Source organism: Mesoplodon densirostris, chromosome 6 (assembly GCF_025265405.1).
Source record: "Mesoplodon densirostris isolate mMesDen1 chromosome 6, mMesDen1 primary haplotype, whole genome shotgun sequence".
Lineage (NCBI taxonomy): Eukaryota > Metazoa > Chordata > Mammalia > Artiodactyla > Ziphiidae > Mesoplodon > Mesoplodon densirostris.
This window is the reverse complement of record NC_082666.1, coordinates 46,176,564-46,444,628: the sequence shown is the minus strand read 5'-3', so window position 1 is coordinate 46,444,628 and position 268,065 is coordinate 46,176,564. Positions and strand designations below refer to the sequence as shown.

The following is a 268,065-nucleotide window of genomic DNA, read 5'->3' as shown; positions in this document are numbered from 1 at the left end:
ATAGAGACACAGATGTAGAGAACAAATGTATGGACACCAATGGGGGGAAGGGGAGGGTGGGATGAATTGGGAGATTGGGATGGACACAGATACACTAATATGTATAAAACAGATAACTAATAAGAACCTGCTGTATAGCACAGGGAACTCCACTTCGCTGTACAGTAGAAACTAACACAACATTGTAAGACAACTATATCCCAATTAAAAAAATTATAAAAGGAACAGAAAAAAAAGCAATTCACTGCCATTTAAAAATGAAAGAATAAAAAAAGAGTTACATATTAAAAAAAGAAAGAGAGGGCTTCCCTGGTGGTGCAGTGGTTGAGAGTCTGCCTGCTGATGCAGGGGACATGGGTTCGTGCCCCAGTCCGGGAAGATCCCACGTGCCGCAGAGCGGCTAGGCCCGTGAGCCATGGCCGCTGAGCCTGCACATCTGGAGCCTGTGCTCCACAATGGGAGAGGCCACAACAGTGAGAGGCCTGCGTACCACAAAAAAAAAAAAAAAAAAGTATTTGCCCTGTTGGGCCATCACACAAACAAAAAAGATGATAGTAACATATAATGTTAATTTCTTTATTTTGATGATTGTGGTTATGTTGGAAATATGCACGTAAGATTTTGGGTAATGTGGCATCATGTCAGAAATTTACTCTCAAAGAGTCCAAAAAAGTATTTGTACTAAACTTGCAACTTTCCTGTAAGTTATCTTTTCCCATACAGATCCAACATACAATGGGAAGACAGAGACAAGAAAATCATAATAGAAACTCCCACTTAAAAAGGGGTAATAAGAGGCATATAGCGGTCCTTAGGTCTTTAGGAAATCTGAGATCCAATAGCGCAAATGTCACCAATTCCCCCTGCCCCAGGAGCAGGGAACGTGAAGAGCCCAGGCTCTTCACCCTCTGGGCTCTTGGCTCCATCCTCTGGGTCATTCCTCCTTTCCCTTGTTTGCAGCAGAGTAATTTGTTCAGGCTGCTTTGCTAAGTGCCCAGTGTCCTCATTTCATTTTGAACTGTCTTTGCCTATTTTAGCCCAAGCTAGTGGTACTTATGCTGGTACAATTCTCTTGGAGGGGAAGAAAATAAACAAACAAAAATATTGTGCATTTCCCATGAACCTTATTGAGTTTCACTCCATTAGACAAAAACTATATCCCCAAATCTTAAGATAAGTTCCTCCCTTCTTTAGGCTGTGAGTCGGGGTACTATGGGACAAATCCTTAAGATTCTTAGAAGCACTTCTGTCTAGCTGAGAGGTCTATAAGGCACTGCTTAAAATCTATGAGATTGTAAAGAGTCACAGTCACATTCTTGACTTTATCCAAACTTTACTGGGAGTGTCCTATAATTAATCTTTTCTCTAGGTTTTAGTTTACTTTGAGTAAGCTGTTTTTGCAGTCAAAAACCCTGATTGGGGTTTCTTAGAAAAACTAGGTGGTTTTCTGCTTCATATAGTGTTGGCTGGGGTAATAGAATGTCTGGAAGGTATAAATGGCCTCATTCACATGGCTAAAAGTTAGTGCTGGTTGCTGTCTGGGTGTTTAGCTGGAACCCTTAGCCAAAGATCTCAGTTTTCCTCCATGTGGGCCTCTCCACATGACTGCTTGGGCTTCCTAACAGCATGGCAGCTAGACTCTAAGAAGGCATATTCCAAATGCATAGGAGGGAGTGGAAGATCTGTTAAGGTCAAGTCTTGGAAGTTATTCAGTGACACATATGCCACATTCTATCGGGCAGAACAAGTCATAGAGCCAGCCCAGATTCAAGAGGAGGGGAAATAGACTTCACCTCTTTTTTTTTTTTTTTTTTTTTTTTTTTTGCGGTACGCGGGCCTCTCACCGCTGTGGCCTCTCCCATTGCGGAGCACAGGCTCCGGACGCGCAGGCTCAGCGGCCATGGCTTACGGGCCCAGCCACTCCGTGGCACGTGGGATCCTCCCGGACCGGGGCACAAACCTGTGTTCCCTGCATCGGCAGGCGGACTCTCAACCACTGTGCCACCAGGGAAGCCCAGACTTCACCTCTTGATGAGAGATGTGGTAAAGAATTTGTGGTCATCTTTAATCCATCACAACACAAACTGTTTCTCAGGATGGTACTCCCATCCACACTTTCTTTTGAGTGTCCAGCTGGACTTCTTACCATGACCTGAAGTGAGGTTGGCTTCCTCCTCTCACTCTTTACCCCAAACCCGCAAAGTGCCTCCAGCACTGGGTCTGTGCCCCACAAAGTGACCTTGGCCATCCATTCCCAGCAACATCTACACCCAGGTCAGGATATACCCACAATCTGTTGGGATGAGTTCCTTCCCTCAAGTGCTACTTCCTCAGATCCTAGAAAGGCCAGCAGAAGCCTGAGAACTGCCTTCAATACTGTATCTGAAAGTCTGTTGGAATATCCGATCTGTCTTATTGCCATAATGATGCTACATAGCAAATAACCACCAAATCTAAGTGCTATACAACAATAAAGCATTTATTTCTCTCTCATGTGTCCATGTGTTAGCTGGGGCAGCTCTGCTTAAGGCTGTAGGTCTGTAAGTTGGCTAGATGAGTCTACTCCATGTGTCTCTCTTCTGTGATACCTACCAAGGGCATGTTTTTCACATGGTAATGGCAAAAGCACAAGATGGGTGAGCAAAAAAATCCAATGCCTCTTAGAGATTATACTTGGAGTGGTCACTTCTACTCATGCTCCGTGAGCCAAAGCAAATCACTTGGCCAACCCAACATTAGCAGGACAAGAAAGTGTATTCTGTCTCTAGTGGGAGGGACTTCAAAGTCACATGGCAAAGGGATTGGGTACAGGGAGTAGTGAAGAATTCAGAATAATGCAATCTTCCATTCCTTTTTTTTTTTTTAATAACTCACAATCTGCAATTCCTCTGGTCGCCCCACCTCCAGTTTCCTGCCCTTCCCAACCTGTCCTATGGACTAGATCAGATTTAAGCATTGGAGAGAAGTTGGAAGGACACCAACTCTTCCTTTACCCACACACAGTAGGATCCCCCAACACAATATACTCTCTGAGAGTTCATCCAGTTTTGTGTGCACACCTCCAGCGACAGTGAACTCACTATATTATGAGGCAGCCTGCTCTGTTGTGGATATCACGGACCCAACAACTAAACCCTTCTCATATTAAGCTGAAACTCGCTAGTAGCAGTGATGCAAGCTATGTTCCATGGAGCCACAGAGAGTAAACTGAATCCTCTTTCACTTGATGGTCTTTATTTTTATTTTATTTTTTTCTGCATTGGGTCTTCGTTGCTGCATGCGGGCTTTCTCTTGTTGCGGGGAGCAGGGGCTAGTCTTCATTGTGGTGTGCGGGCTCTAGGCGCGTGGGCTTCAGTAGTTGTGGCATGTGGGCTCAGTAGTTGTGGCACACGGGCTTAGTTGCTCCGCGGCATGTGGGATCTTCCCGGACCAGGGATCGAACCTGTGTCCCCTGCACTGGCAGGCAGATTCCTACCCACTGTGCCACCAGAGAAGTCCCTTGATGGTCTTTAATGTATTTAAAAAGATCAGACATATGCCTTCTCCCAACCTAAAGACAATTCTTCTCTAGGCTGACTAATACCTATCATTTCTACTGTTCTTCATGCTTCATGGTTGAGTTCCTTCCCTGTCTTGATCATTCTTCTTTGACCAGGATCTAGCCTGTCACTTTCCTCCATAAAAGAGCAGTGCCCAGGACTGAATTCAACATTCCAGCTGGGGTCTCAGCAACAGAAGAGAACAGGACCATCACTAACCTCCATAGTCCCAAATACTGTACTTTCACCAATGCCTTCTAACACAACTTTCACTTTTTGATGTTCATGTTAAAGACAGAGCTGAAGACAAATCCTGGAACAGTGGAAACTTGAATCCTTTTAAAAACAGTCCTCGTACCAATCAAGGTTTTTGACTGCATAAACAGTTAATTACACCACTGCTCTGCCACAGCCACGACTGCCAGGGAACTCAACATCACCACTTCAGGACTGGTCAAGCTGCTGCTGCTGTTGCCATGAACACTTCCTACACTACATCTGCCCCTTAAATTCACCTCCTAAAAATTAAAAGTCCTTGGTGGGAGTGGCTGAGCCCAATTCACATGATTGAGCCCAGGCTGCAAGGAAGTGAAAAGGAAAATCTTCCCCTTTCTGCTTCTATGGTGGGAGCCAGGGCACTACAGGCCTCCAGTACTAAATTGTTGTTATTAGAAAATTCTTGCAAAATAAGATAGGGGTTTGCATGCTGAGTGGACAAATGTAATGACATAGGTTCACATAGGTTCACTCCAGTCATTTAGCAGGTTACTTTTCCTCTTAATCATCTAACCCATCTTAGTCATCTAACCCATATTTCCCATTTTATCCACACAAGGATATCATGGCAGAGATTGTTAAAAGCCTTACTGAAGACCCAGTTTACTAACAGACAGGCTATCAAATGCAGCTCTGTGATCTGTCAGTTCAGGGACCTGTCAAAAAAGAAATTTGATTGTCCTTGCCCTGAATTGTTCTGAGGAATCTCTCCTTCCTTTACTTTTTAAAAAAATTATTTATTTATTTATTTATTTATTGCTGCATTGTGTCTTCTTTGCTGCACGCGGGTTTTCTCTAGTTGCAGCGAGAAGGGGCTACTCTTCATTGCGGTGCACGGGCTTCTCATTGTGGTGGCTTTTCTTGTTGAGGAGCTTGTTGCTCTTGTTGCTCCAGGTGCACAGGCTTCAGTAGTTGTGGCACACGGGCTCAGTAGTTGTGGCTCAGGGGCTCTAGAGCGCATGCTCAGTAGTTGTGGCACACAGGCTTAGCTGCTCCCCGGCATGTGGGATCTTCCTGGACCAGGGATTGAACCTGTGTCCCCTGCACTGGCAGGCAGATTCTTACCCACTGCACCACCAGAGAAGTCCCTCTACTTCCTTTATATTTAAAAAAATCTATTATTGGATGAGAGCATAGTCTGCAGAATCAACTTTTTCGCCCTGTAATGGACAGGTGTTAATTTTGTCTTCCCTGTATTCACTCCTCATTCTGGTAAAAGATGTCCACTCTTCCCCATGTGGTTGGGATAGTCTAACCTCACCACGGTCCCCTTAATGGATGTGGGACTCATATCTGGCCAATGAGAGCAGTTTCCCTTCGGCCACAGTGATACGTTCAGGAAGCAAAGATCCCCTCCATCCCAAAATTTCTGTATGTGTTGAGAAAAAAGGCTCTTCCTTTCCTCTAGGGTGGCCAGCCTGGAGTTGCTGAGGGTATTGTATTAGTTTTCTAGGACTCCTGTAACAAACTGCCACGTGCTTGTTGGCTTAAAACAACAGAAATTTACTCTCTCACAGTTCTGAAAGCTAGAAGTCCAAACACAAGATGTCAACAGGGCCATACTCCTTCTGAAAGCTCTAAGGAAAAAATCCTTCCATGCCTCTTTTATCTTCAGTGGCTCCCAGCAGCCTTGGCATTCCTTGGCTTCTAGCTGCGTCACTCCAATCTGCCTCTGTCTTCATATGGCCTTCTCTGTGTGTATCTTTTTCTTCTGTTGATGCGTCCTCTTCTTATTAGGGCACAATCACTGTAAATAGGGCCCACCTTAATCCAGTATGACCTCATCTTGCCTTAAGTAATTACACCTGCAAAGACCCTCTTTCCAAATAAAATCTGAGGATTTGGGTAGACATGAATTTGGGGGATTCACTTTCAGCCCCCTACAGCTACCATGCAGAAAAAGCCTGCCTAAGAAGCCAAAAAGGAGGCAGGGGGGTGTGCCCTGCTATGGCCATATCAGACTCTCCCTGGACTGATCGGTTAAGTAAACTGGCAAATCCCCTTTCCCTTTTTCCCCTTAAATCTGTTTGAAGTAACAGAAAGAAACTATCACCCCTCCTTTTTCAAAACTGGAAGATCATTTGCACATGACCAATGTTCCAGACTTCTTCCTACTGCACTCATCCTCCAAAATCTCTGACAGGGATTGAGCAATCTCATTTGGAAGTTCTCTTAGTGCCTTGGATTGACTTCATTTGGCCAGGAAACAAATTTATTTTGAGCAGCTGGACAATCTCTTGCAATGTCTTCCAGCTTTATACAGACCACAAAGAGAAGTGGGCCCAGAAGTGAAGAGTGATTACTGCCCAAGTTCCCGAGGCTTCTTGCCTCATTTGTCCCTCCTGAGACCTAATAGCATTTCTGCCCATGGATTCTGTGCCTCAGGATCCATTCTCCTTCTATTGGAATCTTCCAGGTATTGCACGAGTGAATTTCAGATCTTTACAATCAAAGAGACTGACAAAAAGCCATGGTCATATAACAAGTGGGGACAAATCAGAGAGGGTGAAAGGTAAGGGCTGCTGAGCCTAGGAATGCAGGTCAACGTGGGTCACCGAGCAGGTGAGTAGAGGAGAGGCCATCCTGGCAGGAATGGAGTTTCAGGAACCAGAATAGAAACTTGCTCCCGGCAGGCAGAGTGAGCTGGGCCCTGCCCAGACTTCCTTGGAAGCCACCTGGCCTGCCTGCCAGTCCTCACCTGGGAATTTCCCAGTCTCCCTAGTTGTGTAAGACTGACCACACCAGAGGCACCTGTTCCCACTAGGTTCTGAGGGCTACAGTGTCCCTGCTTTGTTGCCACCTGATATTATAATCCTCCCCTCCTAAGTGTCTGGAAAGAGCTGCTTCTGCTCACCTTCCCAATCAGCATGTCACTCTGTCAGTCTCTAGCCTGGGAGTGTGAGGAGGAAGTTGGCCTGCAGGTTGGTCCCGAAGGCAATGATCCAAGCCCAGCCCTTTCGTTACAGGTAGGATGACTAACTTACCCGTTAGCCCACAGTGGCCCCAGTTTTAAAACTGAAAATCCACATCCCAGGACCCCTCTCAGTTGTGGGAAAACCAGGAAAGTTAATCAGCCTAATTATAGAGCCCCCAGGTCCTCAGTGGAAGCCTGCCTTAGCATTGTGCCTCAAAGGCACCACCCCAGGTCTGGGGACTCCAGCCTCCAAATCCTACTCTCCTAAGGATTCCCATACAACTGGCATTTCTGAAACCACCGCATCTCTCCATAGGCCTGCAGGCAGTATGGCAAGTTAAGTGCACAGATTCTGAGGCCTTCCATTCACTAACTGGGTGAGCTTAGGCAGCTATCTAACCTCTCAGTGCCCCACTGGAAAGTAGTACCAATAATAGTACAGCTAGCTCATCGTGTTGCTGTGAGAAAAGTGAGAATAGTCCCTGACTATGTAAATGTTGGCAACTATTCCCATGCCCTCACCCTGATCTAGTCAGTGCCTCTTCCCTCCAATGGGCACTCCCACCTCTCCGCTGGGCACATTTGGCACAGACCCTGGCACAGACAGTGGGAGGACCAGCCTGACTCTAGAGGCTTCACCTGGTCCTCCTCTCCCTGGGCTCTGAGATGGGGCCTCAGAGGAGGGCCTGATTTCTTTCATTTCTGGGCAGAATCCTTAAAGAGGAACGCTCATGGGGCCCGTTAGAAGGTCCTAGCAGAAAGGGATGCACAAAGGACCTCAATGGCTTGGCCAGCGCTCTGGTATGGATGGGGGGCCCCCATGTCTCTGGTCCCCTGCCATCGTGGTCAGCTGCGTCCCTCAACCTGTTTCTCAGCAGCTGTGCCCTCACACCTGTCAGCCAGAAGTAAGAGATTCCAGGCCAGGAGCATTGTCCCCTGAGAACTCTGCGAACAATCACAGCACGCCTTGAGGACTTTCTCTGTGTGCGTGGTGGGGTAGCGTATGGAGCCTCTGCAGACAGCTAATCCCCACGACCACTGACAACTGGAGGTGGGAGCTGACTACCCACAGAGGCACCCTGGCCTGTGTTCATTTCTTCCACTCTGTTCACCATGGGGAAGTGTATGCACCAACGCCGGCTTTGTATGTCACGATGAAAGCAAATCCCAAAGCCCTGGTGCTGGGTTTCAGGCCCTTAAGAAGAAAACCCCAGGAGTGCCTGGAGGTCTCCCCACCTCCCCTCAGGCCAGCCACACCAGGCCAGCTCTCAAAGGCCTCTTGTGTCTGTCTTTCCTCTCATCTTTCCCCACTCTGATAAATGTCTTGGGAATAGCCCTTCTGTGTTTATTGGATGAGCAATTTGTGTCTGTCTGAAAAGCTGCATCTGAATAATATTTGGCACGAGCTGAAGAAATGTGATCTGCCACGTTCCTCTCCAGGCAGCTCTCGAGCCAGCCCATCTCCTGCCAACAGTGCTATACAGCTCTGCAGCTGGCTCTGCACCCTAAACACATTTGTGGGGTGAGGAGCAGGGGAAGTGGGTAGGAGGGTGAGGGAGGTGGGCACCAGAAACCCAGGGTGACAGAGCAGCCTGAGTGAATCTGCCAATCATTCTGGAGCCCCTATAATAATCTGGGGACATCACAGATGCCCATGGTGGTCACCAGGGCACAGGCGCACCAGGGCCCCCACGCAGCTCAGGAGCCCGGGTGGTTACCTGGGCCCAGAGTCCCAGGTGTGAACAGCAGCAAAGGAGATTCAAGGGAGTCCAGGGGGTGGCATGAGGATCTCAGGCCTGGAATTGTAATCAGCGCGGGGCTCTTGAGGTCTGAGTGTTTGTGGGGGATGGGGAGTGGTAGGATGCACTGAGGCTGTTTAAATTTCTCCTGACGCTGGGACTTTCCTGGTGGTACAGTGGATAAGACTCCACGCTCCCAATGCAGAGGGCCCGGGTTCGATCCCTGGGCAGGGAACTAGATCCCACATGCATGTCATAACTGAGAGTTCACATGCCACAACTAAGGAGCCTACGTGTTGCAACTAAGAAGCCGGTGAACCATAACTAAGGAACCTGTGAGCCACAACTAAGGAGCCCACCTGCCGCAACTAACACCCAGCGCAACCAGATAAATAAATAAATAAATAAATGTTAAAAAAAACATTTTTTTTCCTGACTCCATCTATACGGGCCCTGAAACTTGGGAGCACAGAGCTTGCAGTGACAATCAGGCAACCCAGTCATGAGGTGCTGAGGAGCATAAAGAGGCAATTTGGTGGCTGTGGATGTATCAACAACCTCCACCCCCACCCCGCCCCAGAAGCCTCTGTTTTTCTCCCGCAGCACCCTCCCTACTCCTGTCTTAGGACACACATTTCTTCTCCTTGAATCCCACGACTCAGGTCTCCGTCTTTCCACCACCTCTGCCCGACTCTCCCCAAGTCAGTGATAGGATTAAAGGCAGGACCTCGTCCCTGGGCCCCTAACAGCGAGCACAGAACTGGCCACCAAGGAAGCATCACCGTGGTTTAGTGAGTAAAGGAATGAATTAGAGAAGCTGGGAGCTCAGACCTCATGGTCACAGACGCACAAGACGACAGCAGACGGCAGGTCAGACAGAAGCAGCAGTGCAGGAAGTTGGTTCAGGAGTGAGAACTTATCTGTAACAACACCATCTCCAGAGTCAGCCGAGGGCCATGGGGAAGGCCAGATCCTCAGGATGGGCCCCTTGCAGCCCTTTGTACGTCCATCTTTGTGCTCCACGTGGTTCCATCCATTCAGTTAATGTGCTTTGAATCTCTCCCTTGTACCATACTCCATAGGGTACCATCTGTCCCCTCAAATAGAAAAAAGGCAGATGTACCCATAAAAAGGTAGGAGAAACCAGTGCTCTTACAGTGGCACAGAGAGAAGGCTATAAAAGTTCAGAAGAGAAAGAAGTTAATTTCACTTGTAGGAGCAAGGAAGTCTTTATGGGGATGGGGAGATGCATAAGACCTGGACCTGGAACAAAGTGCACATGCGGGCTTCCCTGGTGGCGCAGTGGTTGAGAGTCCGCCTGCCGATGCAGGGGACACGGGTTCGTGCCCCGGTCCGGGAAGATCCCACATGCCACGGAGCGGCTGGGCCCATGAGCCATGGCTGCTCAGCCTGCGCGTCCGGAGCCTGTGCTCCGCAACGAGAGAGGCCACAACAGTGAGAGGCCCGTGTACTGCAAAGAATAAATAAATAAAGAAGTGCACATGCACCGCAAGTGTGCTGTTCATCACCACCCACTGCCTCCCACGCCCATCCCCAGCACACACCCAATTTGGTGGCCATGGTAGATTTTGCTGACGGATCCTTTACTCTTTCACTGAGCCCAAGTATGTCTACAGAATCCTTCTGAACACAGCAACACAGCCAGACGATCAGAGCAGGCACACGAAATGCGTTTGCCATCCCACACCTCGGAAGGTGTGTACAGCTGGGACATACAGGAATGGGAGACAGAGGGAACAGAGTGAGGACAGGCACCATGGTGGGAAAACACTGAATGCATCTGATGAAGGTGAGTGGCGCGGTTAGACTCGTGGGTAAGGTTTGTGAACGGGGAAGAGTGGACAACATGGCTGAGAAAGTAAGTTGAGGCAATATCTGGATTAGGGTTTTGCCAGGCTAAGGCATGTGGGCTCAGGCCTGCGGGGGGCAGAGGCGGTCGCACCTCTGTTCGGGGAGACATTCTGGCGGCAGTGGGCAGGGTGGGCCGGGGTGGGAAGAACCTCGAGGCGGGTAGATCAGCCAGACGACCATCCCAGGCAACCAGCGACAAGCGCCTCCTCTAAGCTCCTGCAGCACTTGGCGAGCACATCTGTTCAACACTCACCCCACTGTCTCTCTCAGAGCAGTCTTTTGATGGCCTGATGGCCCCCACAGCCTGCGGGTTCCTTGACAGCAGGAACTGCCTCTCTGGGGCCCCAGGCCTGACTTGGTTCTTGGAAGGTGCTCCTTATATATTTGCAAAGTTACTGAATAGGGCAGTGAAGAAAAGGACAAGGAGCGTACAGAGAAGGGCACAGATTTCCAGGATAACACCCTGTTTAGCAAGTGCAGTTCCTCGGGCCTGGGCACTGGCGCAGCTGTCTTTTGGTGTGTGTGGAGAAGTAGAGGCCTGCGCGGGCAGTGCAGGCGGGGAAGGAACTACAGCTCACTCCTAGGAGCTGGCAATTGCCATGACTCTGTGTGAGTGTGTATGTGTGTGCGTATATGTCTCAGGGAGGGCTTTTCAGAGAGAGGTGGACAGGAGCCCCATGATCTGTACTGTCCTAAGGTGCCTTAGGAAATGTATTAAAACTCTTTTGACTACAGTGACAGAAACTCAATGCAAGCAATCTTAGAGAAAATGGGACATTCATTGGCTCATACGGTGCCTTTGGAGACAGCCAAAACTAAGGGTTCCGGTAATGTCCAGACTCTTGCCATTTCTAATGTCAGCTTTTCTCCACTGGTCAGTCAGCCTCACTCTCAAAGCTGGGCTCCTTTCACAGGCTGGAAACATGGCTACCAGCCATGAGCCTGGGTCTCACCTAGGGGAGCTTCCCCACCAGAAAGGCACCAAAGGCTTCTTTTCTCATGTCCCAACTTCAGAGTTCCCAGGAAAGGACTCTGATCGGCTCTGCTTGTGTCAGGAGCCTGCCCCTGGCCTAAGACTAAATGCACTGGCTAATCCGGAAGCAGGGCCATGGAAGAAGGAAATGCTTCCACCAAGACCACCCTAGCTGAAGTGGTAAATGGGTATTTCCCAGAGGAAGAGCCAACAGTAATAATCCTGTCTGAGTGCTTTGCATAAATTAACTGTTCCTCACAACAACCCCAACAGGTGTTACTATGTTACTATTGTAATCATTGTTACCCTTGAGAATTATTACCTCGGGAAACCAAAGCACAGAGAGGTTGAGTAACTGCCATAGAACACACAGCTAGTAAATAGCAGAGATGGAGCTGAGATTTAAATCTACTCAATCTAGCTCCAGACCCTATATCTTCCTGTCCTTTTATATTCCCTATTCACTACAGAAGGCGAGAAAGCAAGGTGTAGGGCTATGAGGAAGAAACCTACACAATTTCTCCTGGGAAGATCCAAGGCCTGAGCTGAGGAGCTTGTGGAAAGTGATTGGTCCAATGTCATGGAAATCTGGAATAAGACACACCACCACCCATCTTAATCTCACTGGAGATATCTGAAAAGGAATGTTTCATTTTAACTTCTTTTTTCTTGCATCTTTATTTACTTAAAGTAAAGTTAGATGAAGCCAAGAAAAGCATGAAAGAACAATGAGGTCCCATTTTCACCTATTAAATATCTAAGCAGCCATGTAATAGTCATGCTGGCAGCGGTGGGGAGATGGTTTGCTTCTAAATGCTGGCAACAGGACAAAGCGGTCCAACCAGTGAAAAAATTATTTGGCCATGAGGGTCAAGAGCTTTAAAAGCTTTCTTTGACCTGATCACCTCACTCTTTAGAAATAGCTCATGGACTCATAAAATAAAACCTAACTAGTGCCATGTGTGAGAGACACATCTAAAATAGTGCTCCTCAGAAAGACTGAAAGTAAAAGAGAAGGAAAAAATAGAAAACAAAACAAATACCACATATGCAAATACAAGCAATGACAACAACAACAAAAAACCCCCAAGGGTTATAGTATTAACATCAGACATGGTTGAATTCACAGAAAATCAGAAAACAAGATACAGGAGAAAATGTTGTAATGATAAAGGCTGAGAGCCACGATGAAGATCTGTCATCAATATTTATGCACCAAAAATATAGTATCAGAACTTATAATGTTAAAACAATTAGGAAGTACATGGAGAAATGGACAGAAATACAGTAATAGAAAATTCTAACTCACCTCTTTTAGCCCATGACTGATCAATAAATCATACAATAAGTAAGGATACAGAGGACTTGATTTGTTAACTTAGTAAGGTAGATCAAATTAAAAGATATCAAGCTCTGTACCTTGAAAACCTAGAATATACTCTTTATGAGACCATTAACAAATGACCATATGAAAGGCCATAAAAAACAAACAAAATCTCAGTACATTTCAAAAAGTAGGATGAATACAGATAACATTCTCTAATCACAATGCAGTAAAACTAGAAAGTAATAGCAAAAACAGAAACTGAAGAGCAATAGAAAAGTTGAAAATTAAACAAAAAGAAACAAATAAAAAACTACACCTGAATGGAATATTATTCAGTCTTGAAAATGAAGGCAATTCTGACCTATGCTAAGACATGAATGGACCTTGAAGACATTATGCTAAGTGAAATAAGCCAGCCACAAAAAGACAAATACTGTATGATTCCACTTACTTGAGGTATCTGGAGCGGTCAAATTAACACACCACGTTGGAAACAACATGTAATGGTCGTTTCCAGGGGCTGGGACGAGTGGGGAATGGGGAGTTGTTTAATAGGTATAGACTTTCAGTTTTGCAAAATGAAAAATTCATCTTATATTTTGCACAGTAATGTGAATATACTAAACACTACTGAACTGTACATTTGAAAAGGGTTGAGATGGTAAATTTTATATTATATGTATTTTAAGAAACTTTCTTTTAGCTAATTCTCAAAGTGTAAAATATCTTTTGGAGAAAAAAAAGGATAATTCCCAAGGAAATAGTGCAAAAGACAAGTCAAAGGAATGAGCATTTCTGTGGTTATTGTCTAAGTTTCGCATAATCTCCAGGGGAGGATTTAGCGGGGTAAATTCTGAACAGCTCAAGCTCGGAGAATGACACGTTGACACTTCTCAAAAAAATGTTGGTTTTCTTCCTGCCCTTAGTCAACAAGCATGTGTGCCAGGCCCTGTATTAGGCCCTGGAGAGACCAAAAAGTATTGTCTGTCTCTCCTCAGTGAAGACAGCCTGGGGAAAGGCAGGCTTTGGGGAGATATGTACCTCATGAACCAGAGCCCGGCTGGACCCTGCCTGAAGGGCTACAGGAAGGGGAGGAGGAGGGGGAAGAGGCCCTACCAGGACCAGGACATTGGAGGTGGCCTCTAAGAGAAAGCTAAGATTTCACCAGAGGAGAAGTGCTGTGAAGGGCAGTGCAGGCAGAGGAAACCACTGAGCAAAGGCCCAGAGAATAAAACTGAAAATTCTGTTCAGCCCCACCAGATACTCCCAAGCAGAAAGAGAAGGAGAGGAAGAGGGAGTACAAACAGCCAAGGGTGGGTCCTTCTCCTCTCTGAAGTTAACCCCCTCCTTACCTGGGCTTCTGATTGTGGCCTCCTCGCGGTGACCACAGGTAAATCATCTCACCTCTCTGAGAGTCAGCTTCCTCATCGACAAAATGCAACTGATAACGCCACCCGGTTTCATGAAGATCAAATGAGATAAGGTGTGTTAAGAGTCTGGAGCCTCACACACACTCAGCACACAAGAACTGCTGGTGCACATATTTTATAGATGAGGGAGCATTCTCCAACTCAACTTTATTCCTTATTCGCTTTGAAGGTTTTGATGGCCTTGTTTCTTCCTTTCCTGAAGTTTCTTCCAGGATTCTCTCTACACACTTTATACACCAGGTTATCAGTTCCCTGAGGAAAGAGAAAAAAGTTGATTCTTCTTGCTCTCTCCAGGACCTGACACTTGTCAAAAAGAATGGACTCCTTAGCTTCAGGCAGCCTAATCAAAGTCACAGCCACCCCATGGTGCCAACCACGGTACCACAAACACCTGGGGCCCCAGCAAATACTACAGGGGCAGCAGCATCTTCTATCTTCTGGTGTTTTGGGTTTTGTCTCCTGTACGTGGCAGGTAGCATCCTTCATACCTGGTAAGTTAGTTTATTTGTTAACTAATTGACATATCAACAAACAATTGCAAAAGTTGCACTAGAGATCTGTGGAAAAGGCAGTGGGGACCGGGAGAAGGAGCACTTATGCTTCACAGAGGAGCAGCATGAGATGGGCTTTGAGTCAGGAAAGGACATGGGGGTTAAAGAAAGAAAATACAGTTAAGGAGTAGAGCTTGGGGTCCCTTGCAATAGTTGGCAAGGCTGAGCAACTGTTTCCCATGAGGCCATGCCCAGTGGCAGGGACGCAGCAACTATTAACCTCCTCTAGAGGGTACTTTGCAAATCCTTCTCTCACTGCCACAGCCCTCTCGGCCTTACATCATTGGCCAGAGCTCTTTCCCTAAGGAGAATGGAGCTCTGCCAGAGTCCCAGAGTGAGCAGTAATGGACTAGAGATTAGGATCTGACTGAGTTATAGTCCTAGCTTTTCTATTCTTAGCTCTTAGGCTTTTATGGAGCTCTGGGGGTTGAGCTGCCTTTGAAAAGCCCACACATGGAAAGCATGGTGGGTACAACTTGCTCACCATTAGGAAAAAAATTAAGTTAGAGCTCCAAGTCATGGCTGATGTTAGAATAAATTCCAGATGGCTGAAAGCTTTGAATGTAAAACATAAAATCATAAAAATAGTAAAAGAAGAAGATAGATGAATATTTATCATTTTGCAGGGGAAGGGGAGTACAGAAGTTTAACACCAAAGGCAGATAATAAAGAGAAGATTGACATTGGTTAAAAAAAAAATCAGGACTTCCCTCATGGCGCAGTGGTGGAGAATCCACCTGCCAATGCAGGGGACAAGGATTCGAGCCCTGGTCTGGGAAGATCTCACATGCCACGGAGCAACTAAGCCCGTGCACCACAACTACTGAGCCTGCGGTCTAGAGCCCACAAGCCACAACTATGGAGCCCACGTGCCACAACTACTGAAGCCCATGCACTCTAGGGCCCGTTTTCCTCCACAAGAGAAGCCACCGTAGTGAGAAGCCAGCACACTGCAACAAAGAGTAGCCCCTGCTCTCCACAACTGGAGAAAGCCCATACATAGCAATGAAAACCCAATGCAGCCAAAAAATAAATAATTTTTTTTTAAAAAATCATGCACAAGAAGCCTGGCACAAAAGTAGAAATATTAAGAAAGAACTTCAATTTCAGACTTTCAGATTTAATGGGCCCTGGGCCATTCCTTGGGATGGTTAATTTGGAAACTGAATTTGGAGTATCTAATGAAATTATCCCCTTCTCTTCACATTTGTACTAATCAGCCAGCTGCAGGGGGGATTCACCCCAGACCAAACCACTGAGCATAAGCTCTTGGACCAGAGGCAAGGTCTTGTCCCAAAAAACTAATGCCCAGGAAGGGAAGAGGATTGTCGTACCCAAAAGACAAGGCAGGTCCTCTTCTTCCTTACATACCCCATCGATACCCAACCAGCACGTTCCACTCCTCTCACCAAGTTGCTACATGCAGACTCAGTAAACAGAACAGACAAGTAAACAGTAAACAAACTCAGTAAACAAACAGAACAAGAATGCACAGTTAAAACATGGACAAATGTCTAGAAAACTACACATTTGAGTAAAGTCAAGACTATGAAAGAGGGCCATCAAAATCCACCATCAGAAAAACTAACATTAATAACTAACATTAATAACATTAATAACAATTAATAACTACTAAAGAACAAGCCTTCAGATTAAGTGTAATTAATAGGTTCACAAGAAATGTGAAAGGATATTTCACATATTAAAAAGAATCAAGTGGAGATTTTGGAAATTTAAGAACTCAGTTTTCCAAATAAAAATTCAATGGACTGATCACAAAATAGATATGGCTGAAGAGTGAAAAACAAAGTTGAAAGATCAAGTGGAGAAATTCTCCCAAAATGCAGTTCAAAAGACCAGAGGTGGGAAGTATAAAAGAAAATTTAGATAGGAATTCCTTGCTCGTCCAGTGGTTAGGACTTGGTGCTTTCACTGCTGGGGCCTGGGTTTGATGCCTGGTCTGGGAACTAAGATCCCGCAAGCCACATGGCATGGCCAAAAAAATAAAATTAAATTAAAAAAATAATAAAAATAATAATAACACTAAAAAGAAAAGAGGCAGCAGCCAGTTTGGCCCACTGGCTGTAGTTTGCCAACTTCTGCTTTATGGCTTTCAGTGCCCTCATTTGTAAGATAGAGACAATAATTATACCTACTTCATAGGGTTGTTCTGGGAATTAAATACGGTACTCTGTCAAGTACTTTGCTCATTGCCTTACACACACTAAGGTGCCAATAAATGTTAGCTATTGTTGTTGCTGATGTGCTTGTTGATGTAGGTGCTGAGAATGAAGAAGGAGGTCATGTTTAATTCAGCACTACTGTGCACACAGCAGGGCCAAGTCTTAAAGGGACTTAAGGGATTTCATTTAGTTATTTTTATTTCTTAATAAAAATACCTCATGTTGGCATAGAAAAAAAGTTGGGGGAGGGGGGAGAAGGAGGCATGGAGGATGGATCCAGAAGTTCTACTATCCTATTTTATAGGAATTCCACAATGAGAGAACAGAGGGAATGGAGGAGGGAAAAAAAGAAGTAAATTATGTCCTACTTCCTAGAGGTGAAGAAAGGAGTAAGTTTTCACAGTAAAATGGCACACTGAGCACCAAGAATAATTTTTTTTAAAAAAGACCTACACCTGGATTAATTATGATGAAATTTCAAAATACCGAGCATAAGGGAAATTCCAAGAAGTTCTGTTCCATCTCCTTACATTTGTAAGTGCATATTTCTAGGAAGGGGGCCCAGAACAAGTATCAAGTTCTCAAAAGAACAACCAAAAAGGAAGTTGAAAAACCAATGGCCTCTGTGAAGGCAACTTCTCCAAACAGGGGGGCTGGTGAAACGGGGCTTGACCCCTAAGTGACACCTTCCCCCAAAGGTTGTTCCACATCTGGATCTTTAATAAAAAAAAAAAAAAACAAAAAAAAAAACTCATGCTGCCATAGGGGAAAAAAAGAAAAAAAAAGGTCAGGAAGCATGGAGGATAGACCCAGAATGTCTGCCATCCTGTTTAATAGGAATTACGGAATAAGAGAAGAGAGGGTGTGGTCCCTTTCACTCCTTTTTCTTGCATACCTGCAGAAGGAAAATTTGACCAAGCTCAAAACCAGACTGCCCTTAACTCAGACAGCACATTATTATATTTTCTTCTCTCTGAGAGGAACAACTACAAAGGTTTTCCTCCAGGAATGTGCCTGCTTTTTAAAAAGTCTCTAAGACTCAAGATTGCTAGTGGCATTTGCTACTCTGAAAATCTAGCTGGGGAAATGGGGTGGAAGGCGGGTCCTGAGAGTCCACTGCTGCCTTGCAGGGTTGGAGATGTGGAGATGTGGGCCTGATCAGTGTTCAAGCTGCGTTGGGAGCCTGGAGACTTGGGTTGGAGACTCAGCTCCACTACTTCCAACTGTGTGATCAGTGTGATCCAGGCAGATCACCTTTACTTTCTGAGACTGTTTCCTGGTCAGTGAAATGGGAACACATTTGTTCTGCCTCTCAGGGTAGATCTCAGGCTAAGATGATAAAACAACGAAGATGTTCTGAGATAGCAAAATCTAAACTAAGGGTCACTTGTGCAGATGCCTTCAAGGGCCCCTCAGGTAATGCAAATTTGTGAAGTGGCCAGCTTAAGACACTAGAGAATGGTGGAGACCCTGACCTAATGAACACTCTTGGAAGCCAAATTTAGCCCTGGGTCACCAGCCTGTGACCGCTGCTCTAAACAAAAATAAGGGTAATTAGAACAAAGCAGCTCTCAAAATTTATGTAAAATAAAATTCTTTTTTTTTCCCCGTTATGGGTTCAATTGTGTCATCCCATCTCAAAAAAAAAAAAAAAAAGTAGAAGTCTTAATCCCAACAATATGAGCTTATTTGGAAATAGGGTCATTGCAGATGTAATTAGTTAAGATGAGGTCACATTGGAGTAGGACTGGCCCTTAATCTAATATGACTGGTGCCCTTAGAAGAAGACAGTCATGTGAAGACAGAAAGACACAGGGCCAAGGCCACATGAAAACGCAGGCAGAGATTGTAGTGATGCATCTACAAGCCAAGGAATGCCAGGATTGCTGGCTATCATGGGAAGCTAGGAGAGAGGCATGGAACAGATTCCTCCTCAGAACCTCAAATGGAACTAATCCTACCCTCATCTTGATTTCAGACTTCTAGCCTCCAGAGCCATGAGAAAATAAATTTCTTCGGTTTTAAGCCAGCTGGTTTGTGAAACGTTGTTATGGCAACCCGAGGAAATTAATACACTCCCCTAAATGGAACTTTATTTTACAACAGGCATGAATTTCTGATCTTCATCATGAGTCAGTGAATCTCCCAGCTTAACTGCTAGCAGGCCCAAGGACTAGGGTGAGGCACATAAGGTGCCAGGGCCCGCCATTTGTGGATGCAGTCACTCTCAAGTTCCTGCAAGGGCCGATCCTTGCAGGGGGTGCCTCCTTGAGAGCTGGCCACCTCTGGCTATGTCGGAGTGTGTGGCAGTAGTCCTGCTTGAACGCTTTATCTAAAATCTTTGAATGGTGCTTTGGTGCTAATTATAAAATGTAGTTTCCAGCCACCTTAACCCAGGGTAGAGCACACTTCTCACCATCTCAGAATACTTCCGTTTTGCTTAAGATGGAGGTTGAAGGGTAGCAGAATATGCCACCCCAAAATGTGACTGTAGGAGTTCAGGACATGCCACTCCAAAATATGCTGCTTTGATATATTGATTATTTTGGGCTGTAAGCACTTGAAAAACAACAAATGCAAGGAGGGGCTTTCTCTGAACTCCCCTTATCTGTCTGAAGACAGAACCTCCGAAATGAACTCCGTTGTCATCAATCTATTCCCCAGGGGTAGCATCAGCTAGTGAAGACTGACTCTTTATCAGAGGAGAGGAGGCCATAAATCATCCAGACACACTTTGTCACAAATTATCATACCTCCCATCTATTCTTCTAAGGGCCCATTCATCTTTCCTAAAAATCATTTCCTCTCCGCTGAGAGTCCTACATTTCCCCTCTTTTTTCTCTACTAAGCTGGTATATAATCCTGAATTCTAAGCCACCTCAGGGAGTCACTTATTTTCCCTTGGGGATCTCCCATATATGCATAAGGTATACATGTTTATAGACTTCTCTTTGCTTTTCTCTTGTTAATCTGTGTTTTTATTACAGAGGTCTCAGCAAAGAACTCAGAAAGTTAGAGAGGAAATTATTTTTCCTCCCTCTGAGGACTTACAAATTGGAGTTCTCTCTCTCCCACCTGCCTCATCCACTCCCATCAATCAATAAATCAGTAAATTCTCTATCCTAGGTGCTGGGGATTAAGAATTGAATAAGACACCAAAGGTGGTGGGGGAAACAGATTCATTTTTAAAAGATCAATTACCATACAGTGTTATAAGTGCTGTAAGAGAGACAATTTAAGGGCCTATGAGAACTCAGAGTGGTACATCACCCAGACCCCAACAGACTGAGGAGACAGGGTAAAAAGATGATATCTACACTGTCTCTTTAAGAATGAATAATTGTTAATTAGATGAGAAGAAGAAAGGAGGAAGCAAGAGGGGGTGGCAGATTGGATGGAAGAGGAAAAGAAGGAGTGAAGAACAACACCCAGGTCACTTGGGTGATGAGCAAATGTGATGCAGTCACTAAGACAGGAAAGGCCAAACAAGGAACAGATATAAAGGAAAACAGGTTGATTCGGACTTGGACACGCTGAGTCTCAGGTGCCTGCAGATATCCAGGGAAAAATAAAATAACCAATGCAGCATTTCCAAAGTGTGTTCTAGGAACCCCAAGTTCCAGGAGATGTTAATATTCCAGGAAAATGGTGTGTGGGGGGGGTCTGTTGCAGGTTGTACTAGCCCAGGTTCCCTAGAAAACAGAGCCTGAGGCAAAGATTATACGCTCAGGCTTTTTATGGAGGCACAAAACCAAAGCCTCAAGAATGATATAAAAGGGAAGAGAGGCATGGAGGGATGGAAATCAATGCGAGATGCAGGCAGCAGCAGCTGGCTGGCCACAGAACTACACCACTGGCTACAGTTAAACAGTTAAGGAAAAGCAAAAAGTCAGGAGTCCAGGTCTCAGGCAGAGCTGAGAGAATCTGAGGAAATGTATTGATTATGTTCAATACAGATGCCAAATAAGTTTAAGAAATATGAGGTATTACACACTCCCTCTTTTTTTAAGATTTATTTATTCATTTTATATTTTATTATTGCTGCGTTGGGTCTTTGTTGCTGCACACGGGCTTTCTCTAGTTGCAGTGAGCGGGGAATACTCTTTGTTGCAGTGTGTGGGCTTCACATCGCGGTGGCTCCTCTTGTTGCAGAGCACGGGCTCTAGGCACGCGGGCTTCAGTAGTTGTGGCGCGCAGGCTTCAGTAGTTGTGGCTCGTGGGCTCTAGAGCGCAGGCTCAGTAGTTGTGGCACATGGGCTTAGTTGCTTTGCGGCATGTGGGATCTTCCCGGACCAGGGCTTGAACCCGTGTCCCCTGCATTGACAGGCAGACTCTTAACCACTGCGCCACCAGGGAATTCCCACACTCCCTCTTAAACACTTGCAATGCATAATAGCACATTAACAGTTCTAGGAGCACCTCAGCAAAAAAGTCAATTTCATTCTATTTAACCCACCATTTTCCAAACTTATTTGACCATGGAAGCTTTCTTTCATGTCCTACTTGTCTGTAGAACTCAGTTCTTGTCAGCTGTGGATACTAGAATCTGGGGCTCAAGAGACAGTACAAATTGTAAATAAAGATTTGAGAAACATACAGATAGTGATTGAAGCCTGGAGAATGAAGGGGATCATGCAGGAAGAGTTTGTAGTTTGATCCTAATCCTGAGTCTTGGGATACACCAGTATTAAGGGACAAACACAGGAAGAACAGATTGGTTCAAGGTGGTGGAGTAGAAGGACATGCCCTCACTCCCTCTTGCAAGAGCACCGGAATCACAACTAACTGCTGAGCAATCATTGAGAGGAAGACACTGGAACTCACCAAAAAAGATACCCCACATCCAAAGACAAAGGAGAAGGCACAATGAGACTGTAGGAAGGGCACAATCACAATAAAATCAAATCCCATAACCACTGGGTGGGTGACTCACAAACTGGAGAACAATTATACCACAGAAGTCCACCCACTGCAGTAAAGGTTCTGAGCCCCACATCAGGCTTCCCAACCTGGGGGTCTGGTAGCAGGAGGAGGAATTCCCAGAGAATCAGACTTTGAAGGCTAGTGGGATTTGATTGCAGGACTTCGACAGGACTGGGGGAAATAGAGACTCCACTCTTGGAGGGCACACACAAAGTAGTGTGTGCATCAGGGGGAAGGATCAGTGACCCCATAGGAGACTGAGCCAGACCTAACTGCTAGTGTTGGAGGGTCTCCTGCAGAGGCAGGGGGCGGCTGTGGCTCACGGGACGAGGACACTGGCAGCAGAAGTTCTGGGAAGTACTCCTTGGCGTGAGCCCTCCCAGAGTCTGCCATTAGCCCCACCAAAGAGCCTATGGGCTCAGGTGCTGGATCACCTCAGGCTAAGCAACCAACAGGGAAGAAACTCAGCCCCACCCATCAGCAGACAAGTGGATTAAAATTTTACTGATCGCTGCCAAACAGAGCAACACCCACCTCTACCCACCACCAGTCCCTTCCATCAGGAAACTTGCACAAGCCTCTTAGATAGCCTCATCCACCAGAGGGCAGAGAGCAGAAGAAAGGAGAACTACAGTCCTGCAGCCTGTGGAGTAAAAATCACATTCACAGAAAGATAGACAAAATGAAAAGGCAGGGGACTATCTACCAGATGAAGGATGAGATAAACCCCAGAAAAAAAATTAAATGAAGTGGAGATAGGTAACCTTCCAGAGAAAGAATTCCAAATAATGATAGTGAAGATGATCCAGGACCTTGGACAAAGAATGGAGGCAAATATCTAGAAGATGCAAGAAATGTTTAACAAAGACCTAGAAGAATTAAAGAGCAAACACCTAGAAGAATTAAAGAACAAACAAACAGAGATGAACAATACAATGACTGAAATGAAAAATACACTAGAAGGAATCAATAGCAGAATAACTGAAGCAGAAGAACGCATAAGTGACCTGGAAGACAGAATGGTGGAATTCACTGCCACAGAACAGAATAAAGAGAAAAGAATGAAAAGAAATGAAGACAGCTTAAGAGACCTCTGGGACAACATTAAACGCACCTACATTATAGGGGTCCCAGAAGGAGAAGAGAGAGAGAAAGGACCCAAGAAAATATTTGAAGAGATTATAGTCGAAAACTCCCTAACATGGGAAAGGAAAGAGCCACCCAAGTCCAGGAAGCACAGACAGTCCCAGGCAGGATAAACCCAAGGAGAAACACACTGAGACACACAGTAATCAAACAGACGAAAATTAAAGACAAAGAAAAATTATTAAAAGCAACAAGGGAAAAATGACAACATACAAGGGAACTCCCATAAGGTTAACAGCTGATTTCTCAGCAGAAACTCTACAAGCCAGAAGGGAGTGGCACGTTATATTTAAAGTGATGAAAGGGAAGAACCTACAACCAACATTACTCTACCTGGCAAGGATCTCATTCAGATTCGATGCAGAAATCAAAAGCTTTACAGACAAGCAAAAGCTAACAGAATTCAGCACCACCAAACCAGCTCTACAGCAAATGCTAAAGGAACTTCTCTAAGTGGGAAACACAAGAGGAGAAAAGGACCTACAAAAACAAACCCAAAACAGTTAAGAAAATGGTAATAGGAACATACATATGGATAATTACCTTAAATGTGAATGGATTAAATGCTCCAACAAAAAGAGGCTCGCTGAATGGATACAAAAACAAGACCTATACATATGTTGTCTACAAGAGACCCACTTCAGACCTAGGGACACATACCGACTGAAAGTGAGGTAATGGAAAAATATATTCCATGCAAATGGAAATCAAAAGAAAGCTGGAGGGCTTCCCTAGTGGCACAGTGGTTAAAAATCTCCCTGCCAATGCAGGGGACACAGGTTCAAGCCCTGGTCTGGGAAGATCCCACATGCTGTGGAGCAGCTAAGCCTGTGAGCCACAACTACTGAGCCTGCGCTCTAGAGCCTGTGAGCCACAACTACTGAAGCCTGCACACCTAGAGCCCGTGCTCCACAACAAGAAGCCTGCGCACCGTAACAAAGAGTAGCCCCCACTCACTGCAACTAGAGAAAGCCCATGCCCCGCAACAAAGACCTAACTCTGCCAAATAAATAAATAAATATATTTTAAAAAAGAGAGCTGGAGTAGCAATACTCATATCAAATAAAATAGAATTTAAAATAATGTTACAAGAGACAAGGAAGGACACTACATAATGATCAAGGGATCAATCCAAGAAGAAGATATAACAACTGTAAATATATATGCACCCAACATAGGAGCACCTCAATACATAAGGCAAGTGCTAACAGCTATAAAAGAGGAAATCGGGGCTTCCCTGGTGGTGCAGTGGTTGAGAGTCCGCCTGTCGATGCAGGGGACATGGGTTCGTGCCCCGGTCTGGGAATATCCCACATGCCGCAGAGTGGCTGGGCCCGTGAGCCATGGCCGCTGAGCCTTCGCGCCTGGAGCCTGTGCTCCGCAACGGGAGAGGCCACAACAGTGAGAGGCCCGCGTACCACAAAAAAAAAAAAAAAAAAAAGAGGAAATCGGCAGTAACACAGTAATAGTGGGGGACTTTAACACCTCACTTACACCAATGGACAGATCATCCAGATAGAAAATTAATAAGGAAACGCAAGCTTTAAATGACACAATAGACCAGATAGATTTAATTGATATTTATAGGACATTCCATCTGAAAACAGCAGATTACACTTCCTTCTAAGTGCTCACGGAACATTCTCCAGGATAGATCACATCCTGGGTCACAGATCAAGACTCAGTAAAATTAAGAAAATTGAAATCATATCAAGCATCTTTTCCCACCATAACGTTATGAGATTAGATATAAACTACAAGGAAAAAAACATAAAAAACACAAATACATGGAGGCTAAACAATATATTACTAAGAAACCAAGAGATCACTGAAGAAATCAAAGAGGAAATCAAAAAATACCTAGAGACAAATGACAATGAAAACACAATGATCCAAAACCTATGGGATGCAGCAAAAGCAGTTCTAAGAGGGAAGTTTATAGCAATACAATCCTACCTCAAGAAACAAGAAAAATCTCAAATAAACAATCTAACCTTACACCTAAAGGAACTATAGAAAGAAGAACAATGAAAATCCAAAGTTAGTAGAAGAAAAGGAATCATAAAGATCAGAGCAGAAATAAATGAAATAGAAACAAAGAAAACAATAGCAAAAATCAATAAAACTGGGGCTTCCCTGGTGGCGCAGTGGTTGAGAATCTGCCTGCTAATGCAGGGGACACGGGTTCGAGCCCTGGGCTGGGAGGATCCCACATGCCGCGGAGCAACTAGGCCTGTGAGCCACAACTACTGAGCCTGCGCGTCTGGAGCCTGTGCTCCGCAACAAGAGAGGCCGCGATAGTGAGAGGCCCGCGCACTGCGATGAAGAGTGGCCCCCGCTTGCCACAGCTAGAGAAAGCCCTCGCACAGAAACGAAGACCCAACACAGCAAAAATAAATAAATAAAAACTCCTACCCCCAACATCTTCTTTAAAAAAAAAAAAAAAAAAAATCAATAAAACTAAAAGCTGGTTCTGTGAGAAGATAAACAAAATTGATAAACCTTTAGCCAGACTCATCAAGAAAAAGAGAGAGAGGAATCAAATCAATAAAATTAGGAATGAAAAAGGAGAAGTTACAATGGACACCGCAGAAATACAAAGCATCCTAAGAGAATACTACAAGCAGCTCTATGCCAATAAAATGGACAACCGGGAAAAAATGGACGAATTCTTAGAAAAGTATAACCTTCCAAGACTGAACCAGGAAGAAATAGAAAATATGAACCAATCAATCACAAGTAATGAAATTGAACCTGTGATTAAAAATCTTCCAACAAACAAAAGACCAGGACCAGATGGCTTCACAGGCGAATTCTATCAAACATTTAGAGAAGAGCTAACATCCACCATTCTCAAACTCTTCCAAACATTGCAGAGGAAGGGACACTCCCAAACTCATTCTAAGAGGCCACCATCATCCTGATACCAAAGCCAGACAAAGATACTACAAAAAAAGAAAATTACAGATTGATATCACTGATGAATATAGATGCAAAAATCCTCAACAAAATACTAGCAAACAGAATCCAACAACACATTAAAAGGATCATACACCATGATCAAGTGGGATTGATCCCAGGGATGCAAGGATTCTTCAATATACGCAAATCAATCAGTGTGATACACCATATTAACAAACTGAAGAATAAAAACCATACGATCATCTCAATAGATGCAGAAAAAGCTTTTGACAAAATTCAACACCATTTATGATAAAAACTCTCCGGAAAGTGGGCATAGAGGGAATCTACCTCAACATAATAAAGGTCATATATGACAAACCCACAACAAACATCATTCTCAATGGTGAAAATCTGAACGCATTTCCTCTAAGATCAGGAATAAGACAAGGATGTCCACTCTTGCCACTATTATTCAACATAGTTTTGGAAGTCCTAGCCACAGCAATCAGAGAAGAAAAGGAAATAAAAGGAATACAAATTGGAAAAGAAGAAGTAAAACTGTTACTGTTTGCAGATGACATGATACTATACATAGATAATCCTAAAGATGCCACCAGTAAACTACTAGAGCTAATCAATGAATTTGGTAAAGTAGCAGGATACAAAATTAACGCATAGAAATCTCTTGCATTCCTATACACTAACGATGAAAGATCAGAAAGAGAAATTAAGGAAACAATCCCATTCACCATTGCAACAAAAAGAATAAAATACCTAGGAATAAACCTACCTAAGGAGGTAAAAGACCTGTACTCAGAAAATTATAAGACACTGATGAAAGAAATCAAAGATGACAGAAACAGATGGAGAGATATACCATGTTCTTGGACTGGAAGAATCAATATTGCAAAAATGACTATACTGCCCAAAGCAATCTACAGATTCAATGCAATCCCTATCAAATTACCAATGGCATTTTTCGCAGAATTAGAACAAAAAATCTTAAAATTTGTGTGGAGACACAAAAGACCCCAAATACCAAAGCAATCTTGAGAGAAAAAAACAGAGCTGGAGGAATCAGACTTCCTGACTTCAGACTATACTACAAAGCTACAGTAATCAAGACAATATGGTACTGGCACAAAAACAGAAATATAGATCAATGGAACAGGATAGAAACCCCAGAGATAAACCCACGCACCTATGGTCAACTAATCTATGACAGAGGAGGCAAGGATATACAGTGGAGAAAAGACAGTCTCTTCAATAAGTGGTGCTGGGAAAAGCAGACAGCTACATGTAAAAGAATGAAATTCGAACACTCCCTAACACCATTCACAAAAATAAACTCAAAATGGATTAAAGACCTAAATGTAAGACTGGACACTATAAAACTCTTAGAGGAAAACATAGGAAGAACACTCTTTGACATAAATCACAGCAAGGTCTTTTTTGACCCACCTCCTAGAGTAATGAAATTAAAAACAAAAATAAACAAATAGGACCTAATGAAACTTAAAAGCTTTTGCACAGCAAAGGAAACTATAAACAAGATGAAAAGACAACCTTCAGAATGGGAGAAAATATTTGCAAATGAATCAATGGACAAAGGATTAATCTCCAAAATATATAAACAGCTCATGCAGCTCAATATTAAAAAAACAAACAACCCAATCAAAAAATGGGCAGAAGACCTAAATAGACATTTCTCCAAAGAAGACATATAGATGGCCAAGAGGCACATGAAAAGCTGCTCAACATCACTAATTATTAGAGAAATGCAAATCAAAACTACAATGAGGTATCACCTCACACCAGTTAGAATGGGCATCATCAGAAAATCTACAAACAACAAATGCTGGAGAGGGTGTGGAGAAAAGGGAACCCTCTTGCACTGTTGGTGGGAATGTAAATTGATACAGCCACTTGGAGAACAGTATGAAGGTTCCTTAAAAAACTAAAAATAGAGCTACCATATGACCCAGCAATCCCACTACTGGGCGTATACCCAGAGAAAACAATAATTCAAAAAGACACATGCACCCCAGTGATCATTACAGCACTGTTTACAATAGCCAGGTCATGGAAGCAACCTAAATGTCCGTCGACAGACGAATGGATAAAGACGATGTGGTACATATATACAATGGAATAGTACTCAACCATAAAGGAACGAAATCGGGTCATTTGTAGAGACGTGGATGGACATAGAGAGTATCATACAGAGTGAAGTAAGTCAGAAAAAGAAAAGCAAATATTGTATATTAATGCATATATGTGGAATCTAGAAAAATGGTGCAGATGAACCAGTTTGCAAGGCATAAATAGAGACACAGATGTAGAGAACAAATGTAGGAACACCAAGGGGGGAAAGAGGGGGCGGGTGGGGAGTGATGGTTGTGGGATGAATTGGGAGATTGGCATTGACATATATACACTAATATGTATAAAACAGATAACTAATAAGAACCTGCTGTATAAAAAATAAATAAAGAAAGATTTTTAAAAATACACAGGAAGAAGATCTCTTAAAAGAGACAAGGAAGAAACAGTCACAGAATTACGAGAATCAGAAACCATCATTAGGTAGTTAAAGCAGAAATGAATTTACAATCAGATGTAGGTAAGCAGAGGACACTTTAGGACTGAGCTACTAAAAATCCATCCTAGGTCCCTGGGGGTCCAGTGGTTAGGCCTCTGCACTTTCATTGCCGAGGACCCGGGTTCAATCCCTGGTCAGGGAACTAAAGATCTCACAAGCTGCGAGGTGCAGAAATAAAAAATTCATCCTAACCATCAGATATTACCCAGGAGCTTGTGAGACATGTAGAATCTGAGATCTCACTCCAGATCTACTGAATCAGAATCTACCCTTTAGCTGGATCCTCAGGCCAATATGAACATTAAAATTTGCCAAGGTTTGGCTCACAATATTGCTGGAAGGCCTGGAGGAGTAGACTTAAAATGAAGCTTCTAGAGATAACTGTAAGCCCTCAGGATCATCATGCCTCTGTCATCACGATCAGGAAAGAAGCCACGACCACTCTGCTACAGGAAGCTGCTAAACCAGGAAGGTAGTGACCAGAAAACAAGTCTGCCACAATCCACACCTGCAAAACTGATGCCTCACCTGCCCCTTCTCTCCACTTAACTCCAGGTTCAAGTCCTGTGCAAGTTCATTTAATTAGCAATTCCTAAATCACATTTGCAATGCCAGCTGCAAGGGAATCTAGGTAGTGTGTCTTCCCAGCTTAAACTAGAAGGAAGTAGAAAGGGGTATTGTGTGAATCACAGTATCCACCACTGGTGGTGTCACAGAAGCTCTGACAGGTGCTGATATCTGCCCCCCAATATCTATTCTCCCTTTCATCCATAGCAATAGATTACCCAGTATAAGGACATTTCCCAGCCTCTCTGCAGATAGATATGACCCATGAGATTAAGTTTGGGCCAATAATATAAAAGCGAAAGTGTCACATAGCAGCTCCTGGGAATCTTTAAGAGACAGCAGGAGCATGTCCTTTATATTCTTCTTTGTCCCTCCTTCCAACATGCTGCTTGGAGCACCATCTTGGACTATGAAGTTGAGGACTACACCCTGGTGTTGGCAGGGCAGAGCTAGAAAGAGTCACCCTTCCAGCTCTGATGACTGATTCTGTATACATGAAGAACAAATCAACCACGGTTATCTTGGATCACTACCAGCAGAACCTAATTCTAACCAATACAGATTTCAAGGGCACTGGTTCTTGACATTTTGGCAGATCACTGATCCCTTTTGAGAATCCAATGAATGCCCTGGACCATCCTCCCTAGAAAGATGCAGATTTGTACAACACTTGGTATAAAAATTTTTAAGACTGCATGTTGTTTCTTCCTTAAGACAATGTCTCATGGATCCCTAGTTAGGAAGCCCTAGAGTTGAGATTTTTCAAGAAGAAACAATTGTAATCAACAGGTAAATGAAAAATTTAAAGAAAAAGTAAGAACTGGGAAATGGCCCCTGGATTTGGCTTCAGATTGCTGATGCCATTAGTAGGAGCAGTTTCAGTGCAGTGGGGTGAGGTGGGACAGAAGCTACACTGTAGAGTGCCAGAAGAATGGGAATCAAGGAAGTGGAGGCAGCAAGATCATCAACTATTTAGAGTAGCATGGCCCTGAAGAGAGTGGTGGCCAGGAGACCGTGGAGGCCATGGGCTCCAGGGAACATTTTCCTGGCCTTCCTCTGCTTCTAGGACTAGACGAGCCAGAGTTAGGGTAATCTGGGATATCCAATACCACTCAGTGTTGCAGCCCCACCGGTGGCTTTGGCCTTCACTGCCCTGGAAATGCTGATGCTGCCTCAAAAATGAGCGTTGAGGGGGAGCCTGGGAGCAGGAAAGGTCCCTGCAGGAATGAAGGCTGGAGGATGCTTTGGGCTCAGTCAGAGTAGATGCTATTAATTAAGTCCTTCCCCTTCAGACACTACACACTAGGGTGCCCTGGACATCCTTCCAGGAGACGACTGCCCCTGCTGCCCTTCCATCCCCACTTCTGGTGTTGCTGCTGTGACTGGATCCGAGACCTGAAACCAGTGCATCCAGTAGTCTCCACACAACGGTGGAGCCAATGTCCAAGCAGACCACAGCCAGTCCTCAGGAGAGGAGAGGGAACCACACCACGTATCCTGATTTCTCTTCTCACCAGGAAGCTCTTTCATGCTCTTCTGCCATCAGGCCTTGCACTGGCACTCCTGGCATGTCTCCATGACTCTCTCCACCCACACCTCCTCAACCCTGCTCTGCGATCCCAGCCTCATCCCTTTCTTCTCACCCTGAGCCCTTCCTTTCATCAGCCCTGAACACATTAGTCACTGACATCCTCTCTTTTTCTAGCATCATCCTTTCTAATGATAAAACCACCTTCCCAATGAAAGATTTATTGTGCAGGGAACCCTCCCCAGCTGCCCATGGTGGTGAAATTAGACAAAGGCTAGTCACATGTGGGAAACTGGAGAAGGAAATGGCTCAGATTTACACCCGAGCCCTGGGGAACAGCACCATCAGTGGGAGCCTATGGCAGAGGCTCCACCCTGAGTGGCGGAACTTTTATGGGGACACAAACTGCCCATTTATCTCCTATCTTGGGAGGAAGCAAGGATCCTCACTGGGGCCTGGCACTTGCTGGTTTGCTGATTGCTGGGCCAAACTGTCAGGTTTTAGTAGTCTTTCAAGGGCATCCAGGGAGAAAGCGACGGTCCCGGGTCAGAGCTGGAGCAGGGTTTGCTCTCACCTCTGTGGCCTCCACTTCCCAGGACATACTCCTGCTGCTCTGGACCACGGCAACCTCCAGAAAGGAGACTGGGCTTACGAAATGGAAATTGTCCAGCAAAACTTATAAACATCCCACCGGTACCCGCCTTACTTCCCACTACCAGGGCCCCAGTGTTCAAAAAATACAGAGCTTAGCAGCCACAGAAAGCCTTTCAAATAAATTAGAGCTGAGCCAAACATTCAAGTACCAGGGGCCTGGTTCCCTAGGGTAGCCTCGTCCTCCTCCCCTGACCAGCATTTCCTGGGTGAGGAGGAAGAATTCAGCAAAAGGAGTAAACGTCCCCCTGGAATTTTAGCAAGGGGCCTGGAAAGAAACACAGGCTCTGGCCTCTGAAAAACCTGGGTGGCAATCCCATCCCTGCCACTGACCTGCTGTGTGACTTTGGTCATATCCCTTAACTTCTCCGAGCTTCCACTTGCTTTCTCAACTGTAGACTAAGAATTAGAATTCCCCTTATATACGGTTGTAAGAATTAAACAAAATAAGGTCTGCAGAGTTCCTGGCTTTTATTAAGTTACCAACCTGCTTGGAGATAGAGCCTCTAAAAGAAACTGTTTCCCATTTTCTGAAATGCTCTCCTCTCTGCCCTTAGCTTCCCTTTCTCCTCTCTCATCATTTCTTTCCCCAGCACGGGGAAAGATCTCCTAAGTCCCCACTATTCGAAGGTCCAGGGCGGCAAGAAGCCTCATCCAGGAGTTTGTGAGAAATGCAGAATCTGAGGCCTCACCTCAGACCCCCCGAGTCTGAACCTGCATTTTAGTAAGATCCTCAAGTATTTCTCTGTGCAAATTAAAGTTTGAGAAGCACTTGCACTGGGTTACCTACCCCTTGCTTCTTACAACATCAAATACAACTGAATTTCACACCATTTAATGGGAGTTTCCCTCTAGCAAATTGCTACACACTAAAATCTCCTTAATTGTGACACTTGAGCAACAACAATCATAATATTAATTAAAATAATAACACAATCTAATATGTGTTTAATGCTTTGGTATTTACAACACTCTTTTATACCCACATAATCTCATCTGATTCTAGAATATGGGATGGCTATCTTCAATCAGAGAGTGTTTGAGTGGGCGAATGAATAAATGATTGAATGGATGACTTGGGGACAATTTAGTGGAGAGAAACTGAATTACAAGAGGGCTTTTAGGATTACACCAATGAGGAATTTTGTCCAGTCGCTGGTAAGAGATTCAAAACAACAGTGACCTAAACAAGATAGGGACTTATTTTCCTCTCACATGATAAACCATCTGCAGGCAGGTCAGGCTGGTATGGGGATTCTACAAGGTCTCAGAAGCTGGAATCTGTCATCTGCTCTGCCATCCTCAGCACATGACATCCATCCTCAAGATCACCTCATGAGTGAAAGATGGCTATTGGAGCTCCACCCATCAAATTCATGTCCCAGGGACAAAGAAAGAAGAATAGGGGGAAAGGGAAAAGGGGTGCTTGCTGAGTTAACTCCTTTAAAGAGCTTTCTCCAAATCCCACCCAATCAGTTCCACTGACCTCTCATTAGCCACCCCCATTTGCAAGGAAGGTTGGGAAATGTGGTTTTATTAGCCAGATACACGGTGCCCCCAACATAGGAGTAAGTAAGGTGGGGATAATGGCTATTAGGATGAAAGTTAGCATTCTCTGACAAAAGGGGTATGAATGAAAGGGAAGAATGCACATACAGATCATGTTCAGTGTGTCAAGGCCTTCTTGGAAGTGTTTTGTGTTTCTCCCCATGGAACAGCTCAATATGGAACAGAACAGGGCTTCCCAGGTGGCGCAGTGGTTGAGAATCCACCTGCCAATGCAGAGGACACGGGTTCAAGCCCTGGTCCGGGAAGATCCCACATGCCGCAGAGCAACTAAGCCCCTGCGCCACAACTACTGAGCCTGCGCTCTAGGGCCCACGAGCCTCAACTACTGAGCCCGTGTGCCACAACTACTGAAGCTCACGCGCCTAGAGCCCGTGCTCCGCAACAAGAGAAGCCACTGCAATGAGAAGCCCGCGCACCACAACCAAGAGTAGCCCCCGCTTGCCGCAACTAGAGAAAGCCCGCGTGCAGCAACGAAGACTCAACGCAGCCAAAAATAAATAAATAAATTTAGAAAAACAAATAAATAAGGAATAGAACAGTCTGGACAGGAGAGAGTGGTCCCTGCTAGGCTGCTTCTGGGGAAAAGGAAAGAGTCTTCTTACCAATGTATTACCTGAGGGCTCAAAATGGGGGGAGGTGAAAAATCAGGCCCCTCAGCTGGTCCAGCTCAGCTAGAGTGTTGTTTTCTCTCCAGAGGATGCTGGTTCATGATGGAGTTGTCATCACTCGTGCTATTCTTCCTGCCTGGGATGCTCTCCCTCCTCGACATCCTAATTCCAATCTTCTTCCACCCAACCCCTGCCCCATCCTTCAGTTCTCAGCTTGTATGTTCTCACAACCCTGTGATATATTTTGTAGGGGAGCAAAATCTGCCACCCCAGAATATGTCTCTTTGGCATGAGGAAGAAACAAAAGACTCAGGAAGTTTTATTCTTTTTTTTTCCTTTCACCTCCCCCTAAAAGAATTCAGAGAGAGGGCCTTCTCCAGGAAAGAGAACTATCATCAGAGCTATCTATAGTATAATATGAACTAGGTGTGGTAGACAGGCAGGAAACTAGCAAAGTCTGTTTGTTAAAATTCCTCTCTCTGTCCCATTGTTTCTACACAGCCCAGCAAACATTTAACAAATACTTGCTCTTTTTTCATCTTCCTACAAATTGCCTTCCTTCCCTTTGAAGTCCCAGACACGTGCTCCCTTCTCCTTAGTCCAGAATGACATATATACCTCATGCTGCCTGTATTTGGAATCTCTCATGTTAATGTGGATTTCTTGTACATAAATAATTAAATTTGATTTTCTCCTGTTAGTCCGTCTCGTGTCAATTTAATTCTTAGACCAGCCAGAAGAGCCGAGAAAGGTTGAGGAAAATTTTTTTCCTTCTTGACAGTTCTCATAAACCTGGATTTTACCTGTACAGTACTTGTTCCAGGTCTGTCCTGCCCTAGCCTCCAAGTATAAGGTCCCTGGGGGTATATACCACGTCTATCCTATTCATCGTTAAATTTCCAGTACTTTGAGGGTTTTGGGGGCGTTTTTTGTTTTGTTTTTATAAATTTATTTATTTATTTATTTATTTATTTTTGGCTGCACTGGGTCTTCATTGATGCGTGTGGGCTTTCTCTAGTTGCGGCGAGCGGGGGCTACTCTTCGTTGTGTTGTACGGGCTTCTCATTGTGGTGGCTTCTCTTGCTTCAGATCACGGGCTCTAGACGTACGGGCTTCAGTAGTTGTGCCACGTGGGCTCAATAGTTGTGGTTTGTGGGCTCTAGAGTGCAGGCTCAGTAGCTGTGGCACACCGGCTTAGTTGCTCCACGGCATGTGGGATCTTTCCAGACCAGGGCCCAAACCTGTGCCCCTTGCATTGGCAGGTGGATTCTTAACCACTGCACCACCATGGAAGTCCCAAATTTCCAGTACTTTGCACAGTACCTGGAACATAGTAGATGCACCAGAAATATTTCTTGAATTAATAAATGTGTTTGATAAGGAAGTTCATACTATTCCTTAGTCTTTGGATCAATAACAACAACAACAACAAAATCTATCTAAACTAGCTTAAGCAAAAAGGGAAAACTTAACTTTAATGATATCACAGAGTCTAGATTACAGCCTAGGCTCAGGAATGGAGCAGAATCAGAAACTCAAACACCACTGGAAGCCTCCTCATCTTTCATTCTCTCTCATGAGACCAGCTTCCCCTGCTTGTTACTTTCACACAGTGAGAAAAATATGACTGTCAAGAGAACCTGAGTTATATGTTATTGGACCAATCAGCTGGAGAGAAGTTAAGATAGCTCTTTCTCTCTCCAAAATTCCCAAGCAGAAAAATTATTGTTCCAGTGTGGGTCAAATGCCTGACCCTGGACCAATCAAGTGACCAGGGGCCAGGGGCCTACTGTAGAAACATGACAGTTACCACTGCAACCCTGTAGTTTGGGTGTGGGAGAGTTGACTCCTGGAAGAGAGGTTTGGGGCAGACCAAACTGTGGACGACCACTGAAGTGAGCATGGGCTCCCCAACACACACCAGCCCAGCTCCTCAGCCACAGCTCCAGCATCTCCTTGGATTCATGCCAGGTTCTCTGGGGCCTCCACTGGGTCTCCAGGGCGCTTGCTGGAGTTCTCTGGTAGATACTAGTATCTGGATTTCACTCTTCATTAATTACTCAGAACCGTTCTTCCCCAACAATGCCAGTGTTCAGAGGGACCATGGGCACTTGAGGCTTTGCAGGAAAGGCCTCCTGCTGGGCCTTCCTGGCTGCAGAAGGTGGAAAGTGGAGTCAGGAGAGTCATTAGGCAAGGTCAGACCTCAGGAGGAGGCAGCTCTCTCCATGATTTCCCCCAACAAGCACTCTATCCTACCAATTACTTCTGGCCATCATGCAGCTCTGAGGGCTCCGCTTCCATAACCATGTAACAAATGAGGAAACTAAGGCCCTGAAAGGGGGCAGGCTACGAGGCGTAGTCATTCAGCAGATCAACAGCAAAGATAACACTTGGAGTGAAGACTGCTGCCATGTCCTGCCTGCCGCCTGCTGCACATGGTGGGTGTCGCTCCAGGACCTTGCTTCAGATATATAAGCTCCCCCATCCATTAAACCATTGATGTCTCTGTTGCTGACTCCAGGCTCTTCCTTCAGTCTTGAAGCAGGGCAAGCACAGGCCTTGTAGGCCTGTGGGGTGCAGCACAACATGTAGACATAAAGAGACCATCTTCCAGAGCCCATCTAGGAAGGATGAGAAACCCATAATATGAATAAGTGCAGAACCCAGCTCCCCCCACATGTTCCAGCTCATCTTGCCTGGCCTCCTCATCTGTCGGTGGGGCTCTGGCCTCCTCATTGGCCAGTGGGGCTCCCAGCCTCTGAAGCAGCAATGAAAACTCTCATGCAGCATCTCCAGAGACACTCTGGGCTTCAACCATTACCCCAGGCCTTCCAGCCGAAGCTGATTTTAAAAAATGTGAAAGGATTTTTCTAGAAATGACAAGACGCTGTACACGGAAAGTTGGATGTTACTTGGCTCCTGTGTTAGAAACAGCTTAGGTACCTTACTGTGAAAGTGAGTCCTACAGTATTTCAGTAAAAGGTATTCATAGCAAAAAAAAAAAAAGATGACACTTGAACTTAAGCCTCCTTTTTTTATGCTCTTAGTATAGGGCCTGGAAGAGCTTGACACTTCTGCAGAGACATGGCTGTGCTCACCAAACACAGACTACATTTCCCAGGCCCCCTCGCATCTAGGTATGGACCATGTGATTGAGTTCAGCCCATAGGAGAAGGGTAGAAGAAATGCAAGCCACCTCCACATTTGTCCATAAAATATTCCAAGTAATCTTCCACACCCTCTCCCTTTCATCTGTGAGGCTGGAAGCAAAAGGCTCTGAGGTGGCAGAGCTTCCTAATGGAAGAAGGCTGGATCTCTCATTTCACTGCTTGAAGGAGAGCTGCCCAGGAGAAAGCCACCCTACCAAGAAGATCTGCTGTGGACTTTACTGGAGCAAGAAATAAATCTTTATTGTATGTTAAGCCACTGAGATTTTTTTTTTTTTTTTCGGCCTTGCCGCACAGCTTGCAGGATCTTAGTTCCCCAACCAGGGATCAAACCCAGGCCCTCGGCAGTGAGAACGCGGAGTCCTAACCACTGGACCACTAGGGAATTCCAAGCCACTGAAATTTTGAGGCTATATGTTATCATCCATAGCCCAGCATACCTAGACTAGTACATCTCTGGTGAAGGCCCTCTTCTCTATGGAGAATTAGACCTGACCTCCTCTAGCACTCTCTCTGTCCTTTGACTCTGACAAAGACCCAAACTGCAAAGGGGCAGTGCAGCTTTGCAATTAGGAACAGAGGCCTTAAATCCAGTCACATCTGAGTCTGAACTCAAGACCCACCACAGACAGACCTAAGCAGCTTTCTTGATCTCTTTGAGCCTATTTCCACATGTGTAAAATAATGATACCCAGTCCAAATGTGCTTGTAAGGATTCAGTAAGATATGATGTGCCAGTGGTCTCTGCCCTGGGGAGAATGAGGGACAATGGATCTGGAGGGGCGAACAAAAGACAGCAGGGCACCATGTCAATCAAGGGAAGGCTGGATTCTGTTTTACTTGGAACTTTTCAGCAGGAGAGTCCACCACTGCAGAAAAGCATAATGCAATGGCAACAGTACTGGTGGTGTTTGAGTCATTAATATAACATATCTGTATCAGTGAGGGTTGCATTTGCAGTTGTTGCAGATTGGCGGGGAATAACTACTTCATTATATCTTCTAGTGAGGGTCTGCCCAAGCATTTCCCTGCTGAAAAAAACAAATGTATGTGTGTGTGTGTGTATATATACATATATATATATATATATATATATATATATATATATATATATATATAAAATCTTCTCTGTATGGTTCCAATTTTAGTATATGTGCTGCCCAAGTGAGCATGAACTATATGTTCTATTATTATAAATTATTTCTATTTCCCCCTTTACACTAATTGTGGCATTTTGTGGTTTAATATTATTGAACTGGGATGTAGGTTGGTTACATTATCTATAAATGCTGAAGTGGCACTGAAACGTATTATAAGAAAAGGGCACTGGGTTGCATAAAGTTGAGAACTACAAGGTGTAGGTGACTCGGCCAGCACACTAAGAAGTGCTCGGTAAACAGTACCTATTTTTAGGAAGTCTGTTATCACCCTTCATCGCCTCCAGGCACCGTTGGGTTGAGGACCCTGGAGACCAGTCCTGCTGTGAGTCACCAGCGCGGTCAGTCGCGGAGAAGAGGGCGCAGACTGGAAGCCACTTCCCCTGGGCGGGGTGGCGCTAAATGACGCAAGCGTGGGTCCCGAGCAACCGACACTGACACCACGGACCCCTCCCTCGTAAACAAGGTGTCTCCGGAGGAAGGGACTCTTTCTCTCGAGCCCTGAAAGCCTCGCGACGCCCTGTACCAAGTGCGCCTGCGCGCCTCCGTCGCCGCAGACCAGCGTCCTAGGCTTTCCCACAAAGCCGGGGGCGGGGGGGGGCGGGCCTGGCTCCAAAGCCGCCAACCAGGCGCGCCCAGCCCAGCTGACGTCAGCGAGTTGGACGGGTCGGGGAGGAGTGGAGTTGGCCTGGAAGCCGGGCCGTCTCACCCCCAGGGGAAGGGAGGAGGTGGGAGAATTGGGAGAAGAGGGAGAGAGGAAAAAGGCAGGCGGGGACGGGAAGTGAGCCCGCGGAAGTCTGACTCAGGCCAGTCTGGACAGCCGTGGGGAGAGGAAACGGGGTACCAAGTTACTTACCTGCTCGAAACTTGGCATTCAAGGCGCCTGCCTCCATCTCCGTCCTAATCTCCCTGCCATGCCCGGGACCCTCCCGCAGAACTACTTATAGACTCCTCCAAAGGCCAGGCTAATCCATGCCCATGTGCCTTTGGGTACACAGTACTCTGCCTGAATTGCTTTTCTCTGGCTTATCCAGCTTGAGGCTTCCTTAAAAGTCACCTTCGGGCTTCCCTGGTGGCGCAGTGGTTGAGAGTCCGCCTGCTGATGCAGGGGACACGGGTTCGTGCCCCGGTCCGGGAGGATCCCACATGCCGCGGAGCGGCTGGGCCCGTGAGCCATGGCCGCTGAGCCTGCGCGTCTGGAGCCTGTGCTCCGCAACGGGAGAGGTCACAACAGTGAGAGGCCCGTGTAACGCAAAAAAAAAAAAAAAGTCACCTTCTCCATGAAGTATTTCCCAGTCCAGACATAATTAGTCTTATCTCTGTGCTAAAATCCACAGATGTCTACGGTAGACGAGAATGGCCGTTTATCACTTTAGTACAGTGCTTGCAAACTTCAGTCTCCATCAGAATCACCCAGAAGGCTTGTTAAAGCACAGACTGCTGACTTCAGAGTTTCTGATTCTGTTCCGGTCTGGGCTGGTGTTGGAGGAAGAATCGAGAGGGCATGACCACTGATTGACCCACCAGCTGGACTCAGGCAGTCGCAGGCTCCTCCCACACCCTTTGTCTTTAGAATGTACGCTCAGCCTACTTTCCCACAGTGGGAGCTGTTTCAAGGACGTAGCCTTGAGAGAGAAAGGTGTTGTTGAGACTATCTGGACTGAATATATGACTGAATCCAGTTAAGGTCTCTTTAACTTGAAGGTTTTGGTGGGCAGGTACAGGGATCTACTTGTCTTGCAGGCACCAAAGACAAGCCTCGTAAGTAAGTACCCTTGCTTATTAAATCTGCCACCTACCAATCTGGAGTGGTCTGCCTCTTTCTTTGGTCTCTCCCTGCCCTCTGGGTATGGGACTAGTTTGTGAACGAACAGGTAGGGCCAAGAATTTTCACTCCGAACCAAGTTCCCAGGTGTTGTTGATGCTGCTAGTCCAAGGATCACAATTTGAGAACCACTGGTTTAGTACAAGAAATCATCATGCCTGGGTACGATCAGTGCTTATTTGTTAATTCACTCAATAAATGTCTACTTTGGGCCTGCTGTGTGCCAGCCGGGACCAGGTGTTGAGTATTCAGTGTAAGCAAAGCAGACATAGAACCTACCCCCATGGAGTATACAGTCAACTGGGGAGACGGAAATTAAGCAAATAAACATACTATTATATTAACAAATTGTGATAAACACTCTAAAGGAAAAGAAAAAGAATATCATGAAAAAGAATAGTAACAAGAATCTATTTTATATTTTTCCTATTTTTTTTTAAAGGGGAGAGCACAAACGCAGTCCCCCACGACCACAAATTATGCAACTGAGTTTCTTTCACACATTTGAGGAAATCGCAAGGGTCGGGACACTCGGAGTGCAACGGAGGAGTGTCGCCCTGGGAAATAACCACCTTCTTGATCGTGGTATTTCCCCTGCCAGGTAAGTATACAAGAACCTATTTTAGATTGAGTGGTCAGGAAGGCTTTTGGGGGAAAAGAGACATTCATAGAGGCGTATTTTAAACAAACTCCTATAGGGTGGACTTATTGCACAGTATTATGACCTATTTTTAAGTTGTCCAGCCTAACACTAGACTATGTTCTCCTTGAAAGCTAAACTCTTGTCTTATTAATATTTTTGCCGGGACTTCCTTGGTGGCGCAGTGGTTAAGAATCCGCCTACCAATGCAGAGGACATGGGTTTGAATCCTGGTCCGGGAAGATCCCTACATGCCACGGAGCAACAAAGCCCATGCCTCACAACTACTGAGCCTGCGCTCTAGAACCCGTGAGCCACAACTACTGAAGCTCACATGCCTAGAGCCCATGCTCCACAACAAGAGAAGCCACTGCAATGAGAAGCCCGCGCACTGCAATGAAGAGTAGCCCCTGCTCGCCTCAACTAGAGAAAGCACACGCGCAGCAACGAAGACCCAATGCAGCCAAAAATACATAAATAAATAAAGTTATTTTTAAAAAAGACAAAAAAAATTTTTGCCTTTAGCATGCTGCAGAGAGTAGGGCCTTGAAAGATAATGTAAGAATGGATGGAAAGATGGAGGGAGCATTGGAAGAATGAACAAATGAATGAATAAAATGTCAGATGATGTATGCATGTGTGCATGGGTGTATGGATGGATGGATGAAAGGATGGATGGTGGATGGATGGATAACTGTCTCTGGCATCAACACAGAGAACCAGGATTCTCTACCTACCAGTGAGGCCAGAATAGAAACTGATAGAAACTTAGCTGACTCCTTTACTGTATTTCAAAATCCTATTCATCATTTAAGGTGACCACAAATGGCCCCTTCTCCCCAGAGCTCCCTTGATTATCATTGCTCAGTCTCACTTCCCACACGAATGTGTTTTATCACCTCTCACACTCCCGCACATGCCACATTTACTTCAACACACGCAACTGCCCTATGCTTGCCACTTACCACCTGTGTGCAAGTTTCTTCTGTGTCAGACTCAGAAGGGAAAAGGACTGGGTGGGGGAGGAAGAGGAGAAAGTTTTTCTCCTGGCTCTGAGCTAAAGAAGACACAGAGCACAGAGGGTGGTGAGGAGGTTCTTACTCTGATAATTCCTCACATGACTTAAAAAAAAAAGCACTTTAAATGACACATTTCCTCTAAATATGTGTCTTAGGCTCCTAAGAGGGACATAGTTTATTCAGAGATTCAATTTGAGTTAAATAAGGAGAAGGAAATCACCCAGGGTCCCTCTGGGGTGTTTAAAAACGGAAAGTGAAAAGAAAATTATATAGAGACGAGTTCCTTCCGTTTGAAAACTCTCCAACCAGGGATGAAAGTTCAACTGGCTCTGCAGGCTTCAGACTTCCGTACACTTGTTTCCAGCCCCATGGCAGCTCTTAGCCACCCAAGCCTGTCCTCCTATGCCAAAGGAACTTGACTTCAGAAGGGAATTTCCAAAGGATTTACAGGTGGGAAAAGAGCCCCTCTCCAACCGAAAGAGGGCAGAACAGAGAATCTGGGACATGAAATTCCCCAGAGATTGAAATAAAATACTTCTCAACTATGAAGGACTTGAACAGAATACTCTCAAAAGAGGACAAGAGATAACAAGTGTGGGATGAACGTCCAACCCCAATATTAACTAAAGAAGTGTAAAGAAAGCAAGATTTCATATGTATGCGCACACACGCATGCACACATTTCAAACTGTAATACTCCAAGTCAGGATGTCCTGAAATGGCCTCTAGTGGGACTGTAATTGGTACATTTCTGAAGTCATTGGACAGTAATTAGGTCTCAAATGTCTATAAAATGTTCATGCTCTTCCCCCCAAAAAAGCGGAGGATGCGACTTGACATCAATTTATTTCCAAATCTGATCATCTATCCTAAAGGAATCACTTGAAATACAAAACAACAGCAAAAAGAACACTAAACACAAAGACATTCATCTCTGTGTTATATAAATTAATGAAAGACTGGAAACAGCCCCAAAGTCCAGCAACTAAAGAATGGTTGTTGGACTTCCCTGGTGGTACAGTGGTTAAGAATCCGCCTGCCAATGCAGGGGACACAGGTTCGAGCCCTGGTCCAGGAAGATCCCACATGCCACGGAGCAACTAAGCCTGTGCGCCTCAGCTACTGAGCCTGTGCTCTAGAGCCCATGAGCCACAACTACTGAGCCCGCACACCACAACTACTGAAGCCCGTGTGCCTAGAGCCTGTGCTCCACAACAAGAGAAGCCACCGCAATGAGAAGCCCACACACCACAATGAAGAGTAGCCCCTGCTCGCCACAACTAGAGAAAGCCCACACGCAGCAACAAAGACCCAATGCAGCCAAAAATAAAATATTAATTAATTAAAATAAACAAAACAGTGCTGGCTCAGTAGTAAATATGCTGTTTATTAAGGAAGGAAGGAAGGGAGGAAGGAAGGTTGGTTGTTGGTTGGACATTTATAGAATTAGATATATCCATGTCCAATTATGTGTTCTGCAGGGTTCTTCCTTGGGGAATGTGCTAGCAGCGATCTTGTGTAGGATGTAGGCTGCAGGTCCTTTAGGAGAACACCCTGACTGAGTCCCTCGAGTCCAAAACCTGGTTCTCAGCTCCTCAGGGTCAGAACCTTACTTCTTACTGCACCACATAAGAGCAAATTCTTGGTGACAGACTTTCACTAATAACACCCATGGCTGATAACATCAAAGACTGATTTATTAGATTATGGTGGATGATATCCCTTTTCAAACAGCAGAATATGTAGCCACTGCCCAAAATCTGTCCCTCATCTGGTTTTGTGTAGATGGGAGGAAACATCAGAAGGTTTCTTGGTGAGCTGCATGTTTGAATAAAAGAAAATGTGTAGTCTTGAGGAGTATTTTTTCAAACCATGGTGAAGCTTGATGAAATGTCCTTGATCTATAGGACAGACAATTTCTCTAATGACTAAGATGCTTGTTTCTCTCCCCTGGAGAGCCCGAAGTCTGCTTGGTGACCAGCTGGCTTTCTTGCATCTGCCTGTCCATGCTCACTGCTTCTCTTTTTATGAATGCAGTACCATTCTCAGCACAGGTGACTGACCAATCCAGGGGTGGCACCAGCTGGATCAGTCATCGTCACTCCTATGGGCATATGGAGTTGGGATTGTGCTAGTTCTCAATCTATTGCCTCTCAGCTCCAAATTCAATCTTCATTGTCTGCCCTGCAAAAATGTAGTGGATCATCTCAAAATTTTTCCTTTGCGAGCTGACAGATGTTAAGCTTTGTCAGTAGAGGGCACTGGAGAGACATTGTAGGAGATATTTTCCTTCCGGATTCCGGTGTGCTCTGCTCAGCAGGCCCCTGTGGCAGGCAGGACCTGGCTCCTACAGCCTGGACAGCTTCTCCAGTATCCAGCTCCTGCGATGCAAGTGACTTGTCCTGCATCAGCTTCCTGCAGGACAGATGGCTTCTTTAGCATCCAACTCCTACAGTGCACAGTGGCCAGCATCATCCAAACGCCCCAGCTTCCCCTCGCACTACTGCTACAGGTGGTTTTGTAGAAGAGGGACCCCAGTAAATACATCCCAAGCACTCTAGAGGGTGGATTTCCAGCATATTCTGCTCTGCCGGTGCAGCACCATAGTGACTTCTCTACCATCCCGTGAACCACAGCTACACCCTCTCCTACAAGGTCTGGGTCTTAGCTGTGAGGGTGGGATGGCAGTGTGGGCTGCCTCAGCCCTCGGGGGAGCAGCTGCTCCTTGGAGCTGCTGTTCCTATACTCCTGAAGTCCACTGGGCCTTGGGAGGCTCTCTAGTACCCTAATAATCCTGATAATTAATGTCCCCCTCTTTTTTTTTCAGTTTAATCTAGCTCTGGTGTGTTTTTGTAACTTATAAACAAAAGAGACTTAACTTGGGAATCCCTGGCAGTCCAGTGGTTAGGAGTCTGTGCTCTCACTGCCCAGGGCCCGGGATCAACCCCTATTCGGGGAACTCAGATCCCACAAGCTGAGCGGTGTGGCAAAAAAAAAAAAAAAAAAAAAAAATGAGAGAGAGAGACTTAACTAATACAATTGGACTCTGGGAGACCCTACACCTCTTCTCATTATATATTAACTTCAGTAGAAAATTTAGAGTTTGAGAGATGTCCCCATTTGAAAAAACATTATTTATAAAAGTGAAAATAAGAAGCAACTTGAAAGTCCAATAATAGATATGATTTGAAAAGTATTAATGTGCCTGTTTCTTTTGGTTTTTTCCTCTTCAGCACAAATCATGTGGGCTAGTTATTCTTCACTTGCCCCTTCAAATCCTTTGTCCACCGTTTTCCAGTCTCTCTGTATACTGGGAGGTTGACCTCTGCAGAATACTTGTTCCCCTGCCTTCTCATTCAGTTGGGCCAATGGGAGGCCCTGAAAAGAGATAGAGGTCAGGTGGAGGGAGATGTCAGAGTCATTACTCCCCTAGTTCCCTCTCAGCCAGACCCCGGGGGAGGCCAAGGCTGCATCCCTCCCCCTAAATTCCTCTGTGATGGTCTCCCTCGCACAGCTGCAGCTTTTGCTGTTGCTCCTAGGACTAGGGGTGGTAACGCCCTCACACATCTCTGGTCCTGAGTGCTTCGCCATTTCTTACGTGTTACCCTAGGCTTGCTGGCATCTTTGTAGGTAGTCCCATTATGGAACTCTTCAGTGTCTGCGTTGAGTAAGCCATCTGTTTTCTGCTGAGACCCTGGCCGATTCCGTATCCATGAAAAGGCAGGAGGAGCAGGGGTTAGAATTTGTTACAGAAGAGATGCAAAGAGGAAGACAGGTTTCTGACATGCAAAATGGGATCACATAGAAAGATAAAACCCTTAAAGGCAGGCTATTCAGATTATTTCTTCAGATTATTCTTTAGTTAGATCCACTGTTAATTTTCCCTATTAAGGAGGTAGGAAGTTGTGCAGGAGACTAGATCAGCTAGAGACGAAGAATATAGAAATCACAGTTTTCTGCACATTCCCAGTCGAAGTGTGATATAAATCTGTAATCACTACAGGGACATAGCTAACTAAATTATATACGGGTAGGATGGAATATTAACGATGATTACAGCAAATGAGTAAGAGCTTATAATGTACTGCCAAGTGAAAAAGGAAGGCATGAAACTCAGAGTCAGTATGATCTCAGCTAGGTTAAATATGTACACATATATACATAGGGAAAAAAAAACTTGGAAGGAATTCACCAAAATGTATAAAGAGGTTGCCTTTAGGTGGTGAGATTAAAGGTGATATCTATTTTTTCATTTATATTTTTCTTTATTTTCCAATTTTTCTACAATGAGCATGAATTACTTTTGCAGCCAGAATTTTATTTGGTTTTTTTAGAGCACACATACATCATCCGCTGCTCACGTTATCAGGAACAAACCAGACTGACCTTGGCAAGTCCCAGCCAAGGAATCCGCCCCCAGATATGCCTTGGCCTGGTTCGTGTCAGAAACCTCAGCAAACACCTCTCTAAGTTAACGCTTTCTTCAGAAAAGAGTAGGAGGTGGTGAGGCAGGTACCCTTCTGAGGAGGTTGCCTGCAGGAGAAGTGTTGCTACAATGGACCCAGGTGTGCTGAGCATCTACCGTGGAGCTATGGGGAGCTCTTAGTCTTACAGTCAGGGTTAGGTTGGGCCACCTGTAGTGGACTGCTGGGAAACAAAGTGAGTCACAAGTAGTCCCGTCCTTGGGGAACAAACAGGGACTCTACCAACAGTGACAGGCACAGGGTATGAATGGTGTCCTTGGAGAGTAGAAAACACAATAAGGTCAGCTTCATCAGAACTGGATGGAGATATGTAAGTTGATCCCTCTTCCCACCCAGGTGAGTGTGGTCTTGCCTTTGGGCCTTTCTGTGGGCCCTTCCCTCTGCTTCAAATGCCACCTCCCTATCCCATCTGTCTACTGCCGCCTGACTTACCTTTGGAGTATCTAGGCAGAAGAGCAAGAAGTCTTCATCCTGGTGTATTCAGGCACTGGGTGCTCACCTCATCTGTTCTGGCCCCTGGAGGGTGCAGAGAGGCACCCCCTGCTGGGAGATGCATCACACATAAGACCTCCTAAGGGCAGGGGCAGTGCTGGTGTTGGTATTTTGATGTTTTGTTTTGTTTTGCTGTTGTAGGGGAGAAAAAATAATGTTTTCTCTACCCTTCTGAGTTCTTAGCTGAGAACCCTGTAATAAAAGACAGATTAACAGGGCCTCCCTGGTGGCGCAGTGGTTAAGAGTCCACCTGCCGATGCAGGGGATACGGGTTCGTGCCCCGGTCTGGGAGGATCCCATATGCCGCGGAGCGGCTGGGCCCGTGAGCCATGGCCGCTGGGCCTGCGCGTCCAGAGCCTGTGCTCCGCAACAGGAGAGGCCACAACAGTGAGAGGCCCGCATACCGCAAAAAAAGAAAAAAAAAAAAAAAAAAAAGACAGATTAACAAGAGAAAAACAAACAGAAGTTGATTAACCTGTATACCTCATTGGAAATACCCAGGGGGAAATGCATAACGAATGCCCTGAGGTGGCTTAGAATTCAGGATTAAATACCATCTTAATAGAGAAGGTGGGGGGGGGGGTTGGGCAGGGAACGCAGGACTCTCAGGTGAGAGGAAATGATTTTAAGGATAGATGAATGGGCCCTTAGACTGAAGATATGGTGGTTCATGACAAAGTTTATCTTCTGGGTGTACTATCAACTTCTAGTCTCCTCTCCTGTGATGAGTCATGCTTCCCTAGTTGATGATACCACCGGGGAGGGACTCTAAGACAAATGAGTTCTTCTGGAAGATCTATCTTTAGGCAGATAAGGAGAGTTCAGAGAAAGTCTCTCCCTACATTTACTATTTTTCAAGTGCTTACAGCTCAAAATAATCAATTTATCAAAGCATTTATTTGGGGGTGGCATATTCTGCTCCCCTTCATTGTGGTTATTTATGTTGTGGTTTTTGGTTTCCTTCCCCTTAGTTACCCCCTCCCTGGGGATAGTCACCCTCCACCCATCACAGCCTAGTCTGTGGGAAAAGCCTTCCCCCGGGTCCTCACCAGGGCCCCTAGCAAAGGTCCAGCCTGCCCTCAGTCTCACTGTAGCCCACAGAGCTCGCCCCACCAGTGCCCAGGGCTACACCCAGACAAGCGCATGACCTGTGGAGGGAAAGAGATTGCAAAACTGGGCCACCTGCTCAGCGTTGAGGTGCGCTCACCCTGAACTTATTTCCTTCCCAGTGGGTCGGGCTGCCATGAACCCTCCCTGTACCTCCTCCCTCAACAAATGTTGAGGATCAAGAGGAAGAAGCTAAAAGTTCCTGAGCCCTGAGCCCTGGGCTCTGTGGCTCTGTGGCTGGCCATTTGTCCAGTCCAGAGCAGAGATGGTATCTCTGGGAGGGTAACAGGAAGTATCCCCTTCCCCTCCAAACCCTACTCTTTCCCTTCCTCCCAGTCAAACCCATTATGCCTACCCAGTCATGGAAGACATCTAGGCAGGAAGGACCACAGGTATGGCCTCATCACCTGTCCCTGCTACCGGATGACATGCCTGTAGCCTTATCTGCTGAATCAGTCATTGCTGGGTGAGGGTGAGGAGAGGAAAGAAGACACTCGTTGCCTCTGCCCATCTTCCCTTCCTATCCTGTCTGACTGGCCTGGCCTGGAGGCTGCTAGGTCAGCCTTTGGCCAAGACATCACACAGAACTGCATTTTGTTTCTGTTTGCTTTCTTGTCAGACAGTGTGCTCATTTTAAGGCAGTGCTTCTCAAATAGTAATGTACATAAAGATCCCTTGGAGACCTTGTTAAAGCATAGATTCTGACTTGGTAGTTCCAACGTGGAACCTGAGATTCTGCCTTTCTAACAAGCCCCTGACACTGCAAGGATTAAGGGGTTCGAGCCCTGGTCCGGGAAGATCCCACATGCCGCGGAGCAACTAAGCCCGTGCGCCACAACTACTGAGCCTGCGCTCTAGAGCCCATGACCAGAACTACTGAGCCTGCCCGCCTAGAGCACATGCTTGGCAACAAAGAGAAGCCACCTCAGTGAGAAGCCTGTGCACCGCAACGAAGAGTAGCCCCCTCTCGCTGCAACTAGAGAAAAGCCAACACGCAGCAACAAAGACCCAATGCAGCCAAAAATAAATAAATAAATTTATTAAAAATCAAAAGGTGGGGGGAGAGTCTAGCAAAAGGGTTCCAAGTGAATCCCAGAGTCTGTTTACCATAAAACAATGGTTCCCAACTGGAGGTGATTTGCCCCCTCATTGGACATTTGACAATGTCTGGAGACATTTTTGGTTGTCACAACCAGGGAGGAGGGATGCTACTGGCATCTAGTGGGTAGTAGCCAGGGACATCCTATAATGCACAGGACAGCCCCCTACAGCAAAGAATTATCAGGCCCAAAATGTCAATAGTGCCACTGTTGAGAAAACTTCTTGTTCTAAAACATCACCTGTAATTTAAAATTTAGAATGTTGCTTAAATTCAGCTGTTTTACCACAAAGAATCAGGAGAAATTTATTCAGTAGAAGGTAATCCACGATTATCAATTTGGAGGTTCAAATCTTAGTCAACAGGGACTTCCCTGGTGGCTCAGTGGTTAAGAATCTGCCTGCCAATGCAGGGGACACGGGTACGATCCTTGGTGCGGGAGGATCACAGGGCAACTAAGCCTGTGCGCCACAACTACTGAGCCTGTGCTCTAGAGCCCGCAAGCCACAACTACTGAGCTCATGCACCACAACAAGAGAAGCCACCACAATGAGAAGCCCGTGCACTGCAACGAAGAATAGCCCCCGCTCGCCACAACTAGAGAAAGCCCGCATGCAGCAACGAAGACCCAACACAGCCAAAAATAAAATAAATGAAAAAATAAATTATCAAAAAAAATCTTAGTCAACAATACTATTTTGTAAATTTAAATGACATCACAAAGAGCACTACACATTTTGCAGAGAGACATACAAATAAAACGACTCACAGCATACATTTCCTTTAATTTAAAAGTTTGGGATGTTGCCTGGATTCAGCTGTTCTAGCACAAAGAATTTTGGGGGAATTTATGAAGTAGAGGGGATAAAAATGTACAAATAAATAAATATTATAAGTGGAGCTGGGAAGGACCCCACTCCTGGCTATATCATTAGAAAGATTCTCACACAGGTGCATAAAGAACATGTAAGAGGATATTTTATCACAAAGTTATTTGTGGTGATTGGAGGGCTGGACACAATGAGGCATCCATCACTGGAATGTTCTGTCACAGTAAGGAGCAATGAGCTAGATAGACACACAACAGAGTAAATAAATCTTTAAAACATGGTGCTGAATGGGGCAGGGGGAGGGTAAGAAACACAAAGAGACCTCCAGCACAATACTACTGATTGAAATTTAAAATTCATGCTTACAGAACTGTGCCTCATGCTTTCAAGAACACTCACTAATAGAATGATTTACAAATCTTAGGCATTGCACACCACTTTACAGTTGGACTCTTAGAAATTAGTTTCCACTGCCACCTGGTGATAGCAATCCAAAATTGAGGCATAGGGACTTCCCTTGTGGCACAGTGGTTAAGCATCCGCCTGCCAATGCAGGGGACATGGGTTCACGCCCTGGTCCAGGAAGATCCCACATGCCACAGAACAACTATTCCTGTGCACCACAACTACTGAGCCTGTGCACCACAACTACTGAAGCCCACATGCCTAGAGCCCGTGCTCAGAAGCAAGAGAAGCCACCACAATGAGAAGGCCACACACCTCAACGAAGAGCGGCCTCCGCTCGAGGCAACTAGAGAGAAAAGCCCTCGCGCCGCAATGAAGACCCAACGCAGCCAAATAAATAAATAAATAAATAAATAAATAAATTGAGGCTTAATTCAGTTTTTTAAAGAGATATAATTTATATACTGTGAAATGTACAGATCTTAAATGTTTAAATTGATGAATTTAATCATTCAGTGTAATCACTCTAAATAATATATAGAGCATTGCCATCACCCCAGAAAATTCCCTTCTGCCCTTCCCAGGAAATCCTCTCCACACCTTTCCCTAAAAGCAACACTGATCCATTTCTCTCTGTTCCTATAAATAAGCTTTGCCTGTTGTAGAACTTCATATACATGGAATTATACAGTGTGTACTCTTTTATGTTTGCCTTCATTTGGGAAGTATCATGTTTTTGATTCATTCATGTTATAGCACATATAAAGAGTTAATTCTTTTTTTTTTTTTTTGCGGTACACAGGCCTCCCACCGCTGCAGCCTCTCCCGTTGCGGAGCACAGGCCCCAGACGTGCAGGCCCAGTGGCCATGGTCCTCGGGCCCAGCCGCTCTGCGGCACGTGGGATTCCCCTGGACCTGGGCACGAACCCCCATCCCCTGCATCGGCAGGCGGACTCTCAACTACTGCGCCACCAGGGAAGCCCAAGTTAATTCATTTTTATTGCTGAGTAGTATTCTATTGTATGGATGTTTCACAGTTCTTCTATTCACCAGATGAGGGACATTTGGGTTGTTTCTACTTTGGGGCTACTACAAACAAAGCTGCTATGAATATTCATGCATATGTCATTGTGTGGACATATGTTTTTATTTATCTTGGGTGGAATTGCTGGGTCATAAAGAAGATGTATGTGTAATTTTTTAAGAAACCCCTAAAATAATGCTCCAAAGCAGTTGTATCATTCTGCATATTCACCAGCAACTGTTTACAAAGATGAACTACACTAGTTTATTCTTTTTAATCACTGAGTACTATCCCATTGTAAGACTATAGCCTGGTCTCAGACTTACAGCCTCCAGAACTGTAAGAAAATTAATTCCTGGGGCTTCCCTGGTGGCACAGTGGTTAAGAATCCGCCTGCCAATGCAGGAGACACGGGTTCGAGCTCTGGTCCGGAGGATCCCACATGCCACGGAGCAGCTAAGCCCATGCGCCACAACTACTGAGCCTGCATGCCACAACTACTGAAGCCCATGCACCTAGAGCCCGTGTTCCCACAACAAGAGAAGCCACCGCAATGATAAGCCCACACACTGCAACAAAGAGTTGTCCCAGCTCGCCACAACTAGAGAAAAGCCCACGCACAGCAATGAAGACCCAACACAGCCAAAAATAAATAAATAAATTTATTTAAAAATAAATAAATTCCTGTTGTTTAAAAAAAATGTACAACCCAATTTATTTAAATGGGTAAAAGGCTTGAACAGACCCTTGAAGATGTGCAAATAGCCGAAAAGCACATGAAAAAGTGTCCAACATCATTAGTCTTTAGGGAAGTGCAAATTAAAACCACAATGAGATATCATTTTACATTCACTAAAATGAGGCTATGGAGAAATTGGAGGCTATTGGCTATCACACAGACAAGAGTGAATGACAACAACTCTCTAGGGCCACCAGCCCTACAAAATAAGTATTCAGCATGGGATTTGCACATTCCCACATGGACTATTTTTTTAAATAGATTTAATTAATTAACTTATTTATTTATTCATTTGCTGCATTGGGTCTTCTACTGCTGTGTGCTGGCTTTCTCTAGTTGTGGCGAAGAGTGGCTACTCTTCATTGTGGTGAGTCCTTCTCATTGCGGTGGCTTCTTTTTGTTGCGGAGCACAGGCTCTAGGTGCACAGGCTTCAGTAGTTGTGGCACACGGGCTTCAGTAGTTGTGGCTTGCGGGCTCTAGAGCGCAAGCTCAGTAGTTGTGGCGCATGGGCTTTGTTGCTCCGTGGTATGTGGGATCTTCTCGGACCAGGGCTCAAACCTGTGTCCCCTACATTGGCAGGTGGATTCTTAACCACTGCGCCACCAGGGAAGCCCCTCCCACATAGACTATTGTTGGTCAGAAGATAAAATTGATGTTTTCCATCAGTTGGATGGGGCCACTGAGGGTGCCAGAAACATATATTGGGGCAGGCCCTTGTAACTGTTCTTTCTCTTATGCTATAGACTGAATGTGTCCTGCCAAAATTTATTATGTTGAAACCTAATCCCTAATGTGGTGGTATTTGGAGGGGGCCTTTGGGAGGTGATCAGATCATAAGAGCTCCCTTGCTTCTTCTTACCATGTGAGGACACAGAGAAAAGATGAACTGTCATGGCACCTGTGGGTGTGTAGTTTGGCATATGCTGACCTATTACAATGAGCATGTATTAATGAGGCTCAAGGTCTACTACAAGTTGAATCTTCTGCCTTCTTGGGCCTAGTTTTTGTTATATCCTATTCTTCTTAATGTTTGTGTCATTCGTTTAATGGTTGTGCCCTGCCCCCTTCCCTCCTGTCTCATTGAGGCTGGGCAAGTACAGGGCTTGCAGGCCTGTGGGGTGCAGCCCAACACAGCCCCTGACTGGAAGTGAGCGCACTGCATCTAGAGGGTGTGCACCATCACCAGGGGGACATTGGACATGGAAGGGAGGGTCTCACAAAAGAAAGAATTTCCAGGACCCACAGTGAGGACTTCAGCCTTTTGGACTCAGCTCCTGTCTTTAGCCAGGCCAAAAGATGGATCGCTAATGGCTTTATCTTGCTCCTTTGGTAAGAGCAGGGTGCATGTGACCCTAGCCTGGCCAACCAAAGAAGCCCAATCCCCTGGCAACATTGATTGGCCCAGGAGATGAGCTCATGACTTATCCAGTCCTGTCAGTCTTCTCTTGGGTTTTTATACACTGAAGGAGGCTGTGGAGAGAGAAGCCCTCTCAGTTTTTTTAGGCCACAAAGTTGGGATGATGTAAGCACACAGCATTCTGACTTTGGAGAGTAAACCTGTCTATAGCAGGAGACTGTATGAATACATCCGAGATAATGTAACCTCAGGAGAGTGTGATTGCAGCCCCCAAAGAGAAACATGGGAATGGGAGATAGGGAACAAAGCTCTGGAGCTCCACAGCACACCGTAGGGTCCTGAAAACATGTCACATGGCTTGTGGAGGTTGCCACTGAGGATGCTGGCTACTTACCTGCCACCACTCCAATTCAGTTCACACTACAGCATCCATGGAGTATGACATGAATGGCAACCCCTGGAGATGACCACATTCCACACACCCACATGCAGTCACTCAGAAGTTAAATGACTTGCCCAAGGTTGCACAGGCAAGGTGTTCAGACTCCAGAGTCCAGGCCCTGATGGCACCAATACCTCCTGGTTCACCTGTAAGGCGTTGCACAGGCCAGAGGGGACTCAGCAATCAGCACTCCAACAGACCCAAGCGAACCTCTGTGTAGTAGTACTCCCATATCCAGGAGACTTCGTCACTTACCTGTGGGTCCAACTTTATGAAGTCCTGGGCTCCTGAGAGTGAATTGATGCTACAGGTGAGGGATCAGCCTATGGGGAAGATTTAGTGACATCTGTGGCTTTTGTCTGACTAGCAACATTCTTCCTTCTCCTGGTAACAGTTTCTCCAATTTGCTTTGGAGACCTACTGTCCCCCATTGGATCCAATCTTTGTGGGACCGTTCATCAAAATATCTCACCTTCCCTGGTTAGGAAGTGAACTCTGGCAGGTTTTAAGGGCCCAATTCTTCAGATTTTTCTCTAATTTTTCGTGCAGCTCCGGTAGCAGGCATTGTCAGTGCCTCACACACATCTCCTCGGCACTCACCATCCCTGTGCATATCTGTGCTTCATTCACAGCCACTGAGATCCTTTGACAGAAGGCTTTCTCTGGATGCTTGGAGACACAAGAGAGGCAGACCAGTAGGGCCGGAGAGGTAAGGACCTCCCTCCAGCAGCCTTCAGTGACTGATGATAGTTGGTGAATATATATCCCAGGTCCCTCCCCCTTCGGTGAAAATAACTGAGATGTGTTCCACACACTGTCCCAGCCTGGGGCAGGACTGCTGTACTGCTGTACCGGTTTCCCACAATGGAACCTCAGTAATGCACACTGCTCGTTCCCTTCCCTTTCCCACCTTGCATAGCCTCACTCCCCTACCAGTGCTTCCTGGGATCACCTCCCAGGAAACAGCTTGGAATCTAAAATCTCAGGGTGATATATTCCTGAGTGAGTCCAACCTAAGACCACCACACACTCTTCTGGAAAATCCCCATTTTGCAGTCTGTTTCTGTTGCTTGCAACCCATGGACTCTATCAGATTAATAGTGATCTGGAGTGGTGTCACATTGCACCTGGCCATAATAACCTATGGTCTTCTTTCTAAAGGCCATCAGAGCTCTGGAAGGGGAGAAGGAGAATTTCATGAGCCTTTGTTCTAAGCTCTGTTATATGTTAGCTCAGAGGACTTGAGCTCTGAGCTATGCCTGTAAATGGAATTGCATGGATGACACATGGTCCCAGAACACCAGATCTCTTGTGACCCCAGGTCACTCCTAGGGTGAGGACTGGCCTAAAAATTTATTCTAGTTGATGGCAATCGAGCCAGGATTCCATGTACCAGGAGAGAAGGCAGGTGCTGAAGCTGCTGTCTGTGAGCACTAAAGGTGGGCTTAGGATGGCTTTTGGAATGAAGTACCACATCTAGGGTTTGGAGGAGATTTTGGGTTCTTGGGAGCCCAGCCAGGTGGGCCAAGAACTAGAAAAAGTGTGGCCCTTGGAATAGAGTGCCACTTCTGTTCCCATATGGACACAGCACAGTGTGGTCAGTGGCTGGACCCACTGGGCCAACTGGAGTTCAGCTTGGTTTTCAGAGCTCTCTGAAGCCCTCAAGCCCAGCTGACTGAGCATCTGAAGTTGGGCTCCTTGCTGTCCTGAAGTTGCATTCAGTCCCAGATGTATTCCTATAATCAACATATATGCCAGGCCCTGTGCAGGGCATTGGGGATAAGAGGCGAATCAGATGTCCTCCACTCCTCTTTCTTAGGAAATATTGGAGACAGTCACATAAGCAAGAAAGGGCCAGGGAACATTACAGGTGCTACTGGGATGTATTTCTGTACAGATGAGGGACCCAAACTGAGGAGGACTGAGAGCTTGGGAAAAGAGTACCAAGGAGGTGATAGAGGGGCATCTGGGCAGAGCGTGCAGCATGAGCAAAGGTTTGGAGGCATAAAACCCTGGTGGGTGGTTTTGTCTGATGCAGTGAAAGGTTAAGTGGCAGACATGAAGTTAGAGAGGCCAGCAAAGGCCCAGTCATGGAGGAACATGTATGCTATACCAAAGGTTTTGGTTTTCATCTTCAAGTCAATGAGATTGAATAATTTTAATTGAATTGATAATAATAATTGAATAATTTCAAGAGAGGGATCACGTGTTCACTTTTGCATTTCAGAAAGAAATTGCTCAGGAAGCAGATAGAGGATGAGTTGGAGGAGATGAAATCGACTTCTGAGCAATGGGGAGGAGGTGAAGTTGGTAAGACCTGATTCCCTGAATGCAGAGAGAAGGGAGAAGTTCAGCAGGATGCCCAGACCCACTTGGATGATGATGGTGCCCTTTTTATTTTTTATTTTTTTGAATTTTATTTTATTTTTTTATATAGCAGGTTCTTATCAGTTATCTTTTTTTTTTTTTTTTTTTTTTTTTTTTTGTGGTACGCAGGCCTCTCACTGCTGTGGCCTCTCCCGTTGCGGAGCACAGGCTCCGGACGTGCAGGCCCAGCGGCCATGGCTCACGGGCCCAGCCGCTCTGTGGCATGTGGGATCTTCCCAGACCGGGGCACGAACCCGTGTCCCCTGCATCGGCAGGTGGACTCTCAACCACTGAGCCACTAGGGAAGCCCTCTAATCCATTTCGAGTTTATTTTTGTGTATGGTGTTAGGGAGTGTTCTAATTTCATTTTACATGTAGCTATTCAGTTTTCCCAGCACCACTTATTGAAGAGACTGTCTTTTCTCCACTGTATATCCTTGCCTCCTTTGTCATAGATTAGTTGACCATAGGTAAGTGGGTTTAGATGATGGTGCTCTTTACCCAGATGGAGGAACTGGGAGGTAGGACATCTCTGGGTAGAGAGGAGATGGTAAGTGGACTTTTGGACAGATTGAGTGAGGGGTCCGTGAAATCTCTCTCACACTATTTCTATCACTGCCCCAACCACAGCATTTCATAAATACGGCTCAAGTGTCCATGTGTCCATTCCACCTCCCCACCACTTGTGAACTGCAAGCCCTTTGAGCATAGAGATCCAAGTCTTACTCATCTCTGTGGTTCCAGGACCAGCACAACAGGAACACCCAACAGTAGGTGCTCAATTAGTGTCCATTGAATGGCAGACTGGGTGTCCCCATGGAGAGATGACTTCAGCCCATTCCCATCACTGAGTCTTCCTTGAAGTCAGATCCCAGACCAGTAGATGAAATCTCCTCTTAAAGGAGTAGAGAGGTGTCCTTTCCTCCCACTGCCATCGTGTGGGGTGCTGCAGCTTTGGGCCAGGTGGAATGGGAAGTGGTCAGACCTGGGACATGTTGGGTGGCTGAGGAGGCCAGGATAAGACAGGTTGTGGAGCTGGCTGTGTCCAGACCAGGCCTCCCTGGAGTGGGTGCCCACACCCATTCCTGCTGCTCACAACAGGTAGATGGGCTGGTAGGGGCACTTGAGGCTGGCGGAAGGGTGGAGCAGGATGTGGGCTGAGGGGCCAGGTAAGATGGCCCAGGGACAAGCTGGCTGTGTTGGCCATGCCATCTGGCAGGCCCAAGACCTGACTGAGTTCTGTTTATTCACCTTAAGCCAAACACGACCTCTGTCCCCACCACCCATCAGCAGGGCTCATGACTCAGACCTAATGGATCCTGAGTTGCTGTCATCAAGGAGGGGCTGTATTCCTAGAAAATCTGGGAGCCAGTCCAAGTCTCAGTAGTCGGGGTGAAGTCTGCTGGGTAAGGCTGGGGTGTGTCAGCTCAGCCAGTGTGCATGTCCCAGGCCTTCACTCTGACCTGGAGCAGGAGATGGAGGAATCACCGGCTCCCTTGCCTGAGCCCAGTTCTGTCCTTACTGTGTTGATCCCAGCACTTGTGTAGGTGTCCAGGGCTTTGAGGGCTTGGCCTTGGCTCTGCTCCCAGGAATCCCCACTGAAGGCACTTCCTTGGCATCACAGTGGCTGCACACATCTCCCCTCATACTCTCCTCCTCAGGGCCCTCACAGCTGCCCTGGGCGTCAGGCTGGTGGTGGTACATATCAGCGGGCCCATTTCTCAGATGGGAACACATGCACAGGCCCAAAGAGAGGAAGGGAGGCACCCAAGTTCATGCAATAAGTTGGTGGCTGTGCTGAGACCTAAGTACGAGCTGGCCCTCCCCTCCTGGCACTCACTTCTTTAGTCACTCCACTCCAGCCACAATGGACTCCTTGATGCTTACTTCCTGAGCATATGCCAAGCTTGCTCCTGTCCCAGGTCCTTTGCACTTGCCATTCCTTTGCTTGGCAGGCTCTTTCCCCAGAGCTCTGCAGGACCATTTCCTTCTTGCTCACACGTCATTATCTAAAAGCAGCCTCCTCCCCTTCTGTCACATTCTCCCCTTACAATATAATTTCTCTTCTGTATAACATATCATGTGCTCATTTTGTATTTCTTTGTTGTCTGTCACTCCACTAGAATATAAGCACATGGAAGGCAGGGACTTTCTCCACCTTATTCACAGCTGAATTCCGGGTGACTAGAATAGTGCATGAAATATAGTAGGCACTTAAGACATATTTGTTGAAGGAATGAACAAACTCAGATCTCTGGGATGCAGAGAGGTACAAGGAGAGAGTTCAAGGTCCAGAACTCTCTCCTTGTACCTCTCTGCATCCCAGAGAAGCTAGAGCAGGAAGGTAGTGAGGGAGGGGTTGGCTCAGGCTGGAGGGAGACAGCCCCTTTGCCAGAGATGCACCAGGCACTCTGACCCAGGCTGTGCCACCTGGGGTCTGGCATGTGTCAGCGGGCTCTCTAGGGTTCTCACAACCTCCCAGGAGCATGGAGGGACCAGTGGGGATAGCAATTGCCTTCACTTCACTGCTCCCTCTTTTCCAAAGCTGGGACCATCTCTGTCCTTGGACCCACTGTCTTCTGCCCCCTTTTGGAACTGTTACTCAATATTTACTGGGCATCTACTGTGTGCCAGGCCCAGGACTGGGCACCCAGGGAGCTTTATGAGCAAGGTGGACAAGCAAATACCATGAGAGCACAGGGCAAAGACTGGTGGAGGAAGGAGGGGGCAGTGGGAGGGGGGCATTCAGGAGGACAGCAGTGACCTTGCTCAGGCTGGTGGAGGGCAATAGGAAAGGTTTCAAAAGAGGGGGATATTTGAGCTGGTTTTTATAAGATGGGGCTGAGGGGGATAGAGATGGGAGACCCAGCACTGCCGGCAGAGAGAATAAATCATGCAAAGGGTTCAGTAGAACTGAAGAAGTGTAGGTCCAGAGTGGGGCTGGGCAAAGATGAGGCTGAAAATGTAGGTTGGAATCAGAGGCTGAAGGACCTTGAACAGCAAGCTGAGGAGCCTGGGCTTTGTCCTGCTGGCAGGGGGCACCACTACAGCACTTTGGGCAGGGGTGACTTGGTCCAATTTTCATGTTAGGAAGCTCGTCCTGGCCGCTGTGTGCAGTGGTTTGGAGTGGCAGGTGAGGAGGCAGGGATATGAGCTAGGAGACTATTGAGGTAGCCAAAGATAATCTAGGTCAGAGATGAGGGTGGCCAGGCCCAGGGTATGGCATTGGGTGGAGAGGGACAGCGTCAAGAGCTATTGAGGAAGCAGAACCTATACACTCAGTGGAAAAGCAAAGAAGGCCGCAGGCTTGGCTCCCAGATTCCACAGCTGGAAGGTGGGGGCCAGTGATTTGGCACCCCTGACCTTTCCAGGCTCATCTCATGCCCCCCTCTATTCACTGACGTCACCTTGGCTACACTGGCCTCTCTGTTCCCTGGATGTGCCAAGCTTCTTCCTGCCTCAGGGCTTTTATACATTCTGTTCCCTCTGCCTGCAACACTGTTCCACTCTGCTACAGCCTGCCCCGCCCACTCACCCATTGGCCTTCTCTGATTTCCCAGATGGATAGGTCAGTCTTGGATCCTCCTAAAGCACTGAGCGTGTCTCATTCATGGGACTTATCCCAACAGTGATGATACAGTTCTGCTGCTCATTTAGTACCAATCACTCACTTAACCACAAGCTCCTTGAGGGCAGGAACTGTGTGTAACTTCTTCCCTGCTGTAGCCAAACACTCAGCATGGAGCTGGGCACCTAGTTGCTCATTAAACTCTTGTTGACTGAATGGGTGAATTTTGAATTAATGAATGAGGTTTATTTGGATACATTAACATCCACAGGGATGTTGTCCAATAGCAGTTGGATATAAGAGTCAGGCTCACACTTTGGTGGGAGGACAGATTAGGAAGTTTGTTACTGTGAGTGAATCTAGGAGGTGTTTGTCTGAGGAAAGAGACCTTGGGCAACGGGGAATGGTAGGTGGGCTCGGCAGCCCACAGGCTGCCCTTGATTTTACTCTGGACTTTGGAGGATGCAGAATTCAAGCTTTCTGTTCCCTTGAACAGCTAAAACCATTAGCAGCCATTCCTGCCACAATCATAGAGGTCTAAGGTCCAAAACAAGGGAGGTGACAAGCTCCTTTGCTCCATTCTGTCCCCTTCTCACTCTAACCTGGGACACTGGCAGACAGACCTGGGAACCAGGTGAGAAATGCTGAGAGACCCAGGAGCTTCATCATATGCAAGGGTCGGGGGACTTCCCTTGTGGTCCAGTGGTTGAGACTCCACGCTTCCACTGCAGGGGGCACTCGTTCGATCCTGGTTTGGGAACTAGGATCCCCCATGCCGTGCAGCCAAAAAAAAAAAAGCAAGGGTGGGGGCAGGCAAGGGGCTGGACCTGCTTAGCCTGGAGGTGCTCATCTGGGGTTCATGCAGGTACAGGAGGCTAGACAGGGAAGCAGACCTCTTGTGTGAGGAAGGGCTCTGTTCAAAACCATCCAACAATGAAGACAAATACTGTGTGATATCACTTATATGTGGAATCTAAAAAATAAAACAAACTAATGAGCATAACAAAACAGAAACTGACTCACAGATATAGAGAACAAACTAGTGGTTACCAGTGGGGAGAAGAAAGGGAGTGGCATGATACGGGTAGGGGATTAAGAGGTACAAACTACCGTGGATAAAATAAGTAAGCTACAGGGATATATTGTACAGCACAGAGAATATAGCCAACATTTTATAATAATTATAAGTGGAGTATAGACTTGAAAAATTGTGAATCACTATGTTGTACACCTGAAACTTATATAACATTCTACATCAAATATACCTCATTAAAAATATTTTTAAAAATCAAACCTTAAGAAAAACCCATCCAACAATGAAACTTCTCCCCAACACTGGAGGATGAATGACTTCTTGGTGGGGCTGCTGTAGGAAGGTCTGAGTGGAGAAGGAGAGAGAACCTAGATGACCTTTAAAATTCCCCTTCCTTTATGAGATGGTGTTCTTACCTTAGGACAGGAAATCATGGTTAAATATTTGCTCTGCCCAGCTGGGCAATGGAAGGACATCTGCCACCTGTCCTTCCACCTCAGAGGCATTCCTGAGAAGGGGCAGGAGGATCTCAACACTGAGTTATGGACCTCAGGTGGGTTTGGCTGTAGATCCCAGGCTTCTATCAGCCTGTGAGGGTGATTGTCTGGCTGCCTGTGGCCCCCAAAGGGGCTATTCTTGAACAAGAATCCTTCCCATTGATTCATTTAACTATTTTTACGACCTATTTGTAGGCTTGAAATCATTCAAAGTAAAAAGGTTTTTTAAAAAAACAAAACACTGATTCAAATATTTCAGAGTAGGGCTCAGCATCTGTAGTTTAAAGTTCTCCCCAGGGAAATTTATCTCCAGATGGAGCTGAAAATCACAGATCTAAATGAATTAGAGAAATGCATATGTAAATAAAATTTTGTTGTTCTCTTTATAAATCAGAAATTCTTTGGGGCTTCCCTGGCAGTGCAGTGGTTGGAAATCAGCCTGCCAATGCAGGACACAGGGGTTCTGGCCCTGGTCTGGGAGGATCCCACGTGCTGCGGAGCGGCTGGGCCCGTGCGCTACAACTGCCGGGCTTGCGCTCTGGAGCCCACGAGCCACAGCTCCTGGGCCTGCGGGCCACAACTCCTGAGGCCTGCGCTCCTGGAGCCCATGCTCCGCAAGGGGAGAGGCCACAGCAGTGAGAGGCCCATGCACGGCAGCGAAGAGTGGCTCCCGCCCGCCACAACTGGAGAGGGCCTGTGCGCAGCAAACGCAGCCAAAGATAAATTAATTAATTTAAAAAAAAAGAAATTCTTTGAAAACAGATAACCAAATATCTTAGTCATATACCTGTATAAGTAAGGGGAAGTCTTAGATACTGATTTTTCTTTTTTAAATTCTTTTTTTAAATTAATTAATTAATTAATTATTTTTGGCTGCGTTGGGTCTTCGCTGCTGTGCGCGGGCTTTCTCTAGTTGTGGTGAGCGGGGCTACTCTTTGTTGCGGTGCGCAGGCTTCTCGTTGCGGTGTGTTCTCTTGTTGCAGAGCATGGGCTCTAGGCATGCAGGCTTCAGTAGTTGTGGCTCACGGGCTTAGTTGCTCCGCCGCATGGGGGATCTTCCCGGACCAGGGCTCGAACCCGTGTTCCCTGCATTGGCAGGCGGATTCTTAACCACTGCGCCACCAGGGAAGCCCCGTCTTCCTCTTTCTACTTCAGTTTCCCTCTGCCTCTTGCTTCAGCCCTCGGGCTGGAGTCAGCTTTGCAAGTTGTCCAAACTTTTTCTCACTTCCAAAATCTGCTGGCCACAGCCCCAGCCCCCACCCCAGGCCACCACAAGCTCAGCGTCTCTGCAGAGAACAAACCCTATCTAGACACCAAGGTGCAGATAGGTGACACCTCCGGCCTCTCCATCTGGTCTCAGGTAGGATAAGGGTGGGGATCAGCACTATAAACAGGCCCCATTGTCCCTGGTCCAGGCCCCAGCTCACTCAGGCCATGTCAGCCCAGGATCAGCATGGCTGTCTGCCTGTGGGTGGTCACCCTGGCCTCTGCCGCCCTCTTCCTTGTGGACAGGGGTGAGTAGGCAGAGCCTGGATTCTCTGTGGCTTGGTGTTGGTAGGTGAGCTTGCATGGGGCAGAGGCAGGGCCTGGAGCACCCTCTAAGGCCTTGGTTTTCTGCATATACCTTCTTTCTGCACCCTGGGCTAGGAGAAAAGAAACCTGGGTTCAAATCCTATCTCTGTCCCAGAATTGCAAAAGTCCCCTCCCCTCTTGGGGTCTCTGTTTCTCCAGCTATAAATTAGGTTGTTCTAGTTCAAAGCTGCACTGAGCAACTACTGGGCTAGAGATCGGGGAGGCAGAAGGGAGAAGTCTTATCTCTGGCGAGATAGGCAAGTCTGGTGGCTGTAGGGTGGTGGGTGCTGAAGAAAGCTTGGCCTGGGTCCTCTGAGCTCCCATCTGCTCTGACAGGCTGTGGTTGTGGGGCTGAAAGCAGCCTTGTGAGCACAAGGGAGCCCTCACCCTTGGCTACACACATGCCCGCAGGAGTGGGGCCTGCTCAGGGCCTAGGGCACCTCTGCAGTCTCGCACCTGCTGGGTATCAGGCATTGTTCTGAGCCCTTAGAACTTATCAGTGAGCACACCAGAAAAAGAACTGTCCTGATAGGTCTTTAAATCCAGTGGGGTCTGAGGGAGGGGAACCGACAATAAACAAGATAGGTGCAATGTATGTTAAACAGTATGTTAGAAGGTGATAAAGGCTAAGGAAAAAAATACTGGGGTGATGGGGATTGAGAGGGGGTTGCAATGTTAAATAGGAGGAGTTCTCTCTGAGAGGCTGATGTTTGAGCAAAGCTTGAAGGAGGCAGAGGAGTGAGCCATGGGTGTATCTAAGAGAAGTGGGTTCCAGGCAGAGGGAACAGGCAGTGCAAAGGCCCTGAGGTAGGAGCATGTCTGGAGCGTTTGAGGTACGGCAAGGAGGCCAGCGGGGCTAGAAGAGAGTGAGGGGCAGGGTGCAGAGAGATAGGAGAAGAGATGTTACAGGCAACTGGGAACTATATTGGGTAAGGCCTTGGAGGTCAATGTGAGGACATGGCTTTTCCTTTGAGTGAAATGGGAGACACTGAAGGGTAATGAGCAGAGTTATGTGTTAAAAGGTTTGCTCTGGTTGCTAAATTGAGAACAGACTAAAAGGGGAAGCAGGGTGACTACTTAGGACACACCTGGACAAAGTCATGATGTTACAGAGCAAGACCCAGCAGAACCCCAGGGACACTGGCCTCATGGCCAGTCTCAAACCCATTTCCCCAGCTGGGGTCATAGACTAGGGGCTGACACAATAGAGAATGGGTCTGCAGACTCTGGCCTGGCACAGCCTGCTTACTCCCAGCCTGGCATCCATTCCCTCAGCAGCTCTCTTGTTGGGAACACTGAAGAGGTTGCCCTAAAGAGAGTCCTTTTGCAGATTCCTGCCTGGGCTGTGTGAGGAAGGGGCACACTGGGCCAAGGTCAAGGGCAGTCTGGGGGTAAATGCAACTTCCCACATCATCCAGGAAGAAACTCTGACACCACAGGGTTCTGAACTTCTCCCCCACAACGCACATTAGTAGTCAAATCCTAGACACTCACTGTGTGAAGGGCATTGCCACTTGGAGGCAGAGACAAAGGAACCCCAAGGCGCTCAGGTCCATCGGAAGGTAGGAGTGACCCTGTGAGTGGGTGAGCACACGGTGGTGTGAAAGAAGCTACTAGGGTCTAGCTGTTTGTGGCCCCTCAAATTCATATGTTGAGATTCTAACTCCCAAGGTGATGGTATTGGGTGGTGGGACCTTTGGGGGGTGATTAGGTCATGAAGCCAGAGTCCACATGAATGGGATTGGTGCCTTATAAACGAGGCCCCAGAGAGCTCCTTCACCCCTTCACCACGTGAGGACACAGTGAGAAGGCACCGACTACTAACCAGGAAGAGGGTTCTTGCCAGACACCAAGTTTGCCAGCACCATGACCTTAGACTTCCAGTCTCTAAAACTATGAGTAATAAACGTTTGCTGTTGATAAGCCACCCAGTTTATGCTATTTTTGTTATAGCAGCCCAAACGGACTAAAACAGAAGCCTAAGTCCAGGCCTGCTCAGGAAGCCCTGGGTGATATCAGGGAATACTTCACTGGGAGGTGGTCTGTGTCTTGAAAGGAGGGTCTGAATCAATAGGAGGAGAAGGAGAAAAAGGACATTTCAGGCAGAGGGACCAGCACAAGCCAACACAGAGCTTGTTCCAGAAGAGTGAGCAGAGAGGAATGGCGGGGGCGTAGGGGTATGGGGAGGTGTACGAGGAAGTGAGCCCAGGGGAAGTTTGGGATCAGCTCATGCGGTGCCCTAAACGTAACATGAAGAGGCTTAGTGGTCACGATAGGGAGCCTTGGAAGGGCTTTATATTTTTTTAATGCTTTTTCCCCCCCGTTAACAATTATGCACCATGAAAGGCACAAGTCTTATCACTCAATGAATCCTATTCAATGTTTTTTTTTTTTTTTTGCGGTATGCGGGCCTCTCAGTGTTGTGGCCTCTCCCGTTGTGGAGCACAGGCTCCGGACGCGCAGGCTCAGCAGCCGTGGCTCACGGGCCCAGCCACTCCGCAGCATGTGGGATCTTCCCGGACCGGGGCATGAACCCGTGTCCCCTGCATCGGCAGGTGGACTCTCAACCACTGCGCCACCAGGGAAGCCCTATTCAATGAGTTTTGATGAGGCATATACCTGTGTAATCCAGACCCTGACCAAGATACAGAAGAGTTCCATCACTCCAGAAATTTCCCTCATGACAGTCAATCCCTGCCCCTACCCCACCCCTGCCCCAGAGGTAACCACAGCTCTTTTTTCCACCATACATTAGTTTGCCTGCTTTAGAATGTCACACAGATGAAACCATACAGTGTGGATTCTTTTGTGTCTGGCTTCTTAGGCGTGTTTTTGAGATTCAGCCATGGTGTTGCGTGTTATCAGTTATTGGATTGTTGGGTTTTTTTAAGTGAATTTATTTATTTATTTATTTATTTATTTATATTTGGCTTAGTTGGGTCTTTGTTGCTGCACGCAGGCTTTCTCTAGTTGCAGCGAGCAGGGGCTACTCTTTGTTGTGGTGCGCGGGCTTCTCGCTGTGGTGGCTTCTCTTGTTGTGGAGCACGGGCTCTAGGCATGCGGGCTTCAGTAGTTGTGGCTCGCAGGCTCTAGAGCACAGGCTCAGTAGTTGTGGTGCACAGGCTTAGATGCTCCGTGGCATGTGGGATCTTCCCGGACCAGAGCTCGAACCCGTGTCCCCTGCACTGGCAGGCTGATTCTTAACCACTGCACCACCAGGGAAGCCCTATTGGCTTGTTTTTATTGTTGAGTTGTATTGCACTGTATGTGTGTATCACAGTTTATCCATTCGCCTGTTGATGGACATTTGGATAATATCCAGTTTGGGTGATTATGACATGGAAGGGTTTTGAGCAGTGTGGTGACAAAGCTAGATTTGCATGTTGACACTTCAACAGTGCATCAGAGGTCAGTTTTGGTTCCCTTCTTCCTCTCTGCCTTGGAAATCTCTTGTCATAGCATCTTCAGGAAAAGCTAAAACCACAGCGCCTTGCCCACCTCTAGGGATAGAGAGCTCTCCACTTCTGGAGACAGCCTCCTTCATTAAGGCATAGCTCCCACTGAGAGAAAATTCTGGAACCCACACCTGCTTCTCTGCAGCCTCCTCACGCAGATGAGCTGTGCCCTGTGTGGCTGAGAAGAGCTCATCTCTCCCACGGCCCCATGACAGCCCTTCAGAGACTTCAGGAAGCAGCCTGCCCTTCTTCAATTTACGTGGATACCTTTCCTGACACCTGTGGTCTTAAACACAGCTCCCGTTCCCTCATCCACCTGTCACGCTCGCCAGTCACATTGCAATTTGCTTGTGTCCTGTAAGAAGTTCGTCTAGACCTCGAGGGGCCATGGGGCATGACTGCATGTGTGGAGTGACAGATCCACGTGCAAATCCAAGCTCTGCCCTTAACAAACTGTGTTGCTTTACCTGTGAGTCTCTTTCATAAGTTGGTCAAGTTCCCCGGGAAGCAGACTCTGGGGAGTGCTCACGGGGTAACACCTATGAGGGATGAGGGATGTTGACTGTGACGTAGTAGAGCTGGGATGGCCCATTAGCGTCATTCTGAGTAGAGAGGAGGAGTTCAGACCGTTGTACCCACATCACCCTGACGTTGGATGCGAGCTGTTTCTGGGTAGGGAATGCGACCTTGGGCAAGCCAACTCCATTCTCTGAGGGTAATTCCCAGGAAAGGACTCTGCCATGAGCAGCCAATACTCCTGGCAGCTGAGGAAATGAGTGCCTCTGGGGGTCGCAGACCACTGCTTCCTCTCCTGTTACACAGGCTTGAGAAAGCTGTGAATAGCAGTCAAGATCACGTGTTGTCAAGGCCTGGTACACAGTAACTGAATTATTTTCATTGCTATTGTATGGAACATAACAATCCCAATGGGATCTGACTAATAACTAACAGGAAGGACTTTCATCTCCCTAATTCTAGACTTTCTGTCTCAGTTCTTATAATACAAGGTCACATGAGCTTTCTGGGAGCGCCTGTCTGGTGACTCACTACCTTTCCTTGAGGAATTCCAGATTGGGTGGTGGCTGGACAGATGCCCCAAAGAAGCTGTCCTCAGGCCCCTGGACCTGGGGCCTAGAGCCAGTATCACCTAATTCTTGCTTCTTTGCCTTTCAGAAGTGCCAGTGTCGGCAGCAAAGTTCATTTTCTCAAGAATGGTAAGGCAGCTGCTTGCAGTTCTGGACTCAGGGCTGCTGATCCGGCCTTCCTTCTGCAGAGGGGAGCCCTCTCATCCATGCTGGGAAACCAGGCTTCTTCTTCTTTACACTCCTGCTCATACACCTTCAATGCCTCCGCAGTGACCAGGGTGGCCTCCTGAGCCTGCATGCTCCCCAGGTTAGCCCTTCCAGGCTGAGCAGGCCCACCCACTTCGCTAAAGATTCATGGCTAATCAGTGCAGAGTTCAGGTCTCTCGGGCCTGGGGCCTTCACTGCTGCAGGGCACTGCCCCCCTCACCCTATCCCTACCCCAGACCCCAATCCTAGTCCTGACCCTGACCTCAGGGCTGGCTTGAAACCCTTTCAGGCTGAGCTTCAATTAAGTCCTCTTTCTCCAGCCTTCTCATACTAGGGGCCTGATAGGTCATGTGGGCCAGGGTGAGTTCAGGAGCCCCCAAGGAGGCGGGGCCTCCTAGGAATGATGGGTGGTTCCGTCTCCCGGGGTCCTCAATAGGACCAGCAGCAGGGTTCTATTAGACCCTGTGAGGAGTGTGTGAGCCCATAAAGACAGGCACTCACCTGGATGCCCGCATACTTGGGCTCAGCAGATATAGGTACACACTTATGTACACACCCATGGTCCACGGTCGTGTACACACACATAAGCAAACGTGCCAAAGGGCCCTGAGTGGTTGGTTTCATGCTCTTTGGATCCACACTGGGGCCTTCTTGAATCTGGCTCCTCTGTGGAGATCCCCGCCTGGCTGCAAGCAGAGCCCCCACATCCCTCCTCTCTGCCTCCGAATCCCTGAGCGCCTCCCCCTTCCTCTCTTCCACAGCCCATCTGTGAGCACATGGCAGAATCTCCAGTCTGCCCCTAGATATATGACCCGGTCTGTGGCACTGACGGGGTCACGTATGACAGTGAATGCAAGCTCTGCTTGGCTCGCATGTAAGTCCACCTCCCCACCTTCCCCTGGGTTGGCTTGGGTGGGCCCCATCTGTGCTGCATATGAGTCTGAAAGGAGCAGGACTTGACCTGCTTCTTCCTTCACTCACACTTGGCCTGGGAAGAGTCCTCCAACATTTGCCCATAACATAGTGAGTGCAAGTATAAATCAAAAGAAGGCACATGGTTCCAAGCAGAAAGCCCACTGGTTGGGGGTTTGGGGTTCAGGTAGAAACTCTGGGCTCTTTTCCTTGTTCTGCCCCCGACTGACTAGGTGACCTTATTTGTTCATTTATTCCTCCAGCCAACAATTATTTATTGAACACCTACTGTGTGCTGGGCACTGGGGATACAACAGGGCATAATAAGCTAGACAGCATTACCGGCTCCTGGGGCAAACAGTCAGTCTAAGGGGGAAGCCAAGCTGAAGGTCAGCCAATGGCAGCACAGAATGCTAAAGGCCCAGATGGGGGCGCACAGGGTACTGTGGGTACCAGGCAAGGACAAGGCAGGGAAGACTTCCCAGGGGAGGTGACACCTCAGCTCAGCCCTGAGGGATAAGTAGAAATTAGGTAGGAAAAAGAAGAAACAAGGGAAGGTAATTCCAAGTAGAGAAATGAGTTTGGAAAGATCTAGAAGGGAAAGAAAGTTTATATTTGAGGAAATATAAGAAGGTGGGTATGCTGGAGTACATTCTCATTTAAAGGAGAATGGCGGAGGGCAAGAAATGAGTCTAGAGCGAGCAGGGCCAGAACATGACCTTGGTACATCGGATCTCCTACTTGGTCTCATTTCTTCATTCATCAGACCTTGAGCCGGCCAGAGCTAAGTGAGAACACAGAAGAGAAGAAAGTCTTTGGAAGCTGCAATACTCTAGACAGATGGACACTGTCCTAACTTGGAAAACGATCATGATAATTAAAGACTCATGGTTACATTGGGCGTAGAATCGACAAGCTGTGAGATTGGATGTGAGGGGTTGACAGGCAGGAAGGAAGCAAGAGCAACATGCTGGTTTCTAACTTGTAGGCTTGGGTGGCTGGTGGTGCCATGTGGCAGGGGGCAGGGTGTGTGTGGCAGGCTTGTGGGGCGATGATGTTCGTGGACAGTGGAGCCTCTGGGACATCCCAGCGGCGATGTACAATGGACAATCACATGAACAGGCCTGGAGTCTAAGACAGAGGTCCAGGCCAGACAGATTTGCGGCCAACAGCATGCAGAGGTGGTTGAAAGCCCAGGAAGCTGAAACCGCCCCGGGGGAGGGTGTACAGAGGGAAAAGCTGTAGAAGGATATGCCCAGGGAGCCCTGGGACCTCCCCCGCACTGTACACTGGGTGGGTGGGCAGAGCTCAGCAGGGGGTCTGGACTGGGCCAGGGTTCCTGAGGGTACATTACGGTTCCTGAGGAGGTGGCCTCACCCTTGTCTGCTGTGATCCTAGAAAAAAGACAGGACATCCAGATCGTGAACGATGGCAAATGCTAACCCCACAGGAGCCCCTTGAGCCATGAAGCTTCAGGCTGGAGAACCTTGGTGGGCATGGAGAGGATGTGACATGAAATAAAAGATTCAGTACAACCTGGCCAAGCAGGTCAGTGTCTTTGGGGATCCTGGGGAGGAGGCTGGCATAGGGGGGAATTTTGCAGTCCTCCCTATTCTGAATCTGATGTCCTCTCCATCACTCTGGTGCTCCTCAACCCTGTCACATGTTCCCCTAGAGGTCCCAGGCATCTTCTGCCTTCTCGAGGGGGTCAGGACTCTGAGAGTCAGTCCCTGTCCCCAGGGCTCTATGCAGTGCTCCTGTGTGCCCCAGCCTGGCCTGTCACTGAGGTCAAGAACCTAAGTGAAATCTGTACCCTCTGCCACTGCAAGGCCCAGCTTCGAACAGCCTTTGGGAGGGTCCCACACCCCTCAGAGTTTTCTCCCTGGGCTGTACCAGCACCCCAAATCTCACTCACACACACACACACACAGACCCCCACACATGTCGACACTATCATGGCTGATATTCAGGTGGTATTCATCATACATCTGACTGTTTATTACAATACTGAACCAGGTCTGTAATTGTTGACAACAGGTACTGCCCCAAACCCTTGAGTGTCCCCCTGCACCCTGGCCACCACAGCAGGATCATGTCCAGACCCTGCTCTGCTCTTTTAGTCAACATCCATTCTGACTGGTTGTTAAATATGTTGACATTGGACACACACAGCTCACCTGGGCAGGAATTGTTGCTGATAGGTCTGCAGGTAGCAGGAACTGAGAGGTCACCTGTAAGGCCCTTCTATGGCTATTGACAATAGAAACTTGTTTCCCACCTGCATAGGGTTGGTATAGGATTAAGTCTGGCTGTGAGAGACCAAAAAGCCGAAGTAACAGTGGCTTAAACAGATAGAAGTTAATTTCTCTCACACACAGACCTGTTAGTATGCTAACTTCATGTTACTTTTATATTATACTCTGCTATCCTTATCAGTTTCCACCCCAATGTCCAAATAGCTGCTTCAATTCCAACCATCATGTCTACACTCAGCCCACAGAGAGGGGGAAAGGGCACTCTACTGCATCTGACGATGCTTCCCTAAGATGTATACACAACCCATTGGCTAAAATGTAGTCTCTTTGCCATGCTAGTGCAAAAAGACTGGGAAATATTATTTTATCTGGTTGGCCACATACTAAGCTGCAAATTAGTAGTTCACTTAGTGTAGGAAGAGTGGATATTGGTGACATCTAAGTCTCTGCCCTAAGTGGGAAGCCCCTCTTAGACCCACGTGGCAGAGCTCAGCCCAGCTTCTCCTCAGTGACCCTCCCCTCCCAGGCTTCCACTCACATGATGAGGAATCACAAAGGTTAAGCCTGAGCAATGTGCCAGAACACCACACAGAAAGAAAGACCTAATTCCCCACTTTACAGATGTGGAAACTGTGGCCCTGTCTCTGGGAACGACCCTGAAAGGTAAGTGTGGGCCCCAAAGGCCTGTCTATGCATGTGACCCTGCTGCCATGACCACTGCTGATTGGCCAGAAAATTATTCTCCAGATTTTTCAAATCAGAAATAAGGAAACACACACCACTGTAAAGCAATTATACTCCAATAAAGATGTTAAAAAAAAAAAAAGAAAGAAGGAAACAGAGGCAGTTCCTCTCTGGTAGTGACATGCAGAGATACAGAGAGAAATTTCAGGCAGCATTTGTGTTCCTGAAGTCCAACTGCCCTTGAACTTCCCAAAGTTACATGAGATAACATCCTATCAACAAATTTTCTATTTCAACAATCTCTCGGGAATAGGTTTGTCGTGTTTTCAACTAAGAGTCCTGACTAAAAGATGAAGAAGGGCTTCTCAGAGGGGATAAACTTTAAGCTGTGCCTTGAAGGATAAGCAGAAATAATTGACTAAACAGAAAATGTGTGGGAGAATTCTTCCAACTCTGTAAGGCTGAAGGATGTTTGTGGGATCACAGAGCCCCAATTGTTCCCCTGCGGCACGACTGATCATGTTATGGGCAAGTGGGAAACTGAAGCGTACTCTTTCCCTGTTCATAGGTAGAGATGCCCTGTAGATGTGCAGATCTATGTGAGCGGGCCGTGTTACTACCCTGCACATCTGCTGGGCAGCCCACCCTTAAATAAGACAATGGCTAGCGGATGCTGTAAATCCCAGTGCTGACAGAGCTTCAGTGGGTGAGTGCAGCAGTGGAAATTTCACTATTAATGTGTGCAGTCAACATTCATTCATTCTCCAAATATTTACTGAGCATCTAATATAAACCAGACAATCTGCTTGAAATACACTGTTAACAAGACAAAGAAGCTCCTTAACCCAAGGAACTCACAGTCTAGCATAAAGGCAAATATTAATCAAATAATCCCACAAATAAATCATCATAGATCATGATTATTATTACCAAGTTTATTGTAAAAAGTCATGACAAACTGTGAGAGGATATCACCTGCGGGCTTGATGTTCTCTGACAGTAGTAGGTGAGGTTTCTCCATGAAAAGACATTTACGTTCTGAAGCATGAACAGGAGTCACCTAGGACAGGGGTAGGGGAAGGGGAAGGATGGCGTGGAGCTGTCCAAGCAGAGGAACAGTGTGTGTGAAGACCCCAGGGCGGGACAGGGCACAGAGCACCTGAGGGCCTGAACTAGACCGGAGTGGCTGACAGCAGAGAACAAACAGGAGAGTGGCCTGAGATGAGAAGGGAGCAGGGTACGGACCTTGGCCTCTGAGGTTTTTAAGGTTTTTAAGCAGGGAACTGACATGGTAATTTGTGTACTTCATGATCACTCAGCTGCTCTGTGGAGAATGAACTGGAGAGGGCCAGAGGGGAGCTACGGAGGCCAACATGGGAGATAAATAGAAGGAAAAGAGAAAATGAGAGGGTGTGAGCAACTCCATGTCAGTTGGGAGGCAAACCGGCAGAGATTAAGGACTTGGGCTCGGACTCAAGCTGCCCAGTTTGTGTCCTGGCTTTGTCACTTACTCTGTGATCTTGAGCAAATTACCTGAGCTCATCTATGAAACAGGGATAGTATCTGTCTACCTCCTAGACTGTGTGAGGATTAAATGACCAATACACCTCAAGAACTTAAGAGTGGTATCTAGCACACAGGAATGTGCTGTGGCCCAAGGCCACACAGCTACTATCTAGAAACAGACAAATACTGGACTGCTCTGATTAAAGCTGGGGGTGGGCGGACCGGGCCCCAAGCCTTGTCCACTTGTCCACCCCTAACCACCACCTTGGCCTAGTCCCACCCACGCAGCCCTAAATGCCTGGGACTTCACAGACTCCCTCTCTGCCAAAGAAGGTTGGCTTCAGAGTGGCCTGTTGGAAGCCTGTCTCCTGGGCACTGTGAGAAAAAATGGGGTGATGGCAGCTGACCTGTTTAAGCATTCCAGCACACAGGGCCACTCTCAACTTTATAACATATCTAGACTAGAACCTCAGAAGGCTTTTGCTTCCCATACTTCATCTAACAAAAGGGAAAAAAAGTCTAAACACTCTTCTGCTTGCTGACGTATATATAAACTGTTTTATTTTTTTAGTAACAGTGAAGGGGAAAAAGGCCACAAAACAGACAAAAACAGCCTTGAAGGAACTCGAAGGACATGTAGATCTCAGAAGGGTACGGTTAACAGAAATGCCTTTGAAGGAACTCCTGAGAAGTTTATGGTGGCCCTCACTACCTGCCTGCTTTATTATTCACTCTGTCTCTCTTCTCTGCCCCTCCTAAGCCATGGTTGTGACCCGGTTTTGAGCAGAGGCTTAGTCAACTCTGGGCTGTAACCTCCTAGAGATTTGCTTGGGGACAAGGAAGCCCATGGATCAACCACAGGCCCCAGTCCAGGAGCGGCCCCCTGAGACCTCACGGCCTGTGACTGGTCAGGGTCATTGGGGGGTGAAGACAGGGTCTATGAACCCACAACCCAGCCAGCTCTTCCAGAATTAGGTCACAATGAGAGATACTTGGACTACCTGTGTGCCAAACACCTGTTCTGAGCCATTCCTAACATTCCTGACCAGATGTAGCCTCCTAGTGATTCTGGTTTACACAGATGGGACTATGGGATCATAAGGGCAAAAAGGCCTCATGTATCTGAAGACAGGATAGCTGATAGCTGATAAACCCAGAACTACCCCAGGACAACTGAGAGCTCTCACCAGCCCAAAGAAAGCATCCAAAGGTCAAAAAAGCTGGGAAGACTTGGGCAGAGGAGGCCCTCTCCAGACAAGGTGGGCTGCTGGACAGCACAGATATTCACAGACGGAACGAGAAACTGACAGGTGCGCTAAGATTGCACAAACAACACTTGTTCACTGAGAGCAGGTATAAGAGAAGGAAAACTGGCAATCAGCCAGTTGTCCCCAGCAGCCCCGGGGAAAGCACGTAACTTCTGTTCCAGAGAGTGCAGAGCTGGTGGAGCTGTTCTTCAAGGCAGCATAGCCTCCTCCGCCTCCCCTCAGTCGGCCAAGGCCAAGCTTGTGGACTGCAGTCACTCTGTCTCCTGGCAGATGCTCTGCTCCACTGTATCACACACAGCTAGGAATGCCTACAAGGTAAATGCAGAGCAGTAAGGGCCCACTCGGGGGCAGAAAGCTCTTTGCCCAGCCACTCTGGGGAACCTCTGGGCGACTGACTCAGGCTGAAACAGGTGTGCAGGGATGGAGATGGCCTGGGCTCCAGAGGAAGGAAGGGAGGTAGAGGAAGCACAGGGCCAGGGCTTCTGACAGTGATCTATGCCAACAACTCCCAAAGGGTGCTGAGGACAGGAAGCCAGGCCACTGCAACTGCATGATTTCAGGGGGTCCTGTCCATCGGATCAGTATAACATGTCAGCCCTATCTGCTCTCCGGCCATCTTCCTTCCCAATTAGTTTAAATCCAAATTTAAATCAGGGACATGAAAGGAGCTCTTCTCTTAAGTTCTGGGTTCATGCTGAGATATAACAACCAAAGAGAGGCCACACCACACTTGTACTCTACCCTACTTTGAACAGATACATGCACCAACACATTACACTTTGTGATGCCCTACCACACAACTCACCTGAATCTTTTTCACCAAACCCTTCCTTTTCATTCGACTGTCTTTGACATTTTCTGGCAGAACCTACGGAAGAATAAGTTGACGTATAAATAATCCTCAGTGAAAATGACATAAGAACACGTCAGAAATACCTACAGTATACCGAACAGGCCACAGGTCACTAATGTGAATGACGTGCATTTTCAGGAATCACTTCCCTGGATCTGTACCCTACATGGCCCTTCCCATGGCTCTCACCCCTATACAAGCTCCCTTTGTTCTTGGTGTCGGGGCGATAGATCTATAACATGGACTTTGTCCTCTCACTGTTTCCTGTGCATGGATACTGTGTCCTGGCTGGACCATAAGCTCAGTGTGGCAGGAAAAGCACAGTGCTTTTCTGCTTCTTCTTTACCACGCCTCCCCAAGAATCCCAAGCAGAGTAGTTTAGGCTAGAGATATCATTACTGTGTCATCTCTAAGAGGGAGCGTGGCATCGATGATTCCCAACAGCCTCACAGGAGCTGGGTCTGACTGAATTCTGTACAGATAATGAGCTCAGTGAAATGTCAGACACATGTGTGTTAGGAAAGTTAAGCCCTGTGTTTCTCTAACCATGAGATCATGGACCATTTGGGTCCCAGCTTCCTGAGGATTAGATGCTACTGGCATACATAAATAAAAGTGACAGGGACTTCCCTGGCAGTCCAGTGGTTGAGACTCTGCGCTCCCAATGCAGGGGCATGGGTTCAATCCCTGATCGGGGAACTAAGATCCCGCATGCCGTGGCCAAAATAAATAAATATACGTAAATACATAAATAATACGACAAAAGCCCTATGTTGGTGGGACAGGAGAAACCAGGAACCATCTTACCTTTCTGTGTATTCACCAAAGACCTAGCAGTGTCTGGTACACGATAGGTGCTCAATACCCTCAGGCAGTGAGTGCGATACTGAAGGAGTGAAACTGACTGAAAAACAGTCAAAGGAAACTAGTTCTTCTCAGCTGAACATTTACTTACTAGTGCGTCAATCTCTTCCAAGATCTTCGTAAACTTCTCGATTGTGGCTTTTATTCTCCTGTTGAGTGTGCAGAGAGCTTCGGCTTGAAAATCCTTGGCCAGAAAACCCTGTGGAGGAATGACGCATTATTGCAAGGGTTCCTTGAGGCTGATGGAAAACTCCAAGCCAAGGCACTGATGAAGCAGCCACACCCTGAGTCCACATTCCCCAACAGGCTGGGCCAGACCTCAGGCCCGCAACTTCACCTCTTAGGAAAAACAGAAGAGCCGGCCCTGGGCCACCCCAAGCACTGTAGTAGGCTGCAGGCCATTACATGGTCTATCTTACATGGTCCACTGGGGTCACAAATGCCTGCGGAGGCCTGGCTCTGGTGAAGCCCCCGGTCACCAGTGTATACCCGCAAACGAGAAGCAGACATTAAGAGCACAGGGTTTAGAGTTTGATAGGCCTGGGCTTCAATTCTGACTGCACTGTACTGGCTTGTGACCTTGAACAAGTTCCTTAACCTATCTGTGCCTTGGTGTTCTCATTTTTAAAATGGAGATCATGATACCCACACCCCAGAGGGTTACCATGAGGATAAAGAGAAATATATGTAGACCTTTAATAGAATTCCTGACACAGATGTATGAATGCTAACAAATGGCAGCACTTACATTATTTTTATTAAATTGTCTCTCTGTTTATTCACAGTGCTTGGCCTAATGACCAGTTAGCTGGTGACAACAGGTGGACAGCAGGGATCTCTGAGGATCAAAGCCATAGGCTACAGATGCAGATTTGATAACATGTAGTATATATTAGCTGGCAATTCCAACTCAAAGAATTTATTCTACCAAAAAAATCGGGAACGGTCAAAAAAGATTTATGTCCGAGGACGTTCAAAGAAGCATTATGGCTTCAAGATGGCGGAGGAGTAAGACGTGGAGATCACAAATACATCAGAAATACATCTACACGTGGAACAACTCCTACAGAACACCTCTTGAACGCTGGCAGAAGACCTCAGACTTCCCAAAAGGCAAGAAACTCCCCCACGTACCTGGGTAGGGCAAAAGAAAAAAAGAAAAAACAGAGACAAAAGAAAAGGGACGGGACCTGCACCAGTGGGAGGGAGCTGTGAAGGAGGAAAGGTTTCCACACACTAGGAAGCCCCTTCACTGGCGGAGATGGGGGATGGTGGGGAGGGGAAGCTTCGGAGCCACGGAGGAGAGCGCGGAGAGCGCGGCAACAGGGGTGCAGAGGGCAAAGCGGAGAGATTCCTGCACAGAGGATCGGTGCGACCAGCACTCACCAGTCCGAGAGGCTTGTCTGCTCACCCGGGGCGGGCGGGGGCTAGGAGCTGAGGCTCGGGCTTCGGAGGTGAGATCCCAGGGAGAGGACTGGGGTTGGCTGCATGAACACAGCCTGAAGGGGGCTAGTGTGCCACAGCTAGCCGGGAGGGAGTCCGGGAAAATTCTGGACATGCCTAAGAGTCAGGAGACCATTGTTTCGGGGTGCGCGAGGAGAGGGGATTCAGAGCACCGCGTAAATGAGCTCCAGAGACGGGCGCGAGCCCCGACTATCAGCGCGGACCCCAGAGACGGGCATGAGACACTAAGACTGCTGCTGCCGCCACCAAGAAGCCTGTGTGCAAGCACAGGTCACTATCCACACCTCCCCTCCCGGGAGGCTGTGCAGCCTGCCACTGCCAGGGTCCCGTAATCCAGGGACAACTTCCCCGGGAGAACGCACGGCGCGCATCAGGCTGGTGCAATGTCACACCGGAGGCCGCCGCAGGCTCGCCCCGCATCCGTACCCCTCCCTCTCCGCGGCCTGAGTGAGCCAGAGCCCCCGAGTCAGCAGCTACTTTAACCCCATCCTGTCTGGGCGAAGAACAGACGCCCTCAGGCGACCTACATGCAGAGGCGTGGCCAAATCCAAAGCTGAAGCAGAGGCGTGGCCAAATCCAAAGCTGAACCCCAGGAGCTGTGCGAACAAAGAAGAGAAAGGGAAATCTCTCCCAGAAGCCTCAGGAGCAGTGGGATCTGTCTGCATCTAATTTGTTTCTGGTTTTATGCTTATCTTAGTTTAGTATTTAGAGTTTATTATCATTGGTAGATTTGTTTATTGATTTGGTTGCTCTCTTCCTCCTTTTTTTTTTTTAATATATAGGTACATATATATTGTTCCTTTTTCTCTTTTTGTGAGTGTGTATGTGTATGCTTCTGTGTGTGATTTTGTCTGTATAGCTTTGCTTTTACCATCTGTCCTAGGGTTCTGTCTTTTTTTTTTTTTAAAGTATAGTTTTTAGCACTTGTTATCACTGGTGGATTTGTTTTTTGGTTTGGTTGCTCTCTTCTTTCTTTCTTTCTTTCTTTCTTTCATTCTTTCTTTCTTCTCTCTCTTTACTACTTTTAAATTTTTTATTTTTAATAATTTTTTTTATTTTAATAACTTTCTTTTCTTTCCTTCCTTCCTTCCTTTTCTTTCCTTTTCTTCCTCTTTCTTTCCTCCTTCCTTCCTTCCTTCCTTCCCTCCCTCCCTCTCTCTCTTCCTTTCTTCCTTCCTTTCTTTCTTTCTTCTCCCTTTTCTTCTGAGCCATGTGACTGACAGGGTCTTGGTGCTCCTGTCGGGTGTCAGGCCTGTGCCTCTGAGGTGGGAGAGCCAACTTCAGGACACTGGTGCACCAGAGACCTCCTGGCTCTATGTAATATCAAATGGTGAAAGCACTCCCAGAGATCTCCATCTCAACACTAAGACCAACTCCACTCAACGACCAGCAAGATACAAGATACAGCAAGATACAACAGAACACCCTATGCCAAACAACTAGTAAGACAGGAACACAACCCTATCCATTAGCAGAGAGTCTGCATAAAATCATAATAAGGTCACAGAAACCCCAAAACAGACCACTGGACACGATCTTGCCCACCAGAAAGACAAGATCCAGCCTCATCCACCAGAACACAGGCACTAGTCTCCTCCACCAGGAAGCCCATACAACCCACAGAACCAACCTTAGCCACTGGGGGCAGACACCAAAAACAGCGGGAACTATGAACCTGCAGCCTGTGAAAAGGAGACCCCAAACACAGTAAGTTAAGCAAAATGAGAAGACAAAGAAACACACAGCAGATAAAGGAGCAAGGTAAAAACCCATAAGACCAAACAAATGAAGAGGAAATAGGCAGTCTACCTGAAAAAGAATTCAGAATGATAGTAAAGATGATCCAAAATCTTGGAAATAGGATGGAGAAAATACAAGAAACGTTTCACAAGGACTAGAAGAACTAAACAGTAAACAAACAATGATGAACAACACAATAAATGAAATTTAAAATTCTCTAGAAGGAATCAATAGCAGATTAACTGAGGCAGAAGAACAGATAAGTGACCTGGAAGATAAAATAGTGGAAATAACTACCTCACAGCAGAATAAAGAAAAAAGAATGAAAAGAATTGAGGACAGGCTTAGAGACCTCTGGGACAATATCAAATGCACCAACAGGGCTTCCCTGGTGGTGCAGTGGTTAAGAATCCACCTGCCAGTGCAGGGGTCATGGGTTCGAGCCCTGATCGGGGAAGATCCCACATGCCATGGAGCAACTATGCCTGTGTGCCACAACTACTGAGCCTGTGCTCTAGAGCCCACAAGCCACAACTGCTGAGCCTGTGTGCCACAACTACTGATACCCGTGCGCCTAGAGCCAGTGCTCTGCAGCAAGAGAAGCCACTGCCATGAGAAGCCTACGCACCACAACGAAGAGTAGCCCCCGCTCGCAGCAACTAGAGAAAGCCCGCGCACAGCAACGAACACAGAACACAGCCAAAAATTAAAAAAAATTAATTAAAAAAAAAACGCACCAACATTCAAATTATAGGGGTCCCAGAAGAAGAAGAGAAAAAGAAAGGGACTGAAAAAATATTTGAAGAGATTATAGCTGAAAACTTCCCTAATATGGGAAAGGAAATAGTCAAGTCCAGGAAGCGCAGAGTCCCATACAGGATAAACCCAAGGAGAAACATGCCAAGACACACATTAATCAAACTATCAAAAATTAAACACAAAGAAAAACTATTAAAAGCACGGAAAAACAACAAATAACATACAAGGGAATCCCCATAAGGTTAACAGCTGATCTTTCAGCAGAAACTCTGCAAACCAGAAGGGAGTGGCAGGACATATTTAAAGTGATGAAAGGGAAAAACCTACAACCAAGATTACTCTACCCAGCAAGGATTTCAGTCAGATTCGACAGAGAAATTAAAACCTTTACAGACAAGCAAAAGCTGAGAGAGTTCAGCACCACAAAACCAGGTTTACAACAAATGCTAAAGGAACTTCTCTAGGCAGGAAACACAAAAGAAGGAAAAGACCTACAATAACAAACCCAGAACAATTAAGAAAATGGTAATAGGAACAAACATATCGATAATTACCTTAAATGTAAATGGATTAAATGCTCCAACCAAAAGACACAGAATGGCTGAATGGATACAAAAACAAGACCCATATATATGCCGTCTACAAGAGACCCACTTCAGACCTAGGGACACATACAGACTGAAAGTGAGGGGATAGGGCCTCCCTGGTGGAGCAGTGGTTGAGAGTCCGCCTGCCGATGCAGGGGATACGGGTTCGTGCCCCGATCTGGGAGGATCCCATATGCCGCTGAGCGGCTGGGCCCGTGAGCCATGGCCGCTGGGCCTGCGCATCCGGAGCCTGTGCTCCGCAACGGGAGAGGCCACAACAGTGAGAGGCCCGCATACCGCAAAAAAGAAAAAAAAAAAAGAAAAAAAAAAGAAAGTGAGGGGATAGAAAAAGATATTCCACGCAAAAGAAAATCAAAAGAATGCTGGAGTAGCAACTCTCATATCAGGTAAAACAGACGTTAAAATAAAGACTATTACAAGAGACAAAGAAGGACAATACATAATGATCAAGGGATCAATCCAAGAAGAAGATATAACAATTGTAAATATTTATACACCCAACATAGGAGCACCTCAATACAAAAGGCAAATGCTAACAGCCATAAAAGGGGAAATTGACAGCCACACAATCACAGTAGGGGACTTTAACACCACACTTACACAAATGGACAGATCATCCAAACAGAAAACAAATAAGGAAACACAAGCTTTAAATGATACATTAAACAAGATGGACTTAATTGATATTTATAGGACATTCCATCCAAAAACAAAAGAATACACTTTCTTCTCAAGTGCTCGTGGAACATTCTCCAGGATAGATCATATCTTGGGTCACAAATCAAGCCTTGGTAAATTTAAGAAAATTGAAATCGTATCAAGTGTCTTTTCCAACCACAATGCTATGAGATTAGACAACAATTACAGGAAAAAAAATCTGTAAAAAGTACAAACACATGGAGGCTAAACAATACACTACTTAATAACCAAGAGATCACTGAAGAAATCAAAGAGGAAATCAAAAAATACCTAGAAACAAATGACAAGGAAAACACGATGATCCAACAAAACCTATGGAATGCAGCAAAAGCAGAGGGAGGTTTACAGCAATACAATCCTACCTCAAGAAAAAACAAGCATCTCAAATAAACAACCTAACCTTACACCTAAAGCAATTAGAGAAAGAAGAACAAAGAAACTCCCAAAGTTAGCAGAAGGAAAGAAATCATAAAGATCAGATCAGAAACAAATGAAAAAGAAATGAAGGAAACAATAGCAAAGATCAATAAAACTAAAAGCTGGTTCTTTGAGAAGATAAACAAAATTGATAAACCATTAGCTGGACTCAACAAAACAAAAGGGAGAAGACTCAAATCAACAGAATTAGAAATGAAAAGGGAGAAGTAACAACTGACACTGCAGAAATACAGCGGATCATGAGAGATTACTACAAGCAACTCTATGCCAATAAAACGGACAACCTGGAAGAAATGGACAAATTCTTAGAAAAGCACGACCTTCTGAGACTGAACCAGGAAGAAATAGAAAATATAAACAGGCCATTCACAAGCACTGAAATTGAGACTGTGATTAAAAATCTTCCAACAAACAAAAGCCCAGGACCAGATGGCTTCACATGCGAATTCTATCAAACATTTAGAGAAAAGCTAACACTTATCCTTCTCAAACTCTTCCAAAATATAGCAGAGGGAGGAACACTCCGAAACTCTTTCTACGAGGCCCCCATCACCCTGATACCAAAACAAGACAAAGATGTCACAAAGAAAGAAAACTACAGGCCAATATCACTGATGAACACAGATGCAAAAATCCTCAACAAAATACTAGCAAACAAAATCCAATAACACATTAAAAGGATCATACACCATGATCAAGTGGGGTTTATCCCAGGAATGCAAAGATTCTTCAATATACACAAATCAATTAATGTGATATACCATATTAACAAATTGAAGAATAAAAACCATATGATCATCTCAATAGATGAAGAAAAAGCTTTTGACAAAATTTAACACCCATTTATGATAAAAACCCTCCAGAAACTAGGCATAGAGGGAACTTACCTCAACATAATAAAGGCCATATATGACAAACCCACAACCAACATCATTCTCAATGGTGATAAACTGAAACCATTTCCACTAAGATCTGGAACAAGACAAGGCTGTCCACTCTCACCACCTTTATTCAACATAGCTTTGGAAGTTTTAGCCACAGCAATCAGAGAAGAAAAAGAAATAAAAGGAATCCAAATCAGAAAGGAAGAAGTAAAGCTATCACTGTTTGCAGATGACATGATACCGTACATAGAGAATCCTAAAGATGCTACCAGAAAACTACTAGAGCTAATCAATGAATTTGGTAAAGTAGCAGGATACAAAATCAATGCACAGAAATCTCTTGTATTCCTATACACTAATGATGAAAAATCTGAAAGAGAAATTAAGGAAACATGCCCATTTACCAGTGCAACAAAAAGAACAAAATACCTAAGAATAAACGTACCTAAGGAGACAAAAGACCTATATGCAGAAAACTATAAGACACTGATGAAATAAATTAGAGATGATACAAACAGATGGAGAGATATACCATGTTCTTGGATTGGAAGAATCAACATTGTGAAAATGACTATACTACCCAAAGCAATCTACAGATTCAATGCAATCCCTATCAAACTACCAATGGCACTTTTCACAAAACTAGAACAAAAAATTTCACAATTTGTATGGAAACACAAAAGACCCCGAATAGCCAAAGCAATCTTGAGAAAGAAAAACGGAGCTGGAGGAATCAGGCTCCCGGACTTTGGACTATACTACAAAGCTACAGTAACCAAGATAGTATGGTACTGGCACAAAAACAGAAATACAGATCAATGGAACAGGATAGAAAGCCCAGAGATAAACCCATGCACATATGGTTACCTTATCTTTGATAAAGGAGGCAAGAATATACAATGGAGAAAAGACAGCCTCTTTGATAAGTGGTGCTGGGAAAACTGGACAGGTACATGTAAAAGAATGAAATTAGAACACTCCCTAATACCATACACAAAAATAAACTCAAAATGGATTAAAGACCTAAATGTGAGGCCATACACTATAAAACTCTTAGAGGAAAACATAGGCAGAACACTCTATGATATAAATCACAGCAAGATCCTTTTTGACCCACCTCCTAGGGAAATGGAAATAAAAACAAAAATAAACAAATGGGACCTAATGAAACTTAAAAGCTTTTGCACAGCAAAGGAAACCATAAACAAGACGAAAAGACAACCCTCAGAATGGGAGAAAATATTTGCAAATGAAGCAACTGACAAAGGATTGATCTCTAAAATTTACAAGCAGCTCATGCAGCTCAATATCAAAAAAAACAAACAACCCAATCCAAAAATGGGCAGAAGACCTAAATAGACATTTCTCCAAAGAAGATATACAGATTGTCAACAAACACATGAAAGGATGCTCAACATCACTAATCATTACAGAAATGCAAACCAAAACTACAATGAGGTATCACCTCACACCAGTCAGAATGGCCATCATCAAAAAATCTGTAAACAATAAATGCTGGAGAGGGTGTGGAGAAAAGGAACCCTCTTGCACTGTTGGTGGGAAGGTAAATTGATACAGCCACTATGGAGAACAGTATGGAGGTTCCTTAAAAAACTAAAAATAGAACTACCTTACAAGCCAAGGATCCCACTACTGAGCATATACCCTGAGAAAACCATAATTCAAAAAGAGTCATGTACCACAATATTTACTGCAGCTCTATTTACAATAGGCAGGACATGGAAGCAACCTAAGTGTCCATCAACAGATGAATGGATAAAGATGTGGCACATATATACAATGGAATATTACTCAGCCATAAAAAGTAACGAAATTGAGTTATTTGTAGTGAGTTGGATGGACCTAGAGTCTGTCATACAGAGTGAAGTAAGTCAGAAAGAGAAAAAGAAATACCATATGCTCAAACATATATATATATGGAATCTAAAAAAAAAAAAAAAAAAAAAAAGATGGCTCTGAAGAACCTAGGGGCAGGACAGGAATAAAGATGCAGTTGTAGAGAATGGACTTGAGGACATGGGGAAAGGGAAGGGTAAGCTGGGACGAAGTGGGAGAGTGGCATGGACTTATATATATTATCAAATGTAAAATAGCTAGCTAGTGGGAAGCAGTTGCATAGCACAGGGAGATCAGCTCGGTGCTTTGTGACCACCTAGAGGGGTGGGATAGGGAAGGTGGGAGGGAGACAGAGGAGGGAGGAGATATGGGGATATATGTATATGTATAGCTTATTCACTTTGTTATAAAGCAGAAACTAACACACCACTGTAAAGCAATTATACTCCAATAAAGATGTTAAAAAAAAGAGGAAGCATTATACATAATGGTAAAATAACATTAGGTGATGAATAATAGAGAATTGGTTAGGTAAACCATGATCCATTCATATGATGAAATAAATACTATGCAAGTTTTGAAAAGTATGACCATTTTTTTTTTCAGTCAAAACTTTTTTTCTTTATTTAGGTATAGTTGATTTACAATACTGTGTTAGTTTCAGGTATACAACAAAATGATTTGGTTACGTATGATCATTTTGAATGACATGGGAAAATGTTCAATTTTTCAAACCAATAAAGGAACAATTTACAAACAAAGTGCACCTAACATTATAGCAATTTTTTTTAAGATGAAAAAAGATTCCAGTTTTTAGTAATGATTATCTTTGAGTTGGGGGTCTTACAGGTAATTATTATTTTTCATATTAGTGCCCATATGCTTTCTTAAATGCTATGTACAATCAGCATGTATTACTTTTGTAATTAAAACACAAACATACAACTATAAATGTTATAAAATGAAGGGATCAAAAATACGTATGTGGTTTGGGGCTGTTCCTCATCCTTATTTGGTTTCAGTACTCCACCCCTAATACTATAAGGAACTGAATAGATGACCCCATGCCCACGCCAAGATTATGGTCAACTTGGACCTTCTATGAATCAACACAATGTTCTTTGCCTTGCCAAATACATTATAGCTGACTAGACTGAGAGAAGCTACTTATTCTATTTTAGACAATACATGATCCTAGCATAGCAGGTGTTCTCCTAGGAGCACAAACAGATGCTGGCTGGGGTTTGGAAATAACAGTGTTGATAACACTTATAAAGCACTTAGTATATGTCAGGCTCAAATTATGTAATTTAATCCCCACTACAGCCCTAAGAGGGAGGTACCATCATTACTCCCTTTTTACAGATGAGGAACCTCAGACAAAGGCAAACTTGCCCACAGTAACAGAAAGGGTAGAGCCAGGGTCTGAACCCAGGGAGTCTGACAACAAAGTCTGCCCTCGTAACCAGACAATTGTATCTCCAGAGAATTCTCATAGAAGGCAGAACAACAAAGTCCCTGGAGAGAGTTACCTGCTGGATTCCAGTAAGCTCTTTACTCAACTCTTTCAGTTGGTCAGCTAACTTCTCCACAGACTTCTCCAAATCTTTCAACTTCTTTATTTCAGCTTCTTCCTCTGGACTGTTCTAAAATGTTTAAGAATAAAATGAAGTCAATAATTTTTTTTGTCAGGAAAAAAAAAATCTGACCACAAGTGGGTTAAACCACTGACCTAGAAAAAATCGTCTTAACTCTGTTGCTTCTTAGAAGGCAAGCTGGAGGGTTATGCATGAAGGTTTTCTATCTACAAAGACTCTAGACTAGATAGACAGAAGGTATCAGGTACACATTCTGGCAAGACAGCCCTGACGGCTTGGGTTCAGAGAACAAAGCCGATCCACGTGCCAGATTCAACCTCAGCCTGGGGCTGATTACCAACAGATTCCGGACTGAAGCCTGGAGTGTTAACAAATTACAGTGAATGCCTGTGAGGATTCCAGAACGGTGAGACAGGCGGAATTCTACCCTTCCTTTAAATGGAATTCCTGAGCTCTCTCATTCAATATGATGATGATGATGAATACTTTTACTGAGCATCCCCTGTATGCCAGGTATCATCCTAAGCACTTTACCTGTATTATTGTTTAAGCCTTATCACAATCCAGTGAAGGAGGTACTGTTTCAGATGATGAAATTGAGGTTACTGTAAAGTAACTTAAGGTTACACAGCCCAAAACAGGTAGAAGAGACTTGAATTGGACTTGGCTCCACATACTCCAGGACAGCTCCAACTGAGGGTCCTAAAGCTTCTTTGAACTCAACCCTTGGGTTCCGCTTATTGCCCATCACCATTCTCCCTGACCCTTGAGCAAGAAATCTCTAGATTATTTCCCCTTCTCTCACCTTAATTGGTAGCCAGCAGCTTCCTGCTTTTACACTACCCCAAATTGTTCACATTCTTCTCTGTGGCCAAATCCTGAGTGCCAGTCTCCTGGCAGTTCCAAGTCTGGAGTAGACTTTCCTTGCCTCCACTTTGCTAATCTCTGCCCTGTCTCCACTCTGAATCAGCCACCTCGCTCGAAGTAAGGGAACTTCACAGGGCCAACAATTCCACTGTGTCACAATGCAGGGCTGGCCATGGCCCTCTCTCATCACCCCAGGGCCTACTTTTCTCACCAACTGGCTTTTTCTCCATCACCTCTTTAGTCTGAACCTTTCTTTCCAGCCAAAGAGGGTTTATCCTTATGTGAGATTTTAGTAAAAAGAATGGTTAAAGGAAGAGAGGCTCCTGAAGTTTGCAGAGTACTTATTTTTAAAATCTACAGGTTTATTCTAACGAAACGCTCTCTTGCAAATCCCCCTCCAAGTGAGTAGGGACTGCCTCAGGCACTATTTTAACCAGACTGATTCCACCACCAACACAAAAGCCACATTACTGAGGCAGCATAACCACCCCTAATTCCCAGAGTGAAAGCCCTAACCAACAGGAGCTGGAGGGTGTGAGAACTGGTGACTCCAGGGAACAAAGAGACTACATTTGTTTAGAGAGCACTACTTCGCCAGTGCCAACCCTGGCTCCCCGATTTGGCCTTCTAAACAGAAACATGAACAAAAGACCTTCGTCGTTTGATTCTGAGGTATTCTGGTAGAAAAAGCAATTTACCTTTTTCCCAATTAACATGACCCGGCAACCATTTTGTATTCCAAGTGCTGACAATGGCATCTTCATTTCCTTCAGAGATTTTCCTGAACAAAGAAGAAAGTAATGTCAGGTTGCAACAATTGTACAACAGTGAAAATAGATTTCAGCAAGGGTACAGGAAGTAGTGTGTTCACTAATGAGAAGAGGATGAATTGGTATAAGCTTTTTAGAAGGTTTCTTGACCCAGTAACTTCACTTTAGATATTTACCCTAACACATAACTGGACATGTGCCTGCACAGTAACTGTTATACAATAACTATTATTCATAATAGTGAGAAACTGGAAAGAGCCAAAAATTCAGGAATAGGGGACTGATTAACTATACATCAGTACAACAGAAGACTTTGTAGGCATCAAAGCTCATTTTTTCAGGAAACTTCAATGCCATAATACATGTTGATGACCCAGTGTTATAAGATCACTAGAAATGATCCTAGTTTTGTCAACTAAAAAAAAAAAGCCACAAGTGAGAACCCACACTTTGGGATGCCAGGACAAACAAACAAAAAGAGGCTGGACGGAAATATATTGAATTGTTATTAGGGGTTTTATCCAGGAGAACATTTTCTTTTTTGTGCTTTCCTCTATTTTGAAACATGGATTTCTATTGCCTTTATAATTCTAAAATGAAACGTTTTTAAAAAGAAAAGACAAGAAGCTGCACTATGAAGTACGAATATAAATGCTTCCCATCACTAAATTTTTTACGACTGGCACCAAATGGGATAAATTTAGCCTCATCAGATACCAGAATAATGGGTTCCCATGGGAATGGGAAGACCAGAGAATGGGGATGGCAGTGGGTGTGTCCTGGCAGAAATCAACATCATCCACTGGGCCTGCCACATCCAGGCCCTGGTAAGTTTGTTCAATACCTTCTCTGTGCCAGCACTATGCCGAGCATTGGACACATAGCAGTATCTCTGCCCTCGTGGAGTTTGTTATTGCATTAGAGAAATCAGATGTTCGGTGACTATGAAGACAATTATTTAATAGGAATTTCAGTACAAGTTATGCAAAAGTGGTAGGGAGTGCCATCTGAACACACAATGGGAAGAGTATCTAACTTGGCCAGGGAAGACTGCCCATGTGCTTCATCAAAAGTGGTAATATTTCTGTCACCTTCATGTGACTTCAACTCTAATACCTGTTCAAATGTTTGCAAGTGTCCAGTGCATAGTAGGTCCTCAATACATATTTGTTGAAGTGATGAATGAATTAACAAGCAAATAAGAATTGTCCTAGTTTCGAAACTGAGAGTTACCATTAGTTAAAGTTAAGCAGTTTTAAATAGGCCTTTTAGCAATGAGGGCTCAAAGCTGGAAGAGAAATACCTACCCTTAAATATGAGTTTCTGAAAAGGCAGCGGGACCCCTGTGGCCTCTTCCACAGCCTGGGCCAAGTCTTGGACAATTGGTTCACTACAGCCCTCTTGCGGGATAACTTGAAGATCGTGCTTCTCATTGCCTGGGGAGAGAGAAAAGTGTTGAAGAAAACTCTTTCACACAAACCAATATAGGCTGACACTTTATTTACCCAGCCTTCAAGGCTTGCTCAAGGATTTTTGTTTCCTTTATTATAGTAACTAACAATATCAGTGATATCAGCTAACATTTTAAGCACTTAACATGCATAAGGAGCTGACTAGGCTCATTTCATGCATGATCTTATTTAGTTCTCAGAACAACCCCATGAAGTAGGTACTACCTATTATTCCCCATTTCACAGATAAGCAAACTACGAGTTCAGTCCAATTAAGACCTGCCTAATGAGACCCAACTCTAGAATTAGAACTTGACCTCAGATCTATCTTTGAAATCAAGTCTGTGCTTTTCTTCACAAGCCATCTGTATCCTGTGGCCTGACTGTCCTCTACTCTGTGTTGTACTGGGCAAGGAACTATTTTTGTCTCCTTTGCTGTAATGGGCAAGGAAATGTTTTTCCTCCACGTCTCTTCCACTGGGGACACCTTGGCACATACATGGTTGGTGCCCAGTAAACAGACAAATGAATGAATAAACTCCAACAGCAGAAATTCCTTTTTGGGGCAGAGGTGCTAATTCTTTTCTGGATATGTGGACAATAAGGAGGTAGCCTGTGCCGGTGCATCATGCCAAGCCTTAAGCCTACTCAACAGCCACAAGTAGTGAGTGGGACAGGTGTTACCAACTCTGCTTCTATGTGAAGTAGAAACCAGCTGCCTAGAAAGGAGACATCCCAAGGTCACTTAAACCTGAATTATCTAGAATCCTGGTCACCAGATTCCGAGGCCCTGGGGTCTCCCCTAATTGGTCCTGAGGAAACCTCATGGACTCAGCTCTCTGGAGAACTCGACACAGAACTTTGTTCTGTGTCAACTCCAAAAGTAGGCAGACCCAAAGGGTGCCCAGAGTGTACGCTTGAACCCACGGCTCACTCAGAAAGCAGACAAGAGTTCAGACTCTCGCACACACGTAGGTGTCCAGACACACAGCAGTCATACACAACATGGCTAAAAAGTGCCAGGCACAAAGACCCACAATAACTACGCAGGCACACACTAACACATACAACCAGGACCACGATGTGAAGCACGGACATCGAGGATCTAACAAATGGCCTGAGACAAAACACACCAGCCACATGGAAAGGTGTGCTGAACAAAAGATCCGTACAAAAGTCGGCCCCAAGGGCATAAACCAGATCCCACGCTTCCGGACGCCAGAAGAACACAAGGACACACGCTTCAGGAGGGCACGTGGCCAAACCCACAGACCCCGCCGGACGTTCGCAGCCCGCGCTCACTGTGGGTGACGATTACGCTGAGCCCGGCTGCCGCCATTTTCTCGCTCCGGACCACCTCTTCACTCAGGGCCACCTCTTCGCTTCCTACCGCCTCTTCGCTCCGGGACCCCTCTTCGCTCCGGATCACCTCTTCGCTCCGGGTCACCTCTTCGCTCCGGGTCGAGAGAGGCAGTGCTTTCTTCTTCACCCGCGGCCTGCGAGCGCAGGCGGCGGCGCCCCTGGTGGATCCGGCATGCCCTCTGGTCACACTCCGGACGGCTGATCTTTGGGAGGGAGGCGGACTGCGCTCGGCTGGGGGCACCGACTGGCGCGGCTCCCGGCCCAGCCGAGGGGCGCGCCGCCGGGGGCCCAGCCACTCCCAGTCGCCTCGAGATCTCCGAGCGCCGCCGCGCTCCGCCAGACCCGCGCTAGTTGCCCACCCAGCGGTGGAGAATGAGCGCGGCGCTCCGCGACCCCGCCCGGCTACTTTCACGCTCCGCCCGGGCCTGCCGGCCCCGCCCCTCGGAGCAGCCCCGCCCCTCGGAGCAGCCCCGCTCCCGCCAGGCTCCATTCTGCTACCGCCGCCCCCGGGCCCCACCCACTCAGCCGAGGCCCCGCCTGGCTTATGAGGTCACGCCCACTCCCACCACCGAGGCCACGCCCCCTGCTGACTCGGTCTCTCACCTCCAACCTCCTGCTGTTCTTCCCCGGAAGACCGAGCTGAAAATCCGGAAAAAGGATCTGTAAACTCCAATAGGCACATTGCGCTTGCGCATGGAGGGCCGGAAGTCAAGTCGGAGGCGGAGGTGATTCTGCTTCCGTTTCTGGTTTTGCTCCAGTGTTTGGGTTGTCTTCGCGGCTGCTCAAGATGAACCGATTCTTCGGGAAAGCGAAACCCAAGGCTCCGCCGCCCAGCTTGACTGACTGCATTGGCACGGTGGGCACTTAGACACACATAACTAGGCTCAGGGACCCTGACACCCCCCAACCCCACCCACCCCCGGCTTCGGCGCCTACTCCTGGGTACCGGACCCATTGCATCTCAGCTCTCTCCACCCCACTTTCTTTCCTGTTACCCACGTCATTGCTGACTCCACAAACCAGGGACCCCTAACCCATCACTGTCTCGCCCTTCTTGCGCCCCACCCCTTCTGGTGCCCAGTGCCGCGTCCACTCGCTGTTTCCTTACCTCCTCACCCCTACCAGCCATAGGCCCACGCAGCCTTCCCACCTCGTCCAGCCTGACCCCTAACTCCTCTTCCATCCCTCATCCCTCTCCCACGTCAGGACCCTTGGCTTGATACCCTAGTTCAACATATCTGTACCCCAATCCTGGATCTCAGTAACACAAAATTCAGAATTCTGACCCCTGACATTAAGCCACAACCTTCTATCCAAGCGAATAGCATTATTAGATCTGAGCCCTAGCCGGGGTCCACTGGGCACTAACCCATTTCACACACCTCCTGCTTGAGCCCTCAGCCTGACAAGCCTCTGATTCTAGGGAAATCTCAACTAAGCCCAGAGATTCTCAAATTCTTTTTCTGCTCAAGCACACTTGAGAGCGACCCTGGAATATTAGAATTTAGGGGGTGGAGTATAGTTTATGAAAGCTCTCCAGTGTTTCTGGCTGAGAATCTCCCCACCACCAACAGGAATCACTGTTTTCCACCTTTCACCATATGCTCTTCTTTTTTTTAATTAATTAATTTTATTTATTTATTTTTGGCTGCATTGGGTCTTAGTTGCTGCACGTGGGCTTTCTCTAGTTGCAGCGAGCGGGGGCTACTCTTCATTGCCATGAGCGGGCTTCTCATTTTGGTGGCTTCTCTTGTTGCAGAGCACTGGCTCTAGGTGCACGGGCTTCAGCAGTTGTGGCATGCGGGCTCAGTAGTTGTGGCGCATGGGCTCCAGAGCACAGGCTCAGTAGTTGTGGTGCACGGGCTTAGTTGCTCCGTGGCATGTGGGATCTTCCCAGACTAGGGATCGAACCTGTGATCCCTGCATTGTCAGGCAGAATCTTAACCACTGCGCCACCAGGGAAGTCCCTCTTCTTTATTTTTCCTTTCTTCCTCTATATTCATTCCTCTCCTGACACTTTTTATGTAAATGTATTGCAATAACTACTACTGCCTTTGATGTTTTTCCCCTCAAGGTGGACAGCAGGGCAGAATCTATTGACAAGAAGATTTCTCGGCTGGATGCTGAACTAGTGAAGTATAAGGATCAGATCAAGAAGATGAGAGAGGGTCCTGCAAAGGTAAGGTAGGCAGCACCTGAAGAAGGTACTGTGACAGCCTAACTTGAGCACCTGTGGAAGTAGGGCCTGGTGGTAAGGGCTGGTGAGAGATACAGAAGAGATGCTCACAGTCTAATAAAAAAACATACGTGAGAGTGTATCCTTCAGGGAGGAGAGTTTGCAGCCATATATGAGAGGAAGGCTGGGATTTTACCTGGTGGCAAGAAGATGCTGGTCACATGTCCAGAAGCATGTACATGGGAATTAGCATATTCTACTGAGAAAGTGCTATATTCTACCTGGAGAGCTGGGCCTGCTCAGGAATAATGAGTTGCCAGGCTAGTCAGGTTAGGTAAGTATAATAGACTGGTTAAGCAGTGGCATGTTGGGAAAAAAGTACCAGTGTTCTATTAATAATATCATCACTACCTACTAGCTGTGACCTTTATAAAGTCAGTTAATTTTTTTTTTTTTTTTGGCTGCATTGGGTCTTCGTTGCTGTGTGCGGGCTTTCTCTAGTTGTGGCAAGCGGGGGTTGCTCAGCAGTTGTGGCGCACGGGCTTAGCTGCTCCGCGGCATGTGGGATCTTCCGAGGCCAGGGCTTGAACCCGTGTCCCCCGCATTGGCGGGCAGATTCTTAACCACTGTGCCACGAGGGAAGTCCCCAGTTAATTTTTTATTTTCCTCTTCTGTTAGGTAGAAACATAGAGTTGTATATTTAAGTGCATGGACTGTGAATGTAGAACTGTCTTCTTTTTTCCCATCCCTGTAACTTATTAGACATTCAAGCTAGAGCAAGTTACTTAGCATCACTGAACCTCAGTTTGCCCATCTATAAAATGGGGATGATATCTACTTTAAAGTGTGAGATTAAATGCGGTAATTCATGTGACCTACATAGCACTGTCTAGTACATAGACACATTCAGTAAATGTTAGGTATTATTATCATCTGTGAAGTAATAATACCTGCTTTTCCTTCTTCATTGGAGGAGACAAATAAAATGATTTATGAAACAGTATAGAAATGGAAGTGACAGGAGGATTTTCTCTGCCATCTTAGTTAGATAGCATGGAATGGAGAGCGACCAGAGGCAGGAAAGCCCACCTCGACTTGAGGAGATGAAAGCCTAAACCATGGTGGTAGTAATGAGAATGACATGAGAGGAATCAATTTAAAAGTGAGTTCTGAAAATCTAAGATGGCAGTGCATGAAGACACAGTAGAGAGAGGAAAGGTGAGGTTGGTGTAACAGTTCTCAACCTAGGGAGGTGAGAGACTGGTGGGGCCATTATTAGTCATTTCCAAGGTAAGAGCAGGCTGAGGAGTTTGGGCATGCTGAGTTTGAGTGGATAGCAGACTGTCCAAATTGGGAATCTCCCTAAGGCACCTACAAAATCGGCCCTCTTGGGGCTGGGAGTAGAGATAATATGCACTAGGAAAAGGAAATGTACTTCAGTACACTGAGATGTGGGATGCCAAGACTGAGACAAGCTGGGGCTTAAAGCCTGCTTGGGAAGTGAACAATCCAGGAGTCCCTGTGTCTACTACCTTGAAGATGAGAGGAAGTAGGTATGTGAGGATATGGGAGATTTTTTTTTACCATATGTATATTTTCTACTTCTTTTCATTAAAATCTGTTTTTCTCCCTAGAATATGGTCAAGCAGAAAGCCTTGCGGGTTTTAAAGCAAAAGCGGATGTAAGTTATAAGCATAACCTCCTTTCCTTTAGCAGGTTTAACCAAAAGGGAAATGGTCTTCCATTCCTTTAGGTTTTCATACCTTTAGGTTTTCATACCACTTTATAAGTATTCTTGAGTTAATTGCAAATTTCATTTACACATACAGTTAGCTGGGTTTTTCTCCCCCTGCATGTTCAGCAACATCTGTTGCAGCACTGTCCATTTAAATAGAACTTTTTGCTTTGATGGGAGGTGTTTTGTATCTCTGCTCTTCAGTACAGTTGCTATTAGCCATGCGTGGCTATTGAGCACTTGAAATGTAGCTAATGTGACTAAGGAACTCAAGTTTTAATTTTATTTAATTTTAATAATTTAAGTAGCCATGTGTGGCTAGTGGCTTCTGTATTGGACTGCCCAGATCTATAGAGTTTGATTCTCCCATTTACTTAATTAGAGTGTGCCTTTTTAATTTTTATTTGTTTGTCTGTAAAATTGGGACTCTTGAATATTTGTTCCCTCCCATCAGAAGATTTAACGGTCCTTAATTTGTTTTAGGTGACTGTGTCCCAGTGTTTGAGCAGAAGCCCAAGAGTATCTTTGGTACTTACCCTTGTGAGCTGTTGAGACCCTCTGCAGGGTTATAGAGGTCAGATGTAATCAGCTAATAAAGAACCAGAAAAATTGTTGATATCTCTATTCCTATTTATAAACTAACTTTTTATAAGACATCAGACACCGTCTTACTCCTTTTAGATTAGACAGAATTGGAAAAATAAATTATAATGCCTAGAGTGGTGAGGGAGTGTGATAAAACTGTTACCTCTCTAATGGGTAGCATTGCAATTTTTAGGTAACTTTTTTTTTAAATAAAAGGATATTATTCATTGTAGAAACTTGGCAAGTACATAAACATGAGTAGAAGAAAAGGAAATCTACCTAGATTCCTACTAGCAGAAATAACCACCTTTAAAATGCTGATTTCTTACAGTTCCTTTCTCTGCTTGTGCATACATGGTATGTGTGCATATAATTTTTTAGAAAATAACAAATGGCATGTATATAGGTTATCCTTTTCCACTTAATGTTATATCATGAGTGTTTTTGTCCTTCTAAATACTCTTTGCAAACATTATACTTTTTAACGGGGTAATAATGTTCCACCACCATTTGCCTGCATCATTGACCGTTTTTCTTCTGGTTGGATGGTTAGATGGTTTCGAAATATTGTATAAGGACTATAATGATATAAGTCTTTGAGGCAGTATTATAAGTTGATATAAAGCTTTATTTTAAAAAAACGTGGAGTGCCAGGCGTTATATTAGGTTGGATGGATTACCTATTTGTGGATACGAGATTAATAAAATAACATACCTGTCCTCAAGGAGTTCAGTCTACTGGAAAAACAGTTTCATTATATGTATGAAGAGCCTTAAAAACAGTCTTGCCCTTTCCCCCAAGAATTCCATTTCTGGGACTTTAGCATAGGAAATAATCTAAAACATTATAAAGACATGTATTAAGACTTCATAACAATGTAGAAAGCAGCAGTAATAATAATAATGTTAAGTGGAAAATAGTGTTGTAACTAAAATATATACAAAGGAAAAAGACTGGAGGGACACCAAATAATGTTTGTGTTAGATTGATTAAATTGTTTTTCCCAATTTTTCTGTGTATTTAATTTTTTAACGTTTGTTGTTATTGTTTTTAAGAAAATTCTCTTATTTTGTGTTAGAGATACTTTCTTCCTGAGGATTTCTATCTGGCTCACATTTATCCTTCTCAATTGACTCTAAAAAGGTATGAGCAGCAGCGGGACAATCTTGCCCAACAGTCATTTAACATGGAACAAGCCAATTACACCATCCAGTCATTGAAGGACACCAAGACCACGGTACTCCCAAAACACCTTTGCCATGGTTTTATTTTATTTTTGTTTTATTTTATTTTATTTTTGTACTCTGTGCTCTCTTCTTATGGTTTTTAAAAGACAGTTTAACCAACATGGGTTCTTAAGACATGGTGTTTTCTCTTTCCTTTTTTTAGGTTGATGCTATGAAACTGGGTGTAAAGGAGATGAAGAAAGCATACAAGCAAGTGAAAATCGACCAGATTGAGGTGAGATGTGTACTTGTTTCTCCAAGAATATACACTTGTTTCTGAAAGAATCAAAATGATTGTGTATGTGATGGGAAGAGCACAGGAGAGGGATTGAATCTTGGGTTCTGCCATTTACTAATAGAGTAACTTTGGGAAAGGGTACCAAAGGTCTCACTTTCCTCATTGTTAACCTAAGGATCCTAATACCACATACAATTATAGTTAGGATGAAATAAATGAGCTGGTGTATCTAAACGCACAATGCCTGGCACCTAATAAGCACCCAGTGAATAAGCACCCAGTTTTCTTTTACTTCTAACTCACTTGATTTTTAGTCAGTTGCCTCAATTGTAAAGTAGTGATGTTGCTGCTCATCTCCCAGGATTGTCCCGAGTGTAAAATGGGGACATATACATAAAGTGCTTAGCACGGTTCCTGGTGTAGAATTGATTCCCTCTTCTAGTAATTCTCTTTATATTTTTTCCCCCAGTTTTATTGAGATACACTTGACATATAACATTGTGTAAGTTGAAGGTATACAACATGATGATTTGATACATATATATATAGTGAAATGGTTACCACTATAAAGTTAGTTAACACCTTCATAACCTCACATAATTACTATTTTTTTGTGGTGAGAATATTTAAGGTTTACTTTCCTAGCAACTTGCAAGTATTGTTAAATGTAGCCACCATGCTGTACTTTAGATCCCCAGAACTTGAGTCATCTTTTTTTTTAAAGGTTATATTCCATTTATAGTTATTATAAAATATTGACTGTATTCCTTGTTGTACAATATATCCTTGTAGCTTATGTATTTTATACATAGTAGTTTGTGCCTCTTGATCCTCTACCCCCAATTCTTTAGTTTTTTTTTTTTTTTTTTTGGCTGCACTGGGTCTTAGTTGCGGCACACGGGATCTTCACTGCAGCATGCAGGCTTCTTAGTTGTTGCATACGGGCTTCTTAGTTGTGCATGCAAACTCTTAGTTGCGGCATGCGGACTCTTAGTTGCGGCAGATGGGATCTAGTTCCCCGACCAGGGATCGAACCCTGGCCCCCTGCACTGGGAGCACAGAGTCTTACCCACTGGCCCACCATGGAAGTCCCTAGATTTTTAACAATAATGTCATTAGGTCCTTAAAATTAGCATTTCTTTTTGAGATCATGTTTTGGCTGGGGCACTGAGCCCTAAGAGTTTGGCTCCTCTCGCCTCTCTCAGTTGAACAGCACAGATGGCAGACAGGGTTAGCGGAAGGAGTAGTGACTGGCCTGAGGAAAAGGCTTCCTTTCTGCGTATGTGATAGTTCTAACCCCCGGAGTAGAATGTCTCTTTCTAAGAGGGCATGGACTCAGTTTTGTTCACTGTTGTATCCCCAGTGCCCCAAACAATGCCTGTCCATAGTTGGTGCTCAGAAAGTATTTAATGATTGATGAACAAATGAACTAGAGGTCATTCATGGAGATAAAGCAGTTCTGCCCAATTGAAGCATTATTTGTTGGTGGAATATTTACTATGTCCCCAGCATTTTAACTGCTTCTGCAGACGTATCTCTGGTAGGGTAGTTCTGGTCTTTAGTAAGTGAAGGCATTCCTCCCATCTTGCTCTTTTCCAGCACCCCTCCTTATACTTCTCGGCACCCTCTTTCTAATCCTCCACACCAGTCTCTACTTACAAGAATTTAGGCTTAGTGATATCTTCCAGGCGATTCACTGAGAAAAATGTTCTGAGTATGCTTGTCTTATTTGTGTATTATTATTTGATAATAAAATAAAATGAAACTGAATTTTATTTTCTGCTTTTCGGGTTCCTTGTGTTTTAATTAGTGCTATTTAATGAACAAAATAGAAATTTTGATCTTTCTGGTTTTTTGTATGTTTCTTCATCTTTCACCTATGGTTGTCTGACTCTCTCCCCATCTAATTATCCTTCTCCTGTCACCTCATAGATTTGCCTGCATGACAGGTGGAAAGCCCCTTTCGTTGTAACTTTTTTGATGTGTATGGGTATGTGTCTTTGGCTGGTCTAGGTATTTTGAATTCCATTTGTTTTCCTAAAATACTTTACTTGTAAAACATTTTCACTGTTTTATAGTGCTCATTCAGAAAATTTTCCTCTATGTATGTATGTTCCCCTGTTTCTGTCTTTTTTGTTTCCCAGTTTCTGCACATCAAGTGTAGTGCTTATATTTGTTTTGTATTGATTTTTTTTGTTTTTCCAGAACTGAACCTGCTAATTCTTTGTGATGATTTTTTTCTTTTCTGTGTCTATCCTAGAGTCTATTGCTAGGAATCCTATCCATAGATGATTTTGGCAGACTTGTCTTGACATGTAAAAGCATAATATAAGTTCAACTTGACTAGTTTATGTTATTTTCACTCTATTTTAAGTATTGTTTTAGCCAGTGCTTCTCTGTATAGCAGACTGTTACATATGTACAATAGTTTGGCACTTGCAAATGCAGAAAAGCAAAGCATTTTCTTTTTAAAAAAATGTTTTTCTCCACTTTATTTTATACCCTTTATATGGAAAAACAAACCTAATCTGGGGGCCAGGAAGAAGTTTTTAAATGTTTTGCATTGCTCTAGAAATTCTGAAGGATAAGTGGTGCTGATTTTGACCCTCTGTGTTATCAACACTAGTCCATTCCCCTCTATGTGGAATTTTCAGTATATGAAAAACATATTGTTTTGCACATCCTTAACTCAGTAGAAGATATATAGTATTAAGTGCTTAGTGTTTGACACATATTATGACATATATTATTGCAATAAATCCTTATAACAACCCTATGAAGAATGACTATTAATAATCCCATTTTACAGATGAGGAAATAAAGGCTAAGAGACATTACTTTTCATTGAGTAATGGCCAAATTTTAGCTTGGATATGTTTGACTCCAGAGTCTGCTCTTCTAACCATTATACTAACTGCCCTATATTATGCTATAGCACTTCTCAGATTGGTTTTACATTCTTTCTGGCCTTGTAATAGTCTCCCAGTTAAGTACAAATAGATAATTCCCAGAAGATTTATGCCCTCAATCAATTTTTTTCACCTGCCTGGTCTCAGGTATCAAGCCTATCCTGATTACATTTCTGTTTCCCCATCCGGGGTGGGCCCAGTACAACTTTTTTGTACTACCCAGTTGTTTCCGCTACTGCTTCCTTTCCCTGTACAGTGTAGTCAGTTTTTGGCTGACTCAAGAAGAGTAATTTGCTTGTCTGAATTACCTTCTTTTCTCTATTAACTAGAAAAATTTTGATAGTGTAAATATTGCTTGATTTGATGTTTCAAGCAAACTTTCTGTAATGAGAGAGCTGACTGGGCATCTATTCTTGCAATAGAAGTTTGGATTTCTGTGAAGCACCTTAAATTCAAATGCAAGATTACCAATTCTATTCTTTATTTTTAAGTTTACATTTTACCACCCAAAATAAGATTATGTGGGCCATTGCTCATTTCTGAGATTCAGGGGAGAGAATAGGGACAGGGGGTAGTTAGAGAAAAATGGTAAGAAATGAATAAAAATCCTGTCATATGTTTTTGTAGGATCTACAAGACCAGCTAGAGGATATGATGGAAGATGCAAATGAAATCCAAGAAGCACTGAGTCGTAGTTATGGCACCCCAGAATTAGATGAAGATGACCTAGAAGCAGGTAAGTTATAGGAAAAGCACTGTATATGTAGCTTTAGCATCTGAGAGGAGCGACTGCCTGGGACCTTTTCTCCCAAATGTTAGAGAAAATTTCTGCAACAGTTCCCTGAGAGTTTATGGTATAGTCTCTGGGCAAAGAGCTTGAGAGGCAGCCATATCAGATTTGCATACCCCACCAACTCTGGGATGGACAAGCTCTGAAGGAATGTCTAGACAAAGGCCTCTGCTGACCTGGTGCTTGGTATCCAAACACTGCCATTCCCTGCCATTTTCCTTTTGATTTTTTTTCTCTTTATTTTCCTGCTGGAGTCCTCTCCCTCAGAACAGCGAAGCAGATCAAGAAACAGTAGTTGGCAAATACTTAGTGTGCATCTACTATATGCCAGGCACTGTATTAGATGCTGGGGATTCAGCCTTGAAGAAAACAAATGCAATCCCTGCATTTATGAAGCTTCTCCTCTAGCAGGGGTAAGAAACTGCTTGTTTCAAGTAATTCATTAATTATAAGAGCACAAACTGTTGGGAAGGAGAAGTATGGGGTACCATAGGAGCACATAGCCAGTGAATCTAACCTATTTGGGAGTCAGTGACAGGCATTGCACCTGAAGGATGAGCAGAGGGTAGCAAGACAAAATGGAAGGGGTTGTTAAGTGGCCTCGCAGAGAGTTGTTTAGAAACTATTCCTGTAGTCCATTTAAGAAATTGTGGTGGCTGAGACTATGGTGGTGGTAGCAAAAACAGAGATAAGTGGACATATTGAAGAAATTTTAGGAGGTTGAATGGACAAGACCTAATGATTGATTGGGTGTGGAGAGAGAGGGAGGTGTCAGAGGTGTTTGTCAATTTCTAGCATGAGCAACTAGGTAGATGGCAAGACCACCCCACACTGGGTTTTCTGTTGTGTGATTCCCCTGTCCCATTACTACTACTTCTTTCTCTGCATGTTCTGTTTTGCCTAGAACCTTTTTTCCCCCGTTTATTTCTTATTTCTCATCTTAAGTTTCCTCTGATGAGTCTCTACCTGCTGTTGCCATTTCCCCTGGTCACTTCCAACTCACTTTGCCATAGACTTATTTTTAAAGCCTGATCTCATGCAGTGGTCACTCACTATACAACAATCTCATGCCTCCTTTCACTGCCTGCTTTCAAGTTCATCAATAAATGGGAGAGGATTTTTTACATTTGTTATCATCAGGATTTTCTAATTTGAATTGGCCAACCGATAACTGTAGAAGACTCATGAAGACTGGGCCTTATAAACCTGTGGGGAATGGTTTTGTTTGTTTGTTTGTTTTATTTTTGTGTTTCATGGATTTTTACCACACCAGTTCCCCTGAAAATTTCTTACAATGGCCATCTTTTATTTTGAAAATAGAAATTAATAATCACCTTCTCTTTGTTTCTAAGTTTTCATCTTATTGCAAATAATTTGGGCAACTTTCTTAACATTAGCTGCCAATTTTCTTGCTTATATTTTTTTGAAATATTGACTATTTCAATCTCAGAGTTGGATGCACTGGGCGATGAGCTTCTGGCTGATGAAGACAGTTCTTATTTGGATGAAGCAGCAGCTGCACCTGCAATTCCAGAAGGTGTTCCCACTGACACAAAGAATAAGGTGAAATCTTTTTCTTTTTTCTTTTCTATGCAGAATGGTCTGAGAATCTAAAAGGTATTCTTAAGTAAGAATAAGGTGAAATCTTTTTCTGTTTTATTTTCTATGCAGAATGGTCTGGGAATCTAAAAGGTATTCTTAAGTAAGAACAAGGAAAGACTGTCATTATTTTGGGAACCCTTGAAAGCCCAGTTTTCCCACATTGGATTGTGGATAGGCTACATAAATAGTGTCACTGAGTTCCAGGGATGGTTTTATTCAATGACAATTTGTATAGTATACATAATCACTTTTGTGAGCTTGGACTGGGTGCTATTGGGTTTTAGACATTTCCTGGGAAAGCAGCAGCAACATATGCATGAACCATGCGGGGTGGCAGTATAAAATAAAGGTCCACTCCAGACACGATGATCAATAATAGGGTGGATTTTTTTTTGAACTAGGGATTCATAATTTAAGTATAAAACTTAATGTAGAAAGATTCTACTTCAACAAGGAAAAAGAATCAGGATACATGGGTGTAAGCCTGAGATTGACACCACTAACTGTGAGACCTTGGCAAATCACTTAGCTGTTTTGAACTTCTCTGTTCCTTGCATCTATAAAATGCAGGTAACTGTAATAATCTCACGTAATTGCTGTGTAGATCAAATTAGATCATGTATGTAAAAGGACTTTGCGAACTTAAAGCCCTGTTCAAATCTACATGCTTGTCATTATAAATAGATAAAATTTTGCTGCTGATAAAATCCTGTTTACCTCATCTGAGTTTCTGGTATCACATGTCATTTTTTCTATTGCCACTGGCCGTTTACAGTCCTGATGTTTACCTACTCCCAACGTGCACATTGAGGTGCACATAATAGTTGACAGAATCCTAGAGTGGGAGCCAGTCTCAGCTCTGCCTTTATTCACTGTGTGACTTTGAGCAAATTAGAAGTTCGTATCTTCTCTCTGAACCTCATGGTTTTCCTACCTGTGCAATGTGGGGAACAAAAAGGTGGGAAAGTAGATAATTTCTCAGGTCCCTTATAACTGAATTTTTTTTTTAATATTTATTTATTTGGTTGCATTGGGTCTTAGTTGCAGCAAGTGGACTCTTTAGTTGCAGCTCGCCAGCTCCTTAGTTGTGGCATGCGAACTCTTAGTTGCAGCACGCATGTGGGATCTAGTTCCCAGACCAGGGATCAAACCCGAGCCCCCTGCATTGGGAGTGAGGAGTCCTAACCACCGCGCCACCAGGGAAATCCCTCTTATAACTGGTTTTGATGAATGTGTGTGTTCCCCTACCGTACCCCTCCCCCCGCTTACTTGAGCCTGGGGTCGTCTTACCTTTCTGTACTACACAGGCCATCCTCACCATTTCAAGGCACCAGGTACATAGGTTGCTTTTTCTCAGCATACCTAAAATCATTTTTGTTAACACTACCATAGCCCATCTTTTCAAATCCTTAGTAACAGGTCCCTGAGAGATGTGTGTTATTTCCACTTTTAGAAGGTCACAGATTCCTGACTTAAATGTGCTGTTGAGGTATGGTTTCTGAATTGATAGTGGTGTCACTGCCTGTAAGTTTGTAGTAAAGTGTGATATGGAAGTGACTGCCTGTCCCAGGGCACCGCTCCTTCAAGGATTGATGAGGCAGGCTTCCCTGGTGGTGCAGTGGTTAGGAATCCGCCTGCCAATTCAGGGGACACAGGTTCGAGCCCTGGTTCCACATGCCGCGGAACAACTAAGCCCGTGTGCCACAACTACTGAGCCTGAGCTCTGGAGCCCACGAGCCACAACTACTGAAGCCCCTGTGCCTAGAGCCCATGCTCCATAACAAGAAAAGCCACTGCAATGAGAAGCCCACGCACCACAACGAAGAGTAGCCCCCGCTCTCCACAACTAGAGAAAAGCCCGCGTGCAGCAACAAAGACCCAATGCAGCCAAAACTAAATAAATAAATAAATTTTAAAAAATAATTAAATAAATAAAAGGATTGATGAGGCTACAAAAGGTATTGGTTCACTTTGGGATCAGAGTGAAAGTGGGAATCTGGAGGTAAGCACTCACTCCTCTTCCTTCACTCCTGGACATTCCCAGTCCCCTTTTCCCCTTTCTGGGTTTACTCTTAGGTTTCTCTTTCTCTCTGTACTCTTCCCTTACTCTGCAAGGATTCATCCCTTTTGATCCCTTCCACTTCTTTTCCTGGTTTATCACTTCCCCCTTTACCTTTTATAAAACAGCTTGTTCTCATCTTATCAGTGGGAGTTTTGTTTTCATTGATTAAACACTTAGAAATGAGTTTTGACTACTAAACACTTGTAATCTTTTTCTTTTTTTATCATTTGGAAAATAGTGGCACTAAGCATTTCTTCCTTTTCACAGGATGGAGTCTTGGTGGATGAATTCGGATTGCCACAGATCCCTGCTTCGTAGACTTGCATCATTCAAGTACATCATGTAAAATAAACACATATTCTGGGACTAGGAAATATTTATCTTTCCAAGTTTGCCATAACAGATTTAGGTTTCTTTCCTTTCTTTGGAGGAGAAGTTAATTACATTGCTTTCACTTTTTTTCCGTTAAGAGACTCATTGCTTGAAGGAAGCTTTCTTCATACTAAATTTTATTCCTTTTCTCTTGTGAAAGACTAACTTACTTAAAATTATCATTAGGTATGTATAACTTCATTCCTTAATAATAATTTTGAGATAAAACCAAGGAAATGGGAATCTTTAAGTTCTATGATAGCATATCTCCACAATCTCAAATTGACCCAATAAATTGATGACAAAGACGAGATTAGTGGGACTGTCCATATTATGATCCCAAACCGTTTTCTCTTGTGGTATTATAGGTTGGTTAAAGTGATGGCTTTTTTTGGTGAGTTTTGTTGTGTCTTGTGAGTAAATCATTGCTGTGTCCAATACTGGAATGGAATTATCACTACTGTGTCATGGGTGGCTATTTTGATTCTGTGGTTCATTCAGTATTACAGTGGACTTGTAATCAATAATGAATATTTCTTGATATTTAATGTATAGGACATTTATTTATACTCAATAAATATTTTTCAAAAGGATATAATTTTAATAGTATTACCTTAGCCTGAAACTTCCACTACAGAAACCAAATTTAATATGATTTTAATGTCGACTCAGCCCAAAAACTCCACTACAGAAATCGAATTTAACTGGCAGCATTGTGGTATAGTGGAAAGAGCAAGGAGCAATCCAGGCTTGGGCCCTGGGTCTGCATCTAATAACTACTGAGTAGCCCACTCACACCTCTAAATTTTAATTTCCTTACTAGTAAAATCATGCTTTCCTCACAAGCTTTTGTGAGGAATAATTGATTGTCTTGAGTAATTTGTTAACTGCCATGTCTCATATGAGGGGTTATTAACAATTAAAAATCAGGGGTTGGGAGTTCTCTGGCAGTCCAGTGGTTAGCACTTGGCACTTTCACTGCCATGGTCTCGGGTTCAATCCCTGGTCGGGGAACTAAGGTCCTGCAAGCTGCGCAGCTCGGCAAAAAAAAAAAAAAAGTGGGCTTTATTCCCTTCTTGGGAAGTGCCTGGATTGCTACAGCAAGTCCAAATTCCTGCTAGATTTCAGGGTCTTTAATGATCCATCCTCCCTTCTGCCAGCCTCACTGGCTGCCTCACAGTGTCACATGCACCAGCCTTTCATGTGTCAGCAGATCAATAAACATTTATTGAACACCAGCCCTGTAGAGTCTCTATACCGACCCAGGGGATACCAAGAACAATCACAGCTCCTCTCTTCAAAACTTCACTGTCTAGTTATAGGTGAGAATGAGACACGGATGTAACCCTCTCCCACCCCCACTAACCTCACTCTTGAAGAAGACTTCCAGTGGAGCAAACATTACACTATTCTTCATTACCTTCTTGAAACCTTCCTTGGCTTCCTTACAAGTTCTCACTCAGCCCTTTTAATATTTCTTCCATTATAGTTCCAATCTGGGATGACTTCTTACCCTTCGTACTTTCCTTGAGATAACTCACACCCATGATTTTAACTATTACCTATGAACTAATGCCTCAAAATAACTGTTACTAGCCCAGACCTCTTTCCTTACTCTTATTTTCAGTTCTGGGTATTCCAAATTAAACGCCCCACCACTACCTAAAATCTAACATCCAAATTAAGCTCATTACCCTGAGCTTTACACTCAACCAACGTTCCTGCTTTATTTCTTATCTTGCCAGTGTTAAATCAGTGACCCATATATTGCCAGTTTTAGTGGGTGATATTTAGTGCTCCAGCTAGACCACTTAAGTACATTAGATACCAGGGAACAATCATTCTACCAGTGTCTCTTCCCTTGGCTTTTGTGATAGTACTCCATGGTTCTTCTATTCTTCTGACTATTCCCTCCAAGATTCCTTTCTGAAATTCTCATCTCTCCAACCCTATAATGTTGGTGTTCCTCAGGAGTCCAGCCTTTATCCACAGTACTTCTTTCTCTGCTCACTTATATTTAATAATCTCAGCTATTCTCATGGCTTTAACTGCTGACTTCTAAGTCTATACTTGTATCCCTGGTCTTGCCCCTGAGTTTCAGAATCCTTTTTATATCCACTTGTTGCCTAAGAGTAATCTGGATGTTCCAGAAGCCCACAAACACTTCACATTCAAATGGCCAAGACAACCATTATCTTTCCCCCAGACCTAACCTCCTGTTTTCCCTGCCTCAGCTAATGGAACCATTATCCTCCATCATTCGAAACAGAAAGCTCTTGAGTTGTCCTTGATGCCTACATTTTGCCTCATCCTACACATTCAATTAATCATTAAACCCTGCTTTTAACCCCTACGTGTTTCTCAAATCCAGCCCCTCCTTTTCTCTTTTCAACTCTCTTTGGCTTGGACATCCTTCACATAGCCTTTGCGAAGAAATCACCTGCTTTCCCTTCTTGCATAAAGTCCTGGTTCCCTGACACCTCCAGCAGGGCTTAAAAAGCTGCCTATTGGCCCCTGCCTCTCTGTAATGGTTTATTGCTTAGGCTTTTCAGAACAGCATTCTCTTTCATTTAGAGAACTGCCTCCCTAATTCCAAATGTGTGATTATTGGAAAAATACCAATTAGAGTAGCCCTACCTTTACTTTTCCACTATGGGAGTGGGCTTGTAACCAGGTTTGTGCCTATTGAAGTTCATCCCTCAAATTTTCTAAGGGGAAATGCTTTCCTTTTTTTTTTTTTTTAACTCTTTATCAGTCTGAGAAGTTTGAGATATTGAGTCGAGAGAGCAGCCAAGAGGCAGAATGAAAGAATACTCATGGCACTGAGCCCTGACTTCTGATCTTTGAGATTCTCAGAGTGCTCCAAGTCTCTGCAACTCCTCCTTTAGTTCTGTGAACTGAGAATTCTGCCAATAAACCCCCTTTTCTGCTTAAACTAGTTGGAATTGGGTTCCTGTCACTTGCTAGTAAGAGTCCTGTTCTAGTTCTCCTGTATCTGCCATACGGTCATTCCCTGCCTCTGCTCATAGAGTTTCCCCTCCTTGGAGCTGTAACCGATCAATGGGCTCGTGTGCCCACGGCACAGAAAGCCAAACTGACAGCGGGTGTTTGCAGCAAAGTCAGGGTTATTGCAGGGTGCCAAGTAAGGGAGTGAGAGACAAGTCTCAGATCCACTCCAGCTTGGCCTTTGAATTCATTTTTTTTTTTTTTTTTTTTGCGGTACGCGGGCCTCTCACTGTTGTGGCCTCTCCCGTTGCAGAGCACAGGCTCCAGACGCGCAGGCTCAGCGGCCACGGCTCACGGGCCCAGCCGCTCCGCAGCATGTGGGATCTTCCCGGACCGGGGCACGAACCCGCGTCCCCTGCATCGGCAGGCGGACTCTCAACCACTGCGCCACCAGGGAAGCCCTAGTTAGGGGTTTTTTAAGGAGAAGAACAAAGAAGCTGGGGTTAATCATCATTTTGTGACATTTCTTAATTGTAGTTTTGGCAGTCAGGACGCCTATGGTTTACGAGTCTGGTCTGGTGGTCCGTGACCAGGGTTGGGTGGGTCTGTTAGCTCATTTTGCCCTGGAGGAACAACCTGAGTCCGTACCTTAATGATGTTACCGACAATAGCAATTTTAGTCATCTGACTCTGGTTGATTAGCATTCAGTTAGCACAGGATTGAGGTCAGAGGGGACAAGAAAGGGAATAAAATTTTGGATAGAGAGGTAGGGGATAAACTCGGTAGGGGAACTTGGTTTTAGGGGTACTCGGTTTCAGAGCTTCCTTAACACCTTTGTCATTCTGCTAATTCTTGCTATACCGGGAAAAGACCAAAAGCCAGGCCCTGGTCTTCGTCAATCCCAGCGAATTTAAGGAGAGTGGAGAGGATAAATCCTGTGGTAGGGACGCTCTGATCACTGCTATAGCTACCACCAGTTAGCATCACTGGTCAGTTAAGCATTAAAAGCAGAATTGAGTGCAGGTGGTCTCCTTAAGTTGTAATCTAGCAGCCCCAGGAGATTAACAAGGGTGGAGGAGACTGGAATGATCCAGTAGAGAGAAGTTTGGCACTTCTACATCTACATCTACATTCCATATCCCTTAGCTTTCCTTTTATACATTCTTATATCACATAGGGAGTTGGCTTGTTTTATTGCTGCCTGAGTCATACCCCCATAGATTCTTATGTAGTATATCTAGAGACAGTGGGGGCACTTGGATTTTTTAAAAGCTCCCCAGGTAGTTCTTATGTGTAGCTAACGTTAAGAACCACTGCCCAAGGGTGCCTGATCAGGATGAACCTGTTTTCATGGACAAGCAGTCTGACTGTTGCCATAAATTTCTGCAATGAAGAGATTGGCAATGATTGCCCTAAGACAGAGTTTTCATCCAGAGAATGAGTTGGGAAGTATTACTTTCTCCTCTGTTTTTTGGAAGAGTTTTCGAAGGATTGGTGTCAATTTTTTGAACGTTTGGTAGCATTCACCAGTGAAGCCATCTGGGCCTGGCTTTGTGGGAAGCTTTTTTTATTATTATTACTAATTCAATCTCTACTTGTTATAGGTCTATTCAGATTTTCTATTTCTTCTTGAGTCCGTTTTATTTATTTATTTATTTATTTATTCAGGCCATGCAACACGGCTTGTGGGATCTTAGTTTGCCAAACAGGGATCGAACCTGGGCCTCCTACAGTGGAAGCACAGAGTCCTAACCACTGGACCGCCAGGGAATTCTGAGTCCATTTTGATAGTTTGTGTATTTCTAGGAATTTTTCCATTTCATCTAGGTGGTCTGATTTGCTAGCATACACTTTTGCTCATAGTATTACCTATGATCCTTTTTATTTTTATAAGGTTGGGAGTAATGTCCCCTCTTTCATTTCTAATTTTAGTGATTTGAATTTTTCTCTTTCTTTGTTTTTCTTGGTCAGTCTAGCTAAAAGCTGATCAATTTTGATGTTTTTGGTGAATGGATCAACTTTGTTTTTGTTGATTTTTTTCTATTGTTTTTCTATTTCATTAATTCCTGCTCTGACTTTTATTATTTCTTTTCTTCTACTTGTTTTGGTTTAGTTTGCTCTTCTTTTTCTAGTTCCTTAAGGTAGAAGGTTAGGCTACTGATTTGAGATCTATCTTCTTTATTACTAAATCTTTTTAAGGGGACTTTTCTGGCGGTCCAGTGGTTAAGACTCCACGCTTCCACTTCAGGGGGTGTGGGTTCGATCCCTGGTCGGGGAACTAAGATCCCACAGGCCGAACAGTGCAGCCAAAAAATTAAAAAACAAAACAAATATTTTTAGTGCAGTTTAGGTTCACAACAGCATTGAGCAGGACATACAGAGAGTTCCCATACATGCCCTGTCCCCACACATGTACAGCCTCCCCCACTAGAGACATCCTGCTCCAGAGTGGGACATTCGTTACCACTGATGAACCTGCACTGACTCGTCATCACCCAAGTCCATGGTTTACATTAGAGTTTACTTTTGGTGTTGTACATTCTATTGGTTTTGACAGTGAACCCACTATTATAGTATTGTATCATACAGAGTTGTTTCACTTCCCTAAACATCCTCTGTGCTCTGCCTGTTCATCCCTTCCTTCCCTCTAATCCCTGGAAACCACAATTTTTTTTTTTACTGTCTCCATAGTTTTGCCTTTTCCAGAATGTCATATACAATAGTTGGAAACATACAGTATGTAGCTTTTTCACATTGGCTTCTTTCACTTAGTATTTGCATTTAAGTTACCTCCATGTGTTTTTCATGGCTTGATAGCTCATTTCTATTTAGGTCTGAATAATATTCCATTGTTTGGATTTCTTTTTTTTTTAATGTTGGGGGTAGGAGTTTATTAATTAATTAATTTATTTTTGCTGTGTTGGGTCTTCGTTTCTGTGTGAGGGCTTTCTCTAGTTGTGGTAAGCGGGGGCCATTCTTCATCGCGGTGCGCGGGCCTCTCACTATCGCGGCCTCTCTTGTTGAGGAGCACAGGCTCCAGACGCGCAGGCTCAGTAGTTGTGGCTCATGGGCCTAGTTGCTCCGCGGCATGTGGGATCCTCCCAGACCAGGGCTCGAACCCGTGTCCCCTGCATTAGCAGGCAGATTCTCAACCACTGCGCCACCAGGGAAGCCCCTGGATTTCTTTTTTAATGTAAGTATATATAGCTATAAATTCCCACCTGAGCACTGCTTTCATTGTTTGTCATAACTTTTGGTATGTTGGGTGAAGCACTGTTTGTATAGGAAAGGCAGGATAAATGCTTGCTTACTTCCATTTATTGACAAGTTTTGGAAATAATGAGTGGGTTCCCTAGTATGCCAGTTATGAATTATTGACTTTCAGTTCCAAATTTATCCTTTTTGCCTGCTCTGTGAAATGGATTTGGGCCCTTTAAATACTTATCCTTTACCAGCTGGCAGGTGTTAAGCTTTGTCAGTAGAGGGCAACAGAGAGATACTGCAGGAGGAAAGGGTTTCCTTTCCTGTTTCTAGTGTTTGGGTTGGGCAGGCTTCTGTGCTGTAGGCAGCTTCTCCAGAGTCTGGTTCCTGTGCTTCAGCACCTGGTTTCTTCAGTGTATGATGGCCAGCAGCCAGAAATTTCTCCTGGCACCTCCCCCCGCAAAGTGGTTTGTAGTAGACGGCCTCTTGTGAGACTCGTCCCCAAGAATGGCTTTCCCCAATACCATATAAGGTAGATTTCTGGCAACTTCCACCAGTGCAGCACCACAGCAGCTTCCCTATCTAGTGAGCCATAGGCGCATCCCCTCTAACAAAGTCTGCACCTCAGCTCTGGGGTGATCTTCACTGGACACTTTATCTCAGCCCTAGAGGAAGTTCCTTACATTGCTGTTCCTTACATTGCTAATCCTGTATTCTTTTAGAGTTCTCTTTTACTTCTTTACTAGTCAGCCCCTTATTACTCTAATCCCTTGTTATAGTTAATAAGTCTTTAAGTAAATAAAACCTTCCCTGTTCAAATTACTGTGTGGTTCCTCTCTCCTGACTGGACTCAGACTGATACAACTGGTAATTTCTAAAGGGGATGATAAGATTTTTTGTTTGATGAACTTATCTGTCAAAATTAAGGATTTACGTTTAATCCTTTTATCAATGAAGGATAAAACTAATGGACATCATAGAAGACAGCTGAAATGTCTAAAACTGACAAGATATACAAGTCGTATATCTACAATATACAAGAAACCATCAGCAAGAAAAATTGAGCAACCCCAACAGAAAAATGGGCAGAGGATGTGAATAAGCAATCTAAAAAGAGAAACTCAAAAGGGCACTAAGAAATGTTCAGACTCAATAATCAGAGAAACTCAGATTAACAGAACAATGAGATTATCTCATAACACCTTTTGGTTTAAAAAACATTTGGAAGCTGGATAATGGTTATATCTCAAATATACCTTAGATCTGCCCTCTCCTCTCCATCACATTTTCTGTCACTCTAGTCCAAGGCCACCATCTTCTGTATTAACATAATACAAAAATGCAACTTTTCTGCCCACTTATATTCTTCCTCCCCCACAATTCACTCTTCGCCCGGGAGCATAAGAAATCTTTCAGGGTAATTCAGACACTGAAACTGAGTGCCCCTAAAACCAAGTTCCCTTACTGAGTTTATGATTAATCTCTCTATCCAAGACTTTATTCCCTTTCTTGTGTTCCTTCTGACCTCCATCCTGTGCTAACTGAATATTAATCAACCAGAATCAGATGACGAAAATTGCTGTTGTCAGTAACATTGTTAATGTACTAAAGTCGTTATTATAGGGATCATTAATGTACAAACTCAGGACAAGATGAGCTCCCAAGCCATGGACCACCAGCCCAGAGACTTGTAAACCAGAGACATCCTGACTCCCGAAACTATGATTAAGAAATGTCACCAGATGATGATCAATCCCAGCCTCTTTTATCTTCCCCTTTAAAAAACAAAACAAAATGAAAAAAACCCTAACTCAAAAACCAAGTTGGAGTGGATCTGAGGCTTGTCTCTCACTCTTTTGCTTGGTGCCCTGCAATAAGCACTGTACTTTTCTTCACCAAAACCTGGTGTCAGTAGATTGGCTTTGCTTCGCATGGAGTGAGCAGACCTGTGTTCAGTTAGGTAACAATACCACTTCTTTGCTTAGAACCTTTTAACTTCCTGTTGCTCTTCAAATAAAATCCATTATCATGGCCTGCAAGTGATCCACGTGATCTCCTTACCTACTTCTCCAGTTTCATACTGTGCCACTCTCCTTGCTTACTGCTCTCCAGCAAATATTTCAATAACTTGCACACTTCAAGTGCTTTCCTTCCTCCATAGCTTTTGCACATGCTATTCCCTCTGAATCTTCACATAGCTTACCCTTCTCATCTGTCCTTTTATCAAAGAAAGCTGGCCACCTTTTCTGGAGCAGATCCTAGTCAGTCTCTATCACTGCTACCCTACTTATTTCTCTCATAACGCAAATTATTAGTTTGTAAATATAAATTACTTAGTTATAACCTCCCCTACTAGACAATGCACTTCATTGAGGGCAGAGACCATGTTTGTCTTTTTCACCATTAACCTCCAGCACTTAGAGCAATGCCTAAGACAAAAATAGGCATTAGAATGTATGTGAATGAATGATTCTATTTTGTGTTTTTGGGGAAGCCTGGACCAGTGAATTACTTTACAAATGCAGATGCTTCACACTTAAACGTTGTGTTCTAGTTAGTAACGCAACAACAAAACACACAAATAAAAGAATGCCACACATTCACTCAAAACATTTTGCACTTTAAAAATTATCAGTGCCTCCAAACTTTTCCCCCCTCACGTTGTGTCCATCTGCCCGTTCAAGTCCTTTATCATTTCTAATAAATGGTTTTTCGTTTTCTAAACTGATTTATAAGAGCTATTTGTATGTTAGACTTTGATCGTTTGTTTTGCAGGTATTTTTTCCCAGACCGCCTTTTGACTACTTAGTTTTTGTTTTAATCCTAAACCTGAGCTACTCTAGTAAGGAGGTGCTGTCTGAGGTGACTCCAGAAAACCAGGTGAAGCTGGTTGGGTGGGAGCGTAGAAGGGCATGGTAGCAGGAGGGCACAGGGACTGTCAAAAGGGAAACAACTATTGATTACGCAAGTCCTGGCCCGCCTATCCTCCTGGTATCCTAGCCACCTACAGCCACTAGCCACCTCCTTCAGCCCGGAGCCTGGCGCGCCTGTCTGACGTCACGGACGCACCACACAGTTGACTCGGGCCGCGCAAACTCCGTGGCCGTCTACCGGGCGCGCAGAAGCGAACATTCTCGCGGCCCCGGAAGTCCAAGGCACGTGACCGGGTGACAGCGCTCGCTGGGCTGCAGGGCTCGCTTTAGGTGTTGCGGCACGGGATGGCGGAGGCGCCTCCTGTCTCAGGTACTGTCCTGGCCCGCGCGGGACTGGGCCCCTCTCGGGGAGCGGAAATTGAGTCAGTGACGAGTCCTAGGGCACCGGCCATTCGTATCGCGAGAGTGGCGCGTACTAGGGTTGGAGATAGTGGCTCGGAAGGGCCAAGCCACGCGCGTCGTGCGAACCGAGATCTTAACCGTCCTTGACTGCATGGTGAAGCCCGGCACCTGGTTTCTAAGGAAAATGGGTTTGTCCCGCTGTGTCGATGTGGGTGTCCCGCCCTCTCCAGGCCTCAGCCCGGCCTTCCTAGGGCAGCGGTATCTGACAGGCACGCGTCGGCCGGGTCACCGCCCGTGATGGTGTCGGGCTCTGGACGCGCGGCGGGTTTGCTTGCTGCGCTTAAGATGTATTCGTGTGTCCTGGGGCAGCGGCGCGTGCGCGAGCCGAGCACCCGTGGTTTCCAGTGTCAGCTTGCCACGAACTCTCAGTGTGAAGTCACGTTTTCCTCATCTGTGAATTGGGAGTAAATAAGTCAATTACAGTGAAGGTACCCGCCGCTCCTGTACCTGTTACACAATTGTTAGGTTACTTCCCCTCCCGGAGTTGCCTTTGTGTGCAGAGACAGCCTCATTTGGCTGTTAATAAAACATCCATTTCCACTTCCTTCAGGGTACCTTAGATCTTTGTTTTCCCAACTCTCTGGACAGTGACCGAAAAGGAATATTTTACGTGGTGACCTCAGTGCACACAGACATAAATGTAAAAGCGAACCAAAAATTTCAAGAAACAGTGGTTTTCCTTACTATATGCAATACACTCTACTACATATTTCGTTTGAAAAAATACTTGTCCCAACCCACTGCATGATTTGATTTCATGACCCACTCTTTCTGAAAAACAGGGCAGCAGTTTGCAGCATGAGGTTTGTGAACAGTCATGAATTTGAGGCTTTGTTCTGCTACCTACCAGCTGTTGGGGCACCAAGAAGAGTATATATGTATTTGTGTACTTGGTGGCAGGTAAAATGTATTTACTACTGTGGGTCTTGGTCAGAAAAGTTGGATAACACACTGCATTGGTGTACCCTAGTCCTGATTTAGGTATGAATTCATCTTGGAGTGTAGGGACCTTGTTAGGCTGGTGTTTTGTTCTTCTCCCACCCATTTTTTCCCCAAATCCTCTAAATTGGGTCTGTTGGTCTTCCTATCCTTAGGCTCACTTCTGGCCCATTTCTACACCGATCAGTGTTGGAAGCAGAATTGAGTGGGGCTAGTTGTGAGTCATAGTTTGGGACTATGGTGCTGTGCCCCAGGTTACAACCTCTGCCCCACCTACTGAGGCGAAGTCTCCTAGTCCAAAGACCTCCCCAGTCTGTCTCCTGTGCCTTAGTTTGTTTTTGCCTTAGTTCCTATTCCATGTTCTTATTTCAGCATCATCTCTAACCCACACCTCCATCCCCACTCAAGGTTTAATTCTCTTACCTGCTATTGTCTTGGAACACCAGCCCAGTCCAAAGGGTATCTTTCTGCCCATGGGCAGACTCTCCAGTGCCAACTTTGTCTCTGGACTCTATAATCTACAGTTGGATTTTCCCTTACTCTGTTCCACCCATCCACTGGTCACCTACCATGATATTATCTTGGATCTTATCTTATCTTATCTTGATCTTATCTTATCTTGGGTACCACTTGCACTATAGCCAAGCCTTGGGGATGAGACATCCTGTTTATTGAGTAACTTCCAGCTGCTCAAAATAGTGAAAAAATAAAGGTGTCTCAGATCTTTGTGTTCAGTTTCTTGTGCCCTTTTCCCCTTCCTCATGTCTCTTAAGGATCTTTCAGAGGGCTTTGCCCACTGCCTCATGTCTGGTGGAACACATACTTTATTTGAATAGGTGCTGCCCTGTATAGATTCTCAAGTTGCATCAACTCTTTGCTACTTAACATGAAAGCACCCTTTTCCCATCTTTTACCAGGCTATTCTGGACAACTTTACTGACATTTTTCTGCCCCTCTTACAGCCTTGCTTCTTCAAGCAGAAGAAAACTACACAATACCCACTTGGTCTAATCTACCCATTCCCCCCTCTAAGTTCTCTCTTATATTTCTGGAACACCTTCTCTGCCACCTTCTGAATTTGTCTAATCCTCTTGCCGTTTTGTAAAGCCCTCCACCCCACCCCCAGAATTCTGCCCATTGAAAGCTTTCAGGACAAATCGTGGATTGAGAGAGAGGTTACCCTGTGACCTTTATGATCTCGCTCAGTTCTTAAGTATATGTTTCTGTGGTATGGGCCACCCAACCTCTCATATTGGAGCATAATGTAAGAGTGTGATCTCTAGGGTCACATAGCCTGGGGTGGAATCCTGAATCTGCTTTGGAATACCCCTGTGGCTTTGGGCAGGTTACTTACTCTCTACAGTGTCTCAATTTTCTCATCAAGAATGTAAGGATTAAATGAGTTAACATATGCTAAGTGCTTAGAATAGTGCCTGACACATGTTAAGTACTTAATAAATGTTAGGGCTTATTATTAAACCTGAAACCCGCAGGCTGTGCACTGCACCCATCTGTGGTCAAGTCTGTGTTTCAGGTAGTTTGTAGTCCTAACAGCAATGATAAAGCACTATTTTAACCACTTTATACATGTTACTAACCTTGCTTTAATCTTCATAGCAGCTCTTTGAAGTAGGGATTCTTACTATTCCATTACTGAAATTAAGTAACTTGCATAAAGACACAAGTGATGGGCAGGGAGTTAAACGCAAATTCCAGGCCCTATGGATTCATAGAATATTCTGTATGCTACACATAGTTCTGACTTTGCTACTAACTGGTTTTGTATCCTTAGGCAAATCATTTCATCTTTGACTTCAGGGACTGAGTTGACTATAAAGAAGCATGTTAGGGGGAAAAATGAGTAGGTTGAAGGGGCATATGCTTAATTTTTGAGACTCTGGAATTCTGGACCATATTACAGATATTATGTATGGAAAACCTAAAATATATTCCTGGGGGGAAGAGATGAGATGTACTCATCTGCTAAGTACTGTCTGTGTGAAGTCTTACTTAAATTCCACAATGACCCTTTGGAATAGTATTACCAACTTTTGTCATGTATGAGGAAACTAAGGCTAAAAGCAATCAGGTGGTATCCCTAAGCTCATACGATAAGTTGGAGAGCCAGACTTTAAACTGATTTTGGCTGACTCCAAAGCCTGTTTACTTAATGCTACCTTAGAGTTTTGAAAGACCACATTGAACCTGCTGATTGATGTCTCACCCCGAACTGTTTGCTGACCTTACATTTGTCGATAAAGATAAACGCGTTTATAAATAATACCCGATAGCCCAGATGAGCAGTTTTCCTTAGCAATTCAGCAGTAGCTGTTGGTGAGGCTGCTGGATATGAGATGATCAGTCTTCCACAAGCACCTTGAACCTACCACCTTCACAGGAAACATAGACCTTGTATAGAGACTGTTTTATACAAAGTCCCCAGGAAGGTAACTTTTAGATATGGCTTACAGTCTTCAGGTTTCATGAGTGACCAATTAATTTCTTTACTTGCATGTCTGTTTCTTATGTCCTAGGTACTTTTAAATTCAATACGGACGCTGCTGAGTTCATTCCTCAGGAGAGAAAAAATTCTGGTCTAAACTGTGGGAGTCAAAGGAGACTAGATTCTAATAAAATTGGTAGAAGAAATTATAGTTCACCACCTCCCTGTCACCTTTCCAGGCAAGTCCCTTATGATGACATCTCTGCTATTCATCACAGTTATCCTTCAGGAAGCAAACCTAAGAGTCAACAGACTTCTTTCCAATCCTCTGCTACTAATAAATCACTCAAGAGCCATGGCCTTCCAAATCAACCTTGGCAGAAATTGAGGAGTGAAAAGCAGCATATCAGAGTCAAGAGAGCACAGGGTCTCACTGACCAGACCTCAGATGCAGCTGGCTTAGAAAGTGTGGCCAAGTCAGAGAGTGGGACAAACCTCAGAGAGCACAGCCCTTCGGAGAGTGAGAAGGAAATTGTCGGTGCAGATCCCAGGGGAGCAAAACCCAAAAAGGCAACCCAATTTGTATACAGCTATGGTAGAGGACCAAAAGTCAAGGGGAAACTCAAAAGTGAGTGGGGTCACAGAATGACTCCCAAACCTGAGGAGGTGGGACCTGAAAACACCAAACCTGTGGGGGTTATCCACCCTGATTCTTCAGATGCATCCTCTAGAAAAGGAGTAGCGGATGGTTATGGGGCCAGGCGCAGCGAGCAGAGAAGATACCCACAGAAGAGGACTCCCTGGGAAGTGGAGGGGGCCAGGCCACGACCAGGCAGGAATCCACCGAAACAGGAGGGCCAACGGCAAACAAAAAAGGAAAATCTCAATGAAAGACCAGCAAAATCTGCCTGTGACAATGGGAACTTGGCAGTTGCCATCAAGTCTTCCAGAAGGGTTGACCCAGAGAAATGTGCTGTAAGGAGGCAGGATCCTCAGGTAGCATCTTTCCCCCGAGACAAACAGAACCACATGCTAAAGAATGTGGAAACACATACAGGTAAACCTATCTGAATGGGTGGAAATGTTTTCTCTCTCTCTTTTTTTTTTAAAATTTCTGAATAGGTAATATATTCATGCAATTTAGAAACCAGAAAATATAAAAAGGTACATAGTAAAAGTCTCTTTCTCTCCTTGTTCATCATCTCCTTGGGTCCTGCCACCACCTGCTCCCCTCCCCAATAGGTAACCACTTACTTCGTTTTTATATATCATAAGCAAATACAGGTAAGGAACGTTTTTCTTAACAAATAAGGAATTTTAAAAGTGCAGGTATAGGTGGTATAGATGTTTGGTTACAAGAGTTGTTTTGAATTCTGAAAGCACAAGTAGGGGGTGGTAACATCACTGCCTCTCCTGGTTCCAGCCTGCATCATCTCTTGTCTGCTTATCTGCAACAGTTCCTAACTAATCTTGCCATCTCCAGTTTTTCTCTTTGAGTTCCCCTCTCACGTCAGCATCAGAAAGTGATCTTTCTAAAACACGTATTGACCTGCGTCACTCCCCTGCTTACTTCTGTTCACTTTTTCTCGTCACCTACAGATTCTGCCTTCTGCCGTACCCAACAGCCTCATCTTCCGCTGCCTCAGTCCCCACCACATTTTACTCCCTGGACTGTATACTGTCATCTTTCCATGCTGTTGCATATGTGGCTCCTTCTGTCTACTACTCAGCTCACTGGTGAATTCTTACTCATTTTTCAAAAGCTATAGTCACATGTCCAGAAAACCTTTTGTCACCTCCACAGATAGCATTCATCTTTTCCAGCTCTGTGATATGTCCTTCCCTTATATATACATGCTTCTTTTTTTTTTTTTTTTTTTTTTTTTTTCTTTTTGCGGTATGTGGGCCTCTCACTGTTGTGGCCTCTCCCGTTGCGGAGCACAGGCTCCGGATGCGCAGGCCCAGCGGCCATGGCTCACGGGCCCAGCCGCTCCGCGGCATATGGGATCCTCCCAGACCGGGGCACGAACCCGTATCCCCTGCATCGGCAGGCGGACTCTTAACCACTTGCGCCACCAGGGAGGCCCTACATGCTTCTTTATAGCACTTACCACTGGAAACCATCATTTGTTTATGTGTCAGTGCCCTCCACTAGTTTATATGCTCCTTGAAAGCAGAGACCATATTTTTCCTTTCAGTTTTATATCTCTGTTGCCTAACAGAGCTCTTAGAACACAGTAGGTACTCAGCTCTGACTGTTAGAAAGTTCTTTCTTACATTAAACTGAAAACTTCTTTCCTGTAAATATTTCCTATCTCCTAGTTCAAATTCTGTCCTCTGGAACTACACAGCAACTAGTCTCTCTCCTCACAGCTTCCTTCCCACTCATTGCACATCAGCTCTTTGCAGTATTTGAAGACACTTCTCATTTTACCCTGAGTATATATTTTATCCAGGCTAAATAGCTTCATTCCGCCAGCTTTTTCTCGTGGACCTTCACCATTCTGGTCTCCCTCCAGTGTAATGTGACATACAGCCTAACACAGGGAGCCACCACCTGCCCAGGCCTATTTTTACACAGGCCTATAGTTCTAGTTCTCATTTGCTTCACCAGGCAGTCCTTCTTGGGATCTCGACTTGTGTGTGAACAAAGGCAATGTTATACCAGAGTTGTTCTTGAATCCTCAAGGCTGGTTAATAGTTTCCTATTGCTTCATAAATTACCACAAATGTAGTGGCTTAAGATAACACAACTTTACTATGTCATGGTTTCTGTGGGTCAGGAGTCTGGGTATGGGTTAGCTGAGCTTTCTACTCAGGGTCTCACAGGACTGAAATTTGGCCAGGGATGCAGTCTCATCTGATGTGTGGGGTCCTTGATGCTCACTGGTTGTTGATAGGATTTAGCTCCTAATGGGTGTAGGATTGAGGTCCCCATTTTCTTGCTGGCTGGGGATCACTCTCAGCTCCGAGGGGCCACCCGCAATTCCTTACCACATGGCCCTCTTCACAGCATGGTAGTTTGCTTCTTCAGAGCCTACAGGAAAGAATCTGCTACAGATTCTTTACATCTCTCTGACTTCTGTCTCTGATCACTAGACTCTTTAAAAAGGGCTCACTTGATTAGATCAGGTCCACCCGTACTTGAGGGAAGATTATCCAGGGCATGCACACCAGGAGCTGGGAATCTTGGAGGCCATCTTAGAGTTCTGCCTAACAAATCTCTCTGGCTTCACATCCCAGCATTTTCTTGAGACCTCTTTATTCATATTTATTGAGTAGATGCTGTGTGCCAAGCACTGTTCTAGGTACTGGGAATACAGCACTAATGAGATTTACATTCTGGTAGGGAAGACAGGTAGAAAGCACTTAAGTATTTAATATGTCAGGTGATGATAAGAGCTAAAATATAAAGCAGGGTTTTTTTAAAATTTATTTTTGGCTACATTGGGTCTTCATTGCTGTGTGTGGACTTTCTCTAGTTGTGGCGAGCATGGGGTTACTCTTCGTTGCAGTGTGCGGGCTTCTCATTGCAGTGGCTTCTCTTGTGGAGAGTGGGCTCTTAGGCGCGTGGGCTTCAGTAGTTGTGGCACACGGGCTCAGTAGTTGTGGCTCGTGAGCTCTAGAGTGCAGGCTCAGTATTTGTGGTGCACGGGGGCTTAGTTGCTCCACGGCCTGTGGGATCTTCTCGGACCAGGGCTCGAACCCGTGTCTCCTGCATTGGCAGGCAGATTCTTAACCACTGTGCCACCAGGGAGGTCCCATAAAGCAGGTTAAGAGGAAAGAGTAACAGGGGCACCAGTTTACATAGGTTGGTCTCTTTGATGAGACATTTGAACATAGACCAGAAGGAAGTGCAGAAGTGCACCACGTGGCTCTCTGGAGAAGGGCATTTCAGGCAGAGAGAGAAGCAAGTGTAGATTGGGGTGGGAGGGGGGGCGTTGTGAGCAATGAAGAGGTGGGCAGTAGGGGAGGTCAGAGAAATCACAGGGGCTGGGTCATGTGAGGCTCTTAGATTTGGTTCTGAGTAGGAAGATGAGAAGCAGCTGGGAGGTTTTTGGAGACGGGATGGCATGATCTTACAAGCATTCTAAAATGATCACTCAGTCAGCTGTGTGAGGAATGGGCCCTAAGGAAGCAAGGGAATGAGTTAGGAGGCTGTTGTGGTAATTCAGGTACTTGATGGAGACTTGGATGAAGGTATCAGTGGTGGAAGAGGTAAGACTTGGTTAGACTCTGGGTGTATTTGGGAGGTAAAGCTGACAGAATTTACAGATAGACTGGATGTTGGATGCGGGAGCATGAGAGGAGTCCAGGACGCAGCCAGGGTGTTGTGCCTGAGCAATGTGGAAGGCGAGAATTGCCGCACAGTGCAGTGGTAGCGCATGGGAGGGGAAAGCAGTGTTTGTTTTTTAAACTTTTCACTTTGGAATAATTTTAGATTTATAGAAAGTTTGCAAAGATAAAACAGAGAATTCCCATACACTCTTCACCCAGCTCCCTGTAATGTTAACATCTTCTTTGTCAAAACTAAGAAATTAACACTGGTACCATGGTATTGACTAAACTTCAGACTTTTTTTTTTGGCCACGCCACGGGGCTTCCACCGAGGCTTGTGGGATCTTAGTTTTTTTTTTTTTTTGCGGTATGCGGGCCTCTCACTGTTGTGGCCTCCCCCGTTGCGGAGCACAGGCTCCGGACGCGCAGGCTCCGGACGCGCAGGCTCAGCGGCCATGGCTCACGGGCCCAGCCGCTCCGCGGCATATGGGATCCTCCCAGACCGGGGCACGAACCCGTATCCCCTGCATCGGCAGGCGGACTCTCAACCACTTGCGCCACCAGGGAGGCCCGGGATCTTAGTTTTTTGACCAGGGATTGAACTCGTGCCCTTGGCAGTGAAAGCACAGAGTCCTAACCACTGGACCGCCAGGGAATTCCCCCCGGACTTTAGTTGGATTTCACTAGTTTTTCCACTAATACCCTTTTTCTGCTCCAGGGTCCAATCCAGGATATCACATTGCATTTAATCAGCATGTGTCCTTATTCTCCAATCTGTGACAATTTCTTAGCCTTTCCTTGTTGGAAAACGTGTTTTTGCGTATGTTTTGCTTTGTCTCCTCCTTGTTCAGGAAAGATGAAGAATTTGGTAAATTTATTAGATTTGAGTTGTCTACTAGATTACCATATGGATTTGTTAAGTAGAGAGTTGGATATAAAATTCACAGAAGAGATCTGGACTAGAGATTTAAATTTGGGCATTGTCAGTGTAGAGATGGTGTTTAATGGACTAGAGGAGGTCACCTAAGGTTGTCTAACTACACAAAAAAAGAGTGAGGATGGACAAAAAAAGACAAAAAAAGAGTGAGGATGGAGCCTACCTAGGCTTGGCTGGAAAATGAGCATCCAGTAAAGGAAACGGAGAAAGAGTAAACTGAACTAGGATGTGAAACGTTCTAAACACCAAGTAAAGAAATTCAAGGAGGAGGGAGTGATAATTGTGCTAAATGCTGTTGATCAGTACAGAAGGATAACTGCACATTGACTGTTGGATTTGGCAATGTGAAGGTTACTGGTCTTTTTTGTTTTTTTTTGAATTTTATTTTATTTATTTTTCTTTACAGCAGGTTCTTACTAGTTATCTATTTTATACATATTAGTGTATACATGTCAATACCAATCTCCCGATTCATCACACCACCACCGCTCCCCCACCCTGCCGCTTTCCCCACTTGGTGTCCATACGTTTGTTCCCTACGTCTGTGTCTCAATTTCTGCTCTGCAAACCGGTTCATCTGTACCATTTTTCTAGGTTCCACATATATGCGTTAATATATGATATTTGTTTTTCTCTTTCTGACTTTTTTCACTCTGTATGACAGTCTCTAGATTGATCCCCGTCTCTACAAATGACCCAATTTCGTTCCTTTCTATGGCTGAGTACTATTCCATTGTATACGTGTACCACATCTTCTTTATCCATTCGTCCATCGATGGGCATTTAGGTTGCTTCCATGACCTGGCTATTGTAAATAGTGCTGCAATGAACATTGGGGTGCATGTGTCTTTTTGAATTATGGTTTTCTCTGGGTATATGTCCAGTAGTGGGATTGCTAGGTCATATGGTAATTCTATTTTTAGTTTGTTAAGGAACCTCCATGCTGTTCCCCATAGTGGCTGTATCAATTTACATTCCCACCAACAGTGCAAGAGGGTTCCCTTTTCTCCACACCCTCTCCAGCATTTGTTCTTTGTAGATTTTCTGATGATGCCCATTCTGACTGGTGTAAGGTGATACCTCATTGTAGTTTTGACTTGCAATTCTCTAATAATTAATGATGTTGAGCAGCTTTTCATGTGCTTCTTGGCCATCTGTATGTCTTCTTTGCAGAAATGTCTATTTAGGTCTTCTGCCCATTTTTGGATTGGGTTTTTTTTTTTTTAATATTGAGCTGCATGAGCTGTTTATATATTTTGGAGATTAATCCTTTGTCTGTTGATACATTTGCAAATATTTTTCCCATTCTGAGAGTTGTCTTTTTGTCTTGTTTGTAGTTTCCTTTGCTTTGCAAAAGCTTTTAAGTTTCATTAGGTCCCGTTTGTTTATCTTTGTTTTTATTTCCATTACTCTAGGAGGTGGATCAAAAAAGATCTTGCTGTGATTTATGTCAAAGAGTGTTCTTCCTATGTTTTCCTCTAAGAGTTTTATAGTATCCGGTCTTACATTTAAGTTTCTAATCCATTTGAGTTTATTTTTGTGTATGGTGTTAGGGAGTGTTCTAATTTCATTCTTTTACATGTAGCTGTCCAGTTTCCACAGCACCACTTATTGAAGAAACTGTCTTTTCTCCATTGTATATCCTTGCCTCCTTTGTCATAGATTAGTTGACCATAGGTGCATGGGTTTATCTCTGGGCTTTCTATCCTGTTCCATTGATCTATATTTCTGTTTTTGTGCCAGTACCATATTGTCTTGATTACTGTAGCTTTGTAGTATAGTCTGAAGTCAGGGAGTCTGATTCCTTCAGCTCCGTTTTTTTCCCTCAAGACTGCTTTGGCTATTTGGGGTCATTTGTGTCTCATTACAAATTTTAAGATTTTTTTGTTCTAGTTCTGTAAAAAATGCCATTGGTAATTTGATAGGGATTGCACTGAATCTGTAGATTGCTTTGGGTAGTATAGTCATTTTCACAATATTGATTCTTCCAATTCAAGAACATGGTATATCTCCCCATCATTTGTATCATCTTTAATTTCTCTCATTAGTGCCTTAGTGCCTTATAGTTTTCTGCATACAGGTCTTTTTTCTCCCTAGGTAGGTTTATTCCTAGGATTTTATTCTTTTTCTTGCAATGGTAAATGGGAGTGTTTCTTTAATTTCTCTTTCAGATTTTTCATCATTAGTATATAGGAATGCAAGAGATTTCTGTGCATTAATTTTGTATCCTGCTACTTTACCAAATTCATTGATTAGCTCTAGTAGTTTTCTGGTGGCATCTTTAGGATTCTCTATGTATAGTATCATGTCATCTGCAAACAGTGACAGTTTTACTTCTTCTTTTCCAACTTGTATTCCTTTTATTTCTTTTTCTTCTCTGATTGCTGTGGCTAAAACTTCCAAAACTATGCTGAATAATAGTGGTGAGAGTGGACATCCTTGTCTTGTTCCTGATCTTAGAGGAAATGCTTTCAGTTTGTCACCATTGAGAATGATGTTTGCTGTGGGTTTGTCGTATATGGCCTTTATTATGTTGAGGTAGGTTCCCTCTGTGCCCACTTTCTGGAGAGTTTTTATCATAAATGGGTGTTTAATTTTGTCAAAAGCTTTTTCTGCATCTATTGAGATGATCATATGGTTTTTCTCCTTCAATTTGTTAATATGGTGTATCACATTGATTGATTTGCGTATATTGAAGAATCCTTGCCTCCCTGGAATAAATCCCACTTCATCATGGTGTATGATCCTTTTAATGTGTTGTTGGATTCTGTTTGCTAGTATTTTGTTGAGGATTTTGCATCTATATTTATCAGTGATATTGGTCTGTAATTTTCTTTTTTTGTAGTATCTTTGTCTGGTTTTGGTATCAGAGTGATGGGGGCCTCCTATAATGAGTTTGGGAGTGTTCCTTCCTCTGCAATTTTTTGGAAGACTTTGAGAAGGATGGGTGTTAGCTCGTCTCTAAATGTTTGATAGAATTCACATGTGAAGCCATGTGGTCCTGGACTTAGGTTTGTTGGAAGATTTTTAATCACAGTTTCAATTTCATTACTTGTGATTGGTGTGTTCATATTTTCTATTTCTTCCTGGTTTAGTCTTGGAAGGTTATACCTTTCTAAGAATTTGTCCATTTCTTCCAGGTTGTCCATTTTATTGGCATGGAGTTGCTTGTAGTAGTCTCTTAGGTTGCTTTGTATTTCTGCTGTGTCTGTTGTAACTTCTCCTTTTTCATTTCTAATTTTATTGATTCGAGTCCTCTCCCTCTTTTTCTTCTTGAGTCTGGCTAATGGTTTATCAATTTTGTTTATCTTCTCAAAGAACCAGCTTTTAGTTTTATTGATCTTGTCTATTGTTTTCTTTGTTTCTGTTTCATTTATTTCTCCTCTGATGTTTATGATTTCTTTCCTTCTGCTAATTTTGGGTTTTGTTTGTTCTTTTTTCTCTAGTTCCTTTAGGTGTAAGGTTAGATTGTTTATTTGAGATTTTTCTTGTTTCTTGAGGTAGGATTGTATTGCTATAAACTTCCCTCTTAGAACTGCTTTTGCTGCATCCCATAGGTTTTGGATAGTCGTGTTTTCATTGTCATTTGTCTCTAGGTATTTTTTGATTTCCTCTGATGTCTTCAGTGATCTCTTGATTATTTAGTAATTTATTGTTTAGCCTCCATGTGTTTGTGTTTTTTATGGTTTTTTCCCTGTAATTCATTTCTAATCTCCTAGAGTTGTGGTCAGAAAAGATGCTTGATATGATTTCAATTTTCTTAAATTTACTGAGGCTTGATTCGTCACCCAAGATGTGACCTATCCTGGAGAATGTTCTGTGCGCACTTGAGAAGAAAGTGTAATCTGCTGTTTTTGGATGGAATGTCCTAAAAATATCAATTAAATCTATCTGGTCTATTGTGTCATTTAAAGCTTGTGTTTCCTTATTTGTTTTCTGTTTGGATGATCTGTCCATTGGTATAAGTGAGGTGTTAAAGTTCCCCACTATTATTGTGTTACTGTCGATTCCTCTTTTATAGCTGTTAGCAGTTGCCTTATGTATTGAGGTGCTCCTGTGTTAGCTGCATATATGTTTATAATTGTTATGTCTTCTTCTTGGGTTGATTCCTTGGTCATTATGTAGTGTCTTTCCTTGTCTCTTGTAACATTCTTTGTTTTAAAGTCTACTTTATCTGATATGAGTTTTGCTACTCCAGCTTTCTTTTGATTTCCATTTGCATGGAATATCTTTTTCCATCCCCTCACTTTCAGTCTGTATGTGTCCCTAGGTCTGAAGTGGGTCTCTTATAGACAGCATATATATAGGTCTTGTTTTTGTATCTGTTCAGCGAGCCTGTGTCTTTTGGTTGGAGCATTTAATCCATTCATATTTAAGGTAATTATTGATATGTATGTTCCTATTACCATTTTCTTAATTGTTTCGGGTTTGTTTTTGTAGGTCCTTTTCTTCTCTTCTGTTTCCCACTTAGAGATGTTCCTTTAGCATTTGTTTTAGAGCTGATTTGGTGGTGCTGAATTCTCTTAGCTTTTGCTTGTCTGTAAAGCTTTTGATTTCTCCATCGAATGTGAATGCGGTCCTTGCTGGGTAGAGTAATGTTGGTTGTAGGTTCTTCCCTTTCATCACTTTAAATATGTCATGCCACTCCCTTCTGGCTTGTAGAGTTTCTGCTGAGAAATCAGCTGTTAACCTTATGGGAGTTCCCTTGTATGTTATTTGTCGTTTTTCTTGCTGCTTTCAGTAATTTTTCTTTGTCTTTGATTTTTGCCAATTTGATTACTGTGCATCTCAGCGTGTTTCTCCTTGGGTTTATCCTGTATGGGACTCTCTGTGCTTCTTGGACTTGGGTGGCTCTTTCCTTTCCCACATTAGGGAAGTTTTCGACTATAATCTCTTCAAATATTTCTCGGGTCCTTTCTGTCTGTTTTCTCCTTCTGGGAACCCTATAATGTGAATTTTGTTGCGTTTAATGTTGTCCCAGAGGTCTCTTAGGCTGTCTTCATTTCTTTTCATTCTTTTTTCTTTACTCTGTTCCGCAGCAGTTAATTCCACCGTTCTGTCTTCAAGGTCACTTTTCCGTTCTTCTGCCTCAGTTACTCTGCTGTTGATTCCTTCTAGTGTATTTTTCATTTCAGTTATTGTATTGTTCATCTCTGTTTGTTTGTTCTTTAATTCTTCTAGGTCTTTGTTAAACATTTCTTGATCTTTGCCTCCATTCTTTTTCCAAGGTCCGGGATCATCTTCACTATCATCTTCACTATTCTGAATTCTTTTTCTGGAAGGTTGCCTATCTCCACTTCATTTAGTTGTTTTTCTGGGGTTTTATTTTGTTCCTTCATCTGGTATATAGCCCTCTGCCTTTTCATCTTGTCTGTCTTTCTGTGAATGTGGTTTTTGTTCCACAGGCTGCAGGATTTTAGTTCTTCTAGTTTCTGCTTTCTGTCCTCTGGTGGATGAGGCTGTCTAAGAAGCTTGAGCATGTTTCCTCAAGGTTACTGGTCTTGCTAAGATCAGTTTTAGTGGAGTAGTGGAGATGAAAGCTTGATTGGAATAGAAAGAGAGGCTTACCCCAAATATAAGTGTCCGTGGCTGTTTGAGAGTGGGCTTTGCTTACTCTCACTCTGTACTGAGAGAACCTAGCACTGCCCAGTCCTCCCAGACTGCCTGGATCCCTCATTCTGCAGTAACAAAACCCCCTATATCCTTAGTTTGTTTTGGCTCTGCTCCTGCTCTTAATTGACCTATGGCCTTCTGTCGGGTCACCACTTCCTCACAGCCTCAGAGCCTGCTGTTTTCCCTTATCTGACTTACCTTAGTTTCTGGAAGATGGGAAGAGCACACTCCTTTCCCAGTGTCATTTCTAAACTATTATTCTTCTACCTTTGTATCAGAATCCCTGCTCCTTTGAAGCTAATGCTGCATGACCTTTTCTCTCCACCCCCTTCCATGTCTCCTTATCTTTGTCATCTATTAGCCTCCAAATCTCCCAGCCCCAGCCTCATTTATTAATGCATCTAGCCTATATCTTTTTTCTACCCCAGTGATGCTCAAGGTATAGTCCCAGATCAGCAGCTGTCAGCAACACCTGGGAACTTGTTAGAAATGCACATTCTTGGGCCTCACCTCAGAGTTAGTAAACAGAAATTCTGGGTGTGGGGCCCAGCAGTCTCTTCTTTTAACAAGCCTCCAGGTGGTTCTCATGCACATTCAAGTTTGAGAACTACTGATTTACCATAAATCCTGCAGTTGTTCTGGGTGACTTCAGTGATCATATGCATTATATCATCCTCAGGTTCTTTGGTCTTGTCACCTGCAGTGACCTTCTTAGCAGTTGCACCTCCACACCCACTACCAAGGAAATGACCCTGGGGACGCCCCGTCTCTGAAATTCTAAAGTCCTGTGTTCTGCTTTCTGACCATAACCTCCTATCCTTTTGGCTCTCCCAGTCTCTTCCACCCACTATCAGTTCAGTCTCCATCCTTCTTCATCCCCTCTTCAGGCTAGGCCTTACTGTAAGTCATTTGAAGTATTATCCTTCTGCCAAGACATTTGGCAGGATCCCATCCCTGGATGGATGCTGCAGTCTAGCTTTTCTACCCTATCTGGATAACAGAATACCATTTCAGGAAATCGTATAACAGTATAGATTTGGCACTGCTGCAAATTTACTCACCCTCTGAGGAAAGCCTTCCTGATCACCCTGTTTAAAACTATAATACTTCCCCCACTGCCGACCCTCACTAACCTCTTTTCCTGGCTTATTTTTTTCCATAGCACTTATTACTATTTGATGATACTACTCATTTTCATTATTTATTTGTTTATTGGCTACCTTCCACCACAAGATAGTAAACTTCATAAGGGCAGAAGATTTTTGTCTGTTTTGTTCACCGTATACCCTTAGTGTCTAAAGAGTGTCTGGCACATGGTCAGTTCCCAGTAAATATTTTTGAATAGTGGTCTCCAGCTCAGCTGGCTTTCAGCACTGCCCTTTTCCCCTTATATGACCTTGGGCAGCTGTCCCTCCCATTTTCATCTAAGACTATTCCAAACCGTTTCCACACTTATTCAAACCTTCCTAACATTTATCTCTCAACCTCAGTGGACCTCCTTGCCTCCTACTTCACTGAGAAAGGGGAGGTCATCACTGAGAAAGGGCATAATTTTCTCAACTTTTTGCTCTCTCTAAGCAAACTCAGGGACATCTGTGCCTGTTATTCCTTTTCTTTCATTCTGAGATCTCTTTTATTTCCTTTCATCAACCTTTCCACATCTACTATTCCAAGTTCTCAACCTGAAGCTCTTCCTGAGTCTGTCCTGCCCTCACTTCCCCCATACGGGACCTCCCAGTAGTGTTTCTTTCCTTCCATTCAGTCTCATCAAGAGTCATCCACTCTGTGTCCTTTTCCCTAATCTGATTCATGTCTCAGTCTTCTGTCATCATCACCACTTGACTCAGAGCTACTGGTAAGGTCACGAATGACTCAGTCTTTACTATTATCCTGGACTTCCCTTTGAGTTGGACATAAAGGGGTCTCTTCTGAAATGTAACTTCCTTGACTCCTTTGATACCACACTTCTGGTCCTTCTTGTTCTCCTTGACTGTCCGTTTATGTCCTTCACGCTTCTCTTCCTCCACCTCTTTCCTAAGTGTTGGTGTTACCTAGGGCTTTATCTCAGCCCTCTCTTCTTACTTGATAAGGCTTCATTGGGAGATTACAACCAGTTCTGTACTTTGAAACCACTGCCTCTGTACTGATTTCTAAACCTTTACATCCAGCCCCTAAGCTCTGCCATAGGCCTTAGACTCACATAAATAAATGTGATGTCTGACATATGCTTCAGACTCAGCAAGACCATCTTGAACACGTTGATCATGCTTATGTTGTATTAGTTTTTTAAAAACAGCTGCCTTACCTTAAATAAGGTAGCTTACTAAAGTTGATAGGTTAATTTACCTTTATTCCCACCATCCAGATATAATCAGCTTTAACCTTTTAGTCTGTTTTCTTAGAGAATTTTTCAATGCTCAGTTTTACATAGTTGAAATCATATAATAAAAATAATCTTTATTCTTTTATTGCTTATTATATAATATTTTTCCACTCATTAAGAAATCTTTGTAAACCTTATTTTAAATTAATATATAATATGCCATAAATAGATATGCATTAATATTTAAACAATCTCTATCTCCCCCCTTTTTTTTTGCTGATATACTTTAAAGTAAATTCCAGATATCAGGTTATTTCACCTTCATATACTTTTAGGTTACATCTATTTTAAAAATATGGCTGTTTTCTTACATAATCACAGTGCCATTATTGTGCTTAACAAAATTAGCGATAATTCCTTGAAATCATCTAATACCTGGTCCACAATTGAATTTCCCTATTTGCCTCAAAAATGTCTTTTTACACTTGGATTTTTCTTTTCTTTTTTTTTTTTTTTTTGCCATACGCGGGCCTCTCACTGTTGTGACCTCTCCTGTTGCGGAGCACAGGCTCCGGACGCGCAGGCTCAGCGGCCGTGGCTCATGGGCCCAGCTGCTCTGTGGCATGTGGGATCTTCCCAGACCGGGGCACGAACCTGTGTCCCCTGCATCAGCAGGCGGACTCTCGACCACTGCACCACCAGGGAAGCCCTACACTTGGATTTTTCAAATCAGGATTGTTTTAGGTTTTTTTTTTTTTTTTTTTAAAGACAGTTATTTATTGCTGTATCTGAAAAGTTTGTAGTGCATTCTCCTGACAGGTCTCTGTTCTTCTGGTTATTTAAGTGGGTTGTCACCCTCTTTCCTGACATACTATCAAAGTAAAAGTATAGAGAATATACAGTCATGACTGGGGAATGATGGAGAAGCCCTAGTGGGAGAGGGCGTAGGATTGAAGAAGAGCCAGTGGTCAGGATAGGGCTTCATCCAGCATGGACAAGAGTCTTGCACCTGAAATGTGATAGTTCACTAGCAGAGAGCTATTCCAGAATAGTACCATGTTTTACATATGTTACACGCTTAGATAAAACTGAAATGTTGGTGAAAGAATTATACTGTTTCTCTTTCTAGTATGTTTCTAGAACCTTTTACTATTATTTTATTTATTATTTTCATTCATTCATACAAGTATTATTGAGTACCTTCTATGTGTAGAGTTAGGAAATAAACAAGGTAAAATAAGTAAAATATATGATAGATAGACTTAAGTGGTGTGAAGAAAAGTAAGAGAGATAGGGAATGCTGAGGGAGTGGGTTACAGTTTTTTTTGTTTTTTGGGGTGAGGGGTGGGTTCCAGTTTTTAAAGTGTGGCCAGAGACTGCCTCATTGAGAAGACCACATTTTGAGTAAACACCTGAAGCGGGAGAGGGACTGAGCTGTGCAAATGTCTGGGGGACAGTATTCTAGGCAGAGGGAATAGCAAGTTGTAAAGACCTTCCCGCAGGAATCTGCCTTCCAGTTTAGGGCTGGGAAGGAGGCAGTGTCGTCTCAGAGTGGTGGCCTAGGGAAGGAGGAATCACAGATGAGGACCGGGAGGCAATGAAGGCCATTGTAAGGACTTTGGCTTTTATAAGCATGTGATGTAGGAACCATTGGCAAGTTCTGAGCAGAGGAGTGTATCATCTATTAATAATTTGCATTTTGGGCTTCCCTGGTGGTGCAGTGGTTGAGAGTCCACCTGTCAACGCAGGGGACACGGGTTCGTGCCCCGGTCCGGGAAGATCCCACATGCCGCGGAGCGGCTAGGCCCGTGAGCCATGGCCGCTGAGCCTGCGCGTCCGGAGCCTGTGCTCCACAATGGGAGAGGCCACAACAGTGAGAGGCCCGTGTACTGCAAAAATAAATAAATAAATAAATAAATAAATAAATAAATAATTTGCATTTTGACGAGCTCCCTCTGGCTGCTGTGGTGAGAATAGACTGAAGTAGGGAGACTAGTTAGGAGGCCATTGTAATAATCCAGGTGAGTGGATAGTGGCTTAGACCAGAGTGTTAGCAGCAGAGGTTGGATTCTGGATATATTTTGAAGGTAGAGCCAGCAGGGTTTGCCAACATACTGAACATGGGATGAAAGAGACAGCCTTTGGAAAGGCTGCAATTTGTAGACTATTCAAAGTTGACAGCTTTGTAAAGGCAGTAATTTGTAGACTATTCAAAGTGGACAGCTGTCACTACATAACTAAATGTATGTGCATCCTAGTGGTCAGATTTCACTGTGACTGGGCTTAGAAACATCACAATAGTTCTTCATTAACAAGCAATAAACTAATGAATAAGAGAAACAGTAAAATAAAAAGACAGTCTTCAGAGTAAAAATTGTAGTGTTCTCAGGTGGGTTCCGTACTTCGCTTACCTTTCTGTGTCCTTTAATTCTAACTCAGTTCTATTCTGGAATGGTCAATAGGCTTTTCTATAAAATACACCACAAGTGTAATTCTCACAGACTATTCCTCTGCCCTAATCAGCCTCATATATAGATGGCTCAAACTTAATCTCACTCTCTAATGAACTCTCTCTTACCTAACTTACCGCTCCAGAATCTTCCACATGTAGCATGTAACTGGTAGGAAATATAATTGACTCTGTTATTCAGAAATGTTAACCTATGCAGGGTAGGGTATCCCTACTTTTTAAGAAAGAATCTAAGTCTGATTCCTCGGCTTTTATAATAGAATTCAATTTTATGATGTGTTCATCTGTATCTAAAGCAGGTAGGTTTCCCTTTAATCAGTCACTTGCAGTATCTTTATTCTTTCTCCAGAGGGAAAGAGCTATCCCAGAAACTTTAGTAAAGCCTAAAACTTTCAAAGGAGAGAGGTTATGGAGCAGACTAGATGATACTCATTTATTCTTTCATCCATTCATTCAATAAATATTACTGAGCGTTTGGTATATGCCAGGCATTGGATATACTGCAGTGAGCAAGGCAGATGAGGCTCTGGTCCTGCCTCCCAGAGCTTACAGTCTTGATGTTGTGTATTTCTTTTGACTTTGAACTGGATAAACAGAAAGTAATCTTAGGGAGCTAATATTATGGAATGACTAAAATGTGAGCTTTTGAGTCAGATGGCGATGAGTTTGAATTTTGATTTTTAAATTTCTGGTTATATGATCTTAGGTAAGTGCTTTAACTACTTTGAGCCTCAGTTTCTTCATCTATAAAATGGTATCTCTATTATATCCTTGTTAAGAGAATTAAATATGTGTAAAGTGCTTTAGCACAACACTTGGCATGGTGTATTTAAGGTTAGTTGTTTTATTCTTATAACTTACTTGGACCTTATAACAAATAAAATAGTATTGTGAAATAAATGCTAAAAATATGGACTCAAAAAAAAAAACATACACACACACATACTCTCAGGTCTGGGTACACTTGGGATTTAGAAAGATTTTGCTGAGGTCGTATTTGAAGGAAAAGTCTGGAAGTGGGTGAAGGTACTGAAGAAAAAATCTGGGAGGATTCTTAGGATTTTATACACTGGTCTCTCTCATAGATGCTGAGCTTCTGGAGCCAGAGACTGTGTCTCCCTCCGTCTAGTAATCCTACCGTGGGGCTTGTGGTAGGCGTCAAGCCTGTCTTTCTTGAGTGAACAACTAAAGACTTTCAGGACATCTACTAGAACCATCTCACCACCATGGGTTGTTGGAACCTGTCTAGGCTTAGGTTTCTTGCACCTGACCACTGTAGCTTCACGAGCCCTTCCCTAACCTGAATCCATGAATGTGGTAGATGCAGAGCCTTCCAGATTGAGAGGGCAAGGCAAGGTGCTACAGCATGTTTCTCCTGTGAATGCTCAAGCCGTGTGTTACGAGGGGCGTTTGGCTATTCTGCTAGGATCCTGGGCAGTTTCTTGGGAATGTTTCCTCAATTGTGGGAATCCCTACCTGAATGTCTGCTTCCTAAGTCCTCTACCTCAGCATATTCCTGCCCCTTCCTGGCCTCAGACTCTGAACAGTCACCTTGCTCAGAATCAGACATCCCTTAAAATCTTTACATTTGAATTCTCCTCTCAAATGCCTTGCTGATCCTTGGTTGACTAAGGAATGTTTTTCTGTGTTTGAGTTTATCTGTTTTGTTTTTTAAACAGGTTCTTTAATTGAACAGCTAACCACAGAAAAATATGAGTGCATGGTGTGCTGTGAATTGGTTCGTGTCACAGCCCCAGTGTGGAGTTGTCAGAGCTGTTACCATGTGTTTCATTTGAACTGCATAAAGAAATGGGCAAGGTCTCCAGCGTCTCAAGCAGGTCAGTCGTTTCTCTCTTCTGAGTAGTTATTCTCACCCATTTGATATGTTCAGGTTTTTAACTTAGCTTTAAAAATACTACTTAATTCCTCTTGAGTGTTTTATCTGCAGGGAGAGTATGTTGCCCTGATGACATATTTTGGATGACCATTATTAAGCTATAAATCTTAAGCCAGCTAAGCATAACAAATTAAAATATACTTAGGGTACAACAAAATCAGTCACTTTTACTGAAAATGGTAGCTTTTATCCAAGGAGCAACTATAAAGAACGATTTTTTTTAAATTGGGGTATAGTTGATGTACAATATTATGTCAGTTTCGGGTGTACAACATAGTGATTCACCATTTTTAAAGGTTATATTCCATTTATAGTTATTATAAAATATTAGCTATACCCCTGTGTCATACTATACATCCTTGTAGCTTATTCATTAGAAAACATTTCTTGTATAGTTTGCTTTAGAAAATTTATAGAAATGTTTAATTTACCCTTAGGATTTTGAAGTTGCTTTGCCTTTAACAGATCTTCTCCATAGTATTTTGTGGGCTTTTCCCAAAGTATACTGGTATTTAGGGACAATGCAAATGTTATTTAAAATATGCTTTCTGAACTTTGGCTCTTCTAATTTAAGACATTTGAGTTTTCCTGCATGTACTCAAGTATTTTATCCTACTTTTTTTTTCAAACCAAGATTCAGATGTTTACTTTGATATTAAAAATAATAGAACACTGTCCCACAAAATGAAATGTTAATTTTATGAAGTGATGGAGGTGTTAACTAAGACTATGGTAATAATCATATTGTAATATATAAATTTATCAAATCAACATGTTGTATACCTTAAACTTACACAATGTTATATGTTAATTATATCTCAAGTTTAAAAAATGGAATGAAATGGATACCCACTGTATTCGCGGTATCTGAGGTCCTTATAAATATAAGCCTAAATGCAATATTTAAGCAAAGATTTCAGTATTGTGAATTTGTTTCTTAAATGTCTGATATCCTTAACATGGAAATTACTATTACTGCTTCAATATTATGGCTTTCCATAGATTTAAAAATTCTTAAATTACATGTGCTTCTGTAAGGAAATTATTTTGATTTCCTCTCATTTTTCTTGACAGACGGCCAGAGTGGTTGGAGGTGCCCTGCATGTCAGAATGTTTCTGCACATGTTCCTAATAACTATACTTGTTTCTGTGGTGAGTTTTTTTGCATACACTGGAGTCTCTTCCACTTTGCTTATTGTACCTCAGTTCCCAGCCCAGGAGAGGCGGTGTGCTGGGCATGTTTTAGAAGTCACTAATAAGACTTCAGAGCTACAGGAGTTTGTAAGACATCACATGCATGTGGTCTGTCACACAGCTAGAGTCACAGGCCGTTGTGTTCTTGGCAGACTGTTCTGGAGATGGGCCTTCTCGTCATGCCCACCAGGTCTCCTTGATCTTAGTTTAGATCAGAGTCGACCAGATGGCAGAGGTGGGTACAGACATGGGCTTCTTCTCATCTCTAATGGTAACAGCTTTGAAATTCTGGATTTGAGCAACATGAGTAAAGAGTAATGGTGAAGTGTACTTTATTTTAATCCAAGAAATCAGTCATTGTTCTTTATAATAAAGAGAGATTTTCTGTAAACCAGCATTGCAAACTATCCTTGTGCCCTCCCTCTTTATGGAATACTTCTTCCTGGTTTTGAATAGCTCAGTTCTTCCATGTGTTAGGAAAAAAACTTTTCATGATCCACGTGCTCATATCTGTTGCTAACCTATTTCCTGCGTGTCTTTTTTTTTTTCCCTCTTTCCTGCCTGTCTTTTAATGGGTAACCTTTACCATCTGGCTGTTGATTTTTCAGATTTTATTTCTTAACCATTTGTCTCCCTCCTTGAACCATTGCATTTTTATCTTTGTCCTCATTACCTCACTGAAACTTATTCAGAAATCATCAGTGACCCTTTCCTGACCAAATCCAGGGCTGATTTATAAATTCGTAACCTTTTTGTCCACACAGCATCCCTTAATGCTTTTGACGATTCACTTCTTGAAATGACTAGCTCCTTCTGTTTCTTTTCTACCTGCTCTCCTTACTTTTCTAACTAATTAGCTCATATTTCTCCTTTCCTGTTACTTAACTGCCGGCTTTCACCAAGAGTCAGTCACTGACCATCAACACTTCTAGACTCAATCTCTTTGTGAACTCAACTATCTACAGTGTTCTTCCCCTTCTTTTCGTTAAATCTCATCCACTGTGTCATTCAGGATCTGACCCCAACCATCCGCTTCCAAAGGAAGCGTCCCCTTTCTTATCTCCTCTCTCACTTTGGCCAGTCTTATCCAGAATCTGTTGGTCCTGTATGTTCTATTGCCAAAATCTGAGCCTTAATAGATACTGAATTAGTATTAGCTGAAGGAATGAATATTCTTGAATGTACTACTGGAAAGGCAGCATGAAACTGGAAGCAAGAGATAAATCGAAAATTGGACAAATAAGACCAATACCCAGACTTAATTACCTTATTTTTAAAGGATTTTTAAACATGAAGCATCATAATGAAATTTAAAATCTTGTTAAAGCCTTCACTGACAAGTTGGATATGAGACCCTAAGAAGGCAGAAGAATGTGGGGATGAAGGTCACGATGATCTGAGTGAGATGGAATGGTGTGAGAAGGCAAATAATGGCCTGATTTTACCTGAGGACTTTGCCCCACTCTTCTTTTCAAGGAGACCATTGGTCGGGAATTCCCTGGCAGTCCAGTGGTTACGACTCTGTGCTTTCACTGCCAAGGACCTGGGTTCAATCCCTGGTTGGGGAACTGAGATCCCACATTCTGCAAGCCATGCAACGCAGCTGAATTTAAAAAGGAGACCATTGGTTTAATATACTTTATTGAGAACTTATTTATATAACAGTTACCATGAAGAAGCAGAGAAGAATGAGACTATTTACTGACTTCCCAGAGCTTACAGTCTAAAATTTAAGACACAATTAACTTGCTGTTCTACTACAAAGTCTGTGGGAGATCTTTGGGGTGAGTTTGACATCTGGCTGGAGGATTAATAGCCTTCCTGAAGGAGGTAGAATTGAACCAGGCTTGAAAACTAGGTTTAACACCAGGAAGGCTTAGGATCTGCTGGGAGAAGAGGAAGTCATCCAGTTATGGAGCCCAAGGTCTATGAAGATGGAGGAGTGCGAGATGACTGGAAAGGTAGGGCTGACTTCTTCATGCCAGGCCTAGATATTGGGACTTCATTTGTCAGGTGGTGGGAAGCCACTGAGGGCATCAGTGTGTGTTTTTTTTGTTTGTTTTGGTCGTGCCGAGGCATGTGGGATCTTAGTTCCCCAACCAGGGATCAAACCTGGGCCCCCTCCAGTGGAAATGCAGAGTCCTAACCACTGGACTGCCAGGGAATTCCCTGATTCTTTATGAAGATTAGTCTGGTGGCAGTGAGTAGAGTATTTTGGGACCTAAACAGTTTGGGGACTTACAGTAACCCAGATGAAGAATAGTAAAAGTCTGCAATGGGTTTTAGAGTGGGATAGAAAGGAAGGGATATAAGATTTCAAAGGTAAACAGGAATTAACAGCAGTGGGAAAGGAAGGAACCTAAATGTGGCTCCAAAGTTTCATGCTTTTGGAAATGGTGATACCAAGAACAGAAAAGGTCAGGGCAAGTGAACCAGGTTTGGTGGGAACAGTGAGTTCAGTTGAAGTTGAAGTGTTGAGTTGGAGGAGTAAGACATCCAGTGGAAGATGTTTCTCCAGGGAGTTAGGAATGTTTGAAGAAAGATGAGGAATCAGGAATGATAGTCACAGGTGAGAGCAATAGATGCGATTCTAGTAGGTAAAAGGGTAATGGGTGAAAAGGAGTCTAATGCAGAACTCTGGCAGATGAAGGGAAAGAAACATCATTGAGAGTCAGGGAAAAGAGGTTGGGCCATTGAGAGATGGTAGGAGAAAACCTGGGCACCATATTGGAGCAAGAAAGCACAGAGGCAGGGGAGCTTTTCTAATAGTCTATAGAGATGAGGTTCTGGCCAGTAGAGAGGAACAGCAGGAGTAGAGGGGGAGGTGAGGTGTGAGATACACTGTGTAGGAAAATTGACAAGATTTGGCGACTAAATAGAATAGAGAAAAAAAAGAGGAGGACTCTAGTCTTTGAGTTTGTGCGACTCTGACAGTGATGGTGTCACTAACAGGGAACCCTGGAGAGGGTGGGATCTAAGAGGGAAGACGCTAACTTTGACTGTAGATGCACAGGCAATTGGAAGTGACTGTGAAACCCCAAGCACAGACGTTCAGCAGATGGTTGGACATGTAGGACTGAAACTGAGGATTCAGGGCAATGCAGAAAATGTAGATTTGGGACTCATAGGCCTTTAGATGTATTGAACCGCACAGCATGAATAAGATTTCTGAAAAGAGACAGACAGGAGAGAAAAGCAGAGGCCAAGGACTGGGAACAGGCTTCATTTAGGGTGTAAATTGCCCAAGTGAGGATGAATAGCTCAAGCGCAAGGAGGAGTCCTGCGCCTCCGTTTTACTCATCCTGCCCCTGCACTAAGTTCATGGAATAGGCTTACTAAAATTTGTGGAGTGACATTGATTATAAAATTATAACCCTAGAGGGAACCTTCCTCAACATAATAAAGGCTATATATAGCAAACCCACAGCCAGCAGCATCCTCAGTGGTGAAAAACTGAAACCATTTCCACTAAGATCAGGAACAAGACAAGGTTGCCCACTCTCACCACTGTTATTCAACATAGTTTTGGAAGTTTTAGCCACAGCAGTCAGAGAAGAAAAAGAAATAAAAGGAATCCAAATCAGAAAAGAAGAAGTAAAGCTGTGACTGTTTGCAAATGACATGATACTATACATAGAGAATCCTAAAGATGCTACCAGAAAACTGCTAGAGCTAATCAATGAATTTGGTAAAGTAGCAGGATACAAAAATTAATGCACAGAAATCTCTAGCATTCCTATACACTAATGATGAAAAAGTGAAATTAAGAAAACACTCCCATTTACCATTGCAACAAAAAGAATAAAATATCTAGGAATAAACCTACCTAAGGAGACAAAATACCTGTATGCCGAAAATTATAAGACACTGATGAAAGAAATTAAAGATGATACTGATACAAATAGATGGAGAGATATACCACGTTCTTGGATTGGAAGAATCAACATTGTGAAAATGACTCTACTACCAGAAGCAATTTACAGATTCAGTGCAATCCCTATCAAACTACCACTGGCATTTTTCACAGAACTAGAACAAAAAATTTCACAATTTGTATGGAAACACAAAAGACCCCGAATAGCCAAAGCAATCTTGAGAAAGAAAAACGGAGCTGGAGGAATCAGGCTCCCTGACTTCAGACTATACCACAAAGCTACAGTAATCAAGACAGTATGGTACTGGCACAAAAACAGAAATACAGATCAATGGAACAGGATAGAAAGCCCAGAGATAAACCCACGCAGATACGGTCACCTTATCTTTGATAAAGGAGGCAAGAATATACAGTGGAGAAAAGACAGCCTCTTCAATAAGTGGTGCTGGGAAAACTGGACAGGTACATGTAAAAGAATGAAATTAGAACACTCCCATACACAAAAATAAACTCAAAATGGATTAAAGACCTAAATGTAAGGCCAGACACTATCAAAATCTTAAAGGAAAACATAAGCAGAACACTGTATGACATAAATCACAGCAAGATCCTATTTGACCCACCTCCTAGAGAAATGGAAATAAAAACAAAAATAAACAAATGGGACCTAATGAAACTTAAAAGCTATGCAGAGCAAAGGAAACCATAAACAAGACGAAAAGACAACCCTCAGAATGGGAGAAAATATTTGCAAATGAAGCAACTGACAAAGGGTTAATCTCCAAAATTTACAAGCGGCTCATGCAGCTCAATATCAAAAAAAAACCCAATCCAAAAATGGGCAGAAGACCTAAATAGACATTTCTCCAAAGAAGATATACAGATTGCCAACAAACACATGAAAGAATGCTCAACATCATTAATCATTAGAGAAATGCAAATCAAAACTACAATGAGATATCATCTCACACCAGTCAGAATGGCCATCATCAAAAAATCTACAAACAATAAATGCTGGAGAGGGTGTGGAGAAAAGGGAACCCTCTTGCACTGTTGGTGGGAATGTAAATTGATACAGCCACTATGGAGAACAGTATGGAGGTTCCTTAAAAAACTAAAAGTAGGGCTTCCCTGGTGGCGCAGTGGTTGAGAGTCCGCCTGCCGATGCAGGGGACACAGGTTTGTGCCCCGGTCCGGGAGGATCCCGCATGCCGCGGAGCGGCTGGGCCTGTGAGCCATGGCCACTGAGCCTGCGCATCTGGAGCCTGTGCTCTGCAACAGGAGAGGCCACAACAATGAGAGGCCCGCGTACCGCAAAAAAAAAAAACAAAACCTAAAAATAGGGGCTTCCCTGGTGGCTCAGTGGTTAAGAATCCTCCTTCCAATGCAGGGGACACGGGTTCGAGCCCTGGCCCGGGCAGATCCTACATGCCTTGGAGCAACTAAGCCCGTGCGCCACAAGTACTGAAGTCCGCGTGCCGTGCTCTACAGTAAGAGAAGCCACTGCAATGAGAAGTCTGCGCGCCACAATGAAGACCCAACGCAGCCAAAAATAAAAATAAATTTATTTTTAAAAAAAATAGCACTAGCATATCACCCAGCAGTCCCACTACTGGGCATATACCCTGAGAAAACCATAATTCAAAAAGCATCATGTACCAAAATGTTCATTGCAGCTCTATTTACAATAGCCAGGACATAGAAGCAACCTAAGTGTCCATCAACAGATGAATGGATAAAGAAGATGTGGCACATATATACAATGGAATATTACTCAGCCATAAAAAGAAACGAAATTGAGTTATTTGTAGTGAGGTGGATGGACCTAGATAGAGTCTGTCATACAGAGTGAAGTAAGTCAGAAAGAGAAAACAAATACCGTATGCTAACACATATATATGGAATCTAAGAAAAAAAAAAAGGTCATGAAGAACCTAGGGGCAAGACGGGAATAAAGACACAGACCTACTAGAGAATGGACTTGAGGATATGGGGAGGGGGAAGGGTAAGCTGTGACAAAGTGAGAGAGTGGCATGGACATACATACACTACCAAATGTAAAGCAGATAGCTAGTGGGAAGCAGCCGCATAGCACAGGGAGATCAGCTCGGTGCTTTGTGACCACCTAGAGGGGTGGGGATAGAGGGGATAGGGAGGGTGGGAGGGAGATGCAAGAGGGAAGAGATATGGGAACATACGTATATGTATAACTGATTCACTTTGCTATAAAGCAGAAACTAACACACCATTGTAAAGCAGTTATACTCCAATAAAGATGTTAAAAATTATAACCCTTTTATGCCTATATTTTAACTTTACAATAGGTGAGTTCCTACTATACTGGGGGACTTATGTCCTTTAAATTTCTTACTGCCTCTCCCCTCCCCCCATTGCTCTCTTCCCTTATTCCCTCTTTCTGATCCTTACAGTAGATATTCCCATATCAATTCAAAGACCCATTTACAGAAAGCTTATCTTGTAGGTTTTGTTTAAATCTTAGATTAAATGTGTCTGTTAGTCAAAGTGGCATTTTCATCAGTAAAAATGACTATTTGTCTTTTCCAGATAATCCAGAATTTATCATACTCAGTGAAGTTTTTGATGAGTAGTATTACATTCACCTTCTTATTTTAGGACAATGTGTTTATTGAACTAACGAACACCATATTGATGTTTCATGCTGTCTGGCTACATTGTATTATTTCATCGAAGTCTAGGATGCAGTTGAAGTTTATACCATTGACTGTCTTCTTTGATATGTTTTAGGCAAGGTAAAGAATCCTGAATGGAGCAGAAATGAAATTCCACATAGTTGTGGTGAGGTCTGTAGAAAGAAACAGCCTGGCCAGGACTGCCCACATTCCTGTAACCTGTAAGTTGGAACACTAGACTCCTGGGGATTCCTGGTGAACACGCTTTGCTTGCGGCTCTCAGTACACATATCTGGTTAGCACGTAACAGGACTGGGTGAGGGACAGTGTGGTATCATTTACTGAGCACTTGCTTTGTGCCAAGTACTCTGCAAAAGTTGACTCGTTGAATCCTTACAACAGCCCAGTGATGTATAGATATTTATCATCTCCATTTTACAGATGAGGAGAGAAATGCACAATAATAAACAGTTGATCAGTTACAAATTTCTGTGGGCTTTGGCTTCAGACAAAGGTTTAATTCCTGGGTTTGTCTCTTAACAGTTATGTGATGTTGGACAAATTACTTCTCTGAGCCTCAGTTTCTGGACCTGTAAGATAATAATGATAGATAAAAAATAGTTACAGAGTTCTATGAATATTAAATTAATTAACACACTAAAGAGACTTGGTACAGAGCCTGGCACATGGTAAGTGGTCAAGAAATTGTAACACTTGCTTTTATTACCCAAATCTAAGAGAAGACAGACATCAGAGTGTTATACTTGCTTCCACTGGTACCTCGCTTCTATTGCATGGAGCAAGGGTTGGATCAGAGGTCTTGTGATCAAGATGTAGGGATGGTGCTGGGGAATATCATTGTGGGGAGAGCTATTCAGACTGAGCTGAACAGCATGGTCTGCCATCTGCTGGACAATCAGCCCTTCCTCTTCCTTTGACTGCTTCCATAGGTCAGAACTCAGGGACTCATCTGTTCCTTCCCTTAGTTGGCATTTTAGTAACTTCAGTAACAAGAAATTAATCCTACACATGAATTACCTTTAGGAAGCCTTCAGCAGAAGTGGGGCCCTGTCATGACTGTCAGAGAACACCACTGTGGTACAGATCAGGTGGTCAGTCATTTAAGAAGCACTTTAAAACACCAGTGCCCAGTCTCTGCCTCAGAGCAATTGAATCAGAATCTCCTGGGGTGGGTCTGAGCATTGTAGTCTTCTTCCAGGTGATTCTAGTATGTAGGCAGTGTTCTGAACCACTGCTCTGAAGGTTATGAGAACCTGGGGTTAAGTCCAGGCCTCAGGGATATTTGAAATAACCTGGAATCATCCACACTTGACCAGCAGTTTGTCTATCAGTCTAAAGTTATTTAAGGGCTTCCCTGGTGGCACAGTGGTTAAGAATCCGCCTGCCAATGCAGGGGACATGGGTTCAAGCCCTGGTCCGGGAAGATCCCACATGCCGTGGAGCAGCTAAGCCCATGTGCCACAATTACTGAGCCCACGTGCCACAGCTTCTGAAGCCCACGCACCTAGAGCCTGTGCTCTACAAGAGAAGCCACCTCAATGAGAAGCCCGTACACCACAATGAAGAGTAGCCCCCACTCACGGCAACTAGAGAAAGCCCACACGCAGCAACGAAGACCCAATGCAGCCAAAAATAAATAAAATAAATAAATTTATTTTTAAAAAGTTATTTAAATGTCCGGCCATGAAAATAGTTTCACCTGAAAGGGTTGAGGTATATCATGTGAAATATAACTGTTGAATAATGATACTCATCCTTAAAGAAGCATACTTAATCTTATGTCTCCTGTGGGTTCTGTCTGTCAAAATGGATCATCTTAGGAGACTGGGCACATGTTCCTGGATTGTTTTCAGTGTTTAAAGCTCATTTAAGAATTATTATAACTGATTTATTAGTCACATAAAAAATCCAACGAGACCACTTTATAGGCACACCTGATTTTTATAGCAAATTCTGTTACCCACCTGATTAATTACACTTGGCTCTGATTGGCTATTTTTTTAATTAATTTATTTTATTTTATTACTTAGTTTTGGCTGCGTTGGGTCTTCATTGCTGCCTGCGGGCTTTCTCTAGTTCTGGAGAGCAGTTGCTATTCTTCATTGTGGTGCGTGGGCTTCTCATTGCTGTGGCTTGTCTTTGTTGCAGAGCACAGGCTCTAGGCGTGCAGGCTTCAGTAGTTGTGGCACATGGGCTCAGTAGTTGCGGCTCGCCAGCTGTAGAGTGCAGGCTCAGTAGTTGTGGCGCACAGGCTTAGTTGCTCTGCGGCATGTGAAATCTTCCTGGACCAGGGCTCGAACCCATGTCCCCTGCATTTGCAGGCGGGTTCTTAACCACTGTGCCACCAGGGAAGTCCCCTCTGATTGGCTTTTAATTCCCAAAGGATTGTGATTTGCCATCACATAGGTGTCCCCCCGTCCCCCACCTCAAGTTCCCAAAATGTTTTAAGTAGTGATATTTCTATACAGGTGTGTTATTTACCAGGGGTGTCTGCTTCAAAGAGGGCAGTATTTATTTGAATTGGAATTTATTTCCATTTTGTTCATTTTTTCTTTGGTCTCTTTATAGCATAGCTCCTATAAAAAGCATTCTAGTCAGAGGCCTAATTCTGACCTATAGCAAAAATTAGGTACAGTTCTTTTCCATGAGTCCCTTTCCCCTTCGTTACTTACCAGCATGCCTCCCCTCACCCCAAGCAACCTTCTTTTCAATGTTCCCGTTGTTAGCCTATCACCTGGTTATCACTTTACCAGCTGATGAGAAAATGTCTGTACTTCTCATGGATCTAGCAGATTTAAGCTCTGTTACTTTGCTCAGGTTATGATCTTCTAAAGGACCCCATTGGCCATCCTGAGTGGCAGGATCTTTTTATCCCCACTCACTGTACTAAGTGGGCCGAGACCATATTTAGAAATGTTATCTTTGACTATCAGACCCAAATAAAACCAGTATTTTGACTTGGGCTTTACTTTTCTCGTTAAATATTCTAAGATGATACTGCTATCAATTCTTTCTATATAAAAACATTGTTGGTATCTTTGTTTAAATAGTTTAATCAACTTTAGACAAATACTAAAACATTTTGTAGGAAGTTTATTTGTTGCCATATTCATAGTAGGGCCCAGCTGGGGCAACTTTGTTTAAGTTTGGTTACATGGGTATGATTTATTCATCACAGCCTTTCTTTTTCAGTCTCTGCCATCCTGGACCTTGCCCACCCTGCCCTGCATTTATGACTAAAACATGTGAATGTGGACGGACCAGGTAAAGTTAGAATTGTACTCCGAAGAAGACTTCAGTTTCTACATTAATGGTTTATGTATGAATTTCTAAAATAAAAGATTAGTAGGTAGGTGCAAATAGTATTTATTTACTACCATTAATAAATGGTAGGTGTAAATAGTACTTTTCCATAAATAGTAATTTCCTGTGCTGCCTTAATCCTGCAATCTTATAGGTGAATAAGAAGTTATAAAATAGATTACCCATTTCAGATGCAATGCCAAGGTGACAGGGACTTTTTTCTTAACCTCTCTAGTGGGTGAAGGAACCAGGAATTGAACCCAGGCCTGCTAAGGTCCAGGAGGCAAGGGTCACTTATCTGTGCCTAGCATAGTATCTGGTGTCTAGGTTTTCAGTGAATATTGTTGAATGAAAGAATAAGTAGCCCCAGAGCCCACTCTCTTTTCATTACAATGCAAGTTCTCCTGCTTTATCAGTCAGTGCAAGGATCACTGATAGCTGCAGAGGTCCAGTTAAGACCACAAAATGATTTCTGAACCACAAGATGAGATGGGATAGTGCAGATTTTCAGTGATAAGCATTTTTTAAATGTTTACTGAACTTACAAGGGTAGCAGTGTGGGCTTACAGGGAGTCACATGCAAGGGGCTGTGGGTCAGAAAGCCCAGGTCAGATTTGGGCTCTGCCACTAACTAGTTGTTGACCTGGGCAAGTTGCTTCTTCTTGGTGAGCCTCATTTTTCTTATCATATGGTAGAAATAATAGTGTCTTCCTCAAGGGGTTGATGTTAGCTGTGACGCTGAGCACTGGAAACTGATCATCTATGTATGTAACAGTGACTTCTTAAAATAAAATATGTAGTTGAAGTGGGAGTAGGGGGATAGAATAAAACTTTTTGTGGGAGAGTAGACTCCAAGGTCTAAACCATTACCCTGGAAAGGAATCTGAAGATAATTGTCTAAGAGCAGCAGCCTCATATCCTTCTGTAGCGAATAAGTCGGCAAAATCAGGATGTTTATTAGAACAAAGCCAGGAATGATGTCCCCATCCTGAATCAAAGTACATACAGTATGTTCTTAAGTATCATAACTGCCTAAAATGCCAGAGTGCCAGGTCCCAGGAGAATGCCATTGTGCTTTCATTCCAAGAATGTTCATTACAACTACACCTCCCAACCTCCCTACCCACCTCTGTAAGATACTATGGGAGCTCCAGGCTCTTTCCCCTCCTGCATGCTGTTTCAACTCAGAGAAGAAATCACATTGTAACAAATACTTAGGCCCTCAGTTCCTCACTGGCCAGAAAATAGGGGAGAGAAAAAAGGCAGAATGGGAAATAAGGAAAGCAAAGGAGGAAAAAGAAGAAAGAGTGGAGAAGGGAAGAGGAATTGAGGAAATGATTGGAAGAGGGAAACAAAAAGTAGGGGAAACTGGGCAAAGAGAAAAGGTTTAGTAGGTTTTGGGGGAAGGTAAGTTTAGCTGTCAAATAGGACCTCAATATCCAACATTAGACTAATGCTGTCTTTACATCTATTTTTACAGGCACACAGTTCGCTGTGGTCAGGCCATGTCAGTCCACTGTTCTAACCCTTGTGAGAATGTTTTGAATTGTGGTCAGCACCACTGTGCTGAGCTGTGCCACGGGGGTCCATGCCAGCCTTGTCGGATCATACTGAACCAAGGTAAGTGGTGAGCACACCAGCCAGCAGTACTTGGGTACTTTTCTGGAACTGTCTTGATGACATGGATTTATTTCAAGCCTGTAGTCACAGAGACTCTATTAGGTCTGGTACCTTGGGTAGAGAGAACTGGAGATACATGAATGATTAGACGGTTTTTTGTTTTGGGGGGATTTTTCTGCCACACCTTGCAGCATGTGGGATCTTAGTTCCCCTACCAGGGATCGAATCCACGCCCCCTGCAGTGGAAGCGCAGAGTCTTTAACCACTGGACCTCCAGGGAACTCCCTAGGTGGTGTTCATTATTTTGGTTACATAATACCAGTATAGGTCATTGTCCTATAAAATTTGGATGGTAGATTTTTTTAATGCTGTTTAAAAGTAACTGCTTGTGAAATTTTTTTGCAGTAATTACTTGAAAAAGACCCAGAAAGGCCAAAGTGATCTTGAAGAGGAACAGTTGAAAGACCTGATTTTAAGACCTACAAAGTTACAGTAATTGTGACATTGTGGTTATTGGTGTAAAGGTAGACTAGATCAATGGGAGACTATTATAGAGTCCAGAAATAGACATCAATATATATAGTCAGTTGATTTTCAACCAAGATATTAAGTTAATTCAGTGGAAAAAGGAGTCATTTTACAAATGGTCCTAGAACAGCTGGATGTATATATGGGAAAAAAGTGACCCCCAACCCCTGTCTCACTCTTTACACAGAAATTAATACTGTATGGGTCATGGGCTTAAATGTAAAACCCAGAAACATAGTTTCCGGACGAAAGTATAAGAGAATATTTTCATGACTTTGGGATCAGGCAAAGATTTCATAGAGCAGCAAAAGTACTAACCGTAAAAGAAAATAATTGATAAATTGAATTTTATCACATTAAGAAAATGAATTGATAAATCACAGACTGTATCCAGAATATTTAAAGTACTCCTACCAAAGAAAAAAAGAAAAAGATAAAGTACTCCTACAAATCAACAAAAAAAGACAAACAACTCACACAGTGAGCAAAAGACTTGAACAGGCACTTCACAAAAGAAATATGTTAATGGCCAATAAACACATGAAAGGTGCTTAACACCTTTAAACACTAGGAAAATGTAAATTAAAACCACAATAAGGGTAGAATAAAACAACCACTTTAGAAAACAGTCCAAAGGAGTTCCCTCGTGACCTAATGGTTAGGATTCTGGGCTTTCACGGCCATGGCTCAGGTTCAGTCCCTGGTCAGAGAATTGAGATACCACAAGCCACGTGGTGTGGCCAAAAAAGAAAAAGAAAAACTGTCCAGTAGTTCCTTTAAAGGTTAAACATAGAATTACCATGTGATCCAGCAATTCAACTCCTTGGCATATACCCAAGAGAAATGAAAATATATGTCTATACAGAACTTGTAAATATATGTTCATAGCAGCATTTTTCATAATAGTCAAAATGTGTCAACAATACAAATTCCTATCAACTGATGAATGGAATAAATGTGATATGTCCATAAAAGGAATATTATTCAGCCATGCAAAGGAATGAAGTATTGATACATGCTATGAAGTGAATGAACCTCCAAAACATTATACTAAGTGAAAGAAGTGAGTCTCAGAGGACCACATATTGTGTAGTTCCTCTGTTTGTATGACTGCCTCTAATCTTCAGGGATCCTGAGCTACTATGTATTGGTTATATAGTTTTATTTTATTAGATTTTACTTTGGTGTGATGCTGTTGATCTGTGCTTGCACTTAAAGCAAGAAATACCCCAATGAAATGTTTTGTGCTGTGCACTATAAGGATTTTATATAGGGAATTGTGCCGTATACTATTCAGTATTCTGTTTATGGGTCCTCTTGGAAGAAAGTCTTGTCTGGTCTTGGTTCCAAGAATAGTTGTTTTTCCTCACAGACTATATCTTAGGAAGCTGGTATAACTGACCTAATGTTCATCTTTATAGTGTGTACTTTTTAGCTGTGATTCATTCTCTATCCTTACCATTGTTTTTCTTTTTCTTTTCACATCTTTTAATTTACGTTCTCTAGATATATCTCATATATCCTTATATGCTGCCTCAAATCCATTTTGAGATAAGGCAGGAGTTAAGTATATATTGACAGTTTGGTTTTAGCAGTGTAGATTGTAGTGTGGGAGAGTCCCTTTGATTTGGACCATTTTTAGCTCTTGATACATATTGGGCTGAATCACACTTTTTTTCAGATTTGTATGGATCCCAGTCTCTTCCTTTTTGTTTTTGTGTATGTAGCTGATTTTTCAAACCCAGTTGAAGACTTTTTGTTTGTCCATATTAAATATCTAGCAAAGCATTTGGGCCATCAGTGTAGTTTATTTATCTTCTTGAATTGTAATTCTCCTAAGATCGCTTTCAGCCTTATCTGGAGATTTAATAAGCATTCCTTCTGGGTCTTCATTCATGTGTTGATAAAAATGCTGAACAGGTTCAGGCTGGCAACAGAGACCTTTCTGCAGACTGTCTTTGGTTCCTTAATACTCTTTAACCAGCAGTGACTCCACCCAACTCTTCTGTCATCAGCTCATATTTCTGTCTCTTGTGCCTAAGCATAGTAGAGTTTTTAGTGTTGTACTCAGATTATTTCCTGATTGATCAGGGGCTCTACTTTTGTTTTTATTGTCACAATTTTCTTATCTTTTCTTTTCTTTCTTTCTTTTTTTTTGAGATCTACATGCTTAAATTTTTTTTATTAAAGTATAGTTGATTTACAGTGTTGTGTTAATTTCTGCCGTACAACAAAGTAACTCAGTTTTACATATATATACATTCTTTTTTATATTTTCCATTATGGTTTATCCCAGGACATTGAGTATAGTTCCCTGTGCTATATAGTAGGACCTGTTGTCCATCCATTCTATATGTAACAGTTTACATCTACTAACCCTAAACTCCCAGTCCATCCCTCCCCCAGCCCCCCTTTCTTGGCAACCACAAAACAAGTCTGTTCTCTATGTGTGTGAGTCTGTTTCTGTTTTATAGATAAGTTCATTTGCGTCGTATTTTATTTTATTTTAATTTAATTTAATTTTATTTTTGGCGGCATTGGGTCTTCATTGCTATGTGCAGGCTTTCTCTAGTTGCGGTGAGTGGGGGCTACTCTTCGTTGCGGTGCTTGGGCTCTAGGCACACGGGCTTCAGTAGTTGTGGCTTGCAGGCCCTAGAGCGCAGGCTCAGTAGTTGTGGCACACAGGCTTAGTTGCTCCACGGCATGTGGGATCTTCCCGGACAAGGGCTTGAACCCATTTCTCCTGCATTGGCAGGTGGATTCTTAACCACTGCACCACTAGGGAAGCCCTGTATCACATTTTAGATTCCACATATAAGTGGTATCATATGGTATTTGTCTTTCTGTTTCTGATTTCACTTAGTATGATAATCTCTAGTTGCATCCACGTTGTTGCAAATGACATTATTTTGTTCTTTTTTATGGCTGAGTAGTATTCCATTGTATATATGTACCACATCTTTATCCATTCATCTGTGGATGGACATTTAGGTTGTTTCCATGTCTTGGCTATTGTGAATAGTGCTACTGTGAACATAGGGGTGCGTGTATCTTTTTGAATTATAGTTTTGTCCAGATATATGCCCAGGAATGGGATTGCTGGATCATATGGTAATTCTATTTTTAGGTTTCTGAGGAACCTCCATACTGTTTTCCATAGTGGCTGTACCAATTACATTCCCACCAACAGTATGAGAGAGTTCCCTTTTCTCCACACCCTCTCCAGCATTTGTTACTTGCAGACTTTTTGCCTCTAGGTATTTTTTAGTTTGCTTTTTGATTTCCTCGTTAACCCATTGATTTTTTAGTAGCATGTTGTTTAGTCTTCATGTAATCGTTTTTTTCTCATTTCTTTTCCCTTGGTTGATTTCTAGTTTCATGCCATTGTGGTCAGAGAAGATGCTTGAAATCGTTTCTGTACTCTTAAATTTATTGAGGTTTGTTTTGTGCCTTAGTATGTGGTCAATCCTAGAGAATGTTCCATGTGTACTTGAAAAGAATGTTATTGTCACAGTTTTCTGACCCTTGATTCTTTGGTTCACAGCTATCCTATGTCTCTGAAAAAAAGCCTCTGTTCTATTTGAGCAGAAACTTAGCAAGGAAAAGCCTGCTTGCAGAAGCTCTCAGTTGCTAGGGTTTGTTTACCAATTTGTTGATTCTACCAATATTGTATTTCCTGCACCTATATTAATTCTTCTAATAAGTCTTTATTGATAATGAGTTTTAGAACAGGGGATGGAACTGCACATGTATTTACTAGAAGAGTAAATGTATATTTTAAAAATCAAGTCTTGGTTAATGTCTTTATTGACAGAAAGTTTTCATTATAAACTGAAAATGTAAAGTGGCCCTTATCAGAAAAAATATCTAAGTTGATGAAAATTAGTCCTTACCAGACTTTGTTACATATTAGTCAGAAAGTTTTTTTTTTTAGTTTGCTTTAGAAACTAACTCCTTAGTATAACACATACTTATTGCTGATCTCAAGAAATAAAGTAACCCGTTATTTCTTCAACCCATAGAAAAATCTATAGATGTTAGACTGGGTTCTCTATGCAGTAAATAAAAGTCTCAAGTTATTTGAAACACTTTTTACTCATTGTCAGTACTCACACATGATTACTTCAAATTTAACAATAGGATACAAATTAATAAGGATTTTATATTGTGCCTATTTTTAAATTTCTTTTTAGCATCAGAGACTTTTTCCAAGCATTTTATGTGAACCTCAAGATATGAAGTATTAAATATATGCTGCTTGATTGAAATGATGATGGAATCCAGTTATCAACTCCTCCATAACTACCACCAGTTTAGCTTCCATCTCCTGCAACATCTCCACAGGACCCCAGAAAGCCTCACAATCCATGGTTTTCAACCATGGCCTTATGGACCAGAGAGTAGTCTTTTACTTTAAAGGATTGCTTCACTTTAATGCTCATGTTGAGGTGTGCTGCAGGGGCACCATGAGATGTGGACAGAGTCTAACAAGGCCTTTTTAATTCTTTTCCTGTGGTGAAGCTCTTAAGTGGGGCTTAGAACTGCTGTATAAGCCACTTCTATTTCTGTATCAGGTCTAATCAACACTAGTGAATAGCATTTTGTGTTCTCTTATAGATTGTTTAGAATATTTTAAGCACCTGTACAGATTACTAATCTTTTGTTTCTGAAATTATGTCCTCAAGTATGCTACTGTGGCAGCACCTCCCGAGACGTGTTATGTGGAACAGACGTAGGAAAGTCTGATGGATTTGGGGACTTTGGCTGTTTAAAGATATGTGGCAAGTAAGGTTTGATGTTTTCCTCAGTTAGAATAAAGCTGTATTTTATGCAACAATTATGTAATAGTCTGTTGTTTTTCTTAACAGGGACTTGAAATGTGGGAACCACATGTGTTCACAGGTGTGCCACCCTCAGCCCTGCCAGCCATGCCCACGGCTCCCCCATCTGGTGCGCTGTTGCCCTTGTGGGCAAACCCCACTCAGCCAATTGCTAGAACTTGGAAGTAGCAGTCGGAAAACATGCATGGATCCTGTCCCTTCATGTGGAAAAGTGTGCGGCAAGCCTCTGCCTTGTGGTTCCTTAGGTAATTAGTAGGCATAAAGTTGTCTTTAAAAATATGAATATAAATTTTTGGCAGCAATGGCTACTTAAACAAAATAGTACCTAATTCCAGTTACAATATCAGAGGTTTTCCTAAATATTATGATCAAATTTGTGTGGGTACTTTTTCTTTCCTCCTCAGATTATACTTCTGAAAAGTCACATTTGCCCAAACGATCTCTCTTTCTAATTTGGGTATTTTATTGCCGACTCAGGACAGTTGTGGTTAGATACTATTCTGTGGGGGAGTGGGCATTGGGGTGTTTATGATTTCTCTTAGCAACCTACACTAGTATGAATGCCAGGTATCGTTTTATTAATTTAGGGTTCAATAAGTGTTTAGAAGCATTTTCATATAATAGAAACATCTTAAAATAACGGGGTGAGGTGTTTAAGAACTGAAATTTTCAGTACACTTAAACTTCATTCATTTGAACCACTCAAGAAATGTCTTTCTCTACAGCTAGGTTTCCCATATAGCTGAGGATAACACCTCCTGAGCATCCTTTTGGAGGGACATTTTTCTAAAATTTACATTCCCTTCTTTCTTTAAACAGAGAATACTGAAGATAATTTCTTTCCCCTTATTTGACCCAGAGTCATCATTTCCCTGAAACTCAGTTATTGTATTATGCTGAGTACACTGATTCCCTCTGGGCTTGCTGAGGTTTCTCAGGCGATTTCCCCATAGCAGTGTACAGTTTGAATTGTTTTATTTATTTGTTAAAGCTTTTGGTTGTTTATTTTCTTATGAATGCTTTCAGTATGCCTATGTGCCTACCTTTAGTCACTTTCCCTTTCTTGTGACTTGGGGCTTCTGATTACTTGGATATAGAAACCAGAAAACGTTTGTTGGGATTAGCTATAAAGTAATAGTCTGAGCTTCTGACAGAGACTTTTTGAGGCAGTCCTTGGGATATGGATATGTACAGTTTTGCAGTGACTTGGCAGTTTCTTTCCTGAGTGAGTGTTCAAAGGCTGTGTGTTTAGAAAAATGAAATTGGGCAAGTGAGTCTGAATAAGAGATGTGTTCCTATAACTAACTGTGATAAAGATAGAATCTTTAGGTTTGGTTTGCATTTTTCCAAATAGAGAGATTTCACATTTCTTCCAAGTACCAGTAGGAGTACCCTACCTAATTCCTTTTCTCAATCTGACTTTAAAATTATGTATAGAGAAGAAATGCCCTCTTCTCATATTTTAATACATTTCAAACTCATCAGGAAAATCAGTTGTCTGTTGCTTCTCTGTGTCTACTGTGAAAATGTATCTTCAGATAAGCCCTGTGAAATAGAGATCAGATGACTTTCAAATCAAGAAGGATGGTAAAGTTCTTCCCTTTTCAGAAAGCACATGGGTCAGTTCTGTAAGAATTTCATATATAATGACCAGAAATCCTACCCAGAGGCTAAGGTAGCTTGTTGGCATTGACAGAAAGAGGAAATGTGAAATAGTTAATACAAAGAGACTTGAGCAAGAGAAGGACAGTAATTGTCAGTATGAACAGACCTGGGGGTGGGACAAGACCAGCTCAAGGGACTCAAGAGTAACTGCTATACCTCAGCAGAGTTTTAAACATGGAACACTTTTAAGGAACTAAGGTGAGTTGGATTGAGAATCTCAAAGAAAAGCCCATGGCTAGTGGTAACAGTGGCTCTCATGTTTATTCAGACCTCGCTTATCTATAGAAAGCTTGTTAGGTCTTAGTATCTCACCCAGTAGGAAATTTCCGTCCTAGACACATAGCTTTAGTACAAAAGACTACTGCTTTCAGGATGGTAGCATGAGGGGCAAAACAAGCAAAGCTGGGGAAAACTATAAAAAAGCAACCATTTAAAGTCTCTGGAAATTGTCCTATGGGCATACATCAAATGAAGAAATTTTTATTGAAGAAAATCTACTAAAGCTCAGTAAGAACAGCAAGAGTGTGTGTCATTTGAATCACAACCTACTTTCTCCTTCCCCACCCCTTCCCAGCTCAGCTCAACAAAAGCTCCACTCAGGATGGGTGTGCCCAAGAAATTGGAGCTTCATCTACCCTCAGCTCCCAGTCTAGGGTTACTTGCTAGGAGGAGTGGACCACCAGCTTTTCTCACCCCTCCTCCCCCCATCCCCACCAACTCCAAGTTGAAAAGGCTAAATTTCTGGTAATCACAGCTGACAGGTTGGGGACTCCCTTCCTCTGCACAGCCCACCCATAGATTGGAGGCTCTACTCTAGTCACAAGAGGTAGGAGTACTGGGGCCTCAGTCACCCTCACCCCAGCTCACTTGTAGGAGAGAGGTTTCACAGTGAGATAAGCAAGCTAAGAAAACTAGAGGGTGCTATCTCACCCAGCACCCATAGTAGTGACTGAATGACAGGGTGGGGGGAGAAGCAGTCCATAAGGAAAGAGTTCCAAAATATTCCCCAAAGGAACTGACTTTAATTTGAAAGAGAGTGTGGGGAAGTTCAGACCTAAGGGCCCTTTAGAAAACAATAGCTCCTCTTAATTAAGAGCAACGAGCTAAACTATAGGCCAACTGGTTCACCAGAGAGACCCAGGGAAGGAGATAACTAAGAGGAACCATCCTGGGGTCAGAACAAACCTCACAGATTTGCCTCAAAGACCACCTCTGCCCAAATTTTATTGGATCAGACTGCTGAGCAGTTTATGCCCCAGGACATTGTTGAAAATAATAGAGCAATCAGCCAGCAATTAGTGGAGCCTCAGGACTGAGTGTAATACCAAATGAGGCAGACAGCTTAACCAGAGAGGTCAGGGAAAGAGACAGTCAGAGAGCCCTGCTAAAACCATTGTCATCCCAGGGTGACCGTGCACATGCCCAAGGCTGTGCCATCTAAAGAACAACACCAGTGGCTTCATACTGTAATAGAAATAGACTTCACTAAAATAGCTTAGCTAAGTCACAAAACAAATAAACAAGTAGACAACAACAACAAAAAACAAGCTGTGGAAAGAGGAAGCAGGATCCAGAGTGGCTGCAAACAATATATTACCAAAAATGTTCAGTTTCCAACAAAAGACTACAAAGTATGCAAACAGGAAAAAAAAAAAACCCACAGGTAACAGTAACTTTCTGTTTCAGTTTTCTGTGAGAGTGACCAATGTCAAATTTAACAGAGACTTCAAGGTAGCCGTTACGAATATATTCAAAGAACTAAAGGAAACCATGCCTGAAGAGGTAAAGGAAGGAAGGTATAAAGGCAATGTTTCATCAAATAGAGAATATCAGTAAAGAGATAGAAATTATAAAAAAGAACCAAATGGAAAATCTGGAGTTTTCCAGTAATTAAAATTTTAAATTCATTAAAGGGACTCAACAGTAAGTTTGAGCTGGCAGAAGAAAGGATCAATAAATGTGAAGATAGATCTATAGAGGTTATATAATTCAAAGAACATAGAGAAGATGAAGTGAATAAAAATGAACAGCACCTCAAGAGAAATGTGGGACACCTTTCAGCACACAAACATGTGTAATGGGAACACCAGGAGAGGAGAAAGGAGCAGACAAATATTCAAAGAAATAATGGTGGGAAACTTCAGATTTATTGAAAGACATTCATCTACACATCCAAGAAACTCAACAAACTCCAGTAGGATAGATTCAAAGACATCCACGCCTAGGCACATAGTAAAAATGCTGAAAGCCAAAGACAAGGAGAAAATGTTGAAAGCAGCAAGAGAAAAATGACACATTACATACTAGGGAACTACTATAAGATTCACAGCGGACTTCTCATCAGAAACAGTGGAGAACACTGCATCACAACAGGAAGGCAGTGGGATGACCTATTCAAAGTGCTAAAAGAAAAAAATTACCAACCGAGCATCTTATATCCAGGAAAAGTCTTTCAAAAATGAGAAAAACAGGGCTTCCCTGGTGGCGCAGTGGTTGAGAATCTGCCTGCTAATGCAGGGGACACAGGTTCGAGCCCTGGTCTGGGAAGATCCCACATGCCACGGATCAACTAGGCCCGTGAGCCACAACTACTGAGCCTGCGCGTCTGGAGCCTGTGCTCCTCAACAAGAGAGGCAGCAACAGTGAGAGGCCCGCGCACCGCGATGAAGAGTGGCCCCCGCTCGCCGCAACTAGAGAAAGCCCTCGCACAGAAACACCCAACACAGCCAAAAATAAAATAAATAAATAAATTTATAAAAAAAAAAAAAATGAGAAAAACAGAGTTCTCTGCTAGCAGATGTACTTTACAGTAAATACTAAAGGGTATTTATATACTTCAGGCTGATACCAAGCAAACCCAGATGTAAATTTAAATCCACAAGAGAAAGCAAAGAGTAAAGGTAATTACATAATTATAAAAGAAAGTATAAGTGCATATTTCTTCTTCTTGCAACTGATTTAAAAAGTGATTGTTTAAAATATGCATATAATTGTATTGTTAGGCCTACAGTATATAGAAATGTATCTGACAGTAACAGCACAAAGGAGGTGGGTGGGATCAAAGTTGTACTGGAGTAAGGAAGTGATACCAGATGGTAACTCAGATCTGTAGGAACAAATGAAGAAAACCAGTAATGGTAGATAAGATAAATATAACAAGTTATAAATACATACTTGCTCTCCTTTCTTTTCTCAACTTCTTTAATAGGCATAACATATAAAGCAATAATTTTAACATTGTATTGTTGAATTTGTAACACATATAAACGTAATATGTATAACAATAAAAGCACAAAAGAGGAGAAGAGAAAATAGAGCTATATGGGTGTAAGGCTTCTGTATCTCACTGGAATTAGGTTGGTACAAATCTGAAGTAGATTCTGATAAGATGCATATGATAAGCCCTAGAGCAGCCATTAAGAAGATAACTCAAAACATAATGGAACATGCCATTACCAGGAAAAAATGTTACACTGGAAAATATTCACTTAATGCCAAAGAAAGCAACAAAGGAGAGTTAAGTTAACAAAAAAGACATTGAGACGTAAAGAAAACTAAAAGTAAAATGGCAGGCATAAATCCAACTATATCAATACTAACATTACCGTCAGTGAATTAAACAAAAACCAGAGATTGTCAAAATGATTTTTTTAGAAAGATCCAACTATATGCCACCTTTGGGAAACAGACTTTAGAGTCAAAGGTACAGTTAGGCTGAAAGTGAAAGGATGGAAAAAATACATCATGTAAACAGCAGCCATTGAGAAAGACTGTGGATGATCCCTGATGGGGTCCTTGAAACAGGACTTGTCCTAAAATCTAGCTTAGCAGAATGACTAGCAGGCCACCTATCACCAGACGTTCATAGAACTTAGTGAGATTATGGATGATGGTTTCTGATTACTTATGATCCCCAGGTGATTTTCGGAGTCAAGAGTACTTCAGTAAGTCACCCATGGCTACAATTTTAAGGACAGCCGAGTCTAACCCGGAGACTTGAGGTCTAAATAAAGAGTCAGAAGATCTGTTCTTTGACTTAGGCAGAGCATCTTGTGCTCCAGAGCATCTTGCTGTGACTAATGCTGGGGCCTGTCCTTGCTGGAAAAGGCTCAGCCTGCCAGATGGCAGGTAGATCGGGGAAGAGGCATTGATAGCATCCTTCTTCCCTCAACTCTGGTGATGGAGTTGCAGGGAACAGAGGTGGAAGACCATTGTGGCTAGTTAATTTGGGAGTCTGAAAATGAGTAGTTGCAATTTTCATTCTCAGCTCTTTTCATTTTTATTAAAGATTTCATTCATACTTGTGAAAAGCTCTGCCATGAAGGAGACTGTGGACCATGCTCTCGCACATCAGTTATTTCCTGCAGATGCTCTTTCAGAACAAAGGTAAATCCTACAGAATGCTAGAGTTGTTGCCCCCAATGCCTTTTACTTATTTGTTTGTTTGTTTGTTTGTTTATGGCTGCATTGGGTCTTCTTTGCTGTGCGCGGGCTTTCTCTAGTTGCGGCGAGCGGGGGCTGCTCTTCACTGTGGTGCACAGGCTTCTCGTTGCAGTGGCTTCTCTTATTGTGGAGCATGGGCTCTAAGCACATGGGCTTCAGTAGTTGTGGCGAGCGGGCTCTAGAGCTCAGGCTCAGTAGTTGTGGCACATGGGCTCAGTTGCTCCACGGCATGCGGGATCTTCCCTGACCAGGGCTCGAACCTGTGTCCCCTGCATTGGCAGGTGGATTCTTTTTTTTTTTTTTTTTTTTTTTTATTTATTTATTTTTGGCTGTGTTGGGTCCTGTCTCCGTGCGAGGGCCTTCTCCAGTTGCAGCGAGCAGAGGCCACTCTTCATCGCGGTGCGCGGGCCTCTCACCATCACGGCCCCTCCCATTGCGGAGCACAGGCTCCAGACGCGCGGGCTCAGTAGCCACGGCCCACGGACCCAGCCGCTCCGCGGCACGTGGGATCCTCCCAGACCAGGGCTCGAACCCGTGTCCCCTGCATTGGCAGGCAGACTCTCAACCACCGCGCCACCAGGGAAGCCCGGCAGGTGGATTCTTAACCACTGTGCCACTGGGGAAGCACCCAATGCCTTTTAAATTGGTGATTGTGGGAGGAAAGGAATCAAAATAACCTCAGGCTTATTCCTGTTAATACTGTGTATGATTCATTCAATCCAGCCAACGTATACTGACATCTGCTATGGACCAGTTGTAGGATAGGTATGAAGGGGTATGGCACGCAAGGCTCAGAGACCAGTAATAGGCTTAGGGCACATATACAAGTAGCTTGACCAAATACAAGTGTGATAATGCTAGATGCCAGAAGAGAAGAACAATAGCACCGTTGCAAGCAGTTAGCTCACTAAGTTAGAGGGAACACAGTCCACAAGATCGCCCTCACTTCTGAAACCCACTGCAAGAGTTCAGACAATTGCTGAATTAGAACAGTCCACATGACCACCCTCACCTCTGATACCAACTGCAATCCAGTGGTCCCCAAGGCTACCCTCAAGGTTTGATTATTTGCTAGAAGAACTCACAGAACTCATTGAAAACTGTTATACTCTTGATTACAATTTACTACAGGGAAAGGATACAGATTAAAATCAACCAAAGGAAGAAGCATGTAGGGCAGAATGCAAGAAAGTACCAAATACGAAGCTTCCAGTTGTCCTCTCCCCATGGAGTTGGAACAGCGCTACTTTCTCAGCACCAGTGTGTGATTGTATGCGTGGAGTATTGCCAACCAAGGAAGCTCACCCACCAGAGAGTGGGTGGTCAGTTTTTATTGGGGCTCCATCATGTAGGCATGGTTGACTGCCCATGTAGCTGATCTCAGCCTCCAGTCCCTCCAGAAGTCTACTAACACTGTGTGACCCAAAGCCCATGCCCTAAATCACATCATTGGTCTTTCGGTGTGGCCAGCCTGCACCCTAAATCATATTAGTCTGTCTGGTGACCCCAAGGCTCCAGGGAAACAATGACACTCCCATTAGGCATGATATTCCAAGATTATCTCCCAGAAGCCAATGGCAAAGGCCAGACCTCTCTTCAGATAGTGATAATTTTTCACTATACACCTGTTTTGTCAATCTCTGCTTTCTGCCTGGGACAAACTTCATTGGACTATGTATTATAAAAAGTCATCTTACCATTTTGGAATTAGTGCCCATTTCTGTGTCCGTAACCAGAAGAGGCAAGAAGCTTTCCTCTGAAGTCTTTAGGTAATCCAACTTGGGGAACATACTGAATGTTGATCTGTCCTGCTCTCTGACGTACTTCTGGTCATTTCAGTGCATATCGGCACCTGTCCCAGCAGAGCACAGGCCTGGGTAGAGACAGAATTCTGAGTAGTTGATTCTATTTGTTAAATACAGCCCAAGGTCTGGGTAGCAACTGACTTGCAAATGATTCTGAGGATATTGTCTATAAATTGGGAGCTAGCTTAATAGGTAAGCTTCAGAATTAAAGAAAAAATTGTCAAAGTAGTGCAACTTACATGTGACAAAAGTTGTGTGAGGTTGTGTGGGGTTTTTTTCCTGAATGAAATCACAGAATACATAGGACAGTAAAGGTATTTTGAATGTCAGGTACAGGACCATTTTATGCTTTGTAAATACCAGCTTGAAGACTGAGATACTCTGATTTAGTAATCATAAATTTAGTAGTGCCTAGAGGTGCTCTTTGTGACCAAGAATTACAAACAGGGTTGGGATACACAACTGTCAGTTTGTTTCTTTCTCCCCAACAATCCCTTTGTCTCTGTGCTTTTTTGCTTCTAATTCACTCTCTGTCCTCACTCCCCCTAATAGTGGATCCCATGGCAGTGAGTGTATTCTTGAAAAGCTATGTGTAAATTGAATTTTTTTGCAAATAAAAGTCATTCTAAAATTGCTGGAGGAGCTCACTATCAATATGAATTCTGTTAAACAATTTGACAAGTGAAAGATCTCTTTGAAACACTGATAATCACCCCATTGTTCAGCCAGATTTTTCCTGAAATATCTTTTGTAATGGAATGGGCTTTTCCAGGGAAGTGAGTTTTCTAGATAAATAAAAACTTATTTCTTAAAGCTTCAGAAGTTCTTCTCTTTTAATCACTTTGGTAAGAGTCTTTGAGAAATGTTTGCTCTATCTTGCTACCTATTAACAAAGAACCCTGTATTTAAGTTTTTATTGGTAATTCATATTTAGTATAGGGATTTATGGGAGTTCTGTCTCCCTGCAGGTGTACATACCACTCCAGCATGTCATTTCTTTTTCTTTTTCTTTTTTCTCAACTCCAAACAGCCTCATGTTGTGGGTGACTGGCGCCTGTCAGGGAGAGTCCCTTCCAGTTCCCTGGAATGAATGTGCTCCGGCAGCTAGCTGCTGGGCACTCAGGGAAGGGGCTGCCTCTGGCCAGGGTCGACCCGGCACGAGCACAGACCCCTAGGCTGGCTTCGTCAGAATTGTTACCGAACACAAGTTCATGCGCCTGACGCACAGTGAGGCCAAACGAATAAAACTTCGGGGTTTGGAGCAGAGAAGGGTTTATCGTAGGGCCAAGCAAGGAGAATGGTGGCTTGTGCTCAAAACCCCCAAACTCCCAGCATTTCCTGTGTACAATCCAGTGTTTGTATTAACTGGAGCACTCATTCAAGCAATTTCATGAGTCACTTTTGCTTTGTATCTCTAGAGAACATATGGGGAATTTTTTCATGTCATAGAACCGAGCCAACTCATTGATTTACCGAAAACATTTTTCTAGCTAAGAAGCTTCAATTTCTTAGACATCTTCACGTCTGTTATCAACTCCAGCAGCTGCCCCCCTTTTTCAGGGTCATTTTCACTGAGAAGAAATGTTTTTATCATTTTGCTTTTTTCTGAGTACATAGCAACCTGTCCATGACATCAAAGCCAAATTCGGATGTAGATGCTGGGCAGCCAGCCAGCCTCACTCTCTATCAAGTGACTGACTCGCCCTTCACACAGCAGCCTCCCCACACATGTTATTCAGGAACATGTATCAGCAAAATTACATGTGATAGACCTTTGAGGCCATTCACACATGATTGAAACCAGGGTAGCAAAACTTTGAGTGGCAAAGGACTTCTGTATTCCACTCTGCTACAGTTCAGCTGCTTGCCAGGGATACTCTTGAGTGTGTAGAGCTGTTTGACCCTGCATCAGATGGTACTGATTGTTACATATTTTCAATTCTTGTATCTGCTTTTTATGGCTTTTTCTGTCTGTACCCTTGCCAGACAGTTATTTCTCTTTGCCTTGCATACTTTAGCAGTTGATCCTTCTTTCCATTCAGATTTTATAATACGTAATCTGCTGTGAGTTTGGAGGTCAGACCACAAAGAATGTTATATTTGCATGAAAAGTCATTAGATCTGGCGCTCTGTTGTGAGTAAAGCTTACAGGGACTGGGTAGACGTAGCTCCAGATAGGTGAAGTTGGTGAATAAGTGACTGCCAGAGAAGTACTGGGTATTTGGGATATGCATGTTACATTTAGCATTATACTGCAGTTATGTTGTTTCATTTATTCCTAAAGTAGTTACTATTCCCTTTTCTTTCTCCATAGGAGCTTCCGTGTACCAGTCTCAAAAGCGAAGGTATGACTGGGAAGGGGCATGAGGTAACTTTCTGGGGTGAAGGTAATTTTTTACATCTTGACAGGGGGATGGGTTATGTGTTTGTCAGAATTCAGTGAAGGTACTTTGTGCATTTAACTGTATGTAACTTTTACCTCAAAAGAAAAAAAAAATGAACCATAAACTGAATTCTAGTTAATGAAATGCTGTAAAATACTAGGGAAGTGTATTCATGTATGCAGCTTACTTTGAAAAGCATCCAAAATTAAGATAAACCGATAGTTGGATGGAAGAATAGAGAGTTATGAGAAAAAGCAACTACTGGTAGAGGCTAAGTAGTGGGCGTATATAGGTGTTCACTATAAACTCGTTTCAACTTTTTTATATGTTTGAAATTTTTCATAATAAAATGTTGGTATGGGAAGGGAAGGTAAATAATATCTAATGAAACAAACTTTGTAAAAACTGACTCTGATGCTTGATTCCCTTATGGCTTGATAGGACTGTTGGATACCTAGAACAGGGGCACTCAGCCAGCAGCCTTCTTAACCTTTAGGCCTAGAATATTGTTTCTTCCTTTGTCCTTGATCCTGATACTCCACTTTATTATGGTTCTGTCCTTGTTTTACCAACCGTCACATAGTCTTTGTTTAAACCACCTTAAAACTGTTTTGGAAAAGTGATAGAAGATAAACTTATACAAAATAAAAGCTCTTATTTTGGTCAGAAAGAAAGCTGTATTGGTTAAGGTGCTTCTGGCTACAGGTATCAAAAAACCCAAGGAAAAATGACTTTAGCTCTAAGGAGGTTTACTTTCTCTCATAACAGGAAGTCTGGAGGCAGAACAAGTCCAAGGTTGGTTAATTACAAACCCAGTGATTCTAGGACTCCAGTCCAACTTCCTGTGATTTTCTTGGATTTCCCCTCATGGGTATAAGTTAGCTACAGCAATTTCACGCATTGAGTCATCTCCCAGCAACACCTAAAGAAAAGGAGAGATTCTTCTCTTCCTTCTTGAGAGCAAGGAAGACAGTCCTGAAAGACCCTCAGTATGCTTTTAATCACATGTTCCTGCCCAAACCCTTCACTAACAAGGGGAATGGAATTACCATGACAGGCTACGCTATTCAGCATTCACTCCTGTAATGGGGGAACATGTGGGGGCCCAATTTCTGAACAAAATTAAGGATCTGTTAGCCTGAGGAAGGTGGAGAATGGCTGAATATCTGCTTCAAATATGTGAATATTTGACATAACCAGAAATATCTTCCTCAAAACCACAGTCAAAATTTTGGTAATTAAAAAATATAATTTGAAAGACTTACTATATTAATACATAATTTTTAATAATTAAAAAATTAATAAAATAATATAAAGTAAAAAGTAGAAATACACCCTCACCCCATTTTCCCCTCCTAGTTCCATTCCCCTGATAAAACCACATCATTAGTTTGTTGGGTGTGGGTCCAGATCTTTTTCTATATTCATACAGGTGTATACATGTGCTGGTATGGTTCTTACTAAACATACTGTCTGGAACTTGTTTTTTTCCCCTAAGTAATATATCAAAGACATTTTTCCATGTCAGTGTGTATAGCTCTCCCTCTTGAGAACATTCTTTATGTGGATATGCCATAGTATAGTTCACCATTGCTCTTTTGTTGGTCATTTAGGTTGTCTCCAATTTTTCCCCATTATAGATAGCGCTGTAACCATCTTGTTACATTTTTAGCTTATGATGAAAATTTTCAATCATATGTGAAAGTAGAGAGACTAGTATAGTGAATCCCTATGTACCTATCACCAGTCATCAACAGTTATCAGCATTTTGCCCATCTTCTTTCTTCATCCATCCCTCTCTTTCCTATTTTTAATTTTCACTGAAGTACTTTGAAAACAAATCCCAAACGTTATTTCACCCATAAACACTTCAGCGCCTTCAGCACCTTTACTGAGATAATATTCACAGAACATACAATGAAACATATTTTTGTTTTGTTTTGTTTTTTCTTTTTTTTAATAAATTTATTTACTTTTTGGCTGCGTTGTGTCTTCGTTGCTGTGCGCGGGCTTTCTCTAGTTGCGGCGAGTGGGGGCTACCCTTTGTTGTGGTGCGCAGGCTTCTCACTGTGGTGGCCTCTCTTTGTTGCAGAGCACAGGCTCTAGGCACACACGCTGCAGTAGTTGTGGCATGCGGGCTCACTAGTTGTGGCTTGCGGGCTCTAGAGCACAGGCTCAGCAGTTGTGGCACACAGGCTTAGTTGCTCCGCGGCATGTGGGGTCCTCCCAGACCAGGGCTCAAACCCGTGTCCCCTGCATTGGCAGGCGGATTCCCAACCACTGCACCACCAGGGAAGTCCCCAGTGAAACATTTTAAAGTGTACAATTCAGTGACATTTAGTACCTTCACAGTGTTTTAAAACCATCACCTCTATCAATTCTAAAATGGGTTCATCATCCCAAAAGGAAACCCTTTGTTTACTAAGTTTTCATTCCCCACTCACCCCTCCCCACCAGCCCTGGCCACCACTAATCTGCTTCCTGTCTCTGTGGATTTAATTATTCTGAGTATTTCATATAAATGAAGTCATATAATATGTAACCTTTTGTCTCTGGCTTCTTTCATTTAGCATGTTTTTAAGGTTCATCCACCTTGTAGCATGCATCAGTACTTCATTCCTCTTTATGACTGAATAATATTCTGTTGTATATATATACCACAGTTTGTTTATCCATTCATCTGTTGATGGACATTTGGTTTGTTTCCTTCTTTTGACTATTGCAACTAGTGCTGCTATGAACATTTGTACACAAGCTTTTATCTGAGAACCTGTTGTAAATTCTTTTGGTTATGTACCTAGAAATGGAATTGCTGGATTATATGTTGGTTATGGGTAGAATTTTTTTTAAAAGAACTGCCACATTGTTTTCTATAGTAGCTACACTATTTTACAGTCCCACCAGTAATGTATGAGGGTTTCATTTTCTCCACATCCTCTCCAACACTTGTTATTTTCTGTTTTTTATTACTACTATTATTATTATTACTGTTATTGCCATCCTCAGTGGGTATGAAATGATAAATCATTGTGGTTTTGATTTGCATTCCCTAATAACTAATGATGGGCATTTTTTCATGTACTTGGCCATTTGTATATCTTCTTTTGGAAAAGTCTATTCCTTTACCATTTTTTAATTGGGTTGTCTTTTTGTTATTGAGTTGAAAGAGTTCTTTATATATTTTGAATCCTAGACACTTATGAGATAACTGATCTGCAAATATTTTCTCCCATTATGTTGTTGTCTTTTCTTGATGGTGTCCTTTGATGCACAAAAGCTTTTAATTTTGATCAAATTTATTTTTCTTTTGTTGCTTGTGCTTTTGGTGTCCTAGCTACTTTTGAAAGTGTATCTGTAGGAAGCATTACTTAAAATGGAATTACCACTTAAATTTTTGATAGATACATATGTACTCCAAAAGTTTATTCTCCCATCCACTAAGTGTATGTGCCTTTTTCTCCACACCTTCACCTGTTCCATACATTAATCAGTCTTCCTATTTCCTTTTCTTCTTAAAAAAAATTTTTATTTATTTATTTTTTGGCTGTGTTGGGTCTTTGTTGCTACGCACGGGCCTTCTCTAGTTGAGGTGAGCGGGGGCTACTCTTCGTTGCAGTGCGCGGGCTTCTCTTGTGGAGCACGGTCTCTAGGCGTGTGGGCTTCAGTAGTTGTGGCACACAGGCTCAGTAGTTGTGGCGCAGGGGCTTAGTCGCTCCGCAGCATGTGGGATCTTCCCGGACCAGGGCTCGAACCCGTGTCCCCTGCATTGGCAGGCAGGTTCTTAACCCCTGCACCACCAGGGAAACCCCCTCTTCTTCCAGTTTTATTGAGATATAATTGACATATAGCACTGTATAAGCTTAAAGTGTACAGCATAATAATTTTTTGTTTGTTTTTAACATCTTTATTGGGGTATAATTGCTTTACCATGGTTTGTTAGTTTCTGCTTTATAACAAAGTGAATCAGCTATACATATACATATATCCCCATATCTCCTCCCTCTTGTGTCTCCCTCCCACCCTCCCTATCCCACCCCTCTCAGTGGTCACAAAGCACCGAGCTGATCTCCCTGTGCTATGCAACTGCTTCCCACTAGCTATCTGTTTTACATTTGGTAGTGTATATATGTCCATGCCACTCTCTCACTTCGTTCCAGCTTACCCTTCCCCCTCCCCATGTCCTCAAGTCCTTTCTCTATGTCTGCGTCTTTATTCCTGTCCCAGCATAATAATTTGACTTACATACATCATGAAATGATTATTGCAATAAGTTTAGTGAACATTCATCATCTCATATAGATGGAAAATGAAAGAAATAGAAAAAAAGTTTTTGTCTGTGATGAGAACTCTTACTTCACTCTCTTAACAACTTTCGTATATAACACACAGCAATGTTAATTATATTTATCATGTGGTACATTATATCCCTAATACTTATTTATCTGATAACTGGAAGTTTGTGCCATTTGACTGCCTTCATCCACTTCCCCCTCTACCCACCCCCCCCACCTCCGATAACCACAAATATGATCTCCTTTTTTATGAATTTGTCTGTTTTTGAAGTATAATTGACCTACAACACTATGTTAGTTCCTGTTACACAGCATAGTGTTCTTTTCTATACATTTCAAAATGAGCACCACAATAAGTCTAGTTACATTATGTTGCCATACAAAGATATTATTTAGTTATTGACTATATTCCCCACACTGCATTTCATACCCGTGAATCATTGGTTTTGCAACTGGAAGTTTGTACCTCTCACCTATTTTTTCCCCTCACCCCCCTCTCCTCTGGCAACCACCTGTTTGTTCTCTGTATCACAATGCTGTTTCTGTTTTGTTATGTTTGTTCATTTGTTTTGTTTCTTAGATTCCACATATAAGTGAAATCATACAGTATTTGTCTTTCTCTGTCTGTCTTATTTCTCTTAGCAGAATATCCTCTAGGCCCATCCATGTTGTCACAAATGGCAAGATTTCTTTTCTTTTTTTAATGGCTGAGTAATATTCCATTGTATATATTCCACATCTTCTTTATCCATTCATCTATCAGTGGGCACTTGGGTAGTCTTCCTATTTTCTTTTCTGTTTTTTGACTGGCAAGTGAAAAGTGATATTTAAGTAGTATGCATTTTCACCATAACTAATTTATTTACATTATTACGTTTGTATTTTTTCAGCCTGTAGTCACACAAATATTTGTTGAATGAATGTTCATATCCTCTGACTTTGTTTTCTTCTTAACTGTTCATAGCAGATGCTACATTTATGTGTGACAAGAGGTGTAACAAGAAACGGTTATGTGGACGGCATAAATGTAATGAGATATGCTGTGTGGTAAGTGGACCTATCATTAGGCACTATCAGATTGCATTCATCTAGGGACTAGGCTTCTGGAAGCCTCAGCCATCTAGAATGCAGCCCAGATTCGGAAATCACTGGGAGAGGCCCCTGAGCAGCAGTCACAATGCTGCCCAGAGAGAGACTGGTCCTTTTTAGGTCTCAGCCAGGTCAAGAAGTCAGCTGATGGCAACATGGAGGAAGGGAAAGAAGAAAGACAGAAGGCCTCAGGCCCCAGAGCTCAAGACCACTGGATGAGCATGTAGTCATCTGCAGGAGACTGTATGCTGTCCCAGCCCATAGACTGGCTTGGCCTTAGCAACTCAGGCTTCAAGTTTCATGTATTCCATGGGTCAGATCAGTAGGCAAAATGAGTGTGGCTTTTTTTTTTTTTTTTCCAGAAGAGAGGCCTCCATTCTTGGATATTCTTTTTTTTTGGGCTGCGTCGGGTTTTAGTTGTGGCACGTGGGTTCTTTGTTGAGGCATGCAGGATCTTTTTGTTGCAGCACACGGACTTCTCTCTAGTCGTGGCATGCAGGTTTTCTCTCTCTAGTTGTGGCGCACAGGTTCCAGAGCTTGTGGGCTCTGTAGTTTGCAGCACATGGGCTCTCTAGTTGAGGTGCACGAGCTCAGTAGTTGTGGCACATGGGCTTAGTTGCCCCCGCGGCATGTGGGATCTTATTTCCCCAACCAGGGATCGAACCCGCGTCCCCTGCATTGGAAGGAGGATTCTTTACCACTGGACCACCAGGGAAGTCCCAAGTGTGGCATTTTTTAAAGAACAAGTTTCAGTTATCTGAAATACTCACTTCTGTGGAACTAAATAAAGGAAGCACTACCTGGCAGTGGGTACTGTGTTATCGTGTGTGTGTGTGTGTGTGTGTGTAAACAAGGTAACACAGTACCAATAGTAAAGTAGTACATATATACACACACATATATAATACACAATTGTTATTTTTAGCATTTATATTGACAGTGTGAAGAGTGATGAAATTGTTCTGTGTATCAAGACTTACTTATAAACCAGTGTTTGAAAGCTTAAAGACTTCCTCTTATCACTGAATATTTCAAACATATATAAAAGCAGAGAGACAAGTATGAGTCCCATATGCCCAACATCTAGCTTCAGTAGTGATCAGGTCATGACTAATCTTGTTTCATTCACATCCCCACCTACTCCTCCTCCTTTGATTATTTTGAAGCTAATTCCAGATAATCATGCGATCTATAATTGTGGAGAGCTTCTTTATTAATCTTGTTTATGGAAAATATAAAATGGAGATAATTTTGTAAACATATACAGATCTCTCAGGAATTCCCTGGCAGTCCAGCAGTTAGGACTCCACGCTTCCAGTGCCGGAGGCACAGGTTCGATGCCTGGTCGGGGAACTAAGATCCTGCATGCAATCAATCAGTCAATCAGTATCTCTCCTCCTAGGATAAGGAGCACAAGTGTCCTTTGATTTGTGGGAGGAAACTCCGCTGTGGCCTTCATAGATGTGAAGAACCTTGTCATCGTGGGAACTGCCAAACATGCTGGCAAGCTAGTGAGTGTCTTCACTGTATACTTTATTATTTAGAGTTTTCTAGAAAGTTTAAATGATATATTCTGAGTGATTGATTTTCTTAGGTTGGTATGGATTACTGAATTAATAAGCCTTAGTATTTCAGATATATTGAGACTTTTAAAAGAGGGTATTAAATCATTTATTGATTACACATGATAATGGATGATACACAAGCCTCATTCCCATCTATAACTTTATCTGGTACCATAATTCAGTTTAGATATATTGCATAGGATGTGCCAACAATCATTAATAACCAGAAAACTTCGTAACTTTGCTTGGGTGACCCTTTTAACGGTGAACTCCAGGTCACAACACAGTAACTGTCAGTTCAGCTGAAGACAATGGCTTCTCCACCCAAGCGGGTTGTAAATAAATTTCGAATGGGCCCTGGCATCACCCTGAAGGAATTCTAACTTCACATTGTTGGGGTGAAGTTCACCAAAATGGCTTCAGAGTAGACTAACTTTACACAGCACATTTTTTAAAAAAACACATTTATTCAGCTTCATGAGTGGACTATTACATTTAGCAATCAGCAACATGGGTGCAAAAAAGGAATCTACATTAAAACCTTTTGTTGGAATGCTTTACACTTTCTACAGAACAGAAACTAAAATAACTTGTTATACAATTAGTCACAAATACAGTCCTCAAGTTTTTTTGCCCATACACATGAGTATTGTCCAAAACATGTCTTCTTTGTAGCAGCTAGGCCCTGCCAGTGCTGTGCTTGGCCGAGTTCACAAATCAGTTGTAACCTGTAGCTCCCCTGTCACTTCCCTGGCTCTCCTCTCCTGCTAAGCTTTGTTTCCTGGCAGTCATTAAAACCTTCTGCCACTGCCATAGCTACTGCTGCTGCTGGAACTACCAGAGCCACCTTGGTTTTGTGGTTTGGCAAAGTATTGGCCTCCACCACCATAGGGGCCAGAACTTCTGCCTCCAAAGTTTCCTCCTTTCATGGGTCCAAAATTTGAAGATTGATTGTTGTAATTGCCCAAATCATTGTAGCTTCTGCCACCTCCAAAATGGCTTCCGTCATTACCAAATCCATGACTGCCATCCCCACTGCCACCATATCCCCCGCCACCACGGCTGCCACCAAAGGCGTCTCGACCACTGACGTTCCCTCCACGACCAGAGTTGTCATTCCCACCAAAACCCCCTCCGTGACCACCACCAGTTTCCAGAACCACTTCGACCTCTTTGGCTGGATGAAGCGCTAGCCTTCTCTTGCTTAGATAGGGCTTTCCTGACTTCACAGTTGTGGCCGTTCACTGTGTGATATTTCTGAATGACAGTCTTGTCTGCGGAGTCATGGTCATCAAAGGTTACGAAAGCAAAGCCTCTGTTTTTGCCACTGCCTCAGTCAGTCATGATTTCAATCACTTCAGTTTTCCCACACTGTTCAAAATAATCTCTTAGGTGATGTTCTTCAGTGTCTTCTTTAATGCCACCAACAAAAATCTTTTTCACGGTTAAGTGGGCGCCAGGTCTTTGAGAATCTTCTCTTGAGATGGCCCTCTTTGGTTCTCCAACTCTTCCATCCACCTCATGTGGCCTCACATCCATGGCCGCATCCACCTCCTCTGCAATGGCATGTGTGACAAACCCGAAGCCTCTGGAGCGCCTGGTGTTTGGACCCCTCGTTACCACACTGTGAGCGCTGCCTGCTGCTCAGGTGGCTCCTCAGACTCTCATCGGTTGTTTCAAAGCTCAAACATCTGATGAGGAGCTTCCGCAGCTGTTCAGGCTCTTTGGGAGACTGACTTAGACACGACGGCAGTAGAGGTGGGAGGCTTCCACAATTGCTTACTCGGCAGCATCCACAGGCAGAAAAAGCTATTGAGACTTTTAAAGAAGTTATTCCTCTGTTGTCCCTGAATGTATGAAACTTGGGATGTAAGCAGTGATCCTAAGATGGGGTTTGCTTGTGTTACAATATTAAAAACTCACGTTCATTAATATACTACCAATCCCATCAGAAAACTCTGGGGAAAAGTATTAGGAAGTTGTCAAGCTCATAGTGATAAATGCATATTTTCCAAAATTCTGTTTTCACTTGAAAGCTTGAATGTTATCGTTGGCAGCAAAGTCAGTTTTCTTAAAGTGATGGTCTCACTGTTAATTTTTGATAAATGTCTGCCAAAATACCCAAGTCTGAATAATCATAGTTTGTCAGTCACTTTTTCAAGTAAAACGGTGTGTTATGAAAAAAGAAGTTAATTCAACAATTCAGCTCACGACTCAGAAAATTGCAGTTCTTTAGGATGACCAGAGGTCAGACAGCCGTCCATATCTGAGGGTTCCACATCCATGGATTCCACATCCATAGATTCGACCAACCGTGGGTTGAAAATGTTCAACGGGAAAAATTCTGGAAAGTTCCAAAAGCAAAACTTGAATTTGTTTTTTGCTGGCAACTATTTATATAGCATTTACATTGCATTGGGTGTTATTAGTAACCTAGAGATGATGTAAAGTATATAGGAGGATGTGCATAGGTTGTATGCAAATACTACAGCATATTATATAAGGGACTTGAGCATTCTTAGATTTTGGTACCCATGGGGGTTCTGGAACCAGTCCCTCCCTGCCAGAATACTGAGGGACAACTGTATTTTTGTGTGCAACAAAAGTGCTTGAAGCAGATACCCTATTTTGTTCCACAGAATATTAGAAAGACATGTATTTAAGGGTCAAGATTTTTTTTTACTTCTTCATCAAGGACTTTCTTAAGTGAAATTGTCATTTTTTATCTACTCTAAGTACGTGGCAGTGAAAAATACAACGGTTACAGTTTGGCACTACTGCCTTATTTGCACTAATGCCCTGGCAGTATTACCAGCTGTTGCTTTTTCACCATCAATGCAAATGTCAACATAGTATATGTTGCAAATAGTATCTAAGTATTATTATGAAAATAATTTTGACCTTGTGGACTCCCTGAAAGGATCAGGGAGTCCTAGGGGTCAACGGAGCACTCTTTGAGAACTGCTACATTAAAAGATTAGCCTAGAGCAGGGTTTCCCAACATACCTTCTGTGGAATACTAGGCCTACCATATTTCAAAAAGGAGTTAAGTGCTTTGTTATAAATCACACACATGGAGTTCCGTAGAAACAAGTTATGTAGCCTCTTACTCTTTCCCTAGCTGTTTCACATATATTAGCCCACCCCCCACAATAAACTTTTGAGTGGACAGGTCAAAGTTTGGTATCCCCATTTGACCAAAAGGAAGCAATCTCAGACTCGTTAAGTTACCTGCCCACAGTCACTGCACAAGTGAGAAGTAGGTCCAGGACTAGAAGCCTAAGTCTCCTGCTATATTTACAGGGCTCCTTCCACCATGTTATATAGCCTCTGAAGAGTTTTCTGGAGAGTGCTGACTGGAGAAGAGCAGTGGGAAGAGGAATCCTGGAGGGCCTCGGCTTTCTGACTCTTGGTCCCTAGTTGAGAACCATGGCCAAAGACCCAGCCTCTACCAAGGACCAGGATTGAAGAACTAGCTCCCCTTTGGGTCTAAGGGTTAGGAGAGCTCTTAACAAAGTGGGCCACTTGTTGGAGGCCCCATGTGAATTCTCATTTTGATTGGGCTTGTGAACTGTGCCTAGTGAACTCAGATGTAGCTCTCGGCTTCATCTCAACTTCATATTTTTATCATGATAGATGTCAGTTATACTTATAAGAATTTTTTTTAATGGCTTCAGTGGCTCTCTGAGGTTTATATTCAAAAGCATATTTTTCTGTGTTTGTTAACTACCTGTGTCTTTCATAGTCTCTATCCATTTTCCTAACCAAAAAGTTAAAAAAAAAAAAAAAGAATCTGTTTTTTTAGTGGAAGTCTCCTGTTCTGTCAAAAGAGATGGTCTGTAGATCTTTTGTTTATAAAATACATGTAAAAATGTCTTGGGATACTCATGAACTTAAAGTTTGTTGCAAGTAAAAATTGAACACTTTGCCAGCAGCTCAACTTTAATTAAATAAAAACCTTTTTAAAAAGAACAGCCCCCCAAAAAATTCTCCTTTAAAAACAGAAGCCAAAAAAAAAATGTGTGTAATTATCTTGTGCACATTTCAAATTCATGAAGGGTTGTTTTGTTTCACCTGCTGCTTCACCAGGTTTTGATGAATTAACCTGCCACTGTGGTGCGTCAGTGATCTACCCTCCAGTTCCCTGTGGTACCAGGCCCCCTGAGTGTACCCAGACCTGTGCCAGAGTCCATGAATGTGACCATCCAGGTGGGTCCTGTCTCCTTGCCTCCACACCTCACAGCCTGCTCGCACTGTGTCATTTAGGATGTTGCATGATGGTCTTCACTGCTCTGAGGTTACACTGTGGTAGCCCCTCCTTGTTCCCTGTGCTCAGGGGCTGCTTCTGTGAAGATGGGTCTGAGATCTGGGCCACAGCTGGGAATCACAGTGCCTTCCAGTGCTTTACTCTGTGGATGTCAAACACACCCAAAGGGTTGGGAGAATCTTTAGCTGGTCTGGTCTTCTTTCTTTGTGGCCTCCACTTCTGGTGCATATTTCAAAGTTAAGCATCTTTTTGTAAAGTTAGAAGTAATTCGGTTTTGTTGTTGTTGTAGACGCAATATATGTTTATTACATAAAAAGGAAGAGAGAAAGAAAGAAAATAGAGATAAAGTCAAAAGATTGAAATTAAATCATCTCTCATGTCACCTTTTAGGAATTACGCTCTAGTGTATATTTTTCAGGGCCTTTTTCCATGGGCAAAAATATATATTTGCATTTTTTTCCCTAAAATAAAAGTGAGATCCTAATGAATTTATTTTAACTAGATATTTTTCCCTCTTATTATTGTAATTTTAATCTATCTCTTTATCAGTGAATATTTTTCTAGATGGTAGTGGAGTGTCCTGTTACATGGATGGGCCACAACTGATTCAGTCAGTTTCATGTTGCTGGACATTTGTTTCCAGTTTTTCTGTGATAGACTGCTGTAGGCACCAGGTAAATAGCTACTTGACGTCACCCATTTTCTGTCCAGTCTAGTCACTGGCTTCCTCTAGGACCATATTGGCCCTATCATTTCATTTTACCAAGTCCCAGAGGCAAACCTGATATAATTTAAGTCACTGGATTTGATACTTACAGTAAATCTGGCCATATGATTTAGTCTGACAAATAGACAAGCAGTTCTCAATTTTTTAAGTTAATAGAGTGAAAAAGAATTAAGTAAATTCCTCATGAAGTGAAAAGTCCCTCCTTTCCTGGAGACCTTAAGGCAGCCCTCCCAGCTTAGTTTGCAAGCCCTTGCTATGGTGTTCACACCAGCATGAAGTTAATGTCCAAACAGATGTCACCCACTCGCTTGTACTCACTTCCTTTATAGTCACTTGCAGATGTTACAAATGAAGTCCAAATCCTGCTGATTGATGTCCATAGTGAGGACTTAACTATTTGTGAGTTGTTTTGTTTTAGCCTGCTTTCATTCAGCATTCACTTAACTTTTCTTGAGTGTTTCTTGTGTATCCAGCACGGTGTCAGACATAGAGGGAGGTTCGGAGGAAGGAAAAATAGCCCATGACCTTGAGGTTGTTCTGTTGTTTCTGAGAGGAAGAAGATGGTAGTTGAAAACATTTGACACAACCAGCCAATACATGAAGAAGGGCCAGATAGCATGGCAGCAAGCCATCTGTGTAAGAACTAAGACGTCAGGGAGAGCAAGAGCGCTCAGGGCAGGGTGTGGTCAGCCAAGGAAGGCTTTGTTGTAGGAGATGAGTTTGAATGAACTGCCTCTTCCAGGCAGTAAGGAAATTGAAAGGAGTCAGAGGAAGCATGTTAGATGAGATAACAAAGATGTCTGAACAAAAGGGAGCAGTTGCTGTGTAAGGTAGGACCAAAAGAATGACTGAGTAATGTGGACAGACCATGTGGCAGTGCCACAGGAGACAGAGTAGAAAAACTGCCTCCTACTCTGCTTCTGTGCCTCTCGCCCCTCGGTTGGGTTTCTCTTTCTCACTCATGTTCATCTTTCAACACTTTAATATAAAGCCAACTACTTTTACTTTCCAGTGACCATTTTAAAAAGTACTCAGCTCTGAAATTTAAAAGTTCCATGTCATATACCATTATAATATGTGTAGTAGTCTATGTTTAAACATTATTCCTAATTTTAAACATTACTCCTAATTTTACCTTTCTCTTTCTACAGTGTATCATTCTTGTCATAGTGAGGACAAGTGTCCCCCTTGTACTTTTCTAACTCAGAAGTGGTGCATGGGCAAACATGAGGTAAGTTTTCTCTCTCAAGTGTTCATTGTTCCAACCAGAGATTTATGATTGGATTTCGTTTAGAGTGTTAGCCTCATTGTTTCTCAAAATAAATATACTCCAAGAAGCAGAGATTTGCTGTTGCCACTGTTTTTCTTTTCTTTTTCTTTTCATTAAGGTATAGTTTGCATAAAATGAAATGTACCCTTTTTAGTGTACAAGTATATGAGTTTTGACAAAAGCATTCGTACAGTCACGTAACCACCACCACAGTCAAGATGTGAGCATTCATTCACCCCCAAACATTCCTTTGGGCCACTTCATAGTTACTCTCCCCTTACCTCCAGGCCCTGGCAACCAATGATCTGTTGTCTGCCCCTGTAGTTTTGCCTTTTCAGAATATCACATAAATGGAATCATACAGTAGGTAGCATTCTGAATCTATTCTGCTCTCATCTTTATTTTATTTATTTATTTTTTTAAATTTATTTATTTGGCTGCTTCATTGCTGTGCGCGGGCTTCTCGTTGCGGTGGCTTTCTCTAATTGCGGTGAGAGTAGGGGCTACTCTTCGTTGCGGTGCGCGGGCTTCTCATTGCGGTGGCTTCTCTTGTTGCGGAACATGGGCTCTAGGCTCACGGGCTTCGGTAGTTGTGGCGTGCGGGCTCAGTGGTCGTGGCTCGTGGGCTCTAAAGTGCAGGCTCAGTAGTTGTGGCACACAGGCTTAGTTGCCCCGCGGCATGTGGGATCTTCCTGGACCAGGGCTCAAACCCGCCGTGTCCCCTGCATTGGCAGGCAGATTCTTAACCACTGTACCACCAGGGAAGTCCCTGCTCTCATTTTTAATCTGGTTACAATCAAATGAAACTCAGCCAGTTGGCCTTGAGAGCATGAGCCGTGTTCAGAGACAACTTCTAGGTTAGCCAGCATGGGGAGGGGTTGCTAGTCTGGGGAAAGGTGTTACAGTGAGAATGTCCCAAGAGTGAGAGTGGGCTCTCCACCAGTTGCCACCATTCCTTCTCTCTACTCCCTAAGCAGCTTTCCATCCTGACTGATCGGCCATACACCTTCCTCCAGGCTAATCGCTGCCATTACCATGAAGGACTTTCATCCTTATTCTTAGTTTCTAAGCTATATTTGGCACCGCTGACTACAGACACTTTGAAACACTTGAAAAAGATTTGTTTATTTTAAAAATGCATATTCATTGTAGACAATTAAGATAATACAGTTTTGCTATGCAGAAAGAAATACTCTTAACATCCTGGTGTATAGACTTCCAGGCATGTGTGATACACTCTTTCCCCTACTCTATGAAGATTATACTGTTTTGTAACCTGCTTTTTTTACTTTGTAACATGTTGGCCAACATTTCTTGAAACTCCTGACAACTATGACAATATGCTTTCAGTATTCTTATCTTTTTTTTTTTTTTTTTTTTTTTTTTTGCGATACGCGGGCCTCTCACTGTTGTGGCCTCTCCCGTTGCGGAGCACAGGCTCCAGACACGCAGGCTCAGCGGCCATGGCTCACGGGCCCAGCCGCTCCGCGGCATGTGGGATCCTCCCGGACCAGGGCACGAACCTGTGTCCCCTGCATTGGCAGGCGGACTCTCAACCACTGCGCCACCAGGGAAGCCCCGGTATTCTTATCTTGATGGACATATTTTTCTCCACTTATTTCCTGTCAGTGGTTCTCAAGTCATAATCCTTGGTATCTATTCTTCCTCTAAAAATCTCACTTCCTCTGAGAGTAACCATTCTAAGACGTCCATGTGTCATCTTTGTGTTGCTGGATTTCAGTCAACAAATACTTACTGCGTACCTGCTATGTACTAGGTAACAGGCTAGGTTTGGGTGATTCAGAAATGAACAAGACAGGTGCCGCCCCTGCCCTTGTGGAGCCTTTATTCTGAGGTGGGAAGCAGACGTGTAAACAGTCGATTATAAGTACAGTAGTGTATGGGACTTCCCTAGTGGTCCAGTGGTTAAGACTCTGTGCTACCAATGCAGGGGGCTCGGGTTCAATCCCTGGTCGGGGAACTAGATCATGCATGCCACAACTAAAAGATCCTGCATGCCGCAACTAAGCCCTGGCACAGCCAAATAAATAAATAAATACTGGGAAAAAAAATGTACAGTAGTGTGGGAAGTACAGAGTACCGAAGGGGATAGAAGGGGCCCTTACCCAGGAAAGGTGTTTCTGGAGGAAGTAGCATAAGTAACATCCTAAAGGACAGTGAGAAGATGGGCAAGTAATGTGGGGAGGGGACAACACAGAGCATAGCATGTGCACAAATTATCCCAGTGGTGGAGTAGGTGAGTGTTTAATGACTGGGAACTACATTCTACCAAAATACTGATTCCAAAGCATGTACGTCCTAGGCTTTGTGGGCCTCTTTTCAAGAGTACAAGTTATGTGTCACCAGAGTCGAAGTATATTCCTCATTTTGAGGGTTCTTAAAAGAATTTGAGTGAATATGTAAGAGTAACCTTTGGTTCCACAGGAATAAAATTCCAGCATCTTTTTCGTGGAGTGAAGAATCCTGAATGGAGGCAATTTCTCAAGAAAAAAAAATGATTTGGTTGGTCCACGGCCTGTTGCCTCTTAATTTTTTTAATGACAGAGCTGTCTAAAACTGTGGAGATCATGGGTTGGGAGATGTGAGGAGAGTTGAGTAATTAATTACATAAAACAGCCCTACAAGCAGTCTTGAAACGATGAGCCAAGGGTGCCCCCACCCCCAGGATTTCTGTGAACTCAGTGCCCTAGCTGTTTGCAGAGGAAAAAGGTCACCTGATCCTCCCAGTGAGTCATAAAATTTTCAGAAACTCCCTAGTTATCTGGTTTCACATGCTTGTTACCCGCCTTGGGAAGTTTATGTTGCAAGTCACACTCTAAACAAAACAAATCCTTTTAGATCATAACAAGCTTTTTTTTTTTTTTTTTGGCTGCATGGGGTCTTTGTTGCTGCGCGCAGGCTTTCTCTAGTTGTGTCGAGCGGCGGCTACTCTTCGTTGTGGTACGCGGGCTTCTCACTGCGGTGGCTTCTCTTATTGCGGAGCACGGGCTCTAGGCGCGCGGGCTTCAGTAGTTGTGGCACGTGGGCTCTAGAGTGCAGGCTCAGTAGTTGTGGCGCACGGGCTTAGTTGCTCCGCGGCATGTGGGATCTTCCTGGACCAGGGATCGAACCCATATTCCCTGCATTGGCAGGCAGATTCTTAACCACTGCGCCACCAGGGAAGTCCCATAACAAGCATTATTAAATAAGATTCAGGTTTGTTTTCTTTTCAAACTAACCTTTCAGACTTTGAAAAACAGCCTGATTTTTGTTTCAGATAAAAATAATTTTTTAAAAAACATGCTCTTTTTGAAAGTTCAGAAATGTTTAAGTAAGAAGTTAAAAATCCACCCCAAATCCTGCATGGAGATGAGAATCTGGCTACTTCTGTCTCTCCTAGTTACGAAGCAACATCCCTTGTCACCTGGCTGATATCTCTTGCGGATTACCCTGCGGTGCCCTGCTACCGTGTGGGATGCACAGGTGTCAGAGACTCTGTCACAAGGGAGAGTGTCTTGTGGATGAGGTCTGCAAGCAGCCCTGCACCGTCTCCAGAGCTGACTGTGGCCACCCATGTATGGCACCTTGCCACCTCAGCTCACCCTGCCCTGTGACTGCTTGCAAAGCCAGGGTGAGTAATCCTGGCTCCTGGTGGGGCACTGACTATGGTTCTGGGGCTGCTGATGAGTCCAGAACTGCCTACAGTGGCACCTGGGCACACATCCTTACCAGGGGTCTTTGGTTGCAAGGAACTGCAAGTTAAGTTAACAAGAGAAGGGTGGAGTAAATTGTACAGACTTCTATCTGCCAAGCTTGAGATGGTCTTTTAATTCAGAAAGTACCCACTGCCACCTGACCAGTTTCTGTCTCCCTTCGATCAAATTCTCAAGAGAGACTCTGATTGTCCCCTCCACTTATTCAACAAATACGTAAGTGTCTATTTTGTGTAAGATGTAACGCTGTGGTAGGTGCTGGGGCTCCACCAGTGAACAGTGGACACGTGGTTCCTTTAATTAGAGGGACAGATACTAATTAATTCCTCAGATAATTAACTGTGACTGTGGTAATGTCATGAAGGAGTAGTTACCCCCTTGTAGGGGCTGCCACAAGAACATTTGAGTGAGGGGCTTACCTGGTCTAAGGGATTAAGCAATGTCTCCCCCGCGAGGAGGTGAAAGCAGAGGGATGAAGTGGAGTCGATTAGACCTTGGCTGGTCCTGGGTCAAGTGTCTACACCTCTGGTTCAGTGGTAAAAACTTCATTCTAGGCCTGCCCCTTCAGGCAGGATTAAGGACAGAAGTCATTCCCAGTAAGGGGCGCTGTCGACTGGACGTTTCCCTCCTAGCATGTCAAGCACCACGTTGTCAGTTTGCATGTGTGGTTAGCTCCTCCATCTTGGAGGGTAGCCACTCACTGTCTCTCTATTCTCTTGCTGTGGTTTGATTTGAGAGAGGCTTTAAAAGTGAAACCTGCCCATTCACATATTTACCGTGGGCTGAAAGTTGCTACATGTTAATCTTATTTCAGATAGAGCTGCAGTGTGAATGTGGACGAAGAAAAGAAATCATGATTTGCTCTGAAGCATCCAGTACTTATCAAAGGTTAGTGCTACTTAAATGTTAACAATTGGTGGGTCTAGATAAAGGGTATACAGGAGTCTATTGTAGGACCTTTGCAACTTTTAAGGAAGGTTTTTAAAATAAATTTTCTTGAGTCTAGTTTTTCTGGTTAAAAGAGAAAGTACTGCTTTATGTACCTTACCTTCCCTAACTTTAATCTGTGAAATAACCTTTTTGTTTCTCTCCTCTCCTCCTCCTTCCTCTCTCTCTCCCTTCTGGTCTTATGACCCCATGAGATCAGAAGGGAAGATGTCCTGAAGTTGCGTGCATTGCTTCAGCGTTCCACCGCTTGGGGCACAGCCAGGACCAGGTCCTGCACTCTGGCTGTGGTCTGGGGGGTTCTGACTGTTCTGTGAGTTGTCTTTGCAGCCTCCTGAAATCTTGGGACCTGTGTGGTCACACCGTACAGAAGTGGAGGTGTTTAGGGATGGATGGACGAATAGATGCAGAGATGCACCATGGAGATGGGACTTTAGGAGTATGCAGACATCAGATTGACTGTGTTTGAATACACACTGAGTGCCTGGCATTGGCCCGGATGCTCAAGGGGGTACTGAGGAATGGATTACCTCATTTCCTGTGGAGCTGCTTAGCATCTAATCGAGGAGATACCACATAAACTTGTGGATAGTTCATAATAGATGGACTTCCAAGGCCACACAGATTGTCGAGTGGTAGATTTGCCTTGAAAGAAGTGTTCTGTGTGCCTGGTATGGGGAGGTTCTTGTGAAACTGCAATGCCTTTCTTCCCTTTCTTTTTTATACTTCAGAATAGCTGCTATTTCCATGGCCTCCAAAATAACAGACATGCAGCTTGGAGATTCAGTGGAAATCAGCAAGTTAATTACTAAGAAGGAAATTCACCAGGCCAGGTAATTTTTTAGATGGGTAGCTGTGCCTTCTTTCTCCCGTTAGACTTAATTTCCAAAGGGCAGGGACCATTCATTTGTGTCATTCTGCAACAGGAAAGCCTTGCACACACAGTAGGTGTTCAACAGACATCTCATATTAAGAGACCACACCCACTCCAATGCAGTGAGTCCTACTCGGGATACAGCTAAGACCAGAGGAGGCTTTTCTGGGCCTCACTGCAGACAGTAGCCAGAGGAAGCAGAGACCTTGACGTGTCTATTCCAACCCACGGGAGAACAGAGAACAGAGTGATTTGCTGTGTCGAGAGAGGGAGGTGGGGTTGTCGCGGGGGCGCCGGGAACATTTTGGGGGCTGAGCAGCCAGGGGACACTCTGAAGCCCTTCTCAGAACTCCTAGTCTCCCGTAACTCAGAGGCCTGCGCATCTGTCCTTGAGAAGGACCTCATCCAGCCATTGTTTTGGCCAGTCTGTTCTGTCTCCAGGTTGACCATCTAAGAACTTATTGCTGAGTAGGAGCTGTGAAACTTGTACCCTGACTTAATTTTTTTTTCATTTGCTTCTCAAGGCTGGAGTGTGATGAGGAGTGTTCAGCCTTGGAAAGGAGAAAGTAAGTAGTTTCAACTGCTGTTTATCTAATTGTCCTTGAGCTCTGTGAAATTAGTGGGAGGGAGCAACCCTTCAAGCATTCATTCAGCACCTGCTCTGAGTCTTTTGCTGCTGTTGGGGAGCAGGAGAAATTCAATCATCAAGAATCGAAGTGTCTGAGGATAAACCAGTTAGGTGATTTCAGCATATTTCTGAAACATGAGCTTGTGTGGTTTCAGGCAAGTATAAACATCACATGCTCCAAAGCATACTAATTCAGAGACTGGCAGACTTCCTGATTCCAATGGAGACAAGAGACTTAAAATTCTTTTAATGAACTGTTACGTTGAAGTATAATATACTTCATATAGATCAGAACTATAGTGATGAGTGAGTCATCACAAAGGGAATACAGTGGTATAATCAGCACCAAGGTCAAGAGATAGAAAACTACCAGAACCCACTCTTACACTCCACTGAGATATAGCCTCTATCCTGACTTCTAACAGTTTAGATTATTTTTGTCTGCTTTTGGACTTTATGTAAATGATGAAATCATATTGTTTGTATTATTTTTGTCTGGTTTCTTTCATTACATTTGTGACGTTCATTCCTGTTGTTACATGTAGCAACATTCTGTTAGTTTTCATTTCGGCATGATATTTTATTGTATTAATTTATCATCATTTATCTTTTCTATAGTTTATAGATATATGTGTTGTTATCAGTGTTGGGCTATTACAAATAATGCTCTTTTAAGAATATCCTTATACTTGCCTTGCTATATATATGTACTCATCTCTGTTGGATATAAACTCAGGAGTAGAATTGCTGATTAATAGGGTATGCATATTTTCAGCTTTAATTGATTCTGCCGAACAGTGTCCAAAGTGGTTGTACCAGTTACGCTCCCACGAGTAGGGTCATATTTTCCGTTGCTCTCTGTTTGTGTCAGCCCTTGGAATTGTCCGTCTTTTTCATTTTAATCCATTTTTGTAGATGTATAACTAGATATCATTGAGCTTCTAATTTATATTTGTCTGATGACTGGTGAGGTTGAGCACCTTTTCATATGTTTGTTGGCCATTTGGATATCCTCTTTTGTGAAGTACCTCTTCAGGTCTTTGCTTATTTTTTTTAATTGTATCATCTGTCTTTTTCATATTGATTACTAGGAATTCTGTATATATTTTGGATATGAGTCCTTTGTTTTATATATTGTTTTCCTCACACTCTGTGCCTTTACTTTTTACTCTCTAACTGGTGTCTTGATAAACGGAAGTTTCTAATTTTAATGTAGTCCAGTTTATCAGTCTTTTCCTTAGTGAATAGTACTTTTTATGCCTTGTTTAAGAAATATTTGCCTATCCTGAGGTCGTGATGATATTCTGTGTCATTATCTAGGAGCCTTATTTCACCTTGCACGTTTAGATCTATAGTTGACCTGGACCAATTTTTTTTTTTCTAAACATGGTATAAGGAGCGTTCATGATTCCATTTTTTTCATACAAATATTCATTTGACCAACATCATTTATCAAGAAATCCTTTCCCCAGTGCTCTGCAGTGCCACCTATGTCTTAAATCAAGTATTCATATTGTGTATGGGTTATTTCTGAGCTCATTCTATTCCATTGCGCTTGTATCACATTATCTTAATTACTGTACCTTTATAACTGGTAGCATGTCTCTTCAAACATGGTCTTTCTCCAAGATTGTCTTGGCTGTTCTTGGCCATTTGCATGTCCATTTAAATTTTAGAAATAGCTTATCAATATTTTCAAAAAAAAAAACTACTGGGATTTTGATTGAGCTGGTGTTTAATTTATAGTTCAGTTTGGAGAGATTTGAGATCTTTATAATATTGAGGCCTCTAATCCATGAGCAAAGTATATCCTTCTATTTAGTCATGTTTTCTCTCAATGATATTTTATAGTTTTCTTTATATAGATTTTGTACATCTTTCAGTAGATTTTGTTCCTTGCTATTTGATGTATTTTGATGCTATTATAACTGGTATTTTTTCTTGTATCACTTTTAAAATTTAATTCTCTAATTGCTTGTTGCTGGCATATAGGAATACAGTTGATATTTGTTGACCTGTATTCACAACCTTGCTAAATTACTTATTTCTAGTAGTTTATCTTTAGCTTCTTTTAGATTTTGCATGTACACAATCATGTCCTCTTCTAATTTCTTTCTAATTCTTAACTTTTATCTTTTTCTTGCCTTATTGCACTGGCTAGGCCTCCAGTACAGTGTTTTTTGTTTGTTTGTTTGTTAATTAATTTTATTTATTTATTTTTTGGCCGCATTGTGTCTTCATTGCTGTGCACAGGCTTTCTCTAGTTGCGGTGAGCGGGGGCTACTCTTCGTTGCAGTGCGCGGGCTTCTCATTGTGGTGGCTTCTCTTGTGGAGCACGGGCTCTAGGCATGTGGGCTTCAGTACTTGTGGCACGCGGGCTCAGTACTTGTGGCTCAGGGGCTCTAGAGCGCAGGCTCAGTAGTTGCGGCGCACGGGCTTAGTTCCTCCGTGGCATGTGGGATCTTCCCAGACCAGGGCTCGAACCTATGTTCCCTGCATTGGCAGGCAGATTCTTAACTGCTGTGCCACCAGGGCTGTCCTCCAGTACAGTGTTGAATGAAGGGTGGTGATAATAGGTATTTCTAGCTTATCTCCAGTCTCATAGGGAAAGTTTTAAGTATTTCACCACTATGTATGATGTTTGCTGTAAGTTATTTGAGTATACTCCTTATCAGATTAAGGGGCATTTATTCAATGACTGGCAAATTTTCTGGTTCCAACAAAGATTAAAGGTATATCTCTGAAAATACTAACATTTGGAGAATTTAGCTGAAGAGTATGTAGGAGTTCATTGTGATATTCTTGTAACTTACCTTTCTTTGAAAATTTTTCCAGATAAAAAGTTAAGCAGAAACAGACAAATGCAGACAAAGTGCAGTCTTGTTTTCCCTAGAAATTTGACCTTCAACAGTTGTTAACAATACCTCTTTAGGTGGCTAAATATATAGAAGGTAATATGATGATTAATAGCACTGCCCAAATTCCCTTGGTTTGACCCTTATGGTAATTTTGTAATAACTGCTGTTCAAAACTCTTGTCCCTTAAGGACTGTAACATTGTTCTCCACTTCAAAATGTGAACTAAGAGTCCTGAATATTCAGAAATGCTGTGGTGAATACACAGAAGGTCTCAAAAACATGGAAATGCACCTTTGTGTAGTTGAGACAGTATTGCCTGGTAGTTGAGCCAGCCAGAGCTCTAGCTTAGATTGCCCAGATTTGAATCCTAGCTTCACAAATCAATTAGCAATGTGACCATGGGCAAATCACATTATCTCTCCAAGCCTTAATTTTCTTAAATATTTGGGGAAATGGTGACAATAATAGTACCTACCTCCCTGAGTTGTTATGAGGATTATACATTAAAATTAAGGAAGATATACATAAAACTCTTGGCACAAGCCTAAACCATAGTAGATGCTTGGCAAATGTCAGTTATTAATTAGAACTAGCTATTTCTGAAAGCCTTTTGAATTTCTCCTCGATCTTTGAATGATGACATAATGACCCTTTATGTAAGGATTCTTTCTTAAATACTCACAGACCTAAGGAAAAAAAAAATGTGAATTGAAAAGGAAAATGCCATCTAAACTTGCAAATAGAGACCTCCCTGGTAGTCCTGTGGTTAAGAACCCGCCTTCCAGTCCAGGGAACATGGGTTCAATCCCTGGTCGGGGAACTAAGATTCCCACACACCGTGGGGCAACTAAACCCGCATGCCGCAGCTAGAGAGAAGCCCACGCACTGCAACTACTGAGCCCGTGTGCTTTGGAGCCCATGCACCACAGCTACTGAGCCCGCGCGCTCTGGAGCCGGTGCGCTGCAACTAGAGAGAAGCCAGCAACGAAGGCCCAGCACAGCCAAAATAAAAAATAGATAAATAAAAAATAAAGTTGCAAATAATATGCTCCATTGCAAAAATGAAAAACTGGCTGGCCATATTCATCCCACAGACATGTTTTATTGGTGTTTGTGTTTGAATTAGTGGCCAACTAATCAAAACATCGAAATATCTCCCCCCTAGCAATTCTCTTAAAAATTTGAAAATTAAACCTCTTAAAAAATTAGAAAATCTAGCAACAGTAAACCAAATTCTTATGGGCATGAAGCATATAAGAGACCCCATCTCTGTGTAAAAGAAAATTGTACTAAGTGCTAAGCTCAATTTTATCTATCTTTAAAAACAAACAAACAAAAACCGACATACATACCTGGATGTTGGTGAGGTGCCACGAAACTCACATACTGCTGGTCAAAACAGAAGCAGCGCTGTGGAGCCCTTAGACCACGATGATCAAGGGTCTGATGTCCATACCATTTAACCCAGTTATCCCACACCTTGGAAACATTTTCCAGAAAAAGAATCTCAAAAGCTTTTTCTTCAGAGATATTGTGTTACTTATAATATTGAGAAACTGGAGAACTGTTGAAGAAACCTAAATGGGATATAAAAAATTTTTTTAATAAATTTTAAAAAAAATGAAAAAAGAAAAAGAGCAAGACAAGAAAAAACAAATAAAAGAAACCTAAATGGGGACTGTTTAAGTAAATTGTGGGATATATATAATTAGAAGATTATGCAGCTATTAATACAGGGAGTGTGAAAATCAAATAGTAATATGAGAAATGCTAATCACATAATAATAAGGTGAAAAAAGATTCAAAGTTTTATATACACTGATTGCAACTACTTAAAATTACAGAGGAAAAATCTGAAAGGAAATACATTAAAAATAATGCAGAGCTTATGTTGTAAATGCAATTCTTTATTTTCTAAAGTGATATTAATTTTAATATTATCTGTCTGTGTATCTGATGTTTAGGTGAAACCTCAGAGGAAGTCATCCCCCATTGACCATCCCCAGTGCTTTCCCTCCCTCAGCCTTCTCTTCACCTTACAATCCAAGTCCCCAGTGTCAGCCTACAGCTTGCTCAGAACCATCTAGATCTGTCTTATTTGTTTTGTTCTTTGAAGACAATTCAATATCTTGTCCCAAGTTGTTCTTATTCTCCTTAATAATTAGGTTTATTGAAATGAGATCATTAACGTATAAAGAACTTAGGACCTGGGGGGCACTCTGTTGCTATGAGATAGTTTTCTTCCCCCTCCTTTCCTTTCATTTACTTACTTCTCCCTCACTTTCAGGCGGTTAGCCGAGGCATTTCATATCAGTGATGATTCTGATCCTTTCAACGTACGTTCTTCAGGGTCAAAATTCAGTGACAGTTTGAAAGAAGATGCTAGGTATGTAAGTTGTTACCTACTTTCTTAATTGTGGCTTACCAGAGTGATCTTTTAAGATGTAGTAACTAATATGCAGTCCTCTGTGACTGAGCCAGTTTATGTATCTGTAAGGGATTATATGATGTTTAATAAAAATCCTTCTCTTGGTCTCTCAAAACTGGGAGAAAGTGTGTGTGTGTGTGTGTGTGTGTGCGCGCGCGCGCGCGCGTGCGCGCAGGCCCTGTAGTAGGAATTAGGGCCCCCCAAGGGCTGGACTAGCCTGAATTGAAGGATCTCTGGTTACATTCCACCTCTGTCTGCCCAGGTCTTAATCACATGGGTGGTCCTCACTTGGGTGGTAAAAAGTCTTATTTTCCTCCAGTCTCCTGGCCCTCTGGTGGCTAGTTCTCCTTCCATCTTCCCTTTTCTCATATTTGTTTTCTTACTTTCTCTTCCTTTGTTCCATCACATTCAACCTTCTGTTATCTGACAGTTCCTGACCTCTGCAGGTTTTCTGCCCACATTGTCCACTGCCTGCACTTTATAGGCAGAGGGTGGGTAGAAGGGATTCTCAGAAGATCAGAAACAAATGAAATTAACTGTGGTTATTTCTCATTACAGGAAAGACTTAAAGTTTGTCAGTGACATTGAGAAGGAAATGGAAGCCCTTGTGGAGGCCGTGAATAAGGTTGAAGTCAAAACATCCAGCTGTACATGTCTCTAAGGCCAGCTTGATAAAAATGTCAAGTCCCAGAAACACTGTCGGTATAAAGTAGTTATAGGAAAAAGTCACAGCTGCCTTGAGGATCCTTATCTTTCCCAAAAGCCCATCCATTTATAACATCCATGGAAACCCTGTCCTGGTTCAGAAAAGATACCTGCAATAATATTAAATGTAAATAAAAATCCTAGCTCCGTGCCTAAGAATGGGTGAAGAAACTCTGGACGAAAGAGATTCAGTAGGGATACTTAGGAAGACATGCTCAGTCCTCAGATCTCTGAAGGGCTGTTGTATAATGGGACACACTGGCTCTTAGTGCCCCAAAGGCAGGAGAGAAACGGTTGGGCGAGGATGAAAAGTTGAATGGGTAGCGGCACAGACTCCTTCAAGAGAGTGAAGCTGTCCTGGAGGCAGCCAGCCCCTCGGTGGCTCCCTCTTCATTCAGGGGCCTGTGGGTGAGGGCAAGGTGGCTACTTTAGCTCCACATCTTGTAAGATGGGTTTCCTTCCCGCCATCCCGTCATCCCCTTCCCTTCTATTCCCACTTCCCAGCAGGATACTAACACAGAGGAGAAAATGGGACCATTGTTCCCCTCCTAACTAGGAAGCCTGAGCAAATGTATTTCTGTGCTTGCATGTCTGTATCTGTACACTCATGATTTTTAGCGTAGAATGTACTTTTTATAGGAAGTGAGATTTTCTTGTTTATAAGTCTTCAATTTATTTAGTCATTTCTTGGGAACATCACTCACTCCCCAGTTAACGGGCCCCACGGGAGGAACCGTTGCACTGTCCGTGTAAGTCTCAGTTTACTTGCCCTCTGTCCCTCTAACCCCGGCCAACTGCTACCATGTGGCTCACAGAGGAGATGAAGGAAGTGCATCAGCCCTCATCCTCCCACAGCCTCGCTTGCTTAGCAGTCAGTGAAATGCTGTGTGCTGTGGGCCTCCAAAACTCAACTGTCTCTTTATTGACCCAGGCTGTTCTGGGATGGTGGGAAGGACCTCTGTGGACATATCATGTTTTCAAGATGATTTTTATCAATCAGTCATCTTTTCCCTCAATACAGGGAAAGAATAGTAAGAAGAGCCACTGCTTCCCTCCCATGAACAGAGACCACCGCCGGATCATCCACGACCTGGCCCAAGTGTACGGCCTGGAGAGCATGAGCTATGACAGTGAACCAAAGCGCAACGTCGTGGTCACTGCGTTCAGGTGGGTGAATCTTGCCATTACAGAAGGAACTGCTCAGTGGAGCAAGCTGGACCTGGGAAACGGGGCTAGTCAATATTTGCTTCCCTTACTTCCTTCCTTGGAAGATGAGGTGAAAAGTCTGCCTCTGGGCCAGCCATTATGACTGATCTAAAGGTCCAGACCAGAAAGTAAAGCCCATGCCTCAGTCCTCAGGCCAGACACACCTAAAGGATACAATCCACATCAGACCCTGAGGGCCTGGAGTGGATACCTGCCCACCACATCTGTCCCTTTTTCCCTTGTGTCCTCCTGGCATGATGGAAACAGAAAGAATGCTGACCTGTGACTCAAGGCATCTTCTGTAAACAGTGTTTGCCATTAGAGGAAACCAAGGCGGTCGTGTGGGCCAGGAGGGGACAGTAGGACCTAAGATCACTGTCAGAACCAGGGGGAGTCGGAAGAACCTCCCAACAAAGAAAACTCAAGTGTGAGATGAGAGGAAGCAGGTAGCAGGCCCAGCAGAGGTGGGTGAAAGGGACAAGGGTTAAACAAAGTCGACCATGCCTGAGAGGAGACGGGTCATACCAGAGAGTGCTCCACAGTGTCACAGTGAAAGTCTCAGACTGGATTTCCAGCTGTCTGCCTCTCTCCACAGACAGTTCTAACTTTTCAATACTTTGTGTTCTTACTTTTATCAGAGGGAAGTCTATTTGTCCTCCTACCACGCTGACAGGTGTAGTTGAAAAGGAGACACAGTCACGGCCTCCACCACCGATTCCTCATCATAGACATCAGACAGACAAGTAAGGATTCTTCAGCTGCTTTCCAAAGAGCCCTGTCTGTTCAGAGAAGCCAGCAGGGGCTGAACTGCCCTGGGCTGCACCAGCCATTGGTGGCCTCCTTGGGCCTGGCTTTGGGGTGCTGTGTTCAGATACATAAGGTTTGACTGAGATATTAGACACATATGCTCATTCCAGAGGGGTCCCAAGTTTGATGTTTATAATGCCCACTTCCCCTCCAGGGAGCACAGTCACTGGCCATAATTTCCACAGTGTAGGTGGTGACACTGGGAAATGGATTCAGTCTGTCACACCAGATGATTTAGGAACATCATGTGGTCCACAACAGTTACTCTGGAGATGGAAGTGGGATTCTAGCGGGGAGTTGACAGTGAAGAGGGGGGAACTTTCATGTTTTGCTCTGTCTGCTTATATATGGTTTGAAGCATTTTTACAACAAAAGCATATGTTCGTGATTTAAGGAGAAAAGAAAACCACACTGGCAAGCAGCAAATCTGGCAAGTGTTTTCTCAGACAGGAGCAGAGAGGGGTCTTCATCCCTCCTTCCTTTCCTCTCCCTTCCCAGGAGGGGGCCAGCTGCCCTGCTGTGAGAAGGCCACACTGCTGGAAGTTGCTGGGAAACACAGTGGGGTCCCTCCTCCTGTTCTGGCCTTCCACACAGAAGCCTAGCAGTACCTCCTACACAGAACCTCTGGGTAGGGAAGTTTGCAAGGTCACCATGAGCATCCTAGCCATCTGTGTTCCCCTGGAACTGGATGGGACAACTAGGTGTTGCCCATTGGGCACAGCCTCAGCCAGGAGCACCTGGGGCCGTGTAGCTCCCCAGCACCAGCCCTGCTCTAGCCCTGGAAGCAGGCGGCCTGGACTCCCAGCAGCACAAGCTGCGTTTCCTCATGTTACTCCACAGCTGTGTCCAGTACCACCTGGGGGACGTAAAGTTACTGGCCTGTTTATGACATGCTATCTTTTTTTTTCATTTGCTTGCTGTATTTTTTTTTTTTTTTTGGTAAGACTTAATTGTGGAAAATGTTTAGAGTAAAGAGAATGGTATTAATATAATATATTAATATAAACCCCTGTGTGCCCATCACCAAATTGCAACAGTTACCAGCTCATGTGGACCCCACTGTCTTATCAAAGCTTCACACATGGTAAATCAGCTGATCCTGAACTTGCCAAGACCTGAGTCTGTTTCCCCCAAGCAAGAAAAGATTGATCATTCTGTGTTTGCTTTTCAGGAATCCTGGGAGCAGTAATTTACAGAAAATAGCCAAGGAGCCAGTAATTGACTACTTTGATGTCCAGGACTGAGGCGATCAAGATGCACTTAGAAAAAAGAATGATTAGGTGGGGTGGAGACTCGTTTGCCAGCAGATAATTCATGCTTGTTCCCAACTGCCTGGTGGACTCAGAGCTCACATACTGTCTTGAACTGATACATCCAAAGCATGAGTGCGTCAGAAATCCCCTTGTCCTCTCTTCTGTCTGTCTAAAGTGTTTCAGTGTGTCTCTGACTGGACGGTCACTAGTGATTCAGTCGTATTTGCAGAGGCTCCTCACACCACCACCGTGATCGCTCTGATGGTTGGGGGAACATGGGGCTTGATTTAGTCAAACCAGAATTTTAGCCTGAAAATGTCACTTAGTCATGGTCTCAGTTGTCCCAGTTATCCATCCTCCTCCTAAAAATGCCTGCAGCATCAGGTGCACCTCATTTTTTTAATCCGAAGTGATCACCATCTTTGGAAAGACATAGGCTAACTTCTCAATCCAAAATACCAAACACTGAATTGGTACACCACAGCTGGAATCACACATGTGGTTAAACCCAGCTGTCTTAACTGAGTCTTTTGTCAAAAATTCTCGTAGGTCTACCTAGCTGAATTTATTTTAGTGGTCCTCAATACCATCAGTTCCAGACCTAGGAGAGGGGTCGGGTGACTTTACAGAATTCCATCTTCTGGAGTCCGGGGGAGGGCCTCTCGTAGCACATCGCTGAGCCTGTGTGGTGACAGACAGGTTAGCCTATCCATTGTGGTGGTGGAGGACATAGAGCAAGCTCCTCCTTCTACCAGGTTCACACTGCAGCCTCTGTGTACTGACCAGTGCAGCCCTAACTCCTCTCTGGTTGAGAAAGAGTCTCTGGGACACTTACCTTTCCTCTGTTGCTTTTTCCCAGGCCTGCAGCAGCCGTATTGGCTTTCCCTGTCTCTGAGCTCTGGACCTCTGTTTGAATATTCAAAAAACTATGTGGACAGTCCAGGGCTTATGTCAGCAGCCCACTGGAAGCATTCTTCAGGCTCCTTTTAAGGCAGGTACATCCGTAGTTACGTTAGTTTGGCTCTCTTTGCATTGGCACTTCTCCAGCATGGAGGCCAGACTTCCAACAACTTCCTTCTGCTCCAGAACAAGCCACAAGCCCCAGAGCAACAGAAGGAGAATTGAGAAGTGACATCACAAACCTGGCACTTAATTTTACTAGGAAGAGCAGGGCTGCCCTTTGGTCCTGACCCAGATGATATGCCTTGAAGGACATGATGTACAGCAATGGGAACAGGTGACTGGAGGGAAGAGACGGAGAGCTACACACCACCTCTATCTGAGCCCGTTTAGCAGAGGGTCAGTGGCACCACACCCAACAGGAAGCTCATGAGCATCTGTTACTTCTTTCAAGCAGTGAGTTCAGTGGGTGAACTGTACATTGAGAGCATCTCAAAATCAGCAGGAAGCAGGAGACCTGATCTCAGATTCCAGCTCTGCCACGTAACAGCTTGCTGCTGCTTGGTGGAGTGGAGATATCACCTAACTCACCAGGGTTGTGAGGATTAAATGAGATAATGTACATGGAGGTGCCTGGTCTGTTACAGGTGCTGAAAGTTTATAGTAGCTAGAAAATATATAGGCATCTTCTTTCTCCATAATACCAGCCAAGTGAAAAATCAGAATGCTAAGCAGGCCACTTCTGGTGAATGCTTGTGTCCCTACCCATGCCAGCATGTGCTAGGGCTGTGGGAAACAGACATGGCCTGTTCTTTTACAGTTAGTAATCCAGTGGGGGACACATACCTGAACAAATAAATTGTTTGGACTGGCACAAATAGGTCATTAGTCGTTTATTAAAAGCTGAAGGGGGCTTCCCTGGTGGCGCAGTGGTTGGGAGTCCGCCTGCCGATGCAGGGGACACGGGTTCATGCCCCGGTCTGGGAGGATCCCGCATGCCGCGGAGCGGCTGGGCCCGTGGGCCGTGGCCGCTGGGCCTGCGCGTCCGGAGCCTGTGCTCCGCAACGGGAGGGGCCACAACAGTGAGAGGCCCACATACCGCAAAAAAAAAAAAGCTGAAGGGCTGTACCAGGAGTTTTTTGTGGCATGCTATGAACGGATTAGCCCTCATGCTTAGGGGAAGGACCCCTGGATGGGGAACAAAAACAGAAGGAAGCATTTGAGCTGAGTCTTGAGATGGTAGACTGCCATTTGGAGGAGAGAGGCATGCTGAGTAAAGGTAAAAGGCATGAGACACGCCCAGGGCTGTGGTTTGTGGGAGGTTTGAGGAAGGATTAGTTGTCCAGAGTGGGCAGACAACTAGACAGTTGTTAAGCTGGAGAGGTAGACGGGGGTCAGTTTGTAGAGAGCCACAGGGAGCCACTGAAGGATCCTAAGCAGAGAGCAGCATGGCTGGATTGATGCCCTAGGACAGGAGTCGGCAAAGGTTTTCTGTAAAGGGCCAGATACTTTAGACTTTCTCTTGTGGCTACCCAACTCTGCCACTGTCGTGTGAACACAGCCCCAGACAGTACATGAGGGAATGAGCATGACTCTGTTGTAATAACACTTTATAGACACCAAATCAGAATTTCATAGAATTTTTACATGTCCCAAAATAATAATTTTATTTTTTTCCAACCTTTTAGAAATTAAAAAAAAAAAAAACATTCTTAGCTTGTGGGTTGTTCAAAAACAGGCTAGATTTGGCCATCACCTCAAGTTTGCCCACCCTGTTCCTAGAGTTGTCACTCAGGCAGAGTGTGTAAAAGGGATTGGAGGGCTAACTTTGAGGCAAGAGACCCAGCCAAGAGCTGCCAGAGTGATCCAAGCGAGAGGAAGAGGGTGGTGGGAGTTGGTGCTGCAAAGAGGGAAGAGGTTCAGGAGATCCAGGGGGTAGGCTAGGCTGCTGGGTTCAGCAGGGAGCTAGCCCCCCTTGGATCACCAAAGGGACCTCAGACCCCTCAGCAAGGGGAAGCTGTTTCTCATGTGTTTGGTGGATTCTTCACTAAGCAGCAGCCTTAGACAAAATTTTACCCGTCAAAGTAAATTACATTTAGTGTGGCCTAAAGGGAAAGACACCTCCACCCCTTACATGGAGGGAGCCAGTGGGCATCAGGACCCTACTTTTGCTCCCTGAGAATCTGGTGGTATCTTCCTACCCCTCCAGCCCCACAGTCTCCTCCACCAGGAGTTTCTTCATGGGGCCAGAGCTTTCCAGAGGCCAAGTTCTTAACTCTGGCATTCCCTCTGGCTTGTCTAGCAGGGCTGGCTCCTCTCAGCAGTGGTACAGTCTGGCGTGTGGTGGAAGGTTGTGTGCAGGAAGGAGATGAAAGCAGCCCTCCTAATTGCAGGGTCTTTGTGAAGCCGCTCTGGATCCTGTCCTGGACAGGGCCTGGCCAGGCGGGGGAAGAGGCCAGGGGAGGGGAAGAAGGAATGTCAGTCTTGTGGGGGAGGTGCAGAGTCTCAAACAGTGGGTCCTGAGGTTTAGGTCTGGGGGAGTCCTTCCCATGTGGTGCCGGCCTTGCTTCATGCCTGAGAGCCTGGAGATCTTGTTCTCTAAGGAAAACCTACCAGTGTGCCTCCTCTTCCAGAACTGGGGAGAGATGGCCAAGCCAGGAGAGAGCTCCTTCCCCTTCACAGACCTGCCTTCTTCATCAGTCCCCTCACTCACACACCTGCCACAGCCATCGGGAAAGTTCTACCTCCCGAACTCCCCATGTGGCCTCAGCACAGGTGTCCCATACCGTCTCCCATGGCCTTTGAGAGCTCACAGATCCCCAGGGCATTCTCTAAGCCAGACCAACCCCAGACTAGAAAGGCCCAGCCAGAAGGGACAGGGCTCTAAGGGCTGTGTGTCAGGCCGGAACGGGAATCCAGGCCTTGGGTTTCCCAACCTAGGCCAGGAGGGGCTGTGTCCTCAGGAAAGGGGGAGCTGTCTTCCCCACACAGTTCCCTTGGAGTCCTTCCCAGTGGATTAGGCTGCCCTCAGCCCCAGGTTTCATGCACACAGCCTCTTGGGAGACCCTGCTGCAGAGAACCCGGCTGAACTGCCAGGACCCCCGATTGGCTGCCTCAGCTTGCTCTGTGCCTGAGCAGTTTGCTTCCAGTGTCCAGGCATTGATTTTCCCACCTGTCAGCTTGGTGATAGTTTCTGCCTCCTTCCCTGAGCCTTTGGGAGGGTAGTGGGTAGGGAGGGTCTCCCAGTGTCATGTGGCATCTCAGCATGGTCAAGCCTCTGGAGCCTGTCCCAGGACTTGTCTCTCAGGGTGTAGGGAGGGAAGGACCAGAACAGTCGTGAAGCTGCTCTGGCAAGGGCTGGGGCGTTCAGTCACCTCCCCCCTTACCCCCTGCCTGCCCCCGCCTACCCCAAGCCTGCCACATGGGTGAGGGAGTCAGGGGTCTTCACCTACCCACACTTTCCCAAGAATTTCTAATAGAAGAATAGCTTCTAATAGCTTTTGAGCACTTTTGATACACCAAGCACTGTGCTCATCTCTTTTACTCCTCAAAGCCCCATAAAGTATGTATCCTTATTTTCCCGATGAGGAAACTGAAGGTTGGAGAAGTTAGATCGCTTGCCCAAGACCACTCAGTGAATTGGGGATCTGAAATTCCTACCAGGTCTGACCCCAAAACCTGTGTCTTCCCCACTCCACGGGCAGAGCAAGTGGCAGCTCACAGAACTCATCCTGGAGTCCCTAAGACTGCGTGGGCCAGCAGGTCAGGACACGTGGGAGTCCGGAAGCCTACACCATGTCCCAGTGTAGAGAATACCCCCAGAAGATGAGACCTTTTCCTACGGTGGCCACGAGGGGGCAGTGTGTATCCCCAAACCAGGAGCCTGGGAATGGGGCGAGGGAAGTACTTACACTTTGCCTCAGGGAAACACTCTTTAAAACTTTTTAGATGAGTTTATAACCAATATCTTTTAAGTTTATCACCTTTTCATCTCTTTTTTTCATACTGCTTTTTCTCTGCTTATTGATAGACACAGTATAGGCACAGGAGGAAAAACATCCCAGGCAGAGGGAGCAGCCATGGCGAAGGCTCAGTGGTAGAAACATGCCATGTACCTTCAAGGAACAGCAAAGCCACCAGGCCAAAAGGGGGTGAATAAAAGAGAGAGGAGCAGGGGCCTTGAGGTCATTGGAAGGCTTCGGGTAGAGGAGTGAATGATAAGATCTGGCTCATTTTTGGAAAGGATCATCCCAGCTGCTGTATTGAGACTAGACTGTAGGGCTGAGTCAGAGCAAGCCCAGAGGCTGGGAGAGCAGTCAGAAGACCACTGCTGTAATGCTGAGAGGTGGTTGGATTCTAGATACAATTTGCAGATAACACCTATAGGATTTGCTGGCATCTGGGATGTGGAGTGTGAGAGGAGCAGAAATGACTGCAAAGTTTTGGGCCTGAGCAATGGGAAGATTGGATTTGCCATTTACTGGGATAGGAGAGAGTGTGGGAGGAGCAGGCTTGCAGGATGAGAATCTGTCCAGTAGGCGGTTGTCTGTGGGAGTCTGAAGCCTGGTGACAGGATTGAGCTGGAAATCTCATTTGGGGAGCTGTTGGCATATAGTGGTATTTAAAGGGTGGTGAAATCATTTTGGGAGGGAGGGTGAAAGAGAAGAGGTCCAAGGATTTTGCCCTGGGCACTCTGTCATCCAGAGGGCAGGGAGCTGAGGACAGGGCAGGAATCAGAAATTGCCAGAGCCAGAGCTGGGGCCTGAAGCTGCAAGACTCAGTGATACGGGGAAGTGCTGTGGAGTGAGGGTCTCTAGGACTTTTTTTCCACGTTGCCCAGGAGGGCATGATCTTCCCTCACTTGCCCTGACCGTCTGAACCATCTGAGGGAAGGAACCAGCCCCAAGGCACAGGTCAGTTAAGGCCCCTGAATGTTCGGGCTCCCGGAGCCTGGGGAGATCATGGGCCTTGGCTGCTTCCTCCTCTTTAGCCGTCTCTAAAACATGGGTGCTCCCCAGGGCTCCATCATTTCTCCCTGGGCACCTCATCCAACTGCAAGCCTTCAGCTACCACCCTGGGCTTCAAAGCTCTTTCTCTAGCTCAGGCCCGTGCCTTTCCCATGATGTCCCACAAGTCCCTCTAATTCAGCACATCCAACCTCTAGACTGTCTCCTGTGTCTCCAACCAGTCTCCGCCATCCAGTCTCCCCTGCCCTGGCACTGGGCCTCCGTTAGGAATTTATCTTCGGTCTAATGTCCCCTGACCTGGGGCCAGAGGCCAGGACAGAGATGGAGGGATGTGGTGGGGCAGTGAGGGCAGGAACACATTCTTGCTGGCTCTGGCAGGGCTGTTCTAGGGGCCTGTTGGAACCCTCATCTGAGGAATCCTCTTTATCAGCCAACAAGGGTTTTGTTGGGTCCCTGGAGGACTCAAAGTCTCAGCCCTAGATTTATAACCTCATCTCTGTGCCTGGGCGTACCTAGCTCTGAACCGTGTGTCTCATCTTTCAGCCTCTGAGCTCCATCACTCACTCAGGCCCCCAACTGAGCCCAGAGCATCCCCTGCACACACCCTCCAGCACCTCCCCCCACTACCTTGGCTCCTGAACACAGACCCAAGGGGAGACCGTGAACTCTGGTAAACTTGTTCCATCATAGTGGAATGCTGATGGCAAAACTGAAACCTGAAGCACCTCATTCCTCTGGGCCACATGATCCCCATTTTGCAGATGAGGAAACTGAGGCCCAGAGAGGTTCAATAACCTGCCAGAGCTCGGTAGGGGGCACTTGAGTGTTTGGGCTTTTTTGTTTATTTAGAGATTTTGGTTTTGTTTTTTAATGTTTTACTGTTATTTTAACTGTACCTGTATGTTTTATACATACGTTTACAGAATATATTTCACAATTTAAAGACCAAACAAAACTCGGCAGAGATCATATCAACAAAGGACTGGACGCCCTACTCTGTACCCCTTACTGAGCCAGCCTCCCCAGCTCCCAGATTCCTTGGGTGTCAGGTGGGCGTGGTGACATGAGGACCACAAGACGGTGTAGAGTGATAACAGCACACACCCTCCCCATGTGCCAGGCATAACTCATTTCACCATCCCAGCAGCCCTGGGGGTTGTGAGCTATTATTCTCCTGTCCTGCCTAAGGTCATACAGCTAGTGAGTTGGGTAGAGCGGATATTTGGATCCGGGCCAGCTGGCCTCATTGTCTGTGCTCTTGGGTGCCATGGTTATGAGCCCTGCAGCACATGGGAGGGTGGGGTGACACCGATTCCCGCTCTGGGTTAAGCACAGGGGTGCGTGCAGAGCCGAGCTTAGGCTGCGTGGCTCTGAGTGGCCACAGCCTTCTCCCTCTGAGGGTGCCAACACCAAGGTCCAGCCCGAGATGGCTTCTCCCACCTCTTCGGGGCTGCAAGACCTCATCTGAGGGAGGGACAATGAGACCAGCCAGACCGAGGTGCTGCCTGTGTGTGTCTGTCCCTCGGAGGCCCTGAGTGGGAGAGCAGCAGGCTGCACAGGGAGTTAGGGGCTCTTCCCAAGGCCAGGACCACCGAGCTGAGGACCCAACCTTCATCGGCAAAGCCCTGGAGGGGCTTGGCCTGGGCCTGGGGGGGTCATTCTTGTCCCATCCCTGTCCCCATCTCAAACACAGCCTCAGCTGGCATAGGGGCAGGGGACAGTAATGGGGTCATGACATGAGGCTTCGAAGTGCTGGAAGAAGTCAGAGCTGGGAGGCTCCCCAGACACCAACGGATCCAAGCCTCATTGTACAGACAGGGAAACTGAGGCCCAGAGAAGGGAAGGGTCCTGTCTGGGTCACACAGCCCTAGTATAGGAAAATAAGGAGAGAGCTCTGTCTTTCTCACCAAGCCTTTTTGGGAGAGAAAGGGCCTAGTATAGATCTGTAGCAGAGCAGTGGACAGTAGGAGGGGTTCTGGACAGACCCCCCTGTCTGGCCTGCCTCCAAAGCCACCTCCCGGGAACATGAGGATGCCAGAAGGCTGACATGGTCAGTGGGGCAGAGGAGGGTAGGAACCAGAACCCTGGGGCCTGTATATGCCCCTCCCATCTGTGACTAAGGCCTTAGGGTCACACTGCTCTGGAACACCAGGAATGAGTGTGGTTACCCAGCCTGTGTTCACGGGATCACTGAGGCTGAGAGGGGAAGAGACCCATCCAAGGTCACGGAGGGAGGCAGCTGGCTGGCATTTCCAGCTGTGGGCCCCTCCCTAGCCACTCCCAGCCCTGGTTCCCTGGCTCAGCTCCTCCCACTGTGGGATGTCAGACACACTCAAGTCTCTCCTTCCCCCCTGCACCCCCAGCCCCCTAATCTCAGTGGGACCCATACCTGTCACTCTTCCCACCACCTGTTTTCATGCTACTGCTATTTCTTCTTCATCTTTTAGAATACATGATACCTACGAATGAATATATATCACAGTTGTATGTTATAAGCACAGTCACATAATAAACCCAAAAATTTACCCGAACTCCAGAACTAGAAAATTATTAATAGCTTTTGCCCCCATGTTCCTCCCCATCTTATCAGCCATCTCTGTCTCCATGGAGGAAGCATCCCTTCTTTTTTTTTTAAGTAGTTTTATCACATACGTACACCCAAAGAATATATTCCTTTTTGCTTGTTTTAGTTTGTTTTGTTTTTTGCGGTACGCGGGCCTCTCACTGTTGTGGCCTCTCCCGCTGCGGAGCACAGGCTCCGGACGCGCAGGCTCAGCGTCTATGGCTCATGGGCCCAGCCGCTCCACGGCATGTGGGATCTTCCCGGACCGGGGCACGAACCCGTGTCCCCTGCATCGGCAGGCGGACTCTCAACCACTGTGCCACCAGGGAAGCCCCTGCTTGTTTTTTAATGGTATAAGGTGTCGTACTCCCTCACTTTTTATGCCTCCAAACTTTCCCCGTGTTGTTGCAGGTAGCTGTTGTGCCTTAGTTTTCACTGATGTATCGTATTCCACTATATGTGACTAGACCGCAGTGTATCTGTTCCTCTGTTGATGGACATCTGGGATGTTTCCAGTGTCCCCTGACCGCCCAGCTTGTGCCCCTCGTCAACCAAACCTCTTGAGAGGCCCACTCCACCTCGCAGCTGCCTCTTGGCTGTGCTCCCAGGACCCTGCTCACTGACCCTTCTTTCACCCTTCCTCGGCCCCAGCTATATCCACACAACCACAGTTTCCCCAGTCTCTGCTTCAACTCTCTTCTGAGCTCCAGACCACACAAAAGGCATAATGGTTTATTGAGCACTTGCTCTGTGCCGAGCACTATCCTCAGCATTGTACATATTTTATTTCATTGAATATTCACATCAACACAAATGGCAGGTAATATTATTAGACCCATTTTACAAATGAGAAAACCGAGGCCCAGAGAGGCTGAGTAACTTGCCCAAGACTACACACCTCTTGCCCAAGTCCCATAGGCACCTCAAAGTCAATGTGTCCACGATATAACTTATCATCTTCCTCTTCAAACCAGTTCCTCTCCCACGCCCCATGCTCAGTGGGGACATCTCCAACACCCTGGGCCCAAGCCAGAAACTGGAAGTGAGCCCTGGCCCCCGCCTCTTCCTCACCCACTCCTTCCTCCAGTCCAAGCCCAGGTTCTGCAGGTTTTACCTCTTTGGTATTAGGCAAATCCTTTCTCTCCTCTCCGCCCACCAGCACTGACCTGTTAGCTGCCCTGCCACTCCTCTGGAGCAGCCTCATACCACACTCCCTTGCAGGTCCCAGTCTCCCTGTTTTCCAGCATCCTGCACACTGCAGCTCAGGTGGGCTTTCTAAACCTCATCTCGCCATGCCCACACTTCCAGAAGAAAGCTCAGCCTCCTCTGCCCGCTGTCTCCTCCTACCTTAAAGTGTGGCAACCAGCCCCAGGAAGGACACCCCCCAGCCCCCATTCTTTTTTGTCTCCTCCTGAGGCTGGGCTACGAGCCTCCTCTTCACCACTTAGCTCCTTCCTTGTGATTGCCTGTCCCCAGTAGGGGCCGCCCCCCTCGAAGGCAGAGACCCAGCCTCATCCCCAGGGCCTGCACCCAGGAGGAGCTCCATGATTGTTGGAAGACTAAATGCACGAGCAGTGACAGGAGCCATGGGTGATGCTGCCTTTTGAGTCCCAGAACACAGATGATTCCACTGGGACCCGGGGTCAGTGGACTCTGACTGCCCCACCGCCACCCAACCTCTGCACCTGTCCCCCTGCACCCCACGAGACCATTTCCTGTGCCCTTTGGAAGGATTTTCCTCTCCGCATCTTCCTTTCCAACTCTGGAGCTCCTTCCTGTGGGAGAGCTCTGGCCTCAGGAAGAAGGAAGAGGAGCCCAGTCTCTTACCTCCTTTCAGTCTTCATCAGGCGTTTTCAAGGTGGGGGAGATTTTGCTCCCATGGGAGAAAAAATGGATCCTTGGAAGGTAGAGATTTTTTTAATCTTACTTTTTTTGTATAAAGCAAAGATATATGTACAGTACATAAACAGATATACAGTATATCTGTGGTATTAAAATACTGTGTGATTAAGGAAAAAATGTCTAAAAGGCTCCTGAGGGGGCGATAGTGAAAACAAGATTGAGAAACTCTGTCCTACACACTTGGGACTTGCTTGCCTGGTCCAAGGACTGGCCAGAACTGAGGGAGAGTGTAGAGTCCTATCCCAGGGCACTCAAGGTATACCCAGAACTGACCCCCACCTGCTAGCTGGTGTCCCTTCCCCCAAGCTATCTCCTCCTACCCTGTGCCTGAAAGTCCACTGTTCTGTGTCCAGTGTCCTGCGATCTGATCCTGTTCTTACTGAGGCCACAGGTTGGCCCTTCCACTTTCTTCCCCAGGGGCGACCCAGCTCCCAGGGCCGGGAGGAGTCGGAGGCCTCTCAGCTCTATTCTCAGCCTTGGGCTACGGCATAACCCTGGGGCTTCTGGAAGAATCCAGGAGGGAAGCCCAACCACAGGAGGCACCCAGAAACCAGGGGTGCCACTGTGGGACAAGGCTTTCTTTATTGGGATGGGGATGGGGTCACAAATAGTCTTACTTAGAGGTACTCTAGGCAGATGGAGTCACTTAAGGGTGGGAGAGGACTGAAGGTCTGTTGTCGGGGACACAGAGACAGGGGTGAGGGAAGAGGTCACGGGTGGGTGAGACATGGTCCTGGGCAACACAAGTGTTCTGTGGTCTTCACATGTCGAGGGAGTCTCCAGTATCTGGGGCTCCCGTTGGATGCTGGAGCCAATGAAGATCAAGTAGATGATGGCACCTAAGTAGGCACCCAGGGGTGGGGCCACCACTGGCACCCACCACCAGTTCTTGGTGCTGCAGGCAAGAGGCAGAGGCCTGCTTAGGGGGCTGATGCCCAGCATGGCACCTGCGTCTACCTCAGGCCAAGACAGAGAGTAGGGCCTGAGAGTAGAGGAGAAACCCCACCCTAGCGCGGGAGTTGCCCCTGAGCCTGGGGCACCTATCAGCTTCAGCCTGATTCAGGGACAGAGGCGGGTCTGGGGCAGGGTTGACATTCAGTCTAGGAGCAGGGTCTGGAGGACAGTCAGGACCCACTCTTGCCTCCCCAGGCCACTGGGAGCTCTGCAGAATGCTCCCGGGCTACTCCACCCCTCCACATGTAGGGAACCCACGGAAGACTCACAGGAATGGGTTGGACAAGGCAGTACCTGAAGACCTGTGTGCCCCAGCCAGCAATGAAGGTGAAGAAGCGTGGAGGCAGGTCCCGGGAGGGGTTGATGGCATATCCTGAGTTCATGCCCATGGATGCTCCAATGATGACAACAAGGATGCCGATCACCAAGGCCTGTGTCCCTTCCAGTGCTGGGTTGTTCCCCTTGTCCGTGATGGCTAAGAGACACAGCTGAAGCATCCCTGTCACTAACACCTGGGGAGCAGACACCGTGGCAGCCACCTGGGACCCCTAACCAGGCCATAGGGCCTCAGCAGTGCCCCCAGCCCAAACCCACTGGCAGAAACATGTCCTGGCACAAGGACAAGTCCCCATCCAGAGTTCTTGTCCTCTTCACCATGAGGGACTGCCTGCTGGCCCCCTCCTGAGTTGGGGAGGGCTTGAGGAGGGGCACCCACTCTGGACCACTGACCTCATCCAGGAAGCCCCTCCACAAGGTCATGTGGTCAGGAAGGTAGGTGGCAAAAATGTTAGCAGTGGCTGTGGGACCAGTCACTGTCAGCCTTCCCCCCGAGTAGTCGATGATGGCGGCTGTGGAAACACAGATTGAGTATAAACCTGCCCTCAGCCAAACCCCACTGCAGTCTCAGAGATGAGGTTGTAGGATGGAGGGCAGGGAGCACCTTCAAGACTTTTCTCTCCCAGACATTTTCACAGGCTAGGACAGTCGGTTGGATCAACCCATATTTCAGGGGAGGAGGCTGAGGCCAGAGATGGACAACCCAGGGCGGGACACTCACTGTAGAAGAGGCAGTAGATGGTGGCAGCAGCCAGGAAGGAACCCAGGAACTGGCCCAGAACATACACGGGAAACTTCTTCCAGGACATGCGGCCTAGTGCACAGTTGGTGAAGGTCAAGGCCGCGTTCATATGGGCCCCTGCAGGGAGGGTCAAGTGTGTCGGCGTAGAAACAAACAACAATAATCAGTAATACTGAGAGCAACAGCAACAATAATAACAGCTAGCGTTCGTGGAGCGTACTCACTCAGTCCTCAAAAGGACCCGGCGAGGCAGGCACCACCATCTCCATTTAGCCATTACGGAAAGTGAGGGATGGAGAGGTTCAATCGCTTCCCTAAGTTGACCCAGCTAGTAAAACCAAGGGATCGAGGGGGCTCGTGAAGCGTCTGGGCAGAGGAAAAGGGCTCAGGGTGTTCTCCCTCCAAGCGGCCCGTGAGGGCAAGGCGCTGGCTGACTTGGAGAAGGGGACGGCCGGAAGGGGGCAGCAGGAGCCCACAGGGGACACCTGGCCGTGCCTGTCAGGCGGGGCCCAGCCCACTCACCGGAGATGTTCCCTGCCACGTGCACTCCCATGGTGACTCCAAAGCCAAAACCCAAGTTGACACCGAGATAGCTCCCCATCTTGTCTCCTAGAACCATGTGGGCCACGGAGCCGAGACCAAACACCTGTGGGAGAGGGCCTCTGAGGGAGCTGCCCACCCAGCAAACCCCAACCTTACAGCGGCGTTCCGCCCCTCCCGCGCTAGGCCTCCCCAGCATTGCCCTTGGGGACCCTCTGCCCGCCCCCCTCCTCCAGAGACTTCCCTCCTCGTGACCTCTCCCCCTTGCCCCTGCCAAGGCCGCTCAGACATGACCAGTGAGAGCTGGGTGAGGGCTGTGCAAGGAGCCGGGGTGGGGCAGTGGAGTGAGGGGCTCTCACGGGCATGTCCAGGTCCCTAGACTCCAGGCGCACCTGAAGGGCCTGGAGGAGGCAGGGCTTCCGGGAGGGCAGGGCTGGTGTGGATTTGACCCCTCAGAGCTTCTCACACTTCAGCCTAGCCTGAAGGGAGTTTCTTCAAGGAATCTCCAAGCCTCACATCTGGACTCTGCCAGGAACCTCCAACCATCAAGAGCCCCACACACTCAGCCCTGGAGCCAGCCTCATTCCCATTGCCCTCGGGCATCACTCCTGAACTTGCCCATCCCCCAGCACCAGATTTCAGCAGGTGACACAGCCCACTGACCCCCTTCACAGGGAGGTTAGAGACCTAAAAGGAGGCCCTCACTCAACAACACCCACCTGCCCCTATATTCACCTCCCCTTCAGCTCTGGCCCCTGCTCCCACTTCTCTCTCCTTCTGCAGAGACCTTCCCCTGGCCTGTATCCTCCACACTCCCCTTGACTGGCTGCCACACGCTAGGGTCTCTTCCTTCCTGAAAGTGAAGCCTCCCACCTCAGCCTGGCCTCCCTGTCCACCGGTGGACTCCTGGACGCCCCCTCCCATGTCAGTCAGGCTCCAGGAAGGACCCGCTGGCTGGCTCCTTTATCCCTTCCCTTGCCCTCCCTCCTCAGCCCGGCTTCTGCTTCCAACTGTCACGGACACCGGTGCTCTGTCCAAGGGCTCCAACCTCCAGATTGCCCAAAGGTCCCTTCAGGCATCGTCTCACTTGACTGTGCTGACTTTCACCCCTTTAACCACACTGTGCTTCTGGAAAGTACCTCCTCTTTGGCTTCCATGACATCTCCCTCTCCTGGTTTTCCTTTTCCCTCTGTAGCCTCCCCCGGTCCACAGCTCCTTCCCACATTCTTCTTCCTTCATCTGCCTCATAAGATACAGATGATCCCAGGGTTCTATCCCTGGCCCTTTTCATATCTCACCCCAGTCACTCCTGCGTTTTCTTACCAGGGCTAGAGCTTCATATATGCCTGATGCACTAATTCCCAAAACCTCCAACTGGGAGCCAGATCCCTATTTCCAGATACCCACTGGAAGTCTCCAGGGTGCTTCACAAGCGTCTCCAGCTCTATTTTGAAAGCTCACCATCTCTCAGAAAATGTGATCTTCATCCCATGTTCCCCCATCCCAGTTGGCCAAGCCAGAAACTTGGATGTCCTCTCCCTCCTCCCCCACACACAATCAGCTCAGTTTACATTCTCCCAGATCTTACTCAGTCTCCTCCTTGCAGCCAGAGTGACCTAACACAAAAATCTGACCATGTCTGCCTTTTGTTCAAACGTACACTGGTTCCCTTCCATTTCTAGGATGAAGTCCAAAGTCAGTAAGCCACCATTTAAGACCCTTGATTTCATGCCTTCTACCTCTCAGTTTCTTATCTGCTCTAGTGTTCTCTATGCTGAGCACTAGTATTACTAATAATAGCATTACTACTATTATTAAGAAAAATTACCATTTATTGAACACTTACTATATGACAGCAAGTTCTATCTGTCACCTCCTTTAACCCTAAAACCAACTTATGCATTAGGTACTATTATTCTCCCCATTTGAGAGATGGGCAACCAGAGGCTAAGTTGAGTGGCTTGTCCGAAGTACACATCTTGCACATGGTAAGCCAGTTTTTGAATGTAAGCAGTCACCTATACCAGTCTCAGAGCAAACAAGCACACTGCTCCCTGCATGCCTTGCTTTCTCATGCCTCTGTGTTTTTGCATATGCCACTCCCTCCCTCCGGAATACCTGATCCTAGATCCTGAAAAATTGATACTCTAAAACCATGTTCAGAGACTTCCCTGGTGGTCCAGTGGTTAAGAATCCACCTTCCAATGCAGGGAACACGGGTTCAATCCCTGGTCAGGGGACTAAGATCCCACATGCCACGGGGCAACTCAGCCCGCGCGCTCCACAACCACTGAGCCCACATGCCTCAACTAGAGAGCCTGCACACCAGAAACTACAGAGCCCACACGCTCTGGAGCCCATGCACCACAACTAGAGAGAAGCCCGCGCACCTCAACTAAGACCCGATGTGGCCCAAAATATTAATTAATTATTTTTTTAAGAAGACGGCCCCTCCTCTGAAAAGTTTATGCGTTTTGGATATGTTGTCTTTGAGGGACCTCTAGATGTCCAAACTGCTGGAAATCAGAGTCTAGACCCATGTCATCCAATATGATGGCCATGAGCCACATGTGGCTATTATGTACTTGAAATGTGGCTAGTCCAAATTGAGATCTACTGTATGTGTAAGGCACACACCAGATTTCAAAGACTTAGTAGGAAAAGGAAAATGTAGAAGATCTTATTCATAATTGTATATTGATTACATGTTGAACTGGTAACATTCTGGGTATATGGGTTAAATACAATAACTATTAAAATTAATTTCACATGTCACTTTTCACCTTTTTAATGTGGCTACTAGAAAATTTTAGATTACATATGTAGCTCATATTGTATTTCCTTTGAACAGTTCTAGAGTTTTTGAAAAAAGAAAACCTGAAGAACTGTGGACACAAGGGCTGCAGTTGAAGCCGTCAGGCAGGATGAAGGCCCCCGGGAGAGGGCGCAGGGTAAGTGGGCATCTGAGGGCTGAACCTAGGGCAGAATGTCAGCCCTCAGGGGTGGGCGTTAGAAACCCCAGCTGGAGCAGTTGTTGAAATGGAAGAACAAAGAGAATGTGCCCTGGACCCCAGGGAGAAGCAGAGTTTCCCAAGAAGGGTGTGGCCCACACAGTCATGTGCAGACTCTGGGTCAAGCGTGAGAAGGCCTGGAAAGCACCCCTTTGGGTGTGACCATCCAGTGGTCATGAGTAGCGTGGTGAGCACTGTATCATCAGGCCATGGGGTCTGATGAAACCAGGTCCCAGAAAGCGTGAGGGGGGTAGGTGGTAAACAGTTGAAAGGACCAGGGTAGACATGCCTTTGAGAACCTACCTGAGGAGGGAGGGAGAGAGAGTGTGATAAATGAAGGGATGTTCTGTGTTCTGCTGTTTTAGGTCGAGAGACCTGAGTGTGTTAAGGTTGAGAGAGGGAGGGGCTGGAGATAAAGGAGAGAGGAAAGGACGAGCAAAGTGTCTGAGTAGCGCTGGGGGCGGGGAGCAAGGCCAGGCCAGGCCAGGCTGGCAGGCTTGGGGGGTCAGGAGGTGCAGGGGCTGGAGCAGGCATGGAGGGTCTGAAGACCAAGGGTCCCCATTTCCAAGTGGGAGCTCAAAACCATTTACTAAAAATAATGAATGACTGAATAAACCCCACGTGATCTCCTGTGTCAAGGTTGCCAACTGGCAGCCCCTGGACCTAAGCCGTCCAGCACACGTTTTGTTTGGGTAACCTGGTTTTGACACAAACACAGAAGTTTCAGCTTCTCTTGCAAAATCAGAAGCTCTGCAACAGTGGCCCGCATTCTACGTGGCATGGCAACGGTCGGCTGGAGTGGTGGCAGCCACATCTTCGCATAGGTCAGCACTCTGCCATTAGCCACCATCTCCGCCACCCTCAGCTGACTCTTTATGGCCCCCCACAGCACGAGTTTGCAACCCCTGCCCTACTACTCACAACTACAGCTGGTTTTCCAGGGCCCTGATAGCCCAGCACCCACCCCCTCTGATCAGTGAACGTGGCCCAGCCTGTCCAGGTCCCTCCAATAGCCACGGGCCCAGCCCGGAGGACAACAGCCCCGGAGGTTACAGAGTGGAACCGAGTGGAACAGTCTGCTTCCCTTATCTTGTCGGCAGTAAATGGGGCCCAAGGTCATTCTAGCTTTTCTGGGGAAAGCTTTGCGCTGATGACTCACTGAGCTTCCTATCAACTGAAAAAGCCACCACTTCTTGGCACAAAGGCCCAACACCTAAAAATAACAACAACACGATGTCCTCTGTGAGCATGAACCTCACAAAGTTCTTTTACAAGGGTAACTTCCCTTCGATCCTCACAGCAACTGAATGGCGAATGTTTCTGCTCCCAAGGGAAACCGAGGCCTGGAGAGTGGTCTTGAACTACCCAAAGTGAGGGCCTTACCTCAGCTGGGGGACAGTCAGAAATCCACAGCTAAGCTAAGGGACAGAGCATAGCGATGAAGGGTCAAGACAGGGATATTAGACTGGACTGGATTTCATCTTAACTTAAAATGTGACCTTGGGCAAGTGACTTTGTCTCACGGAGCCTCAGTCTCCCCACCTGTGAAATGGGGATAATAATAGTACCTCCCTTACAGGACTGTTGTGAGGATTTGGGAAGATGCTGCACATAAGGGCTTAGCATTATAGTGCCTGGTATGCAGTAGGTGCTCAATAATAATCTCAATAAAAGGAAGAAAAATGCAAACGTGGGCAGTAGGCAGGCATGAATGCATGTGGTCAGTGCTTGCTTTCCCTAAGAGCTCTCTGAGGAGGCACCCTCTCGCCTCCACAGTTCCAAGGTTTAACAGCCCTCACAGGGCTGGAATGTCTTATCATAAATGAATTACTTTGCCCTGGATTAAGGCAAGAGCGGATCCAGATGCTGTCGTCACAGCTCAGGAGGGCAGGTAATGGAGAAGGGGAAGACAGCGAGTGGCAGGGAAGGGAGAGCAGCTGAGAGCGCTTGTTAGTTTGACAAGCAACCAACACGTGTGTCCTATGTGTGTGCTGGATGTCGGGCTCTTGACCTTCTTCACACAGTTGGCCAGCTCGCTATTAGTAAAGTTCTGAACAGTTAAGATGCTTATGTAAGATCACAGAGCTAGAAGATAGCAGAGCTGGAATTCAAACCCAGCTCCAAAGCCCATGGAGGCCTGATTCAACACACTTGATAATGTCTGAGAAGACAGGCTCTGAGCCAAAGAGAGACCTGCCCAAGGCCAGCTGGCATGATGATGCCAGCATGATGATCAGGATAAGAACCTAGGTGTCCAGAGTCTCCTGGGCTCTGTGGATCCCACTGTCTCCTACACCGTGACTCAACGCACAGACACGCACACGAACACACAACCACACTCATCCTCTCCTCCCAACTCCCAGCCCCCTGCCGCCTTTGGCATGCTCCCGACGCCTTCACTTCCCTTCCCAGAGGCTAGCCCTTCTTTTCATGGACCTGGGCCTTCGTAAGGTGCAAACAAGCATGGCCACAGCTTAAGAACAGAGGCTGGATGGGATAAGTGGCAGGGCCGACGCAGGTGGATGGACAGGGAGTTTCCAAGAAAACCCACATCCCACTTGCATATGGTTTCTGTCCCATCATCCACTAAAAGAGCCCTCACCAAGGTGCCCCGGAACCTCCAGGTTGCCATACTCTACAAGAAGGCATCAGCGCTCACTTCTCTGGCCTGTCTGCAGCCTCCCACGCTGCTGACCACTCCCTCCTTGTGGACCCCGCTGCTTCTGTAACCTGGTCTCCCCCTTCTCCTCTCACCCCTCTGGTCACTCCTTCGCAGGCCCCTTTGTGTGCTCCTCTTCATTCTTCAGGCTCTGTCCTCAACTCAGTTTTTTTCTCTTTCTGTACATTCTCACTGGACAATTTTTATAACCACAGTTCATATTCTGATGTAGTCTAACTCTTTACTCCCAGCCCAAGCCACTCTCTAGAGTTCCAGACCTCTATATCCAACCACGCCCGAGATTTCTCCCCGGCACCTCACCTGGTCACATTAAAACTGACCTCACGCTTCGCCCTGCGCTGGGCCGCAGGCTCCGCGGAACGGCCCCCTAAGCACTTACCCCACATCTGTTGCTCGCAGGTTCCCTCTTCCATAACTCTCTCAGATGTGTGCTTTCTTCTCCACACCGTCTCTATCTCTATCCTAGGTCATTGCCACAGACTCTTCGGTTCCCCTCCCTCCAGCTTTGCCCATTTGGTTTAGGCTCCACACTGCGCCTGGAATTTCCTTCTAAGATCCAAATCTGGCCATATCATTCCCTTGCTTGAAAACCTTCGATGTCTCCCCATTGCCCTCAGGATTAATTCTCAAAGCTTCCATGTCCTCTCCAATCTCTTTGCTCTTCGTTTCCCTTCTCCTCACTTCCAGGCATGCCCCTGACCCACCCATCCCCAAGCAGCCCAGGATTTCATTCTGCTCCCACGTACCATGAGCCCTTTCTCTCCCAAAAAGGCTTGGTGAGAAAGACAGAGCTCTCTCCTTATTTTCCTATGCTTCTCCCTCAGGCTCTTAGCTCAGAGGCCAGGGAATGGACAGTGTGGCTCAGGGCCCAGCGGTGGGGAGGGCGTCATGGATTGCCCTTACTGAGCCCTACCTTGCTGAGGCCCCTTCCTCAGAGCCTGCTCACCCTGTGCCACCCACCCACTCACCATCATGACAAACGTGCTCAGGAACTCAGCCAGGAACTCACGCACCATCTCCTTCTGCAGTAGTGTTTGCATCCTTGCTGTTGCAGGCGATGTGACCATCTTGGACATGCAGGTGGACCTGAAGCAGCAGCCCGAGCCCATGGGCAGAAATGAGATCAGGTGCGCTTACAGTCCATCGGGTTTTCAACTCATGGCTGAGTTAATGGGTAACCCAGTGGCTTCTCCACACACCTCTTCTTGCCCAGGGCAGCTGGTACTGCTGGGGTCAGAGGCATGTGAGAGTCCCAGGGACGTGGAGAAGGACTGGGGGTATCCAGATCATGCCCCTTCTTCCTCCTGATGGGGACTGGACCATTGGGAAGGGCGCGCTAATGAGGCCAGGTTGCAGAGGGGGCAGCTGGGAAGCCAGTAAGCGCCATTTGTGCTGCCAAAGAGCCTCAGGGGAGAAGCAGATGCGAGAGAGCAGGCAGGGGAGTGGAGCTCAGTTGTCTGTCTGTCTGCCTGTCTGCTGGGGCCAGAGCTCTGGGGACACAGGTAAGGCATCAGGCAGGAGCTGGAAGCAGTGAGGCTCTGCAAACAGCACAGGTTGTGGCAAAGTCTGCTCCCGGGCTCTAGAAACAGCACCAAGGACTGAAGCATGCCCTAGGTTCTGCCAGAGATGACGGGGATGGCAGAATATACCAGGCTCTGAAGCAAGGTCAACTCAAATGAATGCTTGTGAGTGAGTGAATGAAGGAACGAATGAACGAGAGGGACAGAGGAAAGGAGGGGCTTTGTCTTACTCCCTGGTGTATCCTCATTGTCTAGCACAGTGCCGGGCACATAGTAGGTGTGCGATATACACTGTCGAATGAACGAAAACTGAGAATTCATCTGTTACTCTCCACTAGATCCCCAGAACTTCCCACAGTGCCTGACACATGGTAGAGGCTTGATAAAAGTTTGTTTAGTAAGTGCATGATTGGATGGATAGACAGATGAAAAAGTGAGTTAGAGGCTCTATCTTCTGTTGGTGGTGGGGGAATAGGACTTGAGTGTGAGGAAGGAGACGGTGTCCAGAGGGTAAGGAGGAGGTGGGGTGCAGATGCCTGTAAGTGCAACCTTAGTGCTTGTTCAGACTGGTGACCCTCCCCCGCCTCCCACGCTGAGTGACCCTCACCTTCCTCACCCCACTGGGGTCAGCAACATCACCCACACCCCGCCTCAGCTTGCTGACTTTCCCCAGCCTCACAGCAACAGAGAGTAAGGGAGTGAGAAATGTAAACCAGGCATGGATAGAACCCCTTCCACTTTTCTGGCTGAGACCCCATGTTCATTTCTCACCCACCCTAGTCCTTGCTGTCTCCTTACTTCAGGGAAACAAACCCAGGACTGAGCACATGGAGGGGGAGGTAGGGTTGCCTGGATGGTCGGTCCACTGGCTCCCATCCAGCTGCAGCTCCCATGCGGCATCATATAAGGGTCGCCTTGCCCCTATGCCTCCTCAGCCCTGAAGAAGAGCCTGAGACAGCAGGAATTCAAGAGCAGTCCTGGGAAGGTACCACAGAGGCAGAGGAGCGGTAGACAAAGCAGGAAGTCACAGACACCAAGAGAGCTCTGGAACCCTGGCCCCTTCCTCCTCACCACAAAGCAGGCAGGACGCAGTGAGTGACAACCACCAAGGAGCCAATGAACCAGAGATTTATTGAATGCCTAGCATGCCTACTGTGTTCAGTGACTGCAGTAAAGAACATTGGCATGGTCTCTGCTCTTAGGAAGATGAACAATTAACTAAGCAGTTACTTAAAAGTGTAAGGAGTGTTGCCACAAGTGAAGAGTGGGCACTGTGGGGTTGCAGGGAGGAAGCAGATGACCCAGAGGAGGGAGTAGGAGGCTCTCCCAGAGGAAGGGAAATTTAGGTCGAGAATACAAGACCGGCCAGATGAAGGAGCATCAAAGGAGGCTGGGGAAGGTTCTGGGCTAATGCTTGGACAAAGGCTTGCAGCTACGACAGTGTGTGATGTATAGAGGAATTCTATAAGGATGGGCTGCAGAGAGAGAAGGGAGAGTGGCACGAGATGGGCAGAGAGGGGCAGATGGCCTCATGGCCCACGTTAGGGAGTCTGACCTCGCCCCAGAGGGCCGTGGGGTGGAGGATTTAAGCAGAAGCGCCGTCTCCTCTTTGGAGGCAGGAATAAGGGAGCGTGAGTAGAGGCGTGGTGAGCAATCAGACAGGATGAGAGGTGATGGCAGCCTGAGCCAAGAAGGTGCAGTGGCGGTGGTGAGAGGAAGACAGTCAAACCGACAGACTTGGTGTCTTATTAGAGAGGAGAATGAAGAAGGAAGTGTCAGGGATGACCCCAGGCTCTGGCTAGAGCAGCACGATGGCCTGCGTGAGGCACATGAGAGAAGCTGCAGGCTTAGGCTGGAGAATGAGGGGTCCCCTTCTGGGTGTGGCGAGTTTGAGGAGCTCACTAGACAGCTAAGTGGTGGTGACCAGTAGGAGGCTGCTGGTCATGTGGTCTTGTTTAGAGATACCCATTTGGAGGTCACCATGTCATAGATGGTCATCTGACCCATGGGCATAGATGAGAGAGCTCAAGGAAGGGCATAGAATGATAAAGGGCATCTAAGAAAACTAGCCTACAAACCAAGAAACTAACAGCCAATGAGGTAATTACCTAAGTAATATGTGCTAACCAAGGAACTAAATATCTAACAACCCACCAACCAACCCTTCGACTCATCAACCCAGCAACTTAACCAACTAACTGATTCTCCTATTGACCAGCTCATTTAATTATCTGATCAACCAACCAGCTGCAAACTATCCAACTAACCTCAAGCCAACCATTTAACCGGCTAACCAATATTTATCCATTTAACAAATGTTTGTTGAGCAGCTACTTATAAGTCAGGCACAAGGGGTAAAAGTAAAAATCCAGTCTCTGCCCTTGGATGGCTTCATCCAGTGGAGGAGATGGATAACACTGTCAGAGCAAGAAGCCCCCGGGTGGGAGGCAAGGCCTGAAGAGACTTGAAGAATGGGCAAGTGGTGGCCTAAAGTGGCTGTGAGGGAGTAGGGATGTGGGAGTGAGGATATCTTACATATTTTAGCAGATTGGTGGTTAGATGTGAGGCGTGGGGGACAGGATATCAAGGACAAGGCCTTGACTTCTGGCTTGAGCATCGGAAGAGGAGGGGATCCTTGACTGAGCTGAGACCACAGAAAGTGGCGGGAGAGGAGTGGAGAAGGCTGTTCTCAGCTGGGACTGAGCTGCCTGCAGAACGAGTGAGTCTCTGGAAAAAGGGTCTAAAGCCCTATGAGAGTCCTGGGCAGAGACAGCAATGTCATCGGCACAGAAGGGACCCATTCATGCTCTCTATCCAAGAGCACACAAGCAGACCAACATGCATGCTCGTGTGGAGCTGACAGGCAGAGATGAAACGTCCTAAGTAGGTCATCTGTGTGGTGGAAGGTAGTACATCCTACGGGAAAAGGTGGAGCAAGGAAAAGGGGGTGGGCAGTGACTGAGTAGGGCAGTCAGTGTGAGCTTCACTGAGAAGGTGCCATTTGAGCAAAGACAGGGAGGAGGGGACTTCCCTGGTGGCGCAGTGGTTAAGAATCCGCCTGCCAGTGCAGGGGACATGGGTTTGAGCCCTGGTCCGGGAAGATCCCACATGCCGCGGGGCAACTAAGCCCGTGTGCCACAACTACTGAGCCTGCGCTCTAGAGCCCACGAGCCGCAACTACTGAGCCTGTGCGCCGCAACTACTCAAGCCCGCGCACCTAGAGCCCATGCTCCGCAATAAGAGAAGCCACCGCAATGAGACGCCCATGCACCGCAAGGAAGAGTAGCCCCGCTGGCGGCAACTAGAGAAAGCCTGCGCACAGCAACGAAGACCCAACGCAGCCAATAAATAAATAAATAAATTTATTTATTTTAAAAACAAAAAAGACAGGGAGGAGGGGAGGGAGCGAGCCCTGTGGGGAACTGCGGAAAGAATGTTTCAGGCAGGGGGGATGGCCACTGGAGGACTCAGCATGTTTGAAGGAAAGGAAAGGAGGGGAGAGTGGGGTGGGGGAAGGTCAGAGAGGAAACGGGCACTAGATAGGCAGGGCCTTGGCCATTGCAAGGACTTTGGCTTTTATTTCACCCCAAAGAGACCTGAGCCTGAGCGGGTAAGAGGTGGTGAGTTCAGTTCAATTGAGCACAACCTATACAGGGGCAGCTGGAACCCACTGCCCAACACCTTGACCCTCATCTGGGTCTTTCTGAGCCTCCCCTCAGCCCAGGGCCCAGCCCATGCTTGGCTATGGGCACAGGTGGGAGAGATCCTTCTTCTGGGCCCCATGGGCTGGTACGGGGTGGGAAGGAAGGAGTCTGGGAGGATCAGCTACTGTGAGGGAGAGGCTGAGAAAGGCAGCTACTGTGAGGGAGAGGCTGAGAGAGGGGCAGGGAGGGCCCTGGGGGTGTGCTGGGTGCAGGACGGGAGGGCTGGGGTAGGGGAATGGGTGGGATGCTTACCGCTTCTTCCTGTCGGCCTGAGTCATATTCTGTCTTTGAGATTTTTAGATGCTGTGGAGCCAGAGAGAGGTCACTAGGGCTGGGGGGCTCAGAACTTCGCCCCTCATTCTCATCAGACCTCAGCTCCCTCAGAGGAGAAGCCACAGGGGCAGCTGCTGCCAGTGCCAACCCCTCAACCCAGCCGAGCTGGCAGGGAGGGAGAAGGAGGGGTCGGTGTCTTCAGCCAATGGGGAGTGGCACTGAAGCCCCACCCCCTCACCCCTGCTGGCCCCCGGACTCGTGGCCCCCGGACCAGGCCCTGCAGAGGTCCTCCTGACCTTCCCAAGTCTGCAGCCCAGCTTTGGACAGTGGAGATGCCCACAGCCTCCCCCCAGCAGCTCCACCCCTCACACGTGCGGGTATTATTGTCTTCAGTCTAACCTCAAGCTCTCTTGCTGCTGACTTAAACTGTGACTTTCCAGGGCCTTGTCTGCCTCACACACACACAGGATGAGGTCCTGAAAGTTCATTTAGTCCTAACCCCCACCTCAGAACAAGATCTACCCTCTCACCTTTCCTGAAAATTCCCCCCTTTTAATCCCCATTTTCCTGACAAATGACAGCACAAAGATAACCCTGGAGTTTCCCCATCCTGCATGCTCCCTTGTTCTCTAGCCTGCTTCCCTCTAACTGCAGCCTAAGTTCACATCCCTAGCCCCGATGGCAGAAACCCTCTAGCCCCAGCCTCTCAGGAGGGGACTCCAGAGGGAGGAAACACTCTAGCAAAGCCAGAAATCCACCCATTACTCTGATCTGCATCCCTTCTGCTTTGGTCCCGTGTCGCCAGTCTCTACTCGCCCCCCGACTCCCACCCCCTCAGGCTCTGCTGGCAGCCCAGTCCCACACATCCTCCCAGTCTCTGCTGCACCACTGGGCCTCCCAGCATTCAATTTACAGGTAAGGAAACTGAAGCCCAGAGAGGAAGTGTGATGCGCCCATATGACGCAGCAACTCAGGACTAAACCAGAATGGGTATCCAGGCCTTCAACTCCCAGCTGGGGTTCCTTCCCCAGACAGTCCCATGGTCACCTCCTCCCCATGTGGTCCCCAGGAGTGGCACTCCCAGGCCTGGGTCCCAGGGGAGGCCCCCTGTCCCAGCCCTGCCTGGAACCCGACTCACTCTGCCCAAGTGCCTTATGCTTCCCAGCGTCTGCCTTGGGGGCCTCTCAGTCACAGCAGGTCTTGAACTTGTTCCTCCGTGACTGTCTCAGGCTCTGGCTGCAGCCCCTGCGAGGGCTCCGCTGTCCCTGCGTCCCCAAGCTAGAGCCCGCCTCTCGGCCCTCCTTGGGGTGGCCCGAGCACTGCTCTGCTCTGCTGTTCCAGGGAAGAGGTCAGTGGGGCAGGGGTTTGGCCCCTGTCACTTGAGCCAAGTCCGGACGCACTGCCCAAAATAGCATCCCTTCTCCTGCCAACAGCGCCATGGAGACCAGGTTCTGAGGCAGCCTTTGTGAGGTCAGAGGTGGAGCTCGGGTGAGCGCTCTGGGCCTCAGGTCCCACAGGAAGGGCCTGTGCTCCAAGCCAAGGGTCCAGCCCAGAGCCAAAGGAAGCCCTCCCAGGGCCCCAGACCTGGGAGAGGCTCCAGAGGCTCCTGAGTGCCCCCGCTGTGGGCAGAACTGCACAGAATGGGGATTGGAGGTGGAAAAGTCTGGAGATCCACAGCCAGGTGGAAGGGTTGGGGAGAAGACCCTGGGTCAGACCTAAGGAAGAGCCCGTCCCGAAGGAAGAAGGGGAGACTCATGCCCTGGACTCAGGGGCCTCCCAGTCTGAGGGGAAGGAAGAGACATAAGCCATATTTGCAGGAAAACCTCAGTCTAAGAGGGGAGGTAGAAAGCCAGGCCTGGTTCTCTGGAGGTTCTTAGTCTGGTGGGGAGGCGAAAGAGCCTGGGCCTCGTGCTCTGGGAGCCCCCGTCTGAGTGGGGGAAGGGGAACCCTAGGCCCCACCCTCAGGAAAACGCCTCCCTTGGGAACAGCAAGCAAGGCCTCTGGCAAGGAGCCAAGCTGGGCCAGAATGTGAGGCTGCAGGTGGGGTGACCAAGGAGGGGTCAGGAGCAAACCAGGGCACCAGCTGCCGTCTGAGAGGACTTCTGAGCCAGGGAATGGCTGAGCCTCCAAAGATGGGCCAGTTTGGGATCTGAGCAGGTGACCTGGTGCTGAGAAACAAGGGAGGAGTTGCTGGTCTGCGGAACGTAAGGAGACCCGCCAGGTGGAGTCGTGGATGGTGGGCAGTGGGTCCAGAAGCTTCTGAGGCCCGCAGCCCCTCATTGTGGAGAGGTGGTATAGGATCTAGTTGCAAAGCCAGCTCTGGTAATAGAACTGTCCTCTAGAGGGTGCCAATAGACCGGGTCAGGTCTGGAACTTGCATTGCCCAGGTTCCCGCCCCTACTTGCCCGGGTCCCCAAGCCTACTTACGAAGCAGGTCCCTCTGTAAGGAGAGACAGAGGTAGGCTGCCCAGTCAGAGACCATCCTGAAGGAACGAACTCTTCCGCTGCAGCACCTTGGCTGAGGCTGTGCCCCTCACTCCCCTCTGCAGACTCGAAGAGGGCTCAGGACGCTGAGTCCTTCTTCAGGGAGGTAGAGATGTACCCCTGGTGGTGAGGGGCTCCTGCCTTTATTCCTTTCCTTTGTGTACTGTTGAGGCCAGGGCGAGGTAAGAGTCAAAAGTGAAGCCGGGGTCTTGGATGAGGTCAGAACTTGAGCAGGGCTGGATTGGGCTGGGATCAGGCTGGTGAGGGATGGAAATGGGATCCATGTTGGAGTCAAGGATCCAGCCCTGGGCTCATTTACTGGGCTGTACGCTGAGGACCCAGAGTAGAGCAGACACCCTCCTGCCTGTGTCTTGGGACAAGACAGATAATCAGCAGGTGGTTCCCACAGAAAGGGGCGGGGGAAAAGGTGCGAAAGCGGCGTGGGAGTGCATTGCCCATTTTTAAGCAAGAAGAGTCAAGTTTGCCTCCAGATAATGAGAATAAAATCCTCCCTTTTCAATACGTGCTTTGTGCTGCCACCTCTCCAGCAGTGAAACTCCATGATGAAACCCTGACATATCTCAATCAAGGCCAGTCTTATGAAATCCGAATTCTAGACAATAGGAAGCCTGGAGAACTTCCAGAAATTAAAGGCAAGCTGGTGAAGAGTATATTCCGTGTCGTGTTCCATGACAGACGGCTACAATACACTGAACATCAGCAGCCGGAGGGCTGGAGGTGGAACCGACCTGGAGATAGAATTCTTGACGTAGGTATCCCAATGTCTGTGGGTATAATCGATCCTAGGGCTAATCCAAACCAACTAAATACAGTGGAGTTCCTGTGGGACCCTGCAAAGAGGACACCTGTGTTTATTCAGGTGCATTGTATTAGCACAGAGTTCACTATGCGGAAACATGGTGGAGAGAAGAGAGTGCCATTTCAAGTACAAATCAATACCTTCAAGGAGGATGAGAACGGGGAATATACTAAGCACTTACACTCAGCCAGCTGCCACATCAAAGTCTTCAAGCCCAAAGGTGCAGACAGAAAACAAACAACAGACAGGGAGAAAATGGAGAAAAGAACACCTCATGAGAAGGAGAAATATCAACCTTCCTATGAGACAGCTATACTCACAGAGCGTTCTCCATGGCCCGAGATCAGTATGTCAATAATTCCCCATCACCTGGCTTCAGCAGTCCCCATAGCAGTCTTTCTCTTGGGGAAGGAAATGGTTCACCAAGTCACCAGCCAGAGCTGCCCTCTCCAGTCACAGATAACCTCTTGCCGACAAGCACACCTCAGGAGGCTCAGCAGTGGTTGCATGGAAACCGTTTTTCCACATTCACGAGGCTTTTTACAAACTTCTCAGGGGCAGATTTATTGAAACTAACTAGAGATGATGTGATTCAAATCTGTGGCCCTGCAGATGGAATCAGACTTTAATGCATTAAAAGGCCAGATGGGGCTTCCCTGGTGGCGCGGTGGTTGAGAGTCCGCCTGCCGATGCAGGGGACACGGGTTCGTGCCCCGGTCCAGGAAGATCCCACATGCCGCGGAGCCGCTGGGCCCGTGAGCCATGGCTGCTGAGCCTGCGCGTCCGGAGCCTGTGCTCCTCAACGGGAGAGGCCGTAGCAGTGAGAGGCCCACATACTGCAAAAAAAAAAAAAAAAAAAAAAAAGGCCTGATGGTGCGCCCAAGGCCAACCATTTATGTTTGTCAGGAATCCTTGCAGCTGAGGGAGCAGCAGCAACAGCAGCAGAAGCATGAGGATGGAGACTCAGATGGTACTTTCTTCGTTTACCATGCCATCTATCTAGAAGAACTGACAGCTGTTGAACTGACAGAAAAAATTGCTCAGCTTTTCAGCATTTCCCCTTGTCAGATCAGCCAGGTCCACAAGCAGGAGCCCACAGGAATCTATGTGCTCTTTAGTGATGAGATGATACAGAACTTTCAGGAAGAAGCCTGTTTTATTCTGGACACAATGAAAGAAACCAATGATAGCTATCATATCATACTGAAGTAGGTGTGGGGCATTCCATCCTCAGTGGCTGCTGCTGCTTTCACCTATTGGGAACTCCCCTCTTGAAGGGGGTCTCAAATGGAGCTTTGAAGGGCTGCAGGAACCTGACCCATCTGACTGTGTGTGGGCGGGTCCAGGCCTTGGAGGCAGAATCCCAGGCATCTGTGTTGGCCCAAGCTCTTAGGGCACCCACAGATTACTGCCCAACATGCATTTCTGCGACTATTTCTTATTTAAAATTTCTGGACCCTATTGTTGTTGAATATCAATAGAAACTCCACATCACTTAGGGTGTGTGTAGGGCATAATGATGATGAGGATTGTGTGATGTTTAATGGAAAGATGTTAAATTTTGTGATATGGAGCCATGTAATTTTTTTTCTAACATAAAAGCAAACATCTATATTCATAAGACTAGATCCTCAATCTTTTTTGCCTCTGAAAACCTCATTAAAGAGAAATATGGAGAAAGAAGAAAATTCTTCTTTTGATTCCCCTGTAATTCTATGACTAATAGTAATTTTAGGTAATGTTTATTGCACATTTAGTTGTGTCAGGCAATGTGATAAATTCTTTAAGTGGATTATCTTGTTTAAATCCTCTTAATAGCCCTATATGAAGTAGGTAATAATGATCCCTAATTGAAGATGAGGAAATGGAGACAGAGAGTGGCCAAGGAGCTTGCTGAGTAACAGGCAGCTAGCAGCTAGTGACACTGAAATGCAAACCCAGGCCGTCTGGCTCTTATTAACTCCCATCCGTGACTGCCACCCTTGCAGTCCTCTGTGCTTGCCGTTGTTTCTTACTGTGGCTCTTCTGGTGAATTGGATGTAACACTGAGCGAGAACTGAGGAATTAACACCAAAAGGGACAAACCACACCTAAAAAATGATGAACAAATCAAGACCTACAAAAAAATGAAAACATAGACACTTTCAAAGCATCATCAGTTACCAGATTCACAGATTTTTTTTTTTTTTTTTTGCGGTACACGGGCCTCTCACTGTTGTGGCCTCTCCCGTTGCGGAGCACAGGCTCCGGACGCGCAGGCTCAGCGGCCATGGCTCACGGGCCCAGCCGCTCCGCGGCATGTGGGATCTTCCCGGACCGGGGCACAAACCCGTGTCCCCTGCATCGGCAGGCGGACTCCCAAGCACTGCGCCACCAGGCAAGCCCCTCACAGAATTTGAGGTGGTGAAAACTAGGGATTATCTGTAACTCCCCAAATTCACTGTTCTTGAATGACCTTCTCAAACTATTTATTAATGAGTTAGACTAACCTCTGCTTTCTCTTTCCCCTCTCTGCATCTTCTCTTGGTATAGAAAGCTCTTTTACTCATGCAATGTTCTTTTATATAAGCTTTACAAGAAATTCATTCCCGTCCTGTTTGCATTCTTACCATATACTTTAGTTCTTCCTGATTGTGATTGTGTGCTCTTGTGTGTGTGCATGTGTAAGACTATGGAACAGCTAAGCCAGCCTGGAGGTGGGCAAGAATCTTCCAGAAGAGATGACATGGGCACTGAGTCCTCTAAAATGAGAGAGGGAGGATGGGGTGGTAGTGGTCTTTTTGTTTTGTTTTTTATTTTATTTTATTTATTCTATTTCTGGCTGCGTTGGGGCTTCGTTGCTGCACGCGGGCTTTTCTTTGGTTGCAGAGAGAGGGGATTACTCTGTTGCAGTGCGCTGGCTTCTCATTGTGGTGGCTTCTCTTGTTGCGGATCATAGGCTCTAGGCAAGCGGGCTTCAGTAGCTGTGGCTCGTGGGCTCAGTAGTTGTGGCTCGTGGGCTCAGTAGCATCGGCAGGCGGACTCTCAACCACTGCGCCACCAGGGAAGCCCCACGTTCAGTTTTGAATTTGAATTTCAGAGAAACAATATATGCAATATTTGGGACATACTTATGCTAAAAAAATTACCCATTATTTACAAACAAAAAAGGAAAAACAAACAAAGAAAAAATTACCCATAGTTTCTCTGAAATTCAAATTTAACCAAATATCCTAGCTCTGGCTTCAGTGAAGACCCCACCAGATGCCTTGCATGTTTACTTGGGTTTGAGTCCCAGCTGGGCATCAGATTCACTGCCCAACCCTGGCTCAGTCCCTGCCCCTGAGCCTCTGTTTCCCTACCTGTGAAATGGGGTTGGAGGGTATGCAGTCCTCTCACCCCACTACTTTTGGCATCCAGAAAGGATCCAGGAAAAGGTTTACAAAGGCAGCAGCAGACCATTAACTCAAAAACTAATTTGGTTGAAATGATAAATCAGTTGAAATGAATTGGTAATGTTAGTGTGCTACGGGGCAATTTTTGCAGACTCTGATGTATCTTTAGGCATTTGGTCCCTCTTTCAGAAGTCATTCAGTTTTCTTATTTAAATTTTGCCTGCAATACACTACTTTTGCTAGTAAATAGGTTGGAAATAAGCCAGTGCTCATCAACCTCCCCTTTCTTACTCACTACACTAAAAATCTTTTAATGTGATCTAGTGATTGGGGACATTAATGTTCAACCTAGCTGAAAATTTAAATGTTTATGAACACATAGCCAAACAAGTCAAGCAGATATAATTGTCCATCATTGGAGTGGAAAGTTTTAAAAAATGGGAAAAAAATCTCAGATTCTTTTCTTTTACTTCTTCTATTACCTAGAATAGAAATAAGCGAAAAAAGCATTCTCCCTCCATGACAACAACTACAAAAATTCTGGTAGGTTTCTTTCTAATCCTTTTTTTAATGTATACACATACACACATTCTCCTCCTCCACCCCGCACTTTGTCAACAATAAGTAGAATGAAACGTCTGTAAAGTTGCGTAAAGTACTTTTTTCACTCAAACATTAAGAATATCTTTTCCATACCAGTAGGTCCACATCCATGTCATATATGTGGCTGTACAGCACAGAATGTCTCCAATTTTAAATGTATCCAACTCTCTTCTATTATGAATAACATGGGGTAGACACAATTGTCTGAAACCCAGTTAGGGATAAAAATGCAAATAGAAATTTAAAAAAATCAGAATAAAGAAAAATGCCCAGATACACTAAAACTTCTCTGAACTTCCCTCAAATGCCCCCCAAAGTATCAATGTGTAAAAAATGAATCATTTCAACTATTTATTTCCACTAACATGCCATTTGATTAACTTATTTATCATGTAAACTGGCTTTCAATCAAATTGTTTTCCACTTGGGATTTTCCAGACTTTTTTTTTTTTTAAGAACTTTTTGTTGGGCCACGCCACGCAACATATGGGATCTTAGTTCCCCAACCAGGGATCGAACCCATGCCCCCTGCAGTGGAAACGTGGAGCCAGAGTCCATATAACTCAGGCACTGTGGTATCAATCAGTAAGAAATGAGCAGCTCTGGTTGAAGGAGCAGGGAATGGGGTGGGAGAGCAGTGCCTGTACCTCGACAAACCCTGGTCTCTCTGAAATCACCTGACACCTTGAAAATTCTCAGACTGCTCAAAAAAGAAAAGACCCTTAATCCTCACCCAGGTAAGTGTCCCCTTTCAAACTCAAGTAGGGAAACTGAGATTCAGAGCAAGGTAGCAACTTACCCAAGATGACCCAGAACAAGAACATCCAGATCTGCCCAGGAGGCCAGGGACCAAAGCTAGGAGAACTGGGGGCTAGGTGGCTGGGCTGGCGAGGGCTGGGGGCACAGGCAGGACCCAGGATGGTCTTTAACCCTGACACTCTCCAATGACCAGACCCTCCCCCGAGCCCAGGCTCTCATCCTTCCTTCTCAGAGTCATACGTGGGCCTCCAGGGAAGAGTGGACAGAGACTGAGGCAGACAGGGTCAGGAGGCACCACCACTTGCCCAAGGACAAACATCCTATAAGTCATGGAACCAGAATTCAAACCCCGCCTGCTCCTCTCTAAAGCCCTCATCAGGCTACCTAATTTGGCATCAGAAACCAGGCATAGAGCTCAGGCCTGTCACTTTTTAGTATGAGCTGGAGCTATCAGGGAAGGCTTCCTAGAGGAGAGGGTCTCATTGACAGAAGAAGTTGGGAGATGACACTGAAGAGATGTGCATGTGTGAGAAGCATTTGTATCTTTGTATATATCTGTATGTGAACATATGTGTGAATGAGTAGGTGTGTGTGTATATGTACGTGTCTATGTCTGGTCTTGAATGTGAAAACCTCTCTGTGGACTCACTCTCTCTCACACAAACACACAGAGTCGTGCACACACGAGCATGCGCCCATTCCTCTGGGTTAATATTTTCCTGCCTGCGTCAGCACGGTGCCCGTCAGCGGGCAACTCACTGCAGAAACGTGCCCTATCTGATCTGGAACAGGGGGCTGAGTGTGGGCAGAGAGCCTATCTCAGCAACCCCAGGCAAGCTACTCTCTCTCCACTCTCCTGCTCAGCCTGAAAAAGGAGGCACGCCCAGAGGGCCTGGCTACCGGGGTGTGATGTGACTATGCCATCGCCCCAATCACACTGGCGGCTCCCCGAGTGGAGCGGTCTCCCTACTTCCTTCCAGGTGGGCAAGGTCAGCTGCTCCCTGAGATACCTTCCCCACCTGTCATCTCTGCCCAAATCTCGAGGCCTCTCCACACATATATATGTTCCACTGAGGACAAAGAGGGAATAGCGACCCCGAGGAAATGCTCACAAGGTGCCCCCCTTCAGCAGGAAAGCAGCTCTGAAATGAACATGCTAGCCTGCGGGAAGGTGGGATTTGACTTACAGCTTCCCAGACACACAGTGATTGCCCAGGGGGCTGTTCAGAGGTCTGTGTGGGCAGGAACTTGGGCCCAGGCACCCACAGGCATTGAGCCCAGGAAGGCTTGATGGAACACAGGGGCCCAAGGCGAGGTGGGGCCTTCCCATTTCCCGGGCCTCTCCCAGTATCAATGGAGGTTCCTCTCACGCCCAGGCTGCTCCCCTGCAGTACCAGCTGAGCCAGATTGGACTGAGCAGGTAGACACAGTCTCTTCTGCTCTCGGTATAGCCGAAGGTCCAGCGTGAGTCAAGCCCACGTGTCCTGGCTCCTAGCCCGGCCTGAGGATTCCCTAATGCATCTCTGCATGGGAGAGACAAGGATGGAGCATACAGGGAGGAGGACCACCCCAGCATGTTGTTCCCCACGGTGCAGAATTAGCAGCAGTGACTGCAGAAGGGGTGGTTTAATATGATGGTGGTTGACATTGTAATTGGATGGAATTGCAGGAAGGAAATGAGGACATGTTGCTGAGTGAATTTAGAAGAGTCAGCAGAGGTTGGGGGAGAGACCCTCCCGAGACAGAGTACAACTTGTTCAGCTCTGGTGATGGTCTAGGTGCCTCCATTGCCCTGTCCCACACCAAGGAGGGTATCCAGAGAGCTGGTCTTGCCTTCTGGGCCCCTTCCCATCTCGTCTGGCTGGGGGCACTAGCTCGGCCCTCATCTCCCCCCTCACCATCCGTAACAGTGCCAGAGGCCTTCCTCTGCCTACAACTCTGAGCTCTCCTCTTGATGTCCCTCAGCCCAAAGACTGGGCATCTTTGGTCAGGTTTCCATGACAGGAGAGACGAGGATGGAGGGCAGGAAGGCTTGACTGATTACAGAGTGAGTGGAGTTGGATGAAGGGCTGCCTATGTCTGCCTAGGCCGACCCAGAGAGCCTGCCGCGTCTTGGGGACAATGCGCTGTTTCAGTTCCAAACAAGGATTTCCACCAGCTACGCAGATGTCAGAGGAGCTGAGATGGAGGCGGTGGACTGGGCAGAGATGAGTTCTCAGCAGTCAGGCCAGCTCAGATGCCCAAGCCTGGAAGCAGGCTCCATACCCCCTTTGAAGCATTTTTAAATGAAAATTTCTAACATGCACCAAAGTAGTGTACGAACCTCCACATAACCTTCACCCAATAAAATCATCAACCTTTTGACACTCTGGTGTCACAGATGTTTTATCTTTATGAAGTATTTTAAAACAAATTCGAGCCATTATAGCATTTCACTCCTGCATTCTTCAGTATTCATCTCTAAAATCTATGAACACTTACTTACATAATGACAATCCCATGCCTAACAAAATGAACAATTCCATGGAATTACCAAGTACTCACATTGTTTCCAAATATCTTCATTTGTTGGTTTGTTCCAGTCAGGATCCAAACACATTGCACTGGGTTAAATGTTGTCTTAAACATGACCAGTTCCCCTTTCTGTTCTGTTCACATTCTGTTCCTGTCACTGTCACTGTTGAGTAAATGTGGTTCCATAGGAAGTCACAGTTCTGGGTTTGTGTTTGCTTCCTTGTGGTGTCATTTAAATTTTCCTCCATCCCCTGTATTTCTTAGAATATATAGGAAGTTAGCTCTAATCGTGTAATTTTATTTAGGATCAATTTGGGGGGTAGGGAATCCTTTGTGGACAGTCCTGTGTGCTTCCTACTGTACTTCATCCAGAGACACATAATGTCTAGTTGCCCCATGTTTAGTGATGCTGACCAGTCAGTGGGTTCAGAGGGTGGCAGCCTGATCCCACCACTGTCAAGTTCCCCATCAGCCATTCATCTTCTGGTTTCATCCTTTGATTTCTGCCTAAATCAATATCAAAAATCCTTCTACAGTAAAACATTTTAAAGGAGAAGCTCTGAGCAGCAATTTCTTAACCCACAAGAAAACAAGAGTCAGGGCTTCCCTGGTGGCGCAGTGGTTAAGAATCCACCTGCCAATGCAGGGGACATGGGTTCGAGCCCTGGTCTGGGAAGATCCCACATGCCGTGGAGCAAGTAAGCCTGTGTGCCACAACTACTGAGCCTGAGCTCTAGAGTGCATGAGCCACAACTACTGAGCCCGTGTGCCACAACTACTGAAGCCCGCACACCTAGAGCCTGTGCTCCACAATAAGAGAAGCCACTGCAATGAGAAACCCGCGCACCGCAACGAAGAGTAGCCCCCGCTCGCCACAACTATAGAAAGCCCACGTGCAGCAACGAAGACCCAACATAGCCAAAAATAAATAAAATAAATAAATTTATTTTTTAAAAAGTGTCTAATAATGGTGGCATCTCAGGTACTGAGTTAATCAGAGCAAAGAGGGAGTCCAGATCAGGGCTGCTTCATGAGAAGACGAAAGAGTGAGGTGGTAGCAGAGAGGAGCAGTGAAAACCCCAGGGACCTCCTGGCTGGGAGCCTGAGTGTGGGGCTGTTTTGGGGTTTGGCTGTTCAGGAATGGTTCCCCCCATCCAGGTAGTGAGCTGTGGTTCCTAACTCAGACTTTATAGCCAGCAGACCTGAGCTTGAATCCAGTTTGTCTTCTTAATTGGTGCTGGGTACCTTTGAGCCAGATATTCAATTGGGTGTCTTCATCTGTATGATGGAAATACTAGTCCTCACCTTGCAGTGTTTTGGGAGAATGAGTTGGTGGTGAGTGCCTGGTAGGAGTAAACACTCTGTGGTGGAGAGGACGCCTCTTTTTTTTTTTTCTTACTAGTTATCCATTTGATACATATTAGTGTATATATGTCAGTCCAATCTCCCAAGAGGATGCCTCTTCGAGGAAAGGAACCCTGCACCCCATCCCTTCTGCCCTGATTGACTCTTGCCTGACTCCAGGGCCAAAGCTAGAAGGGCTGCGGGGCCTGGGGATGGGGTAGGAAAGGATACTGTGCTCATTCCACAGGCAGACAGCAAAACCAAAGCCCATGGACTTCCGCCCAGATCTCAAGATGCTCCAGCCAGCTGGGTGCATCTGGTCTCCAGCGCTTCCCATTACAGCTCGACCGCTCAGCTCTTGGACTTGACTTCCCGGTTGCCACCACCCAACCCAGGGTCTGGGGGCGGGGCTTGCCCCAGGCACCTGGCAATTGCCAGCTCAGTCAACAGGCAGTCAAGTCCAGGGGTGACAGGGCCTTGAGCAGGCAGCCTCCTGGGGATGCCCTGGACTGCACAGGATGTTGTGCAGAGCAGGTGCACAATAAATGTATGTTAAGAGAACTGAGCTCCGCCTGCCCCGAGTGGGAGAGAAATAGGCTGTCAGGAAGGGCAACTAGGCCTGTGGGTGGAGTGGGGTGAGGGGAAGTCTTGGGCATCCCCAGGAATTCATGGCTCCGAGACCCTGAGCCCTGGGGCCAACAGCCGGGCAGGGCGTACAGCCGGGAGGTCGTCCCTCCGGCTCTAGTTCCAGGCTGTTCCATTCCTGCTCCACCTGCAACCCTGACCCTCAGTTAGCCTCTCAACTGCTTTCCACAGCAGCTGAGGCAACCTAGCCTAGGCTTCAGGGGGGCGGTTGAGGGGGAGGGGATGTTGAAACCCATTCCCCTCCCAATCACACCCTTTTTGCAAGACTTATGAGAGGGCACTAGCTACCCCTGCTGGCAGCCTAAGCTGACACCTTGGCCAGAGCCCACAGGAGGCACCCCCCAGGAGCCCCGCCCCACGAGGGACTGGCTGGGCCAGCCTTAGTCCCAGGGTCCTGCTCTTAGGAGGGACGCACGGCTCCATCCAGCTCAACCCACACACCTTCACTGTGGCCTCCAAGTTTTCTGTTCCACATCACCTGTGCTGCTTCCTTTCTTGTTTTGTTGACTTTTTGCTGTCTGTTTGCTCTGGCTAAGCCTACAGCCCCAGGATGAGAAGTCTGAACTCAGGGCATCTGAGCCTGAAAGACAGCAAGCTGGGAGTGGGGCGGTGGCGGGGGAGAATGAGAGAGGGAGAGCTGTGTGCTGGTTCCCAACCTCGGTCTGGGGGAATCTGCTGTTCACCCCACTACAGGCAAGCCGGGTTGGGAGGGGCAAGGATGGGTGGACAGACTTTCCCAGCCTCACTGCAGGCAGGTCTTGGCTTGTAACGTCAAGTTGTTTTGAAGTTCAACCCCAGAACTCTAAACACCTCATTTCTCCAGGAGGTTTGAACACCCCTTGTAAGGAAGAGGGCAGGTTCTCTGGAAGTTGTTCCCTGATTTCAACCCCTAGTCCTTCAACCAAACATTCCCCTTGTGAAGCCCCCAGAACCAAACCTTCCTGACTTTTCAACACCTCCGTGAGACTCTGTTGCCCAACAGCCTGTGAGGTAACACCACAGGGATTGCTGCCCCTCCACATTTTACAAAGGGAAACTTGAGCCTCAGAGAGGGTAAAGGGACCTCTCCAAAGTCAATAAGAGAGCTTGGGGTAGAACTCAGGCTTCCTGGCTCCTAGCCCAAGCTCTGTGCCCCACTTCAAGCATCTCTCAGATCATGGAGCACAATGGGAAGGCGGCACCAAGCCCCGGGTGCTCGGTCAGGGGCCAGCACACCCAGACGTGGCTACGCACGCACACTGCATGCCAGCACACATACCAGGGGCATGGGCAACCTGGGGCCGCCATGCTCTCCCCATATCCCAGCAGACCAGACACCACTCGGGCCCTTATGTCCTTCCCACCCACAGAGGGAGTGAGAGGAAGTTCTGGCTGGATGCCCACACTCACTGCTCCTGGCCTGCCTGTGGCCTGTGGAGCGTGCCTGCCCTCTCAGGGTTAGGATGGGGGAGCCATCCTGGCCTGTAGCCGAGGGCTTAAGGGATAAGCTCAGGGAAGCCGCTGCCATCAGCACGGGCTTAGAGTGCCTGGCATTGTCAGCTGGTCCAGCCGAGCCTTCCTTGGGGAGGATGAGCATCATCAGGGAGATTCCTCACCTGCCTCCCACCCAGGCTTCCTTCTCTGAGGGCTCACCACGCTCCAAAGCCGCATCCCTCTTTCAGGGAGACACCTGAACCCGTGCACACGTGCCCTCGGAAGAGCTATGTGTTCACCACCCCCTCAGTCTTCGTGGGACACCCTCCACACCTGTGGCCCACATCTTTGGACATCCCACATGGCCTGTAGGCACAGTCAGACATGAGCACACATCTCAGACTCAGGCATGTAACACAGCGTGTACCCCCATATGGAAGAATACACAGTTCTACATACCCCCGCTGCCCCTACCTGGACCACGGTCATGTGAAGGTGAGGGGTGAGTCACCTGTCAACTCGTGGGACCTGCTGAGCCAGCAGGATGCGAAGTCCCAAGCTAACGGCTGTGAACTTGAGGGACCAACACCCCATGTGGGGCCCGCCCTGCCACCAACCCACAGTACCCCCGTAACACTCCACTTCCACCCTTATTATCTCCTGCCCACACCCTCAGCCAGAAAGGCACCTCTAGTCCTTTCAGATATATATATATATATATATATATATATCTGCAGCTGAGCTAGCTGCCTGTCACTGTGCCTCAAGGGCTCCCATCAAACTTCTGCTGTTAAATACAGATGCCCAAGGAGAAAAACCACGAATCCAGCAGGACCCATCCCCTTTCCTCTCCCCATCCAAACCCAAGCCTCCTATCTATGCCTCCTCCATGGAAGCCCTTCCTATTGATGATAATTCACATCTCTTTCTCCTCTTAACTTGCATACACTTGAGTCAAGGCCCCACTCTGGGCCCAGACAGGCTCTGTCCCACCTGTATATGCCTGTTCAGGAGGCTGTCCCTGAGACGGGGAGCTCGCTGAGGGCAGAGGGAAAACCAGGAGGCCAGAGTAGCCCAGGTGAGTGTACTGTCCACCAGATGAAGGAAGCTAGTAAAGCCCACCTACCCTGGCTCCTCATACACCATTATCAGCAAGTCAAGTCTTGCTGGGTCTGAAGAATGTCCTCAAGCTCCTACTATCTGCCAAGCATATCTGTAAACATTGATCAACTTTGTACATGCATTAATATTAAGAAACATCACTCCAAGTCTCGTTATCTTTCACGTCTGAAAATATGTCATGGTTAAGAGTGTTGCCTCTGAAGCCAGACTCCTGGGTTCAAATCCCAACTCTGCCACTTACTAGTTATTTAATCTCTCTGGGCCTCAGTTTCCTCATCAGTAAAAGGGAGGCAATGAAGTGCTTGGGAGAGGACCTGGCCTAGGGAAAGTGCTGAGTTTGCTGCGACTGTTCTCCCTCCCTCCACTAATCTAGTGCTTTATAAGGTGTCCCTAACAATCCAGTCTTCACACAACTTGCCAACATGATCTAAACACAGATCCAATGGGCTCTCTCCTGTATTCAAAATCCTTTTGTGGCTCCTCCTAGCCCTCAGGATGGTATCTGGCTTCTGAGCCCTGCTCACAAGCCCCTTCACACCTGTTCCAGTGCTCCAGCCTCACCATCTCCCCTCTCACTCTGCCCTGAATACCTGGACTCCCCGGGACCCTTTCTGCCTGAACCCTCTGTTCCACGGTGTGCTGGTAAATGCTTAACACCTGGCTTTCTAGAAATAATGTGTACTTCTATATATGTACACAAATTTATCATAAATTTTATTGGTACAAAGCTGTAAAATAGCACACAATTTACAAATACTACTAAAATATACAGTGTTCTTTATTGTAAATTCTACAGCATCAATTGCTCTATAGAATTCTCTCTTTGATTTTTGCCAACCCTTATATCTATAGCCAATCTATGGTTGCAGTTTATCCAAGATCTGACAAAATCACATCCTGAACAAATGCTTGATTACTATTCAATTCTGCAAAAAGTCATTCACATCATTGACTAACGAGCATAGTTCTGACCTTAATGTTGGCTGATATTTTCATTTACATTAAAGAGTAAGACAAAAGTAAAAGAACAAAGACACGTATTTGAAACATCAGTCATTCACCAAAGATATGTGACCTTTTTTGCTGAATTGGATGATGGTCTTCAAATATTGGAAGAATGTTTCCTCAAGGCTTTGTGCTATTCACAACGTAATGGCCATAGACATGACAAAGTTTTATGTTTCATCTGCGTTAATGTTTTCTCCATCGCTTTTTAAAGTCTAGACCAGGGGTCAATAAACATTTTTGTTAAGGGTCAAATGGTAAATATTTTAGGTTTTGTAGGGCATACCGTCCCTGTTCAACTACTCAGCTCTGCCGTGGCCACGTGAAAGCAGCCACAGACAGTACGTAAACAAATGCACAAGACTGTGTTCCAATACAACTTCATTTGCGATCGCTGAATTTTGAATTTCCTCCTGTCACAAAATATCTTAACTATTAAACAATATAAAAACCATTATTAGCTCACAGGCTGGATTTGACCTGCAAGCTGTAGTTTGTTAACCCCTGGTCCATGCAATCAACAAAACCATAAATTAAGCCCTGATTTGCAGTGTTAGTCCATTTCAATGATACAGGGAATGCCCTGGCGGCCCAGTGGTTAGGACTCTGTACGCTCACTACCGAGGGCCCAGGTTCAGTCCCTGGTCAGGGAACTAAGATCCCACAAGCTGTTTGGTGCGGCCAGAAAAAAAAATTTTTTTTTTCAATGATGCAAATACTACCACCATGACTGATTATAAACTACCAACATAGAGATGAGCAGCCGTACACCATTAGGTAGTTCCTCCACCCAGAGATTCAGTAGATATAAATAACTTGAAGAGCATAAAATGTAATAACAATTAGGAAGTAATAAGTTTCATTAATTATTACCTTTGTTTAAAAATAATTTCTGTGATTATACATTTATACAATTTAATTTTTAATAATGGCTGTGTTTAACAAGTGGTTTGCCAAATTCCTGAAAACGTAACAATTGGCCCTTGTAAACCTATTGGACTGGCTTCAGAACCTCTGCCTCTGTCTCTGAACCAGGCTGTCCCCCATGGCCTCCCTGGGAAACTCCCACTGACCCTTCCAGGCTCAGGGTCTACGTTACCTTGGCCCTGACCTCCCCTGGGCTTCTCTGAGCTCCCACAGCCATGTGGCCTCTCTCATATAGCCAGTAAAGGCAAAGCTACCTCACTTATTTTCCTGCCGGTTTTCCCCTGAGGGGAGACTGAGCACAAGGACCAACAATCTTGTTCACCTCTGAATCCCTAGGGCTTAGAAAATACCTGGCAAATAACAGGTTCTGGACAAATATTTGTGGAATGAAGCAGGGAAGGGCCGAGGAGCCTTGAGGAAGGAACCTGCAGCAAAGAAACAGGATTAGGGAGGTGGGCTGATGAGAGGGGCTTAATCCAGGGGTTCAGAATGTCTGGGAAGGCAGGGTCAGAATGTTGCCTAGTTGCTGTGGGCACCTTTGGGTGGGGATATCTGGTCAGGCTACTTATATCCTAAAGCACCACTCTACCCCCAACAGGTCCAGGCTCTCCACTCTCCACCTCACTCAGCCCAAATTTCAACGGAGTTTTCTCTTAGCTCCCCAACACTTCAGAAGGAATTTATAAGGGAGACTCCCTGGTCTTTGGTGACCAGATCAGGAAACACTTTGTCTTTGGTAGACGAGGACCAAGGAGATTCTCCCCATTTCACAGAGAAACAACCACGGTCCAGGGCTGGCAGGTGCCTGAACCAAGGCTTAGATATCCCAGGGCTTCCTCTTCAACTGTGAATCCCCTAAACCCTGGCTCAGAGCTACAGGCTACTTGGTTCCCCAGGTCATCCTGTCTATCTCCCTTGCCTTCGAACAAGACAGCTCTCTCCCACTGGGGCTGGATGGAAAGACATTTCCCCACCCTCCTGGGAAGCAGCCCAAGAAGAGGCACCTCATCCTCCCTGATCCACCATCACCTGCCCCCGCTGCAGTCTCACCTAAATCCTTCCTGCTTTCATGACACCGCCTTTCCTTCCCAGAAAGAGACCTTGGCTCCCACCTTAGAAGTGACCTCACCAAGGGATAGTTCTCCACCCCCAGCCCTTCCCCAACCCCACGGCAGAGCCAGGACCTAGCCCAACCCAGCTTGTATCTCTGCAGTTCCTTAGTGCTGTCACCAGGACAGGTCAGCTGACCTGCTGGAGCCACCTCTCCCATCTTTGACCTTTGCCTGAGATCCACCCTCGCCTACCCCTTCTCCACGACACATACACACACACCCCATCCTGGGGCCCAGGCTCCACTGTCCACCTGTCCAGACTTGCCTTCTGTCCTGCTGGCTGACACACCCAACCTAGCTAGTCCCCTGTGGTAGACTGTCTCACTCAGGTCAGTGAGAGGAGAGGTCACCAAAAGCCCCAGTGTTATGAGTGGGCAAAATGAGGCCCCCAGAGGGCCTTGAGAGTGTGGACCCTGAGAGCCGGCCCAAGGCCTCAGGGTGGGTTAGTGGCAGGGACAAGACTAGATCCAGGGCTGGATCCTATGCATAGTCTCCCATCCCTGCACAGGATGGCCTCCTTGCCATGGACAGCCAGGAGACTCAGAGGGTTCCCCGGAGGAAGCTGGGGATACCAGAGGAGTCAGAGGCCAGCGTCAGTTCTAGCAGAGGACAACCTTGCCCTGCAGAATTTTGAGAAGTTGGATACCTTTGACATCACTCCCAGCTCAGTGCTGAGGGGAAGAAAACAGACCAGCTCACCCAGTAATCAGTGTTCCTTACCAGTGGCATACTACCTGGGGGTGGGGTGGGAGCAGTCCTCCCTGGGGACAAACAATAGGGGGTGCGTGACCTGCAGAGAACTGAAAAACAACCGAACTGACTAAAAGTCAGTCTGCTTATTATCAGCAGCAGCAGCAATTCTAAACAATGTCAATAATAAAATACTTCTTTCAGAAAGAGTGGATCACTCACGTTGCCCCTCACTTAGTACACCACTGCTCCTAACTACACATTCACTCCCAAATGCTTGCCTATCAAATTCACATTATTTCTTAGATCATAAGACAATTTCATCCCCTTTGGAGAATTTATGGATCCTTCAAGGGCATCTTTTTTCTGAATGTCTACTTCTGAGCATCTTAAGAAGTATTAATCAGTTCCTACAAGGGTACTTGATTCATTAATTACTCATTCATTCATTCATTCATTCACTCATTCAACAGCCTTGGAAGACCTACCAAGTGCTGGTTGCCATACGTGCCATGAAGAACAAGTCATAGGCCCAGCACTGGAGAGCTTACAAGGCATATAGGGAAGCTGGTGAGCAAATAAGAAGTCACAATGCAGAGATCAGAGATAAAAAGCACAAGGGCCTGTAGGAGTTGAGAGGAGGGGCACCTAACCAAGCTGGGCAGAAGCTTTCCTGGAGGAAGGGACATTCACTTTAACAGCTGAGATGTGAGAAAGAGATAGTTAGCCAGGCAAAGGAGTGTGGAGCAGAAAGGATTGCTTCCCCTGGAGAGGAAACAACTCATGCAAAGGCCCAGAGGGAGCCTGGGAAATGCCAAGAGCAAAATTCTGTGTGGCTGGAGTATGGTGGGAGTGTGGTGATGGTAGAGAGGTCAGCCTGAGCCAGATCATGGACTGTTTTCTCCTTGCTCTTGAGAGCGATGGGGAGCCACTGAAGGGTTGTAAACAGGGGAGGGGCAGGGTAGGTTAGTGTATTAGAAAGCTCAGCATGGCTGTAGCTCAGAAGGCATGAATTTGGGGTGGGAAGAGTAAGAGTAGAGCAGAGAAGCTGGTTAGGAGGCAGCTGCAGTAGTGAAGGCAGGAGATGGTAGTGGCTGGAACAAAGTGGGGAAAAGGTGGTTGGGCTTGTGAATGACTGACTCTGGGGGTATAGGAGCCTGAAGTGTGGAATGACTTTCAGGTTTCTGGCTAGGGCAGTGCTCCTCTCTGAGATGGGTACAAAGGAGGAGGCACAGGCTTAGTGGATCATCAGGTTTTATTCTCATATTGCTTTTTTTTAATGAAGTTTGCTTTTTTATTAGCATCTTTATGATGTCCTGATTTTATACATTTGTCGTGTTTCAACCTATTACACTCAATATTCTTTTGGTGCTCAAATTTTCCCATCTTTGGCCACTGGAAGTGTCTTCAAGTTGGTTCCAGTGTCATTTTTTTTTTTTTTTTTTTTTTTTTTTTGGCGGTATGCGGGCCTCTCACTGTTGTGGCCTCCCCCGTTGCGGAGCACAGGCTCCGGACGCGCAGGCTCCGGACGCGCAGGCTCAGCGGCCATGGCCCACGGGCCCAGCCGCTCCGCGGCACACGGGATCCTCCCAGACCGGGGCACGAACCCGTATCCCCTGCATCGGCAGGCGGACTCTCAACCACTTGCGCCACCAGGGAGGCCCTCCAGTGTCATTTTAACAAGACCTCAGTAATCTTTTTTTTAATATTAATTTATTTATTTGTTTTTATTTTTGGCTGCGTTGGGTCTTTGCTGCTGTGTGCGGGCTTTCTCTAGTTGCGGTGAGCGGGAGCTACTCTTCATTGCGGTGCAGGGGGTTCTCACTGCAGTGGCTTCTCCTGTTGCGGAGAACGGGCTCTAGGCGCACGGGTTTCAGTAGTTGTGGCTCATGGGCTCTAGAGCACAGGCTCAGTAGTTGTGGCACACGAGCTTAGCTGCTCTGCAGCATGTGGGATCTTCCCGGACTAGGGTTCAAACCCATGTCCCCTGCATTGGCAGGCGGATTCTTAACCACTACACCACCAGGGAAGCCCCTATTTTCATATTTCTGGTAAGATTTTCTCAAATTCCCTCATTTCTTAAACATACCATCAAGTGTGTGAGGGTTTTTTGGTTTTATAGCTCAAGCCATCCCCCAAAACACTCTTTTTGTGTAAGGAGGTGTTACTCTGAAGAATTAAACTGAAAATCAGTGATGTAACATGGAAGAACAAATCTGAGTCCATATTGGATCTGTTTATTTTACTTTAACCTTTGTATTCTGTTGCTTTTGCTGCAAGTTAATCACTAAAGGGATGTTGCCTATAGCTGAACGTATACATAATGGCCAGTCTCTAGGAATCCCGCCTTCCATTCCTGAGTTTAAGCTAAAATACCTTTGTTTAGGGACTTCCCCGGTGGTCCAGTAGTTAAGACTCCATGCTTCCACTGCAGGGGGTATGGGTTCGATCCCTGGTCAGAGAACTAAGATCCCACATGCCGAGCAGTTCAGCCAATAAATAAATAAAATTAAAACAAACAAACAAACAACAAAAAATAATCCTTTGTTTAGCTCACAGGAAACATCCTGACCAGGCCCACCTTTGAATGGCTGCAGGAAAGAAGAAATTAACACATCCCCTCCAGAGTCTGGCAGGAACCAGGAAATATTTGCAACAACTTCTCTCCTTTTTTTTACTTCACCTCCTCACCTTCTCCTCTTTGGTCTATAAAAGAAACTGGCATCCAAACCCAGGCAATATGGTTCTTTGGGACACTAGTCCACCACCTTCTCAGTTTGCGGGCTTTCCAAATGGAGTCGCTACTTGTTTCTCAATTGATTGACCTGTCATGTAGTGAGCAGTACGACCTTGGACTTGGTAACAAATTTTGGAGAAGCCAGACAGGAGCCCTGCTGCTCTTGGCCAGCCAGCCCCAGTTGGGGAATTTTCAAGTAAGGCCCAAGCAGCTGCTGGGACCACTTGTCCTGAGGATCTTCCCTTCAAAATTCTCTGAAGGAGCTCTAGCTGCCCCAGCACTTGACAGGTGGAACAAGGAATCAACATCTGGAAGCTGATGGACTCCATATAGTAGGGTAAGTCACTCCACTGTGTACAGCCGGAAACTTTATTACTCTCTGTTTGGGGATTTTTTCTCTGGAATAAGCCAAGCTATTTTGTAGTTGCGTGGGGTACCCTGCTGGAGAGAGGAAATAGTTGCTGGACTTTTACCCGATTTGTGAACTGCTTCGTTTGTTTCTTTAGATGCTAGCATTTGTGTGTGCTATTTGTGTTTTTTTGTCTTGTATTTCTGTCTTTAAAAGATGGGGAATGTTTCATTTATCCCTAAAGAAAGTCCTCTGGGGTGCATTTTGGATAAGTAGTCTGATTACAGCTATGAACCCATGACTAAGAGGAAGATGAACAATGTGTGACCATAGTACCTATAAGGATCTTCACAAGGGATTTATGCAGGATTATCTTGGGACCCTGTGCACCATGTACTGTCACTCTTGCCATGTTAAATATGTTGTTTGCGGTCTCCTGTGTCATTGGTCTGGAACCAACATCTCTCCAAGGAGTCACATTGCATGGGGTTTGATTTGATGGTTCTTGTGATAGGTAAAACCCCAAGACCAAACTTGAGGGTTTATTTAGGGTTTTCTCTTTGTCCTTTGGGTTTTTCTTTTTTTTTTCTTTTTTTTCTTTTTTTTTGCAGTACACGGGCCTCTCACTGTTGTGGCCTCTCCCGTTGCGGAGCACAGGCTCCGGACGCGCAGGCTCAGCAGCCATGGCTCACGGGCCCAGCCGCTCCGCGGCATGTGGGATCTTCCCGGACCAGGGCACAAACCCGTGTCCCCTGCATCGGCAGGTGGACTCTCAACCACTGCGCCACCAGGGAAGCCCTCCTTTCACTTTTTTATCCTTTAATCTTTCTAAGTACAGTACTCTGTTGACATAATTGAAAATAATTCTGTATAAGCTTATTTGTATAATGCCCTTTTCACCTAATGCCATGATTATAGAATAATTATCAAGTCTTCAGAACCATGATTTTAATAACAAAGAGGTAAACCGTACTTTATTTACTCTATCCTCTATCATTGGGTATTCAGTTTGTTGCCAGCTTTTAAAATTTTTCTATTTCATTTTTTTCATTGGTAAATATAAATTTGTATTTCAATGTTTTAATGGCATAAATAACCTTGCAATGAAGATCTGGGCAAAGCCTTTGTCTACATCTCCAATTATTTTCCCAAGGATAAATTCCCAAAAGTGAAATAATGGGGACAAATAATACCAAAAAATCCAGGTTCATTTTAACCCTTTATGTATTATTTACCTCTCAAAACCACCAGTTTTATGGTGTGAGGAAAGGATCTAATTATTGCTTTCCAGAGATCAGAAGAAGTGCTCTTCCTGTGTTAGCCCTTCCCCCTTCCCATCAGCCCCTGGCTTCTTCCACCTCCCTTGCAGAGTGGAAAGATGAAATCAAGAGGTGACATTATAAAGCCGCCATTTTCTTTGCCTTAATCACAGCAGTGCTTTTCCTTGTTCTGTGAGTAACTGGCTTTCTCTAAGTGTCCTCACCTTCTGATGAGTAACTGGAAATGTGCTTCTCTGCTTGAACTTTGTCAGAAGTGCTTGTGCCAAGTCAGCTAAAAAGCTCTTGAGATGCTCAAAAGTAAATAAAATGAAAAGGGACACCAAAATACAACAGGGAATGAACAAGTTAATATGAGTATAGTACTTAGCACAGTGCCTGGCACTGTTAAGTGCTCAACAGACATTCACTGAGTCCCTACCAGAAGCCAGGCACTGTGCTAGGCTCTGGGGACCTGACAGTGACCAAGATGAACACAGCTACCATCCTCCCAGAGTGTCCCATCTGGTGGGCAAGACGATCCTAAACACATGATTATATGAATAAGTAGCTGATCACAAGTGTTAGGTGTCAAGGTACTGGGGGGCTATGAGAGTGTATCACAGGGGGTTAGGTAATAGTCTGAGGGAGGGAACATCAAGGAATTTTAAAAAGGGAACTAATAGTCTATTTATTTATTTATTGGCTATGCCACGGGGCTTGCGGGATCTTAGTTCCCAACCAGGGATTGAACCCGGGCCCGTGGCAGTGAAAGCACAAAGTCCTAAACATTGGACCGCCAGGGAATTCCCAATAGTCAATTTAATAACTGGAAATTTTAGGTCTCGCCTGGGTGGAAGAACTGCCAGATGTCACAGGTATAGGCAGAGAAGATTCAGGGCTTCCTGGTAAGGCCTCTACCTAGTATTCTTTCAATACTCTGGGAATAAGTGCATGGCCCCAGGGTCCAGACAACATGGAGAAATGAAGCACCCCTGGCCAGAGCAGAGAGCAAAGGTAAAGAGCTTGGCAATTCCAGATACGGAAACCCAGAGGAGGCCAGAGGCTGGAAAGGCAGGAGCAAAGGCTCAGAGGTGGGCCCATGCTGAGAATGTCTACCCCAGAGGGGAAAGCCCATTTCGAGACCTAGGTGAGGGGCTGGAGACAGGAAGATGTTGATGACAGCGATGGGGGTGGTGGAGATGGGCAGTGCTGGTGAACTAACCGGGGAAAGGTGGTGACGGTCCAGAGGACTTAGAGGTGATAGAGACTGGGACAGGTGGTAAGGGCTGTAGTGACTAGGATGACGAGGATGACAGGCACAGGTGGTAACAGTGAAAGTGACAGGGAGACGAGAATGGAACTAGCCAGTGGCAGGGTTGGGTAAAGGCCTTTAATAAAGAAGACAGTGTGGGTTCAGATAGCAACAGCCTTGGGCATGGGGCTGGGTCAGGGATGGTGGCAATCTGGAGACGGTAACACAGTGATGGGAACTGGGTCGAGTGACAGCATGGTTAAGAAAGCGGCAGTGGTTGTGACGCAGGGATGCTGATGAGGGTGGCAAATGAGTGACAGGATGGGAGATGAGTGATGACAATAAAGGTGACCCGGGGTTGACACGAAATGTGGGAGGTGAAGATGTCTGTGCTGTAGAGACCCACCCTGCCCCCTCCCCTGGGCCTGTTTCAACATCAGAACTGTTTTCTAGGCTGCAGGTCCCATGACTCAGGACCATCCATCAGCTGCCCCCAGATAAGATCTCTGGGGCTTCCCTGGTGGCGCAGTGCTTGGGAGTCTGCCTGCCGATGCAGGGGACACGGGTTTGTGCCCCAGTCCGGGAAGATCCCACATGCCGCAGAGCGGCTGGGCCCGTGAGCCATGGCCGCTGAGCCTGCGCGTCCGGAGCCTGTGCTCCGCAACGGGAGAGGCCACAACAGTGAGAGGCCCGCGTACGGCAAAAAAAAAAAAAAAGAAAGAAAGAAAAAAAAGATCTCTGGGTGCAGACACAGCCAGAGGGGCTGGCTGGGTCCCTTTCTTGGCTACGTCCAGGCCCATCAAGAAACCTTAGTGTTGCCTCTGCCTCCTCTGTCCTGGGCACACATCCACCCCAATCTGAGGTCCACCAAGAACCCCTAAACTCCCTCTCCTTGGAGAATACAGCTTCCACAGCTGTCCTAGCCGGGGATTTGTCTATTCCACCAGCTTCTTCCACAGGTGATTCTTCTAATGCTTTGTCATAACTATTCCCTGGAAGGAGAGAGAAAAAACGTGGGCTTCGAGGGGAGATCTGAATAATCCCATTCATTCATTTAGCAAATATTTACTGAACCCCTTGCATCATATGAGGCGCTAGCTTTTACAATCAGACCTGTGTTTCCCTGTCTCCATGAAGCTCAGTCTCGGGGACAGACAGGTAAATGGCAGTCACCATGGGGAGAGAGTTCTATTCCCTTGTAATGGAGGAGGGCAGACTGCTTTTTAAAACCTGAGGAGAGTGGGTCCCATTAAAGGAAATCTCAGGACCTGTGCTAGCGACCCTTTTGCTCAGCTGAATACTTTACCAAAAAAGTTTAGAGTGTAGTGAGCCATCCAGAGGGAGAAAGTGAGGAGGGAAAGTAAGAAGAGAAAAAAAACCTGTGATGAGGCCAGAGGCTAGGATGCTAAGTAGGATAAAAGGCCAGTGAGAAATCACCACCAACGTGATTTCCAAGAACAGGAGTGCCTGATACTCAACTTGAATGTGTTGGGTTTGTGCAAAGTAAACTCCCTCCATCTCCCCAAGCCTTCAGCAGTTTGTTACTAACGTAAGACCTGATATAAAAAGGGAATTTCTTTCTCTTTCTTTTTCTTTCTCTCCCCCCTCCCTCCTTTCCTTCTTTCCTTCCTTCCTTCCATCATCTGGATCTCAGACTGTTAGGAACCCCAGAAGAGAATCATAGAACTTCTGTGCTGGAACTTGCTTTGGGTCTCGGAGCAGCCTGGTGCTCTTGACACCCAGGCCTCTCATCATACTCCACTTACTTCCCTGATCTGTTCACTGTGGCATCTGATCTCCTTCCAAGGCAGGGTCTGGCCCCCAGCTGGCTCCTCCCTGCCCGTTAGCTTGGTGATGGATGGGCTCACGGGGCCACTAGGCAAGAGACTTAGGAAGCTTCAGTTTCCCAGATGCTCCATGACCGGTATCCTACCCGACATGGCCACACCCACTTTCCAGTCTCATCTAGTACTCTAAGCTCCAGCCGCAACTGAATTCCCTCCAACTTTTCCAGGGAACCTGATCTCCTGCCACCAGGCTTTTGCACAAACCGTTACTGCTACCTGGAGTACCCCATCTGGCTGATTCCTTCTCCTTCTTCAGGTCTCAATAAAGAGGTACAGGGCTGGCTTTATGGACAGGTGACCTGGGCCTTAAAAGGGCCCTACACTTGATTTAATACTGTTGCTGCCTTGAAATTCTAAATAATTTTTGAATAAGGGGCATTTTCATTTTACACTAAGCCCCACAAATTATGTATCCAGTCCTGTAGAAATGTTTCATTCTGGTAAAATGTCCCAATTCCCAATTTCACCTGTTTGATTGTATTTGTAGTCTCCTCCACTAATTCATCTTTAAGTTACATGAAGACAGGAGCTATTTGGTAGGCTCTGGTTTCCCTTTTCCTAACAGTCCTCATTTCCATTTGGTAATCCATTTTGTTCGGGTGCAGCTGACATCTCTCTTGGGGCCAGAGATGGAACATGTGACTTAAGCTAATCCAATTAATTGGGCCATGCTTGTGACACAGGGCTGGGCATGAAACCAAGCTGGTCCAATCAGAGTGTGCCTCTGGGTATTTTCTGGAACTGTGGTGACAATGATGCTCCCTCTTCCCTGCTGGACATTAACAAGAAGCATGCAACCTGGAGCCAGGTATCTTGGATCCATAAGAGAATCCAGGTTTAGGGTGAGGCTGATGCCTTATAGAAGGAGGAGAGGAAAAACAGAATGGAAATGAGTGCTGGATCAAGCCTCACCTGAAGTTTTCCTCTGATTTTTCAGTTTTCTGAGCCAATGAATGACCACTGCTGCCCAAATCAGATCGAGTCAGATTTCCTCTTTTGTGCACCCAGATGCATCCTATATGATCTTGTATATATCTTGCTCATTATAGTAATCCTGGTATCTACCACAACCTGGCATGAAAAAGATCCTCAATAAATATTTGATGAAATAGTAAGGAAACAAATGAATTAAACCCAAGCCCTCTGGCAGAAAGACCAGAGGTACTACTTTATATATGAGACATTTCCAGGAGCTTTTCTGCAGAGTTTCTGCTGGTCTTCTTGATCCTGTATACCTTAAGGGACCCCAACAGGTCCCCATCTTTCCTGGCTAGGGCCCAAATCCCTGGGACAGGCCAGAGCTTAGTCACTTTCTGTTCATCCCCAAGCAGCTAAGCCTGCTGTGGCTTCTGTCTTCACTCAAGTGTCACTGGACTTAGAAGCTTCCCCTGAGCCTGAGACCTAGGTCTGGACTGGTACTGACTGACCTAGTAGCTTCATGTAAGTCACCTGTACTTATTTATTTATTTATTTATTTATTGGCTTAAACAATAAACATTTATTTCTCATAGTTCTGAAGGCTGGGGAATACAAGGTTTTTTAAAAATTCTTTTCCATTATGGTTTATTATAAGATACTGAATATGGTTCCCTGTGCTGTACAGTAGGATCTTGTTGTTTATCCATCCTATATACACTAGTTTGCATCTGCTAATCCCAAACTCCCACTCCATCCCCTCCCTACCTCCCTCCCCCTTGGAAACCAGAAGTCTGTTCTCTATTTCTGAAGTCACCTGCACCTGAGACTCAGCCTCCTGCTCTGGGAGATGGCAGTGAGGATGTAGAGCCGTTGACTTCAGAGGGTGAGATGGCCCTGACTCCTTGGTTGCCTAGGATTCTAAACTTCTGTGACACAGACAGGCAGCTCTACCAACTGGAAACGGGGAGTTGTAGTCAATCCTGCTGTTCTCTTATTCAGCAAGTATTTGTCAACAGTTACTATGTGCCCTGCCCAGGCACTGGGACTCTCATTCACATTCTCTAAACCTCCTGCTTCCTGACCCCTTGCCCTGAAAATCTGGGTTGTGACCTCAACACCTAAAGGCTTTCCAAGCCCACATCCTGACCCCTGTGATACTCACCTCTTTACCTCCTGTCTCTGCACTCACCCACACACACACATCAGACTCATTGCACAGATGCGTGGCTTCTGGCGACCTGCAAGGAGGAGTGCCTTCGAGCTGGGTAAGTGTGTATTCAACTGTGAGTGAGTGTGTTGATGTGTACTTAAGCGTGCATGGCTGTAAGAGTATGTGTGTGTGAGGCCATGGAGGGGAGGTGTGCGTCAGAGTTTGAATGTGGAAGTACTGGGTGTACAAGAATGTACCCAAGTGTGTTTGAGCACCAGAGTGTGGGTGAGTGTGAGTCACTGTCAGAGTATGAGTTTGCATGTATGAATATAGGTGGGTTGAATGTGAAGTGAGTGTGCCTGGGTGTGTTGGTGAGTGAGTGAGTGAGCGTGTAAATGCACTTGTGTGAATAGGCACACACAACCCCAGCCCCCAGAATTCCCTGGCGGTCCAGTGGTTAGGACTCCGAGCTTTCACTGCTGAAGGCGCCGGTTCAATCCTTGGTTGGGGAACTAAGAAAAAATGCACAACCCCTCCAGTCCTTCACCAGTTACAGCAGACACACCCTCACAAGTATGTGGGCACACCTGCACCTCTTAGGGCCAAAGGTGGCTCAAGCTATAAACCTTTAGTCCAATAAAGGGGAGACTTTGTTCACAGGCCGGGATCAGTTTCCCTTCCCTACCCCTGACTTGGAACTGGGGAGCTGACTTCCCTGGGTAGCTAAAGGCTACCTCTCCTAGGAAGGAGCTCCCTCAGACCAGAGCCTGCAGCCTGTCTCCTCGCTTAAGCCAGTCCCCTCCCTACTCCCCCCATCTCATCTGTTTCCTGCCAGGCCCTGGCAGTGACCCTGAGCAGAGAGGCAAAGGATGAGGGTGGGAGGCAGGACATTCCAGTTACTTCCTTGGCTATGGGGTGGGGGTGGGGTGTCTCCATGGAGATGAGCCGATGGACCATGTCCAGATGGTTATCAGGATTCCCAGAGTCCTCCCTTCCCTCACCCAGTCAGGCCTCCTTGGCTCTGAGCACAGTGAGGAAGCCTGGCAAAAGTCCATCACTCCTCAAGGGGCTTCCAGAGAAGAGACAGGGGCTAGAGGTTCCTGGGAGTGGGCCAAGAAGACTTCCCAGAGCAAGGATCAGAGAAGCTGGTTGAGATGACTGCATCTGGTTTAAGCCTTTATCCCCAGAGAGTTCTGGAGACAGAGAAGAGTAACACCCACCCCTTCTCCACACCACATCACATCTGACTTGAAGGTATGACCAAGGCAGTCCAGGGAGGTGTCAGATTATTAGTCAGTTTTCAGCCTCTTCGTAACCTCACCCCACTGGCAACTTCAGCTGTCCATAAGACCCCCCATTAGTGACCCCCAGACCTCCTGTCCTTCGGTCATATGCAGGATTGGGTAGGGGCACACAGACCCTCTTCCTCCTCCCAAAGCTACTGGAACTCCCGGTGCATTGGTGAGAGCTGGAAAAGACCCCCGGTGTCATGGTAATTGTCCTGGGAGCTGAAGCAGGATGGCAGTGAGCCCTGAGGAAGGATTTCCTGAGTAGCAAAGAAGCAAAGTTTGGAAACACAGATTGGGATTTTTGCTTCTGTCTTCAGCCACCCTGGGATCAACCCTCTCCCTCTAAACCCCTAATGCATCACTGCAACCATTCTCAACCTCTACCAGATCCCCAGAGCCCCACAAAATGGTGGGGTGCCTACCTCTCCGTTTCTCAGGAACCTGAGTTTTCTGGAGAAGAGCCAGGATGGGAAAGGGGCTCTGGTTTCATCTCCCCTGACTCCAGTCTTCCTAGGGAAAGTTGGTTCCACTTGAGTTGCAGGGATTGAGGCTAAACAACCAGGCTGACAAAGGTCCCATGGAAGCACCAAGCAGCCTGGAGCTGGAGGGGATGGCCTTGGACAGTCAGGTATCTCTCTCCAAGCCTGGCTTCACACTTTCTCTCCTCACCGTACACTGGGAGCTCACAAGGAAAGAAGCACGACAGTAATAGTATTATTATTATTCTATATTCTACAGCACTTACTGCTACATCTGGCGTTGTTCCATACATGTGTTAACTCATTCAATGCTCACCTTGTGCAACTTCTTGAGGTAAGTAGAACTATCTATTATCCCCATTTACAGATGAAGAAACTAAAGAGTAGAGAAGTGAAACCTGTCAGGAATCCAGCAGGAACAGTATATTGTCAGAGGGCTTCACTGAAGAGAGTTTAGGAAGGGACTATTTACAGAGGCGGGGCGGGGTCAAGGGATGGCCCAAGAACTAACAGTGGGCAGCCATTCCCTCCTCAGCCAGAGGAGGTAAGAGGAGAGAGCAGTGTTACTGGATGCAGTGAAAGTCCTGGAAAAGGTGTGAATACCCAGACTTTCTTCCCGACCCCCTCACACCCGCCCTGCCTTCTGATTTCCTAGCTGTGCCTCGCACTTACCAAACCCACCTGGAAGCCAGAGAGCAAGAGGGCCCAGGTGACGCAGCCCACAAGTGTCAACCTCCCTGGGCACAGAGCAGGAGGAGATTGGATCTGGAGGAAATGAGACCACATGCCCAAGGGCCCATGTCTGGGAAGGGCTTGTTTGGAACGCAGGTGATCTGGCCCAGGAGCCCTGCTCCCTGAGATGTTGCAAAGTGCTGCCTGGGAAAGGGGTTCAGGGCAACCAGGTTGGGGACAGTAAGCTGAGTTCTAGTCCAGGCTTTGCTGCACTGCTCTGTGACCCTGAGTGAGACTCTGGGCCTCAGTTTCACCTTTATGCAAGGTGGGTGCCTCTCTAGGAGAGCCATAGTGCCCAGACCAGGCAGAGTCTCTGTTCCCACTGCCATCCTCCTTCTGACCGCAAATAAGCCTGGCACCAAAGGCCAAGGCCCCAGGTGTGGAGACACTGAGTGCCTGAGGGAGCCACCCCCAGCTGCTGGGCGGACACACCCACTCCTCTGCCTGCTTAGGACTCAGACATTCTACTCAGTGTTCCAAGGTGAACCCCTTGAGGGCCCCAGTGCCTCCTTCTGATTTAAAAATATTTTTATAGTTTAGTTTAGTTTTTATTTTATTTTTTTAATTGAAGTATAGTTGATGTACATTATATGTTACAGGTGTACAGTATAGTAATTCACAATTTTTAAAGGTTATACTCCATTTATAGTTACTATAAAATATTGGCTATATTCCCTGTGCTTTTTTTGTGTGTGTGTGTGGTTTTTTTTTTTTTTTGCCACACCGTGCAGCAGGTGGGATCTTAGTTCCCCGACCAGGGATCAAACCTGTGCCCCCTGCACTGGGAGCGTGAAGTCTTAACCACTGGACCACCAGGGAAGTCCCTCCCTTGTTTGTACAGTATATCGTTGTAGCTTATTTTATATGTAGTAGTTTGTACCTCTTAATCCCCTACCCCTATATTACCTCTCCCCCACCTTCCATCTCCCATCTGGTAACCACCAGTTTGTTCTCTGTATCTGTGAGTCAGTTTCTTTTTTGTTATATTCACTAGTTTGTTAGATTTTTTAGATTCCACATATAAATGATATCATACAGGCTTCTGCCATCTTTCCAGCCCTCAGTCAGACAGGCGTGGAGACGCTTCTAGAAGTAACATCACGATGGCTGCCCAAGGAGAACCCGAAGTTCAGTTCAAACTTGTATTGGCTGGTGATGGTGGTACTGGAAAAACTACATTTGTGAAACGTCATCTGGTGAATTTGAGAAGTATGTAGCTACCTTGGGTGTTGAGGTCCATTGCCTTGTGTTCCATACCAACAGAGGACCTATTAAGTTCAATGTATGGGATACAGCTGATCAGGAGAAATTTGGTGGACTGAGAGATGGCTATTATATCCAAGCTCAGTGTGCCATTACAATGTTTGATGTAACATTGAGAGTTACTTACAAGAACATGCCTAACTGGCATAGAGATCTGGTACAAGTGTGTGAGAACATCCTCATCGTGTTGTGTGGCAACAAAGTGGGTATTAAGGATAGAAAGTTAAGGCACAGTCAATTGTCTTCCACCGAAAGAAGAATCTTCAGTACTATGACATTTCTGCCAAAAGTAACTACAACTTTGAAAAGCCCTTCTTCTGGCTTGCTAGAAAACGGATAGGAGACCCTCACTTGGAGTTCATCGCCATGCCTGCTCCCGCCCCACCAGAGGTGGTCATGGACTCAGCATTGGCAGCACAGTACAAGCAGGATCTAGAGGTTGCTCAGACAACTGCCCTCCCAGCTTAAGAGAAAGTGAAGCTGGGCCCCAGCGTCAGAAGTCTAGTTTTATAGGCAACTGTCCTGTGATGTCAGTGGTGCAACGTTTTTGCCACTTTACTATATAGCTAAGCAGAACATGTGCTTAATCTTTGGGATGCTGAAGGAGATGAATGGGCTTCGGAGTGAATGTGGCAGTTAAAAAAAATGCCTTCATTTTTTGGACCTGCTTATTTAGGTGTTTTGGAACACAGTTGTTTCCTCCTTGAGTTTCAGATATAAGACTGCTACAGTCACATCACACATGCACACACACAAAAAGTGATATCATACAGTATTTTTCTCTGTCTGACTTATTTCACTTAGCATAAATACCCTCCAAGTCTATCCATTTTGTTGCAAAGGACAAATTTTCATTCTTTTTTATGGCTGAATAGTATTCCATTGTATATATATTTATATATATATACATATATGTAGTATATGTATAGTATAAGTAGTATTCCATTATATGTATATAATGGAATATTATTCAGCAGATGAATGAATTAAGATTAACAGATGAATGGATAATATATATACCACATCTTAATCCATTCATCTGTTGATGGACATTTAGGTTGTTTCCATATCTTTTTCCATATCAATTGTAAACAATGCTACTATGAACATTGGAGTGCATGTATCTTTTAGAATTAGTGTTTTTGGTTTTTTCAGATATATATCAAGGAGTGGTATTTCTGGGTCATATAATAGTTCTATTTTTAGTTTTTTGAGAAACCTCCATACTGTTTCCACAGTGGCTGCACCAATTTATATTCCCACCAACAATGTATGAGGGTTCCCTTCCTTTTTGGAAAAAACATATTTATTTATTTATTTATTTAGGCTGTGCTGGGTCTCAGTTGCAGCATGCGGGATATTTAGTTGCAGCGTGCGAACTCTTAGTTGCGGCATGCACGTGGGACATAGTTCCCTGACCAGGGATTGAACCCGGCCCGCCCCCTGAATTGGGAGCTTGGAGTCTTAGCCACTGGACCACCAGTCGCAAGGGTTCCATTTTCTCCACATCCTCACCAATGTTTGTTACTTGTGTTATTTTTGATGATAGCCATTCTGACAGGTATGAGGTGATAGCTCATTGTGGTTTTGATTTGCATTTCCCTGATGATTAGTGATGTTGAGCATCTTTTCACGTGCTGCTTGGCCATCTGCATGTTCTCTTTGGAGAAATGTCTATCCAAGTCTTCTGCCCATTTTTTAATCAGGTTGTTTATTTTTTTGATGTTGAGTTTTTTTTTTTTTTTTTTTTTTTCTTTTTGCGGTATGCGGGCCTCTCACTGCTGTGGCCTCTCCCGTTGCGGAGCACAGGCTCCGGACGCGCAGGCTCAGCGGCCATGGCTCACGGGCCCAGCCGCTCCGCGGCACATGGGATCCCCCCAGACCGGGGCACGAACCCGCATCCCCTGCATCGGCAGGCGGACTCTCAACCACTGCGCCACCAGGGAGGCCCTGATGTTGAGTTTTATGAGCTGTTTATATATGTTGGGTATTAACTCCTTATCAGTCATATCATTTGCAAATATTTTCTCCCATTCAGTAGGTGTCTTTTCGTTTTGTCAGTGGTTTCCTTTGCTGTGCAAAAGCTTTTAAGTTTAATTAGGTCCCATTTGCTCATTTTTGTCTTATTTCCTTTGCTTTAGGAGACTGATCCAAAAAAAAATATTGCTACTATTTATGTCAAAGAGTGTTCTGCCTGTTTTCCTCTAGGAGTTTTACTGTCTCTGGACTTTTTTTTTTTGGCTGTGTTGGGTCTTCGTTGCTTCGTTGCTTTGTTGCTGGGCTTTCTCTAGTTGCAGCGAGCGGGGGCTACTCTTCATTGCGGTGCACAGGCTTCTCATTGCAGTGGCTTTTCTTATTGCGGAGCATGGGCTCTAGGTGCGTGGGCTTCAGTAGTTGTGGCATGTGAGCTCAGTAGTTGTGGGTCGCGGGCTTAGCTGCTCCACGGCATGTGGGATCTTCCCAGACCAGGGCTTGAACCCGTGTCCCCTGCACTGGCAGGTGGATTCTTAACCACTGCACCACCAGGGAAGCCCATGGTCTCTGGTCTTACATTTAGGTCTTTAATCCATTTTTAGTTTATTTTTGTATATAGTGTTAGAGAGTGTTCTAATTTCATTAGTTTACATGTAGTTGTCCAGTTTTCCCAGCACCACTTATTGAAGAGACTGTCTTTTCTCCATTGTATATTCTTGCCTCCTTTGTCATAGATTAATTGACAAAAAGTGCATGAGTTTATTTCTGGGCTCTCTATTCTGTTCCATCGATCTATGTGTCTGTTTTTGTGCCAATACCATAGTGGGGTTTTTTTTGTTTTGTTTTGTTTTGCTTTGCGGTACGCGGGCCTCTCACTGTTGTGGCCTCTCCCGTTGCGGAGCACAGGCTCCAGACACGCAGGCTCAGCGGCCATGGCTCATGGGCTCAGCCACTCTGCAGCATGTGGGATCTTCCTGGACCGGGGCACGAACCCGTGTCCCCTGCATCGGCAGGTGGACTCTCAACCACTGCGCCACCAGGGAAGCCCACCATAGTGTTTTGATTACTGTAGCTTTGTAGTATGGTCTGAAAGTCAGGTGGGACATGATTCCTCCAGCTCTGTTCTTCTTTCTCAAGATTGTTTTGGCTACTTAGGGGCCATACACATTTTAAGATTATTTGTTCTAGTTCTGTGAAAAATATCCTTGGTATTTTGATAAGGATTGCATTGAATCTGTAGATGGCCTCAGGTAGTATAGTCATTTTAACAATATTAATTCTTCCAGTCCACGAGAACATAGTATATCTCTCTATCTGTTTGTGCTATCTCCAATTTCTTTCATCAGTGTCTTATAATTTTCCAAGTACAGGTCTTTTCCCTCCTTAGGTATGCTTTTCCCAGGTATCTTATTCTTTTTGATGTGATGGTAAATAGGATTGTTCCCTTAGTTTCTCTTTCTGTTAGTTCATTGTTAGTCTATAGAAATGCAACAGATTTCTGTATATTAATTTTATATCCTGCAACTTTACCAAATTCATTGATGAATGAATTGATGAATTCGGTAAAGTTGCAGGTGAAGGAGGCTCCCCACCTGACTTTCTCCTTCCTTTGCACTGCCAGCGTTCCCAGGTGCACACCTCAGTGTCCCCACCTCCTCCCAATGAGGAGGCCAGTACCTTCACAGACCCTCCTGTGGGGGACCAAGGGTGTCTCTGGCCTCAGGGGTCTCTGTTCAGGGTGGAGTAGTCCCTCCTCTCCCGTCCCCACCCCACCCAATTCTACCCCACCCACACTTCCCCCAAGCCTGGGGGGACCACACCCAGGCTTTTAGACAAACAAAATCAAGGGGAAAGAGTCAGCGAGAAGGAGGGAGCTCATTACTAGGAATTAAGGAGGAGGTATGCCCTGGGGTAAGATAAGCGGGACTGGTCACTCAGACTCTCTTAGGTACTTAGGTAAATGACATGTTCTCTTAGAAGTACACATAGAAAGACCCAGACACAAAGAGTCAGGCAGGGACAGAGACACAGAAAGAGACAGAGACATGGTCAGCCAGGGGCACAGACCCAGAGCCATACCAGACAGACTGAGAGAAAGATAGCTACACCCAGCAGCACCGAGAGGTGCACAGCTGCATGTGCGCACACACAAGCAGGCACACAAGGAAACGGAAACCAAGCTCAGGTTTCAGGGAGGTGGATTTCAATGCAAGCAAGTCAGAGCTTTAAGGAACCATGAGCTCCTCCAAAGATGGCTGTGGAGAGGACTAGCTCAGGAAGAAGGGACAGAGATGAGACGTGGGATCTTGATTCTCTCTCAAGTCCACCCTGGCAAACGGATTAAGCTACTTTCCTGAAGGAGATGAAGAGGTTTCTTTCTAGAACTTGCTATCAGACAGAACTGCTGGTAGGAGGCATATCTTAGAAGGGAGTAGGGGAGGTGGGAAGCTTCGCTCCTGCCCCCAGGGGTCATGCTGCTACTTGGCTTCTGTCACTGGGCAGCCAGGCCTTCCTCTTGCTCACTCGGTCTGACCTTCCAACCAACGTGTTCCCTAGGCTGCATGCTCCTCTGCTGTCTACACCCGTGGTGGCCCCCTCTTGTGTCTCCCTTCTATTCCTCCCAAAACCCTCCTCAAGTTAGGGCACGGCAAGCCATCACCCCGTTCTTCCTCCCCCCTCTCAGGAACTTCAGATTCGTGGAAGGAATCTGAGGCGGAAGAGGATATTAAATTCAGTGACCTTTAAAAAACAGCCTTCAGATCTCTCCACCACCACCATCCCCCCTCCCCTGTTCTGCAGAAAAAAATCATTTTTTGACATTTATTGACTATTATCTTCCATTACCTCCTCCTCTCAATGTCTCCCAATTCACGGATGAGGAAACTGAGGTTCAGGGAAAGAAAATGACCACCCCAGTATCACACAGCTAGAGGGAGGCCAAGCTGGGCTTGAAATCCAGGTCTGACTCTTTGTTCACCACTGGGCCAGAAGCCCTCCCACCACCCCCTGGTCAGGGTCAACTGCAGGAGTTGAGAATAAGAGAAGACAAAGGTCATGGGGCATGCTGGGGAAGATAGCAGAGTGAGGGTACCCAAAGCGGGACAGGTGTGGCTGCAGTGAAACTCTGAAGCACACATTCTCCTCCCATGGTTTGCCCTTTCTCCCCCCAGGGCCTGAGAAGAGGACACTCCCTCTGGCTCAGGTCCCTTCAACATTCCAGACACGCCTCTTGGGAGCTGGGGACAAGTGGGTGGAGACCTGAGATGCAACTGCCTTCCCCCAGCCCCAACTGCCCAGAGTCCAGGCTGTGCGACCCACCCCCTCTGGGCCATGGTCTCCTCATCTGTGAAGTGGCTGGGGAGCAAGAGTTGGCTTATCCTCTAAAAACCACAGTTCTCCTCCAGACCCAGGCATCCCAACGTGGTTAACTCTGCAGGAGAGCTTGGGTTGGGGCCACCTTCCCTTTTTATTCCCAGTGAAATTTGAGGAGGATTCGGTAAGGAAGGAGCAGGAGATGGGAAGGGGCACGTGATCTCCCAGCAGAGCTTCCCAGGCTTCAGTCAGGACACCAGAGTCAGTCCAATCCCAGAACCCAGCCTTACAGGACACAGGGGTGCCTCAGACTAAAGAACTGAAGAACTGAAGCACAGGAGGCATGAGTGAATGCAGCTGTGGTCTCTGGGTTCAGACAACTGACTGTAGAGATGGTGAAAGAATGGGTAAGGCAGGGGTGACTTCCTGGAGGGGGTGATGGAGCAGATCAGGAGGATTTTAGTGAGTGGGCAGTGAGGTAGGAAGGCACGGGAGCACACAAAGTAGTCTGGGGTGGATGGAGCATTGTGAGGGGAGGTGTAGGTACCAGGGCCAGGTCCTGGAGGGCCTGACTGAAGGATAGAGGGATTTGAATTGTCTCTGGGTAGCGGGGAGAGCCGTAGAAAGAGGCCCACTTTCAGCAGGTGTTTTCAGAAAGATCCCTCTGGTTGCTTTGTGGACTGACTGGGGCAAACTGGAGTCAGAGAGGCTGCTCAGGGGGCTGTGGCCAAGGTCTAGTTGAAGGTGATAGAGCCCAAACAGCTGCGAAGTGTAGAAGGCAATAACAGGTTCCCGGTCTGATTGGTCTCTTCCAGCAACAGGGAGCTCACTATTTCTTGGGTAGCAGTCCTCTGCTTTGGGCAGCTCTGCCTGGGAGAAAGTTCTTCCCTAGGCCAGGCTTCAGCCTGCCTTCCTGGGGTAGTAGGTGGGTGCAGGGGTTGGGAAGATGTGATTCATTGTACTGGGGGGTCCCAGGAAGTTGGAAACTTGGGGGAAAGTGTGGGACGCCGAGTTCAAGCTGAGCTGAAGGAGCTCTCTGACCTGTGTGACTGACCCCTGCCCCTAGGGCAGGTTTGAGTACTACCCTCAGGGTGCCTTGGCTATCTGTGGCCAAACTCACCGAAGCTCTTTAGCTGGTGCCAGAAAAACAGCAGAGTGAGCAGAGAGATATTTACACAATTGGCATATATTTTATTATTTTTTTTATAAAAGGCAAAAGAGTACATGAGTTGAGGATTAAAGGAGTGAAGAAAAAAAAAAGGAATGAAAAGCCTATTTAGAGTCTCCCAACCCCCATCCCTAAAACTGTAGCATCTTATATATATACACACACACACACACACACACACACACACACACACACACACACACATATATATATATACACACACACTTTTTTTTTTCTTTTTTTAAAGAGCAAACGTGAAACTTATGACCTGGACTTCACCCCGCCCCCCTAACGCCTCCACTGTGACAGAAACACATCACTCTGCTCCTACTTATGTATGAAGAGCCAGAGCTCCTCATCTGGGCTGTGGTCCCCTCCTCCTAGCCCTACTCATATTCCCACCCTACCTCCCCCAAAGCCTATAGAAGCCCCCTATGTAGAAAAAACAGCAGACACACACATACTAAGAAACACATGCACCTGGACCCTCCTCCACACGGAGCCCCTGAAACATGCAGACCCCTGGTGCTTTCCTCACTCATAGATAGACACAACACCCTCCCTCCCTCCGGGCCTCCCCCGCACGCCCACAGATAGAATCCTCTCCACTTGGTCCTTTGCCCTGAATATCTGGAAAACCACACACACGCACATGCACATATCTGCTGCCCATTCTCTCTCTTTGGGAGACAAAGGACTAGATTGGCCCTACTCCCTGTGCCACCAGCTTACAGACACTGGCCAGCGGTCCTATTGGGTCCTATTTCCTTCGGGATGGAAAATCCTGAAGGGGGCTGTCTAGAGGGGTGGTGGTAGACAAGGAGCTTCTTAGCCTGGGAGGGGGGTCGTGAAGAGGGCTTCTAGGAAGCAGCCCCTGCACAGTCAAAGGATGCTCATGAGAGGGGGTGGGGGGGAGGCCCCCTGCCCATTCACATCTGCCCCTTGTGCTTCACGTGGGACAGCTTCACGTTCTCCTCATCGGTGGAGGGTGGAGGCGGTTCCAGGTGGCAGCCGATCATGAGCTGATACACGAGGACACCCGCAATGGAACCCAGGAGTGGGGAGACGATGGGCACCCACCACCAGTGGCGGCCGGTCCTGGGGGCAGACAGATGTGGTCAGGGACGCATGGGGCAGGGCAGAGGGGAGACGGGCTGGCGCACGCTGGCGGGGACTGCACTCACGTGAAGACTTCCGTGCCCCAGCCGGCAATGGCTGTGAAAAGGCGAGGGCCGAAGTCCCGGGCGGGGTTGACGGCGTAGCCAGAGTTGAAGCCCATGGAGGTGCCGATGACCAGGACCACCAGGCCCACAGTGAAGGCCTCCAGGCCACGCGGGACAGGGTTATTGTAGGGGTCCACAATGGCCAGCACACACACGATGAGGGAGGCTGTGCCAATGAACTGGGAAGTGGGGAGAACAGGGTGAGAAGAGCCCCCATCCACCTTCTGGCCCCTCCTTCCACCATCCAGCTTCCCTCCACTCTCAGAGTCTTGGCATCTCCCGTGCCCTGCTCTCCAGAGCAGTGGTGCTAAGACTTTTGCTGGTTAAATTTGCAGATTCCTAGGAATCTGCTCTAGATGAGGAGTCCTGTCCCCCAGCCAGCCCATGAGCAACCCAAGGCAGCCTGGTCCTCCTCCCCGAGTTCCCCTCACTCACCCCCAGCCCGTACCTGGTCGAAGAAGCCATTGACCATGTCCAAATGTCCAGAGGGGTAGGTGGCAAAGATGCCGGCTGTGCCATTGGGGCCCGAAACTATAAGCTGGTTGTTGGCGAAGGCCCAGATTGCATCTGGTCACAGATTAGATACCAAGTGGGTGAGTGCAGACGCCTGAGCCCCATCTCCCCTCTCAGGCTGGGCCCACCCTCCCAGGGATCACAGGTGAGTGTAATTGCTGCTTTATTACCCTGGAGTCAGGGGTGAGAAGGTGGAGGAGTGGAGGGCCTGACTCCATTGTTGCCCGACTCATTTCTTTCCCCTCATGACCCCCACCTGGGGCCTGTGCATGAATGAGTCATAAGCCCGGGGCCTGGGCAGGCCCCAGCCATCTGTCATCGAAAGGCCTGGTGCCAGCAGGTCCCAAGCAGAGGGAGGGGGTAGTGGAGGAAGGCAGGGTGGGAAGGCTCACCATAATACAGCCCAAAAACGATCCCGGCACCCAGGAAGGCTCCCAGAGTCTGAGCCAGGGTGTAGACGAGCAGCTTGATCCAGGGCTCACGCGCCAGGAAGCACATAGCAAAGGTCACGGCGGGGTTCAGGTGGGCCCCTGGGCAGAGGGGAGATGGAACCTATTAGCCCCCGCCTGCCACAGTGGGGAGGCCAGGATTCCCCTGCCCCATACTCTCCCTCTCTGGCCCTGGTGAGCAGGGATGCAGAGAAGGGTTTCTTGTACAGAATGGTGTGTTGGACTGTGTAACAGACCAACTCGACTAATCTCTGATTCCAAGGTGAGACTCGAAATTTCCAAGTATCAAGTTCCTTCACCACTCTTCTCTTCCAAGGACCCAAAGCTAAGCCCTGGCTATGCCCTGTTCTGAGGCGACCTCCACTCCCACCCTATTCTCCAGCGGGACACCTTGTGGGAATGCTATGGAGGGGTGATGGCTGAGGGTGGGGTAAGGCCTTACCAGAGACCTGGCCAGCGATAAGGATGCCTAGGGTGACGGCGAAGCCAAAGGCCAGGTTGATGGTGAGGAAACCACCGTGGGTGCCCCGGCTGAGCACGACCTGGGCCACAGAGCCACAGCCAAACAGCTGTGTCAGGAAACAGAACAAAGCAGGGAGGGTGAGGACAAGTGAGTCTCACTCCAGAGGGCAGGGATGAAGGCAACAACCTCCCCCTGCCTTCATGGGGAGGACGGGAGGGCGGGAAGCCCTTTCCTGGAATCGAGCCCCTCCTCCTCCTGCTGCAATTATACCCCGCAGAAGAAGCAGACATGCCCTCTTAGCCCCAATGTCCCAACTTTACTAATAACAGGGTCCTATGGAAGGGACTGGAAGCAAAGTTTGCAACTTCGAGCCCAGAAGATGGCTGAACCATCTCCACTGATTTTTCTTGACTCTCAGTAAGAGTGGGTGGAAGGGGACACTCTCACCTGAGCAGTTCCTCCCCCAGCCCTTCAGGTCTGGCCCATAGGGGTGGGAAGGCTCTCACACTCATCCCCCACCTGCAATTGCCTCCCTCTCTGCCCCAAAGAAGAGCTGAGGGGGAGAGGGCACAAAGAAAGGGAGGAAGCCAGAAGTTCGTTTGAGTCCACTTCTCCTGAATCGGGGGTGTCAGAGCGCCTGCCTCGCCCTGCTCTCCCTCTCAGGATCTTCAGCCTCCTTGACCTGTTCCTGACCCAGAGCCTCCTCTCTCCACTCGCCCTGACCTCCCTGCCCTCAGAGGTCCAGGTTCCCCACTCAGATTTGGAGGTCCTAAAGACAGCGATCTGTCTAGTCTCACTAGCCATAGTCCAGGACCCCCAGAGCAGTGGAAGTGGGGAGATTGGTTCTAAGCTCTCTGCCGGAAATTGGGGGTGGGGAGCGGATTCAAGAGGACTAAAATCCCTGATGTCCTGCAAGTACAGAATGTGCTATTTGTGGGTTCCCCTTGTTCAAATGTAAAAATGTTTCTGTACTAGCTCCTCTGTAAAGAGCCATTGCCCTGAGCCCCCAAAGTGTCCCCCGAAGCTGCTCCAGCCCTGCCCCAGGTCTCCTTTCCCACCTCTCCATAACTAAAGTCTTTATGCCTATCCAGCAGAAAATTTCCAAAACCTGTGCTAAGGGCCCTTGTCCCTTCTAAAGGGTCAGTGTCCTGCTGTACTGGGTGGTTAAGCATTTTGATGATCATCCTTCACGAGGACCAAGAGATAGTGGGGAAGCCAGCAGCAGTGATGCAGGGCAAAGGTGTGCAGGCAGGTGAGAGCAAAAGTCAGAGAGTGTAAGTATGTATGTGTGTTGGAAGAGGCACGTGAGGGTCTGGGGCACCCTGCCCGGCTTGGCTGGCCCTGGCCTCAGCTCCTTGCCTGCCTGAGGCCCAAACCTGGCTCCATCCCAGGAGGCCTTGGAGGGAGAAGCTGTCAGAGCCAGTTCCACCACCTTGAGACTCATCTTCCTCTTCCTCCAGGCTCCCACTCCCTCTCCTCACCTTACTAGGAGCCTCAGAGAAAGGGGCTTCCCTCACCCAAAAGCCAGCCTTGCTACTGCCACTGCAGGCTTTCGGTCCCCAACCCACAGAGGTATGCAGGTAAGCCCTCACCGACCACTTGGGCGTCTCCCGGGCCTGGCCTCTCCTCTTCGCACACTGACACAAAATGCCTCTTAGCCACCTGAGCCTGAAAGCCTTCACAGACATAACACCCTCCTTCTGTGGTCAGGGAGAAGCCAAATGATCCTGGGGCTCAGTGGGAGGCCTGACTGCTCCTTTGGGGGAAGGCAAACTGAGACTAGGGAGGAGATAGGGAGGCCCTTCTGTGAAGGGAAGACAATTTGCTCTGTCCTGGTTGCTCTCAAACAGGGGGCTGGACTAAAAATCAGACAGGGACGGGGGGACACAAGCCTCCAGGGCAGGAGGACAACAAGCATCTGCCCCTATTCCCTTCTTGGCACTTGGCACTGGAGGAGAAGAGAGGCAGATGACTGGGAGGTCTACTAGTCTGGGGAGGGGGTATGGATAAAGTGCCCCACCTGGCTTCCCCCCTTCCTGTTCCTGGAAGCCAGAGGTGAGTCCAGCTTTCCTCTCCCTATAGAATCTGCTCCACCACCACCACCCATTTGGGGTGGGCCATCCAGCCCTACTTGCCCCCAGTTAATCTTGCTAGTCCACAGGGGGCCGGCTGGTCTATGTTACCTAGGGTTGGAAGTGGGACACGGATGGGACACGGAGTACCCCATCCCCTGCAACGGAGCAAATGAACCCAGACGTAACCCAGAGGGAAACAGGTGTAACCACAAGAGTGGCCGAAAATCTGAGAGAAACTGGGACAGGAAATGGAGCCCATAACTGGTGTGTCTGTCAGACCCAAGAAGTGCAGAGTCACCCAGGAACAACCCAGACCCAAACTGGCATAACCAGGGCATAACTGGGACTGGGGAGTAACCCAGGCAAGGAAGCATCGCCCTCAGAGAACCTGTACAGTAACTCCGGCCCCGGGGAGTAAGTCAGAGTGCTTCTGCACGGAAGCTGACAGCATCTGTCTCGGAGTTGCTCGGCACTAGGGGAGGAATTTTAGTGACACCACGTGCTTTGTGCCTGGGGCACAGCTGCGTTCCACCGCCTCCTATCTTCAGGATCCTCCCTCCTTCCCGCTTGCTCTTTGCTGTGTGTAGCCTCCGCCCTCTGCCCCCACCTGTGGCAAACTGTCCTTATGGCAGAGCAACTTTTGGACTTTCTAAGGCTTAATTATTCATTAGGGGCCAGGCCACCCAAATAACCCCAGAGGGGCCCATTTGCCACTGCCTCCCAGGGCTGGGACTCTAGGAACCTGGGGAGCTGTGGAAGCCAGAAAGGGCTGGAGGTCCCAGACTGCAGAGGTGACTGCTGTCCCCAGCCTGTGGGCTGGGTCACTGGTGAGAGGGTAAAGGATCAGAGCTGTCACTGGGGCATAACAGCTGTCATTCTGGCAAGAGTCAGAACCGTCAGTCACTGAGGGGCTTAGCGCTATGGGCGAAGGGTGCTCCCGAAGGGGTCAAGTTGGGCGCGAGGGATCAGAGCTGGGAGAGGGGTCAAGGCTGTCTTAAAAAACACAGACCCTCCAGTGAACAGAGGGACTGGGAAGTGTGGGGCTGGAGAGAGACTTCTCCCTCCACTCACCACGAGGATGAGGGTCCCCAGGCACTCAGCCAGCGCCTGGCGAAGCAGCTGGTAGCGGATGTGGAGCATCTCCCCGCAGCGGGACACCAGCTCCTTCTGTCGACCCATGGCTGGGGCAGGCGGCGGTGCTGTCGGGCGGCGGACGCAGCAGCTGTGGCCGTGAGCGCCGAGTGGCGCCCTTTTTATAGGAGCCGGAGGCACGCGCCCCGCCCGCAGGCACCGCCGCCCGCCGAGCCGGGTGCCGGCCTCAGGAGTGGGCGGCCACCCCGCACTGCTCGCCTAGGGAGGCTGGAGGGGACGCTGGGTTGGGGGGACGCTGATAAGGAAGGTAGGGGTGTGTGGTGTGAGGAGACTTTAGGGCTGGTGTTGGCCCGGGGAGGAGGTGTCTGGGGGCTGAGACCAGACTGCGGGATTGTGCAGTCTGAGAGCCGATGGTGGGGTGTAGGCACGTGCAGGATGGGGGCTCAGGGGGAAAAGGAGCCACCAAAGAGACTTCCTTGGGCCACTCGCAGTGAGCCTCGCTGCCATCCTCACCACGGTGGAGGGGAGAGGAGGCATGTCAGAAAGGAAAGGAACTCTGCATAATGCACTGTGGTGTCCTAAGTGGGAGGGAAACCCAAAAGGGAGGGGAGATATGTATAGGTATGGCTGATTCATTTTGCTGTGCAGTAGAAGCTAATGCAGCATTGTAAAGCAACTATACTCCAGTAAAAATCAGCTAATAAAAAATTTTTTTTTTTTTTTTAAAGAGAGAAAGGAAAGGAACTAGCCCCAGCTCTACACGATGGCTGGACCTGGCGTGTCCTCAGTCAGGGGCCAGGACGGAGGAGGCTGTGGACCCCAAGGGAGAAGAGACCCTCTGAGTCCAGACCCAGGTGGACTCAGGAACACAGGTGCTGAGTGCCAGCCAGAGTACACCTACCCTTGCTTCTTGTGCAGTTAGTACATGTCACACGTTGCATGTCTTGACCTGCTCCGTTCTCAGCTGTGTCCACACATGACACACTGATCAGTGTGATCAGTGCCTGATCACACTTTCTGGGCATTTTTCAGGGCTTTGCTCATGCCTGTTGAACATGGCTGGGTTAACAGAGCTGTCACACGTGTACCTGCGTGCATCTTGCACATGGCTCCAGAGGCTAAGCTGCAGTTGTCCTGACATTCCACAGGCAACATGCTTGCTGGCAAGGTGAGTTCCAGCTGGTTTGTTTTTTGGTTTTTAATATTTATTTATTTATTTATTTGGCTGCACACTTGGGATCTAGTTCCCTGACCAGGGATCAAACCCCGGGCCCCCTGCGTTGGGAGGGCGGAGTCTGAACCCCTGGACCACCGGGCAAGTCCCGAGTTCCAGCTGCTTTTAACCCTCTCCTCTCCCACTCTGGCTGATCCCTGGCCAGGGGCAAGTCTGTCCCTTTAAGAGGTTAAGCTGGCTGAACTGTGGGCGTGTCAGTCCCATCTCAGGGGAGGCATGGGGCAACCCTGTTCCCTATGCTGCATCTGATAATTGGGAAACTGAGGTCTGGTAGCCTGGGCCTTACTCCCACAGGACTGGGAGCAAATATGCCCTCACCCCAGTCTCTAAAGGCAGCTTTGCCAGGGAAGAGCACATTTTCCAAAGGGACTTAATCCAGGTGGGTTAAGGGCCCAGGGGAATTGTCCCTTGAGGAATGGCTGTCAGAAATGAGGGCTCCAGAGGCGACTCATGCCCAAAGAGATAGGATTTGGCAATCTACATAGGTAGATTCACAAGTGCACATGCCGGTGTGCAGCACACACACTACCCCCGAGGCTGGCAGCCACACTTGCCTATAGACCCTGAGCTTTGTTCACATGCTGCCGGGATCCCATTGCCCATGAGAGCCTAGCCATAGGCTCACATATATATGTAATCCCCACACAAGAGGTCCCCCATGACCCGTGGCCCAGGAAGAAGCACCGTACCCCCTGAACCCCACGGGCTGGGAGGGCCCAGGGTGAATCAGGGAGCCATCACTGAGTGCCTGCCGGAGGCCCCACTGCCCATCTGTGACTCCGGACAAAACCCTAGACTCCTGGTGCCAGAGCCCAGACTGTGGGAAGAGGGGAAAGCCCCCCACAAGGCTTCACTCTCTTCTCCCCACTCCCTGGTATGCTTGTCAGCCCCTCACTGCCCCAGGTGGGGCTGCACAGGGCAGGAAGTGGCAAAGTGGTTCCTCAACACTGAAAGTAGGGAACCCCAGCCGACAGAACCCCATCCTCACTCCTGCTGGTCCTGGGCCTGCCAGCAGCTGAGCCTGGCCTGGAAACCGGAGAAAAACAGGGGCAGCTCCGCCATCAGCAGGCAGAGCACACACCTCCCCCTCGCCCCATATACACATGTGTTTGCACTCAGTTCACACAGGTGTTCACATGGGCTGCACCCTGAGGGAGCAGGTCACACACATAACTGTGGATCTGTGTATCTTGCAAGTAGCATCTATTTACACATGTGCACGTACATGTACTCACACATGTGCACATGTGTGTACGTGCTCACCTATAATCCTGGGGCTGCAGCTCACCATAGAGCATCTTTGCGACCTCCCACTTCCCCAGTGGATGCAGTGCCATGCTGAGGCACATGGCTTGGCAAGTGGAACGAGAGCCAGTTCCCAATGCCCCCTCACCCCAAATCAAGGTCCATCCTTCAAAACCATGACCCCATATACTCCCACCAAACTGGTCCTTATCCGTAACTAGGGTGTACACACATGTTCATACATGTACACACCATGCATATTGGGATGGGTTAGGGTTGGAGCTGAGGAGGTATGGGTAGGGCTTCATGCTTCTTAGTGGGCCTGAGAGGACCCTGCCTGGAGGAGGGGGAAGGATGCAATGCTTTCCAAGGGTCCCTTATTCCTGTCAGCCCTCCTCGGGTCATCTGGGAATAAGAGGGGTCAGGGCCTGAGGATGCTTGTCCAGAAGTGCTGGGCTGGCTGGCCTGAGTCTGGGGGGCTGAAGCAGGACCTCATTGCACAACTGGATGCAGGTGTTGGGGTGAGGGGGCTCATTCTCATTGTAGTCAGTGTGAATGGTGCCCCCAGGAGCAAAAGATAGAAGGAAGCTTGGCTTCACAGGAAGAGCCTGAGCTTGGTGAGGCAGGCCCTGACCCTGAGTCACCCGGCTTACCCAGAGCCATCTGGGCTCCCTCCTGTGCTTCGGGAAGGAAAGCCTGAGTACGGGCTGGAAGCCAGCCTGCCTGCATGGGAGCTCCAGGACGAGGCACATGTGGAGGCCCTATCTCCTCCCAACACATCTTGAGCAAGGTCTGTGTCCCACCTGTGCAGGAGGGCTGAGGGCAGGAGGGCTGAGCCCAGGAAGGGGACTGACAGCCGATCCACCCCATGGGAGGCCGTGACTCCTTGAGGTCAGAAGCTGGGGGAGTGGGTTCCCAGGCAAGGGAAGGGCTGAAGATGCAAGTGCCAGCCTGTTGGACCAGAGGGACTGGCTGGGGCTCTGTAAGGGGTAGGGGTGGCACGCCCTTCAATTCCTGTCCCCCAAACTCTTTTTGCCTGTATGAGAGCAGCTTGAACCAGCAGAGAAGGAATCATGAGCCTTGCTGTCAGCAAGTGGAGTGGAGAAGAGTGTAGACATAGAAAACAAGTCATACTACAGTCCCCCTGGCCTCCCTGAACCCCTAACCTCTTCCCGAGCATTGGAGTGGGATGGGGGAGGGGCTGACCAAAACAGACAGACATACATTTTTCAAGTTTAGAAAGTACTTCCTGGGGCTTCCCTGGTGGCACAGTGGTTAAGAATCTGCCTGCCAATGCAGGGGACACGGGTTTGAGTCCTGGCCCTGGAAGATCCCACATGCCACGGAGCAGCTAAGCCTGTGCGCCACAACTACTGAGCCTGCACTCTAGAGCCTGCGAGCCACAACTACTGAGCCCATGCGCCACAACTACTGAAGCCTGCGTGCCTAGAGCCTGTGCTACGTAGCAAGAGAAGCCACCGCAATGAGAAGGAGCCTACGCACCACGACAAAGAGTAGCCCCCGCTCGCCGCAACTGGAGAAAGCCCACGCACAGCAATAAAGACCCAAGGCAGCCAAAAATAAATAAATAAATTTATATATTAAAAAAGTAAATAAAATAAAAATAAATAAATTTATTTATTAATAATAAATAAAAAAATTTTTAAAAGTACTTCCATTTGTGAAACAATAAATAAATAATTATTTATTTATTGTTTCACGAATGGGAGGAAATACTTTTTTTTTTAAAAAGTACTTCCTCCCATTCGTGAAACAATCCCCAGAAGTGGGTGTATACTTTACCCTTTCACAGATGACAAAACTAACAGTTGGAGAGAAGTCACTTGCCGTTGTGTTTTTTTTTTTTTTAATAAATTTATTTATTTTATTTATTTATTATTTTTGGCTGCGTTGGGTCTTTGCTGCTGTGCACGGGCCTTCTCTAGTTGCGGTGGGCGAGGCTACTCTTTGTTACCGTGCATGGGCTTCTCACTGCAGTGGCTTCTCTTGTTGTGGAGCACGGGCTCTAGGCGCGCAGGCTCAGTAGTTGTGGCTCATGGGCTTAGTTGCTCCGTGGCATGTGGGATCTTCCCGGACCAGGGCTCGAACCCATGTCCCCTGCATTGGCAGGCAGATTCTTAACCACTGTGCCACCAGGGAAGCCCTCCCCTCCCCATTAAGTGTTGAGCTGGATTCAAACGCCATGCGGATATGGAGGAGACGTGAAGAGGCCAGGGAGCCACAGGTCCCTCCATGCTTCAGCACCCTGTCTAGAGTGTGCCCCACTCTTAGGCCACTGCTGGATGCTATTCCTGTTTCTGGGCCTTGAGAGTCGGGAGCTGGCTCTGGACAGGAACGGGGAGTGGAGAGCAGAGATGAATCACCCTCTTATGAGCGTCCCCAGACTGGGGGGTGGGCAAGCAGTTCCTCCTGCTGCACCAACAGTCACCCCCTGTCTCCAGGCAGACGAGATGGAGGAGAGCCTGTGAACACAAACTACACCCCGGGGCACCTCCGGCCAGATGTCCAGCTGGAACTTGAGAAAATCTACCTTTTGACCCATATCCTGGGGACTCTGTGTTCACCTTCTGGTGTCACCCTGAGCTGCCCTCGGCACTCTTTTAGGACAGCAGAGGGTCACAGAGAGGAGGCAGAGGAGTGGGACAGGAGGCCTAGGCCCTGTGCTGAGGAAGAGCCCAGAGCCACAGGGGCTGTGCTGGTGCGGGCAGAGCCCTCCCGAAGACCCAGAAGCTCAGCTCCAAGCCTCGCTTGGCCACTGACCAGTCAGGTTGCCGAGCCAGCTCCCTTTCCCCGCCCCTCAGTTTCAGTTTCCTCATCAGTCACCTGCAGGTTTCAGGTGGAGTCCCCCCAACACACACACACCCAGGGCCCCTGTAAGAATCAGACAAGATTACGGATGTTTCAGGCTTTGAAAACTGTATTACAGTCAATGTAGAAGGAAAGGTTCATTCCAGAAGCTGCCTCGTTAATGAGTCACGTTTCCTCCTGTATGAATGTCGTGCGTATCCATGTGCGTTCTTGGCTGTGTATGCATGTACCCATGGAGGTCTGTGTGTACATGTGGGTGACCCTGGGGTTCTGTGTGCATATCTGTGTGTATCCCTGTCTGGGCTTGGCTGTCTGTCTGGGTTCAGTATTTATAAAAGCCAGAGATAGGAGGTGGGGATCTGTTGAGGAGTCTGGGGACAAAGTGACCTGGTACAACATGATGAGAGGGTTTGGATTTAGGATTTAGGAGGCAGAATGGGCAGGGCAGGTAGGCAAGAAGCTGAAGTTGAAGGCAGGCAGAATTGCGTAGACAGCAACCTGAACCTGGGTGGGGCCCAAGACAACTGCTCTCTGAGAGGCCTGTGGTCTGAAGGTGGCCGTGGGAGGACAGGTGGTGGAAGGCGCCGCATCTGGTGTTCCAGAAAGGTGATGGGTATGTATGAGCCCCAATATACTCTCCCCTCATCCAAGCCCAGTCTGGGTGCTAATTGCAGGGCAGCCACCCACTGCTGGCCCTAAGGGAGAGAAGTCTCAGGGGAAGGATCGAGAGGAGAGGACAGCCCACAGCGGGAGATTCTGCAGTCAGACTTTAGGAATGACTTCCTGAGGGTCTCTAGACCTTGGGGCAGTGGAGAGGGAGACTGGGGAAAGGTCAGGATGTCATATCTATCTTTTTCATCCAAACCATTTGGTCATCAGGTGGAACAGGAGATGGGTCTCAATGCCCCTCAATGACCCCTCAGTCAGGGTCCAACCTTGGCTTCGTCAGCCTCTAGGAGACCCCAGCTCTGTTCTGTGGAGGTTTTTAGTCTGGGAGAACAGAGGAGAGCTCCCAGACAGGGAAACAGAGACATAGGCTTGTGGTGGACCAGAGTGTTCATGCTCCCACCCGCTACCCCTATCCTTGACCTTGCTCCCCTGGGTCTAATAACAGCTTCATTCTGCTGCCTTGCACAGAAGGGAAGGGGCAAGACTGGCAGGCAGCCCAGGACAGGGGAGGGGCCCGGCTTTTCACTCCTCCCCGCCTCACTGGAGAGATCCAGAGCTCTGACCTCTCTACTTTTTTTTTATTCCTCATCACCCGACCCCTTAGCCCCAGGAAAGCCAAGGCTCAGAAGCAAGGCCTGCAGCCAGGATACATAGATTCTCTGTAACTCCCTGTGTGACCCTAGACAAGTTCCTACACCTCTCTGGGCCTCTTGCAAACCAGAAAATCCTCTCCATCCCTCTTCCAGAAACTGAAGTGGGAGAGGGAAGTGAGTCTCCCTCTGGGTTTGGAACACTCTTGTCCCCCTTAGTTCCCCAGGGCAGCCCAAGATGCCACCTTCTCTCTGCAGCAGAGAGATGGGCAGGCTGGCCTTTCCTGAGGAAGGTGGGGGTGACTCACGTGCCCCAGGCTTCTCCTCCCCTTTATCGCTCACCTAGATTAATCTGTGACTCACAAAGCAAGTACCAGATGTTGAGGGGGTTAGGTGCATATTTATTGGGGTGGAGGTGGTGGGCCTCAGACTAGCCCAATCTGACTTACTAGGTCAGGGACGGAGTAGCCCTCAGGATTTCACTGAATGTAACCTGCTGCAAGGACCCCTGGGCTTTGGGGTCTTGCTCTTTTTCTCCAAAGTAAGGAGCTGGGCAGAGGATAACAGGGTCTTCAGCTAAAAGGATTCTGATTTAGAGGAGGTTGTCAGATAGCACAGCCCGAAGAGAGGACCCTTTGAGAATTCACTGAATGTGACTACATAGAGAGGCTTGGGAGGTCTGACAGAACTGGGGAAACTGAAGCCCCAAGAAGGGGAAGGGGAAGCCTTTATTTACAGCCATTTAAATTTACAGGAAGGAATCCAGAGTTCCTGCCTCCTGAGAGCTTTTCCTCCTGACTTGCTCTTTAAAAACAGAGCAGATTTTGCCTTTTACAGCAACCCAGAGCTGGAGGCAAAAACCTGCACAAGCAGACTAGTATATACAGATGTGCACACACCCTACTCCAACACACACAGAGCAGACAGATCACACCATACATCACACACAGCCTCCTGCCCCATCCACGTCTACCTGCAAACGCAGAGGCCCACAGGGGCAGACGCACGCGTGGCGGCGCTGTAACACACATCCCCTTGCACACCCTCGCTCCAGCAGGAGCTCCTCCTAGGCTCCTGTCCTTCTCTTCCCCTGAGGTTCCAGCTCCTCATGTCCCCTCTCCCCCAAGGTCATGTTAGACCACACCAGCCCCCTCACCTACTTCCCAGAGAAAATCCAAGGAAAACAGGTTGGAGCAAGCACTGAAATTGGAGCCTGGACTTTGTGCTCCCCTCACCCCGCACCACAAGCTGGAGCAGGGAGTGCAGAAAGCATGGCGGATGTACCTCCTTGGGCTTCTGAGTCATCTGCCCTCTTCCCTTGCCACACTGGGCACCTGACAAAACCATTATCATGGCTTTTTTCTTTTCTTTTTCTTTTTTTGGCCGCACTGCTTTGCTTGAGGGATCTTAGCTCCCTGACCAGGGATCAAACCCATGCTCCTTGCAGTGGAAGCATAGAGTCCTAAGCACTGGACCGCCAGGGAAGTCCCTATCATGCCCATTTTGTTTTCATGCCCATTTTAAAGATGGGGAGGTTGAGCCCAGCAAGGGGAAGTGACTTGCCCAGGACCACACGAGGAGGTGGCAGGGCCAAGGCTCATTTCCCCTGGTTGGGACTCTGGTATCTGCACTTTTTGGAGCCACGAGCTTACCTGGGGGCAGATTCCACGCGCTCCCTGCACTGCAGTTGTGAAGGAAGCTACGAGCCTGAAGCTGACCCTGGGATGAAACAGGATGGTTTGAAACCAGCCTGTACCCCCTGCCCCTCCCGAGTCCACGGAGGGACTGCCACATGTGAGGGACTAAGAAAAAGGAAAGCTGAGAAGCCAGGGACGACCACAGGGCTGGGACTGCATCTCTTGTATCTCACTGAAAATACAGCCTGGCACACTGAGGTCTGGAGTACGTGAATGAACGGCACAGGGAGAGAGATGGATACAGACCTCAGTTCACACAGCCAATCAGTGCATTCCCTATACTAATTTCAACCCCAGGCCAAGCTGTCCCATGACAGTGACAGGCAGGGACTGGCATCGGCTCACAAAGACTAACAGAATTGGGACAAAATTGGAAACCAGAGCTCCCATGTGTGGCTAAGCATCTTGAGGATGAAGCCAGATAGCCAGGCATCCAAGTCCCTCTACAAACAGGCCCCCACCTGCCGCTGAACTTGACCTCATTCAGAAAATGAGGATAATGAGGAAAAGCAGGTACTTCATAGGGCTGGTATGATTATATGATCAATTTCCTTATGTAAGATATGGAAAATAACGAAGGGTACCTTATTAGGCAGGCACTCAAT

At 45.8% G+C, this 268,065-nt stretch overlaps 7 protein-coding genes, 1 non-coding gene and 2 pseudogenes across 12 annotated transcripts; 5 read left to right on the top strand and 5 right to left on the bottom strand.

Annotated features, from left to right (window-relative positions):
* Positions 1-39,890: 39,890 nt before the first annotated feature.
* LOC132492860 (U1 spliceosomal RNA) lies at positions 39,891-40,060 on the bottom strand. The gene has a single exon (XR_009532914.1). It is a non-coding gene; the product is annotated as a U1 spliceosomal RNA (small nuclear RNA).
* Positions 40,061-62,008: 21,948 nt separating this feature from the next.
* Positions 62,009-69,228, top strand: SPINK4 (serine peptidase inhibitor Kazal type 4). The gene is given in 5 exon segments (XM_060102382.1): positions 62,009-62,069; positions 66,756-66,796; positions 67,636-67,748; positions 68,927-68,928; positions 69,185-69,228. Coding segments are annotated over 5 exon segments (261 nt in total).
* Positions 69,229-71,645: 2,417 nt separating this feature from the next.
* Positions 71,646-90,140, bottom strand: BAG1 (BAG cochaperone 1). The gene is made up of 7 exons (XM_060101831.1): positions 89,654-90,140; positions 88,208-88,336; positions 86,829-86,911; positions 85,198-85,311; positions 75,308-75,415; positions 74,305-74,367; positions 71,646-73,807 (listed from the first exon to the last, which is right to left on the bottom strand). The coding sequence occupies exons 1-7, from the start codon at positions 89,688-89,690 to the stop codon at positions 73,751-73,753; spliced, it is 591 nt and encodes a 196-aa protein (XP_059957814.1). The 5' UTR covers positions 89,691-90,140; the 3' UTR covers positions 71,646-73,750.
* A 282-nt stretch (positions 90,141-90,422) lies between these two features.
* On the top strand, positions 90,423-103,996 carry CHMP5 (charged multivesicular body protein 5). The gene is made up of 8 exons (XM_060101829.1): positions 90,423-90,569; positions 91,788-91,892; positions 93,524-93,570; positions 95,354-95,447; positions 95,600-95,671; positions 99,211-99,319; positions 100,824-100,936; positions 103,305-103,996. Exons 1-8 carry the CDS (start codon positions 90,501-90,503, stop codon positions 103,353-103,355), a joined length of 660 nt encoding a protein of 219 aa, XP_059957812.1. The 5' UTR covers positions 90,423-90,500; the 3' UTR covers positions 103,356-103,996.
* An 8,679-nt stretch (positions 103,997-112,675) lies between these two features.
* NFX1 (nuclear transcription factor, X-box binding 1) lies at positions 112,676-192,516 on the top strand. Of its 4 annotated transcripts, XM_060101821.1 has the most exons (26): positions 112,677-112,800; positions 116,366-117,331; positions 133,575-133,733; positions 134,867-134,944; positions 141,627-141,732; positions 144,725-144,796; positions 146,316-146,455; positions 151,669-151,768; positions 151,852-152,069; positions 157,778-157,875; positions 162,052-162,082; positions 162,890-162,916; positions 167,378-167,460; positions 168,905-169,013; positions 173,157-173,276; positions 175,213-175,292; positions 178,732-178,962; positions 179,859-179,932; positions 180,721-180,822; positions 181,388-181,429; positions 186,637-186,735; positions 187,336-187,402; positions 188,504-188,649; positions 189,327-189,431; positions 190,667-190,775; positions 191,608-192,516. In XM_060101821.1, exons 1-25 carry the CDS (start codon positions 112,776-112,778, stop codon positions 190,737-190,739), a joined length of 3,351 nt encoding a protein of 1,116 aa, XP_059957804.1. In that variant the 5' UTR covers positions 112,677-112,775; the 3' UTR covers positions 190,740-190,775; positions 191,608-192,516. The 4 variants fall into 4 exon arrangements, with proteins under 4 accessions (XP_059957805.1, XP_059957804.1, XP_059957803.1 ...); XM_060101820.1 differs by having other exon boundaries at positions 190,667-192,516; XM_060101822.1 differs by lacking the exon at positions 162,890-162,916 and having other exon boundaries at positions 112,676-112,800; positions 190,667-192,516.
* On the bottom strand, positions 169,811-171,367 carry LOC132492324 (heterogeneous nuclear ribonucleoprotein A1-like 3; annotated as a pseudogene).
* Positions 192,517-201,726: 9,210 nt separating the features above from the next.
* On the bottom strand, positions 201,727-214,845 carry AQP7 (aquaporin 7). The gene is given in 8 exon segments (XM_060101559.1): positions 201,727-201,764; positions 201,767-201,975; positions 202,329-202,546; positions 202,764-202,882; positions 203,092-203,229; positions 203,635-203,758; positions 210,312-210,429; positions 214,820-214,845. Coding segments are annotated over 8 exon segments (990 nt in total).
* A 952-nt stretch (positions 214,846-215,797) lies between these two features.
* Positions 215,798-219,409, top strand: LOC132491628 (alpha-globin transcription factor CP2-like). Its single transcript, XM_060100480.1, is given in 6 exon segments — positions 215,798-215,830; positions 216,070-216,188; positions 217,706-218,487; positions 218,490-218,766; positions 218,768-218,784; positions 219,010-219,409. Coding segments are annotated over 6 exon segments (1,575 nt in total). The 3' UTR covers positions 219,357-219,409.
* A 27,358-nt stretch (positions 219,410-246,767) lies between these two features.
* LOC132491627 (GTP-binding nuclear protein Ran-like) lies at positions 246,768-247,395 on the top strand (annotated as a pseudogene).
* A 6,915-nt stretch (positions 247,396-254,310) lies between these two features.
* Positions 254,311-259,283, bottom strand: AQP3 (aquaporin 3 (Gill blood group)). Of its 2 annotated transcripts, XM_060101184.1 has the most exons (6): positions 259,176-259,283; positions 256,009-256,135; positions 255,510-255,647; positions 255,053-255,171; positions 254,566-254,783; positions 254,311-254,479 (listed from the first exon to the last, which is right to left on the bottom strand). In XM_060101184.1, the coding sequence occupies exons 1-6, from the start codon at positions 259,281-259,283 to the stop codon at positions 254,311-254,313; spliced, it is 879 nt and encodes a 292-aa protein (XP_059957167.1). The 2 variants fall into 2 exon arrangements, with proteins under 2 accessions (XP_059957167.1, XP_059957168.1); XM_060101185.1 differs by lacking the exon at positions 254,566-254,783 and having other exon boundaries at positions 254,357-254,479.
* Positions 259,284-268,065: the final 8,782 nt, after the last annotated feature.

What these genes read in the sequence shown, in the direction of transcription:
- CHMP5 (XM_060101829.1), top strand. Translation starts at nt 90,501, where the DNA reads ATGAACCGATTCTTCGGGAAAGCGAAACCCAAGGCTCCGCCGCCCAGC. An exon ending in TGACTGACTGCATTGGCACG is followed by an intron (nt 90,570 to 91,787) that starts GTGGGCACTTAG and finishes TTTCCCCTCAAG; the next exon opens with GTGGACAGCAGGGCAGAATC. An exon ending in TGAAGATGACCTAGAAGCAG is followed by an intron (nt 99,320 to 100,823) that starts GTAAGTTATAGG and finishes TTTCAATCTCAG; the next exon opens with AGTTGGATGCACTGGGCGAT.
- NFX1 (XM_060101821.1), top strand. Translation starts at nt 112,776, where the DNA reads ATGGCGGAGGCGCCTCCTGTCTCAG. An exon ending in GCATCCAGTACTTATCAAAG is followed by an intron (nt 179,933 to 180,720) that starts GTTAGTGCTACT and finishes TTTATACTTCAG; the next exon opens with AATAGCTGCTATTTCCATGG. An exon ending in AGTTTGAAAGAAGATGCTAG is followed by an intron (nt 186,736 to 187,335) that starts GTATGTAAGTTG and finishes TTCTCATTACAG; the next exon opens with GAAAGACTTAAAGTTTGTCA.
- BAG1 (XM_060101831.1), bottom strand. Translation starts at nt 89,690, where the DNA reads ATGGCGGCAGCCGGGCTCAGCGTAATCGTCACCCACA. An exon ending in TCATGTTAATTGGGAAAAAG is followed by an intron (nt 85,312 to 86,828) that starts GTAAATTGCTTT and finishes TAAACATTTTAG; the next exon opens with AACAGTCCAGAGGAAGAAGC. An exon ending in GTTTGGTGAAAAAGATTCAG is followed by an intron (nt 73,808 to 74,304) that starts GTGAGTTGTGTG and finishes TTTACCTTGTAG; the next exon opens with GCATTCCTAGCTGTGTGTGA.
- AQP3 (XM_060101184.1), bottom strand. Translation starts at nt 259,283, where the DNA reads ATGGGTCGACAGAAGGAGCTGGTGTCCCGCTGCGGGGAGATGCTCCAC. An exon ending in TATCGCTGGCCAGGTCTCTG is followed by an intron (nt 255,648 to 256,008) that starts GTAAGGCCTTAC and finishes CCCTCTGCCCAG; the next exon opens with GGGCCCACCTGAACCCCGCC. An exon ending in TGGGGCACGGAAGTCTTCAC is followed by an intron (nt 254,480 to 254,565) that starts GTGAGTGCAGTC and finishes GTCTGCCCCCAG; the next exon opens with GACCGGCCGCCACTGGTGGT.